Source organism: Macaca mulatta, chromosome 3 (genome assembly GCF_049350105.2).
Source record: "Macaca mulatta isolate MMU2019108-1 chromosome 3, T2T-MMU8v2.0, whole genome shotgun sequence".
Lineage (NCBI taxonomy): Eukaryota > Metazoa > Chordata > Mammalia > Primates > Cercopithecidae > Macaca > Macaca mulatta.
This window is the reverse complement of record NC_133408.1, coordinates 44,931,593-45,216,097: the sequence shown is the minus strand read 5'-3', so window position 1 is coordinate 45,216,097 and position 284,505 is coordinate 44,931,593. Positions and strand designations below refer to the sequence as shown.

General features: G+C 47.1%; 7 protein-coding genes, 1 long non-coding RNA gene and 1 other non-coding gene across 32 annotated transcripts; 6 read left to right on the top strand and 3 right to left on the bottom strand.

The window, feature by feature from the left end:
• The first annotated feature begins 42,451 nt into the window (after positions 1–42,451).
• Positions 42,452–48,057, top strand: OCM (oncomodulin). The gene is made up of 4 exons (XM_028845177.2): positions 42,452–42,512; positions 44,076–44,208; positions 45,837–45,946; positions 48,032–48,057. The coding sequence occupies exons 1-4, from the start codon at positions 42,452–42,454 to the stop codon at positions 48,055–48,057; spliced, it is 330 nt and encodes a 109-aa protein (XP_028701010.1).
• Positions 48,058–64,516: 16,459 nt separating this feature from the next.
• LOC718128 (CCZ1 vacuolar protein trafficking and biogenesis associated) lies at positions 64,517–93,249 on the top strand. Of its 7 annotated transcripts, none has more exons than XR_013415024.1 (15): positions 64,517–64,708; positions 66,081–66,178; positions 66,271–66,364; positions 66,656–66,733; positions 67,444–67,491; positions 69,069–69,152; positions 71,495–71,670; positions 76,808–76,889; positions 78,618–78,679; positions 79,602–79,713; positions 85,835–85,868; positions 86,817–86,934; positions 90,611–90,818; positions 91,124–91,251; positions 92,908–93,249. XR_013415024.1 is itself a non-coding variant. In XM_015133273.3 (15 exons), the coding sequence occupies exons 1-15, from the start codon at positions 64,589–64,591 to the stop codon at positions 92,961–92,963; spliced, it is 1,449 nt and encodes a 482-aa protein (XP_014988759.2). In that variant the 5' UTR covers positions 64,517–64,588; the 3' UTR covers positions 92,964–93,249. The 7 variants fall into 7 exon arrangements, 6 of the variants coding, with proteins under 6 accessions (XP_014988759.2, XP_077852297.1, XP_028700971.2 ...); XM_015133273.3 differs by having other exon boundaries at positions 90,660–90,818; XM_077996171.1 differs by lacking the exon at positions 92,908–93,249 and adding an exon at positions 91,887–92,174 and having other exon boundaries at positions 90,660–90,818.
• A 160-nt stretch (positions 93,250–93,409) lies between these two features.
• LOC100424218 (radial spoke head 10 homolog B) lies at positions 93,410–135,634 on the bottom strand. The gene is made up of 19 exons (XM_028845128.2): positions 135,324–135,634; positions 133,642–133,717; positions 132,508–132,576; positions 128,725–128,898; positions 126,903–126,988; positions 125,374–125,494; positions 123,796–123,972; positions 120,977–121,121; positions 118,939–119,060; positions 115,982–116,171; positions 112,516–112,630; positions 111,358–111,437; positions 110,771–110,919; positions 105,827–105,934; positions 104,870–105,013; positions 101,586–101,714; positions 100,238–100,331; positions 95,410–95,608; positions 93,410–93,805 (listed from the first exon to the last, which is right to left on the bottom strand). The coding sequence occupies exons 1-19, from the start codon at positions 135,575–135,577 to the stop codon at positions 93,625–93,627; spliced, it is 2,613 nt and encodes an 870-aa protein (XP_028700961.2). The 5' UTR covers positions 135,578–135,634; the 3' UTR covers positions 93,410–93,624.
• A 5,900-nt stretch (positions 135,635–141,534) lies between these two features.
• On the bottom strand, positions 141,535–179,186 carry PMS2 (PMS1 homolog 2, mismatch repair system component). Of its 10 annotated transcripts, none has more exons than XM_077996161.1 (16): positions 178,953–179,186; positions 175,722–175,861; positions 173,796–173,882; positions 173,515–173,617; positions 172,226–172,409; positions 170,652–170,776; positions 168,589–168,756; positions 166,819–166,916; positions 164,260–164,359; positions 160,734–160,818; positions 158,280–158,435; positions 155,272–156,133; positions 150,990–151,157; positions 146,726–146,826; positions 145,749–145,918; positions 141,535–141,813 (listed from the first exon to the last, which is right to left on the bottom strand). In XM_077996161.1, exons 7-16 carry the CDS (start codon positions 168,742–168,744, stop codon positions 141,670–141,672), a joined length of 2,040 nt encoding a protein of 679 aa, XP_077852287.1. In that variant the 5' UTR covers positions 168,745–168,756; positions 170,652–170,776; positions 172,226–172,409; positions 173,515–173,617; positions 173,796–173,882; positions 175,722–175,861; positions 178,953–179,186; the 3' UTR covers positions 141,535–141,669. The 10 variants fall into 10 exon arrangements, 9 of the variants coding, with proteins under 9 accessions (XP_077852287.1, XP_077852288.1, XP_077852289.1 ...); XM_077996162.1 differs by having other exon boundaries at positions 179,135–179,186; XM_077996163.1 differs by having other exon boundaries at positions 175,722–175,856; positions 179,135–179,186.
• Positions 179,187–179,369: 183 nt separating this feature from the next.
• AIMP2 (aminoacyl tRNA synthetase complex interacting multifunctional protein 2) lies at positions 179,370–195,598 on the top strand. 3 transcript variants are annotated; one of them, XM_002808346.4, is made up of 4 exons: positions 179,370–179,635; positions 186,281–186,487; positions 189,250–189,481; positions 195,072–195,598. In XM_002808346.4, exons 1-4 carry the CDS (start codon positions 179,501–179,503, stop codon positions 195,458–195,460), a joined length of 963 nt encoding a protein of 320 aa, XP_002808392.3. In that variant the 5' UTR covers positions 179,370–179,500; the 3' UTR covers positions 195,461–195,598. The 3 variants fall into 3 exon arrangements, with proteins under 3 accessions (XP_002808392.3, XP_077852300.1, XP_014988750.2); XM_015133264.3 differs by having other exon boundaries at positions 179,390–179,515; XM_077996174.1 differs by lacking the exon at positions 186,281–186,487.
• LOC114677241 (small nucleolar RNA SNORA42/SNORA80 family) lies at positions 188,010–188,145 on the top strand. The gene has a single exon (XR_003728532.1). It is a non-coding gene; the product is annotated as a small nucleolar RNA SNORA42/SNORA80 family (small nucleolar RNA).
• EIF2AK1 (eukaryotic translation initiation factor 2 alpha kinase 1) lies at positions 195,599–237,840 on the bottom strand. 7 transcript variants are annotated; one of them, XM_077996167.1, is made up of 16 exons: positions 237,631–237,840; positions 236,513–236,607; positions 231,857–232,015; positions 225,490–225,623; positions 224,377–224,414; positions 222,213–222,312; positions 220,976–221,056; positions 219,361–219,460; positions 217,698–217,758; positions 215,633–215,960; positions 213,261–213,372; positions 212,130–212,230; positions 201,382–201,496; positions 201,078–201,160; positions 199,138–199,371; positions 195,599–196,883 (listed from the first exon to the last, which is right to left on the bottom strand). In XM_077996167.1, exons 4-16 carry the CDS (start codon positions 225,598–225,600, stop codon positions 196,752–196,754), a joined length of 1,596 nt encoding a protein of 531 aa, XP_077852293.1. In that variant the 5' UTR covers positions 225,601–225,623; positions 231,857–232,015; positions 236,513–236,607; positions 237,631–237,840; the 3' UTR covers positions 195,599–196,751. The 7 variants fall into 7 exon arrangements, 6 of the variants coding, with proteins under 6 accessions (XP_077852293.1, XP_077852295.1, XP_077852294.1 ...); XM_077996169.1 differs by having other exon boundaries at positions 217,698–217,755; XR_013415023.1 differs by lacking the exon at positions 236,513–236,607 and having other exon boundaries at positions 199,138–200,088.
• Positions 204,498–210,574, top strand: ANKRD61 (ankyrin repeat domain 61). Its single transcript, XM_015133263.3, has 3 exons — positions 204,498–204,713; positions 206,593–206,690; positions 209,572–210,574. Exons 1-3 carry the CDS (start codon positions 204,498–204,500, stop codon positions 210,572–210,574), a joined length of 1,317 nt encoding a protein of 438 aa, XP_014988749.3.
• Positions 237,841–257,057: 19,217 nt separating the features above from the next.
• LOC144339703 (uncharacterized) lies at positions 257,058–263,348 on the top strand. Its single transcript, XR_013415021.1, has 4 exons — positions 257,058–257,254; positions 257,965–258,037; positions 258,585–258,652; positions 262,945–263,348. It is a non-coding gene; the product is annotated as an uncharacterized LOC144339703 (long non-coding RNA).
• Positions 263,349–284,505: the final 21,157 nt, after the last annotated feature.

Sequence of the window (284,505 nt, the reverse complement as noted above, 5' to 3'; positions counted from 1 at the left end):
AACATCTAGAAATTTGCCAGTCTATGGTTGAGTGAGCAACTTCAGGGTCAGACATCCACAAGTCATCCCTAATTGCCCAGAATCCAGGCTCCCTGAGCTCATAAGGAGGAAACAAACAATGGAAATCCAATCCAACCCCCTTCTCTTTCTTTCTTTTTTTTTTTTTTTTTGAGACAGAGTTTTGCTCTTGTTGCCCACGCTGAAGCGCAATGGTGCGATCTCGGCTCATTGCAACCTCTGCCTCCCAGGTTCAAGCAATTCTCCTGCCTCAGCTTCCCAAGTAGCTGGGATTACAGGCGCGTGCCACCATGCCCGGCTAATTTTTTGTATTTTTAGTACAGGCAGGGTTTCACCATGTTAGCCAGGCTGGTCTCGAACTCCTGACCTCAGGTGATCCACAGGTGTGAGCCACCGCACCAGGCTCCCTTCTCTTTTAAACATCAGAGTCAGTCTGTTTTAGGTGTTGACTTGAGGTTAAGAGATGTCCAGATAGCTGTTAAGGCATTATTTCTGGGTGTGCTTGTGAGAGTCATCTCAGAAGAGACTGGCATTTGTGGGTTTTGTTTTTGTTGTTTTTTGAGACCGGGTGTCACTCTGACACCCAGGCTGGAGTGCAGTGGTGTGAATGAACAGGGCTCACTTTAGCCTCAACCTCCTGGGCTCCAGTGATCCTCCCACCTCAGCCCTCTGAATAGCTGGAGTTACAGACACACGCCACCACACCTGTCTAATTTTTGGATTTTTTGTAGTGACAGGGTATCGACATGTTGCTCAGGCTGGTCTCGAACTCTTGGGTTTAAGCAATCTGCCCACCCCAGCCTCCCAAAGTGCTGGGATTACAGGTGTGTGCCACCACACCCAGCCGAGACTGGCATTTGAATCAGTTAATTGTGTCAGGGAGTTCTGCCCTCTCCCAATCTGGGCAGGCACCATCCAATTGTCAGTGGGGCTGGAGAGGATAAAAGAGCAGAGAAAAGGTGAATTCTCTCTCTCTCCTGGACCTAGGACACCCATCTTCTCCCACCCTAGGACATCAGAATGCCAGGTTGTCTGGCCTTTCGGACTTGGACTGAGCCATGCTGCTGGCTTCACCAGTTCTCCAGCTTGTAGATGGCACAGGGTGGGTGACAGTGTCAGCCTTGATAATCTTGTGAGCCAATTTCCATCATAATCCTCTTCTCATTTATCTATATCATTATCTACCTATCATGTATCTATCTGTCATCTATCTATATCATCTATCTATCCATCATCTATCTATCACCTATCATTTATCACCTATCTATCTATCATCTATCTATCATTTATCTATCACCTATCTATCTATCATCTATCTATATCTATCATCTATCTATTATCTATCTATCTATCATTTATCACCTATCTGTCATCTATCTATATCTATCATCTATCTGTCCATCATCTATCACCTATCTATCATCTATCCATATCTATCATCTATCTATCTATCATCTATCATCTATCTATCATCTATCTATATCTATCATCTATCTATCATCTATCTATCCATCATCTATCACCTATCATCTATCCATCTATCATCTATCTATCATCTATCTATATCTATCATCTATCTATTATCTATCATCTATCTATGTCTATCATCTATTTTTATCTATCATCTATCATCTATCACCTATCTATCTGTCATCTATTATCTATCATCTATCTATCATCTATCACCTATCTATCTATCATCTATCTATTCATCCTCTATCTATCTATCACCTATCTGTCATCTATCACCTATCTATCTATCATCTATCATCTATCTATCACCTATCTATCATCTATCTATCTATCATCTATCACCTATCTATCTATCTATCATCTATCATCTATCTATCACCTATCTAGCTATCATCTATCACCTATCTATCATCTATCATCTATCTATCAGCTATCTATCATCTATCACCTATCTATCATCTATCATCTATCTATCTATCTATCTATCTATCTATCTATCTATCTATCTATCAATCATCTATCTGCCTATCTATTTATCTGTCATCTATCATCTATCTATCATCTGTCTATCTATCTATCTATCTATCTATCTATCTATCTATCTATCTATCTATCATCTATCTATCTTCTATCTATCATCTATCTATCTAGCTATCATCTATCTATCTATCATCTGTCTATCTATCTAATCTCCTGTTGGTTCGGTTTCTCTAAAGAACCCTGACACAATACACTGTTCCTATTCGTTCGAAACATCATCTTCATTCTGCAGGATTCATCTCTCGCCAACATGCTGGCCGGACGGGCCTGGTCTGTCTGCGGGTGCTGTCTGCACACAGCAGGAACGAGTTAGCACATGCAAATGCTGCTCCCCGGCGCTGCCCATGTGTCGGCTTGGCTCATCCTGCGTCCTCGGCAGAGCCCAGCGCTTGTCTTTGCCCTTGGCCCTGGGCTCCAGGAAACATTTACACTTTCTGCTTAAATCCTAAGAAACTGGATCTGGCCAAGCACTTTCCCCAGATTTAGCCACTTTTCTTGTTTCAATAGCAAATATCTTATCTATTCTCTCGAGATATAAACAGCACGAAGGGATGATTTGGTGGGTTCATCTGACACCAGATCCATTCAGATGCTGAGTCTGGGGTGCTGTGTGTGGACAAAACATGGGGTAGATAAAAGCGGGCATGTCCCCCAGGAGGCAGTACTTACTTCCTGGCCACCCTCAGGGACCCACTTGGCTCCCAAAGCTAAGCTTGGAGCTCCAACTGCCTATCTCAAGAGGGAGCCTAGGCCGAGTGCAGTGGCTCACGCCTGTAATTCCAACACTTTGAGAGGCTGAGGTGGAAGGATCGCTTGAGCCCAAGAGTTCAAGACCAGCCTGGGCAACATAGTGAGACCCCATCTCTACAAAAAAAGTTTGAAAATTAGCCAAGTATGGTAGCACATGCCTGTAGTCCCAGCTACTCAGGAGGCTGAGGTGGGAGAATCGCTTGAGCCCAGGAGTTCGAGGCTGCAGTGAGCCATGATCACACCACTGCATTCCAGCCTGGGCAACAGAGCAAGACCCTGTTTCTCTAAAAAAAAAAAAAAAAAAAAAAAAAAAAAAAAATTAAAAGGGAGCATGAAGTTCAAGTGTTCCAGAAACATGGAAGGGGAGACAATGATTTCTTTGAGCAACATGGGTACAAAAATATAGCTAGGTGGGATGAATAAGATCTACTATTTGGTAACACAACAGGGTAACTACAGTCAACATTAATTACCATACATTTTAAAATAACTAAAAGAGGCCGGGCGCGGTGGTTCACTCCCGTAATCCCAGCACTTTGGGAGGCCGAGGCGGGTGGATCACCTGAGGTCAGGAGTTCAAGACCAGCCTGACCAACATGGCAAAGCCCCATCTCTACTAAAAATACAAAAATGAGCCGGGTGTGGTGGTGTGCGCCTGTAATCCCCGCTACTGAGGAGGCTGAGTCCCACTGTGCAGGATTGCGCCACTGCACTCCAGCCTGGATGACAGAACAAGACTCCATCAAAAAATAAAAATAAAAATAACTAAAAGAGTATAACTGGAATGTTTGTAACATGAAGAAATGATACATGTGGCCAGGCACACTGGCTTATGCCTGTAATCCCAGCACTTTGGGAGGCTGAGGCAGGAGCATCGCTTGAACCCAGGAGTTTGAGGCCATACTAGGCAAAATGGCGAGACCCCATCTCAAGAAAACATAAAATTGATTAAAAATTTTTTAACAAAATGTGAAACATCACAAATGAGGGTTCTCTGTAAGTTCTCCGTCCTGTTGATTAGATGCTTAGAAGCATTTTTTTTTTTTTTTTCAGGACAGGGTCTCACTCTGTCACCCAGGCTGGAGTGCAGTGGCATGATCTTGGCTCACTGCAACCTCCACCTGCCTGGTTCAAGCGGTTCTTGTGCCACAACCTCCTAAGAAGCCAGGATTACAGGCACACACCACCACACCCTGCTAATTTTTGTATTTTAGTAGAGACAGGGTTTCACCATGTTACCCAGGCTGCTCTCGAACGCCTGGCCTCAAGAGATCCACCTGCCTCGGCCTCACAAAGTGCTGAAATTACAGGTGGTATGAGCCACCATGCCCGACCAGATGCATTCTTTCTGAGTTCCACAGAAGGGGCCCCCGTTGACCCTGAGAACTGCTTTCTGAAGCACTCCTCCTATTTCCAGGCGGGACTCCTTCCTGGAGTGAATATCCCAAGCTTCATTTGAAAAGAGCTACAATGATGAGGCAAGAAGCCTTTGCCCAACCCTCCCCAAGGGCTGGCCATGAACCTCACTCCTATTTTTAAAGCATTAGCTCAATGAGGTGGCAGTGAGGTCCAGGTATCCACTTTTCTTGATTAAACCAAGAATGGCTTTGCCTTCTGGAAGGTACCATTCCAGACAGGGTGTTGGGCTCGATTCAGGCTTGGGGGGCCTCCTGGGCAGGGCAGCACCGCAAGTCAGCACCTGGTGTGGGGCCAAGATTACATTTCCTGTCCGCAGGTCCAGTGCATGGATACACAGGCTGGCAAATCGGTCCACACCGTGACTGCGGGGCTTCCTTCCCTCCTTCCCTGGCTTGTATCTAAGGATGCTTCCCTCATCCCCAGACCCCAAGGATGCCTCTCCAGCTTGGTTTGGGTTTTTGGTGTTTTGTTTGTTTTTGTTTGTTTGTTTGTTTTTTTTTTTGAGACAGAGTCTCGCCCTGTTGCCCAGGCAGGAGTGCAGTAGTGTGATCTCAGCTCACTGCAACCTCTGCCTCCCAGGTTCAAGCGATTCTCCTGCCTCAACCTCCTGAGTAGCTGGGATTACAGGCTCACGCCACCACGCCTAGCTAAATTTTGTATTTTTAGTAGAGACGAGGTTTCACCATGTTGGCCAGGCTGGTCTGGAACTCCTGACCTCAGGTGATCTGCCCACCTCAACCTCCCAAAGTGCTGGGATTACAGGCGTGAGCCACCGCACCCCGCCTCGTTTGAGTTTTAAGTGTCACCAGAGGCAGACTGGGGACTCCAGGACAGAGACTCCCTCTTCCTTAGTTACATTTCAGCCCAGCCATGGCCATGACCCATATTGTCTCCCCAAAATGTATGAAGGCTACTCAGCTGCAAAGTGAGGGGTTGACTCTCACCCCAAAATGTGGAGGGTTGCTGGATGCAGTGGCTCATTCCTGTAATCCCAGCACATTGTGAGGCCGAAGCAGGAGGATCGCTTGAGGCCAAGAGTTTGAGACCATCCTGGGCAATACAGCCAGACCCCATATCTTAAAAAAAAAAAAAAAAAAAGGCAAAAAATTGGAGGGTCCTGGGGTGTCAGGGCTGATGTGTTCTAAGGTCACTCTGACCCACCCTCTTCCTTTCAGATGAGGAAACTGAGGCTGAGAAGGCAGGTAAGCCTATCCGGGGCCACAGCGGGGCTTCCAAACTCCCAGGTCCTCCTCCCTAGTGCAAAGACCACAGGATACCCGGGAATGGATCACCTCAACAGACAGCACAGGGACGTGGTTAAAAGCGCAGGCCCGGGGCTCTCACTGCCCAGGCTTAGCCTCTGCTCAGTCACTTACCAACCCCAGGACACCGAATACAGTGTCTACTAAAAATACATTTAACTCCTCTTTAATAGCTATGGAGCTTCATAGAGTCCATTCATAAAATAGATAAAAATAGAAGCTGTTTCATACAATAGATGCCGGTATCTGACATGCAGTGAAGCACTCAATAAATTCTAGATATTATTGTTATTAATGTTGACATCTTTCATTGGATTCTCTTTGTGAATTACAGCAAGCTTATAGGCTGGGGGAGAAATTGAGAGCACTTCTTTGCTATTTGTGGCCAGGCTTGTAAATCTGAAGGGTTGCTTTGGTTTGCTATTAGCATTCAGTTGCGCCTAGAGATACTGCATAAATTTTTAAAAGCCTGTTTATGCCAGGTGTCGTGGCTCACGCCTGTAATTTCAACATTTTGGGAGGCTGAGGTGGGAAGACAACTTGAGTCCAGGAGTTTGAGACCAGCCTGACAACATAGTGAGACCCTGTTTCTTTTTCTTTTCTTTCTTTCTCTCTTTCTTTTCTTTAATTCTCTCTCCTTCCTTCCTTCGTTCCTTCTTTCTTTCTTTCTCTTTCTTTCTTTCTTTTTTTCTTTCTTTCTTTTTAAAAAAGCCTATTTGTGATGACTATTCTAGACATACTTTACTTCAATGGGAGAGGATATTTGATATTATATCTTCCTGAATAAATATACATAAACTACCCTATGAAAAAAAAAACCCGGCCAGGCGCAGTGGTTCACGCCTGTAATCCCAGCACTTTGGGTGGGTGAAGTGGGCGGATCATGAGGTCAGGAGATCAAGACCATCCTGGCTAACATGGTGAAACCCGGTCTCTATTAAAAATACAAAAAATTAGCCAGGTATGGTGGCAGGTAGCTGTAGTCCCAGCTACTCAGGAGGCTGAGGCAGGAGAATGGTGTGAACCCGGGAGGCGGAGCTTGCAGTGAGCCAAGATTGTGCCACTGCACTCCAGCCTGGGTGACAGAGCGAGACTCTGTCTCAGAAAGAAAGAAAGAAAGAAAGAAAGAAAGAAAGAAAGAAAGAAAGAAAACCCTAATCCCAGCCAGGTACAGTATCTTACGCCTGTAATCCCAGCACTTTGGGAGGCCAAGGCAGGTGGATCACAAGGTCAGTAGTTCGAGGCCAGCCTGACCAAAATTGTGAAACCCTGTCTCTACTAAAAATACAAAAATTAGCCAGGCGTGGTGGCACATGCCTGTAATCCCAGCTACTTAGGAGGCTAAGGCACGAGAATTGCTTGAACCTGGGAGGCAGGGGTTGCGGTGAGCCGAGATCGTGTCACTGCACTCCAGCCTGGGCAACAGAGTGAAACTCCACCTCAAAAAAAAAAAAAAAAAAAAATTCCAGCTCTATCCAAAAAACAGGCAATAACAAATGCTGGCAAGGATGTGAAGAAGGGGGAACCCTCATATACTCTTGGTAGGAATATAAATTAGTACATCTACTATAGAGAACAGTTTGGAGGTTCCTCAAAAAACTAAAAATAGAGCTATGACAGGATCCAGCAATCCCACTGCTAGATTTATCCCCAAAAGAAAGGAAATCAGTCTATCAAAGAAATCTCTGCATTTCATGTTTATTGCACTACTGTTCACAGTAGCCAAGATTTGGAAGCAACTTAAGTGTCCATCGACAGATGAACGGATAAAGAAAATGTGGTAGTTATACACAATGGAGTACTATTCAGCCATAAAAAAGAATGAGATTCTGTCATTGGCAACAACATGGATGGAACCGAAGTTCTTTCTGTCAAGTGAAATAACCCAGGCACAGGAAGACAAAGTTTGCATGTTCTTCCTTATTTGTGGGAGCTAAAAATTAAAATAATTGAACTCAGGCCATGTGTGTTGGCTCACACCTGTAGTCTCAGCACTTTGGGAGGCTGAGGCAGGTGGATCACTTAAGGTCAGGAGTTCAAGACCAGCCTGGCCAACATGGTGAAACCCCATCTCTCCTAAAAATACAAAAATTAGCCGACCATGGTAGCTGGAGCCTGTAATCCCAGCTACTTGGGAGGCTGAGGCAGGAGAATGGCCTGAGCCTGGGAGGTGAAGGATGCAGTGAGCCGAGATCGTGCCACTGCACTCCAGCCTGGGTGACAGAGCAAGTCTCCATCTAATTAATTAATTAATTAATTAAAACAAAATAAAATAATTGAACTCAGAGACAGAGAATAGAAGGATGATTACCAGAGGCTGGGAGGGGTAGGTGGCAGGGGGCGGGAGAAAGAGCGGATGGTTAACGGGTGCAAACAATAGTTAGAAAGAATGAATAAGACCTTGTATTTGATAGTACCACAGGGTGACTATAGGCAATAGGAATTTAATTGTGCATTTTGAAATAACGAAAAGAGTATAAATGGATTGTTTGTAACACAAAGGATAAATGCTTGAGGAGATGGATACCCCATTTATCCTGATGTGGTTTCTTTTTGAGACACAGTCTCGCTCTGTCGCCCAGGCTGGAGTGCAGTGTCACTATCTCAGCTCAGTGCAACTTCTGCCTCCCGGGTTCAAGCAATTCTCCTGCCTCAGCCTTCCGAGTAGCTGAGATTACAGGCATGTGCCACCACACTCGGTTCATTTTTGTATTTTTAGTAGAGACAGGGTTTCACCATGTTGGTCAGGCTGGTCTCGAACCCCTGACCTCATGATCCACCCACCTCGGCCTCCCAAAGTGCTGGGATTACAGGTGTGAGCCACTGCACCTGGCCCCCCGATGTGATTATTATACATTGCATGCCTGTATCAAAATATCTTATATGCCCCATAAATATATACACCTACGAGGCACCCACAAAAATAAAAAACAAAAAAATTTGAGGCCTTGGTCAAAGATTAGGACGGATCTCAAGGTTTTGTCCCTGGAAGTCCTTTTCACCCTTCTGCACTCACCTCTGCACACATTTCTGTCTTTAAATGACATCCGTCAATCAACTACACTGATGTCGTTGTAGTGCTGCTCACTGCACAATCAGGACTGTTTGCCAAGTAGGCATTTGGGACATCACACCATGGGGTCACCACCGAGGCAGAGCCAAAGGTGAGTAACTGTGGCAACCCACAATGCAGTATTCTGGTGGAAAAAACCAACCAAGTAAAAAAACAGTCCACAAGAAGATTCCTGCCTCCCTCCCTCCCTCATTCCCTTCTTTCATTCTCTCTCTTTTGTTTTTTTTAGACGGAGTCTCGCTCTGTCACCCAGGCTGGAGTGCAGTGGTGCCATCTCTGCTCACTGCAAGCTCCGCCTCCTGGGTTCACGCCATTCTCCTGTCTCAGCCTCCCGAGTAGCTGGGACTACAGGCACCCGCCACCTCACCCGGCTAGATTTTTGTATTTTTTAGTAGAGACGGTGTTTCACCGTGTTAGCCAGGATGGTCTCGATCTCCTGACCTCGTGATCCGCCCGTCTCGGCCTCCCAAAGTGCTGGGATTTCAGGGATTACAGGCGTGAGCCACCGTGCCCGGCTTGCTTTCTTGCTTTTCTTTTCTCTTTTTCTTTTCTTTTCTTTTCCTTCTTTCTTTCTTTTCTTCCTTTTTTCCTTTCTTCCTTTCTCCCTCTTTCTTTTTCTTTCTTTCACCTTCTTCTTTCCTTCTGCCCCCTTTCCTTTTTTCTTTCCTTTCTTTCTTCCTTTCTTTCTCTTTCCTTTCCTTTTGTCTCTTTCTCTCTTTTGTCTTTCTCCTCTTTCTTTCTCTCTCCATCTTTCCTTCTCTCTCTTTCTTGCTTTCTGTGTGTGTGTGTGTGTGTGTGTCCTGACATTCATGACTCCAGCTCCCCATGATGCAGCGTCTTTGTCTGTGGGATCCAGTGGAGATTTTCTTTCTGCCTGGATGGCAAATCTGGGGCAGGAAAGCAGAGAAAGCATCAGGAAGCCAGGCCTGGTGACACACACTACAGCTACTCAGGAGACTGCCGCTAGAGGATGGCTTGAGCCGGGGAGTTCAAGGCTGCAGGGAGCTATGATCTCACCACTTCATTTCAGCCTGGGTGACACAGCAAGACCCTGTCTCTTAAAAAAAAAAAAGTGTTAGAGAACTGCCACTTAATGCTAGAAAAGGGAAATTGCACTAGGAAAACATACATAATTTAACAAAAGGAACAAGAATATTTGATGAAGATGCAGGAGGAACATTCTCTCATACACGGTTAGAGAATGAATTAGTATCAACTTTCTAAAACTCTACCTGGCAAATATAGTCAAAGTCTCTACATTTTAAAAGTATATTGTTTTTGGTCTGTGCATATTTGTGTGTGTACAGAAAAACACTGGAAGGTGCTAGGCAAACATTTATAGTGGTTTTACCTAGTTGAAGAAATTATGGATAATTATTTTTCTTTTTATGTTTTCTTATAATTTCTTCCAATGCTTCTGCATTTCCTCAAAAATAGCTTTTTTTTTTTTTTGAGACAGAGTCTTGCTCTGTTGTCCAGGCTGGGGTACAGTGACGTGATCTCAGCTCACTGCAATCTCCACCTCCCGGGTTCAAGCAATTCTCTTGTCTCAGTCTCCTGAGTAGCTGAAATAACAGGCATGCGCCATCATGCCCGACTAATTTTGTATTTTTAGTAGAAATGGGGTTTCACCCTTTTGGCCAGGCTGGTCTCGAACTCCTGACCTCAAGTGATCCACCCGCCTCGGCCTCCCAAAGTGCTGAGATTACAGGCGTGAGCCACTGCACCCAGCCCAAGAAAAGACATCTTTAAAAGGAAGGGGGAGGGAAAGAAAGGGCCAGACAAATGTGGGCACCCAGGGAGATGCCTTCATTTGCACACTTGAGCCAGGTCAGGTCCACCTGGGGGGCAGAGGGGGAAACTGAACTTCCAAAGTGATATTTCTCCCAACACAAAGACAAGGGACCATGGTTACAGCTAGTTCTGTGGCCCAGGGCAGGCAATCTAATCCCTCTGAGACTCGGTTGTTTTGTTTTGTTTTGTTTTGTTTTGTTTTGTTTTGTTTTGTTTTTGAGACAGAGTCTTGCTCTGTCACCCAGGCTGGAGTGCAGTGGCATGATAGCTCACTGCAACCTCTGCCTACCAGGTTCAAGTGATTCTCCTGCCTCAGCCTCCCGAGTAGCTGGGACTACAGGCGCCCACCACCACACCTGGCTAATTTTTTGTATTTTTAGTAGAGATGGGGTTTTACTGTGTTAGCCAGGATGGTCTCAATCTCCTAACCTTGTGATCTGCCTGCCTCGGCCTCTCAAAGTGCTGGGATTACAGGCGTGAACCACCACGCCTTGCTTGCTTGCCTTCTTTTCTTTCTTTCTTTCTTTCTTTCTTTCTTTCTTTCTTTCTTTCTTTCTTTCTTTCTTTCTTTCTCTCTCTCTCTCTCTTTCTTTCTTTCTTCTTTCCCCTTTCTTCCTTCTGCCCCCTCTTTTCTTTTTTCTTTCCTTTCTTCCTTTCTGTCCCTTTCTCTTCCCTTTTCTTTTGTCTCTTTCTCTCTTTTGTCTTTCTCCTCTTTCTTGCTCTCTCCTTCCTTCCTTACTTCTCTCTCTTTCTTGCTTTCTCTCTCTCTCTGTGTGTGTGTGTGTGTGTGTGTGTGTGTGTGTGTGTGTGTGTGTGTATGCTGATGTTTATGACTCCAGCTCCCCACGATGGAGCGTCTTTATCCGTGGGATCCAGTGGAGATTTTGTTTCTGCCTGGATGGCAAATCTGGGGCAGGAAAGCAGACAAAGTATCAGGAAGCCAGGCCTGGTGACACACACTACAGCTACTCAGGAGACTGCCGCTAGAGGATGGCTTGAGCCAGGGAGTTCAAGGCTGCAGTGAGCTATGATCTCACCACTTCATTTCAGCCTGGGTGACACAGCAAGACCCTGTCTCTTAAAAAAAAAAAAGTGTTAGAGAACTGCCACTTAATGCTAGAAAAGGGAAATTGCACTAGGAAAACGTATGCATAATTTAACAAAAGGAACAAGAATATTTGATGAAGGTGCAGGAGGAACATTCTCTCATACACGGTTAGAGAATGAATTAGTATCAACTTTCTAAAACCCTGCCTGGCAAATATAGTCAAAGTCTTTACATTTTAAAAGTATATTGTTTTTCGGTTTGTGCATATTTGTGTGTGTACAGAAAAACACTGGAAGGCGCTAGGCAAACATTTGTAGTGGTTTTACCTAGTTGAAGGAATTATGGATAATTATTTTTCTTTTTATGTTTTCTTATGATTTCTTCGAATGCTTCTGCATTTCCACAAAAAAGATTTTTTTTTTTTTGGAGACAGAGTCTCGCTGTCACCCAGGCTGGAGTGCAGTGGCGTGATCTCAGCTCACTGCAACCTCTGCCTCCCGGGTTCCAACAATTCTCCTGCCTCAGCCTCCTGCATAGCTTGGACTACAGGCACCCAACACAATGCCTGGCTGATTTTTTTAATATTTTTGGTAGAGACGGGGTTTCACCATATTGGCTAGGTTGGTCTCGAACTCCTGACCTTATGATCTGCCCACCTCGGCCTCCCAAAGTGCTGGGGTTACAGGTGTGAGCCACCGCGCCCAGCCTATTCTTTCTTACTTTTTTAGAGACAGGGTCTTGCTCGGTCATCCAGGCTGGAGTGTAGTGGCGCAGTCATAGCTCTCTGCAGTCTCCAACTTCTGGGCACAAGTGATCCTCCCATTTCAGCCTCCTGAGTGGCTGGGACCACATTTGGCTCTTTTATTTTATTTTATTTTTTTCTTTTCAGAGAGATGAAGGCTCACTATGATGCCCAGGCTGGTGTCAAACTCCTGAGCTCAAGCAGCCGTCTCACCTCTGCCTCCCAAAGTGCTGGGATTACAAATGTGAGCCACCGCGCCCATTTGATTTGTACTTTTTAATCAGAAGCTGTTCTGGTGTTTGGACTGACTTGCTTCCTGACCACAGATTTAGACGTCAGTGCAGTACTGATTCTGCAGTGCCCTGAGGCACGTGTCCTCCTGTGTAGGGAGTCCTTATGGTCACTTCAGGGCTTGATTCTTCTCAAATGTTTAAGCATTTTTATTTATGTGTATATATATATATTTTTTTTTAGATAGAGTCTTGCTCTGTTGCCCAGGCTGGAGTGCAGTGGCACAATCTCAGCTCACTGCAACCTCTGCCTCCCAGGTTCAAGCCTCCCAAGCAGCTGGGACTGCAGACATGTACCACCACACCTGGCTGATTTTTTTTTTTTTTTTTTTGAGACAGAGTCTCACTCTGTCGCCCAGGCTGGAGTGCAGTGGTGCCATCTCAGCTCACTGCAAGTTCCGCCTCCCAGGTTCACGCCATTCTCTTGCCTCAGCCTCCCCAGTAGCTGGGACTACAGGTGCCTGCCACCACGCCCAGCTAATTTTTTGTATTTTTAGTAGAGATGGGGTTTCACCGTGTTAGCCAGGATGATCTCATCTCTTGACCTTGTGATCTGCCCACCTCGGCCTCCCAAAGGGCTGGGATTACAGGTGTGAGCCACGGCGCCCGGCCCAATTTTTGTATTTTTGGTAAGAGATGGGGTTTCACCATGTTGGCCAGGCTGGTCTCAAACTCCTGACCTCAAGTGATCCACCCGCCTCGGCCTCCCAAAGTGCTAGGATTACAGGCATCAGCCACCACTCCCAGGCTCAAATGTTTAAGCACTTTCAAGTTTACACTCCGTGAAGTTTGCACTCACTTGATATTCCGGTGAAGCTGAGGGGTATGGGCTTTTCCCAATCCAAGCGTCTTTATTACATCTTTTTCCCAGTATGGATGTCCTTTTGTACTTTGGGGTTGTTTTTGTCTGTGTTTTGAAACACAGTCTTTCTCTGTTGCCCAGGCTGGAGTGCAGCAGTGCCATCATAGCCCACTGTAGCCTCAAGCAGTCCTCCCGCCTCAGCCTTCCGAGTGGCTGGGACAACAAGCATGTGCCACCATGATCAGCTAATTTTTTTTTTTTTTGTAGAGATGGGGGTCTCACTATGTTGCCCAGGTGGATCGCAGACTCTTGGCCTTAAGCAGTCCACCCACCTTGGCCTCCCAACGTGCTGGGATAACAGGCATGAGCCACCATGCCCAGTGAAGCAAAGCACTTCGTATGCTCTCCCTGCTGCAGAAACAGAGGCCACTTCCCAAAAAGATATGAGGCCATAGACAGGCAGTGAGCTGGCAATCCGTGCTTAGCTTTATTTCCTGGAATTGGCAAGGGGAGTCACTGCTCTCAATTGGACATCGAACTTCCAAATGGTGAAAAAGGAGGGTTGTGTGTATATCATGTGTGTGTGTGTGTGTGTGTGAGAGTGTGTGTGTGTGTGTGTGTGTGTGTGAAAGAGAGAGAGAGAGAGATTGAGTTTGGCAGCCAGACACAGTGACTGACACCTGTAATCCCAGCACTTTGTGAGGCTGAGGCAGGTGGATCACTTGAGGTCGGAAATTTGAGACCAGCCTGGCCAGCATGGTGAAACCCCATCTATACTAAAAATACAAAAAAATAGCCGGGCATAGTGATGCACGCCCGTAATCCCAGCTACTTGGGAGGCTGAGCAGGAGAATCGCTTGAATCCAGGTGGCAGAGGTTGCAGTGAGCCGAGATCACACCACTGCACTCCAGCCTGGGCAACAGAGGAAGACTCCATCTAAAAAAAGAAAAGAAAGAAAAAAGAAAATAAAAGAAAGACTTTGGGAAGCTACAGAGAGAGGATACCAGAGTTATTTCACCCTGGGCTGTAGTCATCCTTGTTGGAATCTGACTTCATTCATTCCATGGAATTTGGGAAGGGGGGGTATATGGAATAAATGTGTCTGGGATAGCTGCATTCAGCATTGCACACCCCCAACTAGGGAAATGGATCACCTTCTCAGGACAACTTGATCCAGCTGCCTGCTTGGGGTCAGAAGTAAAGACTAACCGGGACCTCCACAAGAAGTCCCGTCCCCTGGATACAAACAGGGGGTGGGCGGTGGCAGCACCTGGCTTCTTATTGCATGCAGATGTCAGCTGGCCACGTGAAGCCCCATTTCACCACCTTCAGAGGCCATCTGCCAAGCGCATCTATTCTAGATCCTACAGCTGTGATCACACGCACTGAGTGGGTGTGAAGAGCTGGGCGTCCAGGACTTTCCAGCCCAACCCCGCAGGGTCTTTCTTCTTGGCCCCAGTCTCTGGCTTCTGTTAATGTGGCTGCGAGGACAAGCTCTCTCTCCCCGCATACAGGACTGTCACGCCATCCACGTGCAGTGTGAGGTCAGCCTTTCCTGGGTGGTTGAAGAATCTGTGCAAGTTGACATTATTATATTATATTAAAGCATAATTGTATTAATTGAATTTCAGTAGAGACTGTGTGGCTCAGGCTGGAGGGCGGTGGCTCTTCACAGGTGTCATCCCACTGCTGATCAGCTCGCGAGCTTTGACCTGCTCCGTGTCTGACCTGGGCCGGTTCACCTCTCCTTAGGCAACCTGGTGGTCCCCTGCTCCTGGGAGGTCACCAATTAATGCCAAACTCCTGGGATCGAGCGATCCCCTCACCTCAACCTCCCAAGGAGCTGGGACTACAGGCATGAGCCATCACACCCAGCACAGTTGACATTTCTTGTGTGCACCCAGAAATGTCATCCTGGTGACCAAGGAGAGAATATGATGCCCCATGTTTATAAGAGCCCAGTGCCCACGCTATAATGGGGTTACCAAGTGTCTATCAGTGCTCGGACAAAAAGTCTTCCATGAGAAGGAGTGAGGCTCAGCCGGGCACAGTGGCTCAGCTCTATAATCCCAGCACTTTGGGAGGCAGAGGAGGGAGGATTGCTTGAGGCCAGGAGTTCGAGACTAGCCTGGGCAACACAGTGAGACCCAGGCCCCCCCTACCCTCCCCCCCACACAAAATTAAAAAATTAGCCTAGCATGTTTGCAAGTTCCTGTGGTCCCAGCTACTCAGGAGGCTGAGTTGGGAGGATTGCTTGAGCCCAGGAGGTCAAGGCTGCAGTGAGCTATGATAACATCACTGCACTGCAGCCTGGGCAACAGAGCAAGACCCTGCCTGTAAAAAAAAAAGAAATTAAAACATTAATAATAAAAATAAAGATCACTGAGCAGCTTAAAACTCAGGTTATCTCTGTAGCCAGTGCTACAAGGCATTGACCATAAGCATTGACCAGTGTCTTCAAGAAGCTTCCATCAGAGGCTGCAAAATGGTGCCCACAGGCCAAGTCCAGCTGTAGATTGCCTTGATTGGCCCATGAAGAGTTTGAAAATAATTGTAACTAACTGCCAATATTCAAACATTTGGAGATTTCCTGTGGAAAAAACAATCTGCGTTTTCCTGTTCTCTGGCCACACGGAGCCCACATTCGGGCCTAGTAAGTGCCCAGGAGCTGGGCTACAAATGCAGCTACCCCCTTTAGAGTTGGCCTCGATGCCCACAGGCCTCTCTCCCAGGGGCCGGGTCTGCTCAGGCCTGTGGACACCTCACCAGCCCTGCTGGAGAAGTGCAATTCCCGGAGTGCGTTCTGACCAGGAAGGACTCCTCAGAGCTCCCGAGGAAGGCATGGGCCTCTGGCCTGAGGCTCACTGCAGCTGTCCCAACGCTGCCACCACCTCTGGGCTGTGGTTTTATTTTGTTTTAGAGACACAGTTACACTCTGTGATCCAGGCTGGAGTGCAGTGGTGCAATCATAGCTCACTACAGCCTTGAACTCCTGGCCTCAAGTGATCCTCCCGCCTCAGCCTCCTGAGTAGCTGGGACTATAGGTGCACACCACCACATCTGGTTCATTTTTAAATTTTTTTATAGAGATGTTGCCCAGGCTGGTCTCGAATTCCTGACCCCGAGCAATCCTCCTGCCTCAGCCTCCCAAAGTGCTGGAATTATAGGCTTGTGTCACCCCACCTGGCTAATTTTTATTTGCCTATTTATTTATTTATTTTTGAGACATGGTCTCATTCTGTCACCCAGGCTGGAGCGCAGTGGCACGATCATAGTTGACGGCAGCCTCAAACTCCTGGCCTCAAACGACCCTCCCACTTCAGCCTCCTGAGTGGCTGGGATTACAAGTTCATGCCTCAACACCTAGCTCATTTTTAAGTTCTTTGTGGAGATGGGATCTTGCCATTGTTCCCAGGGTGGTCTTGAACTCCTGGCCTCCAGTGATCCTCCTGTCTTGGCCTCCTAAAGTGTTGGGATTACTGGTGTGAGCCGTTGCACCAGACCCTGGTGTGTCTCTATGAGCGACTTCCCCACACGTGACCTCACCTGACCCTCAGAGAAACCATCCAGAGATAGAAGGGACAAGGTCATTACCTGCGGAGGGAGAGCCCTTGGGCCGGATAAATGGCGCAAGGTATGGGCTGAAGCTTCCCTTGGGAGGGAAGGGACATAGGTCATGTGACAAGGTGATGTGGCCTGGACACTGTGGGGCACTTTCTGATCCTGGGTGAAAGTAAGGACGTAGGAAGGATGGGAGCGTGGAGTAATAGCAGAGTGGGTGAGAGGAGAAAGTGGAGGCCCGGCCTAAAGACGGAGGGGGACAATGGTGGGAGGTGATGAGCAGTGGAGATGCCAGCCTGGCCCAGCTGGGACTCAGAGCTGTGGCAGCGGCGCCCCCTGGTGGCCGTGAGGACGCCTGCTTCCCCTTCCCTGGGGATTTGATGGCACCATCATGGCAGAAATGATTCAAAGCTGAGCAGGTGCCAGGCACCGTTCAATGTGCACAATACGTGGGTGTTTCGCTTTCAAATTGTTTATTTAAGAGATTATTTTTAAAAATTAACAGGCAATTTCCTTGGGTCTTGAAATCATAATTTCTTTTTCTTTTTTTCTTTTTTGTTTTCTGAGACAGAGTCTCATTCTGTCGCCCAGGCTAGAAGGCAGTGGCTCAATCACAGCTCACTGCAACCTCGACCTCCCGCCTCCCAGGCTCAAGCAGTCCTCCCACCTCAGCCTCCCGAGTAGCTTGGACTACAGGTGCACACCACCACGCTCGCCCAATTTATACATTTTTTGTAGTGACAAGATCTCACTGTGTTGCCCTGGCTGGTCTTGAACTCCTGCGCTCAAGTGATCCTCCCGCCTCGGCCTCCCAAAGTGCTGGGATTACAGATGTGAGCCGCCACGCCCAGCCTGCGTGGGTGTTTCTACAAAATCTTAAGTATCTCTCACAACAACCCTGTGATTGCCACTATTATCACTATCCCTTTTCACAGCCGAGGAGACCCAGGTGCTGGGAACTGAGGACAGTGATATATCCTATGCCAGTGCTATACTGGGATTTGAGCAACCCAGACCCACCCCAACGCACTTCAAAAACAAAAGTAGGCCAGGCACAGTGGCTCATGCCTGTAATCCCAGCGCTTTGGGAGGCCGAACGGGGTGGATCACTTGAGGTGAGGAGTTCGAGACCAGCCTGGCCAACATGGTGAAACCCTGTCTCTACTAAAAATACAAAAATGAGCCAAGCGTGGTGGTGGGCACCTGTAGTCCCAGCTACTCGGGAAGCTGAGGCATGAGAATTGCTTGAACCTGGGAGACGGAGGTTGCAGTGAGCTGAGATCACGCCACTGCACTCCAGCCTGGGTGACAGAGCAAGACTGTCTCAAAAAAAAAAAAAAAAAAAGTAGATCCAGCAGTTTCACTTCTGGGTAGACGCTCTGAAGAACTGAAAGCAGGGATTCCAGCTGATATTTGTGGGATTTTTTTTAACCTTTTTTTTGTTTATTTTTGAGATGGGATCTCACTGTGTCCCCCAGGCTGGAGTGCAGTGGTGAGATCATAGTTCACTGCAGCCTCAACCTCCCAGGCTAAAGCAATCCTCTTGCCTCAGCCTCTCAAGTAGCTGGGACTACAGGCATTCCTCACCATACCCAGCTAAGTTTTTTATTTTTTATAGAGATGGGGTCTTGCTATGTTGGCAGGCTGGTCTCAAACTCCTGGCTTCCAGCAATCCTCCCACCTCGACCTCCCAAAGTGCTGGGATTACAGGCATGAGCCACTGTACCCGTCCTTAACAGATATTTGTACACCCATGTTCATAGCAGCATTATTCACAATAGCCAAGAGGTGGAAGCTATCCAGGAGTCCACCTACCAATGAATAGATAAACAAAATGTGGTCTATCCACACAATGAAATATTATGCAGCCCTAAAAAGGAAATAAATGCTGACACCTGCTGCTGTGTGGATGAACCTTGAGGACATCATGCTCAGTGAAATCAGACAGTCACAGCTGGGTGCAGTGGCTCACACCTGTAATCCCAGCACTTTGGGAGGCTGAGGTAGGAGGATCACTTGAGCCTAAGAATTCAAGACCAGCCTGAGCAATACAGTGAGACCTCATCTCTACCAAAAAATTTAAAAGCCAAGTGTGGTGGTGTGTTCCTGTAGTCCCAGCTACTAGAGAGGCAGAGGTGGGAGGACTGCTTGAGCCAGGGAGGCGGAGGTTGCAGTGAGCAGAGATCATGCCACTGCACTCCAGCCTGGGGGACAAAGGTAACCCTGTCTCAAAAAAAAGAACCAAAAAAAGAAAAAAGAAGAAGAAGAAGAAAAGAAAGTAAGGGAAGGAAGGCGGGGAGGGGAAGAAATAAGTCAGTCACAAAGAGGCAAATATGGCCGGGTGTGGTGGCTCACACCGTAATCCCAGCAATTTGGGAGGTCAAGGCAAGTGCCGGTGTTACAGGCATGAGCCACCATGCCCAGCCCGGTTGCACAATATTTTTGATGTAGCAAATGCCACTGAATTGTACCCTCAAAAATAGCTAAAATGGCAAATTTCATGTTACGCATATTTTACCACAATTTTTTAAAAATGTAAGTGTAGGATCCCCTCCCAGCCGGGGCTCTGGCCCTGCGCTGGCCCCACAGTGGAGGAAGGTGGACACGCACTCATTAAGGTGGACACGCACTGACCAGGATTTTGAGCATGTGGTTTTCCCTTCCATAGCCCTGGCCCTCAACCTTCCGTGACAATCGGCTTTCCTCTCTCATGTGATTTGACTGTGTCAGACTGGAACATTCGCTTTCTGTTCGCTTTACTGAACAACTCCTGGACATCCAAACTCTCTCTGTCCTCCGTCTCTCTTCCCTGAAGCTTCCTCGGCACACAGCACACCTAGGCAAGCCTGGGTGGGTACAGGAGTGGTTCACCCCATCCCTGGAACAGGCTCAGACACTTTCGGGCATAAAGGCCCCCTCCCTGGCTTGATGGTCAACCTGTGCCCGGTGTCACACCCATCAAATGACTTTGTATTTCCTAGCTTCTCTTCCACCCCCACTCTCTTGGGAGAGGTCAGGCCCTTCCAGCCCAGAGTGGGGGTCAGCGTGGACCTGGGATTTGATGTATACTCTAAGCTTGGAGGAAAAAAATGATTAAAAAGTCCCCCAAGGGCAGCAGGAAATCGGGCTCTGGACCCAGATGCATTTGTGACAAAAGGGATTAGACTCTTTGCAGCTCCTGTTAAAATCAGCCGCCGCGTCCATGGGTTGATCCAAGAATTCTCTGCAAAGTCTGTAAAATTCCATCCTTGGTCTTGCTTGCTTTAATGACAGTCTGTCACATGTTTGTCCTAATGTGTTCCTTCTCAGCCTGATTTTTTTAACAAACTGGCAACTTTGAAATGTAAAACAGTGAAATCTAGAATTTTCTCCCAGAGAAAAGTTTTCCAGAGGTAACTTCACACACACACACACAGGCCCATCAATTGAGAACCATATGCTAAGAGCAACTAACTATGTTTACTTTACAAAAGAATAATGTCTTGGCTGGGCACTTTGGGAGGCCGAGACAGGCAGATCACTTGAGCTCAGGAGTTCAAGACCAGCCTGGGCAACATGGTGAAACCCCATCTCTACAAAACAAATTACCCAGACATGGTTGCACGTGCCTGCAGTCCCAGCTATTCAGGAGGCTGAGGTGCGAGGATTGCTTGAGCCTGGGAAGTGGAGGTTGCAGTGAGCCAAGATTGCACCACAGCACTCCAGCCTGGGAGACAGAGTGAGATGCTGCCTCAGTAATAATAATAACAACAACAACATCTTGAAACATCCATTTCTGCCTCTTTCTTCCCACTGGCAACAAAAGAGTGAGCCAGCTTGCAATTTTTTTTTCCCATTCCTCACTCCTGGCGGCAGCCAGGCCACTGGGTTCTGAGCTCCTTGTCTCCAGGGAGTTAAGATGGACATGCCAGAGTCAGCTTGCTTCAAGTCTCAGCTCTACATTTGCTAACTTTGGGTAAATCATTCAAGCCTCAGTTTCCCCATCTGTAAAACAAGATTATCAATGTGACTGCATCCTACATGGAGTGGACAGCAGACTACATGGGTGTCTCGAGACCAGCAGAGGCAACATAGTCTTGCTCTGTCACCCAGGCTGGAGTGCAGTGGTGCGATTATAGCTCACTGCAGCCTCGAACTTCTGGGCTCCAGCAATCCTGCCTTAGCCTCCCAAGTAGCTGGGACTACGGGTGCACACTATCACGCCCCACTAACTTTGTAACTTTTTCGTAGAGATGGGGTCTCGCCGTGTTACCCAGGCTGGTCTCAAACTCCTTGTCTCCAGCATTCCTCCTGCCTCTACCTCCCAAAGCAGTGGGATTACAGACGTGAGCCACTGTGCCTGGCTAATCTTTAAATTTGTGGCAGAGACAGGTGTCGCACGATGTTGCCCAGGCTGAGTCTATATTTTCATACAGCCATTATTCCCCATGCTGAACTTAGAGGCAAAGTCTTATTATTATGGTTGTAGTTGAGAAAACCTGTGGTCAGCAAGATAACAAGGTTCCTCTGAGGTCAGCCAGTTTATAGCACACCTGAGTTGGGACTGGATTTCCACCCCTCAACCCCACAAATCTCCTGTTGGGTACAAGGTGCTGCCTACATAATGCAAAATATCTACAGTAAATTACAGAGAGGTGAGGCTGCAGCTGTAGTCTGCATGACAAAGCAGTCTTTAACATACACACACACACACACATACACACATACACACACATACACATATACACACATACACACACACACATACACACACACATACACACATACACACATACACACACACACACACACACACACATACACACACACATACACACACACACACTGCAGTGATCATCACGCACAGTATTCCCCTGTGAGAGAGAGTTAGTTGGCTTTTAGGTTGAAAATAAGCTTGATTCTTTCAGAGAATATCTTGATTCTCTGAAACAAGAAACATTGTCAGAATGCTTTGCCAAAAAGAGATTCAGACAATTTATTTTATTTTATTTTATTTTATTTTATTTTATTTTATTTTATTTTATTTTGAGACAAGGTCTTGCTCTGCTGCCCAGACTGAATGCAGCAATGCAATCACGGCTCACTGCAGCCTCGACCTCCTGGGCTCAAGTGATCCTCCTGCCTTAGACTCCGAAGTAGCTGGGACCACAGGCATGCACCACCACACCTGGCTAATTTTTTGTTTGTTTGTTTGTTTGTTTGTTTGAGACGGAGTCTCGCTCTGTCGCCCAGGCTGGAGTGCAGTGGCGCGATCTCGGCTCACTGCAAGCTCCGCCTCCTGGGTTTACGCCATTCTCCTGCCTCAGCCTCCTGAGTAGCTGGGACTACAGGCGCCCACCACCGCGCCCGGCTAATTTTTTGTATTTTTAGTAGAGACGGGGTTTCACCGTGGTCTCGATCTCCTGACCTTGTGATCCGCCCGCCTTGGCCTCCCAAAGTGCTGGGATTACAGGCGTGAGCCACCGCGCCCGGCCAATTTTTTTTTTTTTTAAAGAGATAGAGACTCACTGTGTTGCCCAGGCTTACCTCAAACTATTGGGCTCAAGCAGTGCTCCCGTCTCAGCCTCCCAAAGTGCTGGGATTACTGGAATTACAGGTGTGAGCCACAGCACCTGGCCTCAGACACGTATGATGAAATCTCCAAACTGCTTCTCTATAAAGGACAGATGGTGACTCAAGAATGTGAACTTGGCCGGGTGTGGTGGCTCACGTCTCTAATCTCAGCACTTTGGGAGGCCAAGGCGGGTGGGTCACTTGAGGTCAGGAGTTCGAGACCAGCCTGACCAACATGGTAAAACCCCATCTCTACTAAAAATACAAAAATTAGCCCGGCATGGTGGCAGGTGCCTCTAATCCCAGCTACTTAGGAGGCTGAGGCAGGAGAATCACTTGAACCTGGGGGGCGGAGCTTGCAGTGAGCTGAGATCGTGCCATTGCACTCCAGCCTGGGCGACAGCGTGCAACTCTGTCTCAGAAAATAAAAGGAAAATAAAAGAAAAAAAAGAACGTGAGTTCAAGGAACCTGACCCTCACGCCATCTTGTTTCTGCCCCGGGCGTTTATTTGCTTGTTTATTTGTGTTTCTTTTCTCCTTCACCAGAAAGCTGACTTCACGAGACCGCGGATCTCATTCGCTGATCGACGCTGCATATTCAGCATCTTGGAGAATGAGGTTCGTGTAGTTAATGAAATCTCACCCAGCAGGGCCGACCCACAGAGAGCCTCTTTGTGAAGAGCGTGCTCCTGAACTCCGCTCCAGAACCAGCTTTGGAAAAGAAAAATCTGAAAAAATTGACCTCAACTAAACTGGTCCAAATCCATGAGCATAACCGAATCTTTCCTCATGCACTCTCCCCTTGGCCCACGTTTAATTTGGCTGCTGATGGTCATGTTTGTTTCAGTGAGGGTGTCACTCTACCCTGGGGGAAGATTTGGGTTCTGTGGGTTGATGTTATTTTTATTTTATTATTTCATTTTATTTATTTATTTTTATTTTATTTTTAATTTAATTTAATTTTTTACTTGAGACAGGGTCTCACTCTGTTACCCAGGCTGGAGTGCAGTGGTGGGATCAGAGCTCGCTGCAGCCTCAAACTCCTGGGATCAAGCGATCCTCCTGCCTCAGCCTCCCGAGTAGCTGGAACTGTGGATGCATGCCACACACCTAAGTTTTTTTTTTATTTCTGGTAGAGACAGGGTCTCGCTATATTGCCTAGGCTGGTCTCCAACTCCTGGACTCAAGCCATCTTCCCACCTCAGACTCCCAAAATGCTGGGATTGCAGGTGTGAGCCATTAGATGTCATGATTTAAAACAAAACCCGCTTCTGCGTTTGACATGGGGCCTTTCACTCATGCTCTGGACCTCTGCCGTGGTGCTGTGGTTCTCATTCTGGGATTTTTATTTCCTCCAACATGCCTTCCTCTGGTGACATCTATAGGCAGCTGCGTAATTCATGCCCACAAAACAGGACAAACCGAGGAGCCTGGAGCAGCCAGGGTTCCTCTGGAAATAAATATTCTGTATTCTGTTGCATGCACACATATATGCACATTTTTTTTTTTTTTGAGATGGAGTTTTGCTCTTGTTGCAAATGGCATGGAGTGCAATGGCATGATCTCGGCTCACTGTAACCTCCTCCTCCTGGGTTCAAGCGATTCTCCTGCCTCAGTCTCCTGAGTAGCTGGGATTACAGGCGCCCACTACCACGCCTGGCTAATTTCTTTTGTATTTTTAGTAGAGATGGGGTTTCATCATGTTGGCCAGGCTGGTCTCGAACTCCTGACCTCAAGTGATGCACCCACCTCGGCCTCCCAAAGTGCTGGGATTACAGCCACGATGCTTAGCCCATATTTTCTTATTATCAAAAACCCTAATACTTGTTATAGCCTCTAACCCACACTTCCCCTTCCAGGAACTTGAAACGTTTACAGAAACTGTGGACACCTCCCCTTCTTGCCTTAAATACCTACAACTGTACAAAACACGTGAAACAGCAGTTTGTTTTCGTTTTTGGGAAGGGTCTTGCTCTGCTGTATAGGCTGGAGTACTGTGGCACAATCAGGGCTCATTGCAGTCTCAACCTTCCAGGCTCAAGCGATCCTCCCACCTCGGCCTCCTGAGTAGCTAGGACTACAGGTGTGAGCCACCATGGCTGGCTAATTTTTATATTTTTTGTAGAGATGGGGTTTCACCACATTGCCCAGGATGGTCTTGAACTCCTGAGTTCAAGCAATCTGCCCACCTCAGCCTCCCAAAGTGCTGGGATTACAGGCATGAGCCACCACACCTGGCCAACTGCTCCCTTTTGACCAATAATTCGGGAATGTGATTTTAAAAAAGCTTTAATTCTTTATATAGCCTTTAACTCACCCTTCCAGGAACTTAAAATGTTTTATTTTTTTCTTGAGACAAGGTCTCAGTCTGTCACCCAGGCTGGAGTGCAGTGGTGTGAACATGGCTCACTGCAGTCTTGATCTCCTGGGCTCAAGCGATCCTCCCACCTCAGCTGCCTGAGTAGCTGAGACTATAATCCTCCCACCTCAGCCTCCCGAGTAGCTGAGACTATAGGCGTACGTTGTCACGCCCGGCTAATTTTAGTATTTTTATTTCCTTGTAGAGATGGGGGTTCTTGCTGAGTTGCTCAAGCTGGTCTCAAACTCCTGGCCTCAAGCAATCTTCCCACCTCAGCCTTCCAAACTGTTTTAAAAATTGTGGAGACTTCCCCAATTTATGGCCAAGATGGATTAACCCTCTGGCCTTAAATACCTACAAAACTGTACAATACATACGAAAAGGGAGTTTTTAGATAACAGTCAATAGGCAGCACTAAAGACTGTGATCCCTGGCACAGGAGAAACCAATGAGGCAAATGTTTCCAGGTGCCGCGGAAGGAGGGCAGCCGGGCAGAGCCCAGTGGTCTCCCTGAGTGCAGGAGACAGAGCTGAAAGTGTGAGCAGGCCTGGCCAGGTGCAGTGGTTCACACCTGTCATCCCAGCACTTTGGGAGGCTGAGGTGGGTGGATCATTAGAGGTCAGGAGTTCGAGACCAGCCTGGCCAACATGGTGAAACCCTGTCTCTACTAAAAATACAGAAAATTTAGCTGGGCATAGTGGTGCATGCCTGTAACCCCAGCTACTCGGGAGGCTGAAGCACGAGAATCACTTGAACCTGGGAGGTGGAGGTTGCAGTGAGCTGAGATCGCGCCACGGCCCTCCAGCCTGGGCCACAAAGCGAGACTCCGTCTCCAAAAAAAATAAAAAAGTTGGAGCAGGCCAAAGCAGCTGGAATTTGCAGGATGGAATCCCGCGGGAGAGATGTGCAAAAAAACAAAGTCTGGCGCTTTGCGAAGGATACCTCTTGACTCGAGCTCAGTTGGATCAGCTCATGCACGGGAGGAAATTACCCAAGCAAGACCAGGGGAAAGAATCACACAATAGAAACAGGCAGAATCATTCCAAAGTCCACAAAAAGCTGGGAACCGTTCGTGTTCCCAGCAGGCAAAGTGAAAAGCCTCATAATACATGGGGCATTGAGTCACGCGTTCAGAGGGGCATTGCCTTCGTGGGGCGGCAGAATTGGCCCCAGACTAAGGGTTGCTCTAGTTTTGCAAGTCTCAAAAGGGTCACACGCCTGGGCACGGCGGCTCATGCCTGGAATCGCAGCACTTTGGGAGGCCGAGGCGGGCGGATCACCTGAGGTCAGGAGTTTGAGACCAGCCTGGCCAACATGGTGAAACCCCCTCTCTACTATAAATACAGAAATTAGCCAGGCTTGGTTGTGCGCACCTGTAGTCCAAGCTACTCGGGCGGCTGAGGTGGGTGCATCGCTTGAACCCGGGAGGCAGAGGTTGCAGTGAGTCGAGATTGTGCCACTGCAGTCCAGCCTGGGTGACAGACTGAGACTCCCTCTCAAAAAAAAAAAAAAAAAAAAAAGGAAAGAAAAAGGATTATGCTATTTCCAAGTCACTTAACCATGTCCCAGAACAAAGCTCAAGAATATATTTTTTAAACAGAAGAATATTCAGCGCCCAACCAGGTAAAATTCACAATATCCGGTGTCCAGTAAAAAATTACCAGACATGGCAGGAAGTATTGGCTCATACTTATAATCCCAGCACTTTGGGAGGCTGAGGCAGGAGGACAGCTTGAGGCCAGGAGTTCAAGACCCGACTGGGCAACATAGTGAGGCCAGGAGTTCAAGACCAGACTGGACAACATCACCTCTACAAAAGTAAAACTAAAAAATTAGCCAGGGGAGGTGGTGCACACATATAGGCCCAGCCAGTTGAGAGGCTGAGGTGGGAGGATCACTGAAGCCCGGGAGGTTGAGGCTGCAGGGAGCTATGGTGGCGCCACTGCACTCCAGCCTGGGCAACACAGCAAGATCCTGTCTCTAAAAAATAATAATCACCAGGTATGCCAAGAAGCAAGGATTGTACCCCAGGAAGAGGAGAAAAACCAATGAAATGAAATGACAAAGATAGAATTAATAAAGAGATTAAAACAGCTACTATAACTGTTTGATATGTTCAAGAAGGTAAATGAAAATGTGAGCACGTTATGGGTAAGTATGATGGCTCACACCTGTCATCCCAGCACTTCGGGAGGCTGAGGCAGGTGAATCATGAGGTCAGGAGTTCGAGACCATCCTGACCAACAAGGTAAAACCCCGTCTCTACTAAAAATACAAAAATTAGCCAGGCATGGTGGCACATGCCTGTAATCCCAGCTACTCAGGAGGCTGAGGCAGGAGAATCACTTGAACCTGGAGGGCGGAGGTTGCAGTGAGCCAATATCGCCTCATGGCACTCCAGCCTGGGCAACAAGAGCGAAACTCCATCTCAAAAGAAAAAAAATAAAGAAAGGAAAAAGAAAACTCGCTGGGTATGGTGGCTCACACCTGTAATCTCAGCACTTCCTGAGGCCGAGGCAGGTGGATCACTTGAGGTGAGCAAGGTCTCAGAGCCCCAGCACCAGGAAGTGGTTGATTGCAGGGTTGGTAAAAAGAATTTACTGACATCAGGCTGGGCATGGTGGCTCACATCTGTAATCCCAGCACTTGGAGAGGCCAAGGTGGGTGGATCCCTTGAGGTCAGCAGTTCAAGAGCAGCCTGGCTAACGATGGCCAGGTGAAATGTAGCGATGGTGTAACCCCATCACTACTAAAAATACAAAAATTAGCTGGGCATGGTGGTATGGGCCTGTAATCCCACCTACTCGGGGGGCTGAGGCATGAGAATTGCTTGAACCCAGGAGGTGGAGGTTGCAGTGAGCCAAGATTGCACCACTGCACTCCAGCCTGGGCGACAGAGCCAGACTCTCTGTCTCTCAAAAAATAAATAAATAAAATGAAAATAAGAAAACTGATGTTCTAAGAGATTAAGCAAATATCCCAAGGGCAGACAGCTAGAAAAGCCAAAGATAGAACGGGATCTCCTGTCTCCTGAGCTTCTTTCTGTCCATTCAAGGTCATATCTAGATAAGAACATGAGGGTTTTTTTTTAATTGTTATTTTTTTAGAGACAGGTTCTCGCTCTGTCTCCCAGGCTGGAGTGCAGTGGCGCGATATTGGCTCACTGCAAGCTTCGCCTCCCGGGTTCACACCATTCTCCTGCCTCAGCCTCCCGAGTAGCTGGGACTACAGGCGCCCGCCACCTCGCCCGGCTAGTTTTTTGTATTTTTTAGTAAAGACGGGGTTTCACCGTGTTAGCCAGGATGGTCTCTGACCTCGTGATCCGCCCGCCTCGGCCTCCCAAAGTGCTGGGATTACAGTCTGAGCCACCGTGCCCGGCCAGTGTTTTTTTTAATTGGATGGTTTTTCCTGGGGTCTGAATCTCATGGGGACTTCTGACCAATACAGGGAGACCCCCGCCCCGCCAGAGAACCCACATCATGGACAAGTGCAGACAGATAAAAATACGGGACCCTGGAGCCAGAGATGCTTGTTCTCTTATTATGTGCGGTTTAGTTGCAGTTTCTCCTTAATTAACTCACTTAAGTCTTCATTAAATGTTGCCTCCAGCTCATCCGTAAATTGAGACGGAGCCGCTCACATTTCTTGTTCATGAAAAAATCAGCGTCCTGTAGCATTTTGTTTCTTTTCTGCTATAGCATTTCACACGTGCCTAAGCAGTTTGGGGCTCTCCCGATTTTTTTTTTTTTTTTTTTTTTTTTGTCCCTGCTCAGAAACTGAAACATTGATTTAGTGACCACAGTGTTGGCCAGATAGCAAAAACAGCAAGAACAGGTTTTGAGTGAAAACTGCTGGAGAACTTCTTGGCAAGAAGTCCTCAAATGTGGTAGCCTGGAGGTGGCTCACTAATGCTGACACCAAATGTGTGCGCCACAGGTGGTGGTGGTTATAGCTGTGGCTGGTTTTTAGTAGGATGGGACGCAGGTGGGCTTTAAGAATCCCAGTTCTGGCTGGGCGTGGTGGCTGACGCCTGTAATCCCAGCACTTTGGGAGGCCGAGGAGGGCGGATCACCTGAGGTCAGGAGTTCGAGACCAGCCTGACCAACGTGGTGAAACCCCGTCTCTACTAAAAACACAAAATTAGCCAGGCTTGGTGCCACATGACTGTAATCCCAGCTACTCCGGAGGATGAGGCGGGAGAATGGCTTGAACCCAGGAGGCAGAGGTTGCGGTGAGCCGAGATTGCACCATTGCCCTCCAGCCTGGGCAACAAGAACAAAACTCTGTCTCAAAAAAAAGAAGGAAAAAAAAAACCCAGTTCTTGGGGAGGAAGTTGGCATAGAACCATCTGGGTCATGTGATCGACACTTCCACTGTGTTTTCCAAAGGAAATTTACATTCAGGAAGGAAAACATGTTGAAGAGTGGAAGGAGAGCCAAGAGAGTTGCTCAGTACTTGAGCAATGCATTTGTTATTCCGAGGAAAGTGAGTTTAGCGGGGAAGGAGGGTTCCAGTTCCTCCCATGCCCTCGCCAATGCCTGGCATGGGTCAGCCTTCCTCATTCTGGGCACTTTCATTAATGGGTATTGGCATCTCATTGTGGTTTTATTTATTTATTTGTAATTTATTGTTGTTGGGGTCTTACTATGTTGCCCAGGCTGGTCTCAAACTCCTGGGCTCAAGTGATCATCCTGCTTCGGCCTCCCAAAGCATTGAAGTTGCAAGCATCAGCCACCACACTCGGCCTATTTTTTTAATTAAAAGAAAATTTTAGAGACAGGGTCTTGCTATGTTGTTGCCCAGGCTAGAGTACAGTGGCTATTCACAAGCACGAACATTGCACACTACAGGCTCAAACTCTTGAGCTAAAGTGATCCTCCTGCCTCAGCCTCCTGAGTGGGTGGAACTACAGGCGTGTGCCACTGGGCCCTCACGGTGGCTTGAATCTGCATTCTCTAACGATGAATAACGTTAAGCATCTTTTCCTGTGTTTGCCACCCATATTGAAAATTTGTTTTAAAGATAGGATCCATACACCAGCATGTTTGTATTGTGAAAGAAGATAAAGTCTCAGGACCCCAAACTCACTCTGCCAAAGAGAAAGTCAAGCTTAGAAACTGAGTCATGCAATACTGGCTTCCCTTTTGTTCCCAAGCGGAGAGCTATGTTTTCATAACCCCATGTTCTAGCCTCATGCGTAAGCCAGGTGCCCACCATGATAGAAGGTTACGTATCTTCCCAGATGTTCTCCCTTACAAGTTGCTCACAAAGTGAGCCCCTAATTTTTTCACGATACATCTGCCCCTATAAACTAGCCCTGAAAGCAAGTTCTGTTAAATCTTACACGGACGATGTCGATTACCAGCTTATTTTCACATAGATAGGACAAAGACAGGACCAGAAATCATCCTTCCACCTACCCTGAGATAAATGCAGCATGGCCCCTTTCCCCTACTCCCCCTTTGCACATGTTTACTTTATCTTATGTAAAATGCAGATTTACTGAGCTCAAGATGAATGCAGCATAAACGCTTTACTCCCTCTTTTCACATGTTTATCTTACATAAAATGTAGATTCACTGGGCTTACAATGAAGGCATCACAGACTCTTTATTCCTTCTTTTCAAGTTTACTTTATCTTGCATAAAATGTAGATTTACTGAGCTCAAGATGAGTGTATCATGGACTCCTCTACTCCCTCTTTTCCCATGTTTATCCTGTGTAGATTTACTGAGCTCAAGATGAATGCATCATGGACTCTTTTCTCTACTCCTTCTTTTCACATGTTTATCTTATGTAAAATGTAGATTCACTGGGCTTGAGATCAATGCATCACGGAGTCTTTTCTTTACTCTTTCTTTTCACCTTTACTTTATCTTATGTAAAATGTAGATTTACTGGGCTTCAGATGAACACACCATGGACTCCTCTACTCCCTCTTTTCATATGTTTAATCTTATGAAAAATGTAGATTTACTGAGCTCAAGATGAATGCATCATGGACTCCTCACTCCCTCTTTTCATGTTTACTTTATCTTATGTAAAATGTAGATTTACTGGGCTTGAGATGAACGCACCATGGACTCCTCACTCCCTCTTTTCACTTGTTTACCTTATGTAAAATATAGATTTACTGACCTCAAGATGAATGTGTCATTGACTTTTTACTCCTTTTTTCACGTGTTTACTTTACTTTATGTAAAATGTAGATTTCATGAGCTGGAGACGAATGCCTCGTTGACATGTAAAATGTAGATTTATTGATCGCCAATCAGAGCCTTGAGAGAATGTGACCATTTGCCTCTCTGCCTACCCTCCCTTCCTTTATCCCGCCTGCTTGCTCTTTCCCCTTTAAAGAGTGAAGTTCCCAAACCCTCTTTGAAAACGCACAGGTCACAGATGCTTCTGTGGCTGGTGTTCCTCCCTGGCGTGTCCTCAAACTGCTGCATCAACCTCAGTCAATGGGGACTCCTGCCTCAGTCCCTTTTTTGGTTATGTTAATGGAAAGATCTATTAGGGAGAGAAATTGATGGCACAGGAGAGGGAGGGGAAGAGTACGTGGAGAGATGTGCTTGAGAGGGTGGCAGGAATGGCATCCAGTTTAGATGGTGGAGGGGCTGGCTTTAGATAGGATGTGGATGGTTCTTTTTTTTTTTTTTTCTCAAGACGGAGTCTCACTCTGTCACCCACGCTGGAGTGCAATGGCACGATCTCAGCTCACTGCAACCTCCACCTCCTGGGTTCAAGCTATTCTGCATCAGCCTTCTGAGTAGCTGGGATTACAGGCATGCACCACCATGCCCAGCTATTTTTTGTATTTTTAGTGAGACGGGGTTTCACCATGTTGGCTATGCTGGTCTCAAACTCCTGACCTCATGATCTGCCTGCCTCGTCCTCCCAAAGTGCTGGAATTACAGGCATAAGCCACCACACCCGACCTGCTGATTCATTTTATAGCTAAAGGAGGAAGGCAGAGTGAGTAGACGCGGAGGCTGGGAGAGGGACGATGTCGTCTAGGGAACTTGGGGACACTCTCCTCCGGTCGTTACTAGTTTCTTACTTAAGGAGAAGGCAAGGTCATCGGCTGAGGATGAAGACGTGTTGGGGTTTGAGGAGATCAGGAATGCAAGAATGATCTGGGGAACAAGGAGGGAAAAGAGGGGGCCAGGTGCTGTGGCTCACGCCTGAAATCTCAGCACTTTGGGAAGCCGAGGCAGGAGGGTCACTTGAGCCCATGAGTTCAAGACCAGCCTGGGCAACATGATGAGATCCCCATCTCTACAAAAAATAAAGCATTAGCCAGGCATGGTGGTGCGCACCTGCGGTCCCAGCTACTGGTGATGGGGGATGCTATGGTGGGGGAAATCACTTGAGCCCAGGAGGTTGAGGCTTCGGTGAGCTGTGATCGCACCACTGCACTCCAGCCTGGGTGACAGAGGGAGACCTTGTCTCAACAAAAAAGAAAATAAAAAAAAGAAAAAAAAAGAAAAAGGAGGAAAAATGAACTAAGGAAATAGGCTGGGCACAGTGGCTCACGCCTGTAATCCCAGTACTCTGGGAGGCCGAGCCAGGCGGATCACCTGAGGTCAGGAGTTTGAGACCAGCCTGACCAACATGGAGAAACCCCATCTCCACTAAAAATACAAAATTAGCTGGGCGTGGTGGCGCAAGCCTGTAATCCCTGCTACTCGAGAGGCTGAGGCAGGAGAATCGCTTGAACCCGGGAGGCGGAGGTTGCGGTGAGCCGACATCGTGCCGTTGCATTCCAGCCTGGGTAACAAGAGCAAAACTCCCTCTCAAAAAAAAAAAAAGAGAGAGAGAGAACTAGGGAAATAGAGTCTGATTTCCTGGCGGGCATTTTGACTGGCATGAGACATTTGACTTGAAAGACCTGCAGAAGGCAGCAGGCAGCGGCTGTGGTTTGATACCATCGGACATGACCTGGGATTCCCATTAACCAAATTTGGTGTCATCATGACCCAGTCACCGGATCTGGTCACCCTGAGCCCCTCTGCAACTGCTTCAGGTGTTTCCTGGCCAGTGTGGCACCACCGAGCAGTGTGATTCACAAATGCCTGCATTATTCATGTTTTCGATCTATGCTAATGAGAACTTTGCCCAAAAGGCTAAATTATTAATCGCGAGGGTGTGGTCTTCGAGCATGCTGTCTAGAAAACCGGGACATGCTGAATTTTCTTGCTGGTTTTGCATCTTTAAAAAGTTGAGCTTTTACTAACGATTCATAATTGCTCCCTAAATGAGAGCTGGTGATGCTAAGAGGTATCAAAACCCTAGAACATGGATGAGAAAAGAGAACCCCAACTCATTAGACAGAGAGCAGCAAACCCCTTCTGAGCTGGAAGCCACTGCTTTTTAGAACACTGTGAAGGTCATTTCTGGCGGCCATACCATTCCCACAGCTTGTCAGCCAAGGTGGTTTTTTATTAGGCTGGTGCAAAAGTTATAATTGCAAAATTATATTATGGTTGCAATTGCAAAAACCACAATAACTTTTGCACCAACCAATTAATAAACATTAATCACCTCTCGCGATGGAGGATACTGAATTCAGGAAATAAAACATGCTCAACTGTGACCTAGAAGCCCCAGAGAACTGTTCTGGACTGTTCTAGACTGTTCTGGACTCTTCTGGACTGTTCTGGACTTGGGCAACACATACCCTGTGCATTTAGAAACAGTGAGTTTAACTGGGTATTTAATAAATAGATAACAACAATACTGAAATATTTTGTTGTTTTATTCATTTTCGGAAAAGAAAATGCATATACACATCTAGATGTAGGTCAAATATGCCACACTCTTGATAATAATATAATTGTCTTCATTTGGATAAAGATTTAATCACTTCAGTCCCATAATTTCAGGGCAGTTTAAAGGCTATTCATGAATAGTATAGGTATTTGTACAAAAGTCCAGTATTTTTCCGCTGGGTGCAGAGGCTCATGCCTGCAATCCTAGTGTTTGGGGAGGCTGAAGAAGGAGGATCACTTGAGGTTAGGAGTTGAACACTAGCCTGGGCAACATAGCAAGACCCCTGTCTCTACCAAAAAAAAAAAATCAATTAGCTCTGTGCGGTGGTGTGTGTTGTATACCTGTAGTCCCAGGTCCTTGAGAGGCTGAGGTGAGAAGGAGCCATTGAGCCCAGGATTTCAAGGTGACAGTGAGCTATGATTGTGCCACTACACTCCAGCCTGGGCAACAGAGTGAGATGAAGGACAGAAGGAATGAGGAGCGGGGAGGGAGGGAGGGAGGGAGGAAAGAAGGAAGGGAGGGACGGAGGGAGAGAGGGAGGGAGGGAGGGAAGAAGGGAGGAAGGAAAGAAGAAAGGAAAGAAGGAAGGAAGGGAGGAAGGGAAGGAGGGAGGGAGGGAGGGAGGTGAATTTCCTTCCTCCTTGACAGGATGGGAGGGATTGGAGTGAAAATTAGGTTGACTTATTATATTAAAAAACCAAATGTATTGTTTGATTTTCTCACATCTGACCTGTGTACTGAGAATTTAAATCCACTCAACTCCCAGTAATTACTGCTAAAACCATTTGGGTGAATTTCTCTGTAGCCTTTTACTGATATGTGGTGAATTTGTATTGTGTCAATTTAGCAAAACTGGGACTGCATTTCCTAAAATTCCCCTCCCTGCCTAGTTCCAGTTTACTGTGGGTAAGAAGACATATCTGTGGAGGTGGAGGTTGGCACTGGCTGCCATGTAACCCGCTCCCACAATTGTGTAAGGTCCAGTCGCTGTAACCGCCGTCCTGTGTCTATAAATATATATTTTCCAATTTACAAAATACATTGAGCATAGTGCCTGTTTCACTTTACTATATATGGTGGATATTTTTCCATATCATTAAACAGACTTCTAGACTATCCTTTTGTTTTTAATGGCCCATCAATTAACAAATCCCCACACATTGGACATTGAGGTGATTTCCAATTGCGAAGAGAAACAAAATCTTGCCATTGCACTCCAGATGGAGAGCAAAACTCCATCTCAAAAAAAAAATTTTTTTTAATTTAATTTAATTCAGAAATTAGCCTGGGGTGGTGGCACGTGCCTCTAGTCCCAGCTACTCAGGAGATTGAGGCAGGAGGACCGCTCAAGCCCAGGAGCCTGGAAAATTATTTAGTTATTTCCATTTTTTGTAGAGATGGGTTCTTGCTATGTGACCCAGGCTGGTCTCAAACTTCTGGGCTCAGGCAATGCTCCTGCCTCGGCCTCCCAAAATGTTGGGATTTCAGGCATGAGCCACCGAGTCCAGCCATGCTTGGGTTTTTTGAAAACCCACCTGGCTAGGTTGGAGGTGACCCCAAGTGGATAAAGGTTAGGAGTCCACCATAGTTGTTTCCCTTCCCAAAAGAGATGCTGGAGGCTTGGGCTCGGGTAGTGACTGGTCCGTGAAGAGAAGATGAAGTTGAGAGATATTTAGGAAGTGACATCTGTTGAGAGAACATAGAAGTGGGTCCATTGTGCTCTCAACTAGCCCATCATACATGATGGAAGGAGGGTCTCCCATGCATTCAACAGTTTCATCCCCACAGTGGCAGCCAGGCTGGGTGCAGTGGCTCACGCCTGTAATCATAGCACTTTGCGAGGCTGAGGGGGGCAGATTACTTGAGGTCAGGAGTTGGAGACCAGCCTGGCCAACACAGCGAAACCCCGTCTCTACTAAAAAAAAAAAAAAAAAAAATTAGCCAGGCATGGTGGCAGGCACCTGTAATCCCAGCTACTTGGGAGGCTGAGGCAGGAGAATCGCTTGAACCTGGGAGGTGGAGGTTGCAGTGAGCTAAGATCATGCCACTACATTCCAGCCTGAGTGGCAGAGTGAGACTCTGTCTCAAAAATTAAAAAAAAGATCTACTTCTACATCTTCCTCCTATTCTTTCCTGGGAGCAATTAGGAATTGGTGACCAAAATAATGAAGACTACGGAATCACCGTTTACAAATTGTTAATATATACATATACATGATATACATATACATTACATGACATAAATATGCAAATATGATAAACAACATATCATTATGCACATGCAACATATGTCATATGCATAACATGATATGCAACATAAAATACATAATATGAAATTTACCATCTTAATCATTTTCTTTTTTTCTCTTCGGAGAGACAGGGTCTCATTCTGTTAACCAGGCTGGAGTGCAGTGGTGTGATCACAGCTCACTGCAGCCTCAAACTCCTGGGCTTAGGCGATCCTCCCACCTCAGCCTCCTGAGTAGCTGGGACCATAGGTGCACACAACAGTGCCTGGCTAATTTTTTTATTATTTTTTTGTAGAGATGGGGTCTTGCTTTGTAACCCAGGCTGGTCTCAAACTCCTGGCTTCAAGCAATTCTCCCGCCTCGGCCTTCCAAAGCGCTGGGATTGCAGACGTGTGCCACCGCACCCGACCCATCTTAACCCTTTTGAAGTTCTGTGGCATTAAATATATTCACATTGTGCAACCGTCACCACCATCCATCTCCAGAACTTTCTCATCTTCCCAATCTGAAACTCTGTCCCCATTAAACACTCACTCCCATTACCCCTCCCCCCAGCCCTGCTAACCACCATTCTGTCTGTCTCTGTCGATTTGAATATTCTAGGTACCTCATATTAGTGGAATTATACAATATTGTCTCTTTGTGTGAATCAATTTTTTTTTTTTTTTGAGACGGAGTCTCGCTCTGTCACCCAGGCTGGAATTTAGTGGTGCGATCTTGGCTCACTGCAACCTCCACCTCCCGGGTTCAAGCGATTCTCCTGCCCCAGCCTCCCAAGTAGTTTGGACTGCCTGCTTCCATGCCCAGATAATTTTTTTGTATTTTTAGTAGAAACGGGGTTTCGCCGTGTTGGCCAGACTGGGCTCGAACTCCTGACCTAAGGTGATCCGCCCACCTCAGCCTCCCAAAGTGCTGGGATTACAGGCGTGAGCCACCGTGCCTGGCCTGAATCAATATTTGATGCTCAGATTGCACATACTGGAATTCAAGTTATCATCTTAAGTGCCTCATTGATTCAGAAAACATGTTCAGTGAATATGTTATCTTTTTAAAATTTAAATAAATATAGTATTTTTCTATAGAGATGAGAGTCTCAATACATCACCCTGGCTGGTCTCGAATTCCTGGGCCCGAGCAATCTTCCCATCTCGACCTCCCAGAGTGCTGGGATTACAGGCGTGAGCCACCACTCCTGGCCTGGTCTCTGGTATCTTTATTTTCTATCAGAAAAATAGCATGAACAGAAAAAGTATCTTGGCTTAACCCATATGCTACTTTGATTTAAATGAGCAGATTTTTTAAAAATGTTGTATCTCTGTGGACAATTGTAAACACTCCCAAGAAAAAGAAAGGGCTTAGCTAGTTTCTATGGCAACTTAATGTCAGAAACCTAATTCAAAACTCTTAAGACTTATTTTCAGAAACTTTCTTTTTTTTTTTTTTTTTTGAGACAAGGTCTCGCTGTGTCGCCCAGGCTGGTGTGCAGTGGTGCAATTGTAACTTGCAGCAGCCTTTACTTCCCGGCCTCAATCCATCTTCCCACCTCAGCCTCCTGAGCAGCTGGCACCACAGGCGTGCACCACCATGCCTAGCTAATTTTTTTTTTTTTTTTTTTTTTTCCCGAGACAGAGTCTCGCTCTGTCATCCAGGCTAGAGGGCAGTGGCATGATCTCAGCTCACTGCAACCTCTGCCTCCCGGGTTCTAAGTGATCCTCCTGCCTCAGCCTCTGGAGTAGCTGGTATTACAGGCGTGCACCACCATGCCCGGCTAATTTTGTATTTTTAGTAGAGACGGGGTTTCACCATGTTGGCCAGGCTGGTCTCGAACTCCTGACCCCAGGTGATCCAGCAGCCTTGGCCTCCCAAAGTGCTGGGATTACAGGCGTGAGCCACCACACCCAGCTGGGGCTGGTTTATGATTATTATTTTATTGTAGAGACAGGGCCTTGTCATGTTGTCCAGGCTAGTCTTGAACTCCTGGGCTCAAGCAATCCTCCCACCTTGATCTCCCAAAGTGCTGAGATTACAGGCATGAGCCACCACCCAATCTTCAGAAACTTCTTTAAGGGTCTGGGCGAGGTGATGCTGGTTGGAAATCATATTTTCTTTTTTTTTTTTTTTTGAGACGGAGTCTCGCTCTGTCACCCAGGCTGGAGTGCAGTGGCCGGATCTCAGCTCACTGCAAGCTCCGCCTCCCGGGTTCACGCCATTCTCCTGCCTCAGCCTCCCGAGTAGCTGGGACTACAGGCGCCTGCCACCTCGCCCGGCTAAGTTTTTGTATTTTTAGTAGAGACGGGGTTTCACTGTGTTAGCCAGGATGGTCTCGATCTCCTGACCTCGTGATCTGCCCGTCTCGGCCTCCCAAAGTGCTGGGATTACAGGCTTGAGCCACTGCGCCCGGCCTGGAAATCATATTTTCAACTTATTTTTGCTATTTTTATTTATTCATTCATCAAATAACTGCTGAGCACCTAAATCTAGGTCAGTCCTGGGCTAGGCACTGGGGAATAAAATGTGGACAAGAGAGATAGGGTGCCGGCTGGAGGTTTGGTCGTTTAAGAGAGGCTGCAGGTATCCCTGAGAGAAACTGTTCACTGATGACACTAGGGTGCATACCATCCTTGTAGGAGGATATATTTGGGGCAAAGTGAAGATGCCCACTGTTTTACTAAGGAAACAGTCTGAGGTCCTGCTCTAGGTATCCTGAATTGTCTACTTCTTTTTTTTTTTTTTTTTTTTTGATATGGAGTTTCACTCTTGTTGCCCAGGCTGGAGTGCAGTGGCATGATCTCGGCTCACCGCAACCTCCACCTCCCTGGTTCAAGCCATTCTCCTGCCTCAGCCTCTCGAGTAGCTGAGATTACAGGCATGCGCCACCACGCCTGGCTAATTTTACATTTTTAGTAGAGACGGGGTTTCTGCATGTTGGTTAGGCTGGTCTCGAACTCCCAACCTCAGGTGATCCACCTGCCTTGGCCTCTCAAAGTGCTGGGATTACAGGCGTGAGCCACCGCACCTGGCCTCAAAGGTCTGCTTCCAAGCCACTGTATGTTTCTGATTGCGACATGGGATCTATTTTTGCACTTTTTAAAAACTTGAGGCTGGGCACAGTGACTCACGCCTGTAATCCCAGCACTTTGAGAAGCCGAGCAGGGTGGGTCGCTTGAGTCCAGGAGTTTGAGATCAGCCTGGGCAACATCGTGAGGCCCCCATTTCTACCAAAAAAAATACAAAAAATTAGCCAGGTGTGGTGGTGTGTGCCTGTAGTCCCAGCCTCCCGGGAGGCTGAGCTAGGAGGATTGTCTGAGCCCAGGAGGTCAAGGCTGCAATGAGCTGAGATCACACTACTGCACTCCAGCCTGAAGAGCAAAACTCCATCTCAAAAACAAATAAAAATAAAAATGAAAAACAAAAAAACACAAAACATGAATCAGCTTTTAAAAAGGAGATCCTAGGCCAGGCGCGACGGCTCACACCTTTAATCCCAGCACTTTGGGAGGCCGAGGCAGGTGGATCACTTGAGGTCAGGAGTTCGACACCAGCCTGGTCAAAATGGTGAAACCCCCATCTCTACTAAAAATACATTTAGCCGGGTGTGGTAGTATGTGCCTGTAATCCCAGCTACTCGGGAGGCTGAGGCAGGAGAATCGCTTGAACCCGGGAGGTGGAGGTTGTAGTGAGCCGACATCACACCTCTGCACTCCAGCCTGGGTGACAGAGGAAGACTCCGTCTCAAAAAAAAAAAAAAAAAAAAAAAGGAGATCCTGACACATGCCACAACATGGATGAAACTTGAGGACATTATACTCAGTGAAATAAGCCAGTCTGAAAAAGACAAATACTATATGATTCCACTTATATGATGTCCCTAGATAAAGCAGTCAAACTCTTAAATTTTTTTTTTTTTTTTTTTTTTTTTTTGAGGCAAAGTCTCGCTCTGTCACACAGGCTGGAGTGCAGTGGTGCGATCTCAGCTCACTGCAACCTCCGCCTCCCAGATTCAAGTGATTCTCCTGCCTCAGCCTCCCAAGTAGCTGGGATTACAGGCTACCGCACCCAGCTAATTTTTGTATTTTTAGTAGAGATGGGGTTTCACCATATTGGTCAGGCTGGTCTCGAACTCCTGACCTCGTGATTTGCCTGCCTCAGCCTCCCAAACTGCTGGGATTACAGGTGTGGGCCAGTAGTCAAACTCTTAGAAGTAGAAAATACAATGATGTTTACCACGAGCTGGGAGGTGGGGGAACAGGGGAGTGGTAGCAGTTCAGTGGATACAGAGTTTCCGTTTTTCGGGCTGAATAAATTATAGAGATCTCTCGTTCAACAATGCACCAAGAGTTAACACTATTGTACAATACATACACTTACAAATGGTTAAGATTATATATTTTATGGAATGTGGTTTTTACCACAATAATTAAAAAGAAGAGCCTGGCACAGTGCTGGCCATATAAAGGCTCAATAAATGTTTGCTGAAAATTTAAAAAGAAAAAAAAAAAGGCCAGGCGCGGTGGTTCACACCTGTAATCCCAGCACTTTGGGAGGCTGAGATGGGAGAATTACTTGAGCCCAGGAGTTCGAGACCAGCCTGGGCAATGTGGCAAAACCCTGTCTCTCAAAAAAAAAAAAATGTATATTAAAAAATTTAGGCCGGGCGCGGTGGCTCAAGCCTGTAATCCCAGCACTTTGGGAGGCCAAGACGGGCGGATCACGAGGTCGGGAGATCGAGACCATCCTGGTTAACACGGTGAAACCCCGTCTCTACTAAAAAATACAAAAAACTAGCCGGGCGAGGTGGCGGGCGCCTGTAGTCCCAGCTACTCGGGAGGCTGAGGCAGGAGAATGGCGTGAACCCGGGAGGCGGAACTTGCAGTGAGCTGAGATCTGGCCACTGCACTCCAGCCTGGGTGACAGCGCGAGCCTCTGTCTCAAAAAAAAAAAAAAATTTAGCCCGGCATGGTGGTGTGTGCCTGTAGTACCAGTTACTTGGGAGACTGAGGTGGGAGGATCCCTTGAGCCTGGGAGGTCAAGGCTGCAGTGAGCTGAGATCGTACCACTGCACTCCAGCCTGGGCAACAGAGCAAGACCCCGTCACAACAGAAACAAAATCTTGAGTTGTCTAGTCCTGGCCTCAGCCTCAGAATATTTTTTTCCAAACATGTTAGTTTTGTGGGTTGGGAATGATGGCTTGATTTCCTCCTTTTTGCCTTTTGAGTGTGTGCAATTTATGGTATAGCTGGGAAATGTCAGTCAAGACATTTGTAGGAAAATCACATCACTTAGCCCCATCTCCTGTGCCGGACGAGTCCTGTGTGTGCGCTTGGTGACAATGGCTTTGAGTCTGTCAACTCCAGACTGAGGTCAGCCTTACACACCCATAGATCCCAAAGCTGAAAACAGGCCTGCCTCAAACGGTACCTGCTAACATCTGGGGAGCCTTTTCAGCTTACGGAGCACCCCTGTATGTGTTTGTCTTAGTTCAGGCCATCTCCACCTTATCAGGCATCTAGAACCTTCTCCACACTTTGCCAACAGAGTTCATTGGCAGAATTGAGACCTTAGTTAAGGTATGTTGAGGTTTGTTGTTTGTTCCCGCCCACATTCCCTTGAGATATAAATAGAAAAAAAAAAAAGGAGGTTTCATGAGTAAGACAAGACATTTGAGCTACATCCACTTGATCCTTGAAATGGAAATCTAAGAGGTTGTAACTATCACTTTTTCTAGCCTATATAAGGTAGGTCAGCAAGGTAGCAAAAGCCCATCTGTTGTTTTGCTCCTTCAGCTCTTTTTCCTGATTCTTCCTGGGGGGGAACCTAAAACGGTGAGTAACTGGTGGGCCCACCAGACCCCAGACTCTTCTTCACTGCGTGCATTCGTATTAGGCTTAGGTGCTTAGACTCCTCTTTTCCCATGGCTTTGACACCTGGAAGGATTTTAGTCTCTGGGAGACGGGCTTTTCCTCCATCTGCTTCCGCCTTTCAGGACAGATAGCAGGCCTTCTTCCGCAGAATGTCTGCAAGCGGCCAAACTGTATCCCTTCCCCCGTGGAAATTGCAACATTGCATCTCTCGGGCTGGTGTAGGAAAATGCCAGTGCATTTGTAGCATGGTTTGTAGCTGCCTGTGGAAATGACTGATTATGTCAGTATAATTTTTATAAGAAAACAATTGAATCCTTCTTTAGGTCATGTATTTTTTTTTTCATTTCTGGCATATATTCAAAAGAAGGTTCTGAGATAAAAAGGGCTGGGGTCTTTTTGGTATCTGGTTTTAATTTGGATATTTTGTCCCGTCACTTAATACAAAACCATGCTTATCACATTTTAAAAATTCTAGACAGGCCTGGCTCGGTGGCTTATGCCCGTAATCCCAGCAACTTGTGAGGCCGAGGTAGGCAGATCACCTGAGGTCAGGAGCTCAAGACCAGCCTGGCCGACATGGCGAAACCCCGTCTCTACTAAAAACACAAAAATTAGCCAGGCGTGATAGTGAGCACCTGTCATCCCAGCTACTCGGAAGGCTGAAGCAGGAGAATCACTTGAGCCCAGGAGGTGGAGTTTGCAGTGAGCCAAGATGGTGCCACTGCACTCCAGCCTGGGCAACAGAGTCAGACTCCATTTCAATTGAAAAAAAAAATCTAGACACACAGGCAGTTTCAGTGGGCCTGAGATGTGTTTCCCCTGGATGTGCACGTCCCTGCTTCTGGCTTATCACATCTCGTTTGTTCTGCGTGAGTAGGTAGAAAATGAGCATCACGGACGTGCTCAGTGCTGAGGACATTGCAGCAGCCCTCCAGGAATGCCAAGGTAGAGGGGACGTGGGGCGGGATGGGATTTCTTCACAGCTTTGCACCTTCAGCAAAGCAACACAAAATCAAATATAGGCCAGGCAGCCAGATGCAGTGGCTCACACCTGTAATCCCAGCACTTTGGGATGCCGAGGCGGGTGGATCACAAATTCAGGAGTTCGAGACCAGCCTGGCCAAGATGGTGAAACCCCATCTCTACTAAAAATACAAAAAAATTAGCTGGGCGTGGTGGTGGGTACCTGTGATCCCAGCTACTTGGAAGGCTGAGGCAGAGAATTGCTTGAACCCGGGAGGCGGAGGTTGCAGTGAGCTGAGATCGCACCACTGCCCTCCAGCCTGGGAGACAGAGCAAGACTCTGTCTCCAAAAAAAAAAAAAAAAAAATGTAGACCAGGCATGGTGGCTCACATCTGTAATCCCAACACTTTTTGGAGGCCAAGGTGAGAGGACTGTTTGAGCCCAGGAGTTTGAGACCAGCCTGGGCAACATAGCAAGGCTCCATCTCTACAAAATAAAAATAAAAATAAAAACTAGCAGGGCATGATGGCATGCGCCCGTGGTCCCAGCTACTCAGGAGACTGAGGTAGGAGGATCACTCAAGCCCAGGAGGTTGAGGCTGTGGTGAGCTATGATCACTACACTGCACTCCAGCCTGGACAACAGAGTGAAACTCTGTCTCTAAATAAATAAATAAATAAATAAATAAATAAATAAATAAGAGCTTGGCTGAAAAGTTCATGGAATTGGAGAAGAAAACTACTATTTATTAGATAACTAAAATTATAGAGATCTGGGATCTGAGCACACAATTACACTTCTGTAAGACAAAAGAAACCTACAAAACATGAAAGCAAGAAATCACTGAAGGGCCAGGTGTGGTGCTCACACCTGTAATCCCAGCACTTCCAGAGGCCAAGGCCAGTGGATCACTTGAGGTCAGGAGTTCAGGACCAATCTGGCCAGCATGGCAAAACCCTGTCTCCATCCAAAATACAAAAATGAGCTGGGCATGGGGGTGCACGCCTGTAATGCCAGCTACTCAGGAGGCTGAGGCAGGAGAATCACTTGAACTCGGGAGGCAGAGATTGCAGTGAGCCGAGATCATGCCACTGCACTCCAGCCTGGGTGACAGAGTGAGACTCTGTCTCAAAAAAAAAAAAGAAAGAAAAGAAAAAAAGAGAGAAAGAAATCACCAAAGGCTGTTTAGCCTGTTGAAATCCAGTGATTGCATTTCCCCCTACCAATTAGACCAGGGATGTGGGGGGCTCGGCTACACAGCCTGTGAAGTGGGCCAGGGGGAGGCGGAGGCACAGAGGAGAGGAGGAGGGAAAAGGGAAATGGACAAAACCAAGTGGAGGAGGGAAGGCTGGGGCAGAGGGGACATGGGATGCCATCACAGAGCCATCAAATCTCGGCTGTTCCAAAATCTTGAACCAGTTGAGCATCCCCGTAGCTCAGGGATATTGTTGAAGTACTTTTAATCATCTGTGTTTTCACTACCTTGGCCCCAGTATAGAATGTGATCCAATGAGTGTCAGAATAACCCATTCTCTGTTCTTCAGACCCAGACACTTTTGAACCCCAAAAATTCTTCCAGACGTCAGGCCTCTCCAAGATGTCAGCCAGTCAGGTGAAGGACGTTTTCCGGTTCATAGACAACGACCAGAGCGGGTACCTGGATGAAGAGGAGCTTAAGTAAGCTTTGTCCTGAGTCTGTCTGGTACCCAGCACTGCTGGGTGGCCCTGGGGTGCAATGGGGGCCAGGATGCTGAGTATTTCTTCAATGGCCAGCCTCAGTGTTGGTCATTCAGCCAAGCATCATTAAAGTAAAGGACATGAGTCAGTTGACCACACATCTACCCAGGCAAAGCCCTCAACACGGGCAGTGAAGACTGCAGGTGCAAAGATTCTTTTCTTTTTTTTTTTTTTTTTTTTTTTGAGACAGGGTCTCGCTCTGTCACCCAGGCTGGAGTGCAGTGGGATGATCTCAGCTCCCTGCAGCCTCCGCCTTCCAAGTTCAAGTGATTCTCATGCCTCAGTCTCCCAAGTAGCTGGGATTACAGGTGCATGCCACCACGTCCAGCTAATTTTCGTATTTTGAGTAGAGATGGGGTTTCACCATGTTGCCCAGGCTGGTCTCAAACTCCTGGCTTCAAGTGATCCTCCTGCCTTGGCCTCCCAAAGTGCTGGGATTACAGGTGTAAGCTACCACACGCTGCCGCAAAGATTCTTTGGTGTAAGGGATTTCCTATGGCAAATGGACTTTAAAAAACTAAAACTTTGGCTAAACGTGGTGGCTCACGCCTGTAATTCCAGCTACTCAGAAGACTGAAGCACAAGAATCACTTGAAATCAGGAGGCAGAGGTTACAGTGAGCCGAGATCGTGCAGCTGCACTCCAGCCTGAGTGACAGAGAGAGACTCTGTCTCAAATAAATAAATAAATAAAAATTTAAAACACTAAAAGCTTAAAAATGGGCCAGGCACTGTGGCTCACACTTACAATTCCAGCCCTTTGGGAGGCTGAGGTGGGCGGATTACTTGAGTGAGCCCAGGAGTTCAAGACCAGTCTGGGCAACATGACAAAACCTTGTCTCTACAAAAAAATACAAATGTTGGCCGGGCGTGGTGGCTCAAGCCTGTAATCCCAGCACTTTGGGAGGCCGAGACGGGCGGATCACGAGGTCAGGAGATCGAGACCATCCTGGCTAACACGGTGAAACCCCGTCTCTACTAAAAAATACAAAAAAAAAAAAAAAAAAAAAAAAAAAAAAAAAACCACTAGCCGGACGTGGTGGAGGGCGCCTGTAGTCCCAGCTAGTCGGGAGGCTGAGGCAGGAGAATGGCGTAAGCCCAGGAGGTGGAGCTTGCAGTGAGCTGAGATCAGGCCACTGCACTCCAGCCTGGATAACAGAGCGAGACTCTGTCTCAAAAAACAAACAAACAAACAAAATGTTAGTGGGGCATGGTGGGGAGCACCTGTCGTCCCAGCTCCTTGGGAGGTTGAGGCAGAAGGATTCATTGAGCCCAGGAAGTTGAGGCTGCAGTGAGCCATGATGGTGTCACTGCCTTCCAGCCTGGGTAACAGAGCAAGACCCTGTCTCAAGAAAAACCCAAAAACCAAACCAAAACAAAAAAAAAACCCTTAAAAATGAAATGCCCACCATTGGTTTCTACAGCTTAAGGAAACCTCTGCTTGCTAAGACCTTGGCTAATTATTGCAAGTGCTGGAAACAGATGATTTACTTAAAGGAAAAACACAAGTGTAAACACAGAGATGCATGATCTTTCAGAAAATCCCCATGGATCTTTATTCTCCTGTAGGTTTTTCCTCCAGAAGTTTGAGAGTGGTGCCAGAGAACTGACCGAGTCAGAAACCAAGTCCTTGATGGCTGCTGCGGATAATGATGGAGATGGAAAAATTGGAGCAGAGGGTATGTCCGCGCCTATACGTAGCATAAAACACTCTAGCTCAGGAAGCATCCGTGAGAGCTTGGGCTGTGAGATCCAACCGATGTGGCTTAAAATCTCCCTTTTTTAACCTTAACGAGCCTCAGTCTTCTCATCTGTAAAATGGGACTAAAGTAAGGATGCAAATGATGTGTGTAAAAACCCTGGCATAATGCTCGGCAGGTGCTGTAGAAGCTGGTCACACTGGTCATTGTCTAGGAGCTGCAAAATATCCTTCACCTGACTAGAGGACTAGCTAGCCACCTGGCCAGTTATTCGCAAGATGCCATAATGCACCTGCATATAGCACAAGGAATTTCCACCAGTGGGGTTTGAACCCCTCAGAATAAGGGGAAGATTTACGTCTTCAGACCAGAGTCCATTGGTGTGCGTAGGAAGGCCTCTTTGTTTTCAAGGGTTTGGACAAATATGTTTTATTGGACATTAGCCCGCCAAGTGGATAATATTAAACTGAGAACAAATAAGCCAACCTCATTTATTGCATCTTCCGTAGGCAGAATCCTAGGTTTGAGCTTTAGCATACCCTAGCACAGCTGTAGGACTATTTTCACTTGCTTTTGTCACGTTGCTAGCGTGCTTTTGAGCTACTTTGTGCCTGCCAACTCAGCAGAACGTATGGTGGTCCTTCTGGTGGTGCCAATTTGAAATTTAAAACTGCTACATTAGATGCTTATTTAAAAAACAAAAAACAAAAAAAAAAAAACCTGTTCAAAATTATACCACTATCACTTACTACACGGGAGTTAATGCAGATAGATAGCTCATAAAAACAGATTAGGTAAGGGGGGGATTGACTTATTTAAACATAACCACGGGCTGGGCATGGTGGCTCAAGCCTGTAATCCCAGCATTTTGGGAGGCCAAGGCGGGCAGATCCCCTGAAGTCAGGAGTTCAAGACCAGACTGAACAACATGGTGAAACTCCATCTCTATTAAAAATATAAAAAATTAGCCGTGCGTGGTGGTGGGCGTCTGTAATTCCAGCTACTCGGGAGGCTGAGGCAGGAGAATCGCTTGAACCCAAGAGATGGAGGTTGCAGTGAGCCAAGATCATACCATTGCACTCCAGCCTGAGCAACAAGAGCGAAACTCTGTCTCAAAAAAAAAAAAAAAGAGATAAACATAACCATGAAAGATTTCCAAATAAACAAAGCTTATCAATAAATATAAAGCAAATCCCCAGTTTTTTATATCAATCTGTAACGTCCATACCTTGTTATTATTACTATTATCCTTCTTTTAGTAACAGAAACTTTTGGAGGTAGGTTCACTGGAGGAGAGTCAGTTCAAAGTCCCACCCTATCAAATATATCCTAAAAATGCAATACCCAGCTACAGAATAGAGAAAGAAAACCTCCCCTTTCTGTCTGAAATTGACCAGACGATAAGTTAAATGTTCACAGATGGTCACAGGTAATTACACTGAATTCATTCATTCATTCAAAATGAACGAATAGAAGTGATGGGCTTGACAAGTTCTAATTCAAAGGCCTCTATTGCAAAGCTGAAGATGTTTGTTAAATAAGATTATTCAGAGAAAGGGAACCCTGTGGACTCCCTCGAGATATAGTCATTGACACCCAGGTCTCCTCTCCTCTCCCCTCTCCTTTTTTTGAGATAGAGTCTGGCTCTGTCGTCCAGGCTGGAGTGCAATGGCACGATCTCAGCTCACTGCAACCTCCGTCTCCCGGGTTCAAGCGATTCTCCTGCCTTAGCCTCCCAAGCAGCTTGGATTACAGGTGTGCGCCACCACGCCCAGCTAAGTTTTGTATTTTAGTAGAGACAGGGTTTCACCATTTTGGCCAGGATGGTTTCAATCTCATGACCCAATGATCCACCTGCCTCGGCCTCCCAAAGTGCTGGGATTACAGGCGTGAGCCACTGTACCCAGCCGGTTTTTCTTTCTTTTGTCCCCTCCAAGGGGGCCATGCCCATCATCTGACAATTTTCTTCACTTCCTTCCCTCTTTGGAATTCTCATTGGCCACAGCATGTCTGTAAAGAACCAAGCCACCTCCACTGACCCTGTTCTCACCTCTTCTGTTCTAGAATTCCAGGAAATGGTGCACTCTTAAAAGCCCGTGTCTGCAGAAAAGAGAGAAAGGAATGATCACCTGGAAGGATTCCAAAGCCCTGGGAATGGGGAACCCCACATCCTACCCCTACTTAATTTGTTAATTTCCCTGGAAACCTTCTGCAGTTTGCTAATCGTTTCAGCGAGGTCATGAGTCACTCACGACGTTCTCGGTGGTGGATGTGCCCTGACGACTTCTGTAAGCCCCCTTCCCCCAACTGGCAATGCCTCTAAAAATCACCCAATAAAGACAGGCTTCTCATCATCTGCTGATGTGTGGGCGTGTTTTTTTCTCAGCACCACACTCAAGCAAGCTGGGACCAAGGGTTTTTCATCAGATTTCTGGTCCCATCAAGCCTGAAGCGGGCCATGCTGGTGTTACACTTGAGCAAACAAGGAAATCAGGTTTTGGAGGATTTTTTTGGTTGTTTCTTTAAAGTTACAAATAAATGCCATTGTCATGCTAGGATTTTTCTCAGCAAATCTTCTGACACTGAAATTAATAGAAAGGGATTTTAGCCAGCATAAAATCACTCTTTTTTTTTTTTTGAGACGGAGTCTCACTCTGTCACCCAGGCTGGAGTGCAGTGGCTCAATCTTGGCTCACTTCAACCTCTGCCTTCCGAGTTCAAGCTGTTGTCCTGCCTCAGCCTCCCAAGTAGCTGGGATTACAGGTGCACACCACCACGCCCGGCTAATTTTTGTCTTTTTAGTAGAGATGGGGTTTCACCATGTTGGCCAGGCTGGTCTCAAACTCGTGACCTCAAGTGATCCGCCCACCTTGGCCTCCCAAAGTGCTGGGATTACAGGCGAGTCACTGCGCCCGGCCAATCACTCTTACCAGTGTGTTTTCTGCCATGTGTTAGTTAGAAAGCCACTTTGCTTTTAATTAAAAGCAAAAGGTACAATACAAAACAGAACACGTGTCTGTAGTGGTCTGTAAAGCTCAGGAGAGACTTGCATTTCCAGGTTAGTACAAACAGACCCATTTCCTCTTTATTATTTATTTATATATTTAGAGACAAGGTCCGGCTCTGTCGCCCAGGCTGTAGTGCAGTGGCATGATCTCAGCTCACTGCAACCTCTGCCTCCTGGACCCAAACCATCCTCCCACCTCTGCTTCCTGCGTAGCTGGGACTACAGGCATGCACCACCACACCCGGCTAACTTTTGTATTTTTGGTAGAGGTGAGGTCTTGCTATGTTGCTTAGGCTAATCTCGAACTGCTGGGCTAAAGCGATCCTCCCACCTCAGCCTCCCAAAGTGTTGGGATAACAGGCATAAGCCACCGCACCTGGCCTTACTTTTCATTGTTTATTTATTAGTGATGGTGGGGGCGGGTCTTGCTATGTTGCTCAGGTTGATCTCAAACTCCTGGGCTCAAGCCATCCTCCCACCTCAGCCTCCCAAAGTGTTGGGATAACAGGCATGAGCCACCGCACCCAGCCTTACTTTTCATTGTTTATTTATTAGAGATGGTGGGGGAGGGTCTCGCTATGTTGCTCAGGTTGGTTTGGAACTGCTGGTCTCAAGCCATCCTCCCACTTCAGCCTCCCAAATTGCTGGGATTGCAGGTGTGAGCCACCACAGACTCATTTTCAAGTCTTTTTTCTTCTTTGTTTTGAGACAGTCTCACTCTGTCACCCAGGCTGGAGTGCGGTGGCATGATCTTGGCTCACTGCAACCTCTGCCTCCCAGGTTCAAACGATTCTCCTGCCTCATCCTCCCGAGTAGCTGGGATTACAGGTGCCTGCCACCATGTGCGGCTAATTTTGTATTTTTAAAGACAGGGTTTCACCATGTTGGCCAGGCTGGTCTCGAACTCCTGATCCCAGGTGATCTACCCGCCTAGGCCTCCCAAAGGATTCCAACCCAATCTTACGCATGACCACCATACCCGGCCATCTTCTTCTTCTTCTTCGAGAAACAAGCTCTCAAAAAAAAAAAAAAAAAAAAAGCTAGCGAGAGAGAGAGAAACAAGCTCTCAGAGAGGCTCACCTGCTCTCAGCCATCCTTTGACAGCTCCCCCTTCTCTTTCTCAGCCACTGGTTTCCTGGCTCTAAGGCAATTCACCTGAGCCCAGTACACCTAGACTCGCCTTGGCATTTGAGGCTAGCCTCCGGGGTTCTGTTACAAGGCTGTCATGAGGGCTGGGCAGTCTCAAGCCAGGAAATTCTCACCAGGCTGGTTTCCAGGTGGCACATGAAAGCTCTTCTCTCTGGCTAACCCTGCAAGTGGAGGACTCCTGGGAACAATTGAGGCATTTTCTGGAGAGCTGGTGTAAAAGCTCACACTTTTTACTAAACCCTCCACCTCACAAGAGGTCCGGGGCTCTTCCGGATTGCTTCTGGCACACTAACCAGCTTAGTGGTTTTTGAACTCTGTTTTCCGGAGGGTCATGTTAAATGTAGTTCCTCAAAGTATGGGGCACATACTAGTAGGGGGCCTCAGGATGACTTTAGGGGGACAGGGACAAACTTTTATTTATTTATTTATTTTTACAGTATCACTCTCAGCATAGTGACTTTTTGTTTTGTTTTGTTTTTTGAGTCAGAGTCTCGCTCTGTTGCCCAGGCTGGAGTGCAGTGGTTCACTGCAACCTTTGCCTCCTAGGTTCAAGCGATTCTGCTGCCTCGGTCTCCTGAGTAGCTGGGATTACAGGCATGCACCACCACGCCCAGCTAAGTTTTGTATTTTTAGTAGAGAAGGGGTTTCACCACGTTGGCCAGGCGGGTCTTGAACTCTTGACCTCAGGTTATCCGCCCACCTTGGCCTCCCACAGTGCTGGGATGACAGGCGTGAGCCACCGCACCTGGCTGAGCCTTGATTCTTAAAACAATCCACATTTTGCCTTCACCGCCACACCATACACTGGTATATTCTGATCTGCTATTTTCTTTTCACTGCACCAGCCGTCCCCAGCTAAGGATTCTTTGTCTCATCAACAGTTCTAAATGGGTGATTCTGTCGTTCCATGGGGCTTCTGACCACCACAGACACCTCAAAGAAACAACGTGGATGATAACGTTTTTTAAATCACAGTTGTGAGTTTTTCATGGACCAAGAACTCCTTACCCACTGCAGCTGCCAAGACAACCTCACCCTAATCTAGGTTAAGAGCATGGATTTCTCTCTCTCTCTTTTTTTTTTTTTTAAAATAGAGATGGCGGGGCGGGGGGGGGTTCTCACTATGTTGGCCAGGGTGGTCTTGAACTCCTGGCCTCAATCAGTCCTCCCACCTGGGCCTCTGAACATGCTGGGATTACAGGCATGAGCCATACGCCCGGCCTAATTTCTCTTATTTCTTTTCTGTCAATCAGGAGGGCACCTGAATAGGAAAAATGACTAAAGAGGGTTTTATGGAGCCCCCAGGGGACACTGTGTCATTAAGTCTTACATAGCAAGACCCATCTCTACAAAAATAAACTAGTGCCCCAAGAGGTTTCCTCCTAGTCACAGGTGGAATTAAATGCTCCAAGAGAGTTCCCCAAATCCAAACAACACAATTAAAAACTGCTGTGAGTAAAGCCAAGCTCATTAGGATTGGATTAGGTCAAGACTATTAGGCCTGACTGTCTTAGGGAAAATGCTTAGATGTATACAAAGGGAGAAATAGCCAGAAATTTTCTTTTTCTTTTCTTTTTTTGAGTCAGAGTCTCGCTCTGTTGCCCAGACTGGAGTGCAGTGGTGTAATCTCAGCTCATGCAACCTCCACCTCCTGGGTTCAAGCAATTCTCTTGCCTCAGCTTCCCGAGAGCTGGGATTACAGGTGCACGCCACCACACCCAGGTAATTTTTGTATTTTTTGCAGACACAGGGTTTTGCCATGTTGGCCAGGCTGGTCTCAAACTCCTGGCCTCAATTGATCCACCTGCCTTAGCCTACCCAAAGTGCTGAGCCTACAGGCATGAACCACTGTGCCCAGCCGGATTTTCTATAGGTAGAATTTCAGTTGATTATTCATAAATTTTATTCTACTGTTTCAAAAGTACAATTCAAATGGACAATTATTTTTGTCCATTTCAAATAACAGTACACTACTTTTTCATTCTTCCATCCCGATCTTAGGGACTCATTTCAGAGTCTCTGTCAACAGCCAATAAGCAGCAATAATGAAGCACTGTCTCTAACACCCAAGAAGTGCCAGGTGGTACGCTTACATGAAACCTGATAATCTTGTCTTTACTCATACCGAATTTTAATTATGTTATTTGGATTCTGAGTATGCTCTGCTGGGGTTGAGGGGGGATTTACTCCACCTGTGCATACAAGTAAAACTCTTTGGGGATTAGAAAAAAAAATTTTTAGAGATGGGGTCTTGCTATGTTGCCCAGGCTGTAGTGTGGTGATGCAACCATAGCTTACTGCAGCCTCCAACTCCTGAGCTCAAATGATTCTCCTGCCTTAGCCTCTCAAGTAGCTGGGACTACAGGTGGTCACCACTGTACCCAGCTAAGTTTTGAATTTTTTATAGAGACAGGGTCTTGCTATGTTGCCAGGGGTGGTCTGGAACTCCTAACCTCAAGTGATCCTCCCAGCTGAGCCTCCCAAAGTGCAGAGATCACAGGCATGAACCACCATGGCCAACCTCTTTGCACATCTGAGCATATTCATTAATTAGCACTTTTTTATTTAGTTGTTATTTTTCTAAGTTTGCATTTTGTTTTAAAAAATTAGCATTTCCAAGTATTTGATGGGAAGTATAATTTGAAAATAATTTTTTTAAGTTACCGAGTTGAGTCATTACATAAATTTCATACAGATTTCCTATTGAACATGTATCTCACAATGAAAAGAATAAAAGGAGATGTAGTAAAATGGTAATACTAGTTATCGCCAGCTGGGAGGAGAACAGAACAGTGAGAGAAGACTGGAGCCTTTATAAAAGTGCAGCATGGGCCAGGTGCATTGGCTCACGCCTCAGCCTCCCAAAGTGCTGGGGGCTGAGGCGGCTGGATCACCTGAGGCCAGGAGTTAGAGACCAGCCTGGCCAACATGGTGAAACCCCGTCTCTACTAAAAGTACAAAAATTAGCCAGGTGTGGTGGCAAGCACCTGTAATTCCAGCTACTTGGGAGGCTGAGGCAGGAGAATCGCTTGAACCCAGGAGGTGGTGGTTGCAGCAAGCTGAGATCACACCACTGCCACTCCAGCCTGGGTGACAGAGACAGACTCCATCTCAAAAAAAGAAAAAAAGAAAAAGCAACATGGTAACTAGAGAAAATGAAGGAAAAACATTAAAATTAAAAAGACCAGTCTGGACAACATAGGGAGACCCTGTCTCTAAAAAAAAACTTAAAAATTAGCTGAGTGTGGTAGCATGCCCCTGTGGTCCCAGCTACTCGGGAGGCTGAGGTGGGAGGATCCCTTGAACCTGGAAGTTGAGGCCACAGTGAGCCATGATCACTCCACTACATTCCAATCTGGGTGACGGAGAGAGACCCTGTCTCAAAAATAAATTAATAAAATAAAATAAATAAAATGAAAAGAGATGCAGAGTTTGCCCAATTATTATCACTAAACCAAAGTAGTAATAAATTCTTTTTTTTTTTTGGAGACAGAGTTTCGCTCTGTTGCCCCGAGGCTGGAGTGCAGTAGCGTGATCTTGGTTCACTGCAACCTCCACCTCCCAGGTTAAAGTGATCTTCCCACCTCAGTTTCCCAAGTAGCTGGCATTATAAGCGCCCACCACCATGCCCAGCTAATTTTTGTATTGTTACTTGAGTTGGGGTTTCACCATATTGGCCAGGCTGGTCTCAAACTCCCAATCTCAGGTGATCCACCCCCCTCAGCCTCCCAAAGTGCTGGGATTACAGGCATCAGCCACCGCACCTGGCCCAAAGTAGTAATAAATTCTGATTTCAAAAAAATCTGTCATGCCACGAGTGTGTCCCACACGCAAAGTAAGGAAAGCTTGGCACGCCGTTCTGTTCCCAAAATTTCTGTTCATTGTTTGACTCGTTTGTATGTCTTTTTATATACTGAAGGAAAATGTTAAATATAACATACCCCAAATGATATCAAAACTCTAGAGAAAATTCTAACAATCCAGAAAAGGGATTGACAAACATACAGCCAACTTTATCTTTGTGCTTGCCTTCTCTATTTTTACCTAATTTGCAGATGACCGCAGGTCTGCCTCAAGAGAGCTTGTTCTCAGCACCAAACCGATGCATGTTGACTTTGCTGTTGCTGAGACAGAGTTTCGCTCTTGTTGCCCAGGCTGGAGTGCAACAGTGCAATCTCAGCTCACTGCAACCGCCGCCTCCCGGGCTCAAGCGATTCTCCTGCCTCAGCCTCCCGAGTAGCTGGGATTACAGGCATGCGCCACCACGCCTGCCTGATTTTGTATTTTTAGTAGAGACGGGGTTTCTCCATGTTGGTCAGGCTGGTCCCCATCTCCCGACCTCAGGTGATCCGCCCACCTTGGCCTCCCAAAGCGCTGGGATAACAGGCGCGAGCCGCCGCACCCGGGCATATGCTGACTTTGAAATGAAAGTCTATGACCAGGTGTGGTGGCTCACACTTGTAATCCCAACACTTTGGAAGGCCAAAGTTCAAGGATCACTTAAGCCCAGGAGTTTGAGACTAGCTTGGGCAACATAGCAAGATCCTGTCTCTACAAAAAATGTAAAAGTTAGCTGGGTGTGGTGGCGCAGCTGTAGTCCCAGCCATTCAGGAGGACGCCTTGGCCCATGGAGGTGGAGGCTGCAATGAGCTGTGATCGCACCACGGCACTCCAGTCTGGATGACAGACCAAGACCCTATCTCAAAAAAAAAAAAAGAAAGAAAAAAGAAAGAAATGAAGGTCTAGATTGCAACGTAGGTCATAGAGCTGAAAAAACAAGCATCCTGTTATTTTCCCTAATTGCTTATAAAACAGGACTGGAACGGTGGCTTTTATTTTGACTATTTTTACTCAATTATAATTTTGCCTTATAGTTTGGGAGAGTAGTTCATATTTTGGTAGAACGTGATTTTGTTTTTGTTTTTGTTTTTGAGATGGAGTCTCACTCTGTCACCAGGCTGGAGTGTGGTGGCACAATCTCGGCTCACTGCAACCTCCGCCTGCTGGGTTGGCAATTCTCCTGCCTCAACCTCCCAAGTAGCTGGGATTACAGGCACCTGCCACTACACCTGGGTAATTTTTGTATTTTTAGTAGAGATGGGGTTTCACCACTTTGGCCAGACTGGTCTTGAACCCCTGACCTCAGGTGATCCACCCACCTCGGCCTCCCAAAGTGCTGGGATTACAGGCGTGAGCCACCGCGCCCGTCCAGAACATGATCTTAAAACCAGCTTTGTGTGTTTGCTTTGGCAGCACGCATACTAAAATTGGAACAATACAGAGATTGGCATAAAAAAATAAAAATTGAAAAACCAGCTTTGTGAATGTTTAGTGGTTGAGACTAATAAGAATTATTAGAATACTTCAAACATTATCTAGTATTTTGCTTTAGCATCTGTACATTATGAAGCATTTATAAAATTTTGTATTTACAAAATACTATGAAGTAGGATTTTGTAAATACTTTTTTGTAAATACTATTTTGTAAGTACTACTAATTAGTAAATACTTCAGTCATTTGTAAATACTAAGTATTTTACTATTTAGCACTACTACATAATTGCACAAATCTGTAATTAATTAGTATTTTGTAATAGTTATTTGCTAAGTACTGCTACTCAGTAAATATGTTAGCATTTTGTAAGTAGTCATTTGCTAAGTACTGCTACACAGTAAACACTTTCCTATTTTGTAAGTAGTCGTTTGCTAAGTACTGCTACACAGTAAACACTTCCATATTTTGTAAGTAGTCATTTGCTAAGTATGGCTATTCAGTAAATGTTTTAGTATTTTGCAGGTAGTCATTTGCTAAGTACTGCTACACAGTAAACACTTTCATATTTTGTAAGTAGTCATTTGCTAAGTACAGTTATTCAGTAAATGTTTTAGTATTTTGCAGGTAGTCATTTGCTAAGTACTGATACTCAGTTAAATGCTTTAGTATTTTGTAAGTAGTTGTTTACTAAGTAGTAGTACTTAGTAAAGACTTAGTAGCGGTATTTACAAAGTAGTTCTTTCTAGCTCATAAGCAAAGGATAGCAAAACAGTGAAGACAGGAAATACTTGTCTATTTGTACAGGTTTACAGGCTACATAGTTAATTCTGTGCCATGACTGCAGTTTAATTTTATGTGATGAGCACTCAGGAATCCAATTGCAAGCAAAAACCTATCTTATATCTTCTGCTCATGCTAAGGTGTGGGGTTACTTTGCAAACACTAAGAAGACAGATGAAATTGGAATCACCAGGATGGTTTTCACCTGGCCTGCTAATTGATTCACTGGAAAGACTCTTCATTTGCATATGTTTTCATGGGTTTCAAAGTCAACTTTTTTTTGGTGGTGGGGGGATAGATTTTGACATTGTTTTCCTAGGGGTTCTACAATGAATGTAAACCTATTCACCTTAAATTATCATGTTTTTGAGACAGGCTCTTGCTCTGTTGCCCAGGCTGGCCTACAGGGGAGTGATCACGGCTCACTGCAGCCTCGACCTCCCGAGGCTCAGGTGATCCTCCCACCTCAGCCTCCTGAGTAGCTTGGACTATAGGTGCATGCCACCATGCCCAGCTAAGGTTTTTTCATTTCTTTCTTTCTTTTTACTTTTTTTTTTTTTTTTTTTTGTAGAGATGGGGTCTCACAATGTTGCCCAGGCTGGTTTCCAGCTCCTGGGCTCAAGCGATTTGCCTGCCTCAGCCTCCCAAAGTGCTAAGATTACCGGTGTGAATCACTCTGCCTGGCTCTTAAATTATTTTTAAATCATAAAGTATTTCAAACATAAGGAGAATATTGAGCACTATAATACCTGTGCACCTGCCACCTCACTTTATCAAACCGTGGTATTACTTGTGTGATGGCTTTTTCATATGTCAACTTGCTTAGGTTTTAGATATGTAGTTAGGATGGGCCATGAGCCAGTTGGCCTGGGACTTGAAGGGTGGCACGAAGCAGTAGGCATAGTACTTTACTCTTGGGAGGCCAGTGCTGGTGGCCATTCATCTGACCAGGCTGGTCTCGAACTCCTGACCTCAGGTGATCCACCCACCTCGACCTCCCAAAGTGCTGGGATTACAGGAATGAGCCACTGTGCCCAGCCAAGACCTGCAATTCTTGACGTGTATTACAGGATTACATAATTGCACAATATCTGAAATTAACATCTAAAATTACATTCTCATATATAATATATGTATATAAATATATATTTTATAGTGGTTCTTCTCCAATTGAACCATGATTGATAGAAATTGTGCCCATTTGAAATTTGTGAATAAAAATGGTCACAATTGGGAGGCCGAGGCAGGTGGATCATGAAGTCAAGAGATTGAGACCATCCTGGCCAACATGATGAAACCCTGTCTCTACTAAAAATACAAAAATTAGCTGGGCAGAGTGGCACGCACCTGTAGTCCCAGCTACTTGGGAGGCTGAGGCAGGGGAATCGCTTGAACCTGGGAGGCGGAGTTGCAGTGAACCAAGATCGCGCCACTGCGCACTCCAGCCTGGCCACAGAATGAGACTCTATCTCAAAAAAAAAAAAAAAAAGGCCGGGCGCTGTGGCTTAAGCCTGTAATCCCAACCTGGGAGGCCGAGGCGGGTGGATCACGAGGTCAGGAGATCGAGACCATCCTGGCTAACATGGTGAAACCCCGTCTCTAGTAAAAATACAAAAAAATCAGCCGGGCGTGGTGGCGGGCGCCTGTAGTCCCAGCTACTCAGGAGGCTGAGGCAGGAGAATGGCGTAAACCCGGGAGGCGGAGCTTGCAGTGAGCCGAGATCGCGCCACTGCACTCCAGCCTGGGTGACAGAGCGAGACTCCGTCTCAAAAAAAAAAAAAAGTCACAAGGCCGGGCGTGGTGGCTCGCACCTGTAATCTCAGCATTTTGGGAGGCCCAGGAAGGAGCATCACTTGAGCCCAGGAGTTTGAGACCAGCCTGGCCAACATGGAGAAACCCTATCTCTACCAAAAATGCAAAGAATGTGGGCATGGTGACGTACACCTCAGCTCCTCAGGAGGCTGAGGCAGGAGGATCACTCGAGCCTGGGAGGCAGAGGTTGCAGTGAGCCAAGATCACGCCACTGCACTCCAGCCTGGGCGATAGAGTGAGAACCTGTCTCAAAAAAAAAAAAAAAAAAAAAAACCGGTTTTTTGAAGCTCCTTCACAAGTGATCTCAGGAGGAGATGGAAGTCAAGGACAATTTTAACTGCAGGAGAAAGATGTACCCTCACAGTAGAGGTCACCTCTGACTGACACAGTGTCTCTGGGCTCTAAATCAACAGAGAAAAGATTGGTCACTCGACTCACTGGTCTGGTATTTCTGCCAACAGAATAGGATGAAAAGGCCCTTTGTCTCAGAGCTGTACATTGCACCCAAACCTTTACCCCACAGCTGCTTCTTAGAGCTCAATGCTGAGCAGAGTAGAGAACTCACTTGAATGTCAGATCAGCCTGTGGACTGAGCTCCATTCATAGGATATGCAGTGGCTGAGCTCTGAATGATGAAAGCCCATCTCTGATGTCTGTTGCCCCCTCCTCCCCATCCCCTCCCTCCTCCATTTCATTCATTCAACACACATTTACTGTGTCCTGTGACACAGGCACTGTGTTAGACAACGGGAACCAGAAGATGACTCCAACAGAGTCCTGGCCTCAAGAAGTTCACTTTCCTTGATAGCAAGGAGGGCATGGGGCCCGCACCTATAGTCCCAGCTATATAGGAGGCAGAGGCAGGAGGATCTCTTGAGCCCAAGAGTTAGAGGCTGCAGTGAGCTATGATCATACCACTGCACTATAACCTGGGCAACAAAGCAAGACCCTGTCTCAAACCTATATATATGTGTGTATATATATGTGTGTATATATGTGTGTGTGTATATATGTGTGTGTATATATATGTGTGTGTATATATGTGTGTGTGTATATATGTGTGTGTATATATGTGTGTGTGTATATATGTGTGTGTATATATGTGTGTGTATATATGTGTGTGTATATGTGTGTGTATATATGTGTGTGTATATATGTGTGTATATGTGTGTGTATATATGTGTGTGTATATATGTGTGTGTGTATATGTGTGTGTATATGTGTGTGTGTATATATATGTGTGTGTGTATATGTGTGTGTGTGTATGTGTGTGTGTATATATGTGTGTGTGTATATGTGTGTGTATATGTGTGTGTATATGTGTGTGTATGTGTGTGTGTATGTGTGTATATGTGTTTGTATATATGTGTGTGTGTATATATGTGTGTGTGTATATGTGTGTGTATATGTGTGTGTGTATGTGTGTATGTGTGTATATATATGTGTGTGTGTGTATATATGCGTGTGTGTATATGTGTGTGTGTATATATATACACACACACACACACACACACACCCTTGATAGGGAGGAGACAGACATATGTGACAACCTATGTCCAGAACCACCTAGCTTGGAACTGCGACTTTCTCTTTTTTTTTTGTAGACAGAGTCTCACTTTGTAGCCCAGGCTGGAGTGCAGTGGCACAATCTCGGCTCACTCAACCTCCAACTCTCAGGTTCAAGGGATTCTCGTGCCTCTGCCTCCCAAGAAGCTGGGATTACAGGCGCTTGCCACCATACTCGGCTAATTTTTGTATTTTTTTTTTTTTTTTTTTTTTTTAGTAGAGATGGGGTTTCACCATGCTGACCAGGCTGGTCTCAATCTCCTGACCTCAAGTGATCTACTCGGCTCGGTCTCCTAAAGTGCTAGGATTACAGACATGAGCCACCGTGCCCGGCCGGAACTGTGACTTTCTACTTGGAACTGAGCTTCCTTTCCAACACCAAAATGTGTCTTTCTCACAGCTCATTCCGTTGGAATTTCGAGTTCGCAAATTCTTTGTGCAAAACATCTAACTTCTATTTCTGTAACTGAACTTGATTTCAATTCCCATTGTGCTGGGTGTCAGAATCTTAATTATGTCAGGTAATTAAGCAACCTCTTCTCCCTTCTTACCATAGACTGAGGCCCCAGATGGGACTGGAGTATTCTCAGTCCGAACAGTGAACACAGAGTCACCCTCAATCCTCTCTATTCTCGTGGTCTTGAGGGGCCATTGCTACCTCCTCCTGGTCCTGACCTTGAGGCTTCTCAGCATTGACTTTCTCTGAATTCCTTCTGTGCACAAGTGAATCATTCAGCTTCTTCCTGAACCAATAAGGATTTCTCGCCCAGGTACTCCTGTTCCATGGTTACTCGACTGTTACTGCACCATGCTTGACCCCGAGGGGAACTCTGCGAAGCTCACCACCTCCCCCAGCTTCCCAAGGGAGAAGGACACACGGACCCTCTCCTCTGAGACCTCCAAACCTGCGTGGGTGTCTGTCATAACTACCACCCCTGCCTCGTACCCGTGCACACCCCAGGACTGTGTCAGGAGAGGCGGATGCGTTGATGTCTAAGCGTTCTTGCATCCTTAACTTGGAAACCGGAAAAGCATGTTCTTTTCTTTGATCTCTGGATGTTTCATTTTGTTTTTTTGTCATCTCCATCTTTCGATGCCTCATGCAATGAATTGTGTGTGGGAGGAAGGGAGAGGCAAACATGTACAAGGACACAGAGGTATCCTGGGAGAAACTGTGACTCTTACTATAAAATATGAATCTCACTCACTTCTATAGCACCTTGTACTTTATTTTCATTTATTTATTTATTTATTTATTTTGAGGCAGAGTCTCACTCTGTCACCCAGGCTGGAGTGCAGTGGTGCAACCTCCACTCACTGCGACCTCCGCCTCCCGGGTTCAAGCAATTATCCTGCCTCGGCCTCTCGAGTAGCTGGGAGTAGAGGTGCCTGCCACCACGCACGGCTATTTTATTTATTTATTTATTATTTATTTATTTATTTATTTTATTTTATTATTATTTTTTTTTGAGACGGAGTCTCGCTCTGTCACCCAGGCTGGAGTGCAGTGGCCGGATCTCAGCTCACTGCAAGCTCCGCCTCCCAGGTTCACGCCATTCTCTGGCCTCAGCCTCCCGAGTAGCTGGGACTACAGGCGCCCGCCACCTTGCCCGGCTAGTTTTTTTAATTTCTTAATAGAGACGGGGTTTCACCGTGTTAGCCAGGATGGTCTCGATCTCCTGACCTTGTGATCCGCCCGTCTCGGCCTCCCAAAGTGCTGGGATTACAGGCTTGAGCCACCGCTCCCGGCCTTATTTATTTATTTAGTAGAGACAGTGTTTCACCATGATGGGCCTCAGACTCCTGATCTCAGGTGATCTGCCAGCCTTGGCCTCCCAAAGTGCTGGGATTACAGGCGTGAGCCACCACACCCAGCCAAAACAGGGATGTCTAATGGGATAATTTCAAGCACTAAAGCAAGCTAATTGGGAGCGTCAATGGCAAGGAGCAGTAGTAATCGTTTATGAAATCATGATGTGCTGGCAGCTGATGCACACTCATAGTCCCACTTAATTTTTCAAGTGAAATTCCCACTTGGGAGGAATTTACTATGAGCCATTTTCCAAATAAGAGAGACGAGAGAGTCTCTACCTCTTCTTTGGTGCAAGGAGATTGGTGCAGTCGGTGAACGGCAGAAGTGGATATGCCTCTAGATCTATCTCAAGTCCAGATTCCAACTCATCACTTCCCTAAATGTGGTCTATTCTGCCAGGCTGGATAAGGGAAGTGGTTCTGCTTCCAAACTTAATATGTGACAGAGGGCTGGGCGCGGTGGCTCAAGCCTGTAATCCCAGCACTTTGGGAGGCTGAGATGGGCGGATCACGAGGTCAGGAGATCGAGACCATCCTGGCTAACACGGTGAAACCCCGTCTCTACTAAAAAATACGAAAAACTAGCCAGGCGGGGTGGCGGGCGCCTGTAGTCCCAGCTACTCGGGAGGCTGAGGCAGGAGAATGGCGTAAACCCGGGAGGCAGAGCTTGCAGGGAGCTGAGATCGCGCCACTGCACTCCAGCCTGGGTGACACAGCGAGACTCCGTCTCAAAAAAAAAAAAAAAAAAAAAAATACGTGACAGATGAGGCAACCTAAACCAAAGTCTTCTTGAGTTTGGCCAAACCATATGCTGCCAAGGCTTGAATCCAAATAACCATAACAAGCCGTCCCAACTATGCCACAACCTACATGACTCAAAGGCAAGGGAATCCCAGGCAACAAAGTCCAGGAACAGGCACTCTGGGGAATCTGCCACCTCTGATCCTGCTCCTGTGGCACACACAGTGCCCCATCTGCCTCCAGACCTGCGCTGAAGGAATAAGGGGAAGAGGCAAACTTTGTAAATGTAGGTGATCCAATGGTCCCTTGAGGCCTCTCAAACAGGGACTCTGTAGATGATGTTAATGGGCCAAACGGAATGCACATCTGCCCCTAAATGTGTTTCTTTCTCTCTTTCTCTCTTTCTTTTGAGACAGGGTCTTGCTCTGTTGCCCAGGCTGGAGTGTAGTGGTGCAATCTTGGCTCACTGCAACCTCCACCTGCTGGGTTCAAGTAATTCTCCTGCCTCAAGCCTCCCAAGTAGCTGGAACCACAGGCATGTGCCACCACGCCTGGCTAATTTTCTGTATTTTAGTAGAGACAGGGCTGGTCTCGAACTCCTGGCCTCAAGTGATTCACCCACCTTGGCCTCCCAAAGTGCTAGGATTACAGGCATGAGCCACCGTGCCCAGCCTTGTTTCTTTCTAAATGAGGCTTCCTTTGTATTTTTACATTTCCTTCTACAAAAAAACTGGCATGGTGGGCACAGGGGCTTACGCCTATAATCCCAGCATTTGGAGAGCCCAAGGCCAGTGGATTACTTGAGCCCAGGAGTTCGAGACCAGCCTGAGTTAACATAGTGAGACCCCAGCTCTATGAAAAATTAAAAATTAGCCAGCCATGGTGGCACGCACCTGTGGTCCCAGCTATTTGGGAAGCTGAGGTGGGAGGATCTGTTGAGCCCAGGAGTTCCAGGCTGCAGTGAGGTATGATCTGGCCACTGCACTCCAGCCTGGGCAACAGAGCAAAGAGCTGTCTCAGAATAAAATACTTTTAAAATAAACTAAAAACTCAATGGGCCAGGTGTGGATGGTTCACATCTGTAATCCCAGGACTTTGGGAGGCCAGGTGAAGCAGAATAGGGAATGAGGGTAACCAAGGGTTAAGGCAGAAACAAAAGAATAGCAGGTGCAGCCAGTTCTAGGCAAGATTAGGCTTCATAGAGGCCACGTGTTCATCCCGTCAATCAGAGGCTGATTGACCCGGGGTGTGTGTTGGGGGGGGTGTCAGCCTATGATTGACGGGGGGGCAGCGAGGGAGGGGGGACGAGGGGGCGCGGCTCCACTTCAGCCTCTGATTGGTCACAGGCCAATCCTTCAGAGGGTGTAACCAATTGGAGGCCTCTAACGGGAACCTAGGGGCGTTAACTAATTCTTCCAGCTTAATAAAAATCCTAATGGCAGCTATTGAGCCGTTTGCTCTATCCCCCTCCTGCTCTGTGAATTATACTTTCTCTTTAATAACTGTCTCTTCCTTACTCCGGTTTTTGTTTTGTTTTGTTTTGTTTGTTTTCATTGCTTTGTTCTTTTGTTACTTTGTGCATTTTGTTCAATTCTTTGTTCAACACGCCAAGAACCTGGACAATCCACGGTCAAGACCTTACGTCTAGTAACAGGAGGATCCCTTGCTGCCAAGAGTTCGAGACCAGCCTGGGCAACAAAGTGAGATCCTGTCTCACTTTTTTTTTTTTTAATTATGTGGGCATGGTGATGCATACCTGTGGTCTCAGCTACTCCTCAGGCTGAGGTGGGAAGATCGCTTGAGCCAAGGAGTTGAGGCTGCAGTGAGCTATGATGGCACCACTGCACTCCAACCTGTGTGACAAAGCGAGATCCTATCTCTAAATTAAATTAAAAACAATATCACCAAAACAACAACAGGTTGGGCGGTGGTGTCTCACGCCTGTAATCGGAGCACTTTGGGAGGCCCAAGTGGGAGACCATTTGAGGCCAGGAGTTCGAGAGCAACCTGGGCAACATAGTGACACTCCACCTCTACAAAAAAGAAAACTGGCCTTGGTGGCGCGCGCCTGTAATCCTAGCTACTTGGGAGGCTGAGTCGGGGGATCGCTTGAGTCCCGGAGGTTGAGGCTGCCGTGAGCTGAGATCACGCCACTGCACTCCAGCCTGGATGACAAACTGAGACCCTATCAAAAAAAAAAAAAAAGGCGCCCTGCTCAGTTTTTCCTGAAATGCGCAGCCCTACGCCTGTAGCCAGGAGAGAACTCCCCGAGCCAGCAAAACACAAACTCGGCCAGGAAACGGACCACAAGCCCGCCCGGAGGAGCCAGAAGAAAACGCTGCGCCGCGGGTTCTTCTTCCGGGCCGGCGGCGAGCGCTTCCGGGGCGGCGGCGAGGGAGGTGGAAGTGCAGTGTCCTGGCAGGTGGCTGCTGTAGCTGGGCGGGCCGTGGGAGGCTCCTGAGGTGGGGGCCCGGTCGGGATGGCTGTAGCGGCGGCTGGGGCCGGGAGCGGGCCCTGGGCTGCCCAGGAGAAGCAGTTCCCGCCGGCGCTGCTGAGTTTCTTCATTTACAACCCGCGCTTCGGGCCGCGCGAAGGAGAGGTATGCGGAGGGGGCCGCGCGCGGAGTCAACGGGCCCGAGGGGCGGGCGGCGTCGGTACCCCCCGGGGAGGCGGCCCTGTGGTTCTGCCCACCTCGAGCGGCACAGACCTAGCCTGCGTTGCGCCAGGTGCGAGTACGGACCGGGGACTGCGGCGGGGACCTGACAGCAGGCAGGGACCGCTTCAGGTCCTGGGTCGATGCCTGTCTATGGAATAAAGCCCCGTCGGGTCTATCGCTCCACACCCCAGGTTGAGGCTGTTTGCGCTTTGCTTTGCCTCAGTTCTGGGAAATTAAAATTGAACTTGGCTTTGTTAAGTGGTTAGTCCCTAGCTAGAAGCGTGGAAGCAGAGTGGCAGACGCTAGCCCTCAAATGATGCAAGCCTGGAGGACCCTGTAAAAGTTTTCAGCCAAATGAGGAAATAAATTAATTCCGGGAGGGTGTGTATGTGTGTGCGTTTTGTTTTTCTGAGGTGGGGACGGCGACTTTCTCAAAGGATGTACGGAGCTGTGTTTCATTACCAGCAAGTCACAGTTCTTTTAAAGACTGTCCAGGCTGGGCTCCGTGACTCACGCCTGTAATCCCAGCACTTTAGGAGGCCGAGATAGGAGGATTGCTTGAGGCCAGGAGTTCCAGACCAGCCTGGGCAACATAACAAGACCCCCATCTCTTACCTGCCCCCCCCCTAAAGAAAAATCGAAAAATGAGCCAGGCGTGGTGACATGCACCTGTAGTTCTAGCTACTCAGGAGGCTGAGGCCAGAGGATCACTTGAGCCCGAGTGGTTGAGGCTGCAGGAGAGCTGTAATTGTGCCACTGCACTACAGCCTGGGCCACAGAGACCACATCTCAGAAAAAGAAAAAAAAAACTTGTCAGTTCAAATGTCTGGGAACTGACTGGATTTAATTTTCAGGGAGCTGTGTGTCTGCAGATGTGCACACTTTTATTTCTTATAAGCCTTGGTGTATTACAAATTACCACCAGGAAAGAAATCTAGAGACTGAGTTTTCATAGAAATTGCCTGGTGCTGCTTCAGATATAACGTGACTAACTGAATATCAAAACAGCCTTTCTGGCTGGTAGGCAGTATTTGCACATGACGAGATAATTCCTGTTTTTCTTACTATTTTAAATAATAGAGACGAGGTCTCACTGTGTTGCCCAGGCTGGTCTTGAACTCCTGAGCTCAAGTGATCCTCCCACCTCAGCCTCTCAAAGTGCTAGGATTACAATTCCTGTTTTTCTAAAACGTTTTTGTTTTGTTTTGTTTTGTCATTAGCATGTGTGACACAAGAGGTCGACATTGAACTTAGCGTTTTCAGTAGCTAAGATGAAATGTTTATATTAATGTGCTTCTGTTTCTTCATGTTTCAGGAGGAAAATAAGATTTTATTTTATCATCCAAATGAGGTAGAAAAGAATGAAAAGATTAGAAATGTCGGATTGTGTGAAGCCATTGTACAGTTCACAAGGTAATACCTTTAAGTGTGTCTTTTAGAGTTCAGTGAATTCTTAAAACTTCTGCTGGAGAATTGTCCCAAACGTATTTTTTTAACCTTTGTAGGACCTTTAGCCCATCAAAACCTGCAAAATCTTTACATACCCAGAAGAATAGACAGTTCTTCAATGAACCAGAAGAACATTTCTGGATGGTCATGGTATTTACATACACGGTGTATCTTTCTGAAATTGTACGGTGAAGTTATGGGTGATCTTTACTATTCAGAGTTTGGGAAAGTTCTCTGGCTGTTGCATCCAAGTAACATTAAAATAAAATTAGTTGGAATTTTAAAGTCAAGTTCTTCCTATTTGCTTTATTTGTTCTTGGGGCTGTTTTAAGAAGTTGTGTTTCTGGTGCTATAGCATGTTCAAAGTTTTTAAATTAAGGCAAAATAAAAACCATGGTATAATGAATTCATTGTATAATTTCAGTTTATCAAACTTTGCAGGTTGTTCGGAATCCTATAATTGAAAAACAGAGTAAAGATGGAAAACCAGTTATTGAATATCAAGAGGAGGAGTTGTTGGTAATGTGTCATTATTTATTTATTTTAAATGTATTACTGAGTATGTTGAATCCCTCAATTGGTCGTATTGAAACTCGGTGGCTTTTGCGGAGGTTTCTCGGGGTATATAGCAAAGGTTTATGTTTATCGTTTACATGAGCATGGTCTTTTTAAAATGTATATGCACCCTATCTCACTAATACCTTCTACTCTTCATCTACATTGAAAGCCCTCCTAAAGTAAGGCTTACTGAGTCACAAATTAGAATTTAAACACTTCTGGCTGGGAACAGTGGCTCACACCTATAATCCTAGTACTTTGGGAGGCCGAGGCGGGTAGATCACTTGAGGTCAGGGGTTCAAGACCAGCCTGGCCAACATGGCGGAACCCTGTCTTTACTAAAACTATAAAAATTGGCCAGGAATGGTGGCGCACACCTGTCATCCCGGCTACTCAGGAGGCTGAGGCAGGAGAATCGCTTGAACCAGGGAAGCAAAGGTTACAGTGAGCCAAGATTATACCACTGCGCTCCAGCCTAGACAACAGAGTGAGCCTCCATCTCAAAAAAAAAAAAAAAAAAAAAGTAAACACTTTTTTTCAGCACACAACTATTGTGGGACCAAGTTCATAAACATTATACCGTTACGTCAAGGGTCAGTGTAGCTTTGCCATCTATCCAGTAGACATTGTGTTCCCTTGAATTGAGATCTGTGCTGTTTTTGTGTTTGCAGGACAAGGTTTATAGTTCAGTGCTACAGCAGTGCTACAGCATGTACAAGGTAAGCCTGGCATTCGTTTCTGAGAGTCCAACCAGTTACCCCTATTTATAGGCTCCAGGGTTGTTTAAAGAGAAATCTTTCAATGACTGCAAAGTGACTGTGTATTTATCTTAGAGAAGAAAATAATGAGGCCTTGGAAACAGGTAGTGAGGTTTATGCCCACATTTATTCAGCGAGTATTGAACTCCCTTCTCTCTCTCAGCCTCATAGTGGGAATGTGTCCCCCACTGATGAAAAAGTGTGCCTCTGTCCTCAAGGAACGTACAGAATGCAGATAATTTCATGATTTAAACATTTCAGTGAGGCAGGGCATAGTGTATCACACCTGTAATTTCAGCATTCTGGGAGGCTGAGGCAGGAGGATTGCTTGAGCCCAGGAGTTCAGGACCAGTCTGGGCAATATAGCAAGACCCCATCTCTACAAAAAATTTTTGTACAAGTTAGTCAGGTGTCATGGTGCATGCCTGTAGTCCCAGCTACTTGGGAGGCTGAGGTGGGAGGATCGCTTGAGCCTGGGAGGTCGAGGCTGCAGTGAACTGTGATTGCGCCACCACACTCCAGCCTGAGTGACAGAACGAGATTCCATCTCAAAAAAAAAAAAAAAAAAGGATAAAAATGGTGATTCCATTCATTGAAAGAAAACTGAAAAATAAAAAATAAAAATTTGGGTGATATTACTTATATAAATTGAAACTTCAGGGTAAGTTGAAATTTTTGAAAGATGCCTAGAGCAATTTAGGTGGTTTCATAAATAAGACAGCATTGGCCGGGCGCGGTGGCTCAAGCCTGTAATCCCAGCACTTTGGGAGGCCGAGGTGGGCGGATCACAAGGTCAGGAGATTGAGACCACAGTGAAACCCCGTCTCTACTAAAAATACAAAAAATTAGCCGGGCGCGGTGGCGGGCGCCTGTAGTCCCAGCTACTCAGGAGGCTGAGGCAGGAGAATGGCGTGAACCCAGGAGGCGGAGCTTGCAGTGAGCCGAGATCGCGCCACTGCACTCCAGCCTGGGCAACAGCGTGAGACTCCGTCTCAAAAAAAAAAAAAAAAAAAAAAAAAGACAGCATCACTTAACAGTATTTTTTGTAACTTACATTTTTAACTCAACTTTTATCATTTAAATATTTTCTCTATTGAAAAGAACTGGGAGATTTAATGAGCTGAATTAATCATCTAAAGGAAAGGCCGGACGCGGTGGCTCACGCCTGTAATCCCAGCACTTTGGGAGGCCGAGATGGGGGGATCATGAGGTCAGAAGATCGAGACCATCCTGGCTAACACGGTGAAACCCCATCTCTACTAAAACTGCAAAAACAAAATTAGCCAGGCATGGTGGCAGGCGTCTGTAGTCCCAGCTACTCAGGAGGCTGAGGAGGGAGAATGGCGTGAACCCAGGAGACGGAGCTTGCGGTGAGCCGAGATCATGCCACTGCACTCCAGCCTGGGTGACAGAGTGAGACTCTGTCTCAAAAAATAATAATAATAATAATCTAAAGGAAAAAAAGAACTTCTAGTTCTGCTGAAAAAGTGAGCGTAGGAAATTGATTGTTTTTTTCCTGTGGTCTTTTACCTCATTAGCTTTTTAATGGAACATTTCTAAAAGCCATGGAAGATGGAGGCATCGAGCTTCTGAAAGAAAGATTAGAGAAATTCTTCCATCGGGTAAGTACTTTGAATTTCGTTTATAACTTTAGTGAGCATTCAGCAGATTTTTAGAGAAATATGGACAGACAAGTTTGTTTCTTATGTACAAAAAACCCAGAACTTGAAAGTGGCAAAGAGCCTGAGATGGACCGTCGTAAAACTGGAGCAGCAAGGAAACGCGTGAGGCGTGCGCTCTGGACCCTCCCTCCAGCTGTAAGGCAGAGCTTCCTGCGTTCGCCCAGGGCTCTTAAAGAGTCCTGGAGTCATCGTTTGGCCTCCTTGTGTTTTACCTGCGTCTGTCCTGGGCTTACTCAACAGCCGTCTTTTGTGTGATGGATCAGTTGATAAGGAAAACGTGATTATTGGAGTTGCACATTGTTAGGGATGGGCTCTGTTCACTGAACAGGCATAAGCTGTGTCGATGCAGGAAGAATTACTGGCTGTGGGACTTTGTCAGATGAGCCATTAGGGACATTTGTCCCAAGTGCTGTTCTTCCATTGTAATGGAATTGTGCATATTTCACCCGACCTTGTCAAGCTCAGTTTATCTTTTTTTTAAAAGGAAACAAAAAAAGAGGGTCTTGTCCTGGCTGTTTTGCCCAGGCTGGTGTCAAGCGATCTTCCCTCCTCGGCCTCCCAAAGTGCTGGGGTTAAAGGCATGAGCCAACTCGCCCAGCCCAGTTTCCCTGGAAGAAACAATTCTCAATCTATTTTCTTCTGAAAATACCTTCTGTGTCTATTGTTGAGTTCAACTTTTCTCTCTAAAACAGTTTTCATAGCTATTTTTGAATTTTTTTGTTTCTCTGAATTACTTTTCTTTGTTTTGTCATTTTAATGACCACAATTATCCACTCGCATATTATCTCCTGGTTTCTGTTCTTGTCCTCATTTCTCTTACCCATCGACATATGGATACAACTGTTGTCCTGACTACATATCATTTAGACCTGATTTTAGTATAAGATGGCACTCTCGGCTGGGCGTGGTGGCTCACACCTGTAATCCCAGCACTTTGGGAGGCCGAGGCAGGCAGATCATGAGGTCATGAGTTCAAGACCAGTCTGGCCAACAAGGTGAAACCTCGCCTCTACTAAAAATACAAAAAAACTAGCTGGGCATAGTGGCGCATGCCTGTAATCCTAGCTGTTCTGGAGGCTGAGGCAGGAGAATCGCTTGAACCCAGGAGGCAGAGGTTGCAGAGAGCCGAGATTGCACCACTGCACTCCATCCTGGGCAACAGAGCAGGACTCCATCTCCGGGGGAAAGAAAGATGGCACTGTCTGTAGTATTAATGGATAGATCCCTCATTAGGCTAATCTAATTTGAAGGGCACTACTATAAGGAATTACTTTTTTTTTTTTTTTTTTTTTTTGAGACAGTCTCACTCTTGTCACCCAGGCTGGAGTGCAGTGTGTGATCTTGGCTCACTGCAACCTTCATCTCCCAAGTTCAAGTGATTCTCCTGTCTCAGCCTCCCAAGTAGTTGGGATTACAGGCTACCACGCCCAGCTAATTTTGTATTTTTAGTAGAGACGGGGTTTTGCCATGTTGGCCAGGCTGTTCTCAAACTCCTGACCTCAAGTGATCTGCCTGCTTTGACCTCCCGAAGTGCTGGGATTACAGGCATGAGCCACCGCGCCCGGCCAAGAATTAAATACTTTAAAGTGCTAGCTGGGCACAGTGGCTCATGCCTGTATTCCTAGCGCTTTGGGACACCTAGACATGAGAATCACAGAGGCTGGAAGTTCAAGACCAGCCTGGGCAACATAGCAAGACCCTATCTATACCAAAAAAAAACAAAAAAATTTTGGGCCGGGCGCGGTGGCTCAGGCCTGTAATCCCAGCACTTTGGGAGGCTGAGGCGGATGGATCACGAGGTCAGGAGATCGAGACCATCCTGGCCAACATGGTGAAACCCTGTCTCTACTAAAAAATACAAAAAATTAGCCGGGCGTGGTAGCAGGTGCCTGTAGTCGTAGCTACTCGGGAGGCTGAGGCAGGAGAATGGTGTGAACCTGGGAGTCGGAGCTTGCAGTGAACTGAGATTGCGCCACTGCACTCCAGCCTGGGTGACAGAGTGAGACTCCATCTCAAAAAAAAAAAAAAATTTAACTTTAAAAAGAGGTAAAACACAATACTGAATAAACATTAACTAGATATGTTTGAACTTTGTATCTTGGAATTGGTACTGAGTTCACACTCGGTTACCCATGTTTTCGCCATGGCCTCGTTGTTGTGCTGTTTGCTAGTGTGTAATTGTACCATAAATAAGAGTCTGACATAAGATTATTTTCAGTTATCAAGGAGCATTATATTCAGTGTACTATTAGTAAATTTTATGCCTTACTTTTTTTCCACAGTATTTGCAAACGCTACATTTGCAGTCATGTGACCTACTTGACATTTTTGGTGGAATCAGCTTCTTCCCGTTGGATAAAATGACTTATTTGAAAATCCAGTCCTTTATTAATAGAGTGGAGGAAAGCCTGAATATAGTCAAATACACTGCGTTTCTCTATAACGATCAGCTCATCTGGTAGGTACACCCCAAGGCGTGGTATTAAAAGAAGAAATTGAGATAATAAAAACAGCAGTGACTGGATTGATGGCAGGTTGTCAAACAGGAACTTGTAGGGGGAGGCTGGGTAGGAAGCATCTTCATAGATATTGTCAAAATAAAGCAGTGATTATTTAAAGCAGAACTAGGGTGATTTGGGTTAAAATTTCCAAGCAGAGGAGTTTAAAACTGGTTGCATGAAAGATGAAAGGCTGGGCGCAGTAGCTCACGCCTGTAATCTTAGCACTTTGGGAGGCCGAGTCGGGCAGATCACTTGAGGTCAGGAGTTTGAGACTAGCCTGGCCAACATGGGGAAACCCCGTCTCTACTCAAAATACAAAAATTAGCCGGGCGTGGTGGCTCATGCCTGTAATCCCAGCTACTCGGGAGGCTGAGGCAGGAGAATCGCTTGAACCCGGGAGGCAGAGGTTGCAGTGAGCTAAGATGGCGCTACTACACTCCAGCCTGGCAACAGAGAGAGACTCAGTCTCCAAAAAAAAAATGTTCCTATCAAGTAAGGTTTAGGAATCCTATTTTTCTTTTGGAGTTTTTTCCAAAATGACGAATGTGAGAAGCGGAATTTTTATAGCTTTTTCTTTTCTTAGAGACGGGGTTTATTGTGTTGGTCAGGCTGGTCTCAAGCTCCTGGCCTCAGTGATCCACCCGCCTCAGGCTCCCAAAGTGCTGGGATTACAGGCATGAGCCATTGCACCTGCTTTCTTTTAAAGAAGCTAGAGTTCTTTATTTTAATCCAAGAAATCCAAAGTGTTATACAAACCAGGAAATTACCTGCTATCGTCAAACTGTTTGTGTCCTGCAGTAGGAACAAGGTGGTCACAAGACTGCCCAGCATACGTGACCCCTGAGAGCTGGATGGCAACCGAGGCCGCGCACTTTTGGCCTAGAGTAGGTGGACAGAAGCCGTGGAGGCATAGCAGGGAGTGGCCGGGCCTCCCGCAGCTGTTCCAGGACCCTCAGGTTTTATGTTCCCATTGACTATAGCCCACTTTCTTTTTCTTTTTTTTTTTTTTTTTTGAGACAGAGTCTCACTCTCTTGCCCAGGCCGGAGTACAATGGCACAATCTTGCTTGGCTCACTGCAACCTCCACCTCCTGGGTTCAAGCGATTCTCCTGCCTCAGCCTCTTGAGTAGCTGGGATTACAGGCATGTGCCACCATGCCCAGCTGTTTTGTATTTTTAGTGGAGACAGGGTTTCCCCATGTTGGCCAGGCTGGTTTTAAACTCCTGACCTCAGGTGATTTGCCTGGATTGGCCACCCAAAGTGCTGTGATTACAGGTGTGAGCCACCGCACCTGGCCTAGCCCAGGTCCTTTTTTTTTTTTTTTTTGAGACGGAGTCTCGCTCTCTCGCCCAGGCTAGAGTGCGGTGGCCGGATCTCAGCTCACTGCAAGCTCCGCCTCCCAGGTTTACGCCATTCTCCTGCCTCAGCCTCCCGAATAGCTGGGACTACAGGCGCCCACCACCTCGCCCAGCTAGCTTTTTGTATTTTTTAGTAGAGACGGGGTTTCACCGTGTTAGCCAGGATGGTCTCGATCTCCTGACCTCGTGATCCGCCCGTCTCGGCCTCCCAAAGTGCTGGGATTACAGGCTTGAGCTACCGCGCCCGGCCAGCCCAGTTTCTTAATCAGGGGTGTGGCCATATTTTACTACTATAACGTGAGTTCAGCTAATAGAAAAGGCAAAACTAGTTCCCCTGAAATTTACCTTCCCTGCCAAAATCTTGTGGCTCCATTTTAAGAAGAGAAACAAGTTACTGTAAAGAAATTTGAATCCAGTTAATAAACAACTTGGTGGGTTTCCACATGAACTTTGTTATCTCCTAGGAAGACAACACAAATTTCTGGTGAAAACCCATCTACTTTTTTTTTTGTTGTTGTTTTTGCGGTGGAGTCGCTTTCTGTTGCCCAGGCTGGAGTGCAGTGGCATGATCGATCTTGGCTTGCTGCACCCCCTGCCTCCTGGGTTCAAGCAATTCTGCCTCAGCCTCCTGAGCAGCTGGGATTACAGGTGCGTACCACAACACCCAGCTCATTTTTTTGTAGAGATGGAGTTTCACCATGTTGGCCAGGCTGGTCTCGAACTCCTGACCTCAAGTGATCCACCTGCCTCAGCCTCCCAAAGTGCTGGGATTACAGGCGTGAGCCACCGTGCCCAGCCTCCACCTATTTTTTAATTTGACAAATTGTATATGAGGCAACCTTCCACTGTACTGACTCTGCTGTAGTTGCTTTCTGTGATACGCACACGATGTTAGTAAGTGAAATACTGCCGTGGAATGTAGGAGATGGGAGGATAGTTGTGCTCCTGTAGCATCAGGTCTGCAGAGGGAGTGGCTCCTCCCCAGATGAAAATGACAGGAGGTGCTTGCAAGTGACATGCATCCACGGTGATAGGGAGATGTAGTGTGAGAAGCCGGAATCCAGCAGCAGTGGCCCATGCCCTTGTCTCCACCGAAAAGAGAAGAGCAGCTGAGATTCTGATCTCTGGGACGGACACAAGCCTTGCCGTGGGTGCAACCTCCTGAGAGTGAGGAAGAACGAAAGAGCAGAGGGTCCTCCAGGAGCTCATTCTGGGAGACGCTGGAGCCAGAGTGACCAGCAGCATTGGCCCTTGGAAGCCTGGAGTCACAGGACAATCTGGCGCCCAGCTCCAGGGATCCTGCTGGCATCGTCATCTTGGAATAGCATCTGAGGGGTAGAGCAGGGCACAGCTCTGGTGGCTGCACAGAACTGTTCTGTTGTCACCTCCAGTGTGCTCGTGGGGGAGAGGTCAGTCCCAGGAAGTAGCAACAAAAAGAACCTTCAAGAAAAACAGCATGTTACTCCAGTTGCGATTGCTTCCACCTGTCATCCCAGCACTCTGGGAGGCTGAGGCAGGAGGATCACCTGAGACCAGGAGTTCAAGACCATCCTGGGCAACATAGACTGTATCTCTACAAAAAATGCAAAAAAAAAAAATCAGCTGAGCACTGTGGTGCGCACTTAACAGTCCCAGCTACAGAGACTATAGAGGTTGAGGCCGGAGAATCACTTGAGCCCAGAAGTTTGAGGTTGCAGTGAGCTATGATAGCACCACTGTACTCCAGCCTGGGTGACAGAGCAAGACCCTGTCGAAGAAAAAAACAGCACGTTTTGACAGAATTGCTCATTCCGAAGCTGTTGTATTTAAATGCCAAGAAAGACTTTTAAACCAGGTGTGGTGGCACATACCTATGGTCCCAGCTACTGGGGAGGAGGAGGCAGAAGGATCGCTTGAGCCAGGAGTTACTTGGAGACCAGCCTGGACAATATATAATGAGGCTCTGTTGTCTCAGCCTGGACATTATATTGTCATTATGTTGTCTCAGCCTGAACAATATGAGGCTCTGTCTCCACCAAAAAGGGGGAAATAAAAGAATTTGTCACAGAGTAAATATTACCCTTATGTATTTATTTAGTATATTGTTTTGATTTTTTTTTTGGGACAGAGTCTCACTTGCTCGGTCGCCCAGGCTCTAGTGCCGTGGCGTGATCTCAGCTCACTTCAACCTCCGCCTCCCAGGTTCAAGCGATTCTCATGCCTCAGTCTCCCAAGTAGCTGGGATTAGAGGCGTGTGCTATCAGTCCTAGCAAAATTTTGTGTTTTTTAGTAGAGCCGGTGTTTTGCCATGTTGGCCAGGCTGGTGTTGAACTCCTGACCTCAGGTGATCTGCCCACCTTGGCCTCCCAAAACCTGCTGGGATTACAGGTGTGAGCCACCGCGCCTGGGCACCTTCAGGATATTTCAGTGATCTTGAATAGAAAACCCCCAGATCCAGCCTCACTGTCTGTCTGTCTCTCTCCTTTTAAAAAACTGATTCCAGAGTCTGATGCCTGCTACTTTCTCTGTGCTTTCTCCACGTGCTGCTCTTTGCTGCCTCATTTCAGATTAGAAGGTTTGCCTGAAGCTTGTTTTTCTCCTCCTCCTTTTTCTACACCGAGATGCGGAGAATTAAAATCCATATACATTTCTGAGACCTAGGATCACGTTCCCTGTCTACAGCACACCCATATTTTCCCGGGGAACTAGGGGAGAGAATGTGGGGTTACCGTAAAACCCAGGAAGCTAAGAGACATCTGCTGCTAAAATGAAACAGTGTGGCTTTGGAGGTTTCCTGCATAATCCTACATGGAATTCAACCAGTCCGATCCCTTGTGACTTTTTATCTCAAATGGCTTGTAAAATACAAGACTACGTAGGAGTAGCCTTTTGCAGGTCAGGATGAAGTTCCAGTGCCTGGACTCCAGTTTAACTCTTTGCCTTCCTGAACTTCGCAGTCAGGAGGTGAGCCTCTTGATATAATGTTAAAGAAAAAAGCACCGGTAGTCGCAGCTACTCAGGACGCTGAGGTGGGAGGTTCGCTTGAGCCTAGGAATCGGAGGCTGCAGCGAGCTGTGGGCGCACCACTGTAATCCAGCCTGGGCGACAGACGAGACTCATCTCTTGAAAACTGAAAAAAGATGAGGCCAGGCACAGTGGCTCACATACGTAATCCCAGCACTTTAGGAGGCTGAGGCAGGAGCACTGCTTGAGTCCAGGAGTTTGAAACCAGCCTGGTGACATAGCAAGACCCCCATCTCTACATAAAGTAGAAAAATTAGTTGGGCATGGTGGTGCACGCCTGTAGTCCCAGCTAGTCCGGAGGCTGAAATGGGAGGACAGCTTAAGCCCTGGAGGCCAAGGCTGCAGTGAGCCGTGATTGCACGACTGCACCCGGCCTGGGTGACAGAGCAAGACATTGTCTCAAAGTTTTTTTTGTTTTTTTAAATAAAAAATGAGCTTTATCCAGGGCTTAAATTTTTTTGGAAAAGTTTGACAAAGTATACCACGTAAATTCAGATTTACCTCAGTACTAAGAATTATGTTTAGGAAAAAGGAAACTCATTTTGATCTCAGGTAGAAAAATAGATTGTTTTGAGTTTTATGTAGCTTTAGACTTTAAAAAGTTAGAATTTATTCTGTGTCACTAAAAATGACTTGAGAAAAAAAAATTTTTTTTAAATGAACTTTATCACAGCAGTGGAAAGACGGAAGACAATTCCAAAACGTTTAACCCAGTGCTTTTCTGATGTTCCAGGAGTGGATTAGAACAAGATGACATGAGAATTTTATACAAATACCTTACCACCTCCCTTTTTCCAAGGCACATGGAGCCTGAGGTATGATGGGGACCATCGCTGCACACACTTACTCACATCCAGGGACACAGAGGGGGCGGGTGGAGTGCGATGGTGGTGCGTGAGAGCATTTCTGATCATTGCTGATGTATATTTTGACTTAGTGTGATATTTATGTCGTTGTGTATCAATTAGCACAGAAAACCACATGCAGCTCTCCTCCAGTGTGTGACATTCCGATGTGACACAGAAAGCATCGTTTCATGTGTGTGTGTGTTGGTTTTGTGTGTTTTTGTTTGTTTGTTTTTTGAGACGGAGTCTTGAACTTTTGCCCGGGATGGAGAGGTTCAAGCGACTCTCCTTGCCTTGGCCTTACAAGTAGCTGGGATTTACAGGCGCCTGCCACCACGCCCAGCTGATTTTTTTGTATTTTTAGTAGAGATGGGTTTCACCATGTTGGCCAGGCTGGTCTCGAACTCCTGACCTCGTGATCTGCCTACCTTGGCCACCCAAAGTGCTGGGATTATAGGCGTTAGCCACCGCCCCCAGTCCAGAAAGCATGTTTTTAAGAGGAGTAGAGGAAAAATTGGATTTCATTTTATTTTTAATTTATATATTTTATTTATTGAGACAGAGTTTTGTTCTTGTCGCCCAGGCTGGAGTGCAATGGTGCAATCTCCGCTCACTGCAACTTCCACCTCCTGAATTCAAACAATTCTCCTGCCTTAGGCTTCCGAGTAGCTGAGATTACAGGCGTCCGCCACCACGCCCAGCTAATTTTTGTATTTTTAGTAGAGATGGGGTTCCACCATGTTGGCCAGGCTGGTCTCGAACTCCTGATCTCAGGTGATTGACCTGCCTCAGCCTCCCAAAGTGCTGTGATTACAGGTGTGAGCTGCCACTCCTGGCCGAAAAATTGGATTTTAGATCAGGTTCTAAAATCAGGTTTAGATCAGGTTAAAATGCCAGTGATCTTTAAAACAGTCAACCTGTGTCGTCTTCTCTGTCAACATGAGACCTAATTTTCAGTAGATGTCTTAGTGCCGACCTGGCTTTCCACTCTAGTACTGAATTTCCCGGTTTTCCCAGAGAACTTGTAAATGATATCACTGTGTTCTCCTGAAAGTATTTTCAGAGCTTAACACACAAAAATCATTGGGCTCAGCTGAACTCACTCTCTCCGCTTGTTCGTTCCCTCCCTCTTGTCCTCCCTCTCTCCAATTTTTTTTTTTTTTTTTTTTTTTTTTTTTTTAGAGACAAGGTCTCTCTGTGTTGACTTAGCTGGTCTCAAACTCCTGGGCTCAAGCGGTCCTTCCACCTCAGCCTCCCAGGTAGCTGAGACTACAGGTGTATGCCACCACACCTGGCTATGTTTTTTTGTAGAGATGGGATCTTGCCATATTGCCCAGGCTGGTCTCAAAACCCCTGGGCTCAAGTAATCTGCCTGCCTCGGCCTCCCAAAGTGCTGGGATTATAGGCATGAGCCACCTCACCTGGCCAAAAATTGAAAACCTAGCCGGGTGTGGTCACACATGCCTATATCAGGAGGCTGAGGTGGGAGGATTGCTTGAGCTCAGGAGTTCAAGGCTACAGTGAGTCATTATCATGCCACACTGCATTCCAGCCTGGGCAACAGAACAAGATCCTGTCTCTAAAAGAAAAAGACAAATAGTATGGAAGCAACTAGTAGATAATGAATGCTGTTTTTCAAAGCTTGGAAAATAAATAAAAAGTCTGATAAGTCATTCTCAACATTAAATTTATTTGCAGTTAGCAGGAAGGGATTCTCCAATAAGAGCAGAAATGCCAGGAAATCTTCAGCACTATGGAAGGTAGGACTTCTGTTCTTTGATTTAAGATACTGGGTTTTCTTCCTTTTCCTTTCTTGTTTTTTTTTTTTTTTTTTCTCGACTCAGAGTCTGGCTGTGTTACCCAGCCTGGAGTGCAGTGGCAAGATCTCGGCTCACTGCAACCTCTGCCTCCCAGGCTCAAGCGATTCTCATGCCTCAGCCTCCCCAGTAGCTGGAACTACAGGCACAAGCCACTATGCCTGGCTAATTCATTTTGTATTTTTAGTAGAGACATGATTTCATCATGTTGGCCTGGCTGGTCTTGAACTCCTGACTTCAAGTGATCTACCTACCTTGGCCTCCCAAAGTGCTGGGATTACAGGTATGAGCCACCATGCCTGGCCTGTTATCTTTTTGGTAAAGATAATATGGACGTTGAAATATCTTTGTGCCATCTGATTGACAGTAATCAACAAAGGAAAGTTTACTGTTTCTAGTGAGTTAAAACTTACTTTAGCATATCCTTTTTTTTTTTTTCGATGGAGTGTCTGTCGCCCAGGCTGGAGTGTGGAGTGCAGTGGCACGACCTCAGCTCACTACAGCCTCCGCCTCCCGGGTTCAAGCAATTCCCCTGCCTCAGCCTCTCGAGTGGCTGGGATTGCAGGTACCCACCACCAGGCCCAGCTAATTTTTGTGTTTTTAGTAGAGATGAGGTTTTGCCATGTTGGCCAGGCTGGTCTTGAACTCCTGACTTCAGGTGATCCACCCACCTCAGCCTCCCAAAGTGCCGGGATTATAGGCGTGAGCCATCATGCCCAGCCAGCATATTCTGATACGGTGTTATCCAAATAGCACCTGGCATCGAAAGCAACTGGTGAATATTAAGCAGGGATGTGTTCTGTTTCTAGATTCCTGATTCTAATTCACCTCATTGAATCAAGTCATGTCTGTTCTTGCTTTTAAGATTTCTTACCGGACCCTTGAACCTTAATGATCCAGATGCAAAATGCAGATTCCCCAAAATTTTTGTAAATACAGATGACGCTTATGAAGAGCTCCATTTAATTGTTTATAAGGTAACCACTTTTTTCCCTCCGGCGTTACTGATTAATACTGAAGTCGATCTTTCTTGCACGTGTACACGAGTGCGTATGCAAACCTCTTAAATGTTTCTTGGAAAAGATGTTGGAAGTTCTGATTATGGTAAAACTCAAAATGGGTGTTCTTCTAGAGTAATAAGTTTATTTTCAGCTCCTTTTAAACAGTTTTGTTATTAGTGAAAGAGGAACTGTTTAAGATGGTGATTCATAAACGTGTGAAGTCCCACGTGCTCTCAAACCAAAGGCTGTCAGAGGTTGGTGCTCCCTGTTCTCGAAATGGCTCTAGATGGGGGCCGTGGCCACGTGTCTGTGCATGTTGCTTTTGCTCTGATTTTAAGGCTATGGGCTTGCTAATTCCATAAGGATCGTATTTGTTTCTGTCAGGACATCATCTTGTAAGGATATGTACTCAGGTTGTGTTTCTAATTAAAGGCAGTTTTTGGTTCAAGAAAGAAGACGAGCATGTGTATGTGCTTCTCTTCTTTCCTGCCTGAGGCTGCGGAGAAGTTTTCATTCATAAAGGCTCAGAAATGATGCTGTTGGGGAACAGGAAGGAGCGGGGTGTGTCAGGATAAAGGAGTCCTGTCCGTCTCTAGAAGGTAGACGGGACTTGTCAGCCACGCCTGATGGAGGGCGGTGCCGGAACAGGCCTGGAATACGAGTGGCAACCCTGTGCTAAGGCAAAGGACCCACAGCCCTGTGGAAGCCCAGAGAAGCTCCTGACTTGGAGGAGGGGTCACCTGAGTTGTCAGAGTGGGGACTGGGCCTGGAAAGGTGGGGAAGTGAAGTGAAGTATGGCAGAGAGGCCAGTCAGCCTCCCCTTCCCCCATCCTTGCACAGATAGGCCCGCGGCTGAGCATCCATCCCTGGGTGACAAGTGAGGGTCTGTTTAAAGAAAGGAAACAGTCTGAAGAGACCCCGAGTGGCTAACGTGGATGTCTGCCCCTGAGAATGAGGCCCTGCTCATTCTGGCATTTCTGTCACCCAGACGGAACTGAGACCTTCATCCTACTCTGAGTGAAGCCTGGTGAGCCTTCTCGTTCCCTCATTGTTAAATATGGCTGCAAAAACAAAAGTAGAGGTCTCAAAAGAAACAAAAATGATTCCGAGGACAGACAAGAACTTTAAAAAATTAGTATCCACTAATTAGAAGAGTTGTATCTATTAATATAAAATGGAAATGGGCCAGGTACAGTCCCAGCACTTTGGAAGGCCACGGTGGATCACTTGAGGCCAGGAGTTGGAGGCCAGCCTGGGCAACATAGTAAGACCCTGTGTCGAAGAAAAATGTTTAAAAATTAGCCAGGCATGGTAGTGCTCATCTGTAGTCCCAGCTGCTCAGGAGGCTGAGGCAGGAGAACCACTTGAGCCCAAGAGTTGGAGGCTGCAGTGAGCTATGATCACACCACTGCATTCTAGCTTGGGTGACAGAGTGAAACCCTGTCTCAAAAATAATGAAACTGGCATCAACAGTTTCATATGTAGCACCAGACATTATGTGACAGTGGAAGAGAGATTTTCTCTCTTAAATTTGAGCATAGAGTTCTTTGCCATGCCAAGCTGTCAACCACAGATGAGACAAAAGACATTAGCACAGGCACGGTGGCTTACGCCTGTAATCCCAACACTTTGGGAGGCCGAGGTGGGCAGATCACCTGAGGTCTGGAGTTCGAGACCAGCCTGGCCAACATGGGGAAACTCTATCTCTACTAAAAATACAAAAAATTAGCCGGGCATGGTGGCACACGCCTGTAATCCCAGCTACTCTGGAGGCTGAGGCAGGAGAATCACTTGTACCCGGGAGGCGGAGGTTGCAGTGAGCTGAGATTACGCCACTGCACTCCAGTCTGGGCAACAGAGCAAGACTCTCTCAAAAAAAACGTTAAACATGAAAAGCCTCAAAAAGTTTACCCTCATGCACCCTTCCTCAGGGTGTCACACAGGGTCATCCATTAGCAGAATAAGTGAACAAACCAGGAAAGAACAGTTGGGAATCCAGAGCAGTAGTTCTCACGCATGAGACGGTACAAGGAAATCTTGGGGTGATCAGGCTCTTAAGGTCTGCTGGCGACACCCCGCCTCCAGCAGCTCCGTAACCAAGCAGGAGGAGGGAGGGCTCCAGGGTTCAAGCTGCCAAAATAAAAAGATGTTTCGTTCATCACGTGGTGTGCTTGAGAGAGTCAAAGTTGGGCTGTGACAGAGGCAGGGAAGGGGAGATTCCAGGAAGAGCCTACAAAAAGATGTGGTCGAAAAAGCAAACCAAAATGTTGGAGGTGTAATTTAGAGCAGGAATTGGAGTAGGAAGAATGTCCATTTGTGGATCAGGCGAAAATCTGAGACCCCATCTCAAGAAAAAAATCATTCCCCTTTGAATGACCCAGGTAATGACTCTGAAATCTCCATAAGCCTGGTGTGTAATATGCTGTTGATTGCATTTCTGTTTTTAAAGTCAATCTATAGACATAATTTGGGGTGTGATAATGGGATTGTGGCTGTGTTAAAGGGCCCTTACGTTTTTCTTAATGACTTTGAGATACAGCGCACGTACCATACAACTCACCCTTGTACACTTAAAATGTACAATTTAGTGATTTCTAGTTGCAAAGTTCATGAGTCTCCAAGACCATCCTCACTTCTGACACCAGCTGCGAGTTTGGGAGTCTCCATGACCACCTTTAGGGTAAGAGTTCACTAGAAGTACTACAGGACTCAGAAAAGGCTTTCTACAGCAGTACGCCCGAGGCAAAGGCCATGTGTTCCAGAACCCCCAGGGGGTGCCTGAAACCAGGGACAGTACCAAACCTTCACATACTGTGTTTTTCCTGTACATACATGCCTGCGATAATGTTTAATTTATACATTCAGTACAGTAAGAGATTAATAGCAATAATAAGGCCGGGCACAGTGGCTCACACCTGTAATCCCAGCACTTGAGGCCGAGGCAGGTGGATCACTTGAGGCCAGGAACTTGAGACCAGCCTGGCCAGCATGGTGAAACCCTGCCTCTACTACAAATATAAAAATCAGCCAGGCATGATGGCATGCACATGTAATCCGAGTTACTCAGGAGGCCGAGTCAGGAGAATCGCTTGAACCTGGGAGGCGGAGGTTGCAGTGAGCCAAGATAGTGCCATTGTACTCCAGCCTGGACAACAGAGTGAGACCCCATCTCACAAAAAGTGATAGTAATCATGATTGGACAATAACAATACACTGCAATAAAAGTAATGAGAATGTGGTTTGCTTCCCCCTTACCGCAGTATTTTATTACACTGTCCCTCACATGACCGAAACCACGGGAAGCAAAACCAGGGATAAGGAAGAATATACGCACAGCTGTGGTTTATTACGGTGAAAGAAGAATACAGGTTAAAATCAGCCCGGGGAAGAGGCACATGGGGCAGGGCCCAGGAGCCACCAATGGAAGGACTCCATTTGCTTTAGGTTTGTTTGGTTTTTTGGGTTTCTGGGTTTTTGGTTTTTGGTTTTTGTTTTTGAGATGGAGTCCCGCTCCGGTGTGAGCTTCCGGCTGTCCTCTCCCGTTGGGGTCATGCGGACAGCACAGTGCCTGTTTCCCCATCGAGGATGTATGGCAGTCTCTATGGAGTGCTGCCATCCAGGAAAGCTCACCTGAGCCTCGAGATCCAGAGTTTTTACTGGGGATTGGCCACAGAGACACAGCTGGCCCCGTGTGGCCGGCCTTAGTCTCCAGCCCTCCAGAGGTGGAGCGGGTGCTGTACGGGCTTGGGCTGTAAGGGATATTGGCCTGTAGTTTTGTTTTCTTGTGATATCTTTAGGCAATGCTGGCCCAATAGAATGTGTTGGGAAGTGTTCCCTCCTATTTTTTTGGAAGACAGTGAAGCACTGGTGTTAATTCCTCTTTACATGTTTCATAGAATTCACAATCAAGCTCTCTGCATCTGGGCTTTTCTTTGTGGGAAGTTTTAAAGTTAATTAACTGTGCGTAGTGTTCCATTATTGGAACACTAAGCTTGTGGGAGTTATTTATATCCTGCTGAAGGTCATCACCAAGGTCTCATTTTTCACAGAAAAGATTTACAACCTCCAGCATAAGTAAGTTAATTTCTTTACTTGTTAGAGGTTTGATTTTGTTTCTTCTTGAGTCAGCTTTGGTAGTTTGTGTCTTTCTAGGAATTTGTCTGCTTCAATTTGATTTGATTTGTCAGCACACGGGTTTTCATGGTATTATAGGTAAAGCCGGGTACGCCTTCATTTTTCCTGTAAAGTCAGTAGTGATGTCTCCTCTTTCATTCCTGGTTTTAGTAATTTGAGTCTTCTCTGTTTGTTTCTTGTCCTACAGTCTAGCTGAAGGTTCTTCATACTTCTGGAATCTTCACAAGAAAAAAGGAAAAGGTTTTCAATGTTGGTCTTTTCACAGAACTCACTTTTGGTTTCATTTATTTTCTCTATGATTTTTCTCTATCGAGTTTGTTTCTGCTCTCACCTTTTAGTATTTCCTTCCATTTGCTTTAGGTTTGTTTTTTTTTTGAGACAGTCCCACTCTGTCACCCAGGCTGGAGTGCACTGGCACAGTCTCGGCTCACTGCAACCTCTGCCTCCTAGGTTCACACAATTCTCTTGCCTCAGCCTCCTGAGTAGCTGGGATTATAGGCGCACACCACCACGCCCAGCTAATTTTTTTGTACTTTTAGTAGAGACGGGGTTTCACCATGTTAGGCTGGTCTCAAACTCCTGACCTCAGGTGATCTACAAGCCTCGGCCTCCCAAAGTGCTGGGATTACAGGTGTGAGCCACCGCACCCAGCCCCACTTGCTTTAGGTTTAGTTGACTCCTTTGTCCAGGATCTTAAGACGAAAGGTCAGGTCACTGATTTGAGATCTTTCATCTCTGAGACAGGATCTCGCTCTCTGAAGTGGGAAGAGGTACTGGGGCAGGTGGGAATGTGATTTCAGGAGCGGAGGCCTGTGGCTGGTGGAAGGCGGCCAGCGGAGGAAATAGAATGGCTGTAAACCATAGAGGAGGAGGGGGGAAGGCAGATGAGGGGTGACACGCGTCATGACATGAGCAGGAAGTAAATACGATGTCTAAAGAGGATACGCTAAAGAGTTAGGATAAGCCTGTTGTCTAATAACAGTTTAAAGTGGTTGCCAGGGAGGAGAGCTCAGAGAAGGAAGTCTGTGGCTTTCATCGTCAGGCTTGATAGGCTTGATGTTCTTTTGAGCCTTTTTTTTTTTTTTTGGAGACGGAGTCTCGCTCTGTCGCCGAGGCTGGAGTGCAGTGGCGGGATCTTGGCTCACTGCAAGCTCTGCCTCCCGGGTTCATGCCATTTTCCTGCCTCAGCCTCCTGAGTAGCTGGGACTACAGGCACCCGCCACCACGCCCGGCTAATTTTTTGTATTTTTAGTAGAGACGGGATTTCACTGTGTTAGCCAGGATGGTCTCGATCTCCTGACCTCGTGATCTGCCTGTCTCGGCCTCTGAAAGTGCTGGGATTACAGGCGTGAGCCACCGCACCTGGCCTGTTGAGCCTTTTTTTTACCATAATTGCTTTGATAAATTTTAAACATTTTTGGTTATCTGTGGTCCTGGTTGTTGTAGGTTGCTATGTCTATGTCATAACTGCAATTATTTGCTATAATAAAGTGAGACAAGATGATATCCATTTACTGTCTTTGTAAACTTGTGTCAGTGGAAATCATCACAGAATAATTGACAGTTTCTGCCAATTCTCTCTCTGGAATATACACAGATGAAAACTATGAACCCCTAAGTCCCCATCACACAAGTGAATAAGATTCTGGTTTTGTTGCCTCTCTGTGTTGTGTTGTTGGGTTTGCAAGAGCATTTTAAGTCCTCACGTCAGTCACGGACACTTCCCTGTGCTCTCTGAGGAGGATGTCTGTGGTCACCTCCCCACAGGCACCGTCACACCTGACAAGGTGCACAGCGCTCCTCTCGCATCACGGAATGGGCAGCCTGCGTCCAGATGGCTCTGGTTGACTGAAAAACATCTTTTTACCATTGATTTGTCCCCGTCGACTTTGAACAGATTGTGATTATATGAAAGTCTCCTTTTTTCTACCGTTTCATAACCTTAGGTTTGTTGTCTTCCCAGGCCATGAGTGCGGCTGTGTGCTTTATGATCGACGGTAGGTACGCGCCTTCATCTGATTTCAGCCTGACTAGGCTTTTTGTACTTTGCTGCATCCTGTTCTTAAATGATAAATATGTTTTGGGGGTTTCAGTTGTTTGGGGGTTTTTTGTTTGAGACGGGGTTTCACTCTTGGAGCGCAGTGGCACGATCGTAGCTCACTGTAGCCTTGACCTCCTGCGTTCAAGTGATCTTCCCATCTGGGCCTCCCGGGTCGCTGGGACCTGCCAGCCCACACGGTCGCACCCAGCTAATGTTGTTGTTATTTAGACAGGGTCTCGCTGTGTTGGCCAGGCTAGTGTCAAACTCCTGGGCTCAAGTGATCCCCCCACCTTAGCCTCCCAAATTGCTGGGATTTCGGGCGGGAACCCCCACACCCAGCCCATTAAATGATAAATGTGTTGTCGTCAGCAATGTAGAGGCACAGAGAGGAGCCTGTTCCCCATCTGGGACCCCCCTGGCTCCTGAACTAGCCATTGCTCGTATTTTTTAAGTCCTAGTCGTCCCACTTGTCAGCAGAATGTGGGCATCTTTCTGTGCCCCGCCGACCGCGAGCTGGAGACAGCGGTGGCACCTCTCCCGGGGGGCACTGAGGATGGAATGAGGTCGTGTGTGCGAAGCACCAAACAGCACCTGGCCCGTGAGTGCTGTGGAATGTTTGTTAAATAAACACACGACCTTCTGAGGCGTTTCTGGGGTCGGCAGCCGTTTACCACCCCACAGGGTTCACCTCAGTCACCTTTCCACAGTGAGAGGTCTTTGCCTTTTTCCATCTGAAACGTAAGCGGTTTTCCATCTTCTGTTTCTCTTGTATTTGAGGAGCAGGAGGGGCCTGAGCGTTTCATCGTTTGCTTTCCCAGATCAGTGACGTTTTCGTTTGAATACAGTTGTTCAGCATCGGACAGTCACATGAATCTTACCGGTTTGTTTTGTCATGACTTGCCAGCCTCTATCCAGCCGACGCTGGATTTTTGCCGAAGACTGGACAGCGTCGTCGGGCCCCAGCTCACGGTGCTGGCCTCTGACATCTGCGAGCAGTTTAACATCAACAAGAGGATGTCTGGGTTTGTACTTGGCTTTCTGTTCACGTTCACGCATTGAGCGGCTTTTAAAACACGCGTAGTTTTACTTACAGATGTGGGTGGTGGTAACAGTCCTGTGCTCTCGTGGAATCTAGAGAACGGTGATACGTGCCATTCAGGCCTGTCGGAAAGGGTCCTGGGGAAGCCGACCTGAGTTTTTCTGCCCCGTGATGGCAGCTGGGGCTGGGTCTTCTGTTAAATACCTTCTCTCAGCTCCCTGCTGATTGGAACATCCCATTTCACTGGCCCAGATGGTTACGTTCACGTGGGCAGTAGTCAGCATGGTTTTGGTGTGCGCAGACTGAAAGCATTTTGCCTCTCGTTGTGTGAAAATGTGTAGGGGAAACTGGCTGGGATGTGGGGCATTGGGCCTGGGTACTCAATGTGGCAGCCTGAAGGGTCTACACTGAGTAGGAGAGGCAGGATTCGCTCCTCTAACTCTCTAGACACTGAAACGTCCTTAAATTCTTCCTCCTTAGCTTTTGAGACAAAGTCTCACTCTGTCGCCCAGGCTGGACTATGCAGTGGCCTGACCTCAGCTCACTGCAGCCTCCGCCTCCCAGGTTCAAGCGATTCTCATGCCTCAGCCTCTCGAGTAGCTGGGATTATAGGCATGTACCACCATGCTGGGCTAATTTTTATATTTTTAGTAGAGACAGGGTTTCACCATGTTGGCCAGGTTGGTCTTGAACTCCTGACCTCAAGTGATCCAGCCACCTCAGCCTTGCAAAGTGCTGGGATTACAATTGTGAGCCACAGCACCCGGCCTTCCCTATCTTTTCTCAATATAAAATAGTTATTATAAAGTGAAAAGTGAGGTCATGGAAAGCCCTTTGCGAAGTTGAGTCCTGCTTTTAAATGGGCTCTCTACACATTGGAGAAGTTACTAGAATGCTGTGCATTTCTACATAAGCTCATGTTCTTAGTGTTCATACATTGTTGTTTTGGGCTTTCTTTGAGACGGAGTCTCGCTCTGTTGCCCAGGATGGAATGCAATGGCATGATCTCGGCTCACTGCAACCTCCGCCCTCCCAGGTTCAAGCGATTCTCCTGCCTCAGCCTCCTGAGGAGCTGGATGCCATTATGCCTGGCTAAGTTTTGTGTTTTTGTAGAGATGGGGTTTTACCGTGTTGGTCAGGCTGGTCTCGAACTCCTGATCTTGTGATCCACCCGCCTCAGCCTCCCGAAGTGCTGGGATTATAGGTGTGAGCCACCGCACCCGGCCCATATGTTATTTCTGTGTGGTCTTGTATAAGCGTGGGCCTCTGAGAGTGCAGAAGCGAGCGAAGGTGAAAGCACGTGTAGATTTTGGTGTGTGGATTACTGCTGTCAACAGCTTACATCTTCGTTGGTTTTTGGTTGTTTTTGTTTTTTGAGACAGAGTTTCTTTCACTCTTTCACCCAGGCTAGAGTGCGGTGGCACGATCTCAGCTCACCGTAACCTTCAGCCCCTGAGTTCAAGCAATTCTCCTGCCTCAGCCTCCCAAGTAGCTGGGACTACAGGCAGGTGCCACCATGCCCAGCTCATTTTTGTATTTTTTAGTAGAGATGGGGTTTTGCCATGTTGACCAGGCTGGTCTTGAACTCCTGACCTCAGGTGATCCACCCACCTCGACCTTCCAAAGTGCTGGGATTACAGGCATGAGCCACCACGCCTGGCCAGTAGCTTACACGTTGACAGTGCTGCTGAATCATTAAATTATTTGGCCATAAAAATACCAGGTTTTCCTTTGTGAAGGAGGCATAAGTGAGTTAAATCGATTTGGATCATGCAGGTTATCAACTAACAGATGGAAAGTGACAAAGTGTAGTGACCATAGAGAACGCGTCACCTGTTCTTTTTGGTTTTTTTGTGGGTTTTTGGAGACAGGGTCTCCTGCTGTCGCCCAGGCTGGAGTGCAGTGGCGCAATCATGGCTCACTGCAGCCTTGACCTCCCACGCTCTGAGTGATCCTCCCACCTCAGCTTCCTGGCTATAGAGCTAGGACTAGAGGTGTGGGCCACCACGCCTGGCTAATTTTTGTATTTTTTGGTAGAGACGGGGTTTCGCCATGTTGCCCAGGCTGGTCTTGAACTACTGGGCTCAGGCAATCCTCCCTCCTTGGCCTCCCAAAGTGCTGGGATTACGGGCGTGAGCCACCGCTCCTGGCCCCACAGAGTGTTTTGAGGCTAGAAGCTTACACCCGATTTAAGTTCCTTGTCTATGCAGACGACTAAATTTGCAACTCTTTCCAGTTTTTCCTGTCATTGTACTTTCCTCAGCCTCAGGGAGCTACTGAAAACAAAATCTGGTTTTATAAGAAGTTTCTTTTCATGTTCCTGGAAACTAAATCCTCCACGTTCTTTCTTTGCCTAGATGTAGAGTATTTCAGTAGTACCCCACTTGTCCGGAGGTCGGATTTCCGGCACCCCCAGCCCTCCAGAACATGGCTGCGAACCCCGAAGCAAGCAGAGGCGGCTTCTGAGCCCGGGGCGGGGCTGTGCTCGGCTCCATCCCAGGCCCAGGGTGTGCAGTGAGGGTGCAGGGAGGGGAGGGGAGGGGCCCTGGGAGGGGTGAGGCTCAGCTTTTCCCACTAGGTCCCCGAGGAGGTCACAGACGCTGACCTGGGAGGCAGTGTCACAGCATTGTCTAGTCAGTTTAGGAAATAAAAAGGTATATCCCATTTAAAATGTTCATTAGACTGCAGTGGAAAAGGCGACTGTGTTTTACGATGATTTCCATTGGGGATGATAGGAGGAAAAGCTTTGTTACATACATATTGTCGTAGGCTTCGGTCACGAGGCAGGTTCACTTCCACGGGACGCTCCAGCCTTTTTCGGTAAAGGACCAAATAAGAAGCATTTCAGACGTCCCGGGCTGTATGTAGATGTATGTGTTACAACTACTCAAGTGTCATTTTGGTGGGAAAGCAGACAACACATGAACGTGTGGCGATGGCGATGCTCCCGTGAAACTTTGTTTAGAAAAAGAGGGCTGGGCCGGGCGCGGGCACTCAAGCCTGTAATCCCTGCACTTTGGGAGGCCGGGGCGGGCGGATCACAAGGTCAGGAGATCGAGACCATCCTGGCCAACATGGTGAAACCCCGTCTCTACTAAAAATACAAAACTTAGCTGGGCGTGGTGGCGCATGCCTGTAATTCCAGCTATTCAGGAGGCTGAGGCAGGAGAATCGCTTGAACCCGGGAGGTGGAGATTGCAGTGAGCCGAGACTGCGTCACTGCACTCCAGCCTGGGTGACAGTGAGACTCCATCTCAAAAAAATTAAAAAAAAAAATCTAGTTGGGCCGGGCGCGGTGGCTCAAGCCTGTAATCCCAGCACTTTGGGAGGCCGAGACGGGCGGATCACGAGGTCGGGAGATCGAGACCATCCTGGTTAACACGGTGAAACCCCGTCTCTACTAAAAAATACAAAAAACTAGCCGGGCAAGGTGGCGGGCGCCTGTAGTCCCAGCTACTCGGGAGGCTGAGGCAGGAGAATGGCTGAACCCGGGAGGCGGAGCTTGCAGTGAGCTGAGATCCGGCCACTGCACTCCAGCCTGGGTGACAGCGCGAGACTCCGTCTCAAAAAAAAATAAATTAAAAAAAAAAAAAAATCTAGTTGTATCGTTTGGTTATATCCATCCAGGGTATTACCGTCTTTGTGACATGTTTGTACAGGTCTGAGAAAGAACCCCAGTTTAACCGTCTTTGTGACATGTTTGTACAGGTCTGAGAAAGAACCCCAGTTTAAGTTTATTTACTTCAACCACATGAATCTGGCCGAGAAGAGCACAGTTCACATGAGGAAAACGCCCAGTGTGTCACTCACTTCCGTGCACCCGGATTTAATGAAGATTCTCGGTGACATCAACAGTGACTTCACCAGGTGATTCCAGCCACTTCTCCAATCAGGTGTCCCCTTTCTAAGAAAAAAGACACGGAAAGTCCCTTCAAAGCCAAATGACCCAGAGCCCTTTCCATGGGGTTCAAGCTTGAACCACCTTCATGGGCGCCACTTCCAGACACACACTTGGGAGCCCCTAAGTCACCGGTTCCCTCGCCCAGGACTCCCTGAGCCTTTTAAATGCCACGTGCGCCCGTTCCATTTCCTGTTCTCGTTTTGGAATGCTTGCTTTCCCCGTCTAGCCATGTGAATAACGAACGGCGCGTTCTGAAACTCTTCTCTTGCAGAGTGGATGAGGATGAGGAGATCATCGTGAAGGCCATGAGTGATTACTGGGTTGTTGGAAAGAAGTCTGATCGGCGGGAGCTCTATGTTATTTTGAATCAAAAAAATGCAAACCTGATTGAAGTAAACGGTAAGTAGGATTTGGTATTTCAGGAGAATTTTAATGCTGCTGATATGGAAAAGTTGTTTTTTTACTGTATTAAACCTGGTTAAAAAATAGAAACATGAGAAATAGAACAAATGTCTGCTGAGATTGTAAGCAGGTGCCTCTCAACATTTTCAACATTTGGTCCCTTTTCTCTTTCTTGGAAAACTGACGGGACTTTCCTGTAGCACAGGAAACTTGACAGTGGCCCAAAGAAAATTATTTTCTACAATCTAAAAAATAACAATAATAATAACTTTACTGTGCATTAAGAAATGTCCCCTTTTTGGAGACAGGGTCTCACTTTGTCACACAGGCTGGAGTGCAGTGGTGCAATCATAGTTCACCACAGCCTCCAACTCCTAGGCTCAAGCAGTCCTCCCACCTCAGCCTCTCGAGTAGCTGAGCCCACAGGCATGTGTCACCATACCCGCTAATTTATTTTATTTATTTATTTTTTTTGAGACGGAGTCTTGCTCTGTTGCCCAGGCTGGGCTCAAACTCCAAGCCTCAAGCGATCCTCCGGCCTCCCAAAGAGCTGGGATTACAGGCGGGAGCCACCTTGCCCAGCCCCAAATGTCCTTTTTTAATATCCTGTGATATAAACGTATCTTTTGTAGGAAGAAGCTGCCAGGTTCATGTGGCCGTTTACAACGATCCCTCTGAACACCGGCAGCATGATAAGGCATTTTCTCCTGCCCTCCCGCCAAAGTGGCCAGCTGTGCCCACCGCACGGGGTGACCCGGCAGCTGCTCTGCTGACAGCTCGGCTGCCCTGGAGAGAGGGGACCGCACCTCGGCAGAGCTGCCCCCTTGGGTGATGCCCCACATGTACACTGTGTGGAAATTCAGTGTAAGCGTCTTTTTTTTCCCCTTGTATCTTCTCGGGCATACTACATTTTTCTATTATTAACACTTGCATTAGTAATTGTGTGCATTAGAAACATCAGTTAATACAAGCCTGATCCAAACTGAATTCAATAAGACCAAAATCCCGACACATCTGCGGGGCGCTGGGTCTGCAGCTCAGGGGCGCTGTCAGTTTCTCTGTTGTTCCATCAGTTCTCCCAGGATGACGACAGCACCAGCCTCGTGCTTCTAACCCCCTCCCCGGGTGTCCTGGGCACTTTGCCTGCAGTTCCTCAGGCTGGGCAGCAGTGTTATATGCTCAAAACTACTGAGGCCTGGTAGCTTTCTTAGGTGGTTTTCTCCCCTCTTGTTAACATTTCTTGGCTGGGCACAGTGGTTCATGCCTGCAGTTCAGCACTTTGGGAGGCCAAGGTGGGTGGATCACCTGAGGTTAGGAGTTCAAGACCAGACTGGCGAAACCCTGTCTCTACCCAAAAATACAAAAATTAGCCGGGCGTGGTGGTGTGCACCTGTCGTCCCAGCTACCTGGGAGGTGGAGGCTGCAATGAGCCAAGATCACACCAGATCACACCACTACACTCCAGCCTGGGTGACAGAGCAAAACTCTGTCTCAAAAAAAAAAAAAAATTCTTGCCTAGTCTTCTGGGATTTAAGGTCAAAATCAATGCAAATATCTATTGCTAATTTTACCCAAGAAGAATTTAATTATATGTCACATAACCTTTTAAGTGGCTGCCGCTTCCTTCCTCACTGTTGTCTGTCGGTTTTGCAGAAGAGGTCAAGAAACTCTGTGCAACGCAGTTCAACAACATCTTCTTCTTGGATTGACTGACAGCTCACCGAAAGCGTATTTAAAAGACACTCGGCAAACATTTGGGCATATGCAAGTTACTGGTCATATGACGGACTGCATTCAGGACAAGGGAAAAGCAATACTTGCTTTGAAGAATCACATTTCTACTCAGTCTCCTGATCTCCTGAGGTTTTTAGATTTTAAATATTTATGTGGAATTAATTAAAGGTAGTTGAGTATATCTCTATCATTCCATTCTTTTGACATTATGTGAATATTTTACTGGAAAATAAGATTAATAAATTGTTAAAGTTTTTAAAATTCTGGTTTTATGTTGAGTCTCCTGCTGCCTATTTGTAGATTACACCAGCCACCAGGTCCGTGACCCAGGCTGGAATACAGTGGCTCACGGCACCCTCAATCTGCAATCCTCCCGCCTCAGCCTCCCAAGAAGCTAGAACCACAGGTACACACCACCACACTCGGCTAATTTTTTAATGTTGCAGAGATGGGGTCTCACTATGTTGCCCAGGCTGGTCTCGAACTCCCATAATCCAGCCATGTAGGAAACCTGAGATGCAGTGGGCCAGGCGGTATTTTAAAACACTGCAATGAGTACAGTGCTAAGAACTGTAATGCTCAGGAAATCTTACAGCACATGCCGTCCTAAGCCTCTGTGTGTGTCCTCGTGGCTCGCTACTTCTTCTTCTTCTTGCTGGTGATGGTCTTGCTGGACGGGGACACGGTCACGTCCTCCTTGGGAGGGTCCAGTATGAGATAAGAGGATGACACGTCCACCGGCTCCTTGATCACCATGATGTCCACCTCATAGTCTTGTCTCTTGGCTTCTTCCTCTCTCAAGATAAACATATTCAGCCTGAAAGCAAACATGAGAAGGTGGGAGCTTTTTTCAATCCCCCTCAAAACCGCAAAAACAGTTTGATGCTATTTGTAGTATACAGCCCTTCAGACCTGCATTTCAGCAGCGTGTTTAACAGAACTAAGCTGCTACGCTTTGCCTGAAATAACTGATGCCATGTCGACACAGTCCAAAGTAAACTTTTCATGTATCTATGAAAAGAAAAATTTTCTTTTTGAGACAGAGTTTCACTCTTGTTGCCCAGGCTGGAGTGCAATGGTGCAATCTCGGCTCGCTGCAACCTCCACCTCCTGAGTCCAAGTGATTCTCCTGCTTCAGCCCCCTGAGTAGTGGGATTACAGGTTTCCACCACCACGCCCAGCTAATATTTTGTATTTTTAGTAGAGATGGGTTTCACTAGGTTGGCCAGGCTGGTCTCAAACTCCTGACCGCAGATGATCCACCTGCCTCGGCCTCCCAAAGTTACATATGTGTGCGTGTGTGTGTGTATACATATATAATATATATAATTTTGAGATAGGGTCTTGCTGTGTTGCCCAGGCTGGAGTGCAGTGGCACAAACACATCACTGCAGCCTCAACTCCCAGGCTCAAGCAATCCTCCTGCCTCAGCATCCAAAGTAGCTGGGACTACAGGCGCCTGCCACCACATCTGGCTAATTTCTGTATTTTTTGTAGAGATGAGGTCTTGCTGTATCACCCAGGCTGGTCTCAAACTCAAGTGATTCCCCTGCCTTGGTTCCCCAAAGTGCCGGGGTTACGGGCATGTGCCATGATGCCCAGCTCGTTTGGGGATTTTATGGAGGGTCCAATATGTAGACCCGAGTAAGTCACTGGCTATCAGTTATTGAACTCAAGCTCCAGCCCCTCTTCCTTCCTGGGAGGTTGGGCTGGAGCTGAAAGTCCCAATCCTGTAATCTCCTGGTTGGTTCCCTGGCAACCAGCTCCAGCAAGAAGCTATCAAGGGCCCCTGGCCCCCAGTCATCTCATCATACAAAAGCCAGTCATTACCCCGACAGTCCACAGCTTTTGAAGCTCTTGGGGCAAGAACTAGAAAACGGCTGCGTGCAGTGACTCACCCCTGTGATCCCAGCACTTTGGGAGGCCAAGGTGGGCGGATCACTTGAGGTCAGGAGTTCAAGACCAGCCTGGACAACCTGGTGAAACCCCGTCTGTACTAAAAATACAAAAATTAGCCAGGCGTGGTGGTGCATGCTTGTAATCCCAGCTACTCGGGAGGCTGAGGCAGGAGAATCACTTGAACCCAGGAGGCAGAGGCTGCAGTGAGCTGAGATCGCACCATTGCACTCCAGCCTGGGCGACAGTGAGACCCTGTCTAAAAACAAATTAAAAACTAGAAACTAAGACCAAATATTAGAACCAAAGATGCTCCCATTACCCTATTACTCAGGAAGTTACAAAGGCTTCAGGTGCTCTGCCAGGAACAGAGACCAAATACTCATTCCTTTTTATGTCAAAGACGCCCTTAGGAAATTGTAAGCTTGTCCGGAAAGCACTTGGTCCTGATGCATTCTGGCAGCTACAGAACACAGGATGGAGAGCGAGCAGCTCGGGAAGGAGCGGAGGGACCTCGTAAGTTACCTTGCTTCCAGTTCATCATCTTCCATCTTCCGCTGCTGGGCCCGTGCTGTGCTGTGTAACCTCTCTTCCCTTATTTTCTCCTTGATAGCTTCTTCACGTTTATACGCGTGAAAGAGCGTGTTCACAAAGAAGACGTACATACTATTGACCCACGTGTTGAACTCTTCCTTTTGATCATCCTTGGGTCTCTCGTATTTCTCTGGAATAGAGTTTCATGAAGCTGAACATGAATGCAATCCTGCTGTAAACTGGGAGTCTGCGTGCTTTTTCTCGTTCTGGCCTCCCTGCGGTGGGCCCCCTGCTCCTCGGCCAGGAGAGGGGAGAGGAGAAAGGACGCTGCTCCCATGACTGCCTGGAACAAGGCAGGGGCTCAGTAGACCCTGGCTGGGATTATCAACCTTCCCTTTGAGTTTCCTGCTGCCCTTTTTTTTTGGAGACAGTCTCACTCTGTCGCCCAGGCTGGAGTGCAGTGGCGTGATTTCAGCTCACTGCAACCTCTACCTCCTGGGTTCAAGTGATTCTCATGCCTCAGCCTCCCAAGCTCCCGAGTAGCTACAGGCATGCGCCATCACACTCGGCTAATACTTGTATTTTTAGCAGAGATGGGGTTTCACCATGTTGGCCTGGCAGGTCTGGAACTCTTAACCTCAGGTGATCCACCCACCTCAGCCTCCCAAAGTGCTGGGATTACAGGCATGAGCCACTGCGCCTGGCCACCTCTTTTTTTTTTTCTAAATACCTTAAGAATGTGGGTTTTCTGATATTTTAATTTTCCATGTTTTCAAGAATAATAAACCCTTGTTTCTTGCTTTTTTTTTTTTTTTTTTTGGAGACAAGGTCTCACTCTGTTGCCCAGGCTGGAGTACAGTGGCATGACCATGGCTCACCGAAGCCTGGAGGAACTCCTGGGCTCAAGTGATCCTCCCATCTTAGCCTCCCTGACAGCTGAGAATGGAGCAATGCGCCACACACAAGGCTAATTTTTTTAGTTGTGAGACAAGATCTCGCTCTGTCATCCAGGCTGCAGTGCAGGGGCACCATCATGGCTCACTGCAGCCTCCATCTCCTGGGCTCAAATGATCCTCCCACCTCAGCCTCCCAAGTAGCTGGGACCACAGGCGGGTGCCACCACGCCCAGCTAATCATTGTTTTTGTTGTAGAGACAAGGTTTCGCTATGTTGCCCGTGGCCTCAAATTCCTGAGCTCTAGTGATCCTCCCTTCTGGGCCTCCCAAAGTGCTGGGATTACCACCGCACTGGGCCTAGGTCTTGGGGACAAAATATTCGACATCTTGTATTTATTCAGAGTTTGAAACCCCTTTAAGACAAGGATAGCTGTGTACCTGAGTGAATCCTCTCTCCTGGAGAACTAGACAACCGGTCACTCTCACAAAAGGAAGTTCCTAGTAGTTACAGTTACCCCCTCTATCTTTCTTGTCTAGGCTAAAGAATCTCTAAATCTTAAACTACCACAATTTTTTCCATCTTTTTAAGCAATTTTGGTTATCCAGTCACTTGGAAGATTTTAAAATTCATAAATCACATTATATGCAATCCAGGACTCTAAGGTCGGAACAAGACAGAATCCTGCCTCAACCTCCCAAGCTGCTGGGACTACAGGAGTGTGCCACCGTACCTGGTGAATTTTGCTTTTTTTTTGTAGAGACAGGGGCTTGCTATGTTGCCCAGGCTGGTCTCAGACTCCTGGGCACAAGTGATCCTCCTGCCGTGGTCTCCCAGAGTTCTGGGCTTACAGCTGTGAGCCACTGCACCTGGCGGCAACATTGTCTTATGTTCATTCATGAACTCTCAACTAGACACCTACAAGCTGGAGGACAGTAGGTCACGGCTGCCACATGCAACAATCAGATGAAATGGTACTGGAAGAGATGCCACGTGGGTCAAAGGGGCCCTTGACAGGAGACAGGGCAGGAGCCACAGGCCTGGTGAATGGCACACCAGACTTAAGGAATGACCAGAGAGATCCAGGGCAAAATCCAGCTGGAGCTGGGACTAGAGATAATCAGATCAACAGGAAAGCACATTAGCTGGGGTTCCACTTCCAGTTCTAGTTCTGTTCCAGGAACTGTGCATCTTGTTACGGCACTGCAGGAACGCCCTGTCTCTGCTGGGATGCCGAGCTCTGCGGGAGAAAATGACAACCCACAGATTCGCGCCAGATGGAGAAGAAACCAAGGACGTTGAGGGGTCGCAGAGGCCGAACGCGAAGAGTGTTTCAAGAAGCTGACGGTTTTCCTGACTATGGAGAGATCGGTTCAAGTGACGGCAGGATTCCTGGGATGGCAACATGGAGGCACTGCTGATGAAGAGGGGCCTTCAGTGGCCTGGGGAGGGCAGTGCCACGTGGAGCAAGCTAAGAAGACACAGGAGAGGTCCTGGAGAAGGTGTTACATGTATACAGCTCCCTACGATGCATCAGCAAAGGGAGCAGGGAAGGAAAGTAGGATCTAGAGGGGAAGGTGAGGGAAGAGATTTTCCTTTTTCTTTCTTTTCTTTTTTTTTTTTTTTGAGACAGAGTCTCACTCTGTCACCCAGGCTGGAGTGCACTGGCGTGGTCTCAGTTCACTCTGTCGCCCAGGCTGCAGTGCGGTGGCGTGGTCTCAGCTCACTCTGTCGCCCAGGCTAGAGGGCAGTGGCGTGGTCTCAGCTCAGTCTGTCACCCAGGCTAGAGGGCAGTGGCGTGGTCTCAGCTCACTCTGTCGCCCAGGCTGGAGGGGAGTGGCGTGGTCTCAGCTCAGTCTGTCGCCCAGGCTGGAGGGGAGTGGCGTGGTCTCAGCTCACTCTGTCGCCCAGGCTGCAGTGCAGTGGCATGGTCTCAGCTCACTCTCGCCCAGGCTGGAGTGCAGTGGCGTGGTCTCAGCTCACTCTGTCGCCCAGGCTGGAGGGCAGTGGCGTGGTCTCAGCTCACTCTGTCGCCCAGGCTGCAGTGCAGTGGCGTGGTCTCAGCTCACTCTGTCGCCCAGGCTGGAGGGCAGCGGCATGGTCTCAGCTCACTCTGTTGCCCAGGCTGGAGGGGAGTGGCGTGGTCTCAGCTCACTGCAACCTCTGCCTCCGGGGTTCAAGCAGTTCTCCCACCTCAGCCCTGAGTACCTGGGACTACAGGCGAGCACCACCACACCCAGCTAGTTTTTTTATTTTTAGTAGAGATGGGGTTTCACTATGTTGGCCGTGCTGGTCTCAAACTCCTGACCTCGGGATCCACCCGCCTCAGCCTCCCAAAGTGCTGGGATTACAGGCCTGAGCCATGGCGCCCAGCTGAGAGAAGAGATTTTCCTAACTGGGCATATGGAGCACATGTGTGCCGACGGGAACGCTCCATCAGAGGAGGAGTGACGGGAAATGACAGGCACTGTAGAGCCGATACACAGGGGAGGCCTCGGAGAGGACAAGGGCCTGGGGTGGAGCCTTTAAAAGTTCACCACTGAGTGGGTGGCCGGCCAGAGAGAGACACCGTCAGAAAAGGGGGAAGGCCAGGCACGGTGGCTCACACCTGTAATCCCAGGGCTTTGGACACCAAGGCGGGCGGATCGCTTGGGCCCAGGAGTTCAAGACCAGCCTGGGCAACACAGCAAGACCCCATCCCTTTAAACAAACAAACAAACAAAAAAGGCCAGGCGCGGTTGGGCTCCTACCTGTAACCTCAGCACTTTGGGAGGCCGAGGCGTTCAGACCCAGGAGTTCTTGGATCCAGGAGTTCAAGACCAGCCTGGGCAACATAGCAAGACCTCACCTCTTTAAAAAAAAAAAAAAAAAAAAAGGCCAGGCGTGGTTGGGCTCACAACTGTAATCTCAGCACTTTGAGGCTGAGGTGGGCAGATCACCTGAGGTTAGGAGTTGGAGACCACCCTGGCCAACATGATGAAACCCCTTCTCTACTAAAAATACAAGGCGCCGTGACGGGTGCCTATAATCCCAGCTACTAGCGAGGCTGAGGCAGGAGAATTGCTTGAACCGAGGAGGCGGAGGTTGCAGAGCTATGATGGCACCACTGCACTCCCGTCCTGGTGACAAAGTAAGACCTTGTCTCCAAAAGAAAGAAAAAGAAAAGGGGAAACACCAGGGCTTGTTTAATCATGGAAACAAGGCCACATGCAACTGGCAAGGCCAGCAAAGTGACAGCGGAAAATTCCCATGACATTGATCATCATTGGATGACCCTGAGGAAAGGAGAGGCGTGAGGTTGGAAGTTCACGCAGACAGGGCTGAGGAATCAAACCAGAAGGGAGGAAGTGCAGTCAGCAGAGAGAGAGGCCTCGAGAGCCATCTTCCCAGGATAAAGGAAAACATAATGAAAGAGGAGGATGAGGAAGTGAATAAGAATTGTTTGTTGGTTTTAATTTGAGCACCTTTAAAACTCAAAGAGAATGAGACCCTGGAGAGAGAAAAGTCGCCTGGAAGAAACAATACAGTCAACAGCAGCAGACTCTGAGATGGGCGTGCGGGGCCCAGGGGCGGCCCAGCTGTCCCATCCCCACCTCTGCCCTAACAGACTGAGTCAGCACCGCAAGGTCACGCCTTAAACTTGAACTCCAAACCAGGGAGGAGAAATGGAAGCAGCTCAGCCTCATTGTTTAAAAAGACAGTTGTGCTGGGTGTGGTGACGCCTACTTGTAATCCCAGCTACTCGGGAGGCCCAGGTGGGAGGATCGCTTGAGCCCAGGAGTTCAAGACCAGCCTGGACAACATAGCGAGACTCTGCTTCTAAGAAAATAAAAATTTTTAAAAGATGGTTGTAAAACTGTCTAGACATTATATAATTCATAAGCAACAGTTTGTAAATATTAAGGTTCTATCATTAAAACACTCACCGCTCTCAGATGAAAAAAAGGTGACCCCTTTTCCAGTAGATTGAAAATTCATTTTGGAGACTCTTTCATCACTTAGAGACTTCTTGATCTTGGGCTTTTACGTTTTAAAAAAATCATGAAGCAAAATGTTACCTAATGGCTCTAATTATGTGTATGCCGTAACTCCCACATTTCCACCTCCATCAGTCCTTGAACTCCAGTCTTGCCTCTGGCCGTGCTACTTGGGCCTCAATTCAGGCACCTTAAGCTTAACTTGTCCAAAATCAACCACTTAATTTTGCTCCCCAAACTCAGCCCCCTGCCTCCGTCTTCCACATCATCTTAAATGGCCACTCTATTCTTCCAATGCTCAGCCAAAACATTGTGGACTCATCTTTGCCTTCTCCTTCCCTCTCAACCCCCGCAGCCTTCAAAACACCTCAGACCTCAGCCCACCTTAGTCCCAGTCACCATCGCCTCCCACCGGGATGGTTCCAAGAGCTTCCTCGCTGGTTTCTCAACAGTGAAGCCACAGAGCCTCCTGACACCTCTGCTCAGACGCTGTCCCATCCCATCCCACCTCACCCAGAATAAACGCCAGGGCCCCACCCCGGTCAGACGCCCTTCCTGTCACTTAGACCTCATAAGTGGGAAGAAGCAGCGCTTGCGGTAACCGGTGCTAATTCTGGAGTCAAACTGCCTGGGCACAAACCCCCGCTCCACGACTTACTGCTAATGCAGCTGTGGCCAAGTTATTTAACCTTCCTGGGCCTGGCTTCCCTCCTAGAGAGAATCGCAGTACCTGAAGGTCATCGGGACGCTGAGCTGGTCCCTGGGGACGGCTCGGCGCCAGGTAAACACCCAAAAACCCTATTAGCGCTGTTCACCTGCTGCTGTGTCCCCTCCTCCCTGCCGTGTCCCCTCCTCCCTTCCGTGCCCCTCCCCCCTGCCATGCCCCCTCCCCCCGCCATGCCCCTCCTCACTGCCGTGCCCCTCCTCCCTGCCGTGTCCCCTCCCCCCGCCGTGCCCCCTCCCCCCCGCCGTGCCCCCTCCCCCCCCCGCAGTGCCCCCTCCCCCCTGCCGTGCCCCCTCCCCCTGCCGTGCCCCTCCCCCTGCCGTGCCCCCCTCCCCGCCGTGTCCCCTCCCCCCTGCCGTGTCCCCTCCCCCCTGTCGTGCCCCCCCCCTGCCATGTCCCCTCCCCCCTGCCGTGTCCCCTCCTCCCTGCCGTGTCCCCTCCGCACTGGAACGTAGTGTCCATGAGGGCGTGGGTTTCTGTTCGGTGCCAGGCCCTCAGTGCATGGAAAAGAGCTCTTCGCAGAGCAGGCACTCGGTCGCGGGTGTCTCTACACGGTTAGTTGCCAAGACAAACCTCTGATTTCCTTATTTTGTTAACATCAGGCCAGAGCTCTAACTTGCTGGAAGATGACCTGGCACTGTCAGAGTGAGCAGCATCTGATTCGTGGCTCAGGACCGCGCTGGGACTCTTGCTTTGGGCGTCCTAAGCAAGAACAAACACACGCGTCAGAGGGCTTCTAGTTTCCACAGAGATCCACACAGGCACACACATGCGCGCACACACACACATTATGTTAATACGGTGTAACTGATTTACAATGAACTACACACGAAGTGTACCCTTGGATGTGTTTTCACATGTCTATACCTGTGAAACCATCGCCTCAGTCAAGACCCTGAACAGAATCAGGCACAGTGGCTCACGCCTGTAATCTCAGCTCTTTGGGAGGCCAAGGTGGGCAGATCACCTGAGCCCAGGAGTTTGAGACCAGCCTGGGCAACATAGTGAGACCCCATCTCTAAAAAAATAAATAACAGGCCAGACGTGTTGGCTCATGTCTGTAATCCCAGAAGTTTCAGAGAATGAGGCGGGTGGATCACTTGAGGCCAGGAATGCGAGACCAGGCTGGCCAACACAGTGAAACCCTGTCTCTACTAAAAATACAAAGATTGGCCGGGTTTGGCAGTGCGCACCTGTAATCCCAGCTGCTTGGGAGGCTGAGGCAGGAGAATCACTTGAACCCAGGAGGCAGAGCCTTCAGTGAGTCAAGATTGTGCCACTGCACTCGAGCCTGGGCAACAGAGCAAGATTTTTGTCTCAAAACCACACACACACAAACCACCCACACACCCACACACACCCACACACACATCCACACCCACAAACACGCACACCCCACACACCCACACTACACACCCCCACACACACCCCACACTCACACACACCCCTACTCACACCCACACCACCACACATTCCCACACCCACATACACCCACAGAGTGAACTTTTAGGTACCCAGCCCGACGCCCGTCGTGGACGTGAAGGCTCCTCCACGCTGGCGACCGGGAATGCAAACTACTCCCAGCCCTGTGTGAGTGCTTGAGCTTCCTCCCCTTCTTCCCGGCGGCCCTTCCCTTAGGTCCCAGCTGTTCCCTCACACGCGCGCGCACTCAGCTGACAGCTCAAGGACAGCCTTCTGCCCGTCTCTGGAGCTTGCTGTCCCTCTGCACAGCACACTTTCCTCTGTGGGACAAAATTCTACCTCTGCCTCCCCACGACCGGAGTGTGCGAAGCTACCGTGAGCTGAGCAAGAAGGATCAGCTTTAGTAAGTTTGAAGCTGAGCCTCTATGATCTCTAAATCACTCTCCCAAACTGTTGGTCAAAAGGGAGCAGTGATTGCCTTGGAGCATGACATGAACGTTCAGGTTCCAGTGTACTTTGAGTAGAGACGGGGTTTCACCACGGTTGGCCAGGCTGGTCTCGAATTCCTGACCTCAAGTGATCCGCCCACCTTGACCTCCCAAAGTGCTGAGATTACACGCGTGAGCCACCGCGCCTGGCCTGGGTGTCCATCCTTGTGAGCAAGCCCTGGGGACCTGTTTAGCAACCCACGCACACTCAGGAACTGTTCCCCGACAGATCTGCTCTTAAGCAGGCCGTCCACTGTTAGAAACACCAGATCCATGTAACACAACATCTCCTAGTAAAATATCTCTGATTTCCTTTTGAGACGGAGTCTCGCTCTGTCGTCCAGGCTGGAGTGCAGTGGCGCGATCTTGGCTCACTGCAAGCTCCACCTCTCAGGTTCACGCCATTCTGCTTCGGCCTCCTGAGTAGCTGGGACTACAGTCACTTGCCACAATGCCCGGTTAATTTTGTGTGTGTGTGTGTGTGTGTGTGTGTATTTTATATATATATATATATTTTATATATATATATTATATATATTTATTATGTGTGTATATATATATATATATTTTTTTTTTTAAATTAGAGACTGGGTTTCACCATGTTAGCCAGGATGGTCTCGATCTCCTGACCTCATGATCTGCTGGCCTCAGCGTCCCAAAGTGCTGTGATTACAGGCGTGAGGCACCACGCCCGGCCAATACCTCTGATTTTCTCATGTGTGGTCTAGTGGCCCACCCAGCATGTCGGTATGCACTGTGACCTTCATTATGAAATCTGCTGTGGCTAGGAGTCCACTTTCTGGGTCACGGCCAGGAAACTCATTTTCCCAAACTTAAAAAAAATCTATACACACTTCCAAAATGTGAAAAAGACATGACATGTTGGCCATGCACGGTGGCTCATACCTGTAATCCCAGCACTTTGGGACGCTGAGGCAGGAGGATCACTTGAGCTCAGGAGTTTGAGACTAGCCTGGGCAACATGGCAAAACCCCATCTCTACAAAAAAAGTACAAAAAGGCCAGGCACAGTGGCTCAGGCCTGTAATCCTAGCACTTTGGGAGGCCGAGGCGGGTGGATCAACTGAGGTCAGGAGTTCAAGACCAGCCTGGTCAACATGGCAAAACCCCGTCTCTACTAAAATACAAAAAATTAGCCAGGTGAGGTGGCACATGCCTGTAATCCTGGCTACTTGGGAGGCTGAGGCATGAGAATCATTTGAATCCAGGAGGCAGAGGTGGCAGTGACCTGAGATTGTGCCATTGCACTCCAGCCTGGGCAACAGAGTGAGACTCTATCTCAAAAAAAAAAAAAAAAAAAAAAAATTAGCTGGGTGTGGTGGCACAAGCCTGTAGTCCTGGCTACTCAGAAGGCTAAGGTGGGAGGAGCGCGTGAGCTCAGGGGGTCAAGGCTGCCGTGAGCCGTGACTGCACCACTGCACTCAAGCCTGGATGACAGAGGGAATCCCTGTCTCAAAATACATAAAACAAAATTTCAAAAGGAAAAAGGAAAGACTCCTTAAATTACTTTCTGGAAGGGTTAGTAAAACCAAGATAGTTTTGATGATGGTTTAACCATTCCAGAATAAAGTCATTCCTTGCTCTGTCTTTTTTTTGAGACGGAGTCTCGCTCTGTCCCCCAGGCTGGAGTACAGCGGTGCGATCTCAGCTCACTGCAAGCTCCGCCTCCCGGGTTCACGCCATTCTCCTGCCTCAGCCTCCCGAGTAGCTAGGACTACAGGAGCCCGCCACCACGCCTGGCTAATTTTTTTCTATTTTTAGTAGAGATGGGGTTTCACCGTGTTAGCCAGGATGGTCTCGATCTCCTGACCTCGTGATCTGCCCGCCTCGGCCTCCCAAAGTGCTGGGATTACAGGCGTGAGCCACCGTGCCCAGCCCTCCTTGCTCTGTAATTCTAAGATTACCTAATTCTAAGACATTGTGTTACCTGATTTAGTATTGTATAAATAGTTTCCGGTTTATTTCCAGACACATCATCAGTTGGAACATTCGCATAGGATTTAGTCATTTGGTCAGTAACACAGATGAATGCAAAGCTTAAGAGAGCTTCAAAGAATTCCAGGAAAACCAGCTGAAATAAAAGAAAACACAGAGTTTCCATCATTCGGACACACCTGGAGACAGAGCATTGATAGACTGGCGTTCATTATTTCCTGACATCTGAATACGCACACGTTTGCACACAGACATGCAGACACGTGCACACAGACACACACATGCACAGACACGCACACAGACACACACACACATATATTCTGTACTTGTGTTCAGACTGCTTTCAATCAAATCTTGGTTCTTAGACTGGTCACAGTGGCTCACATCTGTAATCTCAGCACGTTAGGAGGCTGAGGCAGGAGGATCGTTTGAGCCCAGGAGTTTGAGATCAGCCTGGGCAACACAGTGAGACCCATTCTGTACAAAAAATTGTTTTTAAAAAATCAGCTCAAGGCCGGGTGTGGTGGCTTACGCCTGTAATCCCAGCACTTTGGGAGGCCAAGGCAGGCGGATCACGAGGTCGGGAAATCGAGACCACCCTGGCTAACATGGTGAAACTCCATCTCTACTAAAAAAATACAAAAAAAAAAAAAAAAAAAATTAGCCAGGAGTGGTGGCGGCGCCTGTAGTCCCAGCTACTCGGGAGGCTGAGGCAGGAGAATGGTGTGAACCCGGGAGGCAGAGCTTGCAGTGCACCGAGATTACGCCACTGCACTCCAGCCTGGGAGACAGAGCAAGACTCCGTCTCAAAAAAAAAAAAAAAAAAAAAAGTGTCAACGAAAAGGCTAATGAAAAAAAGAAAAAAAATCTTGGTTCTTTGTTATTGGTATCCATGGCAAAACCAACGCCTGAATTGGATCTGTACCGTTTGTGACAGCTCTTTACAAACCTCGGGTTCAAAGTTGCTGTCAATTCCATCATATATGAAAGGATTATCCTCTGCTATGACCTCCATAAATATAGCTGCTGTTAATTCTTTATTTATCATTTTAAAGTCCTGTAAAAAAGAAAATCAAACCATAACTGCCTATAAATTGTAAACAGCTACATATTTTAATGTCAATTTATATCAATACAATAATTAAGAAAGTGTACCAGAAATTAATATCTTTTTTCTTTTTTTTGAGACGGAATCACTCTGTCGCCCAGGCTGCTGTGCAGTGGTGCAATCTCAGCTCACTGCAACCTCCACCTCCTGGGTTCAAGTGATTCTTCTGCCTCAGCCTCCCAAGTAGCTGGGACTACAGGCGCCCACCACCACGTCCAGCTAATTTTTGTATTTTTTAGTAGAGATAGGGTTTCACTATAGGTTGACCAGGCTGGTCTCAAACTCCTGACCTCAAGTGATCCACCTCCCTCGGCCTCCCAAAGGGCTGGGATTACAGGCGTGAGACATTGCGCCGAGCCATAAATTAATATCTTAAAGACTAATAATTTTGAAAAGCATTCTGGATTAACATTGGTATGTATGGCCAGGCATGGTGGCTCACACCTGTAATCCCAGAACCTTGTGAGGCTGAGGTGGGAGGATCACTTGAGCCCAGGCATTGGGGATCAGCCTGGGCAACAGAGCAAGACCCTGTCTCTACAAAAATTAAAAATGTAGGCCGAGCATGGTGGTGCATGCCTGCAGTCCCAGCCACTCAGGAGGCTGAGGTGGGAGGATCACTGAAGTCCAGGAGTTTGAGGTAACAGTGAACTGTGATCACAACACTGCACTCCAGCCAGGGTGACAGAGCAAGACCCTGTCTCATACACACACGCACACACACACACACACACACACACACACACACACACACACACACCTCTCTCTATCCCTTCTCTAGCACCTCCAAAATAACAGTAAAGTATTTTTTGGCATCAGAACAAGACATAGAACATGGGAGAACAGAACACGGTCCAGGTGTGAAATATGAACACAATGCTGTAGGCTGAAAAGCACCTGGGGAAACAACGTACTGCACAACAAAACCGGTTTTACCACAGAGTAATTGACATGAAGAAGAGTTACGCTCTTCGCATTGGTTAAAGTCACAGTTTCCAAGAACCTATCAATAATGTTAAGTGGGACCGGGCTCACACCTGTAATCCCAGCACTTTGGGAGGCCGAGGCAGGCGGATCAGGAGGTAGAGTCCGAGACCATCCTGGCCAACATGGGGAAACCCCATCTCTACTAAAAATACAAAAACATTAGCTAGACATGGTGACGGGTGCCTGTAGTCCCAGCTAGTCGGGAAGCTGAGGCAGGGGAATCACGTGAGCCCAGGAGGTGGAGGTTGCAGTGAGCTGAGATCGCGCCACTGCACTCCAGCCTGGGTGACAGAGTGAGACTCCGTCTCAAAATCATGATAATAATAATGTTAAGTGACGACTTACCGTACTCAAATGTTCAGGTTTCAATATTTTTTTTAAAATCACTCATATCGATCAGCCTGGGCAACATGGTGAAACCCTATCTCTACTAAAGATACAAAAGTTAGCCTGGTGTGGTGGCAGGCACCTATAATCCCAGCTAGTCGGGAGGCTGAGGCAGGGAATCACATGAGCCCGGGAGGCGGAGGTTGCGGTGAGTTGAGATTGCACCACTGCATTCCAGCCTGGCGACAGAGTAAGACTCTGTCTCAAAAAAATAAAATAAAATAAAAAATTAAAAAAAAAAAAGTTAAGTGAGGACTTACTGTACTCAAATGTTCAGGTTTCAATATTTTTTAAAAAATCACTCATACCAACCAGCCTGGGCAACATGGTGAAACTCCGTCTCTACTAAAAATATAAAAATTAGCCTGGCATGGTGGTGGGCACCTGTAATCCCAGCTACTTGGGAGGCTGAGGCAGGAGAATCGCTTGAACCAGGAGGCAGAGGTTGCAGTGAGCCGAGATCATGCTACTGCAGTCCAGTCTGGGAGACAGAGCAAGACTCCGCCTCCAAAAAAAAGAAAACAACAACAACAACAACAACAAAACCATTCATACCAAGAACCAGGAAGATCTCAAACTGAATGAAAAAAGAGAGTCCACAGATGCCATCGCTAAGACAACAGAGATGTTACAATTGACGGACAGAGACTGTAAGACAGTCATCACAAAAACGCTTCAATGAGGCTGGGTGCGGCGGCTCATGCCTCTAATCCTAGCACTGTGGGAGGCCGAGATGGGTGGATCACCTGAGCTCAGGAGTTTGAGACCAGCCTGGGCAACATGGTGAAACCCTGTCTCTACTAGCTGGGCGTGGTGGTGAGCACCTGTAATCCTAGGTACTCGGGAGGCTGAGGCAGAAGAATCACTTCAACCTGATAGGTGGAGGTTGCAGTGAGCCAAGATCATGTCGCTGCACTCCAGCCTGAGCAACAGAGCAAGACTCTGTCAAAAAAAAAAAAAAAAAAATTATTCAATGGGCAATTGCAAACATGCTTGAAACAAACGAAAAACTGAAAAGGGCCAGGTGTACTGGCTCACTCCTGTAATCCCAGCACTTCAGGAGGCCGAGGCAACAGGACTGCTTGAGCCCAGGAGTTCAAGATCAGCCTGGGCAACATGGCAATAACACGTCTGTACAAAAAATAGAAAAATTAGCTGGGTATGTTGGCACACATGTAGTCCCAGCTACTCAGGAGGCTGAGGTGGGAGGATCGCTTGAACCCAGGAGGTCGAGGCTGCTGGAAGCCAAGATCGCACCACTGCACTCCAGCCTGGGTGACAGAGCGAGACCCTCACTCAAAACAACAAACTATTTTCCCACAGTTACACACTGGGTTACCATCCATTTTTCTTATGTATACGACGTTACGAAATTTGTAAAAACTCCTTAGCATTAGTATTTGATTCTGTTTAATCATTTCTATTCCCACAAGTACAAATTAAAAGTATCATGGAACAGGCCAGGCACAGTGGCTCACGCCTGTAATCCCAGCACTTTGGGAGACCGACACGGGCAGATCACGAGGTCAAGAGATCAAGACCATCCTTGCTAACACAGTGAAACCCCGTCTCTACTAAAAACACAAAAATCAGCTTAGTATGGTCATGCACGCCTGTAGTCCCAGCTACTTGGGAGGCTGAGGCAGGAGAATTGCTTGAACCCAGGAAGCGGAGGTTGCAGTGAGCCGAGATCGCACCACTGCACTCCAGCCTGGCGAAAGAGCGAGACTCTGTCTTAAAAAAAGAAAAAAAAGGTATCATGGAACAAAAACAACCAATAGTATGAGAACATTGTATAAATAAGATGTCACTATTTTCCCAAGTAATAACTTTTGAAAATTCCATTTTCAATAAACTATAATTGTTTTAAATGACATTCATCCTCCCCACTTCCTTTTTTTTTTTTTTTTTTTTTTTTTTTTGAGACAGAGTTTTGCTCTTGTTGCCTAGACTGGAGTGCAGTGGCACGATTTCAGCTCATTGCAACCTCTGCCTCCCGGGTTCAAGCAATTCTCCTGCCTCAGCCTCCCAAGTAGCGGGGATTACAGGCTCCCGCCACCACACCTGGCTAATTTTTTTTGTATTTTTAGTAGAAACAGGGTTTCACAGTGTTGGCCAGGCTGGTCTCAAACTCCTGACCTCAGGTGATCCACCCGCCTCAGCCTTCCAAAGTCCTTCCTTTGCAAAAAGATTTCAGTTGGCTTTATTGCTGTTCTAGGATCAGGCAACACGTTGGTCCATCAAAAAGAGTAAGGTGTTCCTCCATTTTCCTTTTTTGTTTATTGGGGGATTTTTTTGGGACAGGGCCTCCCTCTGTCAACCAGGCTGGAGTGCAGTGGCATGATCACAGCTTACTACAGCCTCCCAAGTAGCTGGGACTACAGGTGTGCACTACCATGCCCAGCTATGTTTTTTTAATTTTTTGTAGAGAGGGGGATCTCACTGTTTTGCCCAGGCTGGTCTTGAATTCCTAAGCTCAGGTCACCCTCCTGCCTCAGTCTCCCAAAGTGCTGGAATTACAGGCATGCAGCACCGCGCTCGGCCCCATCTTCCTTTAAATGACCGGATCTGCGTGAATAAACATACCGTAGGCCAGTCAGGCGCGGTGGCTCACGCCTGCAATCCCGGCACTTAGGGAGGCCGAGGCAGGTGGATCACCTGAGGTCAGGAGTTCGAGACCAGCCTGGGCAACATGGTGAAAACCTGTCTCTACTAAAAATACAAAAATTAGCCGGGCATGATGGTAGGCACCTGTAATCCCAGCTACTTAGGAGGCTGAGGCAGAAGAATTGCTTGAGCCCAGGAGGTGGAGGTTGCAGTGAGCTAAGATCGCCTCATTGCACTCCAGCCTGGGTGACAAGAGCAAAACTCCATCTCAAAAAAAATAAAATTATATATATATATAAAAAATATATTAGTGTATATATATAAAATATATACATACTTATTTTAAGACAATGGCCAGTGTATATATATAAAATATATATATATATATTTATTTTAAGACAATGGTCAATGGTATATATAAATATATATGGCCAAGCTGGTCTTGAACTCCTTGACCACAGGTGATCCACCTGCCTCGGCCTCTCAAAGGCTGGGATTGCAGCATAAAAATAAATAAATAAATAAAAATATATATATATGCACCATGGGGCATTGTTATAGGCCATAGGCCATTGTCGTGCCCTAATCTGTGAGTACATTGGGCAGGTGACGGCTGTTTCTGTTCCTTCCACGACCACAGACCACTGTTTTGCCAAGAGACTCCGTAAACATTCAATGGTTCTGAAAATCCAGCCCAGATCTTCACCTGATTATTTGCATATCATAGCTGGAATATCTTGCCTCTCTTTAATTAAAATCAAAGTGCCTGTAAATAGAAAGCCAGTATTGAACTTAGGTGGTTACCTTCAGCATCCAGAGGAAGTGTCTCATCTTCATCGTAGGCTCGTGGGGAGGCGCTGCGTGGGGTCTGCAGTAAGCTAGATAAATCTCCCAGCATTTATTCATGTAATTCATAGAGTAGAGCGTCCGCTGTTGCTCACGGAATAAATTGCCTAAAAATACAATGTTCGAAAAATGATTACAGATTTTTATTTTGAGAAAAAAAATAGCGGTAAATACAATCCTATTGTTTTTGTTTTTTTCCGAGACAGAGTCTTGCTGTTGCTCAGGCTGCAGTGCTGTGGCACGATCTTGGCTCACTGCAACCTCCGCCCGCCAGGCTCAAGCGATTCTCCTGCCTCAGCCTCCCGAGTAGCTGGGATTACAGGCATGGACCACCACGCCCGGCTAATTTTTTGTGTTTTTAGTAGAGACAGGGTTTTGCCGTGTTGGCCAGGCTGGTCTTGAACTCCTTGACCTCAGGTGGTCCACCCGCCTCGGCCTCCCAAACTGCTGGGATTGCAAGAGTGAGCCACTGCGCCCAGCCCAGATTTATATTTTGAGAAAAAAAAATGGGGCAGTAAATAGAATCCTGTTGGTTTTGTATTTACCTTTTATCTGGCAGGCATTTGGATGAATGTTCTCAGTCATCAGTTTTGTAAAACACAAGAAAAGCGATGGGCTTCTCTTTCTGTGATAACGATCAAAAGATACGATAATTACTTCTCTAAAAGAGGGAAATTCCCTTCTCCTTGAGCACAGGCTAGACTTAATACTTTGCTTCTAATGTATAGAGTATAGAAAGGGAAGGCTGGAGTCAGTGGCTCACACCTGTAATCCCAGCATTTTGGGAGGCCAAGGCAGGCGAATCACTCGAGGTCAGGAGTTCAAGACCAGCCTGGCCAACATGGTGAAACCCCATCTCCACTAAAAATACAAAAAATTAGCTGGGCTTGGTGGCAGACACCTGTAATCCCAGCTATTTGGGAGGCTGAGGCAGGAGAATCACTGGAACCCGGGAGGTGGAGGTTGCAGTGAGCCGAGATTGCGCCACTGCACTCCAGCCTGGGTGACAGAGCAAGACTCCATCTCAAAAAAATAAATACATAAATAAAAGTTTTTTTGAAAAAAGATATAAAACCACTTTTGCTGTAAGAAAGACAAGAAATTCTGACATAAGAAAGAAGAGTTGGTTGTGACTATTTGTTTCTGCATTAAAAACCCCAAGAGACATTTGCAGTATTGAACAGATTCAAATATGAAGGGTTTTCAAAGTTTTGATCAAGTATCTCATGGCTTTGCGGTTAATATTTGTGGAAAGGTTGTGTTCTGAGTCCTTCATTTCAAGGGTATGTTAAAAAAAAAAAGAGACTGCTGAGGCTGGGCACAGTGGCTCACGTCTGTAATCTCAGCACTTTGAGAGGCTGAGGCAGGTGGATCGCCTGAGGTCAGGAGTTCGAAACCAGCCTGGCCAACATGGTGAAACCCCATCTCTACTAAAAAAAAAACAACAAAAACATTAGCCAGGCATGGTGGCACACTCCTGTCATCCCAGCTACCCAGGAGCCTGAGGCAGAAGAATTGCTTGAACCTGGGAGGCAGAGGTTGCAGTGAGCCATGATTGTGCCATTGCATTCCAGCCTGGGCAACAGAGCAAGACTCTGTCTCCAAAAAAATTAAAATGACTGCTGAATAAAAGAAGGCATTATGACAATAGTACAACTTAGCTGTGCTCCGTCCCCCAATGAGGGTCCAGAAATAGTACTTACTGGAATTCTTCGTGATAAATGTGGTACGCCAAACGCAGGAGGTGATTCAAAAATGTTCTCAGAAGTATTGTTGTAAATGGAGAATGAATTTCTTCAACTGGTATGTCATTGTTGGCTAAAATAAGAAAATTGGAGAGGATGTCTGATATTTGCTAGAAGCTTCCATTTTATTTGTTCCTGGTATACAATTTGAGGAACTGAATATGAGAGAGTACTTATTTCAAAATGCTCTCAACATGTATAAGCATCCAACTAAAAATTTAAAACTCCATAAAAGCCAGGCACAGTGGCTCACGCCTGTAATCCCAGTACTTTGGGAAGCTGAAGCAGGCAAATTGCCTGAGGTCAGGAGTTTAAGACCAGCCTGGGCAACATGGTGAAACCCTGTCTCTACCAAAAATACAAAAAATTAGCCAGGTGTGGTGGTGTGCACCTGTAATCCCAGCTACTTGGGAGACTGAGGCAGGAGAATTGCTGGAACCCAGGAGGCAGGACTTACAGTGAGCCAAGATTGAGTCACTGTACTCCAGCCCGGGCAACAGAGCGAGACTTCGTCTAAAAAAAAAAAAAATCAACCTGGTTCCTTTACAAGATGAGGTATCTTGTCCCACTGTTTTCCAGAGTAGTCTGAGACACAATCTGATGAATGCTGCTAATTCTAAATGGATTTTAAGTATGTTTCAAACACTAAACTTTGACGTAAATGGGCATTTTTTCTAATACTTTATTTTTCTTTTTTTTTTTTTTTTTTTTTTTTTGAGACGGAGTCTCGCTGTGTCGCCCAGGCTGGAGTGCAGTGGCCGGATCTCAGCTCACTGCAAGCTCCGCCTCCCGGGTTTACGCCATTCTCCTGCCTCAGCCTCCCGAGTAGTTGGGACTACAGGCGCCTGCCACCGCGCCCGGCTAGTTTTTTGTATTTTTTAGTAGAGACGGGGTTTCACCGTGTTAGCCAGGATGGTCTCGATCTCCTGACCTTGTGATCCGCCCGTCTCGGCCTCCCAAAGTGCTGGGATTACAGGCTTGAGCCACCGCGCCCGGCCTAATACTTTATTTTTCAAGTGGATAATTTGAAGCTTGCAGCTCTGCCTCCCAGAATTTGGCTGAAAGAAGTCAAACTTCCAAAGTTGTTAAAATTTATCACATCAATTTCCTAATTTGAAATCAAGACCAATCCTAAGACTACTTAGGGCCTTTTCTAGACTCTTCCAAGCCATTGCTGATTCTCCCCATTTCTTTTTTTTTTTTTTTTTTTTTTGAGAACAGAGTCTCATTCTGTTTCCCAGGCCTGAGTGCAGTGGCGCGATCTCGGCTCACTGCAACCTCCGCCTTGCGAGTTCAAGCGATTCTTCTGCCTCAGCCTCCCAAGTAGCTGGGACTACAGGCATGTACCACCACACCCGGCTAATTTTTTGTATTTTTAGTACGGGTTTCACCGTGTTAGCCAGGATGGTCTCGAACTCCTGACCTCATGGTCTGCCCACTTCAGCCTCCCAAAGTGCTGATTACAGGTGTAAGCCACTGCGCCCAGCCTTTTCTTTTTTTTTTTTTTTGGTTGTTGAGACAGTCTCACTCTGTCACCGAGGATGGGAATCTTGGCTCACTGCAACCTCCACCTCCTAGGCTCAAGCAATTCTACTCCTGCCTCAGCCTCCCACTAAGTAGCTGGGAATACAGGCATGAACCACCACACCTGGCTAATTTTTGTGTTTTTAGTAGAGACGGAATTTCACCACATTGGCCAGGCTGGTCTCAAACTCCTGGACTCAAGTGATCCACCTCGGCCTTCCACAGAGCTGGGATTACAGGTGTGCGCCGTGAGGCCTGGCTGTCTCCCCATTTCTGACCTGACAAGTCAGTGCTTTTTCACTGTAGATCGGTGGTCGGGGGGAGAGAGGGAGGCAAACTTTCTGTAAAGGGCCGGAGAGTAAGTATTTTAGGCTTGGTGGACCAGACAGTCTACACCACAACCCCTCCGCGGTGGTGCTTTGGGGTAAAGCAGCCACAAACATGTGAGCAAATGGGCATGTCTGTGTTCCAGTACAGCATGATTTAGGGGAACCGGGGCGGACTGGATTTCACCCTGGGACCATGCATGGCTGGCCTTGCTTTTGTAGGTGACCTCGTACTGTTGCTGTTACGTCACGAGACTGTCTCTTCAAGTACCTTGTAATCACGGGGGGAACAAGACCACGTGCTGATTACTGGAACACTCTTCTCCCAACCTGGGCCTTCACCACTCCCTCCGCATTTCCAACTGCTTTCCAGGTGACACTGTCATACTGTCCTTTAAACCAGCGGTCCCCAGCCTTTTTGGCACCAGGGACCGATTTCGTGGAAGACAATTTTTCCATGAATGGTGGGAAGGGGTGGGGGGACTACTGGTTTCAGGATGATTCAAGCGCATTCGAATTACTGCACACTTTATTTCGATTACGATGACACTGTAATACATAATGAAACAATTCTACAACTCACCATCATATAGACTCAGTGGGAGCCTGAGCTTGTTTTCCTACAACTAGGGGTGACGGGAAACAGCGACAGATCATCAGGCACTAGATTCTCCTAAGGAGCGTGAACCTCCATCCCTCGCGTGCCAGTTCACAGGAGGATTTGCGCTCCTGTGAGAATCTTAACGCCCTGCTGATCTGCAGGAGGTAATGCCAGCGATGGGGAATGGCTGTAAAAACAGATGAAGGTAGGCCAGGCGCGGTGGCTCATGCTTGTAATCCCAGCACTTTTGGAGGCCGAGGCGGGCAGATCATCTGAGGTCAGGAGTTTGAGACCAGCGTAACCAACATGGAAAAACCCCATTTCTACTAAAAAACACAAAAATTAGCTGGGCATGGTGGCACATGCCTGTAATCCCGGCTACTATGGAGGCTGAGGCAGGAGATCACTTGAACCCAGGAGGCGGAGGTTGTGGTGAGCCGAGATCCTGCCACTGCACCCCAGCCTGGGCAACAAGAATGAAACTCTGTCTCAAAACAAAAGAAAACAAAAAAAACAGATGAAGGTTCACTTGCTTGCCCACGGCTCACCTTCCACTGTGCACAGTTTCCTAACAGGCCACGGACCAGTACTGATCCATGGCCTGGGGGTTGGGGACCCCTGCCTTTTGTGTGTGTGTGTGTGTGTGATGGAGTCTTGCCCTGTCGCCCAGGCTGGAGTGAAATGTCGTGATCTTGGCTCACTGCAACCTCCGCCTCCTGGGTCCAAGCGATCCTCCCACCTCAGCCTCCTAAATGGCTGGGATTACAGGCATGCACCACCATGCCTGGACAATTTTTTGTATCTTTTAGTAGAGATGGGGTTTCACCACATTGGTCAGGCTGGTCTCGAACTCCTGACCTTGTGATCCGCCTGCCTTGGCCTCCCAAAGTGCTGGGATTACAGGCATGAGCCGCTGCACCCAGCCTGCACCCCTGCTTTAAACCAAAAGTTGTGAAGGATCTGGAATACTCACCACTTAATATCCTGTCCATATCAGCAAGAGTTAGTCTGTGGTGATGAAATTTGCAATCTTTTAGAAATCTCCAGAAGTGAAGCTTTGTCATCAGAAAGGTATTATCCAGAGAGTGGTCGCATCCCAGGCTGCTATAAAAGCTGTAGATTCTTCTTAATTCTGTAATATTTCTTAACACAGCATATTCTACCTGAAAGGAAGAAAGTCATGCGTGGATTAAGAACAAAAGACGGCCAGGCACGGTGGCTCACGCCTATAATCCCAGCACTTTGGGAGGCCGAGGCAGATCACCTGAGGTCAGGAGTTCCAGACCAGCCTGGCCAACATGGTGAAACCCCATCTCTACCAAAAATACAAAATTAGCCGGGCATGGTGGCGGGCACCTATAACACCAGCTACTCAGGAGGCTGAGTCAGGAGAATTGCTTGAACCCGGGAGGAGGAGGTTGCAGTGAGCCAAGATCACATCACTGCACTCCAGCCTGGGCATCAAGAGTGAGACTCTGTCTCAAAATAAATAAATAAAATTTAAAAATTATAAAAAGAACAGCCAGGCACGGTGGCTCACACTTGTAATCTCAGCACTTTGGGAGGCTGAGGCAGGCGGATCACGAGGTCAGGAGATCGAGACCATCCTGGCTAACAGGGTGAAATCCCGTTTCCACTAAAAATACAAAAAATTAGCGGGCGAGCAAGACTCTGTCTCAAAAAAAAAAAAATTAAAAAAGAACAAAAGACACAACACCTGTGTCCTACATTAAATGCGATAATACAAGTAAAGTAATGGCATTTAGCTCTTTCCACTGTAAGGACTTAAGAAGTGTTTTTTTGTTTTGTTACGAGATGGAGTCTCGCTCTGTCACCCAGGCTGGAGTGCAGTGGCAAGATCTTGGCTCACTGCAACCTCTGCCTTCTGGGTTCAGGCGATTCTCATGCCTCAGTCTCCAGAGGAGCTGTGATTACAGGTGCACACCACCATGCCCGGCTAGTTTTTGTATTTTGGTAGACATGGGGTTTCACCATATTGGCCAGTCTGCTCTTGAACTCCTGACCTCAGGCGATCCGCCTGCCTCAGCCTCCCAAAGTGTTACAATTATAGGCATGAGCCACGGTGCCCGGCCAAGAAGCATTTTATTCTTTCCACCCACCCGCCTTGGTCAATAAAATGCCATCTCCGACCAACAGTAAAAACAAAACAAAACAAACAAGTTATCTGGAAAACAGACTTCCTTTCACACGGCATGTGCTGGCTTCCGCTCTCAGTGGCGGCAACAAAATTCTACTGTCTGCAGATCCTTATTCCTCATCAACACATGTGCAAAAATCCTCAACAAAGTAAGTGGAATCCAGCCATATATAAAGAATAGTAGCCATGCGTGCTGGCTCATGCCTGTCATCCCAGCACCTTGTGAGGCCAAGGCAGGAGGATCGCTTGAGCCTGGGAACTCGAGACCAGCCTGTGCAACACAGTGAGACCGTGTCTCGACTGAAAATTAAAAATTAAAGAAATTAACCAGGCACCGTGGCGAGTGCCCATATAGTCCCAGCTACTCAGGAAGCTGAGGCGGGAGGATTGCTCGAGCCCAGAAGGTCAAGACTGCAGTGAGCTGAGATCGCACCACTTCACTCCAGCCAGGGTGACAGAGCAAGACCCTATCTCGAAAAGAAAAAAAAAAAAAAAAAAGATAATACAGCAACACCAAGTAGGGTTTAGCCTAGAATTGCAAAGTTGGTTTACATTTGAAAAATCAATCAATGTCATTCACACTATTGACAGACTGGAGAAGAACCAAATGATTCTATCAGCTGAAGCATTTCACAGAATTTAACATCCATTCATGATAAGCACCCTCAGCAAATTAGGAATAGAAAGGAATCCCTCAGCCTGATCAACAGCATGTACGAAACATGCAACTCACATCACATGTAGGGCTGAAAGTCTGAAAGAAGTAAAATTCCGCCATGTGCGGTGGCTCACGCCTGTAATCCCAGCACTTTGGGAGGCCGAGGCGGAAGGATCACCTGAGGTCAGGAGTTGGAGACCAGCTTGGGCAACATGGTGAAACTCCATCTCTACTAAAAATACAAAAAATAGCTAGGCGTGGTGGTGCGTGCCTGTAATTCCAGCTACTCAGGAGAATTGCTTGAACCCAAAAGCCGAGATCATGCCATTGCACTCCAGCCTGGGCAACAAGAGGGAAACTCCATCTCAAAAAAAAAAAAAAAAAAAAAAGCAACAATATTCATGCTGGTTGCTTTACTCACCTCCCTCTCTGTCACATTTCACCTTTTAGGATTTTCGCCAGACCCTTCACGCCCTTAAGCTGCTCCAAATTCCCCACACAGGCAGCCCTGCCCTCTGCACAGCATCCTGTTCTCCAGAACCACTCACCCCTGCCCTACCCTCTTCAATGAGACACTCAGAGAACGCGAAGAACAGGATTCGGGGTCCCAAGGGAGACAGGAAGCCCTGCCGGGGTGGCTTCAGGCATCTGTTATGCTGAGCATTAATTCCTGCTTTTGAAAACGCAGTTCAATTGAATAAACATGTATCGTCTGCCCGATCTAAAGCACTGTTCTAGGCTGGGCGTGGTGGCTCACACCCATCATCCCAGCACTTTGGGAGGCTGAGGCAGGCGGATCACCTGAGGTCAGGAGTTCCAGACCAGCCTGGCCAATATAGTGAAACCCCGTCTCTACCAAAATACAAAAAAATAGCCAGGTGTGGTGGCGCACGCCTGTAATCCCAGCTACTCGGGAGGCTGCAGTGGGGGAATTGCTTGGACCCGGGAGACAGAGGTGGCAGTCAGCCAAGATTACGCCATAGCACTCCAACCTGGGCGACAGAGCAAAACTCAGTCTCAAAAAAAAAAAAAAAAAAAAGACATTCAACACGTGACAGCAGTCACCAGCTATATTACCCCAGGATGCAATTGATACCAATAAAAAAGATTTTACCTGCTTCTTTTCTTCAGGTCGGGCTGCCTCAGGGTACATGTCCAGGAGCAAATTTAGATCCAGCTCGATGCTCGACCCCAACACAGAATGACTTTCACTGCCATCAAGCTTTCTGATCAGTTCTAATGAAGGAAGGCAAATACAGGGGATAATTACGGTTTGTTTGGTGTTTTTTTGTTTTGTTTTGTTTTGAGACAGGGCCTCACTCTGTCGCCCAGGCTGGAGTGCAGTGGCATGATCTCAGCTCACTGCAACCTCTGCCTCCCAGGCTCAAGCGATCCTCCCGCCTCAGCCTCCTGAGTAGCTGGGACTACAGACATGCACCGTCACGGCCCAGCTCATTTTTGTACTTCTTGTAGACACAGCGTTTCACCACGTTGCCCAGGCTGGTCTCAAACTCCTGAGCCCAAGTGATCCGCCTGCCTTGGCCTCCCATAGTGCTGGGATTATAGGCATGGGCCACTGCACCCATCCTTGGAGATAATTATGAAAAGCAATGTTAAAATTTCTTAATGTTATGTCACAATGATTTTCTACCAAAATGTGATACAAGAATATTCCAAAAACCTACTAAGAATGCAGGCTGGGTACAGTGGCTCATGCCTGTAATCCCAGCACTTTGGGAAGCCTAAATGGGAGGTTAAGGTTGCAGTGAGCTATGATCACACCACTGCACTCCAACCTTGGCAAAAGAGTGAGATCCTGTCTCTTAAAAAACATTTTTTTAAAAGCAGTTGCAAGCCAGGCACAATGGCTTACAGCTGTAATCTCAACACTTTGGGAGGCCGAGGCAGGAGGATTGATTGAGGACAGGAGTTTGAATCAGCCTGGGCAACATAGTGAGACCGTGCCTCTACAAAAAGTTTAAAAATTAGGTAGGCGTGGCCAGGTGCGGTGGCTGACACCTGTAATCCCAGCACTTTGGGAGGCCAAGGCAGGCAGATCACGAGGTCAGGAGTCAGATACCACCCTGGCCAACATGGTAAAACCCTGTCTCTAATAAAATTACAAAAATTAGCCAAGCATGGTGGCACGCACCTATAACGCCAACTATTCAGGTTGCTGAGGCAGGAGAATCACTTGAACCCAGGAGGCGGAGATTGCAGTGAGCCGAGATTGCACCACTGCACTCCAGCCTGGGCGACAGAGCAAGACTCCATCTCAAAAAAAAAAAAAAAAAAAATATTAGCTAGGCATGGTGGTGCACATCTGTATTCCCGGGCTATAGGTGAGGCTGAAGTGGGAGGATCACTGGAGCCCAGGAGTCTGAGGCCGTAGTGACAGAGCAAGACTTTGCCTCAAATTTTTTTTTTTTTTTGAGACGCAGTGTCACTCTGTCGCCCAGGCTGGAGTGCAGTGGCCGGATCTCAGCTCACTGCAAGCTCCACTTCCCGGGTTTACGCAATTCTCCTGCCTCAGCCTCCTGAGTAGCTGGGACTACAGGCACCCGCCACCTCGTCCAGCTAGTGTTTTGTATTTTTAGTAGAGATAGGGTTTCACCGTGTTAGCCAGGATGGTCTCAATCTCCTGACCTCGTGATCTGCCTGTCTCGGCCTCCCAAAGTGCTGGGATTACAGGCTTGAGCCACCGCGCCCGGCCAAATTTTTTTTTTTTTTTTTTTTGGAGACAGAGTCTTGCTCTGTCGCCCAGGCTGGGGTGCAGTGGCTGGATCTCAGCTCACTGCAAGCTCCACCTCCCGGGTTTAGACCATTCTCCTGCCTCAGCCTCCCGAGTAGCTGGGACTACAGGCGCCCGCCACCTCGCCCAGCTAGTTTTTTTTTGTATTTTTTAGTAGAGACGGGGTTTCACCGTGTTAGCCAGGATGGTCTCCATCTCCTGACCTCGTGATCCGCCCGTCTCGGCCTCCCAAAGTGCTGGGATTACAGGCTTGAGCCACCGCGCCCGGCCCAAATTTTTTTTTTTAAAGGGAGTTGCTCACAGGGGACTTCTGTTTTCTGAAGTGTTCAGTGTATTTTCACGAGTGGACACCATGGATAGAAACAGATGAATTTTATTTCAACAGGTGAATGCTTCCTACCAGCACTCCTGGACAATCTTTGGGCAACTCCTGAAGACAGGTCCAGGCAGCCGATGAATTCAACTTCAAGATCTGGAAACCCGGCTATGTGGTCATTGGAGAATGTGCCTTCGTACACACGCCCATTCTTGAAAGTTAATCGGCCCTGCAGACAGAAAAACAACTTTGTGCAGTTTAGGAAAAGTTTTCTTAGAAAAACACTGGTAAGGCTGGGTATGGTGGCTCACACCTGTAATCCCAGCACTTTGGGGGGCTGAGGCAGGCGGATCACAAGGTCAGGAGTTCGAGATCAGACTGGCCAACATGGTGAAACCCCATCGCTACTAAAAATACAAAAATTAGCCAGGCGTGGTGGCGTGTACTATAGTCCCAGCTACTCAGGAGGCTGAGATAGGAGAATCGCTTGAATACAGGAGGCGGAGGAGCCAAGATTGCACCACTGCACTCCAGCGTGGGTGACAGAGAGTCTGCCTCAAAAAAGGAAATAAGGAAAGGAAAGGAAAGGGAAGGGAAAAGGAAGGGAAAGGGAAAGAAAAGGGAAGGGAAAGGGAAAGAAAAGGGAAGGGAAAGGGAAGGGAAAGGGAAGGGAAAGGGAAGGGAAAGGGAAGGGAAAGGGAAGGGAAAGGGAAGGGAAAGGGAAGGGAAAGGGAAGGGAAAAGGAAGGGAAACGTGAGTAAATGTACATTGATAGTTTTTTCAAGGTTTTGGAGCTTTTCACTTGTTTTGAAAATACGCACTTACTCCACATACAGTCAGGCTCCTGGGTCTCATGCACTGTATAAGTTCTCTCTCTTCCTCCTTCTTCTATTCCTCCTCCTCCCCTCTATCTATCTCCCCCACAATCTTTCTCCAACTTTAAGCACCTCTAGGCCACAGAATGTGTCTTATTAAACTAGGCTAGTGACCAGCAGAATGCCCATCATACAATAGAGACTCCCTGATTTTTTTTTTTTTTTTTTTTTTTTTTTTTTTTTGTGAGACGGAGCCTCGCTGTCACCCAGGCTGGAGTGCAGTAGCACAATCTTGGCTCACTGTAACCTCCACCTCCTGGGTTCAAGCTATTCTCCTTCCTCAGTCTCCCAAGAGGCTGGGATTACAGGTGCCCGCCACCACACCTGGCTAATTTTTGTAATTTTAGTAGAGATGGGGTTTCACCATGTTGGCCAGGCTGGTCTTGAACTCCTGACTTCAAGTGATCTGTTCACCTTGGCCTCCCAAAGTGCTGGGATTACAGGCGTGAGCCACCATGCCCGGCCAAGACTCCCTGAGATTTGTCAAACCCAGGTCAATAGTCAGTTACTGATTCAGAAGTGGGCAAATGACCCTGTTTGGCTCTGTGAAACGAAAGACCCTTTTAGAGAGCTTCTATCAAAAGTTCCTCCTTTTCTTCTACTTAGTATGGTATGCGGATGTGAAGGCTGGAACCACAGCAGCCGACTTGCAATCATGAGGGAGGAAAAACACAAGGGCGAAAGTGACATGGTGGGAGATACTATGGATAAATGGAATAGAAATTCTGACAGCAATGAGTTGCTGAAGCCTACAGTATTCTGTATTATACATGGCAGACAACACTAGACTGTCTGTTACTTGCAAACCAAACCACCATCATACATACACACACACACACATGCACACACACACACACCCACCAAAAACTAAATAACCACTAAATACGCAGGAAATCAATGACCACTGAAACTATTTTGCCAGGCACAGTGGCTCATGCCTATAATCCCAGCACTTTGGGAGGCTGAGGCAGGAGGATTGTTTGAGGCCAGGAGTTGGAGACCAGCTTGGCCAACATGGTAAAACCTGCGTCACTACTTTAAAAAAAAAAAAAAAAAAAATGAGCTGAGTGTGGTGGTGCACACCTGTAGTCCCAGCTACTCGAGTGGCTGAGGCACAAGAATCGATTAAACCTGGGAAGCAGAGGTTGCAGTGAGCCGAGATCGCGCCACTGCACTCCAGCCTGGGTGACAGAGTAAAACTCTGTCAAAAAGAAAAAAAGAGTCATGTAATCACCTTAGCAAAACAGTAAGTTATCCTATACAAAATAGATAATGCAATTTAATAGAGAATGACATGCCTTTTGTCTAAAAGAGTTCTGTAGATGGATGGTGATGGTTGCACAACAATGCGAATGTATTTGATGCCACTGGACTGTGCACTTAGAAATTAAGACAGCAAATCTTATGTGTACTTTACCACAATCAAAAAGAAATCTAGAGTGCCTATATTTACCACAGACAAAATAGACCTCAGAGAAATAAAAGTTACCAGGGTTGGCCAGGTGTGGTGGCTCACACCTGTAATCCCAGCACTCTGGGAGGCTGAGGTGGGCCGATCACTTGAGGCCAGGAGTTCGAGACCAGCCTGGCCAACATGACGAAACCCTGTCTCTACTAAAAATACAAAAATTAGCCGGGCGTGGTGGCCCGCACCTGTAATCCCAGCTATTCATGAGGCTGAGGAAGGAGAATCACTTGAACCCGGGAAGCGGAGGTTGTAGTGAGCTGAGATCACACCACTGTACTCCAGCCTGGGCAACAGAGCAAGACTGCGTCTCAGAAAGAAAGAAAATTAGCAGGGTTAATAGGAAATTACGTGATGATCAAAAGAGCCAGAGCACCAATGCATAATGACCCTCCACGTGTGTGCCCTGAACAACAAACTTCAAATATATGAAGCAAAACTGACAGAACCAAAAGCAGAAATAGACAAATCTGCAATTATACTGGGACATGTCAATGGCTTTACATCATTTCAATGGCTTTCCATCATTGTTTGAAATGGGATCTTCCCAGGTCTGTACTCACCGTGCCATGTTTCTTGTTGGAAACCCATTCTCCGTCATACACGGCTCCACTGGCGTAATAAAACTTGCCACGTCCGTGACGATGTCCGTTTACAAACTCCCCTATGTATTCATTTCTCAAGGGATACTGGGAACTGGGGATTCTCTTTAGAAACCACGTGTGTGTTCCAAAGCCATTCTGGAAAGAAAGCAGACGGCCATGAGACATGCGCAAAGCAGTTTCTGTCTTTACCCGAATCCCCTCAAAATTAGGATAAATACAATGAAAACTGGAAAAGGCAAAGAACTTGGACTCTGGAGCCGCACAGACTTGGGTTCAATTTCAGCTCAGCTGCTTATTAACGAGTCTTTCGAACTAAGGCAGATGATTTAAGCCCTGTAAGTTCCTCATCCGTAAAACAGAAATAACACCTGCCCCTCAGCTTAGATACAAAGGAGTTCGAGACCAGCCTGGCCAACATGGTGAAACCCCATCTCTACTAAAAAGTGAAGATAAGTGTATATAAAGTGCCTGGCTTGATCATGACGGGTTTCACTGTTATTTTAAATTTTGGGGTTTATTTGCTTTTATATATTTTTATTTTTTGAGAAAGGGTCTCACTCCATCACCCAGGCTGGAGTATGACGGCACAGTCTTGGCTCACTGCAGCCTCAACCTCCAAGACTCAGGTGATCCCTCCCACCTCAGCCTCCCAAGTAGCCAGGACTATAAGCACCAGCCACCACTCCCGGCTAATTTTTGTATTTTTAGTAGAGATGGAGTTTTACCATATCGCCCAGGCTGGTATTAAACTCCTGGCCTCAATCCTCAAGTGGTCTCCCAACGTGCTGGGATTACACCTGTGAGCCACTGCGCCCAGCCTAAATTTTTACTTTCTAAAGATACAAGTTGGGCTGCGTGCTGTGGCTCATGCCTGTAATCCCAGCGCTTTGAGAGGCAGAGGTAGGAGGATCACTTGAGCCCAGGAGTTCAAGACCACCCTGTGTAATAAAGTAAGAATCCGTTTCTACAAAAAAAATATATATATTTTTTAATTACCCAGGCACAGTGGCCGTGGGCACTTCTGTAGTCTCAGCTACAGGCGAGGCTGAAGTGGGAGGATCGCTTGAGCCAGGGAGGTAGAGAGCCATGACTGCACCACTGCAGTCCAGCCTGGGCAACAGACCAAGACTCTGTCTCTAAAAACAAACAAGCAGACTGGGCGCAGTGGCTCACGCCTGTAATCCTAGCACTCTGGGAAGCCGAGGCAGGCGGATCACTTGAGGTCGGAGTTCGAAACCAGCCTGGCCAACATGGTAAAACCCCATCTCTACTAAAAATACAAAAAAAAAAAAAAAAATTAGCCGTCCTTGGTGGCGGGTGCCTGTAATCTCAGCTACTCCAGAGGCTGAGGCAGGAGAACTGCTTGAACCTGGGAGGTGGAGGCTGCAGTGAGCTGAGATTGCGCCACTGCACTCCAGCCTGGGTGACAGAGAGACAGACTCCATCTCAAAAAAAAAAAAAAAGACATAATACATGTGTTGAGAATCGGTGGAGCGTCTGCCTCTGGGTATAAACTGCTCCCCTGCCCGGGCATACCTGGAGGCCCCTTTCCCACCGCCCGGTGTACTCTTCATTGGCGGTCAGCCACCTCATCCTCCCCTCCCCGTGGCGCATGTTGTCTTCCCACTGGCCTTCGTATATATTTCCAGATTTATAACTAGGATGAAAGAAACCGAAGAAAAGCAATCAGTTACCTCCTACACAACGTTTACCTTTAAGACATTCTTTTAAACACTCCCCTTGAGCTCCTTTGAAGAAATCTACCCCTTGTACCTATACAATCTTCTCTGTAGTTAAATTCAGGCTGGGCGCGGCGGCTCACACCTGGAATCCCAGCACTTTGGGAGGCCGAGGCTGGAGGATCACCTGAGGTCAGGAGTTTGAGACCAACCTGACTAATAAGGAGAAACCCAATCTATCCTAAAAATACAAAATTAACCAGGCGTGGTGGTGCATGCTTGTAATCCCAGCTACTCGGGAGGCTAAGGCAGGAGAATCGCTTGAACCCAGGAAGTGGAGGTTGCCGTGAGCTGAGATTGCACCACTGCACTCCAGCCTGGGCAACAACACCGAAACTCCATCTCGAAAACAAAAACAAAAAACAAAAATTAGCCGGGCATGGTGGTGGGCACCTGTAATCCCAGCTGCTCGGGAGGCTGAGGCAGGAGAATCGCTTGAACTCAGAAGGTGGAGGTTGCAATGAGCCAAGATCATGCCACTGCACTCGAGCCTGGGCAACAGAGACTGTCAAATAAATAGACAGATAGGTAGGCAGATAGATAGATCGATAGATAGATAGATAGGTAGGCATGAGGTCCTAAGGGAGCAGAATGAGTCACTTTATTAAACCTTCTGACTATTTAATAAGGTGACAAAGTGGGTAAGAGCCAGGTTTTTAAAATCTTTTAATAATTCCCTATTGTATCATGATTAGTTAATACTTGGCCAGTTTTTGAGATGGGATCTCACTGTGTCACTCAGGCTGGAGCGCGGTGGTGCGATCATGGCAGGAGAATTGCTTAACCCCAGAAGGTGGAGGTTGCAGTAAGCCGAGATGGCACCACTGCACTCCAGCCTGGGTGACAGAGCGAGACTGAGTCTCAAAAAAAAAAAAAAAAAAATCCACTCTGCGGCCGGGCGCGGTGGCTCAAGCCTGTAATCCCAGCACTTTGGGAGGCCGAGACGGGCGGATCACGAGGTCAGGAGATCGAGACCATCCTGGGTAACACAGTGAAACCCCGTCTCTACTAAAAATACAAAAACTTAGCCGGGCGAGGTGGCAGGCGCCTGTAGTCCCAGCTACTCGGGAGGCTGAGGCAGGAGAATGGCGTGAACCCGGGAGGCGGAGCTTGCAGTGAGCTGAGATCCGGCCACTGCACTCCAGCCTGGGTGACAGAGCGAGACTCCGTCTCAAAAAAAAAAAAAAAAAAAAAATCCACTCTGCTTAGAGAGAAAATGTTCTGTGCAACTTTTGCACCTTACTTTTAAATATCTGAAGTGAACATTATTTGGGCCCACAAACACTTCTTTGCCCACACCCCAAGCACGGCCATGGTCATACCTACCATCTTATTCCCCAGCCCTTCTTGATGTTTTGCACCCAGTCTCCCTCGTACCAACACGTACCCTCTTGATTGTAATAAATGGAGCCCTGAAACAAATAATGTCATCTTTATAACCATCAAACCTCATGACACAAACGCTTTGTCAAATGTAAGGATATCAACTTAAAAACTAGAACCTACACAGAGGCCAATGCCATATGTAACCAAGACATATAACCTGTTATTTTTCTGTTTTGCTGTCAAGAAAATGGTAAAACTGCTGCACAAGGGGAAGTGAGATAATGTCACAAATCAATTTCTCCTTAATAAAGTGCCTTATTGGCCAGGCACAGTGGCTCATGTCTGTAATCCCAGCACTTTGGGAGGCCAAGGTGGGCGGATCACAAGGTCAGGAGTTCGAGATCTGTCTGGCCAACATGGTGAAACCCAGTCTCTACTAAAAATACAAAAATTAGCCGGGTGTAGTGGCACACGCCTGTAATCCACCTACTTGGGAGGCTGAGGCAGGAGAATCACTTGAACCTGGGAGACAGAGGTTGCAGTGAGCCCAGATCGTGCCACTGCACTCTAGCCTGGGCAATAGAGCAAGACTCCACCTCAAAATAAAATAAAACAAAACAAAAAGTGTCATATTAAGGCACAGAATGACTGCACTCATCACATTCAAGTCTATTCATTATATCCAGTAACTATTAGTCAATTAAGTACCTAAAGAAATCCTGTCTGTTGCCACTTGGAGTGAACAGTTGAGCCTTCCATGTAACGGAAGGTCACTCTCTCCTAGGCACCAGAACCATTATTGTTTTACCCATTTGGACATCCTATTCATTTTACTGCCTCCAAGTGTAAGTGAGCATAGTGTACCCTTTGTTTGATCTACACTGAAAAGCCTCAAAAGGCTTTTTCACAGGTTTATCTGTGTGTGTGAGAGACAGAAACAGAGAGAGAATTTTTCTATCTTCTCTCTCATGATCAGGCAAACTCATTCCTTCCTGCAGCCATTCAGATGCTGCTGTCTGGAAGTCACCGTGCCCAGTCCCTCCAATATGTTTCAAGCAATCTGTGTAAGCTAACACACACACACACACACACACAACACAACTCAATAAACAGCCATTCAGATGCTGCTGTCTGGAAGTCACCGTGCCCAATCCCTCCAATATGTCTCAAGCAATATGCTGTAAGCTAAAACACACACACACACACACACACACACACAAAACAACAACACAACTCAATAAATAGCCTATTAAAGCCTGCATATGTCCAGGCACAGTGGCGCACGCCTGTAATCCCAGCACTTTGGGAGGCCGAGGTGGGTGGATCACTTGAGGTCAGGAGTTTGAGACCATCCTGGCCAACATGGCAAAATCCCGTCTCTACTAAAAATACAAAAACTAGCTGGGCGTGGTGGTGCACACCTGCAGTCCCAGCAACTCGGGAGGCTGAGGCAGCAGAATTGCTTGAACCCAGGAGGCGGAGGTTGCAGTGAGCCGAGATGGCGCCACTGCACGCCAGCCTGGGCCACAGACTCCGTCTCAAAAAAAAAAAAAAAATAATAATAATAAAATGCTTAATTTACACGATGTGAATTTCACCTCAATAAACAAAAAGTGAATATGCCCTGGACAGTGCCGCTAGCCCCTACCCCCTTCTCTCTCCATGTGGCCGCCCAGCCCCTCCCCTGCCCTCCACATGGCCACCCCACCCCCTTTCTGCCCCGCCCCCCCCGCCCTCCCCCCCCCGCCCCCCCCCGCCCTCCCCCCCGCCCTCCCCCCCCCCGCCCTCCCCCCCCCGCCCTCCACGGGGCCACCCCGCCCACCTTCCCGTGCCGCCTGCCATTGCACCAGTGGCCGATGTAGGACACGGGCTGGGTGCTGCACTTGAACATCCCGAACCCGTTCCTCATGCCGTTGACCACTTCTCCTTCGTACATGCTGCCGTCCGGCCACGTGTACACGCCGTGGTTCATCGGGACGTTCTTCACAAAGTCGCCCTGAAGCAGAGCGGCCATGGGGTGACAGAAGGAAGCGCTGGGGGCGGGGGCGAGAATCCCTAGTCCTGTGGGCGGTTCCAGGAGCTGCCTGACCTCTGACTCTGTTCTTGCCTCTCCTGTGGACACGCACTGAACATCTCCCTCGCATTCTCTCTCTTCCTTGTCTGCATTTCCCATCCTCTCATCCCACCCAACCACTGGGTGGAAGTTCAGGCAGGTGGAAATATCTGGGAGGTTGCAGGTCGACCGAGCTCGAAGGAGTGAGCAGGTGACGTTGGAAAGTGCTGGCTTCCAATCCTGACCCAGGGAACTTCAGAATCTTAGAACTCACCTTGGCAGGGCGCAGTGGCTTACGCCTGTAATCACAGCACTCTGGGAGACCGAGGTGGGAGGATTCCTTGAGGCCAGGAATTTGAGGCCAGCCTGGGCAACCTAGGGAGACCCTGTCTCTAGAAAAATATTTTATTTATTTAATTTGTTTTTGTTTTTATTTTTGAGACAGAGTCTCACTCTGTTGCCCAGGCTGGAGTGCAATGGCGCCATCTCGGCTCACTGCAACCTCTGTCTCCCAGGTTCAAGCAATTCTCCTGCCTCAGCCTCTCAAGTAGCTGAGATTACAGGCGCCCACCACCACGCCCTGCTAATTTTTTTGTATTTTTATTACAGATGGGGTTTTGCCATGTTGGCCAGGCTGGTCTCGAACTCCTGACCTCAGGTGTTCCAGCCGCCTCAGCCTCCCAAAGTGCTGGGATTAACAGGCGTGAGCCATCATGCCTGGCTTTTTTTTTTTTTGAGACAGGGTCTCACTCTGTCACCTAGGTTGGAGTGCAGCAGCACAATCACAGCTCACTGCAGCCTCGACCTCCCGGGCTCAAGTGATCCACCCACCACGCCCCCCAAATAGCTGAGACTACAGGTGTGTGTGTGCCACAAGCCTCACTAATTTTTAAATATTTTGTGGAGATGGGGTTACTCTATGTTGCCCAGGCTGGTCTGGTCTCAAACTCCCAGCCTCAAGTGATCCTCCCACCTTGGCCTCCCAAGTAGCTGGGACTACAGGTGCGTGCCACCAAGGTGCAGTGGTGCACGCCTATAATCCCAGCACTTTGGGGGTGCTGAGGTGAGAGGATCTGTTGAGCCCAGGAGGTTAAGGCTGCAGTGAACTATGACCACTGCATTCCAGCCTGGGCGACAGAGCAAGATCCTGTGTCTAATTGAGAAAAAAAAAAAAAAAAACCCCGCTCAAAGGAGGTGAATTCACTGTTCCCTCCAGGCTTAGTGATGACTGGGGAAGTCCCTCTTTCTTTTTCCTTTTTTTTTTTCCCCCCAAGGGGGAGGATTGCTCTTGTTGCCCAGGCTGAGTGCGATGGTGCAGTCTCGGCTCACTGCAAACTCTGCCTCCCAGGTTTAAGCAATTCTGCCACCTCAGCCTCCCGAGTAGCTGGGATTACAGGCGCCCACCACCACGCGCAGCACATTTTTGTATTTTTAGTAGAGACGGGGTTTCACCATATTGGCCAGGCTGGTCTCAAACTCCTGACCTCAGGTGATCCACCTGCCTTGGCCTCCCAAAGTGCTGGGATTACAGGCATGAGCCACCGCGCCCGGTCAGACAATTCCTCTTTCTGCCACATGTCATCAAAATATTCTGTAAACAAGTCAGTCAACAGCCTGCCCCAGGGGCACCTGCTAGGGAACCCGCTCTGCCCAGGACGTCTGAGTGGGCAGCAGGCAGCACCTGCACACCACGCAGCAGCGTCGGGTCCTCTTCCAGGAACCCGAACTCCCTGGATGCAGCCAAGTCAGCAGAGAAAAGGGGCAGCACAGCCTGGCCTGACCACTAGCCAGGACCCATGAGGCCAGCCGGCCTCTCTGAGGATGCTTCTAGGAGACCCCCAAGTCCTGCCCAGAAGCCCCCGACTGCGCTGGAGTGGGGATCTGAGCCTGCAAAAAACGACCTCCCCACCTGCCGAGAGTTTCCCGAGACAATGAGGCACAGGGGGGTTCTTGGTAAATCGCCATTTAAAGACCAGAAATTGGCCCGGTGCGGTGGCTCACGCCTGTAATCCCTGCACTTTGGGAGGCTGAGGTGGGCAGATCACCTGAAGTCAGGGGTTTGAGACCAGCCTGGCCAACATGGCGAAACCCTGTCTCTACTAAAAATACAAAAATTAGCCCGGCGTGGTGGCGCATGTCTGTAATCCCAGCTACTCTGGAGGCTGAGGCAGGAGAATTGCTTGAACCCAGGAGGTGGAGGTTGCGGTGAACCGAGATCCCGCCACTGCACTCCAGCCTGGGCGACAGAGCAAGACTCTGTCTCAAAAATAAAATAAAATAAATAGAATAAAATAAGGACCAGAAACCTTGCATGTCAGTCGCTGTCGCATGGGAAGGGAGCTGGCATGAATCCAAGGTGGGGGCCCAATCCTCAGGCTCCCCTGGAACTTGGAGATCCTCCTCGCCCCGCCAGTGAGGGCCAGTCCCTCCCTCTCTCTCCCTGCTCCTCTCACCGCCCAGCTGCAGTTGGCTTCCCTGCCCAAACTTGACTCCATCATTGCCTGGGTGTTATTTGAATAAGTGCATTATGCGCATGTGTTTTAAATGTCATCATTACCATTTATAAACACCATCTGTTAGCAACTCTGCATTTGGGAATTTTAGAATAGCATTTCAGGCGCTCACTCACTTTGTGGGTGGGAATTGAGCCTGGTACAATCCCTTGGAGAACAATTTGGTCCTTGCAATCAGTTTAAAAATACACATTCTCCTCAACCCTGCAAGACAGGTGAAATGAACGCCACATAATGGAATACACGCAGCCAGTAAAAACAGATCTGCATCCATGGATATGGTTTCATCTCAAAATTAAAGGTACAGGCCAGGTGCGGTGGCTCACGCCTATAATCCCCAACAGTTTGGGAGGCTGAGGTGGGAGGATCGCTTAAGTCCAGGAGTTCAAGACCAGCCTGGGCAACACAGCAAGACCCTGTCTCTACAAAAAAAAAAAAAAAAAGTAAAAATAAATTAGCCGGGCGCCGTGGAGCACACCTGTAGTCTCAGCTACTCAGCAGGCTGAGCCGAGAGGATCGCTTGGGCCTGGGAGTTTGAGGCTGCCATGAGTCATGATCTCACCACTGCACTTCAGCCTGGGTGACAGAGCAAGACCCCATGTCAGACTAACTAACTAAGTAAATGTGCCAAAGAGAGTGTGTACTAAACTGTGTGTGTGTGTGAAAAGCAAGACAGGCTACAGAAGGTCCAGGCTGCTGTGAGTCATGATTGCACCACTGTACTCCAGCCTGGGCAACAGAGCAAGACCCTGTCTCCAAAAAAAAAAAAAAAAAAAAAAGAGGTAGGACAAGCTGCATACATGTTTGTGTGCTCTCTGTGCTGAGAAGGCGTGGAATACCTCTAAAACACACAAATGAAACCAATAACAATTCCTCCTGGGTCCGGTGTAATCATGAGTTACTAGATCCTCTGGTTCTGTGAATTTCTCTTAACCCATATGCTGAATTACATCTACGAAAACAGGCTGTTCAATTGTGGGAAACTGACTGTTCCATCCAACAATCACAGTTTAGAACTATAACTGGTTATATGCCTCACCTCGTATTTTAATCCATCGGCCCAAATATAAGTCCCTTGTCCATGCATGAGTCCTTCTGAAAACATACCCTTCAAAACAAAACAAAGCAATGACAAACGCTTGGAATGCAACTGACATATATATATATCTTTAAGATAGGGTCTGGTTCTGTCACCCAGGCTGGAGTGCAGTGGTGTGATCATAGCTCACTGCAGCCTCGACCTCCCAGGCTCCAGCAATCCTCCCACTTCAGCCTCCCGAGTAGCTGGGACTACAGGCATCCACCACCATGCCCAGCTAGTTTTTGTATTTTTTGTAGAGATGGGATTTCACCGTGTTGGCCAGGCTGGTCTTGAAATCCTGAGCTCAAGCAACGCGCCCACCTTGGCCTCCCAAAGTGCTGGGATTATAGGCAGGAGCCACAGCGCCTGGCCGGCCACTGATGATGGTCTCCCACAGCTGCCTTATCCCAGTTTCTCGTGTGTGAAGATGCTTGTCTGTGCACTCAGCAGCAGCTGTGTCCTACTGAGTCCTACTTTGAGCTGGCTCCACACTGGGATCCATCCTTCTCTAAAAAGGATCTAAGAGGTCCTCATCTTCATGACCTAAGGATGACCTCAGCTACAAAAATATGTTCTCAACTGGGTGTGGGGGCTCACACGTGCAATCCCAGCACTTTAGGAGTCTGAGGCAGGAGGATCACTTGTGCCCAGGAGTTCAAGACCAGCCCTGGCAACACAGCAAGTCCTTGTCCTACCGAAAAAAAAAAAAAAAAAATTAATTAGCCAGGCGTGGTAGCGCACGCCTGTAGTCCCAGCTATTTAAGAGGCTGAGGAGGGAGGATCGTTTGACTCTGAGAGGTCAAGGCCACAATGAGCTATGACTGTGCCACTGCACTCCAGCTTGGGTGACAGTGAGACCGTGTCTCAAGAAATAATAAAATAAAATAATCAGGAAAAGAAACAAATCTAAAATAACTTGTATTATACTGAGCATTATTTTTACCTTAAATAGGTAATCAGGGTTCAGAATAAAATCAGCATGAAGAGCTTCCAATTTCCAAAATCAGTAGATTTTACTGAAGATTTGCAAATCTCCGACCATCACCCCACACCTTCCTCCCCCTCCTGCAGGTTCTCAAACGCGCAACTCACACGATAGGTACAACCGCCTTGAAAGACTGCGAAGCCTTTTCCCTCGTACAGCCCACGAATTTTCTCCCCTTCGTAGCTACAGAGAAATAAAGGGAATTCAAGGTAATGAACAATGTGAACACACCCAGGTGACAGTGGGTTAAAATATATAACTACGTAATGGGAAGAATGAAGTCGAAAAAAAAAAAAATATATATATATATATATATATATACACACACACACACACAGCTAGAAAGTGGAATAGCGGTGGCTCAAGCCTGTAATCCCAGCACTTTGGGAGGCCGAGACGGGCGGATCACGAGGTCAGGAGATCGAGACCATCCTGGCTAACACAGTGAAACCCTGTCTCTACTAAAAAAAAAAAAAAAAAAAAAAAAAAAAGAAAGTGGAATAGGTCACCAGGGGTTCGAAGGTGGGATGAGGAATGAAGGCGTTCGGGGTTTTTTGTTTTGTTTTGTTTTTTTGGGTTTTATTTTGAGTCGGAGTTTCACTCTGTCATTCAGGCTGGAGTACAGTGGTGTGATCTCAGCTCACTGCAACCTCCGCCTCCCGGGTTCAAGTGATTCTCCTGCCTCAGTCTCCTGAGTAGCTGGGATGACAGGTGCATGTCACCATGCCCAGCTAATTATTGTGTTTTCAGTAGAGAGGGGGTTTCACCATGTTGGCCAGGCTGGTCTCAAACTCCTGACCTCAAGTGATCCGCCCGCCTCAGCCTCCCAAAGTGCTTGGATTACAGGCTTGAACCACTGGACCTGGCCTGGAGTTACTATTTAATAGATGGTTGTACAACACTGTGAATGTACTTAATGCCATTGAATTGCACACTTAAAATAATTAAGATAGTACATTTTGTTATATATGTTTCACCACAATAAACTCTCTCTCTATATATATACACCATGGGGCTCTACGTTTGCCACTTGAGTGATGAGCTTACTAGAAGCCCAAATCTTAGCATCACACAACATGCCCTTGTAACCTACACATGTAACCCCCTAAATCTAAAATACAATAATTTTTTTTTTTTTGAGACGGAGTCTCGCTCTGTCGCCCAGGCTGGAGTGCAGTGGCCGGATCTCAGCTCACTGCAAGCTCCGCATCCTGGGTTTACACCATTCTCCTGCCTCCCAAGTAGCTGGGACTACAGGTGCCCGCCAACACACCCGGCTAGTTTTTTTGTATTTTTTAGTAGAGACGGGGTTTCACCGTGTTAGCCAGGATGGTCTCGATTTCTTGATCTCGTGATCCGCCCGTCTCGGCCTCCCAAAGTGCTGGGATTACAGGCTTGAGCCACCATGCCCAGCCCAATAATTTTTTTAAATACATAAAATTACCTTCAGGCCAGGCACAGATGATGTCTGTAATCCCAGCACTTTGGGAGGCTGAAGCAGGTGGCTTACCTGAGGTCAGGAGTTCGAGACCAGCCTGGCCAACATGGTAAAACCCCGTCTCTACTAAGAGTACAAAAATTAGCTGGGTGTGGTGGCGGGCTAATCTCAGCTACTCAGGAGGCTGAGGCAGGAGAATTGCTTGAACATGGGAGGCGGAGGTTGCAGTGAGCCAAGATCGCACCACTGCACGCCAGCCTGAACGACAGAGTGAAACTCCGTCTCAAAATAAAATAAAATACACCGCCTGACTGGCAGTGTGATACCTTATGGCACCCCCATTAAAATCACCTCTCCACGATGAGTTTGGTCAGAATGGACTCTTCGTATTGGGTGGCATCTTCATTCTGCTGAATGTTTCGGGGGTCTTTTTTGGGTTTCACTTCGTTAAGCTGCATTCCCAGCAACGGGACGCCAGCTGGAGACATCTCTTGCCTAGTGGTGTTGCCATCTTGTTTGGAAAAGTCTAGATTATCAGAGAGAGATGAGGGAGAGCGGGCCGACTTGTCCCCTCTTTTGTCTGCTTTTTTCTTTTCTTTCACCATTGCCTTGGGAAGATCCAATGGTTACTTGAATCAAATGATTCCTTTGGTTCAGAGCTGCTTGTTTCAAAGCACTGATGAGTTTTATCTGAAAAATAAAAATTACGTCTCCAAACACTTGGGGTTTTCATTTGTAGTTAAAATTTCAGTTTTACAACACAATGTCATTATCATTCTCCTGCCAAAGTCTGAAAAATTAGTTACCACGGCCAGGTATGGCGGCTCACACCTGCAATCTCAGCACTTTGGGGAGGCCGAGGCGGGAGGATCATGTGAGTCCAGGAGGTCGAGATCAGCCTAGGCAACGTAGTGAGACGCCCCCTCTCTAAAAAAAATACAAATAAATTAGCCAGGCGTGGTGGCACATGCCTGTAGTCCCAGCTACGAGAGAGGCTCAGGTGGGAGGACTGCTTGAGCCTGGGAGGTCGGGAGATCACACCACTGCACTCAAGTCTAACAGAGCAAGACTCTGTCTCAAAAATAATAATAATTACAAGTTTCAAGCACCATCAGTTTATAAATATATAACCTCAACACTGCATTGGTTGTTCCCAAAATTTTTTTATTTTTGAGACAGAGTCTCACTCTGTCACCCAGGTTGGAGTGCAGTGGCACAATCACGGCTCACTGCAGCCTCAACCTCCCAGGCTCAGGCTATCCTTCCACCTCAGTCTCCCAAGTAGCTGGGACCACAGGCATGCATCACCACACCTGGCTAATTTTTTTTATAGACAGGGTCTTGCTATGTTGCCCCGGCTGGTCTGGAACTCCTGAGCTCAAGCAATCCGCCTGTCTCAGCCTCCCAAAGTGCTGGGATTATAGGTGTGAGCCACTGCACCTGGCCCTAAAAATTATTTAAGTTGCAACCATTGTCTAGCATGGTTTCTTGAAAGGTATCCCTACACATGAAAAAGGCTACTTAACCTCTAGGAGGTGGGCAGATCATGAGGTCAGGAGATCAAGACCACCCTGGCTAACACGGTGAAACCCCGTCTCTACTAAAAATACAAAAAATTAGCCAGGCGTGGTGGCACATGCCTGTAATCCCAGCTACTTAGGAGGCTGAGGCAGGAGAATCACTTGAACCCAGGAGGCAGAGGTTACAGTGAGCTGGGATTGCACCACTGCACTCCAGCCTGGGCAACAGAGCGAGACTCTGTCTTAAAAAAAAAACCCTCTCCTTATAGGTCAGCATTGTAAAGTGTGCAAGAGCTGGATTCAGGGTCCTGCACTGTCCATTACCAGTTCTGTGGGTTTTGTGTTGTTGTTGTTGTTTTGAGACAGAGTCTCACTCTGTCATCCAGGCTGGAGTGCAGTGGCGTGATCTCAGCTCACTGCAACCTCTGCCTCCTGGGTTCACGCCATTCTCCTGCCTCAGCCTCCTGAGTAGCTGGGACTACAGACACTTGCCACCAAGGCTGACTGATTTCTTTCATATTTTTAGTAGAGACAGGGTTTCACCGTGTTAGCCAGGATGGTCTCGATCTCCTGACCTGGTGATCTGCCTGCCTCGGCCTCCCAAAGTGCTGGGATCATAGGCATGAGCCACTGGGCGTGGGTGCCTGGCCCAGTTCTGTGTTTTTGAGTTTTGTTGTTGTTGTTGTTGTTGTTGTTTTGAGATGGAGTCTAGCCCTGTCATCCAGGCTGGAGTGCAGTGGCAGGATCTCAGCTCACTGCAACCTCCGCCTCCCGGATTCAAGCGATTCTCCTGCTTCAGCCTCCTGAGTAGCTGGGATTACAGGCGCCTGCCACCACACTCAGCTAATTTTTGTATTTTTAGTAGAGATGGGGTTTCACTGCATTGGCCAGGCTGGTCTCGAACTCCCAACCTTGTGATCTGCCCACCTTGGCCTCCCAAAGTGCTGGGGTTACAAGCGTGAGCCACCACACCCCGCTGGTTTTCTTTCTTTCTTTCTTTTTTTTTTTTTTTGAGACGGGGGTCTTGCTATGTTTTTCCCAGGCTGGTTTTGAACTCCTGGCCTCAAGCAATCTTCCCACCTTCTCCTCCCAAAGTGCTAGGATTGCAGGCATGAGCCACTGAGCTCGGTCAAGTGCTGTGTTCTAAAGCAAGTTGCTTAATCTCCTCTGTCTCAGAAATAGAAATAACAGTACCTTGTATCATAAGAATTAAATCGATGACACACAGAAATATCCCTAAGTACAGGGTACAAAGTAAAGTCAATAAATTGAGTGATTATCTCGTCCCTTTCCTGTTTTCAAACTTGAAATCATTGGTTTCCTACTCCCTCTAGCACTGCCATCGATTGAGCGCCTCTCATGCGAGACAAGCAAGGAACCGTGTGCTGGAGTGGCGTTTCCAGCGCATCGTTGCTTGAGTTGTATTTCCAGCGCGTCGTTGCTCGAGCTCCGTTTCCAGCTCATATCTTTGCTTGTCTGGCATATGAGCTGCGGTGCAGGGTTTCAAAGCCATAGTTCACGACTTTCCTAATCTGGCCCCACCGAAAGCACCCTGGTCCATCAAGCAGGATGCATAGGTGAGCCATGTGGTGAAGGCCAGGTCTGGTCCCTTTTCATAGGCCTGACGGCTGCAGTGAGCCCTTCTTGCCCTCTTCTTCCTGGATGCCATCCTCTGGCCACCCCAGCCTCCAGCTGAACCCACCTCCAGCCTTCTCTCTTCCTCCATTGTTTATTTATTGAGACAGGGTCTCGCTCTGTCCCCCGGCTGGAGTGCAGTGGTGCGATCTCGGCTCACTGCCACCTCCGCCTCCCGGGTTCAAGTTATTCTTCTGCGTTAGCCTCCCAAGTAACTGGGATTATAGGCGCCCGCCACCACTCCTGGCTAATTTTTGTATTTTCAGTAGAGACGGGGTTTCACCATGTTGGTCAGGCTAATCTCGAACTCCTAACCTCAGGTGATCCTCCCATCTCGGCCTCCCAAAAGTGCTGGGATTACAGGCCTGAGCCACCGCGCCCGGCCAAGCTTTCTCTCTTCCTTCAAACACTACCTTGCTCCTTCACACGCCCGACCACTGTCTCAGCGAAGCCGCCCCTGGGTCACCTAGCCCAAGCTGCTCTCACCTCTAAATTTAAAGGGGCCTTTACTACGAGGTTTACGGTCCTCTGTCAGTGACATACAAATAAGTGAACTACAAATCAAGCCAATTTCGTTTCTCAGTGCGTGTTTCCTAATGTTTCCTCTGTTCTCCCGGGCTTAAGGAGAGGCCATCTCTCTCCCGTGTCTACGGTGAGGCGGGAAGAACGGGCTCCCTGCACTGGTCGGCCCGGCCTAGGCCCTCCTCGCCCATCACGCACGTGCTCTGCTCCTGGGAGGCCGCGTCAGTCCGGCCGGCCGGGAAGGAGCAGGACCCGGTCGCCACCGCTGTCCCGGCTACGCATGACCGCGGCCTGGGGCGCTCACCTCGCTCCAGGAGCCCAGAGACCTCGCCGGGCTCGGGCGAGGTGTTGCAGGGCTCTCCGCGTCCCAGATCCCGCTCTGGTCTCCAGGCAACCGCGGACGCCTCCTGGCCCGCCCTGTGCTCTTAAAGGGGCCGCGCGCCAGCGCCAAGCAGGTGTCCCGCCCTTGCTGGTCCTGAAGGCCAGGGGGAAAGGCTGGGCGCTGGAGGCAGCAGGCCAAGGGTTTCCCAGCTCTGCTAACTGCTTCATCATAAAATAGGAATAACGCAGGCATTAGTTTTTCCATTGCTGCTGTAAACAAATTACCATAAATTTAGTGGCTTGAAGCAACACAAATTTATTATCCTACAGTCTGTAAATTAGGCCCACAGTGCTGGTTCCTTCCAGAGGCTGCGGTGAAGCATCCGTTTCCTTGCCTTTTCCAGCTTTTCCAGAAGCGGTCCCCAACCTTTTTGGCACCAGAGACCGGTTTCACAGAAGACAATTTCTCCACGGATGGGGGTAGGGAATGGTTTCAGGATGATTCAAGCGCATTGCATTTACTGTGCATTTTATTTCTATTATTATTACATTGTAATATATAAGTAAATAATTCTACAACTCACCATCATAGACTCAGTGGGAGCCTGAGCTTGTTTTCCTGCAACTAGACGGTCCCATCTGGGGGTGACAGGAGACAGTGACAGATCATCAGGCATCAGATTCTCTTAAGGAGTGTGCAACCTACATCCCTCGCGTGTGCAGTTCACAATAGGGTTTGTGCTCCTATGAGAATCTAATGCCCACCGCTGATACGACAGGAGGTGGCGCTCAGGTGATAACACCAGCCATGGGGACTGGATCTAAATACAGATGAAGTTTCGCTGGCTTGCCTAACCTGCTGTGCACCCTGGTTCCTAACAGGCCATGGACCACTACTGGTGTGTGGCTGGAGTGCTGGAATCCCTGTTCCAGAGGCTGCTTGCAATCCTTGACTAGTGGTACCTCCTTCCATCTCCAAAACCAGCAAGGCAGCTTCTCTCTGGCCAGCAGGGAAAGGTCTCCACCTTCGAAGGACTCACCCAATGGACTGGGCCCACCCAGACAATCCAGGATAATCTCTCTACTGCAAGATCCTTGACTCGGCCAGGCAGTATGGCTCACACCTGTCATCTCAGCACGTTGGGAGGCCGGGGCAGGTGGATCACCTGAGGTCAGGAGTTCGAGACCAGCCTGGCCAGCATGCAACATAGTGAAACCCTGTCTCTACTAAAAATACAAAAATTAGTCGGCTGTGGTTGTGGGCACCTGTAATCCCAGCTACTCTGGAGGCTGAGGTGGGAGAATCACTTGAACCTGGGAGGCAGAGGCTGCAGTGAGCTGAGATCAGGCTATTGTACTCCAGCCTGGGCAACAGGAGTGAAACTTCAAAAAAAAAAAAAAAAAAAATTCTTCACTCAATCACACCTGCCGAGTCCCTTCTGCCATGTGAGGCAGCCTGGTCACAGGTTCTGGGGATTAGGACACAGCTGTCTTGGGGGCTATTATCCTGCCACAGCTGCCAGTCTGCAGAGTTCGTAAGTGGGATCCTGCAGACGCCAGCACAGTGCCAGACACGATGGCACAGTTACTACTGTACTGCCTCCTCCATCCAGGAGCCCTCTCTTCCTTGAAGCCCAATCTGGGGAAGGGGTGGGGCAGCAGGGGAGTCACATCCGTCCTCATTGGGCCCCCAAGAGGACATCTTTACTTCCATTTTCAGCCCAAACAGGACAAGGTTCCATGAAAACGACTTGAAAAGACAGACAGGGATTCTTATATTCCCAGAACCACTCAAGGCCAGTAACTGGAATGTTCTACAGTTCACACCCTGAGGAACCAAATCACAGCATCAAATTATGGGAAAATCAAACTCTTTTTGCTCCCCTGCGAGGACAGCACTTTGCTACCTTGGCCGCACAGAGGAATGTTTAAAAATAGTGACCCCTGTCCCATCCAGTCATTTTCTTCCAGCCGGGCAGAGAATCCCCCTTGTTTAAAAATTTAATGTGAATCAGGACTGAGAATCACTAACCCAAAAGGACCCTAATTTTAAATTTATGAAATTAAAGAAGAATTTAATTATTAAGGGTTGAAAGTTATAGATTAAACTATGTCCAGCCAGAGCAGAGGGCTGAGTGACTTCCAGAGCGGTTTGTTTTGTTTTGAGACGGAGTCTTGTTCCATCCCCCAGGGTAGAGTACAATGGCGCGATCTCGGCTCACTACAACCTCCGTCTCCATGGTTCAAGAGATTCTCCTGCCTCAGCCTCCCAAGTAGCTGGGATTACACGCCTGGCTAATTTTGCATTTTTAGTAGAGGTGGGGTTTCTCCATGTCAGGCTGGTCTCGCACTCCCGACCTCAGGTGATCCGCCTGCCTCAGCCTCCCAAAGTGCCGGGATCACAGGCATGAGCCACCACGGCCAGCCCAAGTGTTCTTATTTTTATAAAATATGTTCCTGCCTGGACACACAGACACACACACACACACGAGCGCATGCAAACAGAGAAAAAAAAATTTTTGCAAGTAGCGCTCCATCTGGTCTGAAAAGGTTCTCAAGATCACTTTTAAATGGGTCTGATGTGTATTTTTTTTTTTAAGTAGCAGGTTCATTTGAAAACAAAAAAGGTTAGTGAAGACCCTGTCTCTCAAAACATAAAAATCTGCAATAAAACCGATGATTCCACACAGTGACTACTGTCAGTTCTGCGAAATGACACCCAGGTTGGCTATGTGTCTCATGGTTGGCCTTCCATGGGGACAGTTCCAGGGGTGGTCCATCTCCCCCATATGGGTGATCAGTTTCTTCATCTCGGTTGTGTTAAGAGCAGTTCCAATCATCACCTGAGGACCAGACACAATGGTTCAACGTTTTAATAGGTTTTTTTGACATCAGAATGGCAGCTCTTCAGAAGCACTGTTGTCTAAAATGAGACTGGACAAGATTACAGCTCAAAAAAACCACCTTCCCTGAAAAACCTTCCCCCAGAGAAGCCTAGGTTCTAGATCTCAGCCCTCCACCTTTCTGTGACATCAGGTCCCTTGTGGCTGCTTCGAGGTGGCACCGCCTCCACTCGACACGACCACACCTGTCCCGAACGCAGCCACTCTCAGCGGCCACCCTGCCCTCTTGCCCTGGCAGGTGCAGCAGCCTCCCAGCTGGGCTCCCCGCCCCACTGCGAGCCCTCCGAGCTGCTCTCCACCCAGCAGCCAGTGATTACATCTAAAGCGCTGTCAGGTCATGTCGTTCCGCTCCACAGCTTTCCCCTCACCTGAATAAAAGCCCCCGTCTGTCCCTGACTTGGCCCTCACTGGGCTGTGCCTGCACCCCCACCTCCAAGCACGAATGCCTCCCTTCCTCACCCCAGCTGCACTGCTACTCCCTTCCTCTTGCACATCAAGCAAACACCTGCCTCAGGGCTGCGGCACTGCCGGGACCCTCTCCCCCAGTGGGTGCAGGCGTCACTCCCCCTCTGTTGAGCTCCACCCTGCTGCCCTGGCAGGGTACTCCAGCCCTGGCCCTGCTGCCTCCCTGCCATGGGTCCTCTGACAGGAAGGAGAGGAGACAAGCCTGAAGTGCTCTGTCGCCTCCCTTCTTCCTGCAGCACCCTGAGGGCTTGCCATGTGCCAAGCACAGTCGGAAAGCGGCGACAGCAGTGACGGCAGGGTTCCACCAGGTCAGAGGAGGACAGATAATCAACAAGTCAACAGAGAACCAAGACAGATGGCGCCCAGGAGAGGGGGCCTGCTCAGGTGTGGGGAGGGGGTGAAGGGTGAAGGTGGCAAACCCAGGTAGAGAGGAGCGTAGGGTGTAAAGCGGGGAGGAGACTGGGCGAGTGTGGAACTGGAAGGCGGCTACATGGCTGGAAGCGTGGTCGGGAGGAGATGGGGCTGGAAGGGTGGGCAGGGCTCAGAGCAGGGGCCTCGTGGGCAGGCAGTGACAACACTGGAGACGGAGGAGTAGGCCAGGGTGGGAGGGAAGGAGCAGCCTGTGGTTCCCCAGGCCCCTGAGTCACACTAAAGACTCAGGACGTCAAAACTGACCAGCTGTGAGCTCAGCTCCACACTCTCACTCACAGACACCAAGAATGGAAGGTCCATATTAGGTCTTGTTTTTTTTTTTGCGAGGCAGGGGGTGGTGAGGAGACTGTCTCCCAGGCTGGAGTGCACCAGTGCGATCTCAGCTCACTGCACCTCCGCCTCCCAGATTCAAGCAATTCTCCCGCTTCAGCCTCCCGAGTAGCTGGGATTACAGGCGCCTGCCACCACGCCCAGCTAATTTTTGTACTTTTAGTTGGGGTGGGGTTTCACCATGTTGGCCAGGCTGGTTTCAAATTCCTGACCCCAGGTAATCAACCCACTTCCGCCTTCCAAAATGCTGGGATTACAGGTGTGAGTCACCACGCCCAGCCCATATTAGGTCTTTATCAAAGCAACACTGTGGCTAGAACTCAGACTCTGGGCCCTCTTCTAATTAAACTCTGCCTTTGAGTCATTTCATCTAATCTCATGGCTGTAAGTTGCACCTAATGCTCCCACAGCAGGCTCCCTCCCACCCACTCCCCACGTGGCCCCCAGCTGCTGCTCTCCCCAGCTGTGGCAGTCAAGGCACCCCCTTCGTCTGTTCTCTCTCCAGCAGCTGCAATCATGGGACTCCTAGTCCATTCTCTCCAGTGGCTCCCGCCACACACAGCACAGACCCCAGGGTCTAGGCATGACCAGCAATACTCTACGTAGCTGTCCTCTGGTCGCCGCTCTGCTCACTTCCTTCCCCTCTCCAGGGACACAATCGGCCTCTGGCTTCAGTCTTCCTACTTCCTCCACTTGGAAAGTTCTTACCCAAGAGGGCTCCAGCCTACTTTTTTTTTTTTGAGACAAGGTCTTACTCTGTCACCCAGGCGGGAGTACAGTTGCGTGATCTTGGCTCACTGCAACCTCGACCTCCCCGGCTCAAGTGATCCTCCCACCTCAGCCTCCTGAGTAGCTGCTGACTGCAGGCACCCGCCACCACGCCTGGCTAATCTTTTAATTTCCCCACCTTTTAGATGGCAGCTGAGATGCCACCTGCCCAGATGCTGTTCCCTGACCACCATCTCACCTGGTCACCATGTTTTTCTGTAGTCATTTCCTGTCCCAAAATGCTGTTTTAGGCTGGGCGTGGTGGCTCACGCCTGTAATCCCAGCACTTTGGGAGGCCCAGGCGGGCAGATCATGAGGTCAGGAGATTGAGACCAGCCTGACCAACATGGTGAAACCCAGTCTCTATTAAAAATATAAAAATTAGCCAGGTGTGACGGCACGCGCCTGTAGTCCCAGCTACTCTGGAGGCTGAGGCAGGCGAATCGCTTGAACCCGGGAGGTGGAGGTTGCAGTGAGCTGAGATCACACCACCGCACTCCAGCCTGGTAGCAGAGCAAGACTCTGTCTCAAAAACAAACAAACAAACAAACAAAAGCGCTGTTTGAATCTGTTGGCTGTGCTCACTGGCATCTAATGGGTGTCGTTTATTTGTGGTGATGTCTGTTTCTCCCCACTGTCCGCTCCACAGGGGAAGGGGCCGCAGCCGCCTTGTTACCCCTATGTCCCCAGCACCTGGAGCAGGGCGGGCCCACAGCAGGGGCTCAAGGAGCATCTGCTGAATAAATCAACGAATGGCATCCTGGCCTTTCCCAATGGCCAGCTGATACAGAGTCACTTTTCTTGGATATCAGGCTACTCCCCACTGCAGGCGTAGCCCCTGCTACCACCTTCCAACACCAACCAGAGCAGCGGCAGTGGTGCCACGTGCAACGACAACCACAGCACCCCGTGAAGCACCCGCTGCCTCGATGACTCTGCAGAACCTTGTCTAACTCCTCCGAGTCCTGGCAGCAGCAAATCTTTATCTACCAGTGTTGTTAGCACCCATAAGGTCCATAGACGAACAAGGTGCCTCAACCACTAACTGCGTTGGAGTCAACGAAAGCTCTGAGATAGAATACTGGCCGGGCACGGTGGCTCATGCCTGTAATTCCAGCACTTCGGGAGGCTGAGGCAAGGGGCAAAAGGAGACCATGTTTCTACAGAAAATTTAAACATTAGCTGGGCGTGGTGGTACATGCCTGTAGTCACAGCTACTCGGAAGACAGAGGCAGGAGGATTGCTTCAGCCGGGGAGGTCAAGGCTACAGTGAGGTGTGATTGTGGCACTACACTCCAGCCTGGGCGACAGAGGGAGATCCCGTCTTAAAAAAAAAAAAGAATACTGTTTTTTTTTTTTTTTCTTTGAGATGGAGTCTCACTCTGTCGCCCAGGTTGGAGTGCAGTGGTGTGAACTCGGCTCACTGAAGCTCCGCCTCCCGGGTTCTCACCATTCTCCTGCCTCAGCCTCCCGAGTAGCTGGGACTACAGGTGGCCGCCACCACGCCCGGCTAATTTTTTCGTATTTTTTGGTAGAGACGGGGTTTCACCGTGTTAGCCAGGATGGTCTCGATCTCCTAAACTCGTGATCCTCCCGCCTCGGCCTCCCAAAGTGCTGGGATTAGAGGCTTGAGCCACTGCGCCCGGCCAGGAATACTGTTTAACTGAGGTAACAAAAGAGCAATAACTATGAGTTCAAGGTCCCAGAGAATGCAGACTACATAGATGCTCAGCTATGATGTTCCACATAGCTCTGTGTAAAATGACCCCTGGCAATCACAAGGGCGTTTAACAGCCTTGACCAACTCAGGAGCTGGGCTGAGACCTTCCTCAGACTGAAGCTTGAGCAGCTGAGCTGACAGCCGGGCTTTCCTTACTCACCGACTTCCGACAGGCTCTGGAGGCAAACATCTGCTTGACTCGGGACGGCCGGCACATGACCCCAGGGCTGTCGCTTAGCAAAAAGATCAGTTCATCGATGTCCTGGGGTCCGAAGGTCCAGTTTTTACTAGTTGGCAAGGAAATCAATTTAGCCCTTTCAGTCACTGGAGCTAAAAGAATACAATTTTGAGAAAAATCCATGACTTGAGAAACACGTTTCACTTGAAAGCTACTTAGAATGAACATCTGAGGCTGGGCGCAGTGGCTCACGCCTGTAATCCCAGCACTTTGGGAGGCCGAGGCGGGCGAATCATGATGTCAGGAGATGCAGACCATCCTGGCTAACATGGTGAAACCCCGTCTCTACTAAAAAATAGAAAAAATTAGCCAGGCCTGTAGTCCCAGCTACTCAGGAGGTTGAGGCAGGAGAATGGTGTGAACCCGGGAGGTGGAGCTTGCAGTGAGCCGAGATTGAGATTCCATCTCAAAAAAAAAAAAAAAAAAAAAAAAAAAGAATGAACATCTGAAAGAGAGAGGACAGTCACAAAATGCTTTTGGGGGGAGGCTTTTTCATCTTTTATAAAATTAAAAAACTGGTCTGTATGACCTGAAAGATTATTCCCAGCTCTAAAAAGACAAGAATCTATAGTTCTAATTTTTTTTTTTTTTGAGACAGAGTTTCACTCTTGTCACCCAGGCTGGAGTGCGGTGACATGATCTCGGCTCACTGCAACCCTGGTCTCCTGGGTTCAAGCAATTCTCCCACCTCAGCCTCCTGAGTAGCTGGGATGACAGGCGCCCGCCACCACACCAGGCTAATTTTTCTATTTTCAGTAGAGATGGGGTTTCACCACGCTGGCCAGGCTGGTCTCGAACTCCTGACCTCAGGCGATCTGCCCGCCTTGGCCTCCCAGAGTGCTGGGATTACAGGCTTGAGTCACCACACCCAGCCGCTATGGTTCTAATTAATGACTTACCATTTTCATCAATAACAAAATCAAAGCCATTCTTTCTAAATATTTCCAGATTTTCTATCAGAACAGCTTCGTTAACAGCAGTTAAGTTGAGAGTCTGAGGTCTGAAAAACACAAAAATGATGCAAACTGTATCCTGAAGCCAAACATTTTGCTTTACAGCAGAAATGAAATGAAAACAACAATACTGTATTTTGAATTCATGTCAAAATAGCAACATGAATAACAACACTATTCAGCTAAGTGTCATAAAACTTCCTGAGAAGTTCCTTTTAATTCTCTCTTTCTTAAAGTTCTTTTTAGAAGATAAAGTAGCTACAGGCCAGGTGCAGTGGCTCACGCCTGTAATCTCACCACTTTAGGAGGCCAAGGCAGGCAGATCTCTTGAGGCCAGGAGTTTGAGACCACCCTGGTCAACATGGTGAAACCTTCTCTCTACTAAAAATATAAAAATTAGGCCAGGCATGGTGGCGCGTGCCTGTTGTCCCAGCTACTTGGGAGGCTTAGGCAGGAGATTCGTTGGAACCCAGGAGGCAGAGGTTGCAGTGAGCCAAGATCACGCCACTGCACTCCAGCCTCGGAGACACAAGACTATCTCCAAAAAATAAAAAAATAAAAAAAACACCCACAAAAACAAAAATGAGCTGGAAGTGGTGGCTCATGCCTGTAATCCCAGCTACTTGGGAGGCTGAGGCACTAGAATTGCTTGAACCCAGGAGGCGGAGGTTGCAGTGAGCTGAGATCGCACCACTGCACTCCAGCCTGGGCAACAGGGCAAGACTCTGTCTCGAAAAAAAAAAAAAGAAAAGTTAAAGTAGCTACAAAAGTAGTTTGCCTTTTCCTCAGTCTGCCACCCCAATGACTCCAACTTTTTCTGAATCCTTTCCTTAAGGATAACAATATCACAAAAATGCTATTTTTCCTCCTTCTAATAGAGAATTTGAAACACTGGGTTAGGTCATTGCCAGCATTTGTAAACAGAATGAACAGACAGAATTTATTTTGCTATCCTGTTCCATCCTCTGCCTGTATTATATCTCCATCCTTCTCCTGGATTTAGTGTGTGCTTTTTTTTTTTTTTTTTTAACTTTTTGTTATTTTTTCAAAGATAGAGACAGGATCTCACTATGTTGCCTAGGCTGGTCTCAAACTCCTGGGCTCAAGCGATCCTCTCACCTCGGCCTCTGAAAGTGCTGGGATTACAAGTGTGAGCCACTGCATCCAGTTCTGAGTGCTGGATAAGACAAACACTGCTAAAGGCAGGAGACAGCCAGTGAGCAAACACAGGCGTGGTCCTGGAGCTAACAGATTACTGGGGAAGAAAGACGTTGAGCAGATACTCATGCAAGTCGATTATGATGACAAACGACAGAAAGGTCAGGAAGAAAAAGCACCCAGTGTCATAAGTGAGACTTCACCCGGGGTCAGGAAGTGACCTTTGAGCTGAGTCTGGGGATAAGAGAGAGTTAATCAGGTAATGGGGGAGAAGTGGGTGCAGGGGGCAGGACAAGTACTCTAGGCAGAGAAAACAATGTGTGCCAAGCCTCGGGATGGACCGCTGATGTTTGCAGAGCCACACATAAAGATATCCTTCATTCTGCTTAGTGGCCACACAGGGATTCATCAGGCCTGCCAAGGGAAAAAGAAAGATGGCCAGAGAGGCTCGAGTACAGGGAACAAGAGGAAGAGGAACGGGAAAAGCTACAGAGGTCAACGGGGCCACCCTACACAGGGGCTGGCAGGGCAGGGTGGAACTGGGCCTTTATCCTTTAATCTTGAAGTGTGGTCCATCTGGAACCCAAAGTGGTCTGTGATCACCTGGGCCAACTTGAGATGTCACAGACGAGAGGTTATCTTTGCCGAATGGCTAAAAAATGCAAGACCTCAGCTGGGCACGGTGGCTCATGCCTGTAATCCCAGCACTTTGGGAGGCTGAGGCGGGTGGATCACCTGAGGTCAGGAGTTCGAGACCAGCCTGATCAACATGGCAAAACCCCCTCTCTACTAAAAATACAAAAATTAGCCAGGTGTGGCAGGCGGGCGCCTGTAGTCCCAGCTACTCGGGAGGCTGAGACACAAGAATCACTTGAACCGGGAGGCAGAGGTTGCAGTGAGCCAAGATCACACCACTGCACTCCAGCCTGGGCAAAGGAGCGAAACACTGTCAACAAAACAAAAAAAAAAAAAAAAAGAAAAACCTCCATTAAGAGGAACAGGGAAGGGATATCTCAGGATTATAAAGTAGCTTACTAAATGTCTTTATTATTACCATTGCCTCCTACTGAGAATAAAAACAATTCATGCATTCCACAGGAGAGTACGCAGTAAACTAGATAGGTTTTTTCCAGCTGTTCAGGGATACATTTCTCCATGTGGGATCTACTTGTTGGGATCTCAGTTCACTTCTCTGTGTGGTTTAATTTCCCGCATGAAAATCCATGACCTCTTCTTACAACTTTGCTCAAGACAAGACTTTGGTTTTATACTATACACTATCACACCTGGCCTTTGTAAAGTGATCAGGGTAAAACATCCCAGTTTGGCCGAGGAAAGAGAAATACCAAATTCTGCAGTGACTATCTTAAAATAATGTTTATATTTTATTTTATTTATTTGTGAGGCAGAGTCTTACTGTCTCACTCTGTCTCCCAGGCCGGAGTGCTGTGCAGTGGCATGTTTATATTTTTTTTATTTATTTATTTGTGAGGCAGAGTCTTACTGTCTCACTCTGTCTCCCAGGCCGGAGTGCTGTGCAGTGGCACAACCATGGCAGCCTCAATCTCCTGGACTCAAATGATTCTCCCACCTCAGCCTCCTGAATAGCTGGGACCACAGGCACACACTATCAAGTCTGGCTAATTTTTTATATTTGTTGTAGAGACAAGGTTTCACCATGATGCCCAGGCTGGTCTCAAACTCCTAAGCTCAAGGGATCTGCCTGCCTCAGCCTCCCAAAGCTCTGGGATCATAGGCGTGTGCCCCTGCACTCAACCTGCAGCGACCATCTGACTCCTGATTACTCTACTGTAAATCAAGACTGGCGCACAGGCTTTCTGAACACACACATTCCATACACTATCCATACTAATACTGGGTACTAAAAATTGCCCTCATCAAAAGGAGCTTCTGGCTAACCAGTGATCAACATTTTTAATAGCTAAAAAGGTCTGATACTTAGAGAACATGTTAACTGTGTGAACTTGGGCAGGTTACTCAACCTCTCTGTGTGCCTCAGTTTTATCACTTGTGGAATGGTGATGGTAACAGTAACAACCTCATTGGTTTTTGAGGATTAAATGAACTAATACACACATATTATTTCAACAGTGCCTGGCAGATACTAGGCATTCAATAAATGGTAACTATCACTATTATTAGGTAAAAAGTATAAAAATCTGCTATACAAATACTTATGGAAATATACATATATACATATAGACACACATATAAACTAGTAGATCTCTTTTTTTTTTTTTTGAGATGCAGTCTCGCTGTGTCGCCCAGGCTGGAGTGCAGTGGTGGATCTCGGCTCACTGCAACGTCTATCTCCCAGGTTCAAGCGATTCTCCTACCTCAGCCTCCTGAGTATCTGGAATTACAGACGTGCACTGCCATGCCTGGCTAATTTTTTGTATTTTTACTTTTTATCATTATTATTTTTTTTTGAGATGGAGTTTCACTCTTGCTGCCCAGGCTGGAGTGCAATGGTGCGAACTCGGCTCACCACAACCTCCATCTCCCGGGTTCAAGCGATTCTCCTGCCTCAGCCTCCCAAGTAGCTGGGATTACAGGTGCCCGCCACCATGCCCGGCTAATTTTGTATTTTTACTACAGACAGGGTCTCACCATGTTGGTCAAGCTGGTCTTGAACTCCGGACCTGGAGTGATCTATCTGCCTCAGCCTCCCAAAGTGCTAGGATTACAGGTGTGAGCCACCGTGCCCGGCCTTTTTGTATTTTTAGTAGAGGTGGGGTTTCACCATGTTGGCCAGGCTGCTCTCGAACTCCTGACCTCAGGTGATCCGCCTGCCTCGGCCTCCCAAAGTGCTGGGATTACAGGTGTGAGGCACTGCACCCGGCCAGTTCGATCTTTTTTATTTTTTACACCCCTCCTTCCTAGATCTCTTCCTTTTTTAGTAGATATGAGGTCTTGCTATGTTGCCCAGGCCGGTCTCAAACTGCTGGTCTCTTGCGATCCTCTTGCCTCGGCCTCTGTTAGATCTTAAATTTGAGGGGGAGTTTGGGAATCAACACTAAAAAACACTTACGCAATAAGCCTCTGTCCCTGGAGCACGGTGTGCTGTTGCAGCATCTCAAAGTTGTATTTCTCATCCGTGGCATGCTGGTCCACTATGAAGAGATCCTCGTTCAGTTTGGTTATTATAAATCCCAGGTTAAACTGACCAACGATTTCCATTTCTGCAAACATCGTTTTACTGCAGGTAGAAAATGTTAATTATGAGACACTGTACAAGATTATTTTTCTGATTATGTTATAGATGACTGTAATAAAAAAAAGTCAGACAATACAAAAACACAAAATAATAAAGTCCCCAGTCATCCTACTTTCTTTTTTTTTTTTTTAAGACAGAGTCTCGTTCTGTCACCCAGGCTGGAGTGCAATGGCACAATCTCAGCTCACTGCAACCTCCACCTCCCAGGTTCAAGTGATTCTTCTGCCTCAGCCCCCTGAGTACCTGGGATTACAGGCAAATGCCACCATGCCCAGCTAATTTTTGTATTTTTAGTAGAGACAGGAGTTTCCTCATGTTGGTCAGGCTGGTCTCGAACTCCTGACCTCATGATCTGCCCGCCTTGGCCTCCCAAAGTGCTGGGAATTACAGGTATGAGTCACCACACCTAGCTTAACCATCCCACTTTCTAAAGATAACATTAATTATTCATTCATCCAAGTCTCCGGAGAAGGCATCAGTTGCTACTATTAACAATTTAAATGGAATATATCCTTCTAGACCCTTGTCTCTCTATATAAATTTTTTTTAATTTTAAAAAATAAAAATGGAACCTTAATTCTCCATTCCACTGTCATCACTTAATGCATCTGAAAGATGTTTGTAGATCTGTACACATAGATCTACTTCATTTTTTTATTATTATTATTTTTCTAAGACGGAGTCTCACTCTGTTGCCCAGGCTGGACTGCAGTGGCACGACCCTGGCTCAAGGCAACCTATGGTCCTGGGTTCAAGCGATTCTCCTGCCTCAGCCTCTCGAGTAGCTGGGACTACAGGCATGCACCGTCAAACCCGGCTAATTTTTTTCTTTTTAGTAGAGACGAGGTTTCACCGTGTTGGCCAGGCTGGTCTTGAACTCCTGACCTCAAGTGATCCACCCACCTCGGCCTCCCAAAATGCTGGGATTACAGGCGTGAGCTACCGCGCCCAGCCTACTTCATTCTTTTTAATGGCCACATAGGAAGTCACTGCACGGATGTACAGTAATTTGTCTGTCAAATTCCCGACTAAAGCACATTTCGGTTGTTTCCAATTTCAATCGTGCACTCAAAGCTGCAACAAAGACTTCTGTGCATAAACCTGCTCATCTGTGGGTGCATTTCCGGAAGACAGACGCTAGAGGCAGAGTCACATATGTACTTTTTGATGGGAAATCTGAGAAAATGCACATTGCCGCCAATGGTGTCTAAGAGTACCTTTTGCCAATACTGGATATCAACCCTTCTAATCTCTGCCAGGCCGACCCCTGGGCCCTTTGCTGGGTGACTTCAACATCTAATGTCATTAGATACTATCTTAGTCAATCCGGACAAAAGACAGACACCACCCCTAACCTTCACACGAGAAACTGACACTGTCACTCTCAGTCCCACACAAGTAAACGCGGTGAAAACGGATTTTCCGCAGTACCAGTGCTGTAACTATAAGAAATGACTCTGTTAAAGCAGACGTTTTAAAGCAGACTCTGTTAAACCATGGACGTTTTCTGGTTCTCACCTGGTGGCCTGAGCTGAGGATGAAAGGAGTTGAGATTAGGCTGGGCACAGGGGCTCATGCCTGGAATCCCAGCACTTTGGGAGGCCAAGGTGGGCAGATCATTTGAGGTTGGCAGTTCAAGACCAGCCTGGCCAACATGGTGAAACCCCATCTCTACTAAAAATACAAAAAATTAGCCAGGCGTGGTGGTGGGCCCCTGTACTCCCAGCTACTTGGGAAACTAAGGCAGAAGAATCGCTTGAACCCAGGAGGCAGAGGTTGCAGTGAGCTGAGATCATGCCAGTGCACTCCAACCTGGGTGAAAGAGCGAGACTCTGTCTCAAAAAAAAATAAAGGGCTGGGCACGGTGGCTCAAGCCTGTAATCCCAGCACTTTGGGAGGCCGAGGCAGGCGGATCACGAGGTCAGAAGATCGAGACCATCCTGGCTAACACAGTGAAACCCCGTCTCTACTAAAAATACAAAAAATTAGCCGGGTGAGGTGGCGGGCGCCTGTAGTCCCAGCTACTCCGGAGGCTGAGGCAGGAGAATGGCATGAACCCGGGAGGCGGAGCTTGCAGTGAGCCGAGATCGCGCCACTGCACTCCAGCCTGGGTGACAGAGCAACACTCCGTCTCAAAAAAAATAAAAATAAAAATAAAAAAAATAAAGGAGCTGATATTGTTGTTTCTTTCTATAAGTGCTCCAGGAAGACCCAGTCCCATGCCACCATGCTCATCACCATCACAATCAACCACAGGGGAGAGTCTAGTGAACTGTGAGACCTCCACATGGCATGGATTACTGAGCCCACATTTCCTATTGTGAGGGGCTCCACACAGAGCTCAAATCCAAGTCATAACCAAACCAATCCCCAAATCTTATCTTCGAGGGTCTGTCTCCTGGTACCAATTCCATATCAGTCAGAGTACAATCAAGAGACAAAAACCACACCAGTGATTTTAACAGGGATTCTGTTTGTTTTTTTTTTTTAAAGACAGGGTCTTGCTCTGTCGCCCAGGCTGCAGCACAATGGAATGATCATAGCTCACTGCAACCTCAAACTCCTGAGCTCAAGTGAGCCTCCCGCCTCAGCCTCCTGAGTACCTGGGACTACAGGCATGCAGCAGTGTACTTGGCTAATTTTTTTTTTTCTTCAGAGATGGAGTCTCATTATATTGCCCAGGCTGTTCTCAAACTCCCTGCCTCAGCCTCCCAAAGTGCTGGAATTACATGGCACCACCATGCCAGGCCTGAGGAGGAAAAATTTATAATAAAGCATTACACAAACTAGTAAAAAGTGATTAACTACTATGTTAATAAATACAGGAATGGAAAATGCTACTACCTCTAGGGAAGAGGGAGAGTCCTCAGAAAAGGAACTCTTTTTTTTCTTCTTTTTTTTTTTTTTTTTTTTGAGATGGAGTTCGCTCTTGTTGCCCAGGCTGGAGTGCAGTGGTGCAATCTCGACTCACCACAACCTTCACCTCCCGGGTTCAAGTGATTCTCCTGCCTCAGCCTCCCAAGTAGCTGGGATTACAGGCGTGCACCACCACATCCCAGTAACTTTGCATTTTTAGTAGAGACAAGGTTTCTCCATGTTGGTCAGGCTGGTCTCGAACTCCCGACCTCAGGTGATCCGCCTGCCTCCGCCTCCCAAAGTGCTGGGATTACAGGCATGAGCCACCGTGCCCGTCAGAAAAGGAACTCTTGTAAGAGGCCCCTCCCCACTCAGGCTGAGTTTCAGATCTCCTCGGAGCAGGAGTGGCTGCAGCCTGCTGGATGAAGAGAAGCTGCCAGAGTGAGTGATGACGCAGGAACTCCTACACCGCAGGAGGGAAGGGAAAGGACATCCCAGAAGCATCCCAGATACCAGCACAAATACCACCTCCCCTGGTGCCGATCCCAGGCTCTCCCGGGAATTGTCTGAATGTGCCCTGGTTCCCAGTACACAGATAATCTGCTCAAAAGCTGGTGCTGGCCTAAAAGACCCAAGTCTTCCATGTCTTTGGAGTCTATGTCCTGCCACAGAGAACAGTATCTGGCCAGGTGCAGATACTGGAATTACAACTGTGCACTACCGTGCCCAGCCAATTTTATTGTAGAGACAGGGTCTCCCTATGTTGCCCAGGCTGGTCTTGAACTCCAGGGCTCAAGTGATCCTCCCTCCTCGGCTTGGCTTCCCAAAGTGCAGGGATTACAGGCGTGAGCCACCGCACCCAGCTTCCAAATACTCTTAAGAAAAAAACTTTACCTGGCCGGGTGCGGTGGCTCACGCCCGTAATCCTAGAACTTTCAGAGGCCGAAGTGGGTGGATCACCTGAAGTCAGGAGTTCGAGACCAGCCTGGCCAACATGGTGAAACCCTGTTTTCACCAAAAATACAAAAATTAGCCAGGCATGGTGGTGCGCACTTGTAATCCCAGCTACTCAGGAGGCTGAGGCAGGAGAATCACTTGAACCCGGGAGGTGGAGGCTGCATTGAGCCAAGATCGCACCACTGCACTCCAGCCTGGGCGACAGAGCGAGACTCTGTCTCAAAAAAAAAAAAATAAACAAAAATTTAAATAAAAGTAAAAAAGTAAAAAATTAAAACGTTACCTTATCTCTTTCCTTAGTTCATCTTCAGCTGCTTGATTTTCTCCAGGGCAAATCTTTGCCCTAAACTTCCTATAATTCTGTTCACCTTCACTTTGCTGTGTTTCACGATGTAACTGCTTTATTCGTTTAGCTAAAGAACTCATAGAAAAGTCCAGGGCTACAACCTTCTTATTAATTTTAACAGCTACATCAACCTGAGAGGCTGACACGTTCTGAGTATTTACTAACTTTTGACGAATGTCAGAATTGGAAAGAATTTCTTCTTTTTTAAAACGCTTTGTGTTTGGGGATGCGAGATTAGTTGGCTGAGGCGAAACTCGAAATTTACACGCTGTGTCTTCCTGGTTTGGATGGCAGTTCGCATCTGAAAAAGAGTCGTCAGTTTCAGGCGCTTTCTCTTGAGAGTCCGCGTGTTCCTGTGAGCCCCTGTCCTCTGGGGAGCTGGCCACACACTCGCTGCTGCAGTGACTGCCCGTGTCTGGGATGCTGAACCCCTCAGAATCCACGGAAGTGCTGCCGTGCCCCGAGTCCTTCTCCACCTCCGCTCCGTCCGTAGGGTCCCTGGGTCCCTGACCGGAACTCGTTGCCTCTTTCTGAGGTCTCAGGAAGCCTCTGTCAGAGACGGCATCTGAAGTGCTAGAAGATGGCGTACCCCTTTTCTGTCCTGGAGGGCTCCTTCTTGCTTCTGGAGTCTTTGGGCTGTGAGGCTTGTTCTCCGTTGTGTGACGAAGAGAAAAGGCCTCTCGCAGTCTGGAAATGGACACGTCCCTTTTTTCTTCTCGAGTCCTTAATGAAGGGGAATGATCCTGCTTTTCTACCAAGGGCTTCTCCAAATCCGCTGCATGCATTTTTACTAAGTTACCTAAGCAAACGTGAACGGAGAAGAGGGTCAGGGACTATCCCAAAATGGTGAGAGGACGTGCTTATGTGAACAGATACTTCACAAAAGAGGAGATCCACATGCTAATTACACAGATGAACACGGTTCAATGTTCAAAATAAAACTATAATATGGGCCAGGTGTGGTGGCTCACGCCTGTTATCCCAGCACTTTGGGAGGCCAAGGTAGGTGGATCACATGAGGCTAGGAGTTCAAGACCAGTCTGGACAACATGGCGAAACCCTGTTTCTACTAAAAATACAAAAATTAGCCGGGTGAGGTGGGGCACATCTGTAATCCCAGCTACCTGGGAAGCTGAGGCACGAGAATCCCTTTAGCCCGGGAGGCAGAGGTTGCAATGAGCAAGATGTCGCCACTGCTCTCCAGCCTGGGTGACAGAGCGAGACTCTGTCTCAAAAAAAACCAACACAATACGATGTGGCCATATACTCACCAGAATGGGCAAAATTTAAAAACAACAAATTCTCACAAAGATCAGGATGGAGTGGAATGACTGAATACCTCTGGTAGGAATGAACCTGGTACAGCTGCTTTGAAAAGCTCTCTGGGAATACCTCCTAAATCTGAATGGATGCACACCTGCAACCCAGCATAGTACTCCTATCAGAAGTGCCTATTGGCTGGGCACAGTGGCTCACGCCTGTAATCCTCGCCCTTTGAGGTCAGGAGTTCAAGACCAGCCTGGCCAACATGATGAAACCTCGTCTCTACTAAAAATACAAAAAAAAATTAGCAGGGCACAGTGGAACAAACTTATAATCCCAGCTACTACGGAGGATGAGAATGAGGCAGGAGAATCACTTGAACCTGGAAGGCGGGGGCTGCAGTGAGCCAAGATCACTCCACTGCACTCCAGCCTGGGTGACAGAGTGAGACTCCCTCGCAAAAAAAAAAGAACTACCTATGCATGTTCGTCAAAAGACATGGATAAGGATGTTCATGACAGCATTCTTCATTATAGCCCCAAACTGGAAACAATTCCAATATTCACAAATTACGGTATCTGACTATAATGGAACACTGTACAGCGAATGAATAAATGAATTTTGCCACATGACTTGGGTGAATCTCACAAACGAAATAATGAGAGAAAGCAACAAATCACAGAGAAGGACAGACTGAATAACCTCAAATTAAAAACAGATTATACTGTTACAGTTTGTTTGTTAGTTTGTTTGTTTTGAGACAGAGTCTCGCTCTGTCGCCCAGGCTGGAGTGCGTTGGCAGGATCTCAGCTCACTGCAAGCTCTGCCTCCCGAGTTCACGCCATTCTCCTGCCTCAGCCTCCCAAATAGCTGGGACTGCAGGTGCCCGCCACCACGCCGGGCTAATTTTTTGTATTTTTAGTAGAGACAGGGTTTCATCATGTTAGCCAGGATGGTCTCGATCTCCTGACCTCGTGATCTGCGCACCTCGGCTTCCCAAAGTACTGGGATTACAGGCGTGAGCCACCACGCCCGGCCTAAATTCTGTTAGAAGTCAGGAAATCCCAGCATTTTCAGAGGCCAAGGCTAGAGGATCGCTTGAGCTCAAGAGCTCGAGACCAGCCTGGGCAACATGGAGAAACCCCATCTCTAATGAAAATACAAACATTAGCCAGGTGTGGTGGCAGGCGCCTGTAATCACAGCTACTCGGGAGGCTGAGGTAGGAGAATCTCTTGAACCCAGGAGGCTTCAAGGTTGCAGTGAGCTGAGATCACGTCATTGCACTCCAGCCTGAGCAACAAGAGCGAAACTCCATCTCAAAAAAACAAGCATGACAAGGGAGTTAAAAATGCAGTCACTGTAGACTTCTTCCAATCATATATCTTATATTACATCATCCATTTACAATTTACAAAAAACTAGAGGTACTTGGAGGCAGCTACTTGGGAGGCTGAGGCAGGAAGATGGCTTCAGCCCAGGAGTCTGAAGCTGCAGTGAGCTACGATGGCGCCACTGCAGTCCAGCCTGGGTGACACAGCAAGTCCCTGTCTCAAAAAAAAATTAAAAATGATAGTATAAGAGACTTTGTTTCATGTCAAAAAAAAAAGCTTACCTTGGAAAAAATAAGGAAACACATTAGCTGAAAGCTTTAGAAGCTGTTTGTACACAGTATTTTTCTTACCTTCAATATCCAGCAGTGGCTGCTGACTGACATTCAGCTTGTTGACATCACTATCAAACATTCCTATCAAAGAGGTCTTTAAAACTGCCAACAAAAGCTTTTCCTCTTGTAGTAAAATTTGCCTTTTATCTGGAGTAACATTGATATCAACACATTCTAAAGAAAAAAAGAAAACACACTTATTATGTTTAAATTCACTTTTATTTATTAATTATTATTTTCAGACAGGATCTCACTCTGTCGCCTAGGCTGGAGTGCAGTGGCGCGATCTCAGCTCACTGCAACCTCTGCCTCCTGGGTTCACGTGATTCTCCCGGCCTCAGCCTCTGAAGTAGCTGGGATTACAGGTGAGTGCCACCACACTGGTTAATTTTTGTATTTTTAGTAGAGACGGGGTTTCACCATTTTGGCCAGGCTGGTCTCGAACTCCTGACCTCAAGTGATCCACCCAGTTTGGCCTCCCAAGGTTCTGGGATTACAGGCATCAGCCACTGTGCCCAGCCAAATTCACTTTTAACAATAGAAATTTCCCCATCTATTATTTCATTCACTTGTATTTATCACAAGTACTATGAAAAAAATACAGTGTCCAGGTTAATATTCATAAATTATGAAATCATTTCTCATGCTGGCCACAGTGGCTCATGCCTGCAATCCCAGAACTTTGGGAGGCCGAGGCGGGTGGATCACGAGGTCAGGAGTTTGAGACCATCCTGGTCAAGATGGTGAAATCCCATCTCTACTAAAAATACAAAAATTAGCTGGGCGTTGTGGCGCATGCCTGTAGTCCCAGCTACTTGGGAAGCTGAAGCAGGAGAATCGCTTGAACCCGGGAGGCAGAGGTTGCAGTGGGCCGACATCGTGCCATTGCACCCCAGACTTGGCGACAAGAGCAAAACTCCATCTCTCAAATAAATGAGCAAAAGACAATTTTTGAATAGACACAATATAGAAGGGCTTGAAAAGCTGAATTGTTAAAGGAAAAGCAAATAAACACATAAAAATAATTTTAAATATGCAAACTAAAATAAGGTATTTTAATCCCCTACTGAATTTAGCTTAACCATTATAATACCTAATACATTATAGGTAGATGTGTAAATTGGTACATCTAGAATGCAATATAGAAAAAGCCTTAAAATGATCATATTCACGGACCCAGTAATTCTACTCCTAGCAACTTATCTTAAGAATAATTAAAGGTGTAGGCTAAGCGCAGTGGCTCATGCCCTGTAATCCCAGTACTTTGGGAGGCTGAGGCGAATAGATAAGTTAAGGTAAGGAGTTCAAGATCAGCCCGGCCAACATGGCAAAACCCCGTCTCTACTAAAAATACAAAAAAATTAGTCAGGCGTGGTGGCGGGCGCCTGTAATCCCTGCTACTCAGGAGGCGCAGGTGGGAGAATCACTTGAACTCAGGAAGTGGAGGTTGCAGTGAGCTGAGATTATACCGCTGCACTCCAGCCTGGGAGACACAGCAAGACTCTGTCTCAAAAAAAATACAATAATAAAGATGCAGATAATGATTTAATTATAAGGAAAGTATTTGTAATTTCCAAAAACTAAAAACAACTTAAATTTTGAAAAATTTAAAAATTAAAATACCAAACTATAACCATGCATTGGAATATAATTCACTTATTAAAATCACATTTCTGATTAAGTTTTAATAATATGGAAGAGAAAACATTCAAATCTAAGGATAAAGCACAGTATACAAAGTTATTTTCTCATTCCAAAGAATATGGGAGTAGGGGAGAGAGAAAGAAAGAAAAAGAGGAGAGAAGATATTTTTTAAGGTATGTACATATGTATTTCTAAGTATCTAGAAAAAATACTCAATGACAATAAACCAAAATTTAACAATCAGAAAAAAAATCTATATGAAATGAATTATTTGTGAAATTAGGAAGAACATTTAGTCTACTTTCTCCCTTCGTCGGCATTAAAAAAAATTACATCTTCCTAATAATACAATTAACATAGTCTCAAGTAGAAAGCGGGAACTCTGTTTAAGAAAAACAAAATTACGGGGTCAGGAATGGTGGCTCATGCCTATAATCCCAGCACTTTGGGAAGCCAAGACAGGCAGATCACAAGGTCAGGAGATCGAGACCATCCTGGCTAACACAATGAAACCCCATCTCTACTAAAAATACAAAAAATTAACCAGGTGTGGTGGCACACACCTGTAGTCCCAGCTACTTGGGGGGCTGATGCAGGAGAATTGCTTGAACCCGGGAGGCAGAGCTTGCAGTGAGCCGAGACTGTGCCACTGCACTCCAGCCTGGGCGACAGATCAAGACCCCGTCTCAAAAAAGAAAAAAAAAGAAAACCAAAAACTTACATGACTATAAATTGTTATCTCATTCCGGTCAGAACAGAGCTATATAATTTCATTGTATTCTTTGAGGCATTAGTCACTAGTTCTACTGAAATGCCAATGGAACTTACCTGAATCAACAGAAATGTTAAGAACAACAAATGGATACTGATGTCGATTATACATGTGGTAGACCTCGTTTACAAGTCTGGAGACCTGCACAAAATACAAGGAGGAGAAAAGAATATATGACAAATGTTCCCGGCCCCCCCACATTCTAACAACACACTATTCTAACCAACCAGCATGTTCTTAGAAGGGAATTTTTTTTGTTTTAATGAGACAAGGTCTCGCCTTGTCACAGGCTGGAGTGCAGTGGAGCAATCATGGCTCACTGCAGCCTCAACCTCCCAGGCTCAAGTCGTCTTCCTGCCTCAGCCTGCCATGTAGCTTGGACTACAGGCAGGATTTCTTTTTTCTTTTTTTTTTTTTTTTTGAGATGGGGTCTCACTCTTGTTACCCAGACTGGAGTGCAATGGCGCGATCTTGGCTCACTGCAACCTTCACCTCCAGGGCTCAAGTGATTATCCTGCCTCAGCCTCCAGAGTAGCTGGGATTACAGGCACACGCCACCACAACCAGATAATTTTTGTGTTTTTAGTAGAGACGGGGTTTCACCACGTTGGCCAGGCTGGTCTCGAACTCCTGACCTCAGCTGATCTGCCTGCCTCGGCCTCCCAAAGTGCTAGGATTATAGGCGTGAGCCACTACACCTGGCCTAAGAATACATTTTTTAATAGCTTTACTGAGATATGACTAACATGGAATAAACTATACATATTTAAAGTGTGCAATTTCACAAATTTTGACATATACACAAACACCTGTGAAACTATCCCCACAATCAAGATAATGAATATATCCATCACCAAAAATTTCCTCACAACTCATGAAGTGATATTTCACTAATCATAGATCCCTAAAACTGAATTTTTCCAACCTAAAGTTGCTCTACGAGAAATTCTAATGAAATGCGGGCACAGCTGAAATATTCATAAAACACATTCAACATACATAGAAACGTATTTATGGCATTAAAATGTCATTAGAAATAAACCAAAATATCACATTAATTATTAATAGTTACAATTAATAATTATGAATCCATCACACTACAGGTTAAAAAATTTAGAAGATCAACCACATCTGGCAGATTACAAGCAAACTCTAAAGCATCACTGAAATACAGGGACCGGGAGTGGTGGCTCACGCCTGTAATCCCAGCACTTTGGGAGGCCAAGGCAGGTGGACTGCCTGAGCTCAGGAGTTCTCGACCAGCCCAGGCAACACAGCGAAACCCCATCTTTACTCAAATACAAAAAATTAGCCGGGCATGGCAGCATGCACCTGTAATCCCAGCTACTCGGGAGGCTGAGGCAGGAGAATTGTTTGAACCTGAGAGGTGGAGGGTGCAGTGAGCCGAGATCACGTCACTGCACTCCGGCCTGGGCGACAGAGCGAGACTCCATCTCAAAAAAAATAAAAAGAGAAAAAGAGAAACAAAAAATATTACTGAGGTACAATGTTGTGCTGTAATCATATCAAGATGATCTGTTTAAATTTGAGGCAGAAGCAATCTGAACCCTTATTTTCCTAGGAAAATAGAAAGGAAGAGAAAATATAGAAATCTGTAGAAAATATAGAAACCATGTAATCAGTTTATACTGAAAGGTGACACAGAATGTTATAAAATGTTTAGTTTCTTCAAATAGTTTTAGTTTTTACAATAATAAATATACTGGTGATTAATATGTGTTTATATATGTATGTATATGTACACACAACGTATATAACGTACATATTCACATACAAACACACTCACATATATGCAATTTAAACAACTATACACAGAGGCCAGGCGCGGTGGCTCATGCCTGTAATCCCAGCACTTTGGGGGACCAAGGCGGGCGGATCACGAGGTCAGGAGTTCAAGACCATCCCAGCCACATGGTGAAATTCTGTCTCTACTAAAGATACAAAAAATTAGCCAGGCGTGGTGGCGCAGGCCTGTAATCCCAGCTACCTGGGAGTCTGAGGCAGCAGAATCGCTTGAACCCAGGAGGTGGAGGTTGCAGTGAGCCAAGATTGCGCCACTGCACTCCAGCCTGGGCGACAGGGCGAGACTCTGCCTCAAAAAAAAACCAAAAAACAACAACAAAAAAACTGTACACAGATAGATACGCTCCTTGACTTATGATAGGGTTATGTCCTGATAAACCCATAAGTTGAAAATATTGTATGTCAAAAATGCCTTTGTGATAACCTAACCTACTGAATGTCCTATCTCAGCCTTGCCTCAGAATACTTACATTAGTCTATAGGCAAAATAACACAATATCTATTTTATAATAAAATGTTGAGTATCTTCTGTAATTTATTGAATACTATACCGAAAAACAATGGTTCCATAGGTACTTGAAGGATGGTATCTACTGCAAAAATAACTTCTGCAACAAGGTAAAGTAGTAGAAAAATTTTTTTTTTTTTGGCTAGGCGCGGTGGCTCATGCCTGTAATCCCAGCACTTTTGGAGGCCGAGGCGGGCGGATCACAAGGTCAGGAAATCGAGACCTTCTTGGCTAACATGGTGAAACCCCATCTCTACTAAAAATACGAAAAATTAGCCAGGCGAGGTGGTGGGCGCCTGTGGTCCCAGCTACTCAGGAGACTGAGGCAGGAGAATGGCGTGAACCCGGGAGGCGGAGCTTGCAGTGAGCCAAGATCGCACCAGAGTGACAGAGTGAGACTCCACCTCAAAAAAAAAAGAAAAAGAATTTTTTTTTGAGACACAGTCTCACTCTGTCACCCAGGCTGCAGTGCAGTGGCACAATCTCGGCTCACTGCAACCTCCATCTCCCATGTTCAAGCAATCCTCCTGCCTCAGCCTCCCATGTAGCTGAGATTACAGGCATGCGGCACCAGGCCTGGCTATCTTTTGTATTTTAGTAGAGACGGGGTTTTGTCATGTTGGCCAGGCTGGTCTCGAACTCCTGGCCTCAAGCAATCCACCCGCCTTGGCCTTCCAAAGTGCTGGGATTACAGGCATGAGCCACTGTTCCCGGCCAGAAAAATCTTCAGTTGAAACATCTTTTTTTTTTAGTTGAAATATCTTTTTTTTTTTTTTTTTTTTTTGAGACGGAGTCTCGCTCTGTCACCCAGGCTGGAGTGCAGTGGCCGGATTTCAGCTCACTGCAAGCTCCGCCTCCCGGGTTCACGCCATTCTCCTGCCTCAGCCTCCGGAGTAGCTGGGACTACAGGCGCCCGCCACCTCGCCCGGCTAGTTTTTTGTATTTTTTAGTAGAGACGGGGTTTCGCCGGGTTAGCCAGGATGGTCTCGATCTCCTGACCTTGTGATCCGCCCGTCTCGGCCTCCCAAAGTGCTGGGATTACAGGCTTGAGCCACCGCGCCCGGCCTTGAAATATCTTAAGTTGGGGGCCATCTGCAGTAGAATTCTGTAAATGCCCAAAATTAGTTAATGTTAAAGCCATGTTTCTCAAAGTCCCGAGTTCCATGTAAACTGCCTATTATCAGAAAAAAAGTTATCCATTAAAAGTCAAAGGCATAAAGAATAAACTAATACAAAAAAATTGTAAATACCTTTGCTGGGTCACAAGGCCGCCGGTTGATAAAGAAAAACTGTCTGTCTGTTGAACTCCTTCCAACTCCATGCGTGCATTGTGAAATGAAACCTGAGATGCTATTCAACATTAATATGGTGAGGACAGGATTCCAGAGTGAAAAGGATTAGAAATACGATCACATGGCAAATTCTTTTTTTTTTTTTTTTTTTTTTTGAGATGGAGTTTCACTCTTATTGCCCAGGCTGGAGTGCAATGGCACGATCTCGGCTCACTGCAACCTCCATCTCCCAGGTTCAAGCGATTCTCCTGCCTCAGCCTCCCCAGTAGCTGCGATTACAGGCATGCACCACCACGCCTGGCTGACTTTTTTTGTATATTTAGTAGAGATGGTGTTTCACCATGTTGGTCAGGCTGGTTTTGAACTTGTGACCTTGTTATCCGCCCGCCTCGGCCTCCCAAAGTGCTGGGATTACAGGCATGAGCCACCACGCCCGGCCAACATGGCACATTCTTAAAGTGAAATGAAAACAAAACCCCAGGTGACGTGCTGATAAGTATCACTATTGCAGTGCATGGGTATCTGTGCTCCAAATCTTGATGAGTCATCAAAGAACCAGACCTTCTGGAATGCTCTGAAGCTCCTACAGTCAAGCAATGCACCACAGGCGATGCAGTGGGTCCAACACTGATGTGTTGCAGCTCTCCTTATCCTTCCTGATAAATCCTCCGTAAGAGGAGTGGGTCTCGCTTCACATGCATTCTCAGAACCTCTGTACTGCCGCTCCTGGTTTGTCAATGAAGTCTAACCACTTGTGCTCAGGATTCTGCCCACATTCCCTCCCCTTTCACAATCTCCCGGTTAGGAAGCTTGTATCTCACATCTTAGTAAAGCGCTTGCTTCACATGAGACCCACCCCGGGGACACCGGCGTTTCCGGAAGAACACCACCTTCACACGAAGACACGAAGCTCCGTGTTTACAATCTCAGGCATAGGCCAAAAGCAAGTGGACGAGGAATAAGAAATATAGATCTAAACGCAAAAAACCAAACAAAAAGAAATACAGATCTTAGGCTCGGTGCGGTGGCTCATGCCTGAAATCCCAGAGCCTTGAGAGGCCAAGGGGGGGCGGATCACCTGAGGTCAGGAGTTCAAGACCAGCCTGAGCAACAAGGTAAAACCCCGTCTCCACTAAAAATACAAAAAATCAGCCAGGCCTGGTAGCCCCAGCTTCTCAGGAGGCTGAGGCAGGAGTATCGCTTGCACCCGGGAGGCAGAGGTTGCAGTGAGCCAAGATCACGGCACTGACCTCCAGCCTAGGCAACAGAGCGAGACTCCATCTCAAAAAAAAAAACCCCCAACATATATATATAATATACAATATACAATATATAATATATATTATATACAATATATAGTATGTTGTATACTATATATTATACACAATATATAATATATATAACATATAGTATATATTATATATATTTTATAAATATATATTTTATATATATTATATATATAGAGAGAGAGAGACAGAGGGAGAAAGACAGAGAGATCTTTACAGGACCAATCCCATTTATGGAAGTGTCTATTTTCTTCTTCTTTTTTTTTTTTGAGACTGAGTCTCCCTCTGTCGCTCAGGCTGGAGTGCAGTGGCAAGATCTTGGCTCACAGCAAGCTCTGCCTCCCGGGTTCATGCCATTCTCCTGCCTCAGCCTCCCGAGTAGCTGGGACTACAGGCGCCCGCCACGACACTCAGCTAATTTTTTGTATTTTTAGTAGAGACGGGGTTTCACCATGTTAGCCAGGAAGGTCTCGATCTCCTGACCTTATGATCCGCCCACTTCAGCCTCCCAAAGTGCTGGGATTACAGGCGTGAGCCACCGCGCCTGGCCAGGAAGTGTCTATTTTCTTACACTAAAACTAATGACACTGAACTGCCTTCATCAGATACCAAAAAAGTTAAAATCATTTAAAATGATACAATAATTTAAAAGTTAGTCTAACTAACCAGAGCCTTAAAGAAGACTAACTCAACAGAAAACCACCTGAAATGTACCAGTTACTGGGAACATGGTTTGAATTAAGTAACTGAGTCCCTTGTATAAATCATCCTTCTTAGCAATAGCACTGCTCACAGTTTTATAAAGGACATAAAAGACTATTATCCCTAGCCAGGCGTGGTGGCTCATGCCTGTAATCCCAGCACTTTGGGATGCCAAGGTGGGCGGATCATCTGAGGTCAGGAGTTTGAGACCAGCCTGGTCAACATGGTGAAACCTCGTCTCTACTGAAAATACAAAATTAGCCAGGCGTGGTGGTGCACGCTGTAGTCCCAGCTACTCAGGAGGCTGAGGCGGGAGAATTGCTTGAACTCAGGAGGCAGAGGTTGCAGTGAGCCGAGACAGCGCCATCACACTCCAGCCTGGGCAACAGAGTGAGACTCTGTCTCTAAAAAAAAAGAAAAAAAAAATCCATGAAACTATTAGCCCTAAAATCACTATCTTAAAAAAAAAAAAAAAAAAACCTCTCAGGATAAAATGTTCACTTGTAGTTCTCTTGCCAGCAATACTTACTAAAAAAGATTATGCAGAGCATCCGAACAGCTCAGACCATACTCTTCACACACGGAGTCACTAGGGGGCACCTGAACAAAAGGAATGAGGCTTTGCACCTAAAAAAAAAAAAAAAAATTCACAGTTACTACAGTTACTTCCTAATAAAGACAGAGTGGACTTATCTGTTTTCTTTCTTAGTCAAGCTATCCGCACTACAAGCACAAAAACATTAAAAGAATCTTTTTTTTTGTTTTGGTTTTTGAGACAGGGTCTCTCCCTCTATTGCTCAGGCTGGAGTGCAATGGTTCAGTCCTACCTCACTGCAGCGTCAAACTCGTGGGTTCAAGCCATTCTCCTGCCTAGCCGCCCGAGTGAGCAGCTGGGACTACATGTGCACATCACCACACCTGGCTAATTTTTTTATTTTTTTGTAGAGATGGGATCTTGCCGTGTTATCCAGGCTGGTCTTAAATTCCTGGGCTCAAGCGATTCTCCCACCTCAGAATTGTTGGCCGGGCGGTTCAAACACATAATCCCAACCATTTCTTCTCCTGAAGTGCTGGGATTACATGTGTGAGCCATCGGGACAACACTTTTGATTTTATGATACAAGAAAGACGAAACAAGTGGCTACTTATTCATAACCCACACACTGCCCACAATAACTTACATTTTTTTCAGAGAGACAGTGAAAGGATGCAGTATATGAGTGTCTCTGGAAGAATAAAATGGAACACATTCAGCTCTTAAACATTAATTTTGTGATAGGTACTTTTTTTTTTTTTAAGACGGTGTCTCGCTTTGTGGCTCAGGCTGCAGTGCAGTGGTGCAATCTCAGCTCACTGCAACCTCCATCTCCTGGGTTCCAGCAATTCTCCTGCCTCAGCCTCCCGAGTAGCTGGGACTACAGGCACCCGCCACCATGCCCAGATAATTTTTGTATTTTTAGTAGAGACAGGGTTTCACCATATTGGCCAGGCTGGTCTCAAACTCCTGACCTCATCATCTGCCCACCCTGGCCTCCCAAAGTGCTGGGATTACAGACGTGAGCCACTGCGCTGGTAGGCGCTTTAAAGATCGATTCTTAGTATGGGCGCAGTGGCTCACGTCTGTAATCCTAGCACTTTGGGAGGCTGAGGCAAGCTGATCACTGGAGGTCAGGAGTTCGAGACCAGTCTGGCCAACAAGATGAAACCACGTCTCTACTAAAAATACAAAAAATTAGCTGGGCCTGATGGCACGTGCCTGTACTCCCAGCTACTCAGGAGGCTGAGGCAGGAGAATTGCTTGAACCCAGGAGGCAGAGGTTGCAGTGAGCCGAGATCACGCCACTGCATTCCAACCTGCGTGATAGAGCAAGACTCCATCTCAAAAAAAAAAAAAAAAAAAAATCGACGGGCGCAGTGGCTCACACCTGTAATCCCAATACTTTGGGAGGCCGAGGCAGGTGGATCATGAGGTCAGGAGTTCAAGACCAGCCTGGCCAACATGGTGAAACCCCGTCTCTACTAAAGATACAAAAAATTAGCTGGGCGTGGTGTCACGCGCCTGTAATCCCAGCTACTCGGGAGGCTGAGGCAGGAGAATTGCTTGACCCTGGGAGGCGGAGGTTGCAGTGAGCCCAGAGAGCACCACTGCACTCCAGCCTGGGTGACAGGGCGAGACTCTGTCTCAAAAAAAAAAAAATAAATTCTTAGATTTTATTCTCCATTCTACTGGAAGAGACAATGGAAACCTGCCATAATATCTAGAGCAATAAGAGGCGTTGAAGTAACCAGCCAACACTACCTGCTTCTGTCCAAACACAGAGCCGATATTTTCCTTTATGCTGGGGCTTCCACCTGTGCACACCACAGGCTGTCGTTTTCCTTGTCCAAGCTGATTGGTGCAACTTACACGGATGCCTGCTGAAATGATACAGTAGGCCTGTAAGACCTGGACCATTTTGGCATATTCCTGTTTAAAAAACACAAACACAATATTCTACGTTACTTTAATATTATAGGAATTACACAGCTCAAGTTATAACATCCAATGCAAGGTTCTCACATCATCGCACAAATCAAGGGAAGCACTGTTGACAGAATGAGCTGTAAAGAGGTATCTTCCTATATTCTACAGAAGAAACGCAGAGCTTTTGGCTCCTGGTCACAGTCCTCTCACTTCCCAATGTGCCATGTGTCCTGGTAAAAGTACAGCCTGCAATCCCGGCTGCTCAGGAGGCTGAGGGCAGGAGGATCACTTGAGACCAGGAGTTCAGGACCAGCCTGGGCAACACAGCAAGACCCTGTCTCTACAAAGAATTAAAAAAAAAAAATTAGCCGGGCGTCGTGGCATGCGCCTGTAGTCACAGTTACTCAGGAGGCTGAGGTGGGAGGATCACTTGAGCCCAGGAGTTCGAGGCTGCCGTGAGCCATGATTGCACCACTGCACTCCAGCCTGGCTGACAGAGAGAGGTCCTATCTCTAAAAATGAAAATTTAAAAACTGAAACGTACATTGTGTTTGATTTTATAATCTCTCCTTTTAAAATGTATCTTTGTATAATAGAAAGACTGGCACAAGCATTTTGATATGCAAAGAGATACACAAAAATGTTCACTGAAACAATCTCTATGAAAAAACAGAAATGACCTAAGCAAGCATCATCAAGGAGTTAGTTAATTAATTATGGTATAGCCATACTGCAGCAGAATGACAAAGCATAAGGCAGTGCACACCGACTAAAGAAGACAATCACAATATGCTAAGTAAAGAGTCAGTTATGGCCGGGCGCGGTGGCTCAAGCCTGTAATCCCAGCACTTTGGGAGGCCGAGATGGGCGGATCACGAGGTCAGGAGATCGAGACCATCCTGGCTAACCCGGTGAAACCCCGTCTCTACTAAAAAATACAAAAAACTAGCCGGGCAAGGTGGCGGGCGCCTGTAGTCCCAGTTACTCGGGAGGCTGAGGCAGGAGAATGCCATAAACCCGGGAGGCGGAGCTTGCAGTGAGCTGAGATCCGGCCACTGCATTCCAGCCTGGGCGACAGAGCGAGACTCCGTCTCAAAAAAAAAAAAAAAAAAAAAAAAAAGAGTCAGTTATACGGCCAGGCATGATGGTTCACAGCTGTAATCCCAGCACTTTGGGAGGCTGAGGCGGGAGGATCGCTTCAGCCCATGAGTTTGAGACCTGCCTGGGCAACACAGATGGACCCATCTCTACAAAAAATACAAAAATTAGCTAGGCATGGTAGCACGGGCCTGGAGTCCCAGCTACTTGGGAGGCTAAAGTGGGAGGATCCATTAAGCCTGGGAGATCAAGGCTGCAGTAAGCTGAGATTGTGCCACTACATTCTAGCCTGGGTGAGAGAGCAAGACCCTGTCTCAATTTAAAAAAAAAAAAAAAGCAAAAAAAACTTTCAACCACATACAATTCTGTATTACTTGCATGCTGTACATTCTGTATTACTTGCTTTCATTATATTAACTTATGAATGTATCTTGAAAATTATTCCAACAGTTACAAACACATGAAATTAAAAGGAGTCTGAAAAGATATACAAACTGTAAGTAATGGTTATCTTTAACAAACGTAAGTTCTACATTCCTGTATTTTGCTAAGGCACTAACTTTTTTACCATAAAATACAAAAAAAGAGTAAGTTTTCTCTATTTTAAAAAATTTCAATTTTGAAAAAATGTAATAAAGTTAAAATTAGCAGCTGAGTGCAGTGGCCTATAATCCCAACATTTTGGGAGGCTGAGGCAGGCAGATCACTTGAGGTCAGGGGTGCAAGACCAGCCTGGCCAACATGGTGAAACCCCATCTCTACTAAAAACACAAAAATTAGCTGGGCGTGGTGGCACACACCTATAATCCCAGCTACTCGGGAGGCTGAGGCAGGAGAATCACTTGAACCCAGGAGGCGGAGGTTGCAGTGAGCCGAGATCACACCACTGCAATCCAGCCTGGGTGACAGAGTGAGAAGACTCCATCTAAAAAAAAAAAAAAAATTAAAATTAACACCAAATGCTTTACAGGTAAAAAAAAGTTTTTAGCTGCATATGTTTAAATAACTTTTTAGATTATAAAAAATACACATACAAAACAGGCACAAAGAAGACAGCAAAAACTGCATGGGATCTCACATCCAAGGATAACCGCTGAGAACATGAAAGTCAGAGAAAGCTGACTCTTCCAGCCTTTATACTATACACATCTAGGCCTGTTGTTTTGTTTTTATAAAACTGTGATCATGTAATACAGACAGTTTTATAATCTGCTTTTTAAACACAACAATTATATAACATTTAGCTGTTTTCATTTGCATTCAAATTCATAAGGGTTCCAATAACTCGTTTCTCAGAAAACCAAGAGAAATATTCTTTTTTTTTTTTTTTTGAGACGGACTCTGGCTCTGTGCTCAGGCTGGAGTGCAATGGCGTGATCTCAGCTCATTGCAACCTCTACCTCCCAGATTCAAGTGGTTCTCCTGCCTCAGCCTTCCCAGGAGCTAGAACTACAGACGCACGCCACCAGGCCCGGCTAATTTTTGTATTTTTAGTAGAGACAGGGTTTCACCACTTTGGCCAGGATGGTTTCGATCTCTTGACCTCGTGATCTGCCCGCCTCAGCCTCCCAAAGTGCTGGGATTACAGGCATGAGCCACGGCGCCTGGCCAAGAAATATTCTTATTAAAATGTAAGTACATAAGGCCAGGCCTGGTGGCTCACGCCTGTAATCCCAGCACTTTGAGAAGCCGAGGTGGGTGGATTACCTGAGGTCAGGAATTCCAGACCAGTCTGGCCGACACGGTGAAACTCCGTCTCTACTAAAAATACAAAAATTAGCCAGGCGTGGTGGCACACGCCTGTAATCCCAGCTACTCAGAAGGCTGAGGCAGGAGAATTGCTTGAACTCGGGAGGTCGAGGTTGTAATGAACCGAGATTGGCCACGGTACTCCAGCCAGGGCACCAACGTGATACTCCATCTCAAAAAAAGATAAAAATAAAAAATAAATATATACGTATATATATTTTTCCAGACAAGGTCTTACTCTGTCTCCCAGTCTGAAGTGCAGGGGTGCAGTCATAGCTCACTGCAGCCTTGAGTTCCTGGGCTCAAGTAATCCTCCCACTTCAGCCTCCCAAGTAGCTAGATACTACAGGTGCATGCCACCATGCCCAGTCAATTTTTTTTTTTTAATTTTTCATAGAGACAGGGTCTCACTATGTTGCCCAGGCCTAATAAACACTATGTGATGAAAAGAAAAAAGTACATCATCCTAAAGTCTTTAATGTTAAGTCTTTAATGAGAAATGCAAATAAATCATGTCTCAGTAAATTACGGGAAGAGAATCAACAGCAGAATAAACATCTTTAGTAAATCTTTTGCTCACGTGCATTAACCAATACTCTTGAAAACCAGGATTAATTTGCTGTACCTTCTTAATATTCCTTTGAAATTCCTTATGGCGCACAGGTAGTGTAGAAAATAACTGCTGGACGCTGACTGTGGTCCCTCTGGGGCGGGGGTAGGGGGCTTTCTGGATGATTTTTCCATTGTGATCAAACACCAGTCGAGTCCCAACCTTCGCCGATGCGTGGCAGGTGGAAATGGTGACGTCGCTGTGAGAGAATACCAGGCATGGTGTGTTCAGTGAGAGGCCCATGATGTTGGGCACTGACTACTCTTTCCTTTGCTTGCTTTTCCCTCAAAACTTTCCTAAAAAAAGCTGATGATCCCTTTGAGATCATCAAGATCTAAACGGTTGAGGAGTCATCATAAAATCTAAGGTTTGGCATCTAAAAGACAGTGAGACAGAGAGCACTAAACATGCTTTGTTTTGATAAGAGCTTTGATTTTGTTTTTCAGCTTGAACTGCAAAACCGTCAATGATCTCAAGATTCATTTATTCACAAATAGAGATTTGTTTTATTACTCTTCGAACAAATTTTTTTAAAAGAATCTAAAATACATTATAATTAAAATGTATATGTAGGGCAGAGTGCAGTGGCTCATGCCTGTTATTCCAGCACTTTGGGAGGCCGAGGCGGGCAGATCACTTGAGGCCAGGAGTTCGAGACCAGCCTGGGCAACATGGCAAAACCCCATCTCTACTAAAAATACAAAAATTAGCCAGGAGTGGTGGTGCATGCCTATAGTACCAGCTCCTCAGGAGGCTCAGGCACGAGAATCACTTGATCCTGGAAGGCAGAGATTGCAGTGAGCCGAGACTGTGCCACTGCACTCCAGCCTGGGTGACAGAGCAAAACTCTTTCTAAAAAAAACATATATATATATATATATATACACACATATATATACACACACACACATATATACACATACATATATATATTTGTATATAATTATGAAAATTTAGTATCTGTGGTATAATTAAATAGTGCTTTGGTTAAATGTTTCCCTAAAAACTGATAATGAAAACCAATGGTAACTATCATTTATTATCTATATGTTATGTTAAAATTGAGAAGTTACTGTTTTAATAAGGGTAACCATTTTTTTAAACAATACTATTTGCTTCATTTCATTTATTTATTGCTCACATTTCAGAAGTACTATGACTTAGATTGGCAGCGAGACAAAACAGAATTCAGAAGCTAGAAGTTGAGATGTTGAGATAGAAAATTGTAAAGAATAATGATTCCAATTAATTTTCAGAGAGGTTTTTCTAAGGGGTCAAGTGAATGGATAAAAATATTGTATCACCTCAGTGCACAAAGTGAGCTCAGAGCTTCCCCCCGAAAGCCAAAAGTTTCAACCTGAGTTAGGTCAGCAAACTCTTGAATCTTAGATGTGTGATGTTTCAGAGCTGAAAGACAGTGTAAAGTAAGGATTAAGATATCTCAAGTGCTATAACAACAAATATACATGGTATCTAGTAACTGGCTTTAAAAAACTGCTTTTGCGTTTCCCAAGACAGTGTTACTCACAATGCTGGGACATGTGGCCCAATTATTTTATAATAGGATCAGAAAAAGTCAACTTACTTAAGCCTTCGAAGTTTTCTTCTTCTACCCCACATCCATTGTCTGAAACTTCAATGAGATCCACTCCATAGTCCTTAAGCTTTAGATCTAGAAAGTTTAAAATATTTACATATTTATTAAAAATGGACCCATGCTATAAGTTTTTACATTGACATTATTTATAACATATGCAAATTTAAGAGTCATAACAATACCTTTAGTTACATGTACTAGTATCGTTTTGTGTATTTCATTTTTATAAAGTCCTTTCTGGTTATTTACTAGCCTAGACTAAATAGTTTAGCTTTTTCTTTCTTTCCTCTTTTTTTTTTTTTTTCCCCTAGGCTAGTCAAGTGAAGCAGTTGGAGTGGAAAAGGAACAAAAAAAAAATCTATAACTGGTTGTGATCAATTAGTTGTAAAACCGTTGCACTTTGACCAGCCTTTTCTTTTGAAAGAAATAATTTTAACATACCCAGTAAAGAGAACAGGGGCTGGGCACAGTGGATCATGCCTGTAATCCCAGCACTTTGGGAGGCCAAAGCGAGCAGATCACCTGAGGTCAGGAGTTGGAGACCAGCCTGACCAACATGGAGAAATTCTGTCTCTACTAAAAATACAAAATTAGCCAGGCTTGGTGGTGCATGCCTATAATCCCAGCTACTCGGGAAGCTGAGGCAGGAGAATCGCTTGAACCCAGGAGGCAGAGGTTGCAGTGAGCCGAGATCGTGCCATTGCACTACAGCCTGGGCAACAAGAGCAAAACTCCACCTCCAAAAAAAAAAAGAGAGAATGGGTTCTGGAATCAGACTTCCTGGATCCTATTTTATTAGCTTTATAATCTCAAAAGAAGGAAATTTGCTGTCCCTTAATTTCCTCATCTGTAAAATGGAGATAATAAGTTCTATCTCATAAAGTTATTCTGCAGATTAACTTTTTATGTTTTTTTATTTTATTATTTTCTTTTTCCTTGTCTTTTTTTTTTTTTTTTGAGATGGAGTTTTGCTCATCACCCAGGCTGGAGTACGGTGGCATGATCTTGGCTCACTGCAACCTCCACCTCTCAGGTTCAAGCAATTCTCCTCCCTCAGCCTCCTGAGGAGCTGAGATTACAGCCATGCACCACCACATCTGGCTAATTTTTGTATTTTTAGTAGAGACAGGGTTTCACCATGTTGGTTACACTGGTCTCGAACTCCTGACCTCAAATGATCAGCCCCCCTCAGCCTCCCAAAGTGCTGGGATTACAGATGTGAGCCACTACTCCAGGCCTATTTTATTTTATGTTTTTGAGATGGAGTCTTGCTCTGTCCTCAGGCTGGTGTGCAGTGGCACGATCTCAGCTAACTGCAACCTCCGCCTCCCGGGTTCAAGCAATTCTTGTGCCTCAGTCTCCCAAGTAGCTGGGATTACAGGCTTCTGCCACCAGGTCCAGCTAATTTTTGTATTTTTAGTAGAGACAGTTTCACCACTTCGGACAGGCTGGTCTTGAACTTCTGACCTCAGGTATCCACTCGTCTTGGCCTCCCAAAGTGCTGGGATTACAGGCGTGAGCCACCACGCCCGGCCTACTTTATTTTTTAATAGAGATGAGGTCTCACCATGTTGGCCAGGTTGGTCTTGAACTCTTGGCCTCAAGCAATTCCGCCATCTCAGCCTCTCAAAGGGCTAGGATTACAGGCATGGGACACCACGCCCAGCTATTTTGCATATTAAATATTTCTGTGTAATTCTTAGCATAAAACCTGCCTGGCACACCATAAGAACACAATAAAAGCTGTTACTACTACCTAGCTAAGTACCAGGCACATAATAGGTACTAATTTTAACTTAAAAATAATACTTTATTACTACATCAACACTTGACAGTCGTGTTTCAATAACAAATGTTTCTTGACTACAACATTCATTGATCATTTCTTGTGGCTTAAAACTCTCCCAAACTTACCAATATTAGTGGCACCAGCATCCAGACTGTTTTCTACTAACTCCTTCACTGCAGTGCTTAGACTCAGTACCACCTGCCCAGAGCAAATCTGATGGACTGACTTCCGATCAATAGGTTTGATGGCCTTAGCAGGTTCTGTACTAAAGAAATCAGTTACAAGAAACAAAGCAAATATTCAGCTATATATTTTCATCCTGATTTTCACTGTGGGAAATGACTCAACACTGTAAATAGTTTATGGGTCTAATCTAATCATTTATTATATTAGCAAATACATTTATTATATCCAGAAATAGAAACACTGTTTTACAATCCTTAAACATGTACCCAAAATACTTCTGGATAGATACTTCAAATTCAACACATCCTTACTATCTAATTATACTAGGATCCACATGGAGAAAACATACATTGTATCTCTCAAATTACCAAAATCTTTGGCAACAATGGTGTCTTCTTTCTTGAAAAGTGAAACCATGACTGGCTGCCCTGGCTCATGCCTGTAATCCCAGCATTTTGGGAGGCAGAGGTGGGTGGGTCACTTGAGGTCAGGAGTTCGAGACCAGCCTGGCCAACATGGTGAAATCCCGTCTCTACTAAAAATACAAAAAATTAGGCAGGCATGGTGGTGGGCACCTGTAATCCCAGCTACTCAGGAGGCTGAGGCAGGAGAATCGCTTAAACCCGGGAGGCGGAAGTTGCAGTGAGCCGAGATTGCGGCATTGCACTCCAGCCTGGGCGACAGAGCAAAAAAAAACAAACAAAGTGAAAGCAACATAATTTCCCACATAATTAGAAAAACCAACAGTATGCTGGGAAATACACAATGTTTAAGTCAAAATCATCTCGGAAATTGGGTACCAGTTATATAACGATTCCTTATACACAGTTGCCTTTGATACCCTACTCCAAATTGAAGCTGCCAGCTGCTGTCTCAGCAAAGACCCTCAAAGTTCTTGTTGTACGAGCTTTAAGAGTTTTATAACAGTTTCATCTCCCCTCATTCCCTGCTCCAATCCATCCTCCACTCTATCACCAGAGCTATTTTTGAAATCACAGATCTGGTCAAATAATTTTTCTGCTTAAAAATTTACAAGTGGGCCGGGCGCGGTGGCTCAAGCCTGTAATCCCAGCACTTTGGGAGGCCGAGACGGGCGGATCACGAGGTCAGGAGATCAAGACCATCCTGGCTAACACGGTGAAACCCCGTCTCTACTAAAAAACACAAAAAACTAGCCGGGCGAGGTGGCGGGCGCCTGTACTCCCAGCTACACAGGAGGCTGAGGCAGGAGAATGGCGTAAACCCGGGAGGCGGAACTTGCAGTGAGCCAAGATCCGGCCACTGCACTCCAGCCCGGGCGACAGAGCCAGACTCCGTCTCAAAAAAAAAAAAAAAAAAATTTACAAGTGCCCCACTTCCTACTATACGAAATTTAAAATCTAGTCCTCACTGCGCCCAAAACTACCTTCTTTTCAGAATCTCTCTAATCCTTTCCCTTCATCAAGTCCCCTACATTATTATTATTATTATTATTATTTGAGACAGAGTCTCACTCTGTCACCCAGGCTGGGGTGCAATGGCATGATCTTAGCTCACTGCAACCTCCGTCTCCCAGATTCAAGCAATTCTCCTGTCTCAGCCTCCCAAGTAGCTGGGATTACAGGCGCCCACCATCACACCCGGCTAATTTTTGTGTTTTTAGTAGAAACCGGGTTTCACCATGTTGGCCAGGCTGGTCTTGAACTCCTGACCTCAGGTGATCCGCTTGCCTCAGCCTCCCAAAGTGCTAGGATTACAGGCGTGAGCCACCGCAACCGGCCGTGCCCTACATTGTACCACACTGAACAATTACTTCCTGAACATCACAAGCTCTTTTAGACACTACAGTGTATAAGCAGGTCTCTGTCTAAACTGCTCTCCTCTTCCTCCTCTGCCCAACCAATGTCTGCTCATCCAAAGAATGTATCCTGTGTGTTCACTAACTTAGCAATTTCCAGTAAACAGTTTGATAACTTGTTAAGAGAAGGCAGGAAACCTCCATGAAAGAGAAATCACTGGGTATTTCCTACAGCATTTAACACATGGTAGGCCTTCAATAAACCCTTGTGAAATAAACAAACCTCTTTACTCTTCATTCTACCCTGCTAGGAATCTCACCCAAGTCTGTCTACCATGTGAAACTGCAGATGACCCCACAGAAAATGGAAAGTATCTCTAAAAATAAGTTTATTTGGCAACACACTATAGGCTACAGGTCCACTTTTTCTTTTTTTTGAGACGGAGTCTTGCTGTGTCGCCCAGGCAGTACTGCAGTGGTGCAATCTCAGCTCACTGCAACCTCCGCCTCCTGGGTTCCAGAGATTCTCCTGCCTCAACCTCCCAAGTAGCTAGGATTACAGGCTCCCGCCACCATGCCCGGTTAATTTTTGTATTTTTAGTAGAAACCGTATTTCACCATGTTGGCAAGGCTGGTCATGAACTCCTGACCTCATTGATCCACCCGCCTTGGCCTCCCAAAGTGCTGGGATTACAGGGGTGAGCCACCGCGCCCGGCCCACTTCAGATACTTATTTTGAGGAGAGAGCGCATTTAGATAGAGACCCCAGATTTATTTAAATGTCTCAATACATTTAAATGTAGTTAACTAAATATATCTAATATATTTAAATACAGAAAGCAAATTTGCGTTTACAAATCTGACACGGAATGCAACTGTGCTAGCCAAGATTCGATGTAGCTTACCAGCCAGAAATCACATACCCTAATAGGCAGAAATCACATACTCTAAAAGGTAGAAATGCATTGCATTTTTAAAAACTGCGCGGCTATGCAAATTAGGATGTGTCTGGACGCTCTACCGTCCCCAAAATAACCTCAATTTTTTAAAAAGGCCAGGCACAGTGCATCACTCCTGTAATTCCAGCACTTTGGGGTGCCGAGGCGGGCGGATTGCTTGAGCTGAGGAGTTCAAGACCAGCCCTGGGTAACATAGCGAAATCCCCGTCTCTACAAAAAAAAAATTAAAAATTAAATAATACAAAAATAAAAATAAAAGTGGAGAGAGAACAGGTAGAAAGAAAATGCATTCAGTCTATGCGGATTTCACGCTCCGGCTTCAAGTCCACGGCCCTGTGATGGGATGTGGGCAAAGCCTGTCTGGGACGGGCCAAACCCAACTCCTTACAGGGCCGAATCCTTTGCCCGCAGCCCAGGACCCCGAAGGAGCTTGCCTCGGCCTCAAGGCGCACCCAAGGGGCACCGGATCGCTCGGGCGCTGAGGTCGCTGCTCCGGGGCCTCCACGCGGCGGCTTCGCCACGCGCCTCGGCCATGTTTCCCGCATTTCCAGGGAGGCTGGAACGCCGTGGGTGTCAAAGAGGGCGCGCGAGAGGAGAGACCGCGAGCCCGGCTCACCTCGAGCTCTCAGCTCGCTCCATGGATGCAACCCCGGTTGCGCCTCGGGACTGGGAAAGTTCCCTCCACGGCTCCCACAGGCGCTCCGCCTCCGGGGCTCCCATTGGCTGCTTTCGACGTTGTGCTCCACCCTTTCCGGGCGGGGCGGCAAAAATACTTCCCGTCTCTCCTTTTCGCCTATTGGCTCTGTCAAAGGTCGAGTCCATGACGTCAAAAAGCCTGGGTCAATCAGAGCACACCAGACTGCGTTTTCCCGATCGCCCGCAGCAGGGTCAGAAGGGAGGTGGCCGCCCTCCGTCGTGGCCTCTGACGGTTTTTGAGCGTTGGTGTCTGGCACGCGCTAGCCCCTCTTGCTTTGGTTCCGCCATGCCGATGTACCAGGTAAAGCCCTATCACGGGGGTGGCGCGCCTCTCCGTGTGGAGCTTCCCACCTGCATGTACCGGCTCCCCAACGTGCACTGCAGGAGCGGCGGCCCAGCGCCCGGCGCTGGCCACGTGCAGGTAGGAGCGCGGGGTCCCCCGCCCAGTGCGCACGCGCGGCGGCCGGCTGCCGGACCGGGTCCCCACAGGCCGGAGCGAATGCATCCCACCCGCTTCACGGCCCCACCCCGCTTCTGTGCCGGCCAGCCAGGGACTCACCCAAACTTTTCTCTTTTAAAGGATTTATCCAGGCCGGGCGCTGTGGCTCACGCCTGTAATCCCAGCACTTTGGGAGGCCGAGGCTGGCGGATCACCTGAGGTTAGGAGTTCGAGACCAGCCTGGCCAACATGGTGAAACCTCGGCTCTACTGAAAATACAAAAATCAGCCGGGTGTGGTGGCAGGCGCCTGTAATCCCAGCTACTCGGGAGTTTGAGGCAGGAGAATCGTTTGAACCCTGGAGGCGGGGTTTGCAGTGAGCTGAGATCGAGCCATTGCACTCGAGCCTGGGCAACAAAAGCGAAACTGTCTCAAAAAAAGAAAATATATATATATATATGTATATATCTTTCCAGGTCGCGCGCGGTGGTTCATGCCTGGAATCTCAGCGCTTTGGGAGACCAAGGTGGGAGAATCGCTTGAGCCCCAAGAGTTTGAGACCAGCCTGAGCAACATGGCGAGACCCTTGTCTCTATTTTTTAAATGTTTTAATTAGGCCGGGCGCGGTGGCTCAAGCCTGTAATCCCAGCACTTTGGGAGGCCGAGACGGGCGGATCACGAGGTCAGCAGATCGAGACCATCCTGGCTAACACGGTGAAACCCCGTCTGTACTAAAAACTACAAAAAACTAGCCAGGTGAGGTGGCGGGCACCTGTAGTCCTAGCTACTCGGGAGGCTGAGGCAGGAGAATGGCGTGAACCCAGGAGGCGGAGCTTGCAGTGAGCTGAGATTGCACCACTGCACTCCAGCCTGGGCGACAGAGCGAGACTCCGTCTCAAAAAATTTTTTTAAAAAATTAAATGTTTTGGTCGGGCGCGGTGGCTCAAGCCTGTAATCCCAGCACTTTGGGAGGCCGAGATGGGCGGATCACAAGGTCAGGAGATCGAGACCATCCTGGCTAACACGGTGAAACCCCGTCTCTACTAAAAAAATACAAAAAACTAGCCGGGCGCGGTGGCGGGCGCCTGTAGTCCCAGCTACTCGGGAGGCTGAGGCAGGAGAATGGCGTGAACCCGGGAGGCGGAGCTTGCAGTGAGCTGAGATCCAGCCACTGCACTCCAGCCTGGGCGACAGAGCCAGACTCCGTCTCAAAAAAAAAAAAAAAAAAAAAATTAAATGTTTTAATTAAAATAAAAATCTGTCCTTTATATATATATATATATGGTTGCTTAAACATTTTAGTTCAGAGATTCTACCTTCTGAAAAGTGAATAGCACATAAATGCTCATTTTCAGGAATTACAAAGCGAACCCCAGGGTCACGACGGCCCAGGTTGACACACATTGTCACCCCTCCATTCTTTCCACTTCAACCTTCCCTCCCCACCCCCAACCCCAGGTCTTGATTTTTTATGGTAATTATGTCCTGCTTGTCTCTCTTATTTTGTCAACTCAGTATTTATCCCTAAACAATATAGTCTGGTTTTTTGGGTTTTTTTGTTTTTTTCAGACAGAGTCTTGCTCTGTCGCCCAGGCTGGAGTGCAGTAGTGTGATCTCAGCTCACTGCAACCCCTGCCTCCCAGGTTCAAGCAATTCTCCCGCCTCAGCCTCCTGAGTAGCTGAGATTACAGGCACCATCCACTGGACCCGGCTAATTTTTGTATTTTTAGTAGAGACGGGGTTTCACCATGTTGGCCAGGCTGGTCTCGAACTCCTGACCTCAAGTGATCCACCCGCCTCAATCTCCCAAAGTGCTGGGATTACAGGCGTGAGCCACTGCACCTGGCCCCTAAACAATTGATATATATATATATATATATATATAAGCATACAGCATATAATCTGATGTGTCTGGCTTTTTTTTTTTTTTTTAATGTAGAGATGGGATCTCACCCTATCTCTACCTAAAAGGTGGTTATCAAGAACGGAGGTGGGCCGGGCGCGGTGGCTCACGCCTGTAATCCCAGCACTTTGGGAGGCCGAGACAGGCGGATCATGAGGTCAGGAGATCGAGACCATCCTGGCTAACCCGGTGAAACCCCGTCTCTACTAAAAAATACAAAAAAACTAGCCGGGCGAGGTGGCGGGCGCCTGTAGTCCCAGCTACTCCGGAGGCTGAGGCAGGAGAATGGCGTGAACCCGGGAGGCGGAGCTTGCAGTGAGCTGAGATCCGGCCACTGCACTCCAGCCTGGGTGACAGAGCGAGACTCCGTCTCAAAAAAAAAAAAAAAAAAAAAAAAAAAGAACGGAGGTGGTCTCCATCTCCTGGCCTCAAGTGATCCCCTAACCCCAGCCTCCCAAAGTGCTGGGATTACAAACATGAGCCACTGGTGCCCAGCCCTGGCTTCTTTTTTGTAGACATTATTTTAGGAGTCATTTTATTGTAACATCGGAAGTATTCTTCTTCTCTGTAGTATACTGTTCTATTGCATGGCTCTCCACCATATACTTATCCATCCTACTTGCTCAGGGACACTGGATTGTTTTCCATTTTAACCTGCTATGAACAATTCTGTAGTGAATATTCTTATACAGAGCAGCAGGCATGGGGTATGTACTAATGAACGGGACTCCTGGCTCAGTGGCCCACCTGGCTTTCCACTCTACTAAATTGTTTTCCAGAGTTGTTATACTGTTTTACACGCTTGCTCACCACCCACCGGCTGGGTAGAAGAATTCCTGATATTTGCACCCTGCCCAAAACTGGTGGGTGTAGCGTGGTATCCTAGGGTAGTTTTAGTTTGGATTTCTCCAGACTTCTCTAAGTTGAGAACCTTTTCCTATTCACTGGCCGCTGTGGTTGCTCTTTTGTAATGTACCTGCTCAAGTCTTTCACTCCTTTCTCATTGCAAACATACATCCTAGGTTTCCAGCAGGAGAAACAGACCTGTCCATTCTGACACAAGATGGGTGAATCGGTAACTTTTTCGGTCTGTTTTCCCACTGCTTGTTATCCTTCTGCTTTCTTTAATGGCTTTCTGCCTAGATCAGGAGGGACGGACTTTCTTTTGAAACCCAGTAACACAACGTGTTATTTCAGTACAGAGCTGAGACAGAAATAGCAGACATGGTTCAATGGTCCCTGCACCTAGAGAGTGCCATGGAAACAGGGCCCAGTCACCCTCCAACTACACAGTCCCATGAAACCAGAAAGACAACCCAGGTTGGAGAATGTCACCTTTCATTGAAGGCCAAGTTTTGCAGAGTCTGTTTTACTTGTATTTAAGTCTGCTGCCTAACTTCTTGTGGCCTTTTGTGAACTTACAACTTAGAGGACACGTAATCTCACTTTTCCAGCAATTTTTCTAGGAGATGATAACAATGTGTACAAATAATTAGCAATAAAACATCTTGGCCAGGCGCAGTGGTTCACATCTGTAATCCCAGCACTTTGGGAGACCAAGGCAGGAGGATCACTTGAACCTAGAAGTTCAAAACCAATCTGGGCAACATGGTGAAACCCCATTTTTACAAAAAGTACAACACTTAGCCAGGTGTGGTAGCATGTGCCTGTAGTTCCAGCTACTCAGGAGGCTGAGGTGGGAGGATCACTTGATCCCAGGAGGTCAGGGCTGCATTGAGCTGTGATCGGCCACTGCACTCCAGCCTGGGCAACGGAGTGAAGCCCCGTGTCAAGAAAAGCAATCAAGCATCTCCAGGGTAAAGGAGAGCAACATGAAGAATAAGCTGTTTATAAATACATATAAATTGAAACAAATTGATAAAAACAATATACCACATCACAATCTAGTCTCAGCAAGGAAAACAGCAGGCCAACATTACAAGGCACCAATGACATAAAACAGATCTTGAACATTTTGGTATTACTCAGATCATGAAGGACTAGATCAAGCTGCACTCAGGGCTTAAAAATCACAAGCCACATTACACGTATAGTACTTCAGACATTCTTCATTCCTGACTGAGTTGTTTTGTTTTTGAGACGGAATCTCACTCTGTCGCCCAGGCTGGAGTGCAGTGTCGCGATCTTGGCTCACTGCAGCCGCCGTCTCCCGGGTTCAAGCAATTCTCCTGCCTCAGCCTCGCCAGTAGCTGGGATTGCAGGTGCCCGCCACCACGGCCGACTAATTTTTTGTATTTTTGGTAGAGACTGGGTTTCACCATGTTGGCCAGGCTGGTCTTGATCTCCTGACCTCAAGTGATCTGCCTGCCTTGGCCTCACAAAGTGCTGTGATTACAGGCATGAGCCATCGCACCCGGCCCTGACTGAGCTTTGAATCCAGTAGGTGCATTTTTGGCCCTATTGGAGCAGACACCCTACTGCCATTTGTGGAAATTATATACAAACAATGTACAGATATAGGTTGGTTAAGAGAGATTGGAAATATGACTCAGGACTTACCATTAAGTAACAGAATATTACACAGGTAGTAGCCCTCCCTGTTACACATCTTGCTTTCAAATTTATTTTCAGTCAGCACCTAATTTTTTTTTTTTTTTTTTTGAGATGGAGTCGCCCTGTTGCTCAGGCTAGAGTGCAGTGGTGCGATCTCGGCTCACTGCACTCTCTACCTCCTAAGTCCAAGTGATTCTCCTGCCTCAGCCTCTGAGTAGCTGGGACTACAGGTGCCCACCACCAAGCCCAGCTAATTTTTGTGTTTCAGTAGAAATGGAGTCTCATCATGCTGTCCTCTTGAACTCCTGACCTCAAGTGATCCACCCGCCTGCCCCTTCCAAAGTGCTGAGCTTACAGGTGTGAGCCACCATGCCCGGCCAGCATCCAATAATTTAATTGGCATACTGAACTCTGTTCCACCCAGAAGTCAGTGGACTTCACATTGCTCTGCTGTTTGATCTTAAATAAGAGCAGCAGACTAGGAGAGGTGAGAAAGTGCTGATTAAGCCCGAGGGTAAATAGGAGTTAAGCAAACAAGAGAAGAGGGAAGAGCAATGCAGATAGAGGAAACGGCACATGAAGATCCTGTGGTCCGAGCCAGCGTGGTGTTTTAGGAACTCGTAGGACAGTGTAGCTAGAGCACAGAGCAAAGGAGGAAATTGGGTGAGGTAAGGTAGCCAGAGGCCAAATGATACAAGATGTCTGTGACGCCATGTTAAATGTTTGACATTTTATCCTAAGCACCTAGGAGGTTAGCAAGGGGGAGACAGTGACAATATCAGAAATTTTTCTTTTGAGACGGAGTCTTGCTCTTGTCACCCAGGGTGGAGTGCAGTGGCGCGATCTCTGCTCACTGCAACCTCCGCCTCCCAGGTTCAAGCAATTCTCCTGCCTCAGCCTCCTGAGTAGCTGGGATTACAGGCACCCACACCACACCCAGCTATAGTTTTTGTACTTTTAGTAGAGACAGGGGTTTCACAATATTGGCCAGGCTGGTCTCAAACTCCTGACCTCAGGTGATCTGCCCACCTCGGCCTCCCAAAGTGCTAGGACTACAGGCATGAGTCACTGCGCCCAGCCCTGAGTTTCTTTTAAAAATCTTTCTAGCTGCCATCTTAAAGGATGGATTGCAGGGTGAACTAGAAAGGTGCAAGGTGGAATAGGCTAGGTGAAAAATGGTGGCCTGGCTGGGCATGGTGGCTCACATCTGTCTTCTCAGCACTTTGGGAGCTGAGGTGGGAGGATGGCTTGAGGACAGGAGTTTGAGACCAGCCTGAGCAACATAGCACAGTTGTCTCTACAAAAAAAAAATTAAAAATTAGCCAGGCTTGGTGGTGCACACCTGTAGTCCCAGGCACTCAGGAGACTAAGGCAGGAGGATCAGTTGAGCCCAGGAAGTCAAGGCTGCAGTGGGCCATGATCACACTATTGCACTCCAGCCTGGGCAACAGAGTGAGACCCTGTCTCCAGGACAAAAGAAAAGCCAAGAAAATGATTTGGGGAATTGATTAGCTCCATGGGTATGCTTCCAAGCTAAAAAACTGTTTCAACCCGTGTTCCCTTTTCCCTATTTGTATAAATTACTGAGTTACATTCTCATTGCTACTTATTTAAGCAAAGTATTCTTAGTTAAGAACAAAGAACTAAAAATTGTGTTCATTTTCTATCTTTCCCTGTTCTTAGACTAAATTACGTGAAATCGGAACCATACAATTTCAGAGTGGCTTTCAGCCACAACTTTTATTTTAGTTTTTTTGTTTTTGTTTTTATTTTTGTTTTTTTTTTGAGACAGAGTCTTGCTCTGTCACCCAGGCTGGAGTGCAATGGTGTGATCTCGGCTCACTGCAACCTCTACCTCCTGGGTTCAAGCCATTCTCCTGCCTCAGCCTCCCGAGTAGCTGGGATTATAGGCACGCGCCACCACGCCCAGCTAATTTTTGTATTTCTAGTAGAGACAGGGTTTCACCATGTTGGCCAAGCTGGTCTTGAACTCCTGACCTCAGATGATCTGCCTACCTAGACCTCCTTACCTAGACTTGTAATCCCAAGTGCTGGGATTACAGGTGTGAGCCACCACACCCAGCCCATAATGTCTTCTTTTAAAGGGTGGGAGGTTTGATGAGTGCATGGCAAAGTAAGACAAGTGATCAAACTTAAACAACACTGTTCTGATGGGAGAGGAAATGAACATTTGGCTGTTGGTTTGTTTAGGAAGAGTCTAACCCATCTCTGCAAGCTCTTGAGTCCCGCCAAGATGATATTTTAAAACGTCTGTATGAGTTGAAAGCTGCAGTTGATGGTCTCTCCAAGATGATTCAAACACCAGATGCAGACTTGGATGTAACCAACATAATCCAAGCGGATGAGCCCATGACCTTAACCACCAATGTGCTGGACTTGAATTCAGTGCTTGGGAAGGTAAGTTCGTTTTGAAAGCTGAAATGTTAGTAGGTGCTGAGTGGTTAGTACAGGGAAATTGTGCTACTGTGATTAAAGCCTTAGCTTTCAGGGCGGGCACGGTGGCTCACGCCTGTAATCCCAGCACTTTGGGAGGCAGAGGCAGGCGGATCACGAGGTCAGGAGATCCAGACCGTCCTGGCTAACATGGTGAAACCACATCTCTACTAAAATACAAAAAATTAGCTGGGCATGGTGGCGGGCGCCTGTAGTCCCAGCTACTCAGAAGGCTGAGGCAGAAGAATGGCGTGAACCCAGGAGGCAGAGCTTGCAGTGAGCGGAGATCGCGCCACTGCACTCCAGCCTGGGCAACAGAGCGAGACTCCGTCTCAAAAAAAAAAAAAAAAAAAAAAGGCTTAGCTTTCTAATTTTCAAAGGCAGAGCCAAGAGCATATTCATATTTTTTTCTCCTCTAAATGAGTGTGCCTTTGCACAGAACAGATTCCCAAGGCAGGAGTGAAGTCAAAACAAGCTCTAAAGCCTCTTCTTGACTTCTCAGACCAAGTAGAGGGCAGGGAGGATGTGTAGGCAGAGGAGGAGTAGAGGCAAGTTATAGCCTCTGCCAGTCCAGGCATGGGTCCAGCAGCCTCCGAGCCCTGGAAGAACAGATCTTAGCTTGTTTGCTCAGTGTTCCCCAGAGGTTCAGCAGAGGCAGCCCAGACTCTCTTTGATAGCAGGCCAACTTTCAGAACCGTGACTGCCCAAGCACAAAAATCCTACCCGTCCTTTTGAAATGTATTGCTCAGGCCAGTCATAGTCTCATATTTCAAGTGCATTTTGCTTGAATTCAGTTTGCTGTATTACAAGTAAGTTGCATCAGCCGGCTCTCATGATTGAAGTTTACAGGCTTCAGCTAATTTAGGGGAGAATCTGATATGCAAAGAAAGACCATCTCGTTTGTTACAACGAAGTGGTATTTATTTGAGGATGCAAAAAGGGTTTGTCCCAAGAATCCCTACCAATAGCCTCCTCTAGAATGGGTGATAGAATAGCACGACTTAAAAGCCCTAAAAAATGCAAGCATTGTGGTGTCTCACCCAGGGCTGGGATATTTGGTAACCTCAGTACCTCTGCATTCATGTATTCCTTCCACTGCTCCCTCACTCATCCAGTACTTGTTGGCATGCACTGAGGACTCAGATGAGGCGCAACCAGGCCCTCAGGGAGCCGGACCCTAGCAGATGAGTTTTTGAGCATGAGCAGCCATAACAGTCATTTCTCAGGGTGCTGGGGAGGCGTCTCAGAGCACGTGGTGCTCAAGATGAATTTTGATACCTCAGAAGACCCAGTGTCAAGTAATACAATATGTTCAGGGAACTGCAAGGCATTCCGCGTAGGCTGACGTGGGGGACATTAGTCAGGAGTAGCAGGCGGGGTACAGAAAGCCAAGGAGTTTGGCTGTGAGTGTTCACATCAGTGCATTCGTTATTACAAGTGAAAGTGTAGAAGAAATAAGAAAGTCTTTATCTAAAAAGGCTGTCATGCCTGGGTTTGGATTTATAACAGGCCCATCCCCCTGGACCTCTCATAGTGCCCCATGCCAGAGCAAACTGTGGCCCCGAACCATTGCTTGGCCTCTGTACCCATGGGCCACTGGCACTGAGGAGGGTTACCCAGTGGGAAAAAACAAGGCTATGAGTCTGAGCACTTCAGTTAACGCCTACTATGTTAGAATCTCCCCATCCCTCATCACCAATGATACCTTGAGCCAACACCCCTTCTTAAGGGGTTCTTCATGGAAACATCTTAACACAAATTGGCTGTGGTCAGCTGTTGGAAAGATTCAGTAGCTGGAATAATTGCAGGTTAAAAGGGACAAATAGAAGTGTCATTCCTGGCCGGGCGCGGTGGCTCAAGCCTGTAATCCCAGCACTTTGGGAGGCCGAGACGGGCGGATCACGAGATCAGGAGATCGAGACCATCCTGGCTAACATAGTGAAACCCCATCTCTACTAAAAAATTTTAAAAAACTAGCCGGGCGAGGTGGCGGGCACCTGTAGTCCCAGCTACTTGGGAGGCTGAGGCAGGAGAATGACATAAACCCGGGAGGCAGAGCTTGCAGTGAGCTGAGATCATGCCACTGCACTCCAGCCTGGGCGACAGAGCAAGACTCCGTCTCAAAAAAAAAAAAAAGAAGTGTCATTCCTAGGCCAGGCACCATGGCTCCCATCTGTAATCCCAGCACTTTGGGAGGCCAAGACAGACAGGTCATTTGAGGTCAGGAGTTTGAGAACAGCCTGGGCAACATGGCAAAACCCCATCTCTACTAAAAATAATTAAAAAAAAAAATTAGCTGGGCGTGGTGGCAGGCACCTGTAGTCCCAGCCACTCAGGAAGCTGAGGCAGGAGAATCACTTGAACCTGGGGAGGCAGAGGTTGCAGGGAGCAGCGATCATCCACTGTACTCCAGCCTGTGTGACAGAGTGAGACTCTGTCTCCAAAAAAAAAAGAGTGTCATTTCTGATACGCTGTTTTATTTGACAGTGGAGTCAACTTTTTATTCGTTGGGGATAAGGGGGTGGAGTCAGCTCATATCCCAGCTCCACTCCATCCTGAGCGAGTGGCCTTGGAGAAGTTACTGGCTGCAACCTGGAGAAGATGCTAGTGCCTTCTTCATGGAAGTGGAGGAGTCAGATAACCCTGGTTAGGTTCTTAGACTCGCACCCGGCACAGTGGCACTCTCTGATTACTGTTATTCGTACATTGTCTTGCTCTTTCCCCAGGATTATGGGGCGCTGAAAGACATCGTGATCAACGCGAACCCGGCCTCCCCTCCCCTCTCCCTGCTCGTGTTGCACAGGCTGCTCTGTGAGCACTTCAGGGTCCTGTCCACGGTGCACACGCACTCCTCAGTCAAGAGTGTGCCTGAAAACCTTCTCAAGTGCTTTGGAGAACAGAATAAAAAACAGCCCCGCCAAGAGTATCAGCTGGGATTCACTTTAATTTGGAAGAATGGTAAGTAGATGGGACTGAGTCAAACTTACACACAGCTGCCCCTTGAACACCACGAGTTTGACCTGCATGAGTCCATTTACATGTGAATTTTTTTCTTTTCTTTTCTTTTCTTTTTGAGACAGAGTCTCACTGTGTCACCCAGGCTGAAGTGCAGTGGCACAATCTTGGCTCACTGCAACTTCCACCTCTGGGTTCAAGCGATTCTCCTGCCTCAGCCTCCTGAGTAGCAGGCATTATAGGCGCGTGCCACCATGCCCAGCTAATTTTTTTCATGTTTTTAGTAGAGACGGTTTCACCACGTTGGTCAGGCTGGTCTCAAACTCCTGACCTCGTGATCCACCTGCCTTGGCCTCCCAAAGTGCTGGAATTACAGGCGTGAGCCACCGTGCCTGGGCCTCGTGGATTTTTTTTCAAATAACTATCTTGGAAAATTTTTTGGAGATTTGCAACAATTTGAAAATACTGGGCCGGGCGCGGTGGCTCAAGCCTGTAATCCCAGCACTTTGGGAGGCCGAGGCGGGTGGATCACGAGGTCAGGAGATCGAGACTATCCTGGCTAACACGGTGAAACCCCGTCTCTACTAAAAATACAAAAAATTAGCCGGGCGAGGTGGCAGGCGCCTGTAGTCTCAGCTACTTGGGAGGCTGAGGCGGGAGAATGGCGTGAACCCGGGAGGCGGAGCTTGCAGTGAGCCGAGATCGCGCCACTGCACTCCAGCCTGGGAGACACAGCGAGACTCCGTCTCAAAAAAAAAAAAAAAAAAAAAAAAAAAAAAGAAAATACTGGCAGACAAACCACATAGCCTAGAAATATCAAATCAAGGCTGTGCGCGGTGGCTCACGCCTGTAATCCCAGCTCTTTGTAAGGTGAAGGCAGGCGGATCACAAGGTCAGGAGTTCGAGACCAACCTGACCAACATGGTGAAACCCCGTCTCTACTAAAAATACAAAACTTAGCCAGGTGTGGTAGCGGGTACCTGTAATCCCAGCTACTCGGGAGGTGGAGGCAGGAGAATCTCTTGAACCCAGGAGGTGGAGGTTGCAGCCAGCCAAGATCACGCCATTGTACTCCAGCCTGGGCGACAGAACAAGACTCCATCTCAAAAAAAAAAAAAAAAAAAAAAATCAAAACAAGAAAAAGCTATGAGGCATAAAATATTTACATACTAGTCTATTTAATTTGCTACCACAAAATGTACACAAATCTATTTTAAGAAGTTAAAATGTATCAAAACTTACATACACACTATACATGGCACCACCTGCAGTTGAGAGAAATGTAAACAAACGTGAAGATGAGCATGAAATCCCAACTGCGTAACATTAACATTACAGAACAAACATACTGTACTGCTGGAATAATTTAACAGCCACCTCAAGCGTGGGGAGTGTCTGCTTCATTCTGCTTCAGACACCCCGTGACACCAGTCATCTCGGTGTGAGCAGCTAATTCACCTCTCCAGGAAATTGCATGTTGCAGTCAAAAGCGATCTCTTGGGAGGCCAAGGCGGGTGGATCACGAGGTCAGGAGATCGAGACCATCCTGGCTAACACGGTGAAACCCCGTCTCTACTAAAAAATACAAAAAAAATTAGCCGAGCGTGGTGGCAGGCGCCTGTGGTCCCAGCTGCTCGGGAGGCTGAGGCAGGAGAATGGCATGAACCTGGGAGGCGGAGCTTGCAGTGAGCCGAGATTGCACTACAGCACTCCAGCCTGGGCGACAGAGTGAGACTCCGTCTCAAAAAAAAAGTGATCTCTTGAGGTTCTTGGGTATTTTTCATCATGTTTTGGGTATGTTTCCATCGTGCATTGCCATAAACCTTGACTAACACTGTGGGGCACTTACAAAGTGTCTCTTGTGATACTGAAAGTGCTCCCAAGAAGCAGAGAAAAGCCATGATATTACATGAAAAAGTTGAATTGCTTGATATGTACCAGAGGTCTGCAGCTGCCTCTTCAAGATAAATGAATTCAGTGTAAGAACCATTGTTTTAAAAAAAGGGAAATTTTCAGTCAGGCACAGTGGCTTACGCCTGTAATCCCAGCACTTTGGGAGGCCAAGGCAGGCGGATCACGAGGTCAAGAGATCAAGATCATCCTGGCCAACATGGTGAAACCCTGTCTCTACTAAAAATACAAAAATTAGCTGGGCTTGGTGGTGTGTGGCTGTAGTCCCAGCTACTCAGGAGGCTGAGGCAGGAGGATCACTTAAACCTGGGAGGTGGAGGTTGCAGTGAGCCGAGATTGCACCACTGCACTCCAGCCTGGTGACACAGCAAGACTCCGTCTCAAAAAAAAAAAAAAAGGGAAATTCATGAAGGCATCACTATAGCTGCACCAGGAGGTGCAAAAACCTTGCACTTTTTGCAAAATACCTATTTATCTTTTATTGAAAATGTAGCTTTTGGCCGGGTACGGTGGTTCATTCCTGTAATCCCAGCACTTTGGGAGGACAAGGTGGGTGGATCACCTGAGATCAGGAGTTCGAGACCAGCCTGACCAATACGGTGAAACCCCATCTCTACTAAAAGCACAAAAATGAGCCCGGCATGGTGACCTTCACCTGTAGTCCCAGCTACTCGGGAGACGGAGACAGGAGAATCGCTTGAACCCAGGAGGCAGAGGTTGCAGTGAGGCAAGATCGTGCCAGTACACTCCAGCCTGGGCTACAGAGTGAGACTCCATCTCAAAAAAAAAAAAGAAAAGAAAATGCAGCTTTTATGTGGGGTGCAGGATTCCTGTTAGAAAGGCATACCTATAGACTCTCATATGATTTGAGAAAAACCAAAGTTATTATATGACAACTTGAAGCCAAAGGAAGGTGAAAGATCTAAAGCTGGAGAGTTTAATGCCAGGAAACGATGGTTTGATAATTTTAGGAAAAGGTTTGGCTTTTAAAAATGTCAAGATAACAGGAGAAGCAGCTTCTGCTAACCAAGAGGCAGCAGACAAGTTCCCAGATGCCATTAAGAAAATCATGGAGGAGAAAGGATGCCTGTGTCAACACGTTTTTAATGCAGACAAAACTGCCCTAATCTGGGGTGGGGGCGGGGAACCACAAAGGACATTTATTAGTAAAGAAGAGAAGTGAGTCCCAGAATTGAAGGCAGGGAGGGCTAGGCTAACCCTCCTGTTTTGTGCAGGTGCAGCTGTGTTTATGATCAGGAGAGCTCTTACCTGTAAAGCTGCTAACACCCAAGACTTCACGGGAAAAGATAAACACAGCTGCTCGTCTTTTGGTCGTACAACGCCTGGACAAGAACCCTTTTTCTGGATTAATTCCATTGATGCCTTGTCCCTGAAGTCAGGATGTACCTTGCCAGTAAGGGACACCTTTGAAAGTTCTTCAATGCTCCAGTCACTCAGAGCCCCATGAGTTAACACCAAGGGTGTCAAAGCCATCTACTTGCCCCCTAACACAACATGGATCAAAAAGTCGTAAGAACCTTTGAGGCTCATTACACACAGTATTCTGTGAAAGAATTGTCAGTGCTATGAAAGAGAACCCTGGCTAGACATGCCTGTAATCCCAGCTACTTGGGAGGCTGAGGCAGGAGAATTGCTTGAACGCGGGAGGTGGAGGTTGTACTGAGATCGTGCCACTGCACTCCAGCCTGGGTGACAGAGCAAGACTCCATCTCAAAACAAAAAGCAAAAGAGAGAGAACCCTGATAGAACATCTTGAAGAGTCTGGAAGGATTACATCATTGAAGAGGCCATCGTTGTATACAAAGCTGTGAAAGCCATCACGGTGAAACAGTACATTCCTGCTGGAGAAACCTGTGTCCAGATGTGCGTGACTTCATAGGATCTACGACAGCCAAGGAAACCAAGAAATAGATCACAGATGGGGCAAAAGTGGGTGGTGAAGAGTTTCAGGATACAGATCTCGGAGAAATTCAAGGGCTGACAGACACTGCACAGAAGAGTTAACATAAGACAGCTTAATGGGGAGAAGTGTTTCCAAGCCAGTGCCAGATGTTGAGGAAGAAGACCTAGGAGAAGCCAGGCTGGAAAACAGATTTCCATTAGACAGTCTGGGAGAAGGCTTCTGATCATTCGAGGCTGCTTTTGACTTCTTTTATGACCTGGAGTCTTCTATGATACAAGCAGTGAAACTAAAGCAAACGGTGGAAGGGTTCATGCTGCATGGAACTATTTTTAGAGAAATCAAAAGGCAGTCAGACAAATTATGATGTATTTCCCTAAAGCTACACCGTGCTTGCCTCTCCTCCTTTCCTGCCTCCCTTTCTACCGCTGCCACCCAAGACAGCAAGACCAACCCCTCTTCCTCAGCGACATGGGCAGTGGGATGAAGACCTTTAAGATGATCCGCTTCAACTTAATGAATAGTAAATTCATTATCCTTTTCTTTTTAAGAGGCAGGGTCTTGCTATGTCACCCAGGCTGGAATGCAGTGGTACGGTCACAGCTCACCACAGCCTCAACCTTCTGGGCTCAAGTGATCCTCCCACCTCAGCCTCCCAAGCAGCAGGGACTACAGGTGTGAGCCACCATGCCCAGCATCCTTATTATTTTCTTAACATTTTCTCAAGTTTATCCTAAGAATATAGCATATGATATATAGACCATACAAAGTGTGTGAATCAACTGTCACAGGTAAGGCTTCCCATCAGTAGTAGGCTGTTAGTGCTTAAGATTTGGAGGAGTCAAAAGTTTTATGTGGATTTTCGCTGCACAGCAGTGGGGAGTCAGTGCCCCTAACCCCCACACTGTTCAAGGGTCACCTGTACTATATGATGAGATGTGCAACATGGTTTTGATACGAGGCAGCAAGGGGTTAGGACACTGTGTGGCATACCGGCCATACAGCGATTTGCATCAGGTCAGATATTCTAAGTCTAAGAAGCCTGTGGGGTAGTTCTAGAGGAGGAGCAGAGATGAAGCACTGCAAAGATGCCCTTGTTCCTCTGCAAAGTTTAGGGTCTGAGTGAGACACAGCTCAAGTTGGGACTGTGAGCCTTGGAGGAAGGGGGTTCTGTCCAACCAGGCAAAGCAGGGGAGTCATGGCTATCACAGCCATCTTGCCCTCACATTCTAGAACTTACTATCATAGGGACATTGAAATTATCTTCTCATATGGCCACATAAAGATAGGATGTCATGTACTCACTATCCCACGGATGTATGCCCCTTCTGGTTATGCTGATATGGAAGGAAGCGAGTTCATGTCATTCATACCTTAACTGCCCTCAGCCTCACAGAAAGCGATTTATGAGGCCAAGAGCCTGGGAGATGCAACTCCTGTGTTTCTAGCCCTCAGCCCCCAAATCCTTAGGCAGCAGGGATTGGAGCAGGTGGTCTGAGGTCCCTTCCAGCTTCAGAACTGTCATAATCAAATACCAGGAATGGCTCTTTGGTTACTTTTTTAACATAGTTCGCACTTAAACCTTTTTCAGTATTAAGCATCTTAAGAGACTGACTGAAAATGTGATGTTCTTCTTGAAAACACCCTTTCCCGTGTCATCAGTCTGTGGTGTTTGGTGACTGTCCCCTTCCCCATTGTGCGAGTACTTCCCTCACACGGCTGCTCTGGTGATGCTACCTTGCGTGTGTTTTTTCTTTTCAGTGCCGAAGACGCAGATGAAATTCAGCGTCCAGACGATGTGCCCCATCGAAGGAGAAGGGAACATTGCACGTTTCTTGTTCTCTCTGTTTGGCCAGAAGCATAATGCTGTCAATGCAACCCTTATAGATAGCTGGGTAGATATCGCGATTTTTCAGTTAAAAGAGGGAAGCAGTAAAGAAAAAGCCGCTGTTTTCCGTTCTATGAACTCAGCTCTTGGGAAGAGCCCTTGGCTCGCTGGGAATGAACTCACCGTAGCAGACGTGGTGCTGTGGTCTGTGCTCCAGCAGACCGGAGGCTGCAGTGTGACAGTGCCAGCCAACGTGCAGAGGTGGATGAGGTCTTGTGAAAACCTGGCTCCTTTTAACACGGCCCTCAAGCTCCTTAAGTGAATTCCGTTACCGATTTTAAAGAGTTTAGATTTTAAGAATGGTGCTCTTTCATGCCTATTATCAGTAAGGGGACTTGTATTAGAGTCAAAGTCTTTTTATTTAGGCCAGTTGTCAAATGTCAATAAAAGCATCATGTAATTTGTGGTTTTCATTTTATTTAAAATTCAGCAAAATCATATGCCATCTACCGTGATGACTGCCAACTCCATGGCAGACCCTTTCTGGGATTCAAAAACCACTTCAGATCGCTGCCTCTGAGGGATGTACAGATTGGCTGGGGAGTTGAATGCTACAATAAAGGAGGAAGTATCGGGGAACAGTGCAGGGCAAAGGTGGGAAAGAGATCTGAGCTGCCTGGAGATCACCTGGGGTGAGGAGTACAAAGCTTTGCAAGGGTGTGGTTTTGGAATGACGCTAAATTGAAGGTGGAGAGAACAGATAAAAAGATTGGAAGTTGCGGCCGGACGCGGTCGCTCACACCTGTAATCCCAGCACTTTGGGAGGCTGAGGCAGGCAGATCACGAGGTCAGGAGATCCAGACCATCTTGGCTAACCCAGTGAAACCCCATCTCTACTAAAAGTACAAAAAAATTAGCCGGGTGTGGTGGTGGGCGCCTGTAGTCCCAGCTACTCGGGAGGCTGAGGCAGAAGAATGGCATGAACCGGGGAGGCGGAGCTTGCAGTGAACCGAGATGGCGCCACTGCACTCCAGCCTGGGCGACAGAGACTCCATCCCCAAAAAAAAAAAAAACATTGGAAGTTGCACACTGTACACTGTTAAGAAGTTGAGCTTTTATCTTAGAGGCAGCAGAAGGTTTGGAGCCAAGGAATGAAATGATCAGGCGTCCTTCAGGTAATGAACTTGGCTGCAGTGTGAAAGGGGTAGGAAGACTGGCAGCTGTCAAAACTGGAACAGTCCAGTGAGTATGTGCAGGCCTGGGCTTGGGCAGTGACAGAGGCACACGTCAATTTCTGTGGTAGAACCTTCTAGAGAAAGACCAGACAGAGGGTCAACAGAGTTGAAAGGAAAAAATAATTGAGGATAAAGTCCAAGTTTTTTGTTTCATAGACCATTTAGGTAGGAAATTCAGGAAAAGGAGCTTGTGAGGCAGGAAAGGAAGGAGCACCGGCTTGGGGCACTCTGACATCTTTAAAAAGTCTTGTAAAGGCTTACTAAATACAACTAAGAATTACACCAACTATACCCTAATGAAGATTAAAAATTTACATTCCAGTTAACTACCTTAAAAGTTAAGTCCACTTTCATCCTACAGATACAGCCTGAGGAAGGTTAGACAGGTACGCCCCCATCCTTTCCGTCATCCCTCACCCCTTTGTCTTGAGAAAGGAGGTTTAGCTGCTTCTTTAGTTCTGCAATTTCTTTTTCTTGCTCTATTATCTTCATCTGTAGAGTGAAGTTAACCTGTAAGGAGAAAATATTTTAAACTCCATTAAAATAACTTACTACTATTTTTTTTTTTTTTTTTTTTTTTGAGACAGAGTCTCACTCTGTCGCCCAGGCTGGAGTGCAGTGGCGCGATCTCGGTTCACTGCAGCTCCACCTCCCGGGTTCACGCCATTCTCCTGCCTCAGCCTCCAGAGAAGCTAGGACTACAGGCGCCCGCCACCATGCCTGGCTAAATTTTTGTATTTTTAGTAGAGACAAGGTTTCACCATGTTAGCCAGGATGGTCTCAATCTCCTGACCTAGTGATCTGCCCACCTCAGCCTCCCAAAGTGCTGGAATTACAGGCGTGAGCCACCGTGCCTGGACTGTTTTTCCCCCCGGACCTGTTTTTTGTTTGTTTTGAGACAATCTTGCTGTTGCCCAGGCTGGAGTACAGTGGCATGATCTCGGCTCACTGCAACCTGTGCCTCCCCAGTTCAAGCTATTCTCGTGCCTCAGCCACCCAAGTAGCTGGGATTACAGGCGCTCTCGTACAAGCCCAGCTAGTTTCTGTATTTTTAGTAGAGATGGGGTTTCGCCATGTTGGCCAGACTGGTCTTGAACTCCTGACCTCAATTACCACCTGCCTCAACCCTCCAAAGTGCTGGGATTACAGGCATGAGCCACCACACCCAGCCAAGGTTTCATTTTACACAAAAAACTTTTGCAAGACAGTAGAAATCCTAAATAACTATGGTTATAAATACTAAATAACTATGGTCTCTAATAGCTGTCTTAACTGAGCATTAGAAAATCCCCTTCATGTGTGAAGATAAATATTTATACTTAGTTTTAAGAACCACATCTGTAGCTGGGCGTGGTGGCTCACAACTGGCTAATTTTTGTATTTTTAGTAGAGACAGGGTTTCACCATGTTGGTCAGGCTGGTCTTGAACTCCTGACCTCATGATCCGCCTGCATCGGCCTCCCAAAGTGATAGGATTACAGGCGTGAGCCACCGCGCCTGGTGCTTATAATTCTTAGAGTAGACAGGTGGTAGGGAGTCAACTTGCTTACGTGGACAGTGAATACAAGCGTGCTACTGGCATTCAACCTAGTGCTTGATACAGTCAGGGAACTCTGAGAATGGGTTTAAATATTTTGTTTGCACCAATAGGAGTCTAAGCTCAACTATTCACTGAAACAGGATTCACTATTTATTTTGAGACGGAGTCTCGCTTTGTCGCCCAGGCTGGAGTGCAGTGGTGTGATCTCGGCTCACTGCAACCTTCACCTCCTGGGTTCAAGTGATTCTCCTGCCTCAGCCTCCTGAGGAGGTGGGATTACAGGTGTGTACCACCATGGCCGGCTAATTTTTGTACTTTTAGTAGACAGGGGCTTTCACCATGTTGGCCAGGACTCCTGACATCAGGCAATCTTCCCACCTCGGCCTCCCAAAATCCCATGCCTGGGATTACAGCATGAGCCACCCCGCCCAGCCAGGATTCACAATTTAAACAAATTCTATTTTAAGCTTCATATTTTCCTCAGCATTAAAAAGAAAAACATGTACAGAGACCATGTCCAGGGCAGCAGCTGCAGCCAGACCCCCACACCAGGCCACCCCTGCCTCTCCTGGGTGGTCTGCAGTGGCTGTGTACTGTGCAGGGAAGGCAGCAGCCCCCCTGGGGCACACTCTTCAGCACGACCCAGGGAGGTGCCAGGATTTTCTACAACCCGAAATTCTGAGAGTGCTAAACTCATCAGTGACCAAAACACCCTCAAGGGACCCGCCCACCACTTCAGCGCTCACCAGCCATGCCAGTGATGAGCCCCCGACAGACACCTAGACAGCCCATAACAGCAGGCAGGTGGTGAAGAGTCAGACTTTGACATGGACATTTAAAGGCCCAGCCATCAGAAGGGGCAAACCCGACGGGCCCCTCCGGCCTTTCTGGGGAAGAGTCACACCCACCAGGCCTCAGGAAGCTTTCCTACCCGGCCTTAGCTGTGGGGTTGGCCCCCGGCCCTCCACTCCTCTTTGTGAACACCAGCAGATACCTCCTGTGCCTGCTGGGGCCAGAGCTGCTACCCTAAGGGGAGTGAGTCCTGCGAGCACACCCTGCAGGTGAGTAGCAGCAAGTGGATGAGAACAAATAGGCCCTGCCTCCAGAACCATCATCTGCCTCTTCCACCCCCAGCCTCCAGGGGCACCACCCACCCCTTCCTTCCCCAAGAGAGGAAATAAAAACCACCTTCACTCCAGGTCCAAGAAAAACAAAAGCACATACATTTCCAGAAGTTTGGAAAAGTTCGCTCTGCAGCAGCTGAACAGCAGATGGTCTCTGCGATGAGTTCCTTCTCGTTAAGTGCTGGATATACTTGGCTTGCACTGGACATCTTTTACTGAGGGATTCCGGCAACTGACCAGTTCTTAAACCTGTTAGAACTTCTGCTCGCTCCATTTCTGTTCCAAATGGCTGAAAGAGCTCTAGCAGGATCACACCCAAGCTGTACATATCTGACTGGAAAAAGAAAAAAAGGGGGAACTCAGTAGTGAAATACAGAGTGAGAAGAACGTTTCCATTTCTGTGTTCCACCCTCCAAACAGGAGAGGGTTTCTAAGAATGAGGATATACAGTCACCCACAAGGAAGGGAACAGAGCAGGATGGCTCATCAGAGACAGGGACTTTCACAACCCCAAAAAGGGGCATCCGTGGGCACGCAGGATGGATGGTCAGGTGGAGGGCAGGGATAATCCCCACCCACAGCAGTCACGACCATACAACTGTCTTCAGCACCCCGTAACAATCCAGGCCTGACCCAGGGAGAGGGACATGAGCTCACGCCTGCTAGTGTCAGCTGCGGGGAAGCCATAGTGGGTCGCGGGTTCTCCTCCAGTCTCACCTCTGCCTCCACTCATACTTACCAAGTGTCCTTGGTGACATTTAACAAACTGCATAAAATCTGTGATACTACTCCTAAAAACAGATTTTTTTAGAAAGGTCTTCACTAGACAAGATTTTAGGGGCAGCCATCATTTTTTCTGACAGCTCTTTCCCAATCACTAAAAAGCTCAAGGAGCCATCAAAAGGAAGAAAATTTTACTAGGCTGTTGTTTTGAAAAATGGATTTTAGCATTTCTTCAAGAAACAATGGGGATTCAAACTTTACAGCATGTTCATTCTATTTCAAGGGGAGTCAAGGGGCAGGCTTCCCCTCGGCGTTTATTCACCGAAGCCTGAAAAAAAAAACAATTAGAAGAAAGGCTGAACACAGGCTTCCATGAATTCTAGCTTCCTGAGGTGAACAGTGATGTTTTAAAGGGAAAGCTCATTTCAAAATCGATTTAGGCCAGGTGCAGTGGTTCATGCCTGTAATCCCAGCACTTGGGAGGCCAAGGGAGGAGAATCATTTGAGGCCAGGAGTTTGAGATCAACCTGGACAAAGCAAGACCCCATCTCTACATATATATATATATATATATATATATATTTTTTTTTTTTTTTTTTTTTTTAAATTAGCTGGGTGTGGTGGCACAACTCTTGAAGTCACAGCTACACGGGAGGCTGAGGTGAGAGGATCACTTGAGCCCAGGAGTTGGAGGCTGCCATGAGCTATGATGACACCACTGCAATCCAACCTGGGCAACAGAGTAAGACCCTGTCTCAAAAACAACAAATGAACAAACAAAAACAATGTGTGACACCTGTGGATTTTGAAATGGTAAAGTAGGCAACACAGATTCTACTGAAAAGTGAGGCTTCTTCTTAGGGCAATTTGAGCCACTTAATAATCTAGAGTACTTGGTTATCTCCAAAAACATCTCTATGACAGAGCTTCTGCATTTCATTGTACTGTTTGTTTTTTTTCTTTTTTTGAGACGGAGTTTTGATCTTGTCATCCAGGCTGGAGTGCAATGGTGCGATCTCGGCTCACTGCAACCTCCGCCTCCTGGATTCAAACGATTCTCATGCTTCAGCCTCCAGAGTAGCTGGGACTACAGGCATGTGCCATCGCACACAGCTAATTTTTGTATTTTTAGTAGAGACAGGGTTTCACCATGTTGACCAGGCTGGTCTTGAACTCCTGACCTCTGGTGATCCACCCACCTCGGCCTTCCAAAGTGCTGGGATTACAGGCGTGAGCCACTGCGCCCGGCCCTGTACTGTTTGTTATTTACGACTGCCAAATAAGTTGGATGAAAGGACAGAAAGCAACAAATACTACCTTGGCATCATACTCAGATCCTTCCAACTGTTCAGGTGAAGCGTACAGACAAGTACCCACTCTGGACGTATGTGTTGGTGTTCCTATCATTTCAAAAGTCACATATTAAACATTGCAGTGTTAGCATTGTCAACATTAAATAACATTTACTATGAGCAAGCAGTGTAGCTCCTAAGGTAACGACGGTTCTTTTTATCTTTATCTCACCTTTGCTATTAAATCTTTATGATTCTCTTTAAATACTAACATGTGCAACCATGTCTTTTGCTTATGCAAAGAAAACAAAACAAAACAAAAAACTTACTCTTCCCGTTTCTATTGGTCCAGTCTGCGTTCTTCTGTAGGATGTCTGTGCAGGCCAGACCAAAGTCTCCTATTTTTACTTGCTGATCAGGGCCATGAAGAAAAATATTTCTTGGCTATCAACAAACAAAACAAGTCAACTCCTTGGCTTTCTTAAAACAAATAGTAAAAACTTGTAAATGTTTTTAAGTGTTTGGAACTCAGGAGCAAGCAGCCCCTCAAAAGTTAAATATTTGAGGAATAGTTCCCAAATTTGCCTGCACATCAGAATCATCCAGGAGTTTTAAAAATCTCAACATCCGGCCAGGTGCAGTGGCTCATGCCTGTAATCCCAGCACTTTGGGAGGCTGAGGCAGGCAGATCACCTGAGGTCAGGAGTTCGAGGCAAGCATGGCCAACATGGTGAAACCCCATCTCTAAAAAATACAAAATTAGTCAGGCGTGGTGGCACGTGCCTGTAATCACAGCTACTGGGGAGGCTGAGGCAGAAGAATGGCTTGAACCCAGCAGGCAGAGGCTGCAGTGAGCCAAGGTTATGCTACTGCATTCCAGCCTGGGCGACAAGAGCAAAACCCCGTCTCAAAAAAAAAACCTCGGCCAGGCGCGGTGGCTCATGCCTGTAAACCCAGCACTTTGGGAGGCCGAGGCAGGTAGATCACCTGAGGTCAAGAGTTCAAAACCAGCCTGGCTAATATGGTGAAACCCCATCTCTACTAAAAATACAAAAATTAGCTGGCCATAGTGGTGCTCGCCTGTAGTCCCAGCTTCTCAGGAGGCTGAGGGAGGAGAATCACTTGAACCCAGGAGGCAGAGGTTGCAGTGAGCCAAGATTGCACCACTGCACCCCAGCCTGGGTGACAGAGCAAGACTCCGCCTCAAGGAAAAAAAAAAAAAAAAAAAAATCAACATTCAACCCATTCCCCAGGCCAACTGCATCAGAACTCCTGGGGGTGGACACAAGCATCAGTATTCCTAAAAGTCCCAAGGCTATTCTAAATTTGGAGAATATTAATGTAGAGCATGCTTTGTACACAAATGCCTCCCAACCCTTACTGCACATCATTACCCAAGAAGCTCTTAGAAATGACTGTCCTCGGCCGGGCATGGTGGCTCACGCCTGTAATCTCAGCACCTCAGGAGGCCAAGGTGGGTGAATCGCCTGAGGTCAGGAGTTCAAGACCAGCCTGGCCAACATGGTGAAACCCCGTCTCTACTAAAAATACAAAAATTAGCCAGGTGTGGTGGTGCATGCCTGTAATCCCAGTTACTCGGGAGGTGGAGGCAGAATTGCTTGAACCTGGGAGGCAGAGGTTGCAGCAAGCCAAGATCACACCACTGCACTCCAGCCTGGGCAACAGAATGAGACTGTCTCAAAGACAGAAAAAATAAAAAAGGTAAGGGAAAAAGAAAGGGAAGGAAAGGAAAAGAACTGTCTTGTCACATCCAGAGATGTGATTTTCTATGTGTGAGAAAACATTTTAAATGGCTTTTTCAAGGCATGATAAATCTAAGCACTGGCAGCTAGCCTGTGAATGTAACAAACCGCATGGCTCATCCACCTAGAAGATCACAATAAGCAAACAGGATGTAAAGGAGAAGTCAGCCCATAAAAGGGAAGACAGTTTCATTACTGGGAAATCCAAACTTAAGTGGGGAAGGGACCAGGGTATAACCTTCTAAGGGGATAATGCAACTCAGGCGACTTCCGGGAAGATCGTAACCCTGTAGTCCTTGACCAATGAGGAACCGAGGTACGGACTTGCACGCTAGGAGATAAATTACCTATTGTAACTGCCCTGGGTGTACCTGCCTACCAGACACACGACTTTACAAGACTGCTATTAAAAGTCTGACTTTCACTGTTCTTTGTGCCTCCAAGTTCATTCTTTGGGTTTGGATGGGTGAGCATGCTTCTTACACTATGAAAAAACTTTGATTTTTTTTTTTTTTTTTTTTTTGAGACGGAGTCTCGCTCTGTCGCCCAGGCTGGAGTGCAGTGGCCGGATCTCAGCTCACTGCAAGCTCCGCCTCCCGGGTTCACGCCATTCTCCTGCCTCAGCCTCCCAAGTAGCTGGGACTACAGGCGCCCACCACCTCGCCCGGCTATTTTTTTGTATTTTTTTAGTAGAGACGGGGTTTCACCGTGTTAGCCAGGATGGTCTCGATCTCCTGACCTCGTGATCCACCCGTCTCGGCCTCCCAAAGTGCTGGGATTACAGGCTTGAGCCACCGCGCCCGGCCGATTTTTTTTTTTAAAGACAGAATCTCACTGTGTTGCCAGGCTGGAGTGCAGTGGTGCCATCTTGGCTCACTGTAACCTCCGCCTCTCAGGTTCAAGCAATTCTCCTGCCTCAGCCTCCCGAGTAGCTGGGACTACAGATGCACGCCACCATAGCCAGCTAATTTTTGTATTTTTAGTAGAGACGGGGTTTCACCCCATGTTGGCCAGCATGGTCTCAATCTCTTGACCTCGTGTTCTGCCTGCCCTGGCTTCCCAAAGTGCTGGGATTACAGGCATAAACCACCACGCCCAGCCAACTTGAATATTTCTTAAAAGCTCCCAGATAACGTATTAGCCAGGGTTAGGAACTAATAAATCACACTAAATGGCTTTATTTAAGCAACGAGTGCAGACCCAAAACATCTCTCAAACTATTCCTATGCCAGAGAAAAACGGAACCTGTAATGGGGAGAGGGAAGATTCTATTATAATAAAAACTAAAAAATAGGTTAAAACTTTTCTTACTTTAAAAGTAATAATTTAAACTTTGTATTTTAATGTATAAATTCCTCTTTTTTAGCTTTGATCATTGTTTCAGCTATACTTGAACTGGAGAGAAATCAGAAATAAAGGTGTAAGATAATAGCTTGGATATGTCTTTATGATAGAGTAGAAAACCCTAAAAACTGCTGACATTTGACATTATATGATCAAGGAACAAAGTCTGGATCAAGGAACAAAGCTTGGTTCCAAACTTTGATGGACTGCCTTCACAGATACAATTCTTGACAAATTCTAGAACAGTTATAGAACTGAACTGAAAGAATCATCATAAAGAGACTGAAACTGACCGATTCCATAACAACATTTTCCCCTGAAGTCTTAACGTTTTTCTCATGGGGAATATACCCAGGAAAGGAAGCAGAGACCTGGTGGTTGACAGTGCCACGTCCCTGGAAGATGGCCCATCCGCAGCACTTCACTCGAAACTCTATGAAGCCATCATGAGAGAAGACTGCACTACGATCGAGGTACTCCTGAGAAATCACCCTGTCAACCAGCCCATCACCATTCTGCCCAACTCCACCAGCAGCAGATTACTTCTGAGCCAGGTACCCTCTTTTCTGCTCAGTCACTTCTGGAAAAAAGTCAGGCTGCTTAGAAACGAGCATCATCTAAAGCTGGTGAACCTGCTAAGCTCACAGCCCTTACGAGGCACGACCCCAGCTCACTCCACACACACTGCAGTGCTCCCCAAAGCCCTCAAAGCCTCCCCTGCACATGTCACACACAAACCAACACGAGAAAACACCAGATCCTGTGTGGCTGGAAGACCATTCATGTCATCTCTCAAACATACCCATGGTGCTAATCTCCGAGTGGTCAAATTAGTTTTTCCCTTTTTTGGCCAGACGCGGTGGTTCACACCTGTAATCCCAGCACTTTGGAAGGCCGAGGTGGGTGGATCACCTGAGGTCAGGAGTTTGAGACCAGCCTGGCCAGCATGGCAAAATCCCGTCTCTACTAAAGATACAAAAATTAGCCGGGCACGGTGGCAGGAGCCTGTAATCTCAGCTACTCAGATGGCTGAGGCAGGAGAATTGCTTGAACTCAGGAGGCAGAGGTTGCAGTGAGCCGAGATCGTACCACTGCACTCTCTAGCCTGGATGACAGAGCGAGACTCCATCTCAAACAAACAAACAAAAAATAGTTTTTCCCTTTTAATATATACATTTTCAGTTTCTAAATGTTTATACAATGATTATTACCTTTACAATTAAATTTTTTTTTTCCAAAAAGGAAGTCACCCTCTCTTGTACCCTACTGTCTTATCTTATAGCCATGGTGTAAAACCACTACTTACATGTGTGTATTTTAAGAGTTGGCGGCCGGGCGCGGTGGCTCAAGCCTGTAATCCCAGCACTTTGGGAGGCCGAGACGGGCGGATCACAAGGTCAGGAGATCAAGACCACCCTGGATAACACGGTGAAACCCCGTCTCTACTAAAAAAAAATACAAAAAACGAGCCGGGCAAGGTGGCGGGCGCCTGTAGTCCCAGCTACTCGGGAGGCTGAGGCAGGAGAATGGCATGAACCCGGGAGGCGGAGCTTGCAGTGAGCTGAGATCCGGCCACTGCACTCCAGCCTGGGCGACAGAGCGAGACTCCGTCTCAAAAAAAAAAAAAAAAGAGAGTTGGCACAAACAGCTCTACTAATCATAGACAGAACATATGCTGCGTTATATTTGAAAACCCTTAAGATTCAGGTTTTACTGCTGATAATACGACTTTTGGCAACGACACGGCACCTACTTGTCCATCACCCTGCGGGTTAATTTAAGGACTAAGTGACTTCATAGCAAGTACCATTAATATCACACCACAGGCTCTTTGGAAGAATCAACTTTCAAAACTTTCCAGAGCTTTCGAGTGTTATTTCTGTTGCCTCCGTAAATGTGCGTTTCTGTAAAACACAGATTTTATAGTAGGGAATCCACTGAGTTTTGATCATTTAAAACAGGTAGTAGAAAAGGAAACTTCCGGGCCGGGCGCGGTGGCTCAAGCCTGTAATCCCAGCACTTTGGGAGGCCGAGACGGGCGGATCACGAGGTCAGGAGATCGAGACCATCCTGGTTAACATGGTGAAACCCCGTCTCTACTAAAAAAAAAATACAAAAAACTAGCCGGGCGAGGTGGCAGACGCCTGTAGTCCCAGCTACTCGGGAGGCTGAGGCAGGAGAATGGCGTGAACCCGGGAGGCGGAGCTTGCAGTGAGCTGAGATCCGGCCACTGCACTCCAGCCTGGGTGACAGTGCGAGACTCCGTTTCAAAAAAAAAAAAAAAAAAAAAAAAAAAGAAAAGGAAACTTTCAATGCACATACCAGAAAAAGAGTAAGCCAATGAGACAGTAAATAAATGTATTGCCTTTGAAATGGCAAGCTAACACAAACAGTATTTTTAACTACACAATGTGTTTTGTTTTCCCTCCAAAGCAGACAGAGTCCATCATCCCCATCCATCTGGCTGCCAAGTACCACAAGGCCCAGAGTCTGCTCTGCCTGTTACGGCATGGCGCTGACCCAGAAGTCAGGTAAGTTAACTCCACCGAAAATCATGTCTTTTTTTCTTCTTTATTTTTTTTGAGGCAGGGCTCTCGCTCTTTCGCCCAGGCTGGAGTGCAGTGGCACAATCTTGCCTCATTGCAACCTCTACTTCCTGGGTTCAAGAGCTTCTCCCACCTCAGCCTCCCGAGTAGCTGGGACTACAGGCATGCACCACCATGCACGGCTAACTTTTGTATTTTTAGTAGAGACAGGGTTTCACCATGTTGGCCAGGCTGGTCTTGAACTCCTGGCCTCAAATGATCCACCTGCCTCGGCCTCCCAAAGTGCTAGGATTACAGCCTTCAGCCACAGCACCCAGCTTCACTGGCAATCATTTCTAAGTGAGGATATACCTGATATAGATTTTTTTTCAGTTCATACATTTTTTTCCACTTAGGTTTGGACTTGTTCGTTCTTCAAGGTGACAGACTACACATTATCATGTTATGAATGAGCCAATGTCTTTACTGAGTAGATGAGATAATCTGAAACACTGAGAAAAATCCAACATCACAAACATTTTGCCAAATCAATGCACATTCTGAGGATTAAGTGCTCAATGGTGGTGTTGTGAGGAATGCAGTAAAGTCCTTGCCATAGCCCTCAATAAGTTTAACCACCAAAGTTAGGTGTGAAAAATAAAATATAGGTAGACAATAGATTTTCTTTTTTGTTTGTTTGTTTTTTGAGACGGAGTCTCACTCTGTCGCCCAGGCTGGAGTGCAGTGGCGCAATCTTGGCTCACTGCAAGCTCCGCCTTCTGGGTTCATGCCATTCTCCTGCCTCAGCCTCCCAAGTAGCTGGGACTACAGGCGCCCGCCACCATGCCTGGCTAATTTCTTGTATTTTTAGTAGAGACAGGGTTTCACCATGTTAGCCAGGATGGTCTCGATCTCCTGACCTCGTGATCCACCCGCCTCAGCCTCCCAAAGTGCTGGGATTATAGGCGTGAGCCACCGTGCCCGGCTGATAATGGATTTTCTTGTTTATTACTCTCCACTAGAAGGTAAGTCGCATGAAAGACAAGTTCACCTTGTGCACCACTGTATCTCCACCACCTCAACCAAATCAATTACTTAGCAAGTGCCCAGTAATACTATCTGAGTGAATGAAAGAATTAAGTAGTATATAGGCTGGGCGCGGCGACTCATGCCTGTAATCCCAGCACTTTGGGACCCCAAGGTGGGTGGATCATGAGGTCAGGAGTTCGAGACCAGCCTGACCAACATGGTGAAACCCCATCTCTTTTTTTTTTTTTTTTTTTGAGACGGAGTCTCGCTCTGTCACCCAGGCTGGAGTGCAGTGGCCGGATCTCAGCTCACTGCAAGCTCCGCCTCCCGGGTTCGGGCCATTCTCCTGTCTCAGCCTCCTGAGTAGCTGGGACTACAGGCGCCCGCCACCTCGCCCGGCTAGTTTTTTTTGTATTTTTTAGTAGAGACGGGGTTTCACCGTGTTAGCCAGGATGGTCTCGATCTCCTGACCTAGTGATCCGCCCGTCTCGGCCTCCCAAAGTGCTGGGATTACAGGCTTGAGCCACCGCGCCCAGCCGGTGAAACCCCATCTCTACTAAAAATACAAAAATTTGCCAGGCATGGTGGCAGGCGCCTGTATCCCAGCTACTAGGGAGGCTGAGGCAAGAGAATCACTTGAACCCATGAGGCGGCAATTGCAGTGAGCCGAAATCACGCAACCACACTCCAGCCTGGGCGATAGAGCGAGACTCCATCCCAATAATAATAATAATAGAACTTCTTGCCCCAAATCCTTACCACGCTCCAGAAAAACCCACCCGACCTGTCTTGCTCCCAGACTCTCCCTTAGCACCCCACCCCAGCTCTGCAAGTCCTCTCGAAGTCCCTTCCACATCTCGACCATCACAGACTCGCCCCATTCTCCTCAGGGGACCCTTTCCTACCCTGCATACCGCATGCGCTATGTGAGGCTTCTGCACCCCTCTAGAACTCTGCCAGCTTCCAGTATTTACTGAGCTGTTTCACTGTTTCACGTCTATCTTCCCTGCTAGACTGTAAGCCCTACAAAGGTAGGGGCCACCTGCTGTTTCACCATATCCATAGCCTAAGGCCTCACGCTGAACAGATATATGTGAACTAAAATCATTTTCTAATTTCAGCAGAGGAGTTAGATTTACATAATAAACCTTCCCTTTTCTCTGCCAAAACAAAGGAATTTTTGGAAGTGCTTCTGTGATGAGGGCCAAGTTGTAAAATGCTCATTCCACCTAGCTTGGAGCAGGGAATGAACTTCAGAATGACCACAGGTCTTCAGATTCAACCCCTGTCACTTCTTCTGCTCCCTACACACTCACGCATAAAAATGTCAGGTAGGAGAGCAGAGACAGAGCCACTAAGAAAGGAGTCAACAGGAGTTTGGGCCTTCACGGCTCACTTCTATGGTGATAACAGATCACACTCAAGTCCACACAATTTCACGGAAAGCCAGTAACCCAGCCCAGCACTATGTGAGGTGCCAGGCTGCAGAAATCACTAAGATACAGCCTTGGAGGGACACAGCCCTAGTAGGGGCAGCACGGGTAAAAATAGGCCGCTCCAAGAAGCTGGGCCTCCTTCACGACATTGTAGAAAAGTGAAAAGAATTTTTCAAAAAAAAAAAATTTATGTATATAAAAAATGAAGCTAGGCCCCATTGTATAGGGATACATCCCACCACATCCCCCGAAAAACCCTGGGATAGCGAGAAACTACCCAGCAATACAGATTGTGAAACACATCCTTAAGGTAACTAAAGGGTCTGACTTCAAATAAATATTGGTTTCTTAAGCATTAACTGTTCACGTAGAGCCATTCCCACTGTGAATTCAGTGTAACGTGTAATCAATACCCATTCTAGGGACACAACAGGCCTCACCACACTCAACTTAATACTACTGCACTGGCCAGTCACTTCCACCACGTGGGCAAAACCAGGCAACAGAATGCACAGGATCCTGACAGACATTCAGAATAACGCCATCACGTGTCTCCGCATCTTGTGTGCACACGGGGCTCAAGTTAACGCTCAAGGGGAAAGCAACAAACGTTCACCACTCCACCTGGCCATAGCATATGGTTGCTATCCAGTTCTCTCCATTTTGGCCCAAAATGGTGCCGATGTCAATGCTATTAATGAAGCCAGCATGACACCCCTTCACATGGCCGCAAACATGCTGAATAAGGAGATGATGGAAATGCTCATTGCCTATGGAGCAAACGTCAACTGTGCTGTCTCTTCCACGGGAAACACGCCCCTGAAGCTTGCAGTGTGCACCGCATCCAGCAAAGCAGGCCGACTGCTCGGGGCGGGGGTCAGCTGCATCCGTCTGCTGCTCACTCACGGAGCCAAAGTCAATGCCCAGGACTACAAAGGCCAAACAGCCATCCACGAGGCATGCTTTGGAGGCAGAGAGGCAATCATCAATCTCCTGCTTGACTTTGAAGCAAATGTTAACATTTTAACAAGAAACGGGGAATCTCCAATTTATATGTACCTTCAGCGCAGTTTCAATGTAAGAGATACGGCACTTCTGGCCAGGCTACTTTATCACACTTATCCTCTGAGAATGACCAATAACCAAGGAATTCTCCCTGCAGGAATCATGCTACCAGAATTCCGCCTCTTAAGGGACACCCTAATAAAGCAATCGCAAAAACCTTTATCCCTACAGGGTATCTGCAAAAGAAACATCAGGAATATTTACGGGGAGAAATACAAACAGCACTTGAAGCAACTTCTCCCGGTGACGATATGGAATTCTGTCTACTGCTGTTACGACCTGGCATACCTCCTGCAACAAGACCTCCCAGCTTCACAGCAGCAGGGACTTCCAGCCACTCAAACTGCATTTTCTGGCTAGACATGTCCCAGAAAATGCTTAACCTATCACCTTTGACATCCCAAATGTACAAACTACTGGTTCTTGAACACTTTCCAAAAAATAAAGTGATTTGCCTACTAACATTTTTGTTCCTAGATTTGTTTTTTCATGCCCTTTCCATGATTTAACTTCGGGCTGAAAAGTAAGCAAATTAATGTCAATCTCTTCAGCCAACGACACAAATGTATTTTCTCTCTTTCTTGATAGTCTTTTGTGGATGAGAACCAAATAGTCATTACAGACTTTTTTTTTAGACGGAGTCTCGCTGTGTCTCCCAGGCTGGAGTGCAGTGGTGTGATCTCGGCTCACTGCAAGCTCCGCCTCCCGGGTTTACGCCATTCTCCTGTCTCAGCCTCCCAAGTAGCTGGGACTACAGGCGCCTGCCACCACGCCCGGCTAGTTTTTTTGTATTTTTAGTAGAGACGGGGTTTCACCATGTTAGCCAGGATAGTCTCGATCTCCTGACCTCGTGATCCACCCGCCTCGGCCTCCCAAAGTGCTGGGATTACAGGCTTGAGCCACCGCACCCGGCCTACAGACTTTTTTAAAACAGCAAAAAAAAAAAAAAAACTTCCCATTTTGTTAAACTTTAAGATGAGTAATTATAGAGTTTACCTCTAAGTCTGCAACAATAAATGAGTATTTCTGTCAGCACTAAGTAACATTCAGCACCACTGATTTTATCAGTACTCAGAGCACACTTACTACCTGAAAAAAAGTACTTATACTCCACAGAGGATTTTCAAATGCCCAAAAATTACTACTTTAAAAAAGTCAACTTACAACCAAGTGCAGTGGCTCACACCTGCAATACCAGCACTTTGGGAGGTCAAGATGGGAGGATCACTTGAGCCCAGGAGTTCAAGATCAACCTGGGCAACATAGCAAAACTCTATCTCTACAAAAAAATTGGCCAGGCACAGTGGCTCACGCCTGTAATCCCAGCACTTTGGGAGGCCGAGGCGGGCGAATCACGAGGTCAGGAGATCGAGACCGTCCTGGCTAACACAGTGAAACCCCGTCCCTACTAAAAATACAAAAAATTATCTGGGCGTGGTGGCGGGTGCCTGTAGTCCCAGCTACTTGGGAGGCTGAGGCAGGAGAATGGTGTGAACCCAGGAGGCAGAGCTTGCAGTAAGCCGAAATTGTGCCACTGCACTCCAGCCTGGGCAACAGAGCAAGACTCCATCTCAAAAAAAGAAATTTAAAAATTAGCTGGGCATGCTTGTAGTCTCAGCTACCAGGGTGGCTGAGGTGGGAGGATCGCGTGAGCCTAGGCATTGGAGCCTAGGCATCACGCCACTGTGCTCCAGCGTGGGTGACACAGCGAGACGCTGTCTCAAAAAACAAAAAAATTTCAACCTAATGTTTTCTCACTCTGGATCTATCGAACAATGATTTGTCTGACAGTAATTATAACCTCCTAAACAAATGAACTAGGACATGTAATCTTATTTAATTCAATGAACCATCGTCAAGTCATCCCTGATACAAAGCTACCACTGCTTTCAATGATTTCATCGCCCCCACTTACCTTCAGATCTCGATGCACAATTCCCATGTTATGTATGTAAAACACACCTTCTACCAATTCTTGAAAAATTTTTGTTGCAACATTGGCCATAACATAAGGACCTTGAAGTAAAAAAAATAGTTTTATTTCTGTAATTTTTTTACTCATTACGTTGGCATTTAAATATTAATGTCGTTCTAAATACATTAACATCTGACACTTAAGAACAATCAGATTTTCAACAAAGTCAAGGCAGAATGGTCTAAAACCTAGAAATAAGCAGAAAGGGTTCCTCAGCTAGCAAACAAACCATCACAAAGCAGCACTCAACAGTTGATGGACTCTGTCAACCAGAAAGAAAGTACCTCTAACTTCACTCAGAGCCCTCCCCTGTATTGATGACTTTTTAAACAATTCTTGGGTATCAGGCAACTAGATTTGATAAAGTTTAGGTTCCCTTCAACTCTTGACATTCTGGGATTTAATGCTAATAAATCTGGTATCCTAACCACAGATGATTAAAGATATTATTACAAATAATGGAGAAAGAAAAAAGATAAAATATGTTAGCTCCAGGAGTACAAGTCAATCATCTGGAATGCCTCACTGTCCAAAAATGACACGGCATATGGCCGCAAAAATGTAAGTAAATTAATTCATCTATTAATATGATGACATACATTTAGAGGATGGAGAGGTTTTATAGGACTCACACAAAAATTGGTAAAGAAAAAATTCTGGCCAAGCACAGAGGCTCACGCCCATAATCTCAGCACTCTGGGAGGCGGGGACAGGAGGATTGCTTGAGATCAGGAGTTGGAGACCAGCCTGGGCAGGATAATGAGACCTTGTCTCTACAAAATTTTTTTTTTTCAAAATCAGCCAGACATAGTGGCATGCACCTGTAGTCCCAGCTACTCAGGAGGCTGAGGTGGGAGGATCGCTTGAGCCAGGGAGGCCAAGGCTATAGGGAGCAGTGAATGCACCACCGCACTCCTGCCTGAGCAACAAACAGAGCAAGGCTCTGTCTCAAAAAAATAAAACAAAATAAATAAAAAAGAAAAACAAAGCACCTGGAGGCAACTCCTACATGAGATGGGGAAGATGTGACTGTGTCTATTTCCTGGCCCGGCAGACCCAGATGGTACTCACAGGCAGACTCGTCCACACACTCCCGGCTGCGCTTGTTTCTCTCGGCTATCCAGTCCCACAGCGAGAGCTCACACAGCTGCATCTGGATGTGCAGCATCAGGTGGTACTGGGCCTAGGAGAGGAGGTAGTGCCGGCTCCCATCTTTGCACGATTCACTCGCATTATTCATTTAGCCAACAAATACTCATCTGCCTATTCTGGGCCAAGACGGTAGGCCTCTAGGGAAGTCATTTAACCTGTGTGGACTTCCCTTTGCAAGACAGAACTGCTGAGGACACAGGCCTACCCAAGAAGGCCAAAGTCTAATGAAAGCAACAGATAAAGAGAGCAATGATTAAAACAGGGTGTTGTAATACCAGCAGAAGGGGGGGCCAGGCTGAAGTCAGGCAGGAGTCCAGTGGCAGAAACTCTCAACTGTGACCCGGAGTAACTGGTCCTGAAACTGGGCTGCTTGCTACATAAACAGTTTTTAAAGCTAAGAGAAAGCAACAAAGAATGGCTGTATGATATTCTACTACTCTATATATTTCTACAAAGTATATATACTTTGTCTGGCTTCACATTGTACACAACTAATAACTTATTCAATAAAAAGGTAAGCAAACATTAAGCTTACTGTAGCCCACTGTATATACCATCTGATTGAGGCACCTAACAAAATTTTCCAAATAAAATACAGAGAAATGAATCAATTCTGATTAAAAGTCCCCCAAACTCAAATCATCCAGATTCAGGTGAAAGTGTTCAAAGTTCTATGTTTCATAAAAAAGCACAGACTCAGACAGGCGCAGTGGCTCACACCTGTAATCCCAGCACTTTGGAAGGCCAAGGCGGGCAGATCATGAGGTCAGGAGTTCAAGACCGGCCTGATCAACATAGTGAAACCTCGTCTCTACCAGAAATACAAAAAAATTAGCCAGGCATGGTGGTGGGCGCCTGTAGTCCCAGCTACTCAGGAGGCTGAGGCAGGAGAAGCGCTTGAACCTGGGAGGTGGAGGTTGCAGTGAGCAGGGATCCCACTACTGCACTCCAGCCTGGGCAACAGAGCAAGACTCCGTCTCCAAAAAAATAAATAAATAAAATAAATGCACAGGCTCGGTCGTGTGCAGTGGCTTATGCCTGTAATCCTAGCACTCTGGGAGGCTGAGGCGGGCGGATCACCTGAGGTCAGGAGTTCAAGACCAGCCTGGCCAACATGGTGAAACCCCATCTCTACTAAAAATACAAAAAAATTAGCTGGGCGAGGTGGTGGGTGCCTGTAATCCCAGCTACTCGGGAGGCTGAGGCAGGAGAATCGCTTGAACCCAGGAGGTAGAGGTTGCAATGAGCTGAGATCATGCCACTGTACTCCAGCCTGGGTGACAAGAGCAAAACTTTGTCTCAAAAAAAAAAAAAAAACACAGGCTCAGAAACACATATTCCGGGACAAGAATTAATTCTGCACTGTGTCTATGTAGATGGTATACACAGTTTTATAATCCTAACAAGACAGATTATGTGTAGACCCTGTTAATTTTCATGTTTTTAGTTTTATTTATTTATTTATTTATTTATTTTGAAACAGAGTCGTGCTCTTGTCACCCAGGCCAGAGTGCAGTGGCGCAATCTTGGCTCACTGCAACCTCCACCTCCCAGGTTCAAGCGATTCTCCTGCCTCAGCCTCCTGAGTAGCTGGAACTACAGGCACACACCATCACGCCTGGCTAATCGTTATATTTTTAGTAGAGACGAGGTTTCACCTTGTTGGCCAGGCTGGTCGCAAACTCCTGATCTCAGGTGATCTGCCCTCCTCGGCCTCCCAAACTGCTGAGATTATAGGCGTGAGCCACCACACCCAGCCCAATGTTCATGGTTTTAATACTACTACTTAAAATACTGGTGAAAGCATGGTGGCAACATGACCATGGAAAGAGGGTTATATCAGTATAACCCTCAACAAGAGCATCCTGAAAACTACAACTAAAATAAAATCAATTTTAAAATGAAAAAGAGTATCCTGAATACTGACCTGGTAATCCTACTGGGACTCACCTAAAGTCATGCTACAAAATCTTTTTTGCATAAATATATCTTTATAGCATGATGCTAACATACAACAGAAACAGAGTGTGAGTGAGGCCACTAACTCAAGATGATGTGGAGCTGAAAATGGCCGGGGGAGAGGCCAGAAAGGGATGTGGGGAGTTAACTAAGTGAAGAAGGGAGAACCGAACACAAAGGTCACATGGCAAGGGGAACATGGCCAGTAAAAGAGACCGAACGCAGGGCAGAAGTGCCGGAGGTGAGAGTGGGTGAGAGAAGGCCACACACCTGCACAGTCCTCAATACAATCACTACTGGACGAACTAGGAAGGTCTAGGAAAGTAATCTACCTCTGTCTGACCCAAAAAGTTGACATTTTCTTCGGAAGATTCTTCGGTGGATGTGAAACTATCATCTAGGTGGGAATTACGCCTGAGTGGCAGCTGCTGTTCCATAATTGAACTGGTAGACAAACCAGCCAAGTCATTTTCCTGGAGCTCCAGGGTTGACTCAAGTTCACCGGAGTCTCTTATGACTAAACTGGTGGTATACTTCACTGACTTGTCATTCTGATTTTCAGTGTCAGATTCTCCAAAGCGTTTTCCTTTTTCTGGGGTGGGCTCAGCAAAGACAATGGATGAGCTGCTACTTTCATCATTTTTAACATCATATTGTTCTCTGAAAAAAAAAAAAGGTAAACATAAAAGTCAATGGGCTGAGCGCAGGGGCTCATGCCTGTAATCCCATACTTTGGGAGGCCAAGGCGGGTGGATCACTTAAGGTCAGGAGTTAGAGACCAGCCTACCCAACATGGTAAAACCCCATCTCAACTAAAAAATACAAAAATTAGCTGGGTATAGTGGCATACGCCTGTAATCCCAGCTACTGGGAAGGCTGAGGCAGGAAAATGACTTGAACCCAGGAGGTGGAGGTTGCAGTGAGCCAAGATCGTGCCACTGTACTCCAGCCTGGGTGACGAAGTAAGTGAGACTCCGTCTCCAAAAAAAAAAAAACAAAAGTTGGCCAGGTGCAGTGGCACATACCTGTAATCCCAGCACTTTGGATGGCCAAGGCAGGCAGATCACAAGGTCAGAAGTTCGAGACCAGCCTGGCCAATATGGTGAAACGCCATCTCTACTAAAAAATACAAAAATTGGCCAGGCGTGGTGGCATGCACCTATAGTCCCAGCTACTCAGAAGGCTGAGGCAGGAGAATCGCTCGAATCTGGGAGGCAGAAGATGCAGTGAGCCGAGATCGCGCCATTGCACTCCAGCCTGGCCAACAGAGTAAGACTCCGCCTCAAAAAAAAAAAAAAAAAAAAAAAAAAGTCAATGTACAGGTCTGGCACAGTGGCTCACGCCTGTAATCCCAACACTTTGGTAGGCCAAGGTGGGAGGATCACTTGAGCCCAGGAGTTGGAGGCTAGCCTGAGCACCATGGCAAAACCCCATCTCTACAAAAAATACAAAAATTAGCCAGACATGGTGGCACAAACCTGTAATCCCAGCTACTGAGGCAGCTAAGATGGGAGGATTGCTTGAGTCTAGGAGTTGGAGGTTGCAGTGAGTTGAGATCATACCACTGCACTCCAGCCTAGGCAAAAGAGCGAGACCCTGTCTCAACAAAAATAATAAAAAATAGGCCAGGCACAGTGGCTCACACCAGTAATCCCAGCACTTTGGGAGGCCAAGGCAGGCAGATGACCTGAGTTCAGGAGTTCGAGACCAGCCTGGCCAATACGGTGAAACCCCATCTCTACTAAAACTACAAAACTTAGCCAGGCATAGTGGTGCAGGTCTATAATCCCAACTACTGGGGAGGCTAAGTCAGGAGGATCGCTTGAACCTGGGAGGCAGAGGTTGCAGTGAGCTGAGACCATGTCACTGTACTCCAGCCTGGGAAATAGAGCAAGAATCCATTTAAAAAAAAAAAAAAAAAAAAAAAAACTGACAGGAAATATCTGAAAGGAAGAAATAACTTAACATTTTGTAATGAAAATAAGCAAAGTCGAAAACACTCCTCCTGAGGTCCTTGTAGCAAAAGACAAAGATAGCTCAATGCAGGCCAGGTGCGATGGTTCACACCTGTAATCCCAGCACTTTGGGAGGCAGAGGCGGGCGCATCACAAGGTCAGGAGATCGAGACCACCCTGGCTAACATGGTGAAACCCTGTGTCTACTAAAAATACAAAAAATTAACCAGGTGTGCTGGTGGGCGCCTATAGTCCCAGCTACTTGGGAAGCTGAGGCAGGAGAATCGCTGGAACACAGGAGGCGGAGGCTGCAGTGAGCCGAGATTGCGCCACTGCAATCTAGTCTGGGCAACAGAGCGAGACTGTTTCACACACACAAAACCCAATGCAGGTGACAAGAGGTAATGTCCTAATATATAACAGGACACACCCATTCACATACCTGTCCTCTTCCTGGTCGGAGAGTACTTCCAGAGTTGGCAACTCAATGGCAGCTCTGTCTGCTGCACAAAAACAAACAATCATCTTCAAACAGCCCAGTTTTTCAATTTGTAGTCAAAGACTGAGTTAAAATATACAAACTGTGTCAAATGAGACTATAAGTCTAAAACTGTCATGACCTTCTGGCAAAATACAAAAAGTTTATTCAAATGGCGCATGTTAGGAACCATCAAAACAAAGCCATGCAACTACATTAGGGGTCGGCAAACATTACCGAGGGCTTGATAGTAAATATTTTAGGTTTTAGGGCCCTCTGGGACCCTGCTGTAACTGATCAATTCTGTTATGATATAAAAGCAGCCATAGGCCCAGTGGCTCATGCCCGTAATCCCAACTCTTTGGGAGGCCAAGGCTCGAGCATCACTTGAGCTCAGGTGTTTAACAACAGCATGCACAATACAGTGAGATTCCTGATCTCTATTTTTAAAACAAAATTAATTTTTTTTTTTTTTTTTGAGACAGAATCTCGCTCTGTCGCCCAGGGTGGAGTGTAGTGGCATGATCTCAGCTCACTGCAACGTCCACCTCCCGGGTTCAAGTGATTCTCCTGCCTCAGCCTCCTGAGTAGCTGGGACTACAGGTCCTCACCGCCATGTCCAGCTTATTTTTGTATTTTTATTAGAGATGGGGTTTCACCAGATTGGCCAGGCTGGTCTCGAACCCCTGACCTTGTGATCCGCCTGCCTTGGCCTCCCAAAGTGTTGGGATTACAGGCATGAGCCACCGCACCTGGCTAAATATAAATGTAAAAAGCAACCATAGACAATATAGAAATGAATGAGCCTGTGTTCTAATAAGCTTTATTTATTGACATTTAAATTTTGGGCCAGGCACAGAGGCTCATGCCTATAGTCCCAGCACTTTGGGAGGCCGAGGCACATGGATCACTCGAGGTGAGGAGTTCGAGACCAGCTTGGGCAACATGGTGAAACCCCGTCTCTACTAAAAATACAAAAATTAGCCAGGCATGGTGGTGCACACATATAATCCCAGCTACTTGGGAGGCTGAGGCAGAATAATCACTTAAGCCCAGGAGGTGGAGGTTGCAGTGAGCAAAGATCGCGCCACTACACTCCAGCCTGGGTGACAGAGCAAGACTCTGTCTCAAAAAAAGAAATTAATTTCACAAAATCTTTTGATTTTGTTCAAATATTTAAAAATATAAAAACTGGCTGGGTGCGGTGGCTCACACCTGTAACCTCAGCACTTTGGGAGGCCAAGGCAGGCAGATCACGAGGTCAGGAGATTGAGATCATCCTGGCCAACACAGTGAAACCCATTTCTACTAAAAACTACAAAAAAAAAAAAAAAAAAAAAATTAGCCAAGTGTGGTGGCGGGCGCCTGTAGCCCCAGCTATTCAGGAGGCTGAGGCAGAAGAATGGCATGAACCCGGGAGGCAGAGGTTGCAGTGAGCCGAGATCATGCCACTGCACTCCAGCATGGGCAACAGAGCGAGACTCCATCTCGAAAAATATAAAAATAAAAATAAATGTAAAAACCATTCTCACCTTGTGGTATGTACAAAAACAAGGGCAGGCCAGATTTAGTCCACAGGCTGAAGTTTGCCAATGCTTCAACTACCACGTCATCAAAAACGGCTTACCTCGTGGCTGAATCACGTGAACATGTTCTATCCACGCAGTGTGATAGCCAACGATATTGGGGTGCTGAAGACCTGCAAGCACCTTCACTTCCCGTAGGACCTAGAAAAGAAATGGAATTAGATCTGCCTTTCGCTGATAACTTGTTAAATGTTTATGCAATACTTCTTGTTCCAGAGCAAAATACAGACGGCCCCTGACTTACAATGGTGTGAAGACATCACAATTTTTGACATACTTTGAATTTTGATCTTTTCCCTGGCTTGCAATATGCGGTGCATGAGATATGTGGTATTTTATTATAAAATAGGCTTTGTGCTAGATGATTCTGTCCAACTATTGAGTGATGTAAGTGTTTGGAGCACATTTAAGGTAGGCAGGGTAAGCTACAAAGTTCGGTAGGTTATGCATATTAAAATACATCTCCATGGCGTGAACCCGGGAGGCAGAGCCTGCAGTGAGCCAAGATCGCGCCACTGCACTCCAGCCTGGGCGACAGAGCAAAACTCTGTCTCCAATTTACAATATTTTCAACTTATGATGGACTTATCAGGACATAATCCCATCATAAGATGGAGGAACATCTGTAATGAAAACTCCTCTGTACAAGGCATCTACATTATGTTAAAATAATGGAATTTTTTTTTTTTTTGAGACAGAGTCTCGCTCTATTGCCCAGGCTGGAGTGAAGTGGTGCTACCTTGGCTCACTGCAACCTCTGCTTGCTGGGTTCAAGTCTTGCTGGGTTCAGGTCATTCTCGTGCCTCAGCCTCCCGAGTAGCTGGGATTACAAGCATGCACTACCACACCCGGCTAATTTTTGTGTTTTTAGTAGAGACATGGTTGCGCCATGTTGGCCAGGCTGGTCTCACACTCCTGGCCTCAAGTGATCCACCTGCCTCGGCCTCCCAAAGTGCTGGGATTGCAGGCGTGAGCCACTGCACCTGGCCAATATAATGGAAATATTTTTGAGAGACAAATGGCAATTGTTATAGCAACTAAATAACGTATTTATACAGTACTTTACACTTTTTATGGCACACTTATCACCATTCTCTCTTTTGATTCCTACCCTAGTCCTCCAAGGTAAGTAAAATCACTACTGTCACTACTATTTCAGGGCAGGTGACAGAAATGGCTCAGAGGACTGGGCAACTCATCCAGAACCACACAGCATGTCAGGGAGAAGACTGAACTGGAACTGGGCTCCTGTATTTTCGTAACTAGCTATATTATATATCAATCATTTATTTTAAGAAACTAATATATTTTAAAAATTATATATGTATATATATACACACAAATTAAACAGGCATGGTGGCAGGCACCTATAATCTCAGCTACTTGGGAGGCACGAGAATCCTTGAACCCAGGGGGACGGAGGTTGCAGCGAGCCGAGATCACACCACTTCACTCCAACCTGGGCAAAAGAGCGAAACTCCATCTCAAATAATAATAATAATAATTTAATTTTGGTACTTTACTGTAACCCCATTCCTAGTAAACTGGAAATCCACACTGCCTATTTTTGCCAAATATACACACATACATGTATAACTCTTTCAAAAAGAACTAAATACACAATTATTCAAAATAAGTAATTTTTAAAAATCATACCTTCATGCAATCTGTTTTAGTTGCACCCTTAATCAGGATCTTTTTTATTGCATAATACTGACCATCTAATTTATTCCTGACCTGAAAAGTAGAAGAAAAGACAAAGTATATTGTGTCATTCAACTTTAACTGAATAAAGAAGTTCTTTTAATCTGAGCTTAAACAATCCAAACTAGCCAAAGAGTTAAAATATAGCTAAAGACATGTCTCCTTACTATGTTCAGGGAAGTCAGCCAGATCAAGAGCTTTTCAGATAGTGTTGGGAGTGTAGCTCCGAAGAAGCTCTCGGCTGAAGAATAGGAATGTTAGCAAAAGGTCTATGTAAGCTCAAAACACAGTGGCACAACTTTTTTTAGTAACACATTTTTAATTAAAATTAACTATAGGTCAAAAATTCAAAGTTTCCAAAACCCACATAAAGAATCAACACAGTTAGAAAAACATTACAACCTGCCCACTTCCCCGTAAATGACAAATGTTAAAGAAAAGTAAATATACGTGATTTCTTGGAATTTTCCTTTGAGTACTTTATATAATAATAATGAAAACAGGCCAAGCACGGTGGCTCACACTTGTAATGCCAGCCCTTTGGAAGGCTGAGGTGGGTGGATCACAAGGTCAGGGGATCAAGACCATCCTGGCCAACATGGTGAAATCCCGTCTCTATTAAAACTACAAAAATTGGCCGGGCGCAGCGGCTCAAGCCTGTAATCCCAGCACTTTGGGAGGCCGAGACGGGCGGATCACGAGGTCAGAAGATCGAGACCATCCTGGCTAACACGGTGAAACCCCGTCTCTACTAAAAAATACAAAAAACTAGCCGGGGAGGTGGCGGGTGCCTGTAGTCCCAGCTACTCGGGAGGCTGAGGCAGGAGAATGGCATAAACCCAGGAGGCGGAGCTTGCAGTGAGCTGAGATCCGGCCACTGCACTCCAGCCTGGGTGACAGAGCGAGACTCTGTCTCAAAAAAAAAAAAAAAAAAAAACCAAACAAAAATTAGCTGGGTGTAGTGGCGGGCACCTGTAATCCCAGCTACTCAGGAGGCTGAGGCAGGAGAATAGCCTGAACCAGGGAGTCGGAGGTTGCAGTGAGCTGAGACTGCGCTGCTGCACTCTAGCCTGGCGACAAAGCGAGACCCTGTCTCAAAATAAATAAATAAATAAAAGAATAGTGAAAACAATGTCTGAAAATACAATTATTTAGGGTACTAGGTCAAAACAAGTACGTGGAAGACTACCTTGTATACTCTTCCGTATCCACCTTTTCCTAAGATGGCAACTTCTTCAAATTCATTTAAGTAACGTGAAGTCTGTGCTTCGAAGGCGACTTCCCTTGATCTGAAAGTTAAATATAATCAATCAATATTAAAACGTGAGAGAATCAAAACGTTCTAGGATACTTCATGCTCATGGGATTACTAACCTCACAAACCTCATGTATCACTAAGTTGTGCTGATTTGGAAAGGATGGGCTAAAATGAAATTTTTCATCCCTCTGAAGAAAACACAATCAAGTGTTTTACCAGTAACTTGTATTCCAAGTAGAAATCATTACCAGGTTTGTACAGCAGAAATCCTAAGAATCACTAACAGCCCGCAGTTGGTTAGCTAAGCTCAGAAATAAATTTACTGAAATTTCACGTGGGCGTGGTGGCTCACTCCTAGGCCTGTAATCCTAGCACTTTGGGAGGCCGAGGAGGGTGAATCATGAGGTCAGGAGTTCAAAACCAGCCTGGCCAACATGGTGAAACCCCGTCTCTAGTAATAATTCAAAAATTAGCCAGGTGTGGTGGTAGGTTCCTGTAATCCCAGCTACTCGGGAGGCTGAGGCAGGAGAACTGCTTGAATCCAGAAGGCGGAGGTTGCAGTGAGCCAAGGTTGTGCCACTGTATTCCAGCCTGGGTGACAGAGAAAGACTTCGTCTCAAAAAAAGAAAAAAAAAATCACTGAAATGTATTTTTTATTTTTCTTCTAAGACAGGGTCTAGCTATGTTGCCCAGGCTAGACTGCAGTGGCTATTCCCAGGTGTGATCCTGCTACTAAGCAGCACCAGAGTACTGACCTACTCTGTTTCCAACCTGAGCTAGTTCACTCCTCCTTAGGCAACCTGGTGGTCCCTCGCTGCAGGGAAGTCAAGGTCACCATACTATGCCAAACTTTATGCGGACATCAGACTGGCATAGTGCACTACAGCCCAGGACTCCTGGGCTCAAGCAATCCTCCTGCCTCAGCCTCCCGAGTAGCTGGGACTACAGGTATGCGCCACCACACGCAGCTACTTAAATTTCTTAATGATGTAGACCAGTTAGATTTTTTTTTTTTTTTTTTTTTTTTTTTTTTTTTTTTGAGACGGAGTCTCGCTCTGTCGCCCAGGCTGGAGTGCAGTGGCCGGATCTCAGCTCACTGCAAGCTCCGCCTCCCGGGTTCGGGCCATTCTCCTGTCTCAGCCTCCTGAGTAGCTGGGACTACAGGCGCCCGCCACCTCGCCCGGCTAGTTTTTTGTATTTTTTAGTAGAGACGGGGTTTCACCGTGTTAGCCAGGATGGTCTCGATCTCCTGACCTAGTGATCCGCCCGTCTCGGCCTCCCAAAGTGCTGGGATTACAGGCTTGAGCCACCGTGCCCGGCCGTTAGATTTTTTTTTAATGTAGAGTGCTTTATTTTTATCAAGCTATAATTCACATATTGTCAAATTCACCTCTCTCGAATGTACAATTCAGTGGTTTTTAGTACATAGAGTTGTGCAACCATCACCGCTACCTAATTTCAGAATATTTTCATCACCCCCAAAATAAACCCTATATCCACTGGCTTTCACTCCCCATCCTTCCCTTACCCCACTATTTACCCACCACCCCACATAAAACCACTATTTACGTCTCCATGGATTCACCTACTCTGGACATTTCATAGAAATGAAATCACACAATATGTGGCCTTTTATGACTGGCTGTTTTTACGTAGGATGTTTTTAAGATTCATCCATATTGTAGCATGAATCAGTACTTCATTCCTTTCAATAGATGAATAACACTTTATCGCAGGGATAGACCACATGCTTATCTATTCATGAGCTGATGAATATTTAGGTCAGACCAGTTAGATTTTAAACTAGTATTTAAACTAGCCAAAATTCAATGGTCCCCCAGCAGAGCCTGGGTATCAGGAATCTGAATTAAGAGTGTGACCATGGAATCCACGCTAAATGCTGAAAGGCAGAGGATCAAAGAGGAGGGAATGAGAAGCAAAGTAACTCTTGGAGCAGTACTCAATTGCTGAGAACCAAGTTTTTCATGTTCATAAACAATACTAACAATATTATGTTTCAACCTCAAACCAGTATTTTCTTGATATTGATTTCTTTTCAATAGTCTGCATAATCAAGAAAGTTTCTCACACATACCTGATTTTCTGAATATGAGAAACATCCTCACAGGGATCCTACAATTAAAAAATTGTTTTTTAAAAGCATTTGGAAAACTTGCATGGAATAAAGAATCTATCAAAATTCAGTATCACATTAACAACCCCAAATACACAAACAATATTTTTAAAACCATTGGCTTTTTCAGCATTACTTAAGAGTTTACAAATGAAAATATTTCAAAGCTGAGAACTGACCAGGAAGCAGACAAGACTGACATCACCTTCAAAATCCATGCAGGAGCTCCCCACCCATCCTGCCTGCCCACCTCTCTTGCGTGTATGGTGGCACCTGGCACCCTGCTTCTGCCTGTGCCCCCTCAGTTCATTCTCACCACAGCAGCCAGTGTGACCCTGCTAAAATGTAAGTCAGATTGTGTCACTCCTCTAATCAAAATCCTGTACCACCTCCCATCTTACTAAGTAAAAACCATAAATGAGGCAGGGTACGGTGGCTCATGCCTGTACTTCCAGTACTTGGGAGGCCGAGGCAGGCGAATCACGAGGTCAGGAGTTTGAGACTAGCCTGGCCAACATGAAGAAACTCTGTCTCTACTAAAAATACAAAAAAGTAGTTGGGCATGGTGGCAGGTGCCTGGAGTCCCAGCTACTTGGGAGGCTTAAGGCAGGAGAATCGCTTGAAACTGGGAGGCAGAGATTGCAATGAGCCAAGATTGTGCCACTGCACTCCAGCCCGGATGACAGTGCAAGACTCCGTTTCAAAACAAAACAAAACAAAACAAAAACAAAATCATCTCAAGATCCCAGTCCATCTATGCCCTCTCCTTTGCCTCTCCTCTCTCTCTCTCTCTTTTTTTTTTTTTTTTAAGGCAGGTTCTCACTCTGTTGCTCAGGCTGGAGTGCAGAGGCACGATCACGGCTCACTGCAGTCTTGAACTCCTGGCCTCAAATGATCCTCCCATCTCAGCCTCCCAAAGTGCTGGGATTACAGGCATGAGTCACCACCCCTGGCCTAGAGTTTATACTTTTAAAACCTTGTTTTATAATTAGAATTACATAGTGCTTTAAAATATGTTCTCTTAAAATTAAAGGATATTTTTGTCATACCCAAAGCACATTTTTTAAGGCTTACCTGACGAACTCTCTCTTTAGCGGACCTCATTAGGTGAGTAATAGCTCTGTTGTGATGTAGTCTCAATGAGCTAAACTCGTCACTACAAGTGAAAGAAGACAGCAGTCCCATTTTGATAAAGGTCTGGCAAAGTACTATAAAAAGAATATGAAAAACTATTATTAGAAACATCTTTAATAAAATGGCAATTTTAAAGCGTACACAGAGAATAACGTGTAATAACAGCAATATATACAAAAACCTCAATAGGAAAAATACTATATTTATAAACACGTTAAACTTGAGAATGTTCTCTAGAATAACTTAAAAGACATTTTTTTTGGGGGGGAGGATAGTCTCATTCTGTCACCCAGGCTGGAGTGCAGTGACAATTATCTTGACTCACTGCAACCTCCGCCTCCCGGTTTCAAGTGATTCTCCTGCCTCAGCCTCCCAAGTAGTTGGGATTACAGGCATGCACCACCGTGCCCAGCTAATTTTTCTATTTTTTGTAAAGACGGGGTTTGGCCAGGCTGGTCTCGAACTCCTGGCCTCAAGTGATCTGCCCAACTCCACCTCCCAAAGTGCTGGGATTATAGGCGTGAGCCAACATGCCCAGCTCTTAGATGAATTTTTTTTAAAAGCGAAGAAATTTGGGGAATGATCCTCTAAAAGGAGTAACTAGTACGCAACATGCATTCATGAAAAGCACAACTATAATGACTTCTCTTACCCTGTACAGTCACTTGTTTACCAAGACTAGTCAGTAAAGTACCAAGCTGTTTCTAAAAAAAGGGCAAAAAAAAAAAAAAAGAGTAAACAAAGTCTTCTGACATTCCACACATTACCCTTTGCTGTTAGTCAGTAAGAGAAGAATAAGGGCAGGAGGGCAAACATATGATAAGAACTTACAACAAAAGTGACCATTCGTCATCATGAAATACCTTGAAACAACATACAAAGAGCCCATGGTACACACGTGTATAAACCAAATACCAAGCTCCTTAGAAAAAGAAGTTTCCACAAAGGTGTCTTGGCTCCTACTCATTCAACAAATACAGATACCAAAGAGGATATTGTTGCTGTTGTTTTTGTTTTTGTTTTTGTTTTTAAGACAGAGTCTCGCTCTGTCGCCCAGGCTGGAGTGCAATAGCAAAATCTCGGCTTACTGCAACCTCCACCTCCAGGGTTCAAGCAATTTTCCTACCTCAGACGCCTGCGTAGCTGGGATTACAGATGCACACCACCACGCCCAGCTAATTTTATTTTATTTTTTTTTTTTGAGACAGAGTCTCACCCTATTGCCCAGGCTGGAGTGTAGTGGCATGATCTCAGATCACTGCAACCTCTGCCTCCTAGGTTCTAGGGATTCTCATGCCTCACCTTCCCAACTAGCCGGGATTACAGGTGCCTGCCACCACAACTGCCTAATTTTTGTGTTTGGCTGGTCTCGAACACCTGACCTTGTGATCTGCCCACCTCGGACTCCCAAAGTGCTAGGATTACAGGCATGAGTCACCATGCCCCACCAAGGATATTCTTTCTGCATCAAAAACTCTACATTTATGAAAGCCAAATTTGTTGCTTAAAATAAAAAAAAAAAGAAAATTCTCCATTTAGATTATTAACTCACTGATCCCATCAAAAACATTTATTTAAATAACCTTGTTCTAAAATTCAGTCATGCAGGCCAGGAGCGGCGGCTCTCGCCTGTAATCCCAGCACTGTGGGAGGCCGAGGCGGGAGGATCACCAGGTCACCAGATCGAGACCATCCCGGCTAACACAGTGAAACCCCATCTCTACTAAAAATACTAAAAAGACAAAAAATTAGCCAGACGTGGTGGCGGGCGCCTGTACTCCCAGCTACTCAGGAGGCTGAGGCAAGAGAATGGCATGAACACAGAAGACGGAGGTTGCAGTGAGCCGAGATCACGCCACTGCACTCCAGACTGGGCGACAGAGAGAGACTCCGTCTCAAAAAAAAAAAAAAGTTCTCTTAAAATTAAAGTAAATCAGTAAATTTTACTAATAAATTAAATCAGTAAAATTCACAGGATTGCTTTAATTATGTGCAAGATTGCTATATTATCCTAATCTGCTTCTCTATTTGATGAGACTAATACAATAATCCCCAGGTACCAACGCTTCAGAACCTAAGGAACACACTTCCTGTTTACCCCACCTCCCACCACATATGCCAATGCTTGGAATGCAGAGTGTATTATTTGCTTTATTCAAGAAACAGTAAGTATACAATGTACAGATATTTGTACCATTTTTCATGTCCAGTCAAGTTTATCAAAATGATAATGTATCTTTTTGTTTTGTTTTGTTCTGAGATGGAGTCTCACTCTGTCGCCCAGGCTGGAGTGCAATGGTGGAATCTTGGCTCACTGCAACCTCTACCTCTGGGGTTCACGCAATTCTCCTGCCTCAGTCTCCCGAGTAGCTGGGATTATAGGCGCCCACCACCACGCCCAGCTAATTTTTGTATTTTTAGTAGAGACGGGGTTTCACCACATTGGCCAGGCTGGTCTTGAACCTGACCTTAGGTGATCCACCTTCCTGGGCCTCCCAAAGTGCTGGGATTACAGGCGTGAGCCACTGTGCCCAGCCAAAATGATAATGTATCTTTAACTAAAACCGCAGGTTTTTCTTTTTTTTTTTTTGAGACAGAGTCTCGCTCTGTCACCCAGGCTGGAGTGCAGTGGCCAGATCTCAGCTCACTGCAAGCTCCGCCTCCCGGGTTCACCCCATTCTCCTGCCTCAGCCTCCCGAGTAGTTGGGACTACAGGCGCCCGCCACCACGCCCGGCTAGTTTTTTGTTTTTTTTTTTTTTTTAGTAGAGACGGGGTTTCACCGTGTTAGCCAGGATGGTCTCGGCCTCCCAAAGTGCTGGGATTACAGGCTTGAGCCACCGCGCCCAGCCAAAAACCGCATTCAGTTTTAAGACCACATAAAAGTGTAAGTTTGAGACTGTTTTGGTAAAAAAAAAAGAACCTCAGAATCTCTGGCTGAAACTATTCTTTTTTTTTTTTTTTTTTTTCTCTAGAGGCAGACTCTTACTATGTCACCCAGGCTGGAGCGCACTGGCTACTCACAGGCATGATCAAAGCACACTGAAGGTTGGCTACTTGAGAGACTGAGGCTTGAACCGGGAGGCGGAGTTTGCAGTGAGCCGAGATTGCGCACTACACTCCAGCCTGGGCAAAAAAAAAAAAAAAAAAAAGCACACTGAAACCTTGAACTCCTAGGCTCGAGTGCTCCTCTCACCTCAGCCTCCCGGGTAGCTGGGATTACAGGCACATGCCACCATGCCCAACTTGTGACCAGAACTATTAAAGAAGCCACAATGGTCTCAGTCAATAAACTGAACCATGAACATCATTATCTACGATTCTACTCACTTTTGTGCTCAAGTTTCTCATATAAGTACCCTACAGCAGGTATAAAAATAAACATTTTCAACCACACAGTGTGCAGTTGGTTCCAGTTCTCTGGTCGAGAATTGGTTCACAATGAGTTTTATGTGATTTTCTTTTACCTGCTCACCAGCTACACCATAACGGAGCTTCAAAAATTGTATGAATTAGTTGGGCGTGCTGGTTCAGGCCTCTAATCCCAGCACTTTGGGAGGAAGGGGTGGGTGGATCACCTGAGGTCAAAAGTTCGAGACCAGCCTGGCCAACATGGTGAAACCCGTCTCTACTAAAAATACAAAAAATTAGCCAGGCGTAGTGGTGGGTGCCTGTAATCCCAGCTACTCAGGAGACTGAGGCAGGAGAATCGCTTGAACCCAGGAGGCAGAGGTTGCAGTGAGCGGAGATGGCGCCATTGCACACTCCAGCCCGGACAAAAGCAAAACTTCATCTTAAAAAAAAAAAAAAAAAGGGGCCAGGTGGTGGCTCACACCTGTAATCCCAGCACTCTGGGAGGCCAAGGCAGGCAGATCATCAGGTCAGGAGTTCGAGACCAGCCTGAACAACATGGTGAAACCCTATCTCTATTAAAAATACAAAAATTACCCTGACTTGGTGACACGCGCCTGTAATCCCAGCTATTTGGGAGGCTGAGGCAGGAGAATCGCTTGAACCTGGGAGGTGGAGGTTGCAGTGAGCAGAGATTGCACCAATGCACTCCAGCCTGGGTGACAGAGTAAGACTCCATTTTGAGGAAAAAAAAAAAAAACTTGTGCATTATCATAGTATAGATACAAAAGAACTATCTTTCATTTATCCAATTTTATGCAATTATGGGATCCACAGTTAATACATTCATAAGGAATTACTCAAAGGAAAATGTAAGCTGAATTGAAGTGGGGAAACCATTAATATTTATTTCCTCCAGTATACCAGATGCTTTCCAGACTCCTGGCATTAAACAACATACTTTATTTTGTATTTTTAATTTTTGTGAGTACATAGTAGGTGTATATATTTATGGGGGTACATGAGATATTTTGATACAGGCATGTAATGTGTAATAATTACATCAGGATAAATGGGGTATCCATCATCTAAAGCATTTATCCCTTCTTTGTGTTACAAACAATCCAATTATACTCTTCATTATTTTTATTTTTTGAGACAGTCTCGCTCTGTCACCAGGCTGGAGTGCAATGGCATGATCTCGGCTCACTGCAACCTCCGCCTCCCAGGTTCAAGCGATTTTCCAGCCTCAGCCTCCTGAATAGCTGGGATTACAGGTGCCCACCACCACGCCCAGCTAATTTTTGTATTTTTAGTAGAGACAAGGTTACACCTTGGTGGCCAGGATGGTCTCGATTTCTTGACCTCATGATCCACCCGCCTCAGTCTCCCAAAGTGCTGGGATTATAGGTATGAGCCACCATGCCTGGCCCATTCTTTTTTTTTTTTTTTTGAGATGGAGTTTTGCTCTTGTTGCCCAGGCTGGAGTGCAGTGGCATGATCTCAGCTCACTGCAACCTCCACCTCCTGGGTTCAAACAATTCTCCTGCCTCAGCCTCCCAAATAGCTGAGATTACAGCTGTGCGCCATGATGTCTGGCTACTGGCTACTTTTGCATTTTTTTTTTTATTTTTTAGATGGAGTCTCGCTCTGTCACCCAGGCTGGAGTGCAGTGGCGTGATCTCCGCTCACTGCAAGCTCTGCCGCCTCCCAGATTAACGCCATTCTCCTGCCTCAGCCTCCTTAGAAGCTGGGACTACAGGCGCCTGCCACCATGCCTGGCTAATTTTTTTTTGTATTTTCAGTAGAGACGGGGTTTCACCGTGCTCACCAGGATGGTCTGAATCTCCTGCCCTCGTGATCTGTCTACCTTGGCCTCCCAAAGTGCTGGGATTACAGCCATGAGCAACCTGGCCTGGCCTACTTTTGCATTTTTTTAGTGAGACGGGCTTTCACGATGTTGGTCAGGCTGGTCTCAAACTCCTGACTTCAAGTGATCCCACCGCCTTGGCCTCCCAAAGTGGTGGGATTACAGGCATGAGCCACTGCGCCCGGCCGTCTTTTTGTTATTTTTAAATGTACAATAAATTATTGCTGACTGTAGTCACCCTGTTGTGCTACCAAATACTAGATTCGATTTATTCTAACTATATTTTTATACCCATTAACCATCCTCCACTATCCTCCCAGCCTCTGGTAACCATCATTCTACTCTATCTCCATTAATTAAAAACTGTTTTGGCCGGGCGCGGTGGCTCAAGCCTGTAATCCCAGCACTTTGGGAGGCCGAGACGGGCGGATCACGAGGTCAGGAGATCGAGACCATCCTGGCTAACACGGTGAAACCCCGTCTCTACTAAGAAATACAAAAAACTAGCCGGGCGAGGTGGCAGGCGCCTGTAATCCCAGCTACTTGGGAGGCTGAGGCCGGAGAATGGCGTGAACCCGGGAGGCGGAGCTTGCAGTGAGCTGAGATCTGGCCACTGCACTCCAGCCTGGGCTACAGAGTGAGACTTCATCTCAAAAAAAAAAAAAAATTAAAAACTGTTTTAATTTTTACCTCCCACAAGTGAGAACAGCAACACAGCATTTTTACAAGCTTTATTTTATTTATTTATTTATTTATTTATTTTTGAGACAGAGTCTCACTGTGTTGCCCAGACGGGAGTGCAGTGGTACTGTGTTGGCTCACTGCAATCTTCACCTCCCCCATTCAAGTGATTCTCTTGCCTCAGCCTCCCAAGTAGCTGGAGTTACAGGCACCTGCCACAACACCTGGCTAATTTCCATATTTTGAGTAGAGAGGGGGTTTCGCCATGTTGGCCAGGCTGATCTCGATCTCCTGACCTCAGGTGATCCACCCACCTCGGCCTCCCAAAGTTCTAGGATAACAGGCATGAACCACAGATCCCAGCCTTTACAAGCTTTATTAAGCAAGATTAATTTATTCTTACTTACACTTAAACACCTGTCTTGAACGAAGTGGGTTTGGTTCATGCACATGGCTCAAGTGCTCCAACAAAGAAACAAGCAAGAGTTGGTTTGCAACTGCAAAAGGGAAGGTTGGCTGTTGTAGGGGTTCTTTTAACACCTGGAGTTCTGCAGGAACATCAGATTCTAAAAATTAAAAAGGAAAATATTTTTAAGTTAATGGTAAACCTGTCTCAAAATGACAAAACAGTATTCTAATTAATGAAACACAAACTATTTAAATGTAAGCAGATAAAAACCGAAAGAATAGTTATGCTGAGTTGGGTTTATCAAGAAAGGCTTTCTGGAAGTGAGTTTGGAATTGAATCCTGGAAGCTGGAGGATCAGCAGAAAGATGCCATGAGACAGAGGAGAAACAGTTTTCTGATGTGTCCAACAGTAGAAATAAATCAATACGCAAGGAAGTGGGACTAGAATGGATTCCTTCCTTTGAGAAGACAGCCAAGACCCAGGCATAAAGAAATTAGTTAGGCAGAAGACGGCCAGGCACAGTGGTTCACGCCTATAATCCCAGCACTTTGGGAGGCCGAGGCCGGTGGATCACCTGAAGTCAGGAGTTTGAGACCAGCCTGACCAACATGGTAAAACTCGGTCTCTACTAAAAATACAAAATTAGCCAGGTGTGGTGGCGGGTGCCTGTAATCCCAGCTGCTAGGGAGGCTGAGGCAGGAAAATCTCTTGAACCTGGGAGACAGAGGTTGTGGTGAGCCCAGATCGCGCCATTGCATTACAGCCTGGGCAACAAGAGTTTAACTCCATCTCAAAAAAAAAAAAAAAAAAAAGAAGTTGGGCAGATGAGAGAGGGAAAGATAGGAAAAATAGAAACTGTTCTTGTTGAGCAGTGCTACTTATGTACATGCACAATCTCCTTCAGTGCTCAAAAAATAATATAATGTAAGTGTTCGTGTTCATTCCCATTTTACAGATGAAAACACTGATCTCAGAGCGGCTGAGGAACCAGTGAACCAGGCAGATCAGACTGACTCCCAACCCCATCCTCTTTGCGCCGTATGAGACCATACAGACAGACGAGTTGGCACTAAGGCTGAAGGTCATAAGTTCTCACTTACTGCTTAAGACATTACTAAACAGGTTTAAAAAAAATAGTTGGGCGCAGTAGCACATGCCTGTAATTCCAGCACTTTCAGAGGCTGAGGCAGGCAGATCACCTAAGGTCAGGAGTTCGAGACCAGCCTGGGCAACATGAAGAAACCCTGTCTCTACGAAAAATACAAAATTAGCCAGGCGTGGTGGCGCATGCCTGTAATCCCAGCTACTCGGGAGGCTGAGGCAGGAGAATCACTTGAACCCGGGAGGCGGGTGGAGGTTGGGGTGAGTTGAGATCGTGCCATTGCACTCCAGCCTGGGCAACAAAGTGAAACTCTGTCTCAAAAAAAAAAAAAAAAACCAGCCAGGTGTGGTGGCTCACATCTGTAATTCCAGTACTTAGAGAGACCGAGGCAAGCGGATCACCTGAGGTCAGGAGCTTGGGGCCAGCCTCGCCAACATGGTGAAACCCCGTCTCTACTAAAAATACAAAAATTAGCTGGGCGTGATGGTGTGCACCTGTGATCCCAGCTACTCAGGAGGCTGAGGCAGGAGAATCGCTTGAACCCAGGAGGCGGAGGTTGCAGTGAGCAGAGACTGCGCCACTGCACTCCAACCTGGGTGGCAGAGCCAAACTCCATTTCATTCTATAAATAAACAAATAAATTGCCAAAAATGTTAAAGTTACATTTAGGTTTTGAATTTTCTGACTCTGCCATTAGCCGGCAGAGTGACTTCTTCAAATCATGCAGACTGCCTGCCAGAAATTATTTACCTATTCATTTTTACATCGAGTGAAAAACGATCAGGTGAATTCTAGTGTTCTAAAATTAAAAATAAATACATGCAAAAATAAAAAGGAAAAAAATGGGCCGGGCGCGGTGGCTCAAGCCTGTAATCCCAGCACTTTGGGAGGCCGAGACAGGTGGATCACTAGGTCAGGAGATCGAGACCATCCTGGCTAACATGGTGAAACCCCATCTCTACTAAAAAATACAAAAAAACTAGCCGGGCGAGGTGGCGGGTGCCTGTAGTCCCAGCTACTTGGGAGGCTGAGGCAGGAGAATGGCATAAACCCGGGAGGCGGAGCTTGCAGTGAGCTGAGATCCGGCCACTGCACTCCAGCCTGGGCAACAGAGCGAGACTCCGTGTAAAAAAAAAAAAAAGAAAGAAATGGGCCCGGTGCGGGGGCTCACACCTGTAATCCCAGCACTTTGAGAGGGCAAGGCATGAGGACTGCTTGAGCCCAGGAGTTCAAAACCAGCCTGGGTAACATACTGAGACCCTGTCCCTACAAAAAAAAACTACAAAAAATTCGCTGGGCATGGTAGCACGCACCTGTAGACCCAGCTACTCAGGAGGCTGAGGCAGGAAGATAGCTTGAGCCTGGGAAAACAAGGGTGCATTAAGCTGTGATTATACCACTGCACTGGGTGACACAGTGAGATTCTGCCTCTAAAATAAGTTTAAAAACATAAACTGTGGGCTGGACGCAGCGGCTCACACCTGTAATCCCAGCAATTTCAGAGGCTGAGGCAGGTGGATCACGAGGTCAGGAGTTCAAGACCAGCCTGGCCAACACAGTGAAACCCCGTCTCTACTAAAAACTACAAAAAATTAGCCAGGAGTGGTGGCGGGCGCCTCTAATCCCAGCTACTCAGGAGGCTGAGGCAGGAGAGTGGCTTGAACCCAGGAGGTGGGGACTGCAGTGAGCCAAGATCAAGCCATTGCACTCCAGCCTGGGCAATGGTGTAAGACTCAGTCTCAAAAAAAAAAAAAAAAAAAAAAAAAAAGGGCAGGCACGGTGGCTCACGCCTGTAATCCTGGCACTTTGGGAGGTCGAGGCAGGTGAATCACAAGGTGAGGAGTTCAAGACCGGCCTGGCCAAGATGGTGAAACTCCGTCTCTACTAAAAATACAAAAAATTAACTGGGTGTGGTGACAGGCATCTGTAATTCCAGCTACTCTGGGGGCTGAGGCAGAGAACTGCTTAAACCTGGAAGGGCAGAGGTTTCAGTGAGGCAAGATCACGCCATTGCACTCCAGCCTGGGCGACACAGTGAGACTTCATCTCAAAAAAAAAAACAAAAAAAACCCAAAAAACATAAACTCTGGCTGGACATTCTGGGCCTCTTTGGAAGAAAAGGCCATATGTCAACACAACAGTATTATCGGTAACCCAGGAAAAGAAAAATTTTAAAAGCTTATCTAAGATCACTCCCTTCAAGAATAATCTTTAGTGTGCAGAAACCCTTATCACAATGTTACAGAAAAGACACTTGCATGTTTACAGCTGGGACTTTTCCCATGACATAACACTTTCTATATTATTGGGCTATAATATACCACCTTATATGTGGGAGAAAAGTTGTTTGTCCATTAAAAAATAGTTTTTAAAATTTTCTTCTGTTAATAGCCTACTGGAATTACTACCACACTCTGCTTTTGTTTCTCTTTATGGTCAAAAATTATAGGCTTGGCTGGGCACAGTGGCTCACGCCTATCCTAGCACTTCGGGAGGCTGAGGCAGGAGGATCCGCTGAGCCCAGGAGTTTGAGACCAGACTGGGCAACAAAAGAAGACCCCATCTTTTTTTTTTTTTTTAGACAGAGTCTCACTCTGTCACCCAGGCTGCAGTGCAATGGCACGATCTCAGCTCACTGCAATCTCCCAGACGACCCCATCTCTTTAAGAAAAAAAAAAAAAAATTACAGGTAGTATTAAGGATAAAAATGCAACAACATTTCCTTGTATTTATTCCATCTGAATCAAAACCATTTCAACTCAGTTTGCATCTTTATTTTTTCTCATATGCTTTCTCTTACAGAAACAATTTGTACCTTTAACTCAATTGCAACACATTTTTTTTTGTTTCATGCTTCAAATCAATGTGTATTCTCTGCAGTCATTCTGTTGGAATTACCATATAGTTAAAAACTTCAGCAGCACATATACTAAAAACTGGAATGACACAGAGAAGATTAACACAGCTTCCGCACAAGAATGAAACACAAATTCCTGAAGCATTCCATAAAAAAGAGAAAAAAAAAAAAATCCCTGAATCAATGTATTCTTTTTTTTTTTTTTTTTGAGACGGAGTTTCCTGTCTCCCAGGCTGGAGTGCAGTGGTGCGATCTCGGCTCACTACAACCACCGCCTCCTGGGTTCAAGCAAGCGATTCTCCTGCCTTAGCCTCAAAAGTAGCTGGGATTACAGGTGCCCGCTACCACGCCCAGCTAATTTTTATATTTTTAGTAGAGAAGGGGTTGACCAGGCTGGTGTTGAACTCCTGACCTCGGGTGATCCGCCCACCTCAGGCTCCCAAAGTGCTGGGATTACAGGCGTGACCCCACTCGGCCAATGTATTCATTCTTAATAGCACAATTTAATTTTTAATATTGCTAAAACACGTGGCAGCAACTAAAGACTGTATTTCACTTTCATCAAAATAGTGGACACTTTTACCTAGAGTCAATGTTAAGCATCTCTTACTCTATGCTAAGTAACTTAGCTACCCCATATCTCCTAGTAATCAAAGGCCTCAAGAAAACTTGGGGGCTGAGAGTGGGGGCTCACATCTATAATCCCAGCACTTTGGGAGGCCGAGGTGGGAGCATCGCTTGAGGCCAGGCTTTCGAGACCAGCCTGGGGAACACAGCAAGACCCCATCTCTGCAAAAAAAAAAAAAATTTAAAAATTAGTCGGGCATGGTGGTGTGCACCTGTGGTCCCAGCTACTCGGGAGGCTGAAGCTGGAGGATCACTTGAGCCCAGGAGTTGGAGGCTGCAATGAGCTATGGTTGTGCCACTGCACTCCAGCCTGGGTGACAGAGCAAGACTGTCTCCAAAAAAAAAATTGGGGCCTTTTTATTCTTTAAACCAAAGACGTTTATTTATTTCCACGCTGCCTCACTATGAGAAATCTTTAGTTCTCCTTCCAATTAAGCAAAAGACAAGAAAAGTTACAAATTACAACTCTTAACCCAAACTATTCAGCTTACAGTTTGCAAATTCTCGCTGCAACGAAAGAAGATCGTTCTCAACCAATGACAAAACCCAGGGCTTGGGGGCAGGACGGTGACCTCAGGGATGCCCCCAGCCGTCCGAGGGCCTCAGTCCCCAGAGAGGAAACCAAGGAACAGAAATGTAAACAAAGGGCCGGGCGCGGTGGCTCAAGCCTGTAATCCCAGCACTTTGGGAGGCCGAGACGGGCGGATCACGAGGTCAGGAGATCGAGACCATCCTGGCTAACACGGTGAAACCCCGTCTCTACTAAAAAAATACAGAAAACTAGCCGGGCGCGGTGGCGGGCGCCTGTAGTCCCAACTACTCGGGAGGCTGAGGCAGGAGAATGGCGTGAACCCGGGAGGCGGAGCTTGCAGTGAGCTGAGATCTGGCCACTGCACTCCAGCCTCGGCGACAGAGCGAGACTCCGTCTCAAAAAAAAAAAAAAAAAAAAAAAAAGAAATGTAAACAAAGGAGCGAGAAGCAGACGTCCTTTTCAAACAATATTTACCTTACCCCGACGGCCCGCCCGCCGCCCCCCAGCACTGCGCGGCTGGTTCCCCGGTTCAACCCTGGAGGCAGCCGAATTCACCCGGGTCTTCAGGCAAACCTCAGGGCTGCCTATACCGCCCGCAAACGCGGGTGGACAGAGAGAGAGCAGAGCGGCGACACCGCAATCCGATCCCTCACCGTCATATTTGAGGTCCGAGCTCTCGGCGGGAAAGTCGATGGCCGGCGGCGCTGCCACAGCCCCCTCCCCGTCGCCCTCCTCTTCGCGCTTGCGGACCCCAGAGTTGCCCCCCTGCATCGCCGAGCGCGCGCGGGCCGCAGCCCAGCCCGCCGGCCAGCCTAGCACTACCACCCTCGGCTGCTGCACCTAGAGCCGTCCGACCCGGAAGTAGCCCCTCACCAGGCGGAAGACCAGCCCCAGCCACGCGCACACCTTAACTAGGGGGCGGGGCCTGTAACAGACTCCGCCCTTTTCGGATTGGAAGAGTTGGGCGAGTCCGGCGCGGGCGCACCCCCTGCGCATGCGGTCTAGTGGGCTCATCTGCCGGAGGCGGGGTTTAAGGGGCGCCCAGGTGAAGCCTGCCTAGCTTCCAGCTACCCCAGAAGGGTTTAGCGCTCACGTCTCACGCCCAGACTCGAGTGTCAGTGTAAGAATCAGGTGTCTGCAGAGACTAATCGAAATATATTTACCTTTTGCGGGTACAGCAATGACTTTGGTCATTTGTTTTCCAGGAAAAAAATTTTAAAAAGCGTTTTCAAAACCTGTCTCAATGAGACCTGAACCTATTTTGGTCAACCGTTATGCCACAAAGAAACGGGAGATGCCAACTGCATTCCAAAATGCAAAGTGATTGAACCTAACAGAATTTCCTCTTCGAATTTACAACTGAAATGTTTTCCTTAAAAAAAAAAAAACTTTTAGGTTCAGGGGGTACATGTGCAGGTTAGTTTTCCAAACTAAAACACCCCGCCCTGGCCACACTCCATCCACTGTGGTATGAAACCCTCAGATTCAAAAATCCACGCTAAGCCGGGCGCGGTGGCTCACACCTGTAATCCCAGCACTTCGACAGACCAAGGTGGGCGGATCACCTGAGGTCAAGAGTCCGAGACCAGCCTGGCCAATATGGTGAAACCCCTGTCTCTACTAAAAATACAAAAATTAGCTGGGCGTGGTGGCACGTGCAGGTAGTCTCAGCTATTCGGGAGGCTGAGACAGGAGAATCGGTTGAACCCTGGGGACAGAGGTTGCAGTGAGCAGACATCGGGCCACTGCACACTGCACTCCAGCCTGGGTGACAGAGCAAGACTCCATCTCGAGAAAAAAAGGAAAAAATTATCCTTAATTTTCATGGATCAGCTACAGTTGAAATAAAAATCTTTCAGATTTTGGACCTCAACCACAGCACGATGTGTAAAAGTGGTATTGTTTAAGAATTCTGTTTGAACTTGTTTTCCATAGACAGTCATACTTGGATGCACTCAGCCTGGTAGAGGCAATTAAAGGTATAGTTCTCTTAAACAGCAACTCAAAGTACTGTAAAGATAGATAAAGAAAATAAAGAAAGAAAAATACAAAATAAGGGTGTAGTCCTCCAGATAGATTAGATTCCAAACATTAGAGTTGGACCAGGCGCGATGGTTCACCTCTGTAATCCTAGCACTTTGGGAGGCCACGGCAGGTGGATCATCTGAGATCAGGAGTTCGAAACCAGCCTGGCCAACATGGTTAAAACCCCCGTCTCTACTCAAAACACAAAAAATTAGCCAGGCGTGGTGGTGCATGCCTGTAATCCCAGTTACTTGGGAGGCTGAGACAGGAGAATCTCTTGAACCCAGGAGGCAGAGCTTGCAGTGAGCTGAGATCCAGCCACTGCACTCCAGCCTGGGCAACAAAGCAAGACTCAGTCTCAAAATAAAGAGATTAGAGATGTTCCTTCCCGTGCCTTGCTGATGTTCCAGAAAAGCATGCCCCTTCTGAAGAGTGTTTTGTCTGTATGTATTCACAGCTTTAAAAATACAAATACTGTAAAAAAACAAACAAACAAACAAAAACACAAATACTGGCCAGGCGCGGTGGCTCACACCTGTAATCCCTGCACTTTGGGAGGCCGAGGTGGGCAGATCACGAGGTCAGGAGATCAAGACCATCCTGGCTAACATGGTGAAACCCCCGTCTCTACTAAAAATACAAAAAATTAGCCGGGCGTGGTGGGCGCCTGTAGTCCCAGCTACTCGGGAGGCTGAGGCAGGAGAATGGCGTGAACCTGGGAAGTGGAGCTGGCAGTGAGCCGAGATTGCACCACTGCCCTCTAGCCTGGGTGACAGAGTGAGACTCCATCTCAAAAATAAATAAATAAAATAAAAATAAAAATACCTTTTTCTTCCACAATTCAACTGTCAGAAATTTATCCTAAGGAAAAAGTTAAAAACAAGCAAGAATACATAGTTTAAAAGCTAATGATCGAAACAATGCTTATAACTGCCAAAACTAGAAGACAAGATAATTGGCTCAATTAACGACGAACATTCATACAGTGGCACACTTTACTTGCATTAAAAATGTTAGCATGGGCCAGGCACGGTGGCTCACACCTATAATTCCAGCACTTTGGGAGGCTGATGCAGGAGGATTGCTTGAGGCCAGGAGTTCAAGACCAGCCTGGACAATTTAGTGAGACCTCTTCTCTATAATTTAAAACGAATAATAGTAACGTTGATATGCAATATCTGGTTCTCACCATTTTCCACCATCACTGGAAATGCCCAGTGTTACTGAAGGCATAGAGAAAAAAAGCAACATATTCTATATAGCTGCTCTCAAACCCCTGACCTCATGATCCGCCCACCTCACCTCCCAGAGCACTGGGATTACAGGCATGAGCCACCACATCCAGCAGAAATTAATTTTTTTTAAGAAATACAATACCGCATATCAGCTTGCGATATTAAACATACAGTTAACCAAAGAGGAACCCCAAATGACCAATAAGATAGAAGAGCTGCACAAGTTTCATTAGCTACAAGTAAATGCAAGTTAAAGGATGAAATATCGCTTCAAAATATATTTGCAAATGTAAACTTTCTCATACCAAGTGTTGGTGTGGATACGAAAAAAGATAAACTATCAGCCAGGCGCAGTGGCTCACGCCTGTAATCCCAGCACTTGGGGAGGCTGAGGCAGGCGGATCACGAGGTCAGGAGATGGAGACATCCCTGGCTAACACGGTGAAACCCTGTCTCTACTACAAAATACAAAAAATCAGCCGGGCGTGGTGGCGGGCGCCTGTAGTCCCAGCTACTCGGGAGGCTGAGGCAGGAGAATGGCGTGAACCCGGGAGGCGGAGCTTGCAGTGAGTGGAGATCGCGCCACTGCACTCCAGCCTGGGTGATGGAGTGAGACTCTGTCTCAAAAAAAAAAAAAAAAAAGAGAAACGATCGTACCTTGCTAACGAGCAATTTAGCAATCTTGAATAAAGTCAAATGGTTAATGAAGATTCTCTTCTTGACTTATCTCTAGTCAGACCCCTCTGATTTCTCAACTAGGCCCTGATTTTGGAGCTCATATGTTCATCTCTATATTGTCCAATTCTCACAAGAATCCTAGTAAGTCGCTTTAGCCTGAATCCCTCATTCTCAATATCTGGTCATCCTCTACAACTGGTTGGGTTCCTCCTCCCCTAACATCCCCCAGGTGATGTCTCATCACCCTGGCCTGCTTTCAGCAAGAATCTTATTAGGTGGATTTAGCCAGAAATCCCCCCTTAACCCCTGATTTTCCTCATGGTAATTTTTTGTTTGTTTGTTTGTTTGTTTGTTTTGTTTGAAACTGAGTCTGGCTCTGTTGCCCAGGCTGGAGTGCAGTGGCGCGATCTCTGCTCACTGCAAGCTCCGCCTCCTGGGTTCACGCTATTCTTCTGCCTCAGCCTCCCGAGTAGCTGGGACTACAGGTGCCCACCACCACGCCCGGCTGACTTTTTGTATTTTTAGTAGAGACAGGGTTTCACCGTGTTAGCCAGGATGGTCTCCATCTCCTGACCTCGTGACCCGCCAGCCTCGGCCTCCCCAAGTGCTGGGATTACAGGCGTGAACCACCGTGCCCGGGCTCCTCGTGGTAATTTTCCATGCACTGACCACCCCTGCCAACAAGCACACTCTTATCTTTGGCTACAGATTCTCACTTTTCCTTGTTGTATTTGAAGTTGAATCTGACCTCCTCCCCAACTACAAAATGCCATTGTAGTACTCCTCTGATATAGTTTGGCTCTGTGTCCCCTTCAAGTCTCATGATGAAATGTTAACCCATACATACCTTTGTTTCCAGTTGAGCAGCCCATTGGGAAGTGGGCATTGTAAACAAGTGAGTATCTAACACTTGTATGCTACAATAAAAAAAAAAAAAAAAAAAAAAAAAAAGAGGCTGGGCACGGTGGCTCACGCCTGTAATCCCAGCACTTTGGGAGGCCAAGGCAGGTAGATCACCTGAGGTCAGGAGTTCAAGACCAGACTGGCCAATATGGTGAAATCCCATCGCTACCAAAAATACAAAAATTAGCTGGGCGTGGTAGTGGGCGCCTGTAATCCCAACTACTCAGGAGGCTGAGGCAGGAGAATCGCTTGAATCCGGGAGGCAGAGGTTGCAGTGAGCCAAGATCGCGCCACTGCACTCCAGCCTGGGCAACAATGTTGAGCAAAACTCCGTCTCAGAAAAAAAAAAAAAAGGAAAGAAAGAAAAGAAAAGGAAGAAATGTGAACCCCAATGTTGGAAGTGGGGCCTAGTGGGAGGTGTTGGACATAGGGGCGGATCCCTCATGAATGGCTTAGCGCCATCCCCTTGGTGATAAGTGAGTTCTCACTCTGTGAGTTCACATCAGATCTGACGGTGATTTTTTTTTTTTTTTTTTTTTTTGGAAAGGGAGTCTCGGTCTGTCCCCCAGGCTGGAGTGCAGTGGCGTGATCTCAGATCACTACAAGCTCTGCCTCCCGGATTCACGCCATTCTCCTGCCTCAGCCTCCCGAGTAGCTGGGACTACAGGCGCCCACCACGCCCAGCTAATTTTTTGTGTTTTTAGTAGAGGCAGGGTCTCACCGTGTTACCCAGGATGGTCTCGATCTCCTGACCTTGTGATCCGCCTGCCTCGGCCGCTCAAAGTGCTGGGACTACAGGCGTGAGCCACCGCGCCCGGCCGGATCTGGTTGTTTAAAAAGAAGTCTGAGGCCGGACATGGCGGTTCACGATTGTAATCCCAGCACTTTGGGGAACCGAAGCAGGCAGATCATTTGAGGTAAGGAGTTTGAGACCAGCCCGGCCAACACAGAGAAACCCAGTCTCTACTAAAAATTCAAAAGTTAGCCAGGTGTGCACCTGTAGACCCAGCTAATCGGGAGGCTGAGTCAGGATACTGCTTGAACCCAGGAGGTGGAGGTTCCAGAGAGCAGAGATGGCGCCATTGCACTTCAGCCTGGATGACAGAAGGAAACCCCATCTCAAAAAAAAAAAAAAAAATAGGCTGGGTGCCATGGCTCATGCCTATAATCCCAGCACTTTGGGAGGCCGGGGCGAGTGGATCACCTGAGGTCAGGAGTTCAAGACCAGTTTGGCCAACCTGGTGAAACCCCGTCTCAACTAAAAATACAAAAATTAGCCAGATGTGGTGGCACCTGCCTGTAATCCCAGCTATGTGGGAGGCCGAGGCAGGAGAATCACTTGAAACTGGGAGGCAGAGGTTGCAGTAAGCTGAAATTGAGCCACTGCATTCCAGTCTGGGCCACAGAGGAAGATCTGTCTCTAAATAAATAAATAAATAAAATTTAAAAATAAGTAAAATAAAAAGGAGTCTAGTGCCTCCCTTCTCTCTCCCTTGCTTCTTCTCTGGCCATGTGACATACCTGCTCCAACTTTGCCTTCAGTCATGAATGGTAGCTTCCTGAGGTCTCACCAGAAGCAGATGCTGGCACCATGTTTTTCTACAGTCTGCAGAACTATGAGCCAAATAAATCTCTTCTCTTTATAAGATACCCAGTCTCAGGTTTTTGGTTTTTTGTTTGTTTATTTGAGATGGAGTCTCACTCTGTCGCCCAGGCTGGAGTGCAATGACACGATCTCGGCTCACTGCAACCTCTGCCTCCCGGGTTCAAGCAATCCTCATGCCTCAGCCTCCTGAGTAGCTGAGATCACAGGCGCCCGCCACCATGCCTGGCTAATTTTTGTATTTTTAGTGGAGACAGGGTTTCACCATGTTGGCCAGGCTTGTCTCAAACTCCTGACCTCAGGTGATCCACCCACCTTGGCCTCCCAAAGTCCTGGGGTTACAGGTGTGAACCACCGCACCTGGCAGAATAATTTTTTTTTGAGATGGAGTCTCATTTTGTCTCACCCAGGCTGGAGTGCAGTAGCAACATCTTGGCTAACTGCAGCCTCAACTTCCCAAGCTCAGGTGATCCTTCCACTTCAGCCTCCCGGGTAGCTGGGACCACTACCATGTGCTGCTATGCCTGGCCAATGTTTTGTATTTTTAGTAGAGACAGGTTTTGCCATCTTGCCCAGGCTGGTCTCGAACTCCAGAGCTCAAGGCATCTGCCCTCCTCGGCCTCCCAAAGTGCTTGGATTAAGGCATGAGCCACCACACCTGCCCTATTAATAATTTTTTGTATTAGCATGTTGCATACCCGTGATCCAGTAAGCCCCCTCTAGGTTCCCTTTGGACACTCTTATGTATGTCCATGGATATTATATAAGCCTGTTTATTGCAACATTGTTTATAATAGTAAATTGGAAAAAAACCTAATACCCATCAATAGGAAAATAGAGATATGTATTATATATGAAAACAAATATTAAGTCAGCAAGGTGGTTCACACCTGTAATCCCAGCCCTTTAGGAGACTGAGGTTGGGAAGATCACTTGAGGCCAAGATTTAAAGACCAGCCTGGGCAACACAATGAGACACAATCTCTTTATATATATATACACACACACACACACACACGCACAAAAATTAGGCCAGGCATGGTGGCTCACGCCTGTAATCCCAGCACCTTGGAAGGCTAAGCTGGCGGATCACGAGGTCAGGAGATCAAGACCATCCTGGCGAACATGGTGAAACCCCGTCTCTACTAAAAATAAAAAAAAAAATCATCCAGGCATGGTGTCGGGCACCTATAGTCCCAGCTACTCAGGAGGCTGAGGCAGGAGAATGGTGTGAACCTGGGAGGTGAAGCTTGCAGTGAGCTGAGATCATGCCACTGCACTCCAGCCTGAGTGACAGAGCAAGACTCTGTCTCAAAAAAAAAAAAAAAAACAAAACTGAAAAATACAAAAATTAGCTTGCCATGGTGGCAGGAGCCTATAATCCCAGCTACTGGAGCTACTGGGGAGGCTGAGGCACAAAAATCGCATGAACCTGAAAGGAAGAGGTTACAGACAGAGCGAAACTCTGTCTCAAAAAAACAAAAAAAGAAAAAATGTTAACTGAACTCTTTTAACAAACTTACTAGCTAGATGCTAGCTATAGTTATCTCATTTTATAGATAAGAAAAGGAAGGCAAAGGAAGCTTTTTTTTTTTTTTTTTTTTTTTTTTTTTTTTTTTTTGAGATGGAGTCTAGCTCTGTCAGCCAGGCTGGAGCACAGTGGCACCATCTGGGCTCACTACAACCTCCGCTTCCTGGGTTCTAGCAATTCTCCTGCCTCAGCCTCCCGAGTAGCTGGGACTACAGGTACACATCACCACGCCCACTTAATTTTTGTATTTTTAGTAGAGACGGGGTTTCACCATGTTGGATGTGGACTCCCAGAGTGCTGGGATTACAGGCATGAGCCACTGCATGCAGCGTAAAGAAAGCTTTTTTTTTTTTTGAGACAGAGCCTCATTCTGTAACCCAGGCTGGAGGTCAGTGGCATGATCTCAGCTCACTGCAACCTCCGCCCCCTGGGTTCAAGCAATTCTCCTGCCTCAGCCTCCCAAGTAGCTGGGATTACAGGCTTCTGCCACCACACCCAGCTAATTTTTGTATTTTTAGTACAGACGGGGTTTCACGATGTTAGCCAGGCTGGTCTCGAACTCCTGATCTCGTGATCTGCCTGCCTAGGTCTCCCAAAATGCTGGGATTACAGGTGTGAGCCACCGTGCTGGACCCATGAAAGCTTTTTAAATACCTTGTCGAAGGCCATGCAACTAATAGTGCATCCAGGATCTTTTTTTTCGCATATCAGCTTTCATTGTTACCTGTCTTTTTATAATAGCTTTATTGAGATATAATTTACATACCATAAAAGTCACTCTTTTAAAGTGTAGAATTCAGCAGCTTTTAGCATACTCAGAGAATTGTGCAACCATCACACTGTCTAATTTTAGCCACTCTCATTGCCCCAAAAACAGATCTCTGGCAGGCAGAATTTATACCCATGCACTTTGACTCTAAATTCAGCCTCAAAAAGTGCAGAATGGGCCAGGTGCGGTGGCTCACGCCTGTCATCCTAGCACTTTGGGAGGCTGAGGTGGGCGGATCACGAGGTCGGGAGATAGAGACCTTCCTGGCTAACATCGTGAAACCCCGTCTCTACCAAGAATACAAAAATTAGCTGAGCGTGGTGGCAGAAGCCTGTAATCCCAGCTACTTGGGAGGCTGAGGCAGGAGAATTGCTTGAACCCAGGAGGCAGAGGTTGCAGTGAGCCAAGATCATGCTGCTGACCTCCAGCCTGGGTTACAGAGTGAGGCCCTGTCTCAAAAAAAAAAAAATGCTTTCTTTAGGCTGTTCGCAGTGGCTCATGCCTGTAATCCCAGCACTATGGGAGTCCGCAGCCAACATGGTGAAACCCCGTCTCTACTAAAAATACAAAAATTAAGTGGGCATGGTGACGTGCACCTGTAGTCCCAGCTACTCGGGAGGCTGAGGCAGGAGAATGGCGTGAACCCGAGAGGCGGAGATTGCAGTGAGCTGAGATTGTGCCACTGCACTCCAGTCTGGGCAACAGAGCAAGATTCTGTCTCAAAAAAAAAAAAAAAAAAAAATGTGAATGATGCCATGTGCGTAAAAAATTTTGTATATACAAAACCTGTATGTTGGCCAGGCACGGTGGCTCATGCCTGTAATCCTAGCAGCTTGGGAAGCCGAGGAGGGCAGATTGCCTGGGCTCAGGAGTTCGAGACCATCCTGGGCAACACGGTGAAATCCCGTCTCTGTTAAAATACAAAAAGTTAGGCATGGTGGCGGGCGCCTGTACTCCCAGCTACTCAGAAGGCTGAGGCAGGAGAATTGCCTGAACCTGGGAAGCAGAGGTTGCAGTGAGTTGAGATTGCGCCACTGCACTCCAGCCTGGGAGACAGCCAGACTCTGTCTCAAAAAAAAAGTATGTTATTTACGGACACATACATTACTAGTAAAAATAAGATGAGAATGATGCCTGACTTTAAGAATGTGATTACATTTGGGCCGGGCACGGTGGCTCACGACTGTAATCCCAGGACTTTGGGAGGCTGAGGTGGGAGGATCACGAGGTCAGAAGATCAAGACCATCCTGGCTAACGCAGTGAAACCCCATCTCTACTAAAAAATACAAAAAATTAGCTGGGTGTGGTGGCGGGCGCCTGTAGTTCCAGCTACTCGGGAGGCTGAGGCAGGAGAATGACGCGAACCCGGGAGGCAGAGCTTGCAGTGAGCGGAAATCCAGCCACTGCACTCTAGCCTGGGTGACAGAGCAAGACTCTGTCTCAAAAAAAAAAAAAAAAAAAAAAAGAATGTGATTACATTTGGAGAGAGAGAGAAGACAGTAGGATCAGGAAGGGTTACCACTGGAATATATCTATATCTGTAAACTTTATTTCTTTAATTTTATTTATTCATTTATTTATTTATTTTTGAGATGGAGTTTCAATCCTGTCATGGCTGGAGTGCAGTAGTGCAATCTCCACTCACTGCAGCCTCTGCCTCCCAGGTTCAAGTGATTCTCCTGCCGCAGCCTCTCCAGTAGCTAGAATTACAGGCACCTGTCATTGTGCCCTACTAATTTTTATATTTTCAGTAGAGATGGGGTTTCACCATTTTGTCTAGGTTGGTCTTGAACTCCTGATCTCAGGTGATCCGCCTGCCTTGGCCTCTCAAAGTGCTGGGATTACAGGCATGCACTGCACCTGGCCCATTATTTCTTTAAGAAAAGCAATTTTCCTCCAGGTAAATTGCCTGTAAATTCTCCTTGACTCATGCCTGTAATGCCAGCACTTTGAGAGGCTTAAAGGGGAGGACTGCTTGAGCCAAGGAGTTCAAGACCAGCCTGGGCAACATAGCAAAACCCCCATCTCTACAAAACAAAATTTAAAAAAAATTTTTTTTTAATTAGCTGGTTGTTGTGGCATGTACCTGTACTCCCAGCTACTCAGGAGGCTGAGGTAGGAGGATCACTTGAGCATGGGAGGTGCAGCCTGAAGTAAGGTATGATTGACCCAGCGCACTCCAGCCTGGGTGACAGAGAGAGCAATTCTCAAACAAATATAGCTTAACATCAGTGGTTGTTAAATTTAATTATGGAAACATTGGTGTTTACTCACATTATTCTTAGTAGCTTTTTATATGTTTGAAATATTGCAATTTTTTTCCAAGACAGCAAATATATTAGTCAGGATTCTCTGGAGAAAGAGAACCAGGAATATAGGATGTACATGTATTTATAGAAATTTAGGCCAGGTGCAGTGGCTCAAGCCTGTAATCCCAGCACTTTGGGAGGCCGAGACGGGTGGATCACGAGGTCAGGAGATTCAGACCATCCTGGCTAACACGGTGAAACCCCGTCTCTACTAAAAAATACAAAAAACTAGCCGGGTGAGGTGGCGGGCGCCTGTAGTCCCAGCTACTTGGGAGGCTGAGGCAGGAGAATGGCGTAAACCTGGGAGGCAGAGCTTGCAGTGAGCTGAGATCCGGCCACTGCACTCCAGCCTGGGCGACAGAGCGAGACTCCTTCTCAAAAAAAAAAAAAAAAAGAAAAAAATTTATTTGGCTGGGAGTGGTGGCTCATGCCTGTAATCCCAGCACCCTAGGAGGCGAAGGCAGGCAGGTCACTTGAGGCCGGGAATTCAAGACCAGCCTGGCCAACATAGCAAAACTCCATCTCTACTAAAAATACAAAAAATTAGCTGGGCATGGTGGTGCATGCCTGTAATCCCAGCTACTCGGGCTACTCGGAAGGCTAAGGCATGAGAATTGCTTGAATCCAGAAGTCGAAGGTTGCAGTGAGCCAAGATTGTGCCACTGCACTCCAGCCTGGGTGACAGAGGAAGACCCTGTCTCAAAAAAAATTAAATAAATAAATAAATAAATAAATAAATAAACGGAGAGGGAAAGAGAAATTTATTTTAAGAAATTAGCTCAGCCAGGCACAGTGGCTCACGTCTGTAATCCCAGCACTCTGGGAGGCCAAGGCAGGCAGATCACCTGAGGCTGGGAGTTCAAGACCAGCCTGCCCAACATGGAGAAACCCCGTCTCTACAAAAAATACAAAATTAGTCAGGCATGGTGGTGCATGTCTGTAATCCCAGCTACCTGGGAGGCTGAGGCAGGAGAATTGCTTGAACCCAGGAGGGCTGCGGTGAGCCGGGATGGCACCATTGCACTCTAGCCTGGGCAACATGAGCAAAACTCCGTCTCAAAAAAAAAGGGCCGGGCGCGGTGGCTCAAGCCTGTAATCCCAGCACTTTGGGAGGCTGAGACGGGTGGATCACGAGGTCAGGAGATCGAGACCATCCTGGTGAACACAGTGAAACCCCGTCTCTACTAAAACTACAAAAAACTAGCCGGGCGAGGTGGCGGGCGCCTGTAGTCCCAGCTACTCGGGAGGCTGAGGCAGGAGAATGGCGTGAACCCGGGAGGCGGAGCTTGCAGTGAGCTGAGATCAGGCCACTGCACTCCAGCCTGGGCGACAGAGCGAGACTCCGTCTCAAAAAAAAAAAAAAAAAAAAAAAAAAAAAGAAGAAAGAAATTGGCTCATAGGATCATGGAGACTAAACCCAAAATCCACAGAGTGGACTGGCAGACTAGAGACCCAGAGAAGGAAGAGTCAATGTTATAGTTTAAGTCAGAAGGTTATCTGCTGGCAAAATTCTTTCTTGCTCAGCGCAGGTCAGTCTTTTGGCCACATCTGAGTTTTCAGCTGATTGAATGAGGCCTCCAATACTCCACATTATAAAGACAATCTGCTTTACTCAAAGTCCAATTTAGGTCAGGCGCAGTGGCTCATGCCTGTAATCCCAGCACTTTGGGAGGCCAAGGCAGGCAGATCACCTGAGGTCAGGGGTTCAAGACCAGGCTGGCCAACATGGTGAAACCTCCTCACTACTAAAAATACAAAAATTAGGCAGGCGTGGTGTAATCCCAGCTACTTGAGAGGCTGAGGCAGGAGAATCACTTGAACCCTTGCAGTGAGCCAAGATTACACCACTGCACTCCAGCCTGGGCAACAAGAGGGAGACTCCATCGCAAACACAAAAAAACAAAAAACAAAACAAAACAAAACAAAAAAACAGGCTGGGCGCGGTGGCTCATGCCTGTAATCCCAGCACTTTGGGAGGCCAAGGTGGGTGGATCATGAGGTCAGAAGATCAAGACCATCCTGGCCAACAGAGTGAAAAGCCGTCTCTACTAAAAATACAAAAATTAGCTGGGCGTGGTGGTGCGTGCCTATAACCCCAGCTACTCAGGAGGCTGAGGCAGGAGAATCGCTTGAACCAGGGAGCTGGAGGCTGCAGTGAGCCAAGATCACACCACAACACTGCAGCCTGGCAATAGAGTAAGACTCCATCTCAAAAAAAAAAAGAAAGAAAGAAAAGAAAAGAGAAACCAAGTCCGGCAATTTAAATGTTAATCTGGCTGGGTGTAGTGGCTCACGTCTGTAATCCCAGCACTTTGGGAGGCCGAGGCAGGCAGATCACCTGAGGTCAGGAGTTTGAGACCAGCCTGGCCAACATGGTGAAACCCCGTCTCTACTAAAAATATAAAAATTAGCAGGGCATGGTGCTGCATTTCTGTAATCTCAGCAACTCAGAAGGCTGAGGTAGGAGAACTGCTTGTACCTGGGAGGCGGATGTTGCACTGAGCCAATATCATGCCACTGCACTCCAGCCTGGGTGACAGTGAGATTTTATTTCAAAAAGAATAAATATATAGGCGAGGCGCGGTGACTCACGCCTGTAATCCCAGCACTTGGGGAGGCCGAGGTGGGCAGATCACTAGGTCAGGAGATTGAGACCATCCTGGCTAATACAGTGAAACCCTGTCTCTACTAAAAATACAAAAAATTAGCTTGGCGTGGTGGTGGGCGCCTGTAGTCCTAGCTACTTGGGAGGCTGAGGCAGGAGAATGGTGTGAACGCAGGAGGCGGAGCTTGCAGTGAGCCAAGATGGCGCCACTGCACTCCAGACTGGGTGACAAAGCGAGACTCCATCTCAAAATAAATAAATAAATAAAAATTAAATAAAATAAATAAATGAAAGTTAAAAGAGAATAAATGTTAATCTTATCCAAAAACGCCGTAACATAAACATCCAGAATAATGTTGCTGTTTTTGTCTTTTGTTTCAGAATCTTACTCTGTCACCCAGGCTAGAATGCAGTGGCACGATCACAGCTCACTGTAGCCTCAACCTCCTGGGCTCAAACCATACTCCTGCTTCAGTGTCCTGAGTATCTGGGACTACAGGTGTGCACCGTCACACCTGGTTAATTTTTGTAGTTTTCATAGAGACAGGGTGTCACTATGTGGCCCAGGCCCGTCTTGAACTCCTGGGCTTAAGCCATCTGTCCACCTTGGCCTCCCAAAGTGTTGAGATTACAGGCATGAGCTACTATGCCCCTCCCAGAATAATCTTTGACCAAATACGTGGGCATCGTGGCCCACCCAAGTTGACACATAAAACTAACCAGCGCAGGCCGGGTGTGGTGGCTCACACCTGTAATCACAGCACTTTGGGAGGCCAAGGCAGGCAGATCACCTGAGGTCAGGAGTTCAAGATCAGCCTGACCAACATGGAGAAACCCCATCTCCACTAAAAATACAAAATTAGCCAGGCGTGGTGGCACATGCCTGTAATCCCAACTACTTGGGAGGCTGAGGCAGGAGAATCGCTTGAACCCAGGAGGCGGAGGTTGCAGTGAGCTGAGATCGTACCATTGCACTCCAGCCTGGGCAACAAGAGTGAAACTCCATTTCAAAAAAAAAACAAACAAATTAACCATGGCAAGTTCACCTCTCATCAACAGCATCCATGAGCATCTTTTTATTTTTATTTATTTATTTTCTTTGTTTGTTTTTTGAGATGGAGTCTTGCTCTGTTGGCCAGGCTGGAGTGCAATGGTGCAATCTCGGCTCAGTGCAACCTGCACCTACCTCCCAGGCTCAAACGATTCTCCTGCTTCAGCCTCTCGAGTAGCTGGGACTACAGGTGTGCACCACCAAGCCCGGATAATTTTTGTATTTTAAGTAGAAGGAGGGTTTCACCATTTTGGCCAGGCTGGTCTGGAACTCCTGACCTCAGGTGATCCGCCTGTCTCGGCCTCCCAAAGTGCTGGGATTAGAGATGTGAGCCACTGCCCCCAGCCCATATGCATCTTTTTCAACCATGATATAACTATCCACCTAACGTGATACAACTATCTTGCAAATACAATGAAAACCGCACAGCCGGGCGCGGTGGCTCAAGCCTGTAATCCCAGCACTTTGGGAGGCTGAGACGGGCGGATCACAAGGTCAGGAGATCGAGACCATCCTGGCTAACACGGTGAAACCCCGTCTCTACTAAAAAATACAAAAAGCTAGCCGGGCGAGGTGGTGGGCGCCTGTAGTCCCAGCTACTGGGGAGGCTGAGGCAGGAGAATGGCGTGAACCTGGGAGGCGGAGCTTGCAGTGAGCTGAGATCCGGCCACTGCACTCCAGCCCGGGTGACAGAGCGAGACTCCGTCTCAAAAAAAAAAAAAAAGAAAAGAAAACCGCACTAATCTGTCTCCCAGAAGAGGATGTAAGTTTCTTAGGTGATGTTTATGCTTCTCCTTGATATCTCATAACTTAAATAGTATGCTCTAAGGTTAACAATATTGAAATACTATGATATAAAGTCAATATATCTTTTGTTACATAAAAGGATAAGTGGGGAATGAAAACAAAGACATTTGTGACACACACACACACATCCATCACAAAACAAAAAGAAACATCAATGGCAATTACAGCCCTCACTTCTGCAACTGGTGATGGGGTCGTAGCTGGTGTTTATAACCATCTTCTTGCGCCACACATTCCGTATTCCCATTCTCCTCAACAAACACCTCAGCTGGCCATGGGTCACCTGGTGTGTTGACCCAAACCTTCTTTCCTGGATCATTCATAGTCCTGCCAAGATTGAGTTGTTGTGGTTTTCCATTGACTCTAATCACAGGGCATTCCGATACTAAGAGATACCCTAAGCGCTCTCCTGTATTTCAGACATACCCTTTCCTAGCTCCATTGTGGAGTAGCAGTCCAATTTCACTTTGGTAGTCAGGATTAATCACCCAAGCCAGCACAGTAACTCCTTTCTTTGCCTGTTGATTCAGAGGTAAGAGGAACTGAAAGTGGCCAGGTGGCACTGAAAAGTCAGTTTGATGAAATCACTGTTGTCACTTAGTCCATTTTCTGTTGCTTATGACAGAATACCTGAAACTGGGTAATTTATTAAGAAAGAAATTATTTTTTGCAATGATGGGGCCTGAAAAGTCCAAGGTCAAGGGGCTGCATCTGGTGAGGCCCTTCTTGCTGACAGGACTCTGCAGAGTCCCGAGGTGGTGTAGGATGTCACATGGCCAGGGGGCTCAGCATGCTAGCTCATGTCTCTCCTCCTTTTATTTATACAGCTTTATAGCCACCAGTCCCATTCCCGTGATAACTCATTTATCCATGAACCCATTAATTAATTAATTATTATTATTTTTTGAGACAGAGTTTCGGTCTTGTTGCCCAGACTAGAGTGCAATGGCGCTATCTCGGCTCACTGTAACCTCCGCCTCCCAGGTTCAAGCGATTCTCCTGCCTCAGCTTCCCAAGTAGCTGGGATTACAGGCATGAGCCACCACGCCTGGCTAATTTTGTATTTTTAGTAGAGACAGGGTTTCTCCATGTTGGTCAGGCTGGTCTTAAACTCCCAACCTCAGGAGATCTGCCCACCTTGGCCTCCCAAAGTGCTGGGAGTACAGACGTAAACCACTGTGCCTGGTCTTAATCCATTAATTTATTAATCCATGGATGGATTAATTCATTCATAAAGGCAGAGCCCTCATGACTGCATCACCTTCTTTTTTTTTTTTTTCTTGGGACGGAGTCTTGCTCTGTAGCCCAGGCTGGAGTGCAGTGGCGCGATCTCAGCTCACTGCAAGCTCCGCCTCCTGGGTTCACGCCATTCTCCTGCCTCAACCTCCTGAGTAGCTGGGAATACAGGTGCCTATAACTACGTCTGGCTAATTTTTTGTATTTTTGGTAGAGATGGGGTTTCACTGTGTTAGCCAGGATGGTCTTGATCTCCTGACCTCGTGATCTGCCCATCTTGGCATCCCAAAGTGCTGGGACTACAGGCGTGAGCCACCACGCCCGGCCATGACTCAATCAACTCTTAAAGGCCCCACCTCTCTAGGCTGGGTGCGGTGGCTCAAGCCTGTAATCCCAGCACTTTGGGAGACCGAGACAGGAGGATCACGAGGTCAGGAGATTGAGACCATCCTGGCTAACACGGTGAAACCCCGTCTCTACTAAAAAAATACAAAAAACTAGCCGGGCATGGTGGCGGGCGCCTGTAGTCCCAGCTATTCGGGAGGCTGAGACAGGAGAATGGTGTAAACCCGGGAGGCGGAGCTTGCAGTGAGCTGAGATCCGGCCAGTGCACTCCAGCCTGGGAAATAGAGCGAGACTCCATCTCAAAAAAAAAAAAAAAAAAAAGGTCTCACGTCTCAATACTGCCACATTGGGGATTAAATTTCAACATGTGTTTTGGAGGGGACAAATAGTCAAACCATAGCATGTCTCCTGGTGGAGGCATTGCTCTCTTTGGAACTAAGACCTCTAGGCTAACAGAGCATTAGGTTATGGGAACAGGAAGGAAAGATTTAACTAGTGGGCCATGTACAGTGGTTCACTCCTGTAATCCCTAGACCTTTGGGAGGCTAAAGCTGACAGATTACCTGAGGTCAGGAGTTTGAGACCAGCCTGGCCAGCACGGTGAAACCCCATCTCTAATAAAAATACAAAAATTAGCCAGGCATGGTGGCACGCGCCTGTAGTCCCAGCTGCTAGGGAGGCTGAAGCAGGAGAATCGCTTGAACCCGGGAGGTGGAGGTTGTAGTGAGCTGAGACCTTGCCACTACACTCCAGCCTGGGCAACAGAGTGAGACTCCATCTCAAAAAAAAAAAAAAATTGGCTACTGGGTCAGTCACAAGGGGTAATACTAAGTGGTGCCATTCTCATTTCTAACACTTGACTCCTGGACCCATGCAGAAAGAAAGGGCAAGGGCCCTGGGGTAGAAATGAGCTTAGTGTGTTTCAAAGAAAGAGGACAAGGGTGAATAAAGAAGGCGGGAGTAGGCTGGGTGTGGTGGCTCACACCTATAATACCAGCACTTTGGGAGACTGAGGTGGGCAGATCACCAGGTCAGGTGATCGAGACCATCCTGGCTAACACAGTGAAACCCCATCTTTACTAAAAAAAAGTACAGCCGGGCGCGGTGGCTCAAGCCTGTAATCCCAGCACTTTGGGAGGCCGAGACGGGCGGATCACGAGGTCAGGAGATCGAGACCATCCTGGCTAACACAGTGAAACCCCGTCTCTACTAAAAAATACAAAAAAACTAGCCGGGCGAAGTGGCGGGCGCCTGTGGTCCCAGCTACTCGGGAGGCTGAGGCAGGAGAATGGCGTAAACCCGGGAGGTGGAGCTTGCAGTGAGCTGAGATCCGGCCACTGCACTCCAGCCTGGGCGACAGAGCCAGACTCAGTCTCAAAAAAAAAAAAAAAAAAAAAAAAAGTACAAAAAATTAGCCGGGCATGGTGGCGGGCGCCTGTAGTCCCTGCTATTCCGGAGGCCGAGGCAGGAGAATGGCATGAACCCAGGAGGCGGAGCTTGCAGTAAGCCAAGATCACGCCACTGCACTCCAGCCTGGGAAATAGAGCAAGACTTCATCTCAAAAAAAAAAAAAAAAAAAAAAAAATGAAGAAGGCAGGAGTAGAAGCAGGAAGATCAGCCTTGCGGGGAGTCAATCTATCTTTCCAACGCACTTGGAGCAAAGTACAGACTCCTACCCTATGGCCTATAATTTCCATAAATATCTGTTTGTGACTGGGTGCGGTGGCTCACGCCTGTAATTCCACCACTTTGGGAGGCTGAGGCGGGCGGATCACCTGAGGTCAGCAGTTCCAGACCAGCTGACCAACATGGAGAAACCCATTCTCTACTAAAAATACAAAAAATTAGCCGGGCGTGGTGGTGCATGCCTGTAATCCCAGCTACTTAGGAGGCTGAGGCAGGAGAATCACTTGAAACTGGGAGGCGGAGGTTGCAGTGAGCTGAGATAGCGCCATTGCACTCCAGCCTGGGCAACAAGAGCAAAACTCCATCTCAAAACAAAACAAAACAAAACAAAAACTTGTTTGTTGATTCATCCAATTGAAATAGTATCTTTTAACTCCTTGTTATATAGATAAGAACTGTTATGGCCGGGCGCAGTGGCTCATGCCTGTAATCCCAGCACTTTGGGAGGCCGAGGTGGGTGGATCACCTGAGGTCAGAAGTTCGAGACCAGCCTGACCAATGAGGAGAAACCCCGTGTCTACTAAAAATACAAAGTTAGCCAGGAGTAGTGGCACATGCCTGTAATCCCAGCTACTAGGGAGGCTGAGGCAGGAGAATCGCTTGAACCCGGGAGGTGGAGGTTTCCGTGAGCCGAGATCATGCCATTGCCCTCCAGCCTGGGCAACAAGAGCTAAACTCCGTCAAAAAAAAAAGGAAAAAAAGAAAAAAAGAAAGAAAGAAGGAAGGAAAGAAATGTTTATCTATTCTCATTACTTCCAAACAGGTATGTTTAGGCCATTAATTTTTTTTTTTTTTTTTTTTTTTTTGATACGGAGTCTCGCTCTGTCTCCCAGGCTGGCGTGCAGTGGCTGGATCTCAGCTCACTGCAAGCTCCGCCTCCTGGGTTCACGCCATTCTCCTGCCTCAGCCTCCCGAGTAGCTGGGACTACAGGCGTCTGCCACATCGCCCGGCTAGTTTTTTGTATTTTTTAGTAGAGACGGGGTTTCACCGTGTTAGCCAGGATGGTCTCGATCTCCTGACCTCGTGATCCACCCGTCTCGGCCTCCCAAAGTGCTGGGATTACAGGCTTGAGCCACCGCACCCGGCCTAGGCCATTAATTTTATAATTTTCTTTTTTTTTTTTTTGAGACAGAGTCTCACTCTGTCGCCCAGGCTGGAGTGCAGTGGCACAATCTTGGCTCACTGCAAGCTTCGCCTCCTGAATTCACACCATTCTCCTGCCTCAGCCTCCCGAGTAGCTAGGACTACAGGCGCCTGCCACCACACCCGGCTAATTTTTTGTATTTTTAGTACAGATGGGGTTTCACTGTGTTAGCCAGGATGGTCTCGATCTCCTGACCTCGTGATCCACCCTCCTCGGCCTCCCAAAGTGCTGGGATTACAGGCGTGAGCCACCGCGCCCGGCCAATTTTATAATTTTCACAAGTAAAGAGACAGCTTTCAAGAGCCGTCACAGTGGTCTGTGGGATCACACTGATGAATGGACAGAAAAGTAAGATTCATGACTTAAGCATTCATGACGGAGGGTTAGGGAGGGGGGCTTGTTCTTGAGGTCACAGCCTCTGGAGCAGGGACAGAGAGTCACCATCACCCAGAAGGACAGAAATCTAAGTGACTGATTGAATCATTGTTGGTGTGGCTGCATAGATGGCCCTTACCCATCTTCACCTATGTAACATTTACCGTGTAGCTTTTCCCTCAAGGTGAAGCAAAGACAAACTCTCTAAAGCGTGTAGGTGTGTGTCTGTGTATATCTATGTCTATATATGTATCTTTCCTGTGTGTATATGTATGTCTATATATGTATCTTACCTGTGTGTGTATCTATGTCTATATATGTGTCTTGCCTGTGTGTATGTCTGTGTGTGTCTGTGTGTTTATGCACAGATTGCTTGCCCACTCTGTTCCCTACCACCCTCATCACCAAACCCCCTAATTTGAGACCTTCCCCTCAATATCCACACGGACCTGCAAGTCAGTTCTCTCAATTAGGAGAGAGGTCACTAACGTCAAAGGAAACCCCCCATTAGCTACCTTTCTTACTCATCAGGATTTCAAGAATTCTTAATTATGGTTACTCAATAGAAGATAAGTGCTGTAATCCATAATAGTATAAAATTAATGGTCTATCTATTCACGTTTGGAAGTAATAACAAGAAATAAACATTTATTTTCTTTCTTTTTTTTTTTTTTTTTTGACAGAGTCTTGCTGTGTCACCCATACTGGAGTGCAATGGAGCAATCTTGGCTCACTGCTGCAAACTCTGCCTCCTGGGTTCGTGCAATTCTCCTGCCTCAGCCTCCCAAGTAGCTGGGATTACAGATGTGCGCCACCATGCCCAGATGATTTTTGTATTTTTAGTAGAGACGGGGTTTCACCACGTTGGTCAGGCTGGTCTCGAACTCCTGATCTCAAGTGATCCACCCACTTTGGCCTCCCAAAATGCTGCTGGGATTGCAGGCATGAGCCACCGCTCCTGGCCAACATTTCTTTTTCTTTTTTTTCTTCTCTTTTTTTTCAGACATAGCCTTGCTCTGTCTTGTCCAGGCTGGAGTGCAGTGGTGCGATCTCGGCTCACTGCATCCTCTGCCTCCCCAGTTCAAGCAGTTCTCCTGTCTCAGCCACACGAGTACCTGGGATTACAGACGTGTGCCACCACGCCCAGCTAATTTTAAATTTTTAGTAGAGATGGGGTTTCACCATTTTGGCCAGGCTGGTCTCGAACTCCTGACCTCAGATGATCCACCCTTCTAGGCCTCCCAAAGTGCCAGGACTGCAGGTGTGAGCCACCGCGTAAGACCGACATTTCTTATCTATATAGCAGGGAGTTAAAAGATACTGCCTCAATTGGATGGATCAATAAACAGATATCTACAGAAATTATATAAGGTAACTAATAACGTGTTTGGATATAATTGTAGTTGTATATATTTTATCATCTTCGTCTGATGTTAAGGAAATTGTACATGTATACATGTATAGCACCAGGGCCTAATGTTCTTTTTTTTTTTTTGAGACGGAGTCTTGCACTGTTGTCTGGGCTGGAGTGCCATGGCACAATCTCAGCTTACTGCAACCTCCGCCTCCTAGGTTCAAGCAATTCTCCTGCCTCAGCCTCCCAAGTAGCTGGGATTACAGGTGCCTGCCACCATGCCCAGCAAATTTTTTGTATTTTTAGTAGAGATGGGGTTTCACAGTATTGGTCAGGCTGGTCTCGAACTCCTGACATCATGATCTGCCTGCCTCGGCTTCCCAAAGTGCTGGATTATAGGTGCAAGCAACCGCGCCTTTTTTTTTTTTTTGAGACAGAGTCTCGCTCTGTTGCCCAGGCTGGAGTGCAGTAGAGCGATCTCAGCTCACTGCAACCTCTGCCTCCCTGGTTCAAGCAATTTTCCTGCCTCAGCCTCCTGAGTAGCTGAGATTACAGGTGCATGCCACTACGCCCAGCTAATTTTTGTATTTTTGGTAGATACAGAGTTTCACCATATTGGTCAGGCTGGTCTTGAACTTCTGATCTTGTGATCTGCCCGCCTCAGCCTCCCAAAGTGCTGGGATTGCAGGCGTGAGCCACTGCGCCGGGCCACCAGGGCCTAATCTTGTTTGTATAGTGTCTCTAATTCCTTCATTTTGACCACAGCTCTTAGGCACCCTGTATATAGTAATTATCTATGAGAGGGAGAGTTTGGGAAATGATAGCCTTGTCAAGTTCCCTCTTACATTGTACTAAGGTTGGTCTGTGTGATGATTCCTGTACAGAGAATTGATGGTATGTAACTTCTTGGAGAAGTTCAAAAGACACTGTGGCTTTCATCTTACTGTCTCCCTCTTTCATCTGTCACCCTGGGGCGAGGAAGCCATGCTGTGAGTAGCCCTAGCAAGCCCTCATAGTGGGAAAGTGAGCCTGCCAAGAAGAAAGTGAGTTTGGAGCAGATTCTTCATTCCCCAGTAGGCCACTGAAATATCTTGTAAACTCAAGAATCAGAAGTGGCCGGGCGCAGTGGCTCACGCCTGTAATCCCAGCACTTTGGGAGGCTGAGGCCGGCAGATCACTATAGGTCAGGAGTTTGAGACCAGCCTGGCCAACATGCTGAAACTCCATCTCTACTAAAAATACAATTTTTTTTTTTTTTTTGCTCTTATTGCCCAGGCTAGAGTGCAGTAGTGCAATATCAGCTCACTGCAACCTCCGCCTTCTGGTTTCAAGCGATTCTCCTGCCTCAGCCTCCCAAGTCGCTGGGCTTACAGGTGCCCGCCACCATGCCCAGCTAATTTTTTTGTATTTTTGGTAGAGACGGACTTTTACCATGTTGGTCAGGCTGGTCTCGAACTGCTGACCTCATGATCCACCCGCCTCAGCCTCCCAACGTGCTGGGATTACAGGCATGAGCCACCGTGCCCGGCCCTTAAAAATACAAAAATTAGCCAGGCATGGTGGCACACGCCTGTAATCCCGGTTACTTGGGAGGCTGAGGTAGGAGAATCGTTTGAACCTGGGAAGCGGAGGTTGCAGTGAGCCAAGATTGTGCCATTGCACTCCAGCCTGGGCAACAAAAGCAAAACTCTGATCTCAAAAAAAATAAAAAATAAAAATAAAGCCACAACCATTAAGCCACTCTGCTCTGATCCATGACCCAGAAACTGTGGGAGAAATGTTTCTGGGTAGGTAATTTGTTACATGGCAATAATTAATACATGTTAAACTATATTTGAAGAATCTTATTGTGGTAAGAAACAGCCTAAGCCAAGGCCTTGTGAAAATTGTTGATCTGGCTGGCTACCAAGCAACAGTTGTGATGTCATCAGGATTAGAACCCTCACTTAACAGGGTCTTGCCAACTGTCTGATGGTAAGTCCCAGATACGAAGGCACTTGTCAGGTGAGCACAACTACTTCTGCTTTCTTCTTTACTTCTCCAAATAGGGTGAATAACTAAGAGATTCCCAAGCCAAATTTGGCTCTTGGTATTCCTTAGGTCAACTAACATATTTTAAATGTGAGTTTCTAATGGTTACTGTCAATTAAGAGCAAATTGCCCCCGTTTCAATCCCCGAACTTATCCCTTTTGGTTTTGAAGCCTCTACCTCAGTGTAGTGTACAAAATAGATGGTGCTAAGGGTTTTTTGTTTGTAACAATTTTTATATAGGGTCACAAAATTGTCAGGTATGAGATTGAGGCACATCTTGAATTTTATTAAAGTGAAACACTTTACAGTAATCAACATTTAATACATGTATAAAATATTTCAACTGAAAATATCAGGAGCCATATTTTGAAAAGTACTTAGTATTGGCCGAGTGCGGGGGCTCACATCTGTAATCCCAGTACTTTGGGAGGCCGAGGCGGGTGGATCACGAGGTCCGGAGATCAAGACCACCCTGGCTAACACGGTGAAACCCTGTCTCTACTAAAAATACAAAAAATTAACCAGGTTTGGTGGCATGTGCCTGTAATCCCAGCTATTCGGGAGGCTGAGGCAGGAGAATCGCTTGAACCCGGGAGGTGGAGATTGCAGTGAGCCAAGATCGCACCACTGCACTTCAGCCCGGGGTACAGAGCGAGACTCCATCTAAAAATAAATAAGCCGGGCGCGGCGGCTCACGCCTGTAATCCCAGCACTTTGGAAGGCTGAGGCGGGCGGATCACGAGGTCAGGAGATTGTGACCGTCCTGGCTAACGCCGTGAAACCCCGTCTCTACTAAAAAAAAATACAAACAAATTAGCCTGGCTTGGCAGCGGGTGCCTTGTAGTCCCAGCTACTCAGGAGGCTGAGGCAGGAGAATGGTGTGAACCCAGGAGGCGGAGCTTGCAGTGAGCCGAGATTGCGCCACTGCACTCCAGCCTGGGCGACAGAGCGAGACTCCGTCTCAAAAATAAAATAAAATAAAAATAAAAACAAACAAATAAAAAGTGCTATTATTTAGTGCCTCTAATTCTCCATTAAATATGAGCTATGTAACATAGACATAGAGCAGTTTCAGCTAACATTGTTTTTAAGATCCCTTGGACTAAATTGTGAAATACTGCGCTATTTTAAAGTACTGTAAAAATTCTTTTGGAATTCCCTGAATATGCTTTATTTTTATGCTCATATTCTCATAACCCTCAAATCCTCACCCCCAATGGTAGATTTTATTTCTGCAATTATTCAAAAGCCATTTATACGAGTAGGTGCTCAAATTATACAAAATTATACATTTTTTTTTTTTGAGACACCATGCTTCGGGAAACTTGTCATTCTTACTCAAGTTTTTTAAATAATTTTTATTATCAGAGAAGATACAGTATGCATATATACATTTTTCTGACATTTAACCCCCCTAAAGAAAAACTTCATCAATAGGATAAAGTTTCCCTCCACTATTGACTTACCAGTTTAGCATATGTTACTAATATTCCAGGTCTTTTTATAGTAATGTGTATACATCTTTTTCTATTCATTTATATAAGTATATACCACAATAAAACAGTATTGTTTTAAGGGTTTTTTGTGTAAAATAATTACTTCAAAAAAAAAAAGAATTGCTGGCTGGGCGCGGTGGCTCACGCCTGTAATCCCAGCACTTTGGGAGTGAGGCCGAGGTGGGTGGATCATTTGAGGTCAGCAGTTGGAGACCAGCCTGGCCAATACAGTGAAACCCCGTCTCTACTAAGAATACAAAAATTTGCCGGGAGGCTGAGGCAGGACAATCGCTTGAACCCGGGAGGTGTAGGTTGCAGAGAGCCGAGATCACGCCACTGCACTCCAGTCTGGGCGAGAGTGAGACTGTCTCAAAAAAAAAAAAAAAAAAAAAAAAATTACTAATACCTCTTTTTCTGTAACTTTTAAAATCCACTCCCAAATATGTCTTGGGGGAACTTCCTATGTCAGTATAGCATGTTAGCCCATAACTGGATTCTGCACTAATGGTAAATCCAGCTATTTCCCCCAGCGGAATGGGAATTGTGTCCAACATTTCAAACATCTCGAAAAGTATCATCTGTACGCAATGTAATGTTTACAGCGAATTCTGCCACTACTCGCTGATTTTAAACAAATTACCCTGTGTCTCAGTTTATTTGTAAATGATATTTTACCACCAAATTTACAGGGCTGTAGTGAGGATTTACATCAACTGACAGACTGATGGCAAGCTCTCAGCGAGTGCTGTACCTAATACCATTATTTGCTCTGATCCTTTAGTTTTGGCTCCTAGGAGACTTGATTCTGGCTGACGTGCTGCGACTGTCATCTTTCAGATCAGAGTAACTCTGAGTCTGGTGGGAGTGTCTTCCCCCGACACCCCTTATACCCCCGCTTTAAGGTGAGAGAATCTTCTGTCGGTGCTGGCGTTCAACGGCTAACGGAGGTGAGCTGGACACACGTTCCCCAACACCCTCCTCCTGGCCCGCGACCTAGATCCCCACCCCGGTCCCCACCATCACATTGGGGGCCTGGTCCCCCGTGGGGAGGTCGATGGCAGGCGGCGCAGACACAGCCCCGGCCACGGGGACTGCCACCTTGAACTCGCGGACCTCAGAACTCATCCGCCGGACAGCCAATCGCGCCTCGCTCCTTGCCCACAGCCATTGCCGTCCACTCCGGAAGTAGCCCTTCTCCAGACGGAAGACCCGCCCCCCCCACGCGCACGCCGCAGCTTGGGGGCGGAGCCTGCCGCAGACCCCGCCCCTTCTTTCCGGCGGGGCAGGCGGGGCAGGCGGGGCAGGCGGGGCGGGTCCCTGGCGGGAGCATCCATGACGCATGAGCTCTGGTGGGCTAGTTTTGGGGCCGCGGCCTGCGGAGCGCGGGTGAGAGGATGGTTGATTGCTGGGCTCAAAGCTGACTGCGCCCACTTGGACTGCGGCTTCGCTCCGGGCCGCTCCCCGTGCTGTCCACGAGGAAACCTAAAGTCTGTGTGGACCCATGAAACTTGATCTCGGTCTTTCTCCCCTCCTCAGAGTTTACCAGCTGAGTTTCCTGACTTTTATATTCATTAACACTAACATATATAGAAATATAAATAAAATGCAGTGTACCTGTATATGTAAGTTGCGGAACAACACATAAAATAATGTATTCCGTGAGACAATAAAAATATAAACTCCAAATAATAGGTATTTTCTGAGGGGACTTTGTGCGTATTAAATATATATGTATGTATACATATTTGTGTTTGTAAATATATAATACATATACATATACGTGTATGTATGCAGAAAATATATATTTATGGGTACGTATTTATCCATCTAAACATATTAAATCTATTTTTAGGCTGGGTGTGGTGGCTCACACTTGTAATCTCAGCACTTCAGGAGGCAAAGGCGGAGAATGGCTTGAATCCAGGAGTTCAAGACCAGCCAGGACAACATGAGGAGACTGCGTCTCAATTTTTATTAATTGATTGATTGATTGATTTTTTTTTTTTGAGACGGAGTCTCGCTCTGTCCCCCAGGCTGGAGTGCAGTGGCGCGATCTCGGCTCACTGCAAGCTCTGCCTCCTGGGTTTACGCCATTCTCCTGCCTCAGGCTCCTGAGTAGCTGAGACTACAGGCGCCCGCCACCTCGCCCGGCTAGTTTTTTGTATTTTTAGTAGAGACGGTGTTTCACCGTGTTAGCCAGGATGGTCTCGATCTCCTGACCTTGTGATCCACCCGCCTCGGCCTCCCAAAGTGCTGGGATTACAGGCTTGAGCCACCGCGCCCGGCCTATTGATTTATTTTTGAGACGCAGTCTTGCTCTGTCGCCCAGGCTGGAGTCCAGTGGCATGATCTTGGCTCACTGCCACCTCTGCCTCCCGCATTCAAGCAATTCTCCTGCCTCAGCCTCCCTCTTAAGCTGGGACCACAGGTGCACGCTGCCACACCCGGCTAATTTTTTTGTATTTGAGTACACATGGGCTTTCACCGTGTTGCCCAGGCTGGTCGCGAACTGGCACCAGTTCTGAGCTCACACCAATCCTGAGCTCAGGCAATCCGCCGCCTCAGCCTCCCAAAGTGCTGGGATTACAGGTGTGAGCCACTGCGCCTGTGTCTCTATTAAATTATATATATAATTTATTTATTTTTATTTTATTTTATTTTGAGATGGAGTCTCAGCTCACTGCAACCTCTGCCTCTCGGGTTCCAGCCGATTCTCCTGCCTCAACCTCCCGTGTAGCTGGAATTACAGGCAGGTGCCACCGCACCTGGCTGATTTTTGTATTTTCAGTAGAGGCAGGGTTTCACCATGTTGGTTAGGCTGGTCAACTCCTGACCTCAGGTGATCCAACCACCTCGGCCTTCCAAAGTGCTGGGGTTACAGGCGTGAGCCACCGTGCCCAGCTTATTTATTCATTTATTTATTTTGAGATACAGTCTAGCGCTGTGGCCCAGGCTGGAGTGCAGTGGTACTATCTTGGCTCAGTGCAACTTCTGCCTCCCAGGTTCAAGCAATTCTCCTGCCTCAGTCTCTCAAGTAGCTGGAATTACAGGTACGTGCCACCATGCCCGGCTAATTTTTGTATTTTTAGTAAAGATGGGGTTTTGCCATGTCAGCCAGGCTGGTCTCGAACTCCTGACCTCAAGTAATCTGCCCACATCGGCCTCCCAAAGTGCTGGGATTACAGGCATGAGCCACCACACCTAGCTTTAAATACATATATATGTATGTATACATATATATACACACACACGCATATATATATACTCACAAACCCCAATAAATATGTATAACACCAGAATATATAAATATATAGTATATTGAGATATGTATACACACACACACACACACACACACACTCATGCCTCCACAGGAAATACATAGTATCTTGTGGCATTTATGTTTTTATTGTCTTCCAGTACCTTGCTTTAGGAGCTCTCCATCTTACAGCATGTAAATTCCTCTTTGTTTTTTCCCCTTGCTTCCTCAATCTGCATATTCAGAGCCGTTAGGGGAGAAGTTAGAACCCAACCGGACATATTCTAGGGTCTCTAGCAAAGGTAGATTTGTACTGATCCCTAACCTAGTTAACCTCCTGCCCCATTTTTCTAACCTTAAAGTGGCTGAGGGTAGCTCCCAAGCTGGTTGTGTAGGTCGTCCGGTTGTGTGATGTTAAGTTATATACATCACACAAAGAGGGGTTTCGTTTTGTTTGTTTTGAGACAGAGTCTCACTCTGTCACCCAAGGCTGGAGTGCAGTGGTGTAATCTCGGCTCACCGCAACCTTCGCCTTCTGGGTTCAAGCGATTCTCCTGCTTCAGCCTCTTGAGTAGCTGGGATTACAGGCAAACGCCACCATGCCCAGCTAATTTTTGTATTTTTGTTAGAGACAGGGTTTCACCATGTTGACCAGGCTGGTCTTGAACTCTTCACCTCAGGAGATCCGCCCACCTGGGCCTCCCAAAGTGCTGGGATTACGGGTGTGAGCCACCACGCCCAGCCCCGAAGAGGGTTTTGATCTATTGTAGGTTTCCAGTAACTTTTAGTCCTTGTTGGTATCAATATTTTCTCTTGCTAATGCTGATGTTTTCATTTTTGCCCTAGGAGGCTTGACTCAACCTGTGGGACACTAAAGGACATCACTCTGAGCCTGAGGGAGGGGCTGTCCTTTGGTTTCCCTCTTTTGTCCAGCCTTGCCCCAGGATATTTTTCGAAGCTGAGTTAGCCACTAGGCACTCCACATCACTGCCCCCATCACCGTGGGAGGCATCTGCTGTTGCATCTGCGATCCATAAGGCCTGCACCATTCTCCATCGCACCTGGCTCTTTGCCGCAGATATTTCTCAGGTCTCTTTAATGCCCTGCTACACTCCTCACCTGATATCACAAGGACTCTTTTTTTTTTTTTTTTTTTTGAGATGGAGTCTCGCTCTGTCACCCAGCCTGGAGTGCAGTGGCAGAATTTCAGCTCACCGCAACCTCCACCTCCCGGGTTCAAGCGAGTCTCCTGCCTCAGCCTCCTGAGTAGCTGGAACTACAGATGCATGTCATCACACCTGGCTAATTTTTATGTTTTTAGTATAGATGGGGTTTCACCATGTTGGTCAAGCTGGTCTTGTACTCGTAAAATGGAAATCTAGTTTAATCTTCCTCCTAGTGTTGCACATAGTTAGCGAGTTAACATGTATAATTCACACAGATTATATAGAAGAGAGACCTGGTGTATAATAGTGTCACAATAACAAGTATTATTACTATATATGTAATATATTCATATGCATATATATATAAAATTTTTTTTTTTTTGAGACAGAGTCTGGCACTGTTGCCCAGGCTGGAGTGCAGTGACACAATCTCAGTTCACCAGAGCCTCTACCTCTTGGGTTCAAGTGATTCTCCTGCCTCAGCCTCCCAAGTACCTGGCACTACTGGCGTGCACCATCATGCCTGGCTAATTTTTGTATTTTTAGTAGAGACGGGATCTCACCATGCTGGCCAGGCTGATTTTGAACTCCTGACCTTGTGATCCGCCCGCCTCGGCCTCCCAAAGTGCTGGGATTACAGGCTTGAGCCACCATGCCCAGCCTATTAGTATATTTATTTTTAATGCCCCATAAGCCACTCTTTGTAGGAGACCTCAGTGCCACCACAGACACTGGCTGCCAACATCGAGATGAGAGAAACTACCCTGGTGATAACCACACTTTTTTTTTTTTTTTTTTTTTTTGAGACAGAATCCGACTCTGTCACCCAGGCTGGATTGCAATGCCGAGATCTCGGCTCATTGCAACCTTTGCCTCCTGGGTTCAAGCAATTCTCCTGACTCAGCCTCCTGAGTACCTGGGATTACAGGAGACAGCCACCTCGCCTGGCTAATTTTTTTTTTTCTTTCCTTTTCTTTTTTTTTTTTTTTTTTTTTTTTGGAGATGGAGTCTCACTCTGTCACCCAGGCTGGAGTGCAGTGGTGTGGTGTGATCTCAGCTCACTGCAACCTCTGCCTACCGGGTTGAAGTGATTCTCCTGCCTCAGCCTCCCAAGTAGCTGGGATAACAGGGGTGTGCCACCACGCCCAGCTAATTTTCGTATTTTTAGTAGAGACGGAATTCACCATGTTGGCCAGGCTGGTCTCAAACTCCTGACCTCAGGTGATCCACCTGCCTTGGCCTACCAAAGTGCTGGGATTACAGACGTAAGCCACCGCACCTGGCCTGTGCACTTCTTTTTTTTTTTTTTTTTTTTTGAGACTCTCACTCTGTTGTCCAGACTGGAGTGTAATCATAGCTCACTGTAGCCTCAAACTGCTGGGCACAAGTGATCCTCCCACCTCAGCCTCCTGAGTAGCTGGGAGTACATGTGTGTGCCACTGTGCCTGTCTCATTTTAAAATTTTTTGTAGAGATGGGGGTCTTGCCATGTTGCCCAGGCTGATCTTGAACTCCTGGACTGAAGCAATCCACCCGCTTTGGTCTATCAAACTGCTGGGATTACAGGAATGAGCTCTCTGCCCTGCCTGACACTTCTTTAATTCTCTTTTATTATACTAAGTTGAGATATTTTTCAGAGAGAGTGTGAATCTTCTCCAACAACTATTTGAGATAAGCTATACCCTAGTCTTGCCTCCTTTATTTCTTTTTATTCCCGTTTTTGCATATGTTGTCCCATCTGCCTAGAAAATCCCTCTGTCCCCAGTCCCCGGAGGAACATATGTTCGATACTAATTGTAAGACTGTGAACAAGGTACTTAACCTGTAACCTGTAAAATGGAAGTACTAATTGTATCTGCTTTGTACTCCTGTTGCAAATAGTAAATGAGTTAAGATATCTAAATAGGCCAGGTGCGGTGGCTCAAGCCTGTAATCCCAGCACTTTGGGAGGCCGAGACAGGCAGATCACAAGGTCAGGAGATCAAGACCATCCTGGCTAACATGGTGAAAGCCCGTCTCTACTAAAAAATACAAAAAACTAGCCGGGCAAGGTGGCGGGCGTTTGTAGTCCCAGCTACTCGGGAGGCTGAGGCAGGAGAATGGCGTAAACCCGGGAGGCGGAGCTTGCAGTGAGCCGAGATCCGGCCACTGCACTCCAGCCTGGGCAACAGAGTGAGACTCCATCTCAAAAAAAAAAAAAAAAAAAAGATATCTAAATAATTTAGGCAAGGGACCTGGGACATAGTCCCTCTCAATGGCTACCTGCTATTAATATCAACTCTAGGACAGGCATGGTGGCTCACAGCTGTAATCCCAGCACTTTGGGAGGCCAAGGCAGGAGGATTGCTTGAGGCCAGGAGTTTGAGACCCACCTGGGCAACATAGCAAGACTTTGTCTCTATGAAATATTTAAAAACTAGCCGGGCACTGAGCTGTGATTGCACCAGTGCACTCCAGCCTGGGCAACAGAGCGAGACCCTGTCTCTAAAACATAAAACTTTTAAAAACCGGCTGGGCGCAGTGGCTCACGCCTGTAATCCCAGCACTTTGGGAGGCCGAGGTGGGTGGATCACAAGGTCAGGAGATTGAGACCATGGTGAAACCCCACCTCTACTAAAAATACAAAAAAAAATTAGCCAGGCGCGGTGGCGGGCACCTGTAGTCCCAGCTACTCAGGAGGCTGAGGCAGGAGAATGGCGTGAACCCAGGAAGCAGAGCTTGCAGTGAGCCCAGATCGCACCACTGCACTCCAGCCTGGGGGACAGAGCGAGACTCCGTCTCAAAAAAAAAAAAACAAAAAACAAAAAACAACTTTTAAAAACCTTACTCACATTCCTTTTCTTTTTCTTTTTGCGACAGAGTCTGGATCTGTCACCCCAGGCTGGAGTGCAGTAGTGCGATCTCGGCTCACTGCAACCTCTGCCTCCCGGGTTCAAGAGATTCTCCTGCCTCAGCCTCCCGAGTAGCTGGGATTACAGGCACCCGGCTGTAAACCACCACACTCGGCTAATTTTTATATTTCTAGTAGAAATGGGGTTTCACCATGTTGACCAGGCTGGTCTGGAACTCCTGACTTCAGGTGATCGCCCACCTTGGTCTCCCAAAGTGCTGGGATTACAGGCGTGAGCCACCGTGCCTGGCCTCCTAGTCTTATTACTCTTATTGACGATCCTTCTTTGCTCCTAGGAGGCTAACTCGTCCTGCCAACCCTGACTGACGTCACTATCCCAGTGGTAGCATCTCGTCATCGATCTTTCACCATTAGAATCTCCCTAAACAGAAAGATTTCTTCTGAGAATTTATAATTTTCTCTTTCCACCAACTCATCAAGGTGAGTTTGACATTTTGCTCTCCTTCTCTCCTGTTCTTCCTCAAACCCCCTCCTTGAAGCCTGAAGTGTTCCAAGCATGGAGAGATGATGGACATGGTATGGGACAATCAGTGCACCCACACGAGGGGACAGCGAGTACCAAGCTTGGAAGGAAGATGTTTGTGTACTCGCAGGTCCAGGGAGGGGGCTCACCAAATGACACGAAGGGCCATAGGGAGTACCAGGTTTTGGTCAGGTGGCAGTAGGGCCATAGGGAGTGCCAGGTTTTGGTCAGGAGTGCCAGGTTTTGGTCAGGTGGCAGAAGCCTGAGCCAGAGCCTGCACTGGGGTTTCTTTTCTATATTTATTTATTTATTTATTTATTTATTTTTTGAGACAGAGTTTCACTCTGTTACCCAGGCTGGAGTGAAGTGGCATGATCTCTGTTCACTGCAACCTCCACCTCCCAGGTTCAAGCGATTCTCGTGCCTCAGCCTCCTGAGTGGCTGGGATTACAGGCGCCCACTACCAAGCCTGGCTAATTTTTTTTTTGTGTGTGTGTTTTTAGTAGAGATGGGGTTTCACCATGTTGACCAGGCTCATCTTGAACACCTGACCTTGGGTGATACACCTGCCTTGGCCTCTCAAAGTGCTAGGACTAAAGACATCCTCCTGGTTGAGGTCTTTGGTGTCCTGAGGATTGGCTACCCCTGGGACGGGGAGTCTCTTTCAGGCCAGCAAGTTTTGTAAGATGTCAAAGCATCATAAATACAGAAAATTTTAAAAACGTAATACATATAGCTTCTGTTCCTTCCACCCAGAACACTCTTCTGACCCTGGACCCTGTCCCTGCTTCACCTGACTTTCTCTTTTTTTTTTTTTTTTTTTTTTGAGACGGAGTCTCACCCTGTCACCCAGGCTGGAGTGCAAGGGTGTGATCTCGGCTCACTGCAACCTTCGCCTCCCAGGTTCAAGTGATTCTCCTTCCTCAGCCTCCTGAGTAGCTGGGATTACAGGCATGCACCACCATGCCCGGCTCATTTTTTGTATTTAGTAGAGATGGGGTTTCACCATGTTAGGCTGGTCTCTGACTCCTGACCTCGTGATCTGCCCACCTCGGCCTCCCAAAGTGCTGAGATTACAGTTGTGAGCCACCGCGCCCAGCCACTTCACCTGACTTTCTGATACTCATCCCTCAAGTGTCTGATGAAATATGGCTTGTTGTGGCTGGGCGTGGGAGGCACCAATGTGGCTTGAACCCGGGAGGCAGAGGTTGCAGTGAGCTGAGATCACGTCACTGCACTCCAGCCTGGGAGACACAGCAAGACTCTGTCTCAAAAAATATATATATGGGGCCGGGCGCAGTGGCTCATGCCTGTAATCCCAGCACTTTGGGAGGTCGAGCTGGGCAGATCACCTGAGATCGGGAGTTCGAGACCAGCCTGACCAACATGGAGAAACCCTGTCTCTATTAAAAATACAAAATTAGACAGGCATGGTGGTGCATGCCTGTAATCCCAGCTACTTGGGAGGCTGAGGCAGGAGAATTGCTTGAACCCGGGAGACTGAGGTTGCAGTGAGCTGAGATCACGCCATTGCACACCAGCCTGGGCAACAAGATTGAAACTCTGTCTCAAAACAAAAAAAAAAAGAAAAAAAATATGTATATATATATATGCCAGGCACGGTGGCTCACACCTCTACTCCGAGCACTTCAGCACTTTGGGAAGCCGAGGCAGGTGGATCACCTGAGGCCGGGAGTTTGAGACCAACCTGGCTAACGTGGTGAAACCCCATCTCTACTAAAAATACAAAAATTAGCTGGGCACGGTCGCGCGTGCCTGTAATCCCAGCTACTCGGGAGACTGAGGCAGAAGAATCGCTTGAACACAGGAGGCGGAGGTTGCAGTGAGTCGGGATGGTGCCACTGCACTCTAGCCTGGGCGACAGAGTGAGACTCTGTCTCAAACAAAAAAACAAAACTAACTATATATATATTATATACTCTCTATATAACTATATGTTACAAAAATATATATATATATGTATCTACAAAAAAATACAAAAAGGTATTAGCCAGGCTTACTGGCATGCGTCTTTAGTCCCAGCTACTTGGGAGGCCGAGGTGGGAGGATGGCTTAAGCCTGGGCAGCAGAGATTGCAGTAAGCTGTGATCACACCACTGCACTTCAGCCTGGTAACAGAGTGAGGCCCTGTCTCTCTCTCTCTCTCTCTCTCTTTCCGTCTCTCTCTTTCTCTCTTTCTATATATATATATATACATAGTTGATTTAATAGTCTTGTAAAAAAATTTTTTTTGGAGACGGGGAGATGGGGGTGCAAAGTGGGGTGGTGTCTAGCTATTTTGCCCAGACTGGGCTTGATCCATCCCACCGCAGTCTCCCAAATAGCTGGGACTACAGGGGTGCACCACAGCACCCTCAATTGGCATTTGTTCCTGAAATGCTGGAATGCTGGCTGGCATCCTTTTTCTATTCGATATCTGCCTGGAAAAAATCCTGCTTAGTCCTCACTTCGACTTATTTCTCCTCCTCCTTCTTTTTCTTCTTCTTCTTCTTTTTTTTTTTTTTTTTTGAGGCATATTCTCGTTCTGTCGCCTAGGCAGTAATGTGATCTCAGCTCACTGCAACCTCTGCCTCCTGGGTTCAAGCGATTCACCTGCCTCAGCCTCCTGAGTAGCTGGGATTACAGGCACCTCTCACCACACCCAGCTAATTTTTGTATTTTTAGCAGAGACGGGGTTTCACCATGTCGGCCAGGCTGGTCTTGAACTCCTGACCTCAGGGGATCTGCCCGCCTTGGGCTCCCAAAGTTCTGGGATTACAGGCGTGAGTCACCACGCCCAGACTCAAGGACCTATTTCAAGTGTCATTTCCATTGTAAAACTTTTCCTGAACGTTATCCACTTCAGGGGTAAACCCACCAAGTATTACCTTCCTCATTTAAGGCATCATGACAATGTGTAGTAAATAATTAATACCCACAGCTCCGGGTTCCAAACAAAACAGTCTCTGGAAAGTAGGCACAGCATCTCCAATGACCCCCTCTCAATTCTAAGTTAATATTTTGTCAATTCATAAAGGAGAGATTTGGGATCTGTCTCCTAAAAACAAGCTGGGTCTAAGACCTGGCCAGCCACAGTTTCAGATTTCCTGTCTTCCTAGGAGACACTGGTCCTCAGAAGATTAAATATATCCCTCCTTGAACAGTTTCACGCTTTCATGTCTTATGTTGGTGTGCAGGGAAGTGGTGTTAATCATCCATTAGGATGAACTTGGCTTAAGATAAATTAAAACAGCCTTTCATTTCATGAGAGTCTGAAGCAAGGATCAGAGAACTTAACAGATAAATATAAGCCAGGGCTGGAATTTACACCTAGTGTGTCTGTTTCCAAACAGTGCTCTCTGTGACTGAGTCTCCGTGTGGGCTGCTGGGACAAGTCTATTGATTGGTGTCATCTGAGCACTCTGAGTGAACGGAAGGTACTCTTTTTTCCCTCCCTCTCTCCCTCCCTCCCTTCCCTCCCTCTCTCTCTCCCTCCCTTGTCTCCCTCCTTCCCTCCCTCCCTTCCCTTCTTCCTTCCTTCCCTCCCTTCCTTCTCTTCCTTTCCCTCCCTCCCTCCTTTCTTCCTTTCTTCCCTCCTTCCTTCTTTTCTTCTCTCTCTCTCTCCTTTTTTTTTTTTGTTACCTTGGGACCAAGTCTCACTCTGTCACCCAGGCTGGAGTGCAGTGGCGCGATCTCAGCTCACTGCAACCTCCACCTCCCGAGTTCAAGCGATTCTCATGCCTCAGACTCTCGAGTAGCTGGGACTACAGGCATGCACCACCATGCTCGAGTGACTTTTGTATTTTTTATTAGAAATGGGGTTTCACCATGTTGGCCAGGCTGGTCTCGAACTCCTGATCTCAAGTGATCCTCCTGCCTCAGCCTCTCAAAGTGCTGGGATTATAGGCATGTGCCTCTCTCTTTCTTTCTTTTTTCTTTCTCCTTCCTTCCCTCCTTCCCCCACCCCTCCCCTCTCCTTTCCTTACCTCTTTCTTTCTTCCTCTCCCTCTTTCTCTTCCTCTCCCTCTTTCTCTCCCCCTCCCTTCTTTGCCTTTTTTTTTGTGGTGAAATATGGTAGGTGCTTCTTTTGAATGTATTTTGTGACCAATCTATTTTTCACTGTTTATATTATTTTCTTCGTTTTTTTCATAGTGGTTGTAAAATCTGTGAGAGTTAAAAGGCCTTGTTCATGTTTGCTCTGAGGGACTCAGAAAAAGAAGGATCAACTACAAGGTTATTTTGTTTGTTTTGAGATGGAATCTCGCTCTGTCACTCAGGCTGGAGTGTAATGGCATGATGTCAGCTCACTGCAACCTCCGCCTCCCGGGTTCAAGTGATTCTCCTGCCTCAGCCTCCTGAGTAGCTGGTGTGCGTCACCACACCCGGCTAATTGTTTTTGGTGGGTTTTTTTTGTATTTTTAGTAGAGACAGGGTTTTACCATGTTAGTCAGTCTGGTATTGAACTCTTGACCTCGTGATCCACCCGCCTCGGTCCCCTGAAGTGCTGGGATTACAGGCGTGAGCCACTGCACCCAGCCTGTTGTTTTTAAGACAGGGTCTTGCTTTGTCACCCAGGCTGGAGTGCCACGGTGCCGTCATAGCTCACTGCAGCCTTGACCTCCTAGGCTCAAGCGATCCTCCCACCTCAGCCTCCTGAGTAGCTGGGACTACAGGCACGCACCAGCTTACCTGGCTAATTTTTTATTTTTTGTAGAGTCAGGGTCTCCCTATATTGCCCAGGCTGGTCTTGAACTCTTAGCCTTAAGCGATCCTCCCTCCTCAGCCTCCTAAAGTGCTGGGATTACAGGCATGAGCCACTAAGCCCAGCCTGAGAGATTCTAAACACAACTCCACTCCGTTGTGGATGTAGAAGAACTCCAAAGGATGGAGTGGGTAGCGGTGGAATTAAGCTGGTGCTAGATGAGTCCTTGAGGATTACGTTTGCAGTAGTTCATTGTCATCTATGGTTCATCCAGTTTCTGCAGGGGTCAGACTGGTAAATGAGCATATGATGGAGACACCAGCCCTGCATCCTTTACCCACTCTGAGCATGGCACTATTCTCTGCCATTTTCTCCCATTAACCCCCACCCTCAGCCCCACCAAGTTACTCTTTTGGCCAGCGATGGCAGTTTCAGGGCTTCCACTTGTTCCACTTGGCTTTTTAAAATTATTTTTATTATTTTTTAAATTTTTGTTGCCCAGGCTGGAGTGCAGTGGCACGATCTCAGCTCACTGCAACCTCTGCCTCCCAGGTTCAAGCGATTCTTCTGCCTCAGCCTCCTGAGTAGCTGGGATTACAGGTGCGCACCACCACACCTGGCTAATTTTTGTATTTTTAGTAGAGATGGGGTTTCGCCATGTTGGCCAGGCTGGTCTTGAACTCCTGATTTCAAGGAATCTGCCCGTCTGGGCCTCCCAAAGTGCTGGCATTACAGATGTGAGCCACCGTGGCCGGCCAGCCCCACTTGCCTTTCTCTACTCAATAACTCTTCCACTACAAGTCAAGGAACCAATTGCTAAGTATGACTATTTGAGTATCACATTTGGGAACCAGGGAAATGACCACTGTGGGCTCAGTGAAGCTAGTAAGGGATGTGGGTCAGAACCAAAGGTATTCACTTGATCCCTTAGCAATAAGGGAACCCTGAGGGTGCTTTAGATCTGCATTAACTTGGACTCTGTAAGCAAAAGCTTGGAAATATCTGAGCAGGTCCCTTTCCCCAGAATATAATTACTGAGTAAATTAAATGATTAGAGGGGCCGGGTGCGGTGGCTCGCACCTGTAATCCCAGCACTTTGGGAGGTCGAGGCAGGCAGATCACGAAGTCAGGAGTTTGAGACCAGCCTGGCCAACATGGTGAAACGTCATCTCTACTAAAAATACAAAAAATTAGCTGGGCGTGGTGGCAGGCACCTGTAATCCCAGCTACTTGGGAAGCTGAGGCAGGAGAATCACTTGAACCTGCGAGGCAGAGGTTGCAATAAGCCAAGATTGTGCCACTGTACTCCAGCCCAGGCAACAATGCAAGACTCCGTCTTAAAAACAAAACAAAACAGGCCGGGCGCGGTGGCTCAAGCCTGTAATCCCAGCACTTTGGGAGGCCGAGATGGGTGGATCACAAGGTCAGGAGATCGAGACCATCCTGGCTAACGCAGTGAAACCCCGTCTCTACTAAAAATAACAAAAAATTAGCCGGGCGAGGTGGCAGGCGCCTGTAGTCCCAACTACTTGGGAGGCTGAGGCAGGAGAATGGCGTAAACCCGGGAGGCAGAGCCTGCAGTGAGCCGAGATATCGTGCCACTGCACTCTAGCCTGGGCAACAGAGCGAGACTCCGTCTCACATAAACAAAACAAAACAAAACAAAACAAACATGGCCAGAGGTCTCTTTGGGGCAGGATTTGGAAAATCACTACTATGTACACTTGCATGGATCTGGCTTCTCCTTTACTGGATGGGTATTTCGATTTTTGTTTTTGAGACAGGGTCTCACTGTTACCCAGGCTGCAGTGCAGTGATGCAGTCACAGCTCACTGCAGCCTAGACCTCCCAGGCTCAAGCAATCCTCCTGCCTCAGCCTCCTGAGTAACTGGGACCATAGGTGCCAACACACTGGGCTATTTTTTTAAATTTATTTTTTGTAGAGACAGAGTCTTACTGTGCTCAGGTTGGTCTCGAATTCCTAGACTCAAATGATCCTCCTGCCCCAGCTTCCTGAGCATTGGAATTCTGGGTCTGAGCCACCTGGCCCAGCCTGGATGCATGTTTTGGAATTGAGAACTGGCTCAGGTTGGGGAATCTGGGCAGGTGTTTGTCTTTTTCCACTAAGACAGTTAACCTCAGTCTTCTACACAACCAGGTTTTTATAGATACATAGGTATATCTGGCCAGGCGTGATGGCTCACGCCTATAATCCCAGCACTTTGGGAGGCTGCGGTGGGCGGATCACTTGAGGCCAGAAGTTCGAGACCAACTTATTACTTGGTGCCAGTAAGGACACTGGAAGTATTCTCCAAAGCAGTGTCTCCCCAAGGGGAAGTGACAAGAGGGTTTTATGGGGTGATGGAGAGGGGAGATGGGTGCATCATTGCATGGAGAGGAGGGATCCCAATGGTGCAGATGCAGTGAGTCATCCTGCCAGCCCATAGGCTGCATGTGATGGGAATGAAGCTATAACTTCTCCTGGGATGGATACCTTAGCATGGTCATGCAGAGAATTCACTCAGGTTCATCTGTACGTTGTCGGGGTCTGTCAGGAGCTGGTTTAAACTAACAAGGTGACTGCATTCCTTCCAAGGTTTGGGAAAGAACAGGTGCAGAGCAGGAGGCTGTAAAAACACGCTGATTGCACAAGTTGATTAAATTCCAATAATCCCTGGAGATCCTCCTTGTCTGCTTACAATGATATATATTGTGCTTTTGTTGACAGCCTGTCTTGCCCTGTGTTCCATTAGCCATTGCCTTGGATCCCTGCAAGTCAGTGCCTCCCATCTGCTACTCTGGCTTGCTGCTCACTATAGCAATCATGCCTACCTTCTGCTGCATAAGCACTGCTACCCAGCCTCTAACACTCCAGGATGCCATCATTCATTCTTTTTCTTTCTCTTTTCTTTTTTCTCTTCTCTTCTCATTTCCTTCTTTCCATCCCTCCCTCCCGTCTTTCTTTCTCTCTTTCTTTCTTTCCCTCCCTCCCTCCTGTCTCTCTCTCTTTCTTTTTGAAGACAGAATCTTCCTCCATCATCCATGCTGGAGTGCCGTGGCATGATCTCGGCTCACTGCAACCTCTGCCTCCTGGGTTCAAGTGATTCTCTTGCCTCAGTTTCCCAAGTAGCTGGGACTACAAGCACATGCCACCATGCCTGGCTGATTTTTTATGTTTAGTAGAGATAGGCTTCTATCATCCTTTTTGCTACCAGACAGCCCAGTTCTGTAACAGCATCTGCTGTTGTTAGCCCTGGCTTATAGATGACAGCCACCTTGGGGTACCATTTTTCCAACACAGCTGATGCTGCCTCTGCCCTCCGTGTTCCTGGTAAAACACTGTTTTCCAGGCCTTGTGATGGAATGTCACCAGCTGGTAGCACGCATTTTAGCATGTCCTCTTCCCAGAGAGTAGCACTCCCTTCCTACAGTATCTACCGTGGAATTCATGGCATCTAAAATTTGGTCCATGTGGGTCTTTTTTTTTATTTGGAGACGGGCTCATGCACTGTTGCCCTGAAGACAGAGTACAGGCTGAAGTGTGCAGTTGCATGATCATAGCTCACTGCAGCCTCCAGTTCCTGGCCTCAAGCGATCCTCCCACTTCAGTCTCCCAAAGCGTTGTGATTATAAGCATGAGCCACTGCACCCAGCTATGTGGGTTATTATTTTTTTTCTTTCTTTCTTTTTTTTTTTAGACGGAGTCTCACTCTATTGCAAGGCTCTGTGGCACAATCTTGCCTCACTGCAACCTTCAACTCCCTGGTTTAAGCGGTTCTCCTGCCTCAGCCTCCTGAGTAGCTGGGATTACAGGCACGCACCACCACCCCCAGCTAATTTTTGTATTTTTAGTAGAGACGGGTTTCACCATGTTGGCCGGGATGGTCTTGATCTTCTGACCTCGTGATCCGCCTGCCTCGGCCTCCCCAAGTGCTGGGATTCCAGGCGTGAGTCACTGCGCCCGGCCCATGTAGCTTATTTCAGTTGTCAAATACCTGGTGTCCTAGGCTGTATCAGAACCTGCCCACCCAGCACCCTTGACAAAGTATGAGATCTGTATTAAAGGATCAAGTACCCACATATCTGTAAACTCTCTCTTATCTGCTCCCCACCCCTCAGCCCTTGATCTAGGCCCCTTAGTGTCCATTCCCAGGCTTATTTTCAGTTTCTGCTGGTGTATATTAGCCTGGTCTTGTAGTTCCTTCAATTTCTGATTCCACTCCTCCCTTAGCAGGCCTGATGGGGCCTGATCTTGGTGATTTATCTGGTGGCCAGGGGGATACAGGAACAGACAGAATGCATTGGTTTCTTGTTTTTGTTTTTCTTGAGACGGAGTCTTACTCTATCTGTCGCACAGGCTGGAGTGCTGTGCTGTGATCTCAGCTCACTGCAACCTCTGCCTCCCCGGTTCAAACAATTCTTCTGCCTGAAGACAGAGCACAGGCTGAAGTGTGCAGTTGCATGATCATAGCTCACTGCAGCCTCCAATTCCTGGCCTAATTTTTGTATTTTTTAGTAGAGACGGGGTTTCACCATGTTGGCCAGGCTAGTCTTGAACTCCTGACTTCAAGTGATCTGTCTGCCTCGGCCTCTAAGAGTGCTGGGATTACAGGCATGAGCCACCACGCCCTGCCAAGAATGCATTGTCTTGTAGGGTACTTGCCTCATTTGAGGTGACTGCATAGTCTTCGGGTTGGTGGTACCATTCTTGAACAAAGGAGCTTGAAGTTCTACTGACATTAGAGTCCTGTCCTTAGTCTCAGTGTCTCACTCCTTCCTTATCAGAGTCCTGACTTTGGTGTTAGAGACTGATTGTAGCTGACAATTCAACCTTTTCTAATGTTCTGCTCCTTTTAGGTTAAGTCTCATGCCTGGTTTTCAGGACTGTCTGCCCTCTGATTGTAGACGCCAGATTGCTGAGGAGGCTCTGCTCTCTGGCTTTCTCACTTTGTGTTAGTGACTAATTGCCTGGAGCCCCATTGTTCCTTCTTTTTTTATTTAATTTAATTAATTAATTAATTAATTAATTAATTTAATTATTTATTTTTTGAGACGGAGTCTCACTCTGTTGCCCAGGCTGGAGTGCAGTGGCGTGATCTCAGCTCACTGCAACCTCTGCCTCCCAGGTTCAAGAGATTCTCCTGCCTCAGCCTCCCAAGTAGCTGGGACTACAGGCGTGTGCCATGACACCCAGCTAATTTTTTTTGTTTTTTATTTTTTTAAGACAGAGTCTCGCTCTGTCACCAGGCTGGAGTGCAGTGGCGCGATCTCGGCTCACTGCAAACTCCGCTTGCCAGGTTCAAGCGATTGTCTTGCCTCAGCCTCCTGAGTAGCTGGGACTACAGGTGCGTGCCACCACGCCCGGCTAATTTGTTGTATTTTTAGTACAGATGGGGTTTTGCCATGTTAGCCAGGATGGTCTCAATCTCCTGACCTTGTGATCTGCCCACCTTCGCCTCCCAAAGTGCTGGGATTACAGGCGTGAGCCACCGTGCCTGGCCAATTTTTGTATTTTTAGCAGAGATAGGGTTCAGCATGTTGGGCAGGCTGGTCTCTAACTCCTGACCTCAGGTGATCCACCTGCCTTGGCCTCCCAGAGTGTTAGGTTACAGGCGTGAGCCACCGCACCTGGCCCATTTTTCCCTCTTCAAAGGATCTGTTATTACCATCCGGGCACAGTGGCTCATGCCTGTAATCCCAGCACTCTGGGAGGCCAAGGCAGGTGGATCATTTGAGGTCAGGAGTTCAAGACCAGCCTTGCCAACATGGTGGAACCCCGTCTCTACTAAAAATACAAAAATTATCTGGGCATTGTGGTGGGTGCCTATAATCCCAGCTACCTGGTAGGCTGAGGCAGGAGAATCACTTGAACCCAGGAGGTGGAGGTTATAGTTAGCCAAGATCACACCACTGCAGTCCAGCCTGGGTGACAGAATGAGACTCTGTCACCAAAAAAAAAAAAAAAAACAAACCTCTGTTACTACCAAGTTTCACAAGTCTATTTATTATTATTATTATTATTATTGGTAGAGAGTGGGTATCACTATGTTGCCCAGGCTGGTCTTGAACTCCTGGCCTCAAGTGATCCTCCGGCCTCAGCCTCCTAAAGTGCTGGGATTACAGGTGTGAGTCACCACACCTGGCCCAATTTCACAGTTCTAATGACTACTTCTCCTATATCCTCAAAAACCAGAGAGATTGAATAAGCCAACACATCCCCTTCTACTCATATCCAGCCCTAACTACTCCTCCGAGATGGGAGCCTGATACTGCTCCCCAGGTGTGAGTGTCCCATCCATTGCCTGGAGATTTTTTTTTTTTTTCAATACTGAGTTTCGCTCTTGTTGCCCAGGCTGGAGTGCAATGGCATGGTCTCAGCTCATTGCAACTTCCGCCTCCTGGGTTCAAGCGATTCCCTTGCCTCAGCCTCCCGAGTAGCTGGGATTACAGACACCGGCGACCATGCCTGGCTAATTTTTGTATTTTTAGTAGAGACTGGGTTTTACCATATTGGCCAGGCTAGTCTCAAACTCCTGACCTCAGGTTATCTGCTCATCTCGGCCTCTCAAAGTGCTGGGATTACAGGCGGGAGTCACTGTGCCCAGCGCAGAGTACATTTTTATACTCTGTTTCTTAGGGACCATTCTTGGTATCTACTGTCTTTTTTTTTTTTTTTTTTTTTGAGACGGGAGTCTCGCTGTGTTGCCCCAGGCTGTAGTGCAATGGTGCAAGCCCACCTCCCAGGTTCCAGCAATTCTCCTGCCTCAGCCTCCCGAGTGGCTGGGATAATGGGCACGTGCTACCATGCTCGGCTAATTTTTTGTATTTTTAGAAGAGACGGGTTTCACCATGTTGGTCAGGCTGGTCTCGAACTCCTGACCTCAAGTGACCTGCCCACCTTTGCCTCCCAAAGGGCTGGGACTATAGGTGGTGCCACTGAGCCTGGCTGGTACCCACTGTCTTAAACCAGGATATCTAGAAGTGGGGCTTGAGACAGAATTTAGGTGCACATGATTTAGGTGCAATTTGGCCTTGAGGGGAGCGCTCTAGGGAGGAAGGTAATGAAAGGAAAGGGCAGTGAAAGGAGTGGAGCAACAATATTGTCTCAGTTGGAGATGAGTCTCCCCTTCAGCTAAGAACAGCCTCAGGAGAAGAGGCAGCTGTGAGTTATAAGTAACAGCGAACACCACAGCAGCAGGGAAGGGATGGGGGCATCCACCAGTAAGGAGGACCTGGGTGGGGCATTAACAGTGCCTACTAGGGGCTCCCTAAATCTGGAGGTCCTCAGAAAAGAAAATTCACCCCTCTTTGACACCTATTGTTCCATGATCCTGTGATCCTCTGGACTTGGGGGTGGGGCACTTGGAATCAGTTTGCATCTTGCATAAAAACCACTTTGGTAAAGGAAACAGGCTAATTTCTGTGGGTCACACAGCTTATAACAACAGAGAAAAAGTGAATTCTCCAGGCAGCATTCACTCTAGATTATACTCTGATCTGGAGAACAAGGTTTTGGGGCCAGTTTATCGTCTCAGCCAAGGCGGTTTTGGGACCAGTTTATCATCTCAGCCAAAGCCCCAGCTGTTTGTAGGCAGGAATGTCTTCATATGCTTTATGACTTCTCCATTAACGTTGCCAGTTTGCTACAGTAAGTGGTGCTAGTTCCTTAGAGAAAAGGGTCTCTATGTTGGCTTTGATGGCATGGGGCAAGGTAGAGTGGGGAGGTGTAACCCCCCATCCCCCTCCAACTTTAGAGCCTGTTCTGGGTAGACAACGCCAAGAGATGATTTTAAAAGAATTCCTTTTCTGGCTGGGAGCAGTGGCTCACGCCTGCAATCCCAGCACTTTGGGAAGCTGAGGTGGGCAGATCACTTGAGGCCAGGAGTTCGAGACCAGTCTGGCCAACATGGTGAAACCCCATCTCTACTAAAACTAAAAAAAGAAAAAAAAAAAAAATTAGCCGGGTATAGTGGTGTGTGCTTGTAGTCCCTGAGGCAGAAGAATTGTTTGTTTGAACCCAGGAGGTGGAGGCTGCAGTGAGCCGAGATTGTTCCACTGCACTCCAGCCTGGGAGACAGGGTGACACTCCACCTTAATTTAAAAAAAAAGAAAAAAAAATCCTTTTCTATTTAAGTTGCTCAGGTAGTCTCCTAAGTTTTTTTTGTTTTTTTTTTTTTTTTTTTTTTTTTTTTTTTTTTGGAGACAGACGGAGTCTCGCTCCGTTGCCCGGGCTGGAGGGCAGCGTCACAATCTCACAATGCTGCAACCTCTGCCTCCCAGGTTCAACCGATTCTCTTGCCTCAGCCTCCCTGTAGCTGGGATTACAGGTGCCTGCCACCACATCCAACTGATTTTTGTATTTTTAGTAGAGACGGAGTTTCAGCATGTTGGCCAGGCTGGTCTCGAACTCCTGATCTTGTGATCTGCCTGCCTCGGCCTCCCAAAGTGCTGGGAGGCACCACGCCCAGCCTCTACTAAGATTTAAGGGGCAGCCTGGAGGGGGCCAGTTTGTCAACAGTGTGACATGGAAAATGAAGCCAGGCTGGTGTGGTGGCTCACGCCTGTAATCCCAGCACTTTGGGAGGTCCAAGCAGAAGGATCCCTTGAGGCCAGGGGTTCAAAACCAACCTGGGCAACATTGTGAGAGCCTGTCTGTAAAACAATAAAGATTAGCTAGGCGTGGAGGACTGTGCCTATGGGGACACACTGTGGGCTGCACGGAAAAGGCAGCATGGGTGGGCTTTCTATAAGCCGATGTAGTAGTGGGGTGGGACAGGGTACTGGAATTGAGGAGAGTGTTATGGTTGAAACACATAAAAAAGGAAAGGGAACTTGGAGTTTCTGATGCCAAGCTAAGGAATTTAGACTTTGCTGTGAGCCATAGAATGCTCAGGGGAGTCAAGTGATCTGGCGTTGTTTGGAAGACCACCCAAGCCACAGTAGGATGGGAAGGGAGTGCAGCAACAGAGAAGAGGCTGTTGAGATGGAATTGTTGAGCGAAGAAAGGCTGACTCAGGGAGGGTCAGGACAGCAGCCCCTGGGGAGACCAGGTAAACATGAGTTGGTGTAAAGGGTTAGATCACGAGGGGAGGGAAAGAGACAGAGAGAAAAGGTCTGGTGAGCATAGGAGAGTACCAGGTACTTAATCAATGCAGGGAGGAGCAGGGTCATGGTGGAGGAGAGATGCAGAGATGAACTAGCTCTGTTAGGCCTCAAGGTGGAGACAGCCAATAAATGATTGGAAGTATGGATCTGGCACTAGGGAGCAAGAGCTGGTCCAGTTGTCTCCTAAGCCTGTACAATGCTAGGATTTGAGATAAAATCTGGACGGGGTGAACAAGGGTCTATTCCTTTCGGAGCCAGGTTTAAAAATTCCCCGCCTGAGGTGAGGAGTTCGAGACCAGCCTGATCAACATGGTAAAACTCTGTCTCTACTAAATACAAAAAATTTAGTGGCGGACATCTGTAATCCCAGGTACTTGGGAGGCTGAGGCAGGAGGCACGCTTGAAACTGGGAGGCAGAGGTTGCAGTGAGCCGAGATTGAGCCATTGCACTCCAGCCTGGGCCACAAGAGCAAACTCCGTCTCAAAAAAAAAAAAAAAAAAAAAGAAAAGAAAAGAAAAGAAAACGAAAATCCCTTTCTGTAACTCAGTGTGTGAGTCTGATGGACAGTGGAGCACAGGTGGAGTCAGGCGTACTTGAAGGCTGCCTCAGGTCTTGGGCAGTGGCTCCCGACTGTAATCCTAGCGCTTTGGAAGGCTGAGGTGGGAGAATCGCTTGATATCAGAAGTTGGAAACCAGCATGGGTAACATAGCAAAACCCGTTTCTACAAAAAAATTCTAA

Bases quoted from the DNA above. Each gene is read 5' to 3' on its own strand.
- OCM (XM_028845177.2), top strand. From the start codon at position 42,452: ATGAGCATCACGGACGTGCTCAGTGCTGAGGACATTGCAGCAGCCCTC. The intron at 42,513-44,075 runs GTAGAGGGGACG...TCTGTTCTTCAG, and splicing joins AGCCCTCCAGGAATGCCAAG to ACCCAGACACTTTTGAACCC. The intron at 44,209-45,836 runs GTAAGCTTTGTC...ATTCTCCTGTAG, and splicing joins CTGGATGAAGAGGAGCTTAA to GTTTTTCCTCCAGAAGTTTG.
- LOC718128 (XM_077996171.1), top strand. From the start codon at position 64,589: ATGGCTGTAGCGGCGGCTGGGGCCGGGAGCGGGCCCTGGGCTGCCCAG. The intron at 78,680-79,601 runs GTAGGACTTCTG...CTTGCTTTTAAG, and splicing joins AATCTTCAGCACTATGGAAG to ATTTCTTACCGGACCCTTGA. The intron at 79,714-85,834 runs GTAACCACTTTT...TTGTCTTCCCAG, and splicing joins TCCATTTAATTGTTTATAAG to GCCATGAGTGCGGCTGTGTG.
- LOC100424218 (XM_028845128.2), bottom strand. From the start codon at position 135,577: ATGGTGAAAGAAAAGAAAAAAGCAGACAAAAGAGGGGACAAGTCGGCC. The intron at 111,438-112,515 runs GTAAGTACTATT...TCGTTATCACAG, and splicing joins ATTTATCACGAAGAATTCCA to AAAGAGAAGCCCATCGCTTT. The intron at 105,935-110,770 runs GTAACCACCTAA...TCTTTTTTACAG, and splicing joins ACTTCCTCTGGATGCTGAAG to GACTTTAAAATGATAAATAA.
- PMS2 (XM_015133250.3), bottom strand. From the start codon at position 179,157: ATGGAGCGAGCTGAGAGCTCGAG. The intron at 172,410-173,514 runs GTGATACAATAT...ATTCTCTCACAG, and splicing joins AGCTCACTTTGTGCACTGAG to CGACGTCACCATTTCCACCT. The intron at 166,917-168,588 runs GTAGTGTTGGCT...TTTTTTTTTTAG, and splicing joins CTGTGTTTGGACAGAAGCAG to GTGCAAAGCCTCATTCCTTT.
- AIMP2 (XM_002808346.4), top strand. From the start codon at position 179,501: ATGCCGATGTACCAGGTAAAGCCCTATCACGGGGGTGGCGCGCCTCTC. The intron at 179,636-186,280 runs GTAGGAGCGCGG...TGGTTTGTTTAG, and splicing joins CCGGCGCTGGCCACGTGCAG to GAAGAGTCTAACCCATCTCT. The intron at 186,488-189,249 runs GTAAGTTCGTTT...CTCTTTCCCCAG, and splicing joins TGAATTCAGTGCTTGGGAAG to GATTATGGGGCGCTGAAAGA.
- ANKRD61 (XM_015133263.3), top strand. From the start codon at position 204,498: ATGGGGAATATACCCAGGAAAGGAAGCAGAGACCTGGTGGTTGACAGT. The intron at 204,714-206,592 runs GTACCCTCTTTT...TTCCCTCCAAAG, and splicing joins GCAGATTACTTCTGAGCCAG to CAGACAGAGTCCATCATCCC. The intron at 206,691-209,571 runs GTAAGTTAACTC...TACCCATTCTAG, and splicing joins GGCGCTGACCCAGAAGTCAG to GGACACAACAGGCCTCACCA.
- EIF2AK1 (XM_015133257.3), bottom strand. From the start codon at position 237,748: ATGCAGGGGGGCAACTCTGGGGTCCGCAAGCGCGAAGAGGAGGGCGAC. The intron at 217,759-219,360 runs GTAAGCCGTTTT...GTTTTTGTGCAG, and splicing joins TCACGTGATTCAGCCACGAG to CAGACAGAGCTGCCATTGAG. The intron at 212,231-213,260 runs GTGAGTACCATC...TTTTACTTCAAG, and splicing joins GTGTGTGGACGAGTCTGCCT to GTCCTTATGTTATGGCCAAT.